Source organism: Neoarius graeffei, chromosome 12 (assembly GCF_027579695.1).
Source record: "Neoarius graeffei isolate fNeoGra1 chromosome 12, fNeoGra1.pri, whole genome shotgun sequence".
In the NCBI taxonomy this organism is placed as follows: domain Eukaryota; kingdom Metazoa; phylum Chordata; class Actinopteri; order Siluriformes; family Ariidae; genus Neoarius; species Neoarius graeffei.
The window spans coordinates 15,477,992-15,738,096 of record NC_083580.1 but is presented as its reverse complement, the minus strand read 5'-3'; the positions used below and the strand labels follow the sequence as shown (position 1 = coordinate 15,738,096).

Genomic DNA, 260,105 nt, shown 5'->3' with positions numbered 1-260,105 from the left:
TGTGAGAGAGAGAGAGAGGTGTATATGTATTCAGTAGTGTGTATGTGAGAGAGAGAGGTGTATATGCATTCACTACTGTGTGTGAGAGAGAGGTGTATTCAATAGTGTGTGTGTGAGAGAGAGAGGTGTATTCAATAGTGTGTGTGAGAGAGAGAGGTGTATTCAGTAGTGTGTGTGTGAGAGAGAGGTGTATTCAGTAGTGTGTGTGAGAGAGAGGTGTATTCAGTAGTGTGTGTGTGAGAGAGGTGTATTCAGTAGTGTGTGTGAGAGAGAGGTGTATTCAGTAGTGTGTATGTGAGAGAGAGAGAGGTGTATTCAGTAGTGTGTATGTGAGAGAGAGAGAGAGGTGTATTCAGTAGTGTGTATGTGTGTGAGAGAGAGAGAGAGAGAGAGAGAGAGGTGTATTCAGTCGTGTGTATGTGAGAGAGAGGTGTATTCAGTAGTGTGTGTGAGAGAGAGGTGTATATGTATTCAGTAGTGTGTGTGTGTGTGAGAGAGAGGTGTATTCAGTAGTGTGTGTGAGAGAGAGAGGTGTATTCAGTAGTGTATGTGTGAGAGAGGTGTATTCAGTAGTGTGTGTGAGAGAGAGGTGTATTCAGTAGTGTGTGTGTGTGTGAGAGAGAGGTGTATTCAGTAGTGTGTGTGAGAGAGAGAGGTGTATTCAGTAGTGTATGTGTGAGAGAGGTGTATTCAGTAGTGTGTATGTGAGAGAGAGAGGTGTATTCAGTAGTGTGTGTGTGAGAGAGGTGTATTCAGTAGTGTGTGTGAGAGAGAGGTGTATTCAGTAGTGTGTATGTGAGAGAGAGAGGTGTATTCAGTAGTGTGTATGTGAGAGAGAGGTTTATTCAGTAGTGTGTATGTGAGAGAGAGGTGTATTCAGTAGTGTGTATGTGAGAGAGAGAGGTGTATTCAGTAGTGTGTATGTCAGAGAGAGAGGTGTATTCAGTAGTGTGTATGTGAGAGAGAGAGGTGTATTCAGTAGTGTGTATGTGAAAGAAAGAGGTGTATTCAGTAGTGTGTGTGTGTGTGAGAGAGAGAGGTGTATTCAGTAGTGTGTATGTGAGAGAGAGAGGTTTATTCAGTAGTGTGTATGTGAGAGAGAGAGGTGTATATGTATTCAGTAGTGTGTGTGAGAGAGGTGTATATGCTGGGTGCGATTTGCTGGGGGGGATGGTGGGGATCATCCACCCCTCTGGTTTTTATCTCTGCTGAAAAAAAAATCCTCGGGGACAACCCCGTCAATAAAACAAACAAACCAAAAAAAAAAAGTTGACATGACAGGCATGTTGTGACACAGTTTTCTATGGTCTACATTGCACTCACTTTCAAAATGACCCGAAGTGGCAGCTTTGATGTTCACGAACGTCCCCAGCAAATAGATACATTGTAGATAATAACAATATCCGTGGAGCGCAGGCTGGACAACAACGGTGTGCTTGCTGCATGTGCTGCGCTGTGCCCCTTAAGCTGTCCGAAGGATGAAGGCAAGCGCTTTCTGTTTGGGGAAGACAAACTTGTCAGAATTCAAAAAACCCTGGCAGCTGAGGTCTCTGACACCGCTCTGCTGCTGAAAGAATTTCGACAGTACAAGTTCAACGGAGTCCAAGGAGAAAATCTCCTCAACTTGCTTTCTGTTGTCTCCACGCTTCCCGTCTCAACAGCAGAGTGTGAACGTGGATTTAGCACCATGAATCACATCCTTAAGCCTAGGTCACAACCGGACGTACGATTTTTTGGCTGTGTGATTTTTGGCGTTTCCCAAATTGCTGCGTTTTTTTTTTTTGTTCGTGGAGAAAGACGCACGTTGGCCGTAAGTTTGTCTTGCAACCTGAAAAAAACGTAAGCGCCCGTAGAGTTTGTTTGACATGACAAAGAACCTCTGCGGCCGGTCTGCGGCCAGTCTACGGCTCGAAAATCAGCATGTCACACGCGCGCCCTCCGTGCGTTTCTTGCGGTTTTTGCACATAGACCGACCGTAGGAGCATGTACGGCCGGTTGTGACCTAGGCTTTACTGATGAGCGCAACAGAATGAATGTATAGCCCAGGAGTAATAGGGTTATACCCGGAACAAATTAGTAACAAGCTGAAAATTTCAGAATATGTTCAGAAGACCTTTAGGAATAACATACTAAAAGTCCCCGGAAATCCCCCTTGTGCTCTCTGAGAAATTCAAGATGGCGTCCAAAATGGCCACCAAATGGAGATCTGCCCATATCTCAGGCCCAAAACAAAATATTAATGCAATTAAAAGGTCAGAATATATGTTTTGTAGGGTAGGAGAGTAAATTCCAACATGTGTGTATTAATTACATTGTGTATTAACATTATATAATAACAATGTACACATTATTATAACAGTATATTTGTGTATAGTGTGGCTCCATTGGTTACTCATTCACTCTGTATCATCCTATTCTGTTCACAAAACAACAAACACAATTACTAGGGGTTGGAGCACTTATTTTCATTAATATTAATTAAAGTAAATTGGTGGTGTAAAATGAAAAATGGCATGTTAAAAGGTCATGCTGAGTTCAGTCATTTTTAAAAGGTCATGCTGAGTTTAGTCATTTTTTTGTCCGAACACACTGGCATTGCTAGTAGTAAAGACTGGCGCTAGAAACTCAAAGATTAATTTTTTTCCACCCTTAAACAAGCTTGAATAAATTCCCTACTTCATTGATGGTACAACAAAGGTCCAAGCATTACAACTGAGGCACTGAGAAGTGTTTAAGTCTACTCATTGTTTATAAGCAAGAGCTTTTATTGAGGCAGACCTTTTTGTCATGAAAGTCGCCGGAATGTTGAAGAAGTGTACTGAAACAGCTTGCCATAGTTTTAGAAGATAGAGTTCTCAAATTTAATTTCCCTTTATTATTTTATCAAAGCTTAAAGATGCACTAAATATTAAGGAAATTGATGTCTAATTGTTGTCTTACATTATGTTCATGTATGTAGGTAGCCTACTAAGCTAATCTGTCAATCATGTCAACCATCAAATTCCATGTAATTTCCACATTAATGACCTTGTAATCTTGGTTAATTTTAATTTTAACAGTGTGACAATGGTGAATTTGCATTGCTTGTATGAGAGAACATATAATTTAACATTTTAATTGCATTTATATTATGTTTTATCCCTGAGATATTGAAAAATCTCCAATCGGCGGCCATTTTGGACGCCATCTTGAATTTCTCAGAGAGCACAAGGTGGATTCCCGGGGACTTTTAGTATGTTATTCCTAAGGGTATTCTGAACATATTCTGAAAAATTCAGCTTGTTACTAATTTGTTCCGGGTTGGACTCAATTTTGAGCTAATGCTCTTGGGCTAACAGCCTTCTTTTCCTCGCTGTCAATGGGCCAGACGTGCGTTCCTTCCCTGCTGAGAAATTCGCAGAAATGTGGATTAAAGAAGGGCGAAACGCGGCGGATAGCGCACCGACTGGAAAGCAGAAAAGGCCACATGAACTGTGCCATCAGAACAAACTGTTCATTTAGTATTCATGTATTTTAGTGATTTTCGAGTCACTGTCCATTTAATCCGGAGGGAGAGAAACATCACAGCAACGCGACAAGCAATGTGAACTTTGTTGTGTGTTAGTGTTCGTGTATTTAGTCAGAGAGATAGGAAGATGAATTTACTATCTCTGGTTTAGTGTTCGTTTTCATTTAGTGTTATTCATTTGATATCATCGGATGTTATTGAGCTGTTAGCCTATTGTTACCTTAATTTTGTGACGTTTCATGGTTAAAAAAAACCCATCCCCCCTTCTGGTTTTTTGACAAATCGCACCCTGTGTATATGTATTCAGTAGTGTGTGTGAGAGAGAGAGGTATATATGTATTCAGTAGTGTGTGAGAGAGAGAGGTGTATATGTATTCAGTAGTGTGTGTGTGTGTGTGTGTGTGAGAGAGAGAGAGAGGTGTACAGTATATGTATTCAGTAGTGTGTGTGTGTGAGAGAGAGGTGTATATGTATTCAGTAGTGTGTGTGAGAGAGAGAGGTGTATATGTATTCAGTAGTGTGTGTGAGAGAGGTGTATATGTATTCAGTAGTGTGTGTGTGAGAGAGGTGTATATGTATTCAGTAGTGTGTGTGTGTGAGAGAGAGAGAGAGAGGTGTATATGTATTCAGTAGTGTGTGTGTGAGAGAGAGAGGTGTATATGTATTCAGTAGTGTGTGTGTGTGTGTGTGTGTGAGAGAGAGAGAGAGAGGTGTATATGTATTCAGTAGTGTGTGTGTGAGAGAGGTGTATATGTATTCAGTAGTGTGTGTGAGAGAGGTGTATATGTATTCAGTAGTGTGTGTGAGAGAGGTGTATATGTATTCAGTAGTGTGTGTGAGAGAGGTGTATATGTATTCAGTAGTGTGTGTGTGTGAGAGAGAGGTGTATATGTATTCAGTAGTGTGTGAGAGAGAGAGGTGTATATGTATTCAGTAGTGTGTGTGTGAGAGAGAAGTGTATATGTATTCAGTAGTGTGTGTGTGAGAGAGAGGTGTATATGTATTCAGTAGTGTGTGTGAGAGAGAGAGGTGTATATGTATTCAGTAGTGTGTGTGTGAGAGAGGTGTATATGTATTCAGTAGTGTGTGTGTGAGAGAGAGGTGTATATGTATTCAGTAGTGTGTGTGTGAGAGAGAAGTGTATATGTATTCAGTAGTGTGTGTGTGAGAGAGAGGTGTATATGTATTCAGTAGTGTGTGTGAGAGAGAGAGGTGTATATGTATTCAGTAGTGTGTGTGTGAGAGAGGTGTATATGTATTCAGTAGTGTGTGTGTGAGAGAGAGAGGTGTATATGTATTCAGTAGTGTGTGTGTGTGGGGGGGATGCTGTTCATGTGTGAAAGAAGTGCTGGTATGTTGAGGACTGTGTTAGCGTGGGATAAAACGGTGTGTGTGTGTAGTTTGTTGGGGTTCAGGCTGTACACACACGCGCGCCACATTCCTTAAATGTTTTTTGGAATACCCGAATCTCCTTTTCTCCAAATAAGGGGATGAATAACAGCGCGCGAGCTCTGAGAAACAAGTCCACCAGCCCTGAGGAAAACTATCGCCCGCAGCCGGAAGCAGCGTCACCATGACGTATGACGCAGTGCGTCAGGTGTTCCTGCGCCCGCGCGCATTAATTCTTGATGGTGCGCGCGCCAAGCAAGTGTCAGTCAAGCAGAGACAGGACGGAGTGCGCGCGCGCTGCTGCAGCGGTTTCCTCAGGCACGCCGCAGATTTATAAAGGTAGCGCACTCACTCACTCACTGCTTTCCTTTCACACTCTAAAACACTCACTGCTTTCCTTTCACACTCTAAAACACTCACCGACTTCTGATAAATTGACAAAGTGCTAATACGACGAGAAAAAATTACTTTAATTGGTTTTTTCTATATTTAAAGATAGCCGTGTTAGCACTGAGATGAAGTTTGTAGCCACTCGGCTAGCATCATGTAGCTAATGTAAATGTTTGGTTTTTGCTGAACTCAGTATTTTGTACTGTGTTGTGCTTTTAACCTGTGTGTGTGTGTTTAAAGAGTGTGTGGCTGTTTTCCTGTACTTCTTCCTACTCACCTGATTCAACTCCTTCCCATTAACACACCCTTCATGAGGTTGTACAAGTTAATAGTCTATTATTGTGTTTTTGTTAGTGATTCTTTTTTTTTCCTCCCATTTTAACTTGTTCCTGCTTTAACACACCAGATTTAACTCATTAACACACTAGCTAGGAGTGTGTGTGTGTGTGTGTGTGTGTTAGAGAGTTTGTAGTACAGGAGCAGGCTGGACACACTTTAACATGCACTTTAACACACTCCTCCTTATAGTGTTGTTTTAAGAGGAAAACCCACTTCGCTGTCTTCAGGAATATATTGCCACGTTACTAACTGCTGTCCAACTTTTTAAAGAGTTCAAGTCGTATCTCCTGACACAATTTTATGATCCATCTTGATTTGGAAGTTCATGCAAGAGATGTGATGTCACCATGAGCTGGTAATGTTTGATCAGTTCATTCAGTCTTAGAGAGATATGATCAATACTTCACATCCAAGAACTGAGTTTTTGTCTCACACACTAACATGACATTTTCTTCTTAAAAAAAATACTCCAGTATCAGCTCTTTGAGAAATCCTCACGATTCATTGCTTGCTTAATTGCTTCCATGACACAGTAACTTAAATATGCTTTTTATAATGTGTGTATATAAATGCATGCTCCAATTAGTGAGGTTTTCAATTGTTTCATGTTAATGACTAACGCCTGATACTGACTGTCATTGTTCATGCTTTCAGTCGGTAATCTGTTCTTTTCAAACTGATGGAATAAAAATAGTTTTAAATGTCTTTGCATCCTATAACCACACCTTAAGAGAATAATCTGTCTTTTCAGTCTTCAACTGCATATCATGCCTTCTTGGGTGTGCGTGTGTTGGTGTATCTGGTTCGCATTGGGTTGTGGTTAGTAGCTTATTAAAGGCATCATTATGATGTCCCAAAATGCATCCAAGAGTCGTCTTTTTATATTTTTAGTGACATAACTTTATCTGTGTATGAATCTAGAAGAATGTGTGCGAGTGTAGGTTTTTTTTAATTCTTCTGGTTCGTTAAGAATCGTTTTTCGGAGTGCAGATCAAATTAGGATCGGATTTTATTCTTTACACCGATGATTGTAGGCTGTGGTTGGGACACTGGGTTCAACCGTCTAATGTTTCACCTTGTCAGGAGAACGCAAGGTTTAAGCTTGATTTTAATGCTGCAGCGATCTTCTCTCCTGCTGATCAGAGTGATTTGAGCTAAACGTGGTCGTCTGTTGGCTTATGTATGACAGTAAAGTTGTTCAAATAGCGTGTTTAATGATTAAATCTGTTTACTTTAGTCATAGTAAGACAGTTTGTTAGAAATCATAGCACAAGCTGATAACTGCAAATTTTTCTGGAGATATCAGGGTTGCCATGACTGTGTTTTTATGGGAAATTGGGCTAGTTTTGGTGGAAAAAGCAAGTCTGCTTGTGGCTTTTTTTTTTTAAACTAGCGCGTGCGCGCACACACAAAAAAAAATAGTCTGCTGACAAAAAAGGGCTTGTTTTAAGGCAAATCTCATCTCATTATCTCTAGCTGCTTTATCTTGTTCTACAGGGTCACAGGCAAGCTGGAGCCTATCCCAGCTGACTACGGGCGAAAGGCGGGGTACACCCTGGACAAGTCGCCAGGTCATCACAGGGCTGACACATAGACAACCATTCACACCTACGGTCAATTTAGAGACACCAGTTAACCTAACCTGCATGTCTTTGGACTGTGGGGGAAACCGGAGCACCCGGAGGAAACCCATGCGGACACGGGGAGAACATGCAGACTCCACACAGAAAGGCCCTCGCCAGCCACGGGGCTCGAACCCGGACCTTCTTGCTGTGAGGCGACAGCGCTAACCACTACACCACCGTGCCGCCTTAAGGCAAATAATTATAATTAAATATAATCATTATCAGGAAAGGAAGGGGATGTGTTCGTGTGGTTGATATATTTGATTTCCATAAATGATAGTTTCTAAGGTGATGCTTAAAAAAGGCATAATGTAGATACTCTAGATCAGAAATGCGCACTTTTTTGTGGCTTATAGGAAATGGAAATTTTGCTTAAACCAGGCAACACTTAAAGTACACTTGAATTGCATTTAGCCAAATTGTTTTGGGGACGCCATATCCTGACTGTTAGAGAAGAACCCAAAAGGTTGCTGGTTTGATTCCCTGGACCAGCAGGAATGGCTGGAGTGCCCTTGAGCAAGGCACCTAACCCCCCAACTGCTCCCCAGGCTGCTCTGGGTATGTTGTATGTTGCTCTGGATAAAAGCGTCTGCTAAATGCCTGTAATGTTAGTGTTCGTCTTGTATTTTGAGCCATTTTTCAAGGCGCAGTCACCATTTGTGTTGTAATTTGGTGTTAAACACGGACTCATGTAAAGGACATCCAGAATGAAAGATTACAAAAAGGTAATGGATTTTAAAAAAAGCAAAAAAGGTTTCTGGTCTGTGATTCACTCCATTTAAAGGATCACAAAGTGTGATTAGTCACGGTGTGCTAATCTTCCCTTTTAACTCCATATTATAGACCTTAGTAGGGATAAGTTCCTCAGACATGAGCTGGCTGTTCCATAACAAGTCATCCATTCACATCATACCTACTGTACCTGGCAGATTGAATTGCAGCACCTACACACACACACACACACACACACACCTTACATTGTCTGAATTTATTTTCCACTATTTCATCTCCTAGATGTCTCAGATATGTATTTTTGTGCTGTAGGGTTCGCTGATCCCACCCTCATACTTTTGCTGCTAATAAATTGCTATGAGAAGTCAGAGGAACAGAATGTGGAAAGGAAACGTTCATGACTTGCTTGGTCACATCGAATCTTATGATGCAGTATACACTCCCTCTCCTTCCATCAAAAGACAATGCACTATTATTATTATTCCTCAGTGACACCATAGAGACCGGGAACAGGTTGGTAGTGACAACACATGTAGACGTTCAAGAACTCAGATGACAGTTTTATTTTGTTTGATTGTCTTTAAATGCTCCAAGAACCAAACTGGTTAGGGCTGTAATGACCTATCAGTATAATATGTGGCTCAACAGTTAAGACTCTGTATTACTGATCTGAAGATCATGGGTTCAAGTTCCAGCACTGACTGACAAGCTACCACTTGTGGGCACTCGAGCAAGACTCCTGACCCTCTTCTACTCCAGGAGCACGGTGTCATATACCCCCTTGTTGTACGTCGTTCTGGATAACAGCATCTGCTAAAAGCCTGTAAGATAATGCATAATTTTTCACTGACGATTAAAAACGAAACTTTTTCCAATCTTCATCTGTCCAGTTTCGGTGAGCCTGTGCCCACTGTCGCCTCAGGTTCCTGTTCTTTTGTTGACAGTAGTGGAGCACGATTCCGCCTTCTGCTGTTGTAGCTCATCCATCTCAAGGTTCAACATGTTGTGCATTCTGATATGCTTTTCTTCTCAACACGGTTGCAAAGAGTGATTTGAGTTCCCATAGCCTTCTGCAGAACCAGCCTGTCCATTCTCGCCTGTCCTGTCTCTTGTCTCATCAACAAAGTGTTTCCACCTGCAGAACCTGCTCACCTGCTGACTGGATGGTTTGTTTTTCGCACCATTCTGTGTGAACTCTGCGGACATGTGCATGTAAATACCCAAAGCATTGCACTGTAGATGTATTGATTTTGATTGGATAACTGCATCAATGAGCAGGGTTTTTATATTAAAGTGGCAATGGTGATTTATATTAAAGTGGTCATATACGGTACAGGGACGTGCATATAATATCTAATCCTATTCACACCGAGTAGTTTCAATCATCCTTGGCGCTTAAGCAAGCAAACCATCTTGTCGTATGTAATTATATTAAAGTGCCATTCCACCATTGGATGTATTTTTTTGGCATAAAATACAATATATTTTATGGCAACATGACTAGACAGAGAAATCTTTTAGCTTCAAAATGATATATCAAACATAATTTTTTGACAACGACAAGTATGTTAATTTTGCGACCAAAGTCACCTACCCTTTTAATTTCCGCGCGGTAGTGAAACGTGATGTCATCGGCAGGTTCCCCTTCTTGTGTACTACGTCACGTGTGACATGGCACAGGTTATCAGCAATGGCGGATAGAACGCGATTTCCACTTGTCGATTGCTGTGCCGATATTCACCATTGACCGTCTCCTTTGGGCATCACTTGCTATTTTGCTTTGCTTCTTTTCCGAAGCTGACAATCGCGTTCTATCCGCCATTGCTGATAATCTGTGCCACGTCACACGTGATGTGGTACACAAGAAGGGGAACCTGCCGATGACCTCACGTTTCACTACCGCGCGGAAATTAAAAGGGTAGGTGACTTTGGTCGCAAAATTAATATACTTGTCGTTGTCAAATTGTGTTTGATGTATCATTTTGAAGCTAAAAGATTTCTCTGTCTAGTCATGTCATAAAATATATTGTATTTTATGCCAAAGAATACATCCAGTGGTGGAATGGCACTTTAAGGTGGCTCTTTTTTCACACCACTGTGGTTTCTGGGTATAACGAACCATGGGACTGGACAGCACGCTTGCCTGGTGATTTGTCGAGCCCTGTGAAGATTTACATGGTGAAGAAAACCAAGTGCAGAATGGAAAATGTATAGTAGATAGTAACTGGATTAGCAAAAGTACGAGAGGGAAGTATTCTTTTCACTCCTTTTGAGAAAAATGTTCTTTTAACAGTAAGGAATGGAAAGTATTTCGCTAATTGACTTAAACACTGCTACGTATGTACCTGCAGGTGACGGCTATGTTTTGTCTCATGCTTTGTGACAAACACGGTGTTTTTCCCTGACACCACCCATTCACCCTTGCTGCGCCGACTTATTTAGGATGCGAATATAGACAGACGTGTTTGTATCTCAAGTAAATGCCAGGCTTCTCTGACACGTGTTCCACCCTAAGAGGGAATGCGTGGCGTGCCGATCCATCGCTGCTTTTTACCCCACCTGCTTTTTACATCCTCCTTGGTTTTCATCCCTGTTTATGTGCTTTCCACAGTGCATTCATGACGGTGGTTGTATTAAAAAAACAAAACTAGTGTGTTTACACTATTGTTGCATCTCATAATTCTATACAATTGATGTGAAGCCCCGCCTTATGTTATTGGTTCTTCAAGCACTGCTTAGTAACCGTTGCTATTGTCCTTTAGAAGGCGTACCAGCGTTTGTCATCACTATATCCTGAATGTGAAGCAGAGGCAAGGTGTCTTCTATGATTTTCACCACTCGTCAGCTGAACACAAACCTCATATCCAAACACAACCAAGAGGGCGGAGTCTGAAACAATCCACACTTCTCAGTCACTGAACTCCATTTTTCAGGTCTGTATAGCAACAGTAGCCAAGCGCAGGTGGAGCACGGGCTCTTTCGGTAGCCGTTCAGAGATTTACAGATGTTCTGATCATGACTGGAATTATTTTTACAAAATAGTTAACCGTCAGTCAATTTGCAAATGAATGACCGTTTTCTGCGATGAAAGATGGTAATCGTACTTGTATAGACAACTTGATCTCTTTTAGACACTAATTTTATACAGAATCGAATTCTTCTCATGCAAATTGTTTTCTTGTTTTTTTTAAATGAATATTTTTTTTAATTTATGGTCCCTTGCATAAGTATTTGCTCCCTTCAACTTGTCCACATTTGGTAGCGTTACAACCTGGAAATGAAATTGACTTTAATTTACTTAATTTTGACCTTTTGAGTTTCACAAAATGTTTAACGATTGAAGGTGCAAAATATCTTTATTCATGTGGCATCCGTTGTCCGTCTGTCTGTCCACAATTCACAAAAATTGCTACTCCTCCCTGAGTTTTTACTGGATTTTGATTTTTGTTTGGAAGATCAATTTGTTGTAATTGTTCTTATGAAGAGCAGCTTCGCTAACTATAAACGAGTCTGGTTTCTCATGGTACAGCCATGTGAGCTGCTGCGTCGCTGACTATCTGGTTTTTATTGTGACCCATTGTTCATATAATCAAATATACCATGCACTGAGAGGCTCTGGTTGAAATTATGGATTTTCTGAGGTGACTGGTTATAGTACTATTTTGTGAGGGGCGCAACCCTGAAGAAAATCGTACTATGCCAGTCACCAAAGAGCATCCATAATTCCCAGTGCCTGTCAGTGCATGGTATATTAGATTTATATCCCTCATCAAAAAATGCCAAACTAAGTGTTAACTACAAAGAATTAGAAATAAACCTGAAAAATAGAGGTCTAACTCCGCCTTGCTACTGTAGGTATGATCATGATCTGTAGATCTACACACACAGAAATGCTCGCGGAGCCACAGCTGTGAGTCGAGTCGGCAGCATGGCTTGAAATTGTGACGTCGGTTCGTGGTATATCCGGGATATACCATGACTGACTCGCACCATATCCATGGGGTTTTTTGACATCACAAGATACATTGCTTCATCAATGGTGGAACTATTTTATGTCTCATGAGCCATCCTTGACCAATCCCTACACAGGATTTTTTGATGAGGAATAGAACCACATTTACTGATGGATACAGTACCAGTCAAAAGTTTGGACACGCCTTCTAATTCAGTGTCTTTATTTTTATTAATTACTTTAAGCCATGAAGTCAGTGGCTTTTTTTTTTTTAATTAATAATGGATGTCATTTCTCTTTACTTAGCTGAGCTGTTCTTGACATAATATGGATTATTACAGTTGTGGAATAGGGCAATTTCTGTATGTTATGTGCAGTATGTATGTACACGTTTAAGAAGGCAAGAAATTTCACTAATTACCTTTTGACGAGGCACGGCTGTTAATTGAAAGTCATTCCAGGTGACTACCTCATGAAGCTGGTTAAGATAATGCCAATAGTGTGCAAAGCGTCATCAAGGTAAACAGTGGCTACACTGAAGAATCTAAAATGTGACCCTTTTTTAACACTTGTTTACCACAATTCCATAAGTTCCGTGTTATTTGATAGTGTTGATATCTTCAGTATTGTTCTACAACATAGAAAACAGTCAAAATACAGAAAAACCCATGAATGAATGGGGGTGTACAAACTTTTTTGACTGGTACATCGTAAAGCAATCCGAATGCTCACATTTCCTTTCTAATAATCATGTAAGGAGAGACAGAGGTGCAGTGTTGCAAGCTTTGTACCCAGGTGAAATGTAGTAAGTAAATACATGTTCTCACTTCTTATGTACTGTAACTGAAGTATGCTCAAAATGAAGGTGTTGTCAGAGCTGATATGTCAAGAGAGTACATGGCGAAGACCGACACACACGTTTATCATTCTAATTTACAACATTCTTTCAAGATTCAATAACTTGTAATACAAACTTAGTTTTTGGCTATAGTTTTATTCATATGTGCACTTAAAGGAGAACTGAAGTCACTTTTAAACTTAGTTTATTTCTTAATTAACGTGTTATTCAATTAGGTTTTCGTAACCTTATATCGTGACTCGTATTGGCAACTAATTGCAATTAAATATTATACTTATCAGCCTATTCGGTTTTTAGCCATGTTGACTTTAGTTCGTTTGGTCCACGGCAGGCGTTGCTTATCCACGCGATCTTCACGAGACTTGTGCGAGACTTCGAAACGTGAAGTGTTAGCCAGGTGTCAGTGCCGCCATTTTGAAAACTGTTTTCCAAATGAAATATTGCACAAAAACAAGTTTAATTGATGATTACTGGCTACTTTTTTCAAACTTTCCTGATTGCTATCAAAACAAACAAAACTTCCAGCTTGGTTACTGTACATCAGCATTCGAAAGCAGGCGCATACGTCTTTTGACAACAGATGTTGGTCACTGATTTCCGCTGTACGTTTTACTTCCGTTCTACGATGTCTCGTACAGGTCTCCGCGAATCTCGTTTACGGCCACTGCTTTGACATATGGACTGATTTTTTTACATAGCACAGGGGTTTTCAAAGTGTGGGAGAGTCATCCCCCCCCCCCCCCCCCAGAGAGCAAATAAACAACAGCGCCCCCCCCACAATTTTTGTTGTTGCTGTACTTAATGTTCCATTCGTATTTAAAAAAAAAAAAAAAAGGTTGTTGTACACATTCTTTTTTTCTTATACACATTTTAAACATGTGCTTTTTGAAAACATCTTTTTTACACATTTAAAACACATGAGCTTTATTAAAACATCTTTTTTTATGCATTTTAAACGTGTTTTTTTTAAACCTTTTTTTTTTTTTTTTACACATTTTAAACATCTGAGCTTTTTTTTTTTTTAAAAAAACATCTTTTTTTACACATTTTAAACATCTCATAGCATCGTTAGCTAGCACCTCTTGGCAGACAACACACTGTGGCAGTGGAGCATCTTCAGATCCAGTCCATGAAAATCCAAGCTTTAAATAATCGTGGTCATACTTCCTTCTTTTTTTGCTTGGCCCAGACTCTGCCTCCTCACTCATTGTAGCTTTAGGTACTAAAAATCGATCCATTTTGTCTCTGGCAAAGGCTAGCTGAAGTTCGCTAAATGTCCGCAATAGTAACTTATTCTGGTTTATTTTTCCTGACGTTGCGCCCCCCCTGAAGAACTCTGGCGCCCCCTAGGGGAGGCGCACCCCACACTTTGAAAAGCCCCGACAGCATATTTCAGACACTCATAATTTGCTATAGCAGTGACAAAATAGCGATCAAAAATGCATTCCTAAATTTAATAAAATGAGAGAATTTTGATGATGAACTTTGCCTTCAGTTCTCCTTTAAGGGCTGAGAGCAAGAAAACTTTGGGTCTATATGAGTCCCTCATTAACCTGATATTACTATTTTATTATATTATTATTTAAGATTGAGGTCTACTTTTGTGTAGAGAGTTGGTAGCATCACTAGCTTTTAAGTTGCTTGTAAGCAGTAAAGCTGTTTTATTTGCTAGCGAAGTGGCACTGATCAGAACTACAGTACTTTTTATTTTCTTCTGTAAACTGATGAGTGGTTAATGTTGGTTTTGTGCTAGTGAGTGTACCTGGATTTTGTGCTGATGTGTTTTTTTTATAGTTAGTCATATATCAGCCCTTTTTAGATTGAAAGTCGGGATCTTCGTTCATGTACTAATGAATACAGGCTGATCCTGAGCTTTGAGTTGTGGCAGTGATGTATAATTTTTCTGATGTAAATGGGGAAACACTTCGTAGACCTTTGGGTTTCTGACAGCCACAGTTCAAAAACATCCAACATGGCTGCCGAGAGAGCTCCATATCAGACTTCTTGGCTAGCTGTTGCCCAGGTGTAAGTGTGTAGATAATATATGAGGTACCAGCTCCCCTGTTGAAGTGCTCTGTAATCTTTGGTATAAACCACGCTAATGTTCGTTAGCTAGCCCCTGAGGTCTCTGCTTGAATGGAGATTTTTCCGAACCATTTAAACCAAACATTATAGAGCGCAAAGTGCTTAAGTCTGTGTGTGTAAATATCTGCTTATATTTAGCCTTTAGGACACGAAAGTACGCTTCAGTTAATGAATCCCAAACGTGTGTCATTGTGGTTTGTAATAAGCAAACGACCCGTTCACGTAACTAGCCGGCTAATGATAAACCAGATAGTTAGCTGTTGATGGCTTTCTGTAACGCACAAGTTAACTAGCTGTTGCTAACTAATGTTCATTTGGGTTTTAAAGTGGGCCTTATATCTGACATTTTTCTATATGCATGTACTTTTATAGTTATGTTCAACATATAATTATGTCACAGTTTTCTGTGCACTGCTTTAATTCCCATGCCTCTGCCGTGTGGTTACAGGTAGCCGACTCTACTACTGTTGAGAAATCGCACTTCAGATTTTCTTGCAGAAATGCACCTCTAGTTAGAGTTGGAGCATAAGACCTATGTTAATAATCAGTTAATGATCATGTCATTTTGGCATGTGGCATTTTACTTATTAGATCCTCATGTGCAGGGAAAACACTTTCTGACATTTTTCATTCTCTTATCCTGGAAACTGGCAAAAAGCCACATGTGACTGAGTCTAAGATTGTAGCTTTTGTGTTCAGGATAATTAAGTAGCTTACACTTTCTTTGGCTGACGTCTGTCAGAATGTTGCCTTTTAGCTGATACTGTTTTGTGATTCACAGTGAACTCGTCGCACCACCACTAAGTACTATTGTTCATGCATAATCATCCTGATAGTGTGAGGAACGTGTTTCCTTGATTGTGTGTCCTAAATTAAAGCTATTCATTTGCAGGTGTGGGTCAGTCATACCGATTTAAATTAGGATTTAAAATCCTGTTACTGTGAGAATGGTTTTAGTTTTAAGAGATCCTTAAAATCTGAAACATCCTGTTCTGACACCATTTAACATGTGGCTGATATCTGATTCTGATATTGACCTCATCTCATATCTCATCTCATTATCTCTGCCACTTTATCCTGTTCTACAGGGTCGCAGGCAAGCTGGAGCCTATCCCAGCTGACTACGGGCGAAAGGCGGGGTACACCCTGGACAAGTCGCCAGGTCATCACAGGGCTGACACATAGACACAGACAACCATTCACACTCACATTCACACCTACGGTCAGTTTAGTCACCAGTTAACCTAACCTGCGTGCCTTTGGACTGTGGGGGAAACCGGAGCACCCGGAGGAAACCCACGTGGACACGGGGAGAACATGCAAACTCCGCACAGAAAGGCCCTCGCCGGCCATGGGGCTCGAACCCGGACCTCCTTGCTGTGAGGCGACAGCGCTAACCACTACACCACCGTGCCGCCCTGATATTGACCTATAGTTAATTATTCCACACCTCTACATGATCTGTTTAATGAAAAGTTGAATCTCACTTTCTGTCCATTTTTATGCCTCCGCCACCTTAAGGTGCAGGAGACATTATGTTTTCAGGTTGTCTGTGCGTACGTGCGTCCGTCCATCCCGAAACCTTGTGAACACGATGTCTCAAAGGCTAATGAAAGGAATTTCACCATTTGTGCATTTGGGGACAAACATTAACTGATTAGATTTTGAGGTTAAAAGGTCACAGGTCAAGATTACTATGAGGTCAAATGTCCATCCCCAAATCACAACTTAAGGCGTGTAGTCTACCAGGCGGAGGCATCCCCATGGACGCCGTTGGCATCGAGTTCTATCTAGTTGATTATGAACTCCAATTGTAGCATATTATCCTGATGAGACATGAAACCAAGTAGTGCGTTTTTACCTGACGTGTGCGCGCAGGATTTCGGGTGTGGTTTAGGTGTGGTACCCGGGACATCACTCTGGCATTTCTTGTCAGAGGGAGTGTCAATTTTTTTTTTTTTTGGAAAGAAAAAAAAAAGACACAGACGGATGGTGTCTAGGTGCCTGTCCATACAGATAGATGCTGGTGTCTGTGTGAATCATGGATTTAATAACGTCATTCAGTGCTTCTTTGTAGGTTTTATCTGAGTAACCATTATTTTATCTCCTTTACTAAGGACAGGCTTATGAAACTGTAATCTTAATTTGAAAAATCTATATATTTTAACCATTACTACAGGACCTACATCATACCTTTTGCCTCAGGTGCTGAAGTCATTGTAGTGTACTCTCCTTAGTACATGATGGTAATGAAGGTCAAAAGGCTAAAATAGGCCAGGCGGACATTTCGTGACCTTTATACTAGAAGGATCTATCAGGATTAAGTACTGGAAATAGAATCGTTTAATAATTGTGTGTGTGTGTGTACTTGTCATAGTTTGTTTCTGGGAATACACAGTAATAATTGCATGTGTATTTGGGATTGCATGAGATCGAACCCTAAGATTCACTATGAATCACCTGAGAACTTGTCAGTGATCTTTTTTTTAATTTTTTTTATTTTATTTTTTGCACGTTCTGCATTTTAGCCTTATTTAAACAAGAAGTTAGATTTCAGATTAATGGCATGCCTTAGGCATTAAACTCCCTTTCTGTATAATCATCCAATTAAATATGTAGTTGGCCAAGAAACTAGTTTTGTTTTGATTTTGTTTTCAGCATAGCTTATAGATTGACCGAGATGAGAGTTTCAGATTTCATCAGTGTACCTGAGGTCGTTTGTTTTACTTAAACATGTCACAACTAATAGCTTCACAGGAATAAAATTCGGGACAAAACGCCACACCTTCCTTTTTCACGGTTTTACAGCTTTTCTGACCTTTTTATCTGTGTTCTGCGTGCCACTGGAAACATTTCCACACTTCATAGTGCAATAGAGAGAAATGACCTTTGGCCTCCAGGCTCTGATGTGGCTATTTTGTATGATCACTCAATCCTTGTGCTGATTTTATTTGCTTTTTTTATTTTACTTTCACTACCAGTCTCTGTTTATGCCATAGGACATTTAAAAAATTTTTTTTCTTTCTTCAATTGGAGAATGTGTGAGACTTCTGTGATTATGAATACACAGAAGCTGTATAGTTCAGGTAATGTAAATTAGTAGCACTTTACATTAAAGTGCCATTCCACCATTGGATGTATTTTTTTGGCATAAAATACAATATAGTTTATGACATGACTAGACAGAGAAATCTTTTAGCTTCAAAATGATATATCAAACACAATTTTTTGACAACGACAAGTATATTAATTTTGCGACCAAAGTCACCTACCCTTTTAATTTCCGCGTGGTAGTGAAATGTGATGTCATCGGCAGGTTCCCCTTCTTGTGTACCATGTCACATGTGACGTGGCACGGATTATCAGCAATGGCGGATAGAACGCGATTGTCAGCTTCGGAAAAGAAGCGAAGGAAAATAGCAAGTGATGCCCAAAGGAGACGGTCGATGGTGAATATCGGCACAGCAATCGACAAGTGGAAATCGCGTTCTGTCCACCATTGCTGATAACCTGTGCCACGTCACACGTGACGTGGTACACAAGAAGGGGAACCTGCCGATGACATCACGTTTCACTACCACACGGAAATTAAAAGGGTAGGTGACTTTGGTCGCAAAATTAATATACTTGTCGTTGTCAAATTATGTTTGATATATCATTTTGAAGCTAAAAGATTTCTCTGTCTAGTCATGTTATAAAATATATTGTATTTTATGCCAAAAAAATACATCCAATGGTGGAATGCCACTTTAAGGTTTTCCAGTAAGCGCATGACTTGATGAATTTGAGCATTAAAACACCATAATAGCAAAGTAACTAACACATGTAGGCCTATTCACTGACATTTTGATGAAATAATAAACCAAAGAATGAACACTTGTATTAACAAATGTTCATCCCAGCCATAGAATGAAGGTTAGGTCAACAATTATCAACAAACAATAATTTAACAGCTAACAGGTTGATCACTGACAAAGTTTGAGAGCAGAGTTGAAGTTCATGCGGACGTCTTTGTAGTCATGAATTGAATAAACAATCAATGCAGGTGTGATTAATATTTAAACTGTCAGTGAATACATTTGTTAGCCGAATTTATTACTTATACTACATTGAACAAAGATGGTAATGTTAGCTAATACAGTAAATGTTAATTAATTAAGTGAATCTTAACATAAATATAACATTCCTCAGACTTCAGTCTCTGAGGCTACATCCACACGGCAACGAGATGTTATTTAAAAATATATCGCGTCCAAATGGGCAACGATCAGTAAAATATCAGGTCCATATGGCAACGCAACGCTTGCTGAAAACGATGCAATACACATGCCACACCTCTAGGGGCGCTGTAAGACGGTCCCTTCGGAGACACCAGAACAATAGAAGAAGTAAGGACGCATGTGCATAAACTATTATGCGCGAGACTTCATATTAGCCACAAAGTCAGGAAAATCTGTTCTTAAAATTACATTATAATGACCAAATACAATGAAAAGTATTTTTCCAGTCTCACCTGTGAAAGGTAATCACATGTGATCTCGTTTGGACGGTAAACCTGTTGGTACAGTTAAACGCAGCACATGAATCTTTATTCTCCGCTTTGACCTATCCAATATGGCGGCGAGGATGACGTATGATTCTACGCGGAAGGCGGCGTCTTTAATGGTCCAGAATAAATTGAATGCTACACGTTGATGGATTAATTTGCTCTTCTACGCCCTTTTTGAGGAATGTATTGTAGGATTTAAACCAACATCTGAAGAGGTGAGATCGCTCCTTTTTTTCCCCCTATTTTTGCTGGCGGGATTGATGGGCAGAGTCTCTCTCTCTCTCTCTCTCTCTCTCTCTCTCTCTCTCTCTCTCTCTCACTTTGCACCATTACACAATAAATATTCACAGTGAAAATATTTTGTAAGTGCGTTTCATGAACCAAGTTATAGGATTTGTTGACAACTCGCATCGAGTTCGTTACACTTCTACCCGGCGTGAAGCACTCAGTCATGTGGTTGTGACGTCATCGTAAACAAATCCGTTCTACTCATCCAGACGACTTCACAACGGCAGCGTTGCCAGATCTTTCCACTCTGGAACCCGTTCTCAAAAAGATTGCGTTTTGGGCACCCAAAACGCCGGTGCCGTGTGGACGCCAGGCCTAAACTATAAGCAATTGTATCGGAGTCACCTGAATCTGTTGCCGTGTGGACAGGGCCTGAGTATAGTCGTTTATATCGTCTTATTCTCTGTCATCCTCGGAGTCGAACATTTTTTTTATTCTATCCAGTCACTGGATATGAGCAGTCTTGCGCTCTGATTGGCTACTCTACTACTAGGATATCAGCTCATATACTGTGAGTAGAGAGAAACAAAATGGCAGTGTGTTTTGCTGAAACAAGCAAGGATGAAATAAAAACTGTACTCAAAACCCAAAACAGCAACAAAATATGGAATAAGTGTTTGACGGTAAGAACGTATCTCCCCCACCCACCCCCAAGAATTATTATTATAGCATTCCCCCCCCCCCACACACACACACACACACACATTGCTACCGTCATTTTGCCGGTTTGTTTACATTCTAAGTGGAAATGATTTTGTCGGAAGTTTTGTATAAAGTTTTATCTATCGAATTTGCTAAAAATAAAAATGCTCTGTTTCTCAAAATCCAGTGCATGTGGATAGAATAAGTTATTCCACTCAATCTCGTCGTACATGGATTATAGCCGACTCCGCTATCAGCTCATCCACGACTCGATTTTGTGGAATAACTGTTACTAATATACTGTATGTAATAATTAAGGAAGGATGATTTGAGGGATGTAATTTGGCAAGGGTTGTAGTTCTTTAATAACAGCTGGATTTAAACATAAATTTTGGACCCCATTAGCAGTGGGTTGAGCAAAATATTGTGCGAATAATACAACCAACCACTAAACTTTCCATTTGTTTCACATCAGGAAGTAAAAAGGGAAGATTTGATAAATCCGACTGACCCACTTTTGCAAACAGGAATACATTTTCAAGCTCCACCTTGGTGAATTCTTGGCAATTGAATCTGACAAGTCAACAAACAACCAACGTGCTCTTCCAACTCGGTAAAAGCTGCCACGGAGGACAGCAACAACAGATCTGTTTTGGGAATGAAGTTGAGTGATTCATCATTAGAAAGGCCTGGAACACTTTAGGGGAGAGAAAGATAGAAATGTGTAGCCAAATTGTCCTGTGGCTAAATCTACAAGCTGGAGTCTGGAGCCGAATATAACAAAAGTGATGAGATAAATGACTAGTCGTGTCCAACTGATGGAAAACAGGAGGGGTGCTAGGCTATTGGCTACACAGTATGATCGGTCAGTGTATCAATCAACTATGACATTTTAATACAACATGTTATTTGCTTAAAACATTATATACTGTAACACTGCAGTGGCTGTACAGGTATTTAATCAGTTGGTTAGGAAAACTGCTATTAGTAGGGAAAGATGGAGTAGTATGCTGTATAATTGACCTTCAGTAGGGAGAGGCCATTTACGATCGTTAACTAGACTTTGGCATCTTGTGTCTCCTAGAAACAGTTAACAAGGGCGTTTTCTGGAATTTGTTTGGGAGGAGAAGTGACTCTTGGACCAAATTCCTCTCGGCTGCGTTGTTTTGTCTTCGCAACAATCTCAAATGTTGCAGCACGAGTCCACAAGCCAGCAATGAAGCTGAGATTTGGATGGCGATCAGGCATGTATGTAACTGTAGTATGGCAACGTCAACAGGGTAATTAAGGCCCATGTCGTATCAATTTCGGCGATGAATTTTAGAAGAACTGGGTTATTTATATTTATTTCCAAAAACATAATCTGTAAGTTTTGCAAATTGGGTGGATTAACTGGAAATTACTGGAACCTAAATAACGTGTAAACCAAGATGCTTTATGATCTCACATTTATGGCCCATTTTTAAACCACTGCACAATTATAATGCAGTTTGTCCTAAGATATCAAAGCCCAACGCCGATTGGTTTTCATTAGTGAATGAATATTCCGGTCTGCCTGAGGAGATATTAGTTGGTGGAATGGCTCGAGTCATCACCAGGTCAAATATCTGACACAGGGTGGGGTTTACATTAGACCGTATCAGCGGATCATCAGATTAACGTTTTCAAAAACGATTAGCGTGCACACAGCAACGCCAATACACGATTCGCGTGCACACAGCAACTCCAATACACGGATATGCTAATCACATGACTAATTCGGCACGCAAGTTGAAATGTGTCAGTGCGGCTCATCGCTTCCTCCTCAGCGGCTGCGCTCCAAATCACTCTGCCCTGAACAGCGAGTGCCCTCTGGCGGGTGCGCACTCCGGCCCTGCGCAGCTCACAGAGCGCGCGAGTGAAGCGCACGAGCAGTGATTCGGGACTGAGCCGCTGTGCGCAAGTCACTTACCACTTGCAAGTGGAAGGATGGCAAGCCTAAAGACCATCATAACTACACAATGGGCAGTATTTGCATCAGTATTTGCAGTATTTTCATACTTTTATACTCTTTAATGAAAGGTGATACAAGGCGGAAGTCCGCGCCGTTTTTCAGCAGTCGCGTCACATGACTAACGCCAGCGAATCAGGAAGGTGGATGTCACAGTGACGTTGTCCAATGACGACGCCAGCTAGAGCTCAGCACAGCGTATTCGCGTATTCTCAATGTTTACACAGCACCGGATCAGACACGATCTAGATTGAATACGTGGACTCTGGCGGATTCCCGTTTCCAGGCGTTTTAATGTAAACGGACAGTGCATCCGCGAAGAAAACGAGACAGATACGGTCTAATGTAAACTTGGCCTAAAGGAAATGCTGTATTGTCAGTATTATGACTCACAAGAGCAGGACATGGAGAATGCCATCATAATTAAGAATATGTACATGAACCTGTACTGTAAGTTAGTCGCAACTACTCTACCCATTTTATCTTTATCGTGACTGACGATAGTTACTATTTCTATTATTTTATGTTATAGTTAATGTAATATCCACTGTTCCTGGGATGGGCTTTCAGAGCTGCTGTGACCCTGACCAGGGAAAGGGGCTTACTGAAGGTGAATACTGATTTCTGCAATCCTTTTCAGATATGGATCAAGAGGAGTTCAGGAATAAAAAGATTTGTAACCTCAATGGTGTGGTCAAGGTGGCGCCAAAGGATTTCAAACAAATAATCTCGCACACACGCACTCTTCTGGGGTTAATGTCAGGTGTGTTTTGGGTGTAGAGAAAGTGAGCTGCTTGTTATGGAGTGCTGTTAAACAGGTTTAAATACCATAGCAGTTATTAACAATAAACCATTTGAATCACAGCGATTGCATTGAGATCTGATCTGAGCATTGCTCGAAGATTAGTCATATTCGTATGGATGTATTGTAAAAGAAACCCCAAAATTCATTCTCATGGAAATGGTGTGGGCAGCACGGTGGTGTAGTGGTTAGCACTGTCGCCTCACGGCAAGAAGGTTCCAGCAGCCGACGAGGGCCTTTCTATGTGGCGTTTGCATGTTCTCCCCGTGTCTGCGTGGGTTTCCTCCGGGTGCTCTGGTTCCCAGTCCCCCACAGTTCAAAGACATGCAGGTTAGGCTAGTTGGTGGCTCTAAATTGACCGCGAGTGTGAATGGTTGTCTCCCGTTGATGACCTGGTGACTTGTCCAGGGTGTACCCTGCCTCTTGCCCATAGTCAGGTGGGATAGGCTGCAGCTTGCCTGCGACCCTGTACAGGATAAGCAGCTACAGACGATGGATGGATGGATGGAAATAGTGTCACGGCTCAATATTGATCACAACTATGTGGGATCCAACTCGATATTGATCCGACCATGTGGGAATGGTGTGACTGTTCAATATTGATCACGACTATGTGCAGCACTACTTGATGTTGATCCGATTACCCAACAACAACTCCATAGTATCCATAAATTGATCACAAATGACTCCATGTTTTGAATGAGTTACCAAAGCAGTATTGAACACTGCCATGCACCGAGCTCAATCAGCAGTGCTGAGCGTTTCAGCATGTACAGTCGAAGGCTAAATGTGGCTGCATGATCAGGATGGACATTTGGGAAAACTGAACAAATCCTTTAACTCTGTGGAATTAATGAACTGAGCAGAGAATACCTTAAAATGCTCGATTCGGTTTGATCCGTACAGCGATATTAATCTTGTCCTTAGTTTTTCTTTTGTCTTATCTGACCTGCTCTTTTCTCACTTCTGAGTGTGCATAAGGGTTCTTTACTACAGTTGTGGGATAACCCAGTTGAATCAGGCATTGCTAGCTGTGTAGAGCGATATCTAGGTTTACAAGGCATCTTTAATAGTCACTCTGCAGCACATTCACCACTGCTGCGGAGTCTCACTCCTCAATTCCACTCTGATCATCAGACACTATGCCAAAGTGGGCCTTAAGCTTAGAGAATGAGCCATAGCTACTGAACGCACCTCAGGGTCTGTCTGTAAGCTCTAGGCTACTAGGCTTCCCTGAGCTCTGCACTTCATTGCTCTGTGGCATTGCTGCTAACAGCTTTTGCGTTTGGCGCATACCCTCTGCCGTCTTCTTTAGTCGGTCTTCCAGCATGGTGGTACGGAGCTTACCTGCTTCTCAGTGAGCTCTGCAGCTATACCAGCTGCTCGATTCACTCCTCACTGTGGCCGTGCGGCGCCAGAGGAACATGATGCTTAGCCAGCAATATTATACCAGTCACAAATATGCAGGTGCCAGTAATTTGGGCACTGATCATGTCTGTCATCCAACGCCATCAGTGCTTGGCAGAATAGACAGCTCGTCATCCTGCCCGAATACACACGAGTTTTATAGAATTGTAACAATTTTGTACAAGCAAAAAGAGAAGTTCACGAGTTTAGAAGGAAACCGCGTTGGCGGTGAGGAACGAAATTACGCAGAGCAGTTTTGTTCTCAGTAAATGAACAACATGTTTCCGTTCAATTAAGAGGTTAACTTTGGAGGGTTTGTTTTTTTAATCTTACAGTATCAGAATTTGCTCTAAAACCACCATTTACATATTTTTATACACTCTTAGAATACAGGTCTTATGTGCTCATTCGGTTTTCAAAGCATCCAGGAAAAATATTGAAATGGAGTTCTGTTCAATTTTCAGCAATGATGCAGAGAGCATGTCCATACTAAATGTGCAAGTTACCATAAAATTGTGCGTTTTTATATAACATTTCTGCTAATTAAGTTTTCATACATAAATTATGGCACATGTGTGCAAATGGTCTGTCTTGAGTATGAGGTGGAAGTGTTGCAATGCAATAATTATGGGGTTATTGTTGCATTATGAAGGTTTAATGGGTTTTTAACAGCTCACCCTTATACGAATGCTGAACATTTTATGGATTACAGTTAATATTAAAGAGGGGGAAAAGTGTATTTTACAATCCCATAATCTGTCAGCTTCCAAAACTGCACCGACTCTTCTCCTTTTGTCCACAGTTTAAATGTATTGCTCATATTTACCTGTTCACCCTTTCTCGTCTTTTGATTTCTCATTTATTTCCTGTTATTCAGTCACTTTCTCTCACTTTCCCTTCGCTCACACGGTCACCCTCCCACATACACACACCCCTTGCCTGCTGGTAAGACTACATGTTTTCTGAAAGCTGCACTGATTGCTGACAGTGCCCCACCCTCACACACCTGTTTTGGGTCCCGTCCCCCCCCCCAATCCTTTTCACTCGCATGCCAAGAGATACAAATGAGTCATCCAGTTGCATGAGGAGTTACTTAACTTTTATTGCAGTACAGGTATATTTTCAAGGAGAATAGCTCTCAGGATTTAGTGTTTTCAGTTTATTTTATTCATATAGTACTTTTTGTCATTTTCGCATTTTATGCATTCTGGTGTGTTCAGGTTAGTTTAATGAATTTGCTTTCAGTATCTTTAAAACTTGACGGTTACTTTGACACCTTGTGCATAATAATGCTCTCATATGTTTACACAAGCATTGTGACTGGAAAAACGAGTTGTTTGTCCCCAGCCTCCATCTCCTCCTTCTCTCCTGCACTTCTCTTCTCTTCTCTGTTGATCTGTTCATTTCTTACTTCACTGTGGAATATATACGATGGACCAGATCAGGTAAGACGTCACCTGGCATGTGTAATTGCTAATTCTGCCGGCTTTACCTTTATGCTAAGACGTTATTTCAAGATCATACTCCCGAGCAAAGTTTCAGTTAGAGTGAAAATGCTGTACATGGTGTTTTGGATGATCTAGATGATATCACTCCTTGGCATGTCTGCACACTTAGATGTTAGGAGGCTTTTGAGATTGGTTTTGGCTCTAGCTCAAACGCTTGAATTCATTTCCAGTTCATGGGTGGGGTGGGTGTTTTTTTTTTTTTTTTTTAAACTTAAATTATAAGCTATTTCAATCAAATTGTTGGCAAAATGTTAGCGCCATGGACGGTGTAGTGGTTAGCACTGTCTCTAGCACTGTCTCCTCACAGCAAGAAGGTTCCAGAATTCGAACCTCATGGCCAACAGGGTCCTTTCTGTTACCCCATTTCCACCAAATCAGTTCCAGGGCTGGTTCGGGGCCAGTGCTGGTGCTGGTTCACAACTCGTTCAACTTGCGAGCCAGCTGAGAACCAGTTTGCTTTTCCATAGCTCGCGGAGCTACGTCATTACGTCGCTGTATACGTCATTATGTCGCTATGTTTGCATAAACCTTGGCGCGAATATCGAAGCAAAAACAACATGGAAGCAGCAACAACAATAATAATAATAATAATAATGGATGACTTCGCATTTTGTACAGCTGCAGCTTCTCGTCGCTTAAAAATGGCGATCTTTTGCGGTCTTGTTATTGTTGTTGGTCTTAACAACTCCGCCCCCCCCGCTGACATAAGCAGTTCTTTCCTCTGGCCCAGCAGAGAGTTGGTGCTAGCCTGGAACCGGTTTTTCTGGCCCCAGAGCCAGTTCTTTGTCAGTGGAAACAGAAAACCCGGTTCCAAACTAAGCACTGGCCCCGAACCAGCCCTGGAACTGCTTTGGTGGAAAAGGGGCATGAGTAGAGTTTGCATGTTCTCCCCGTGTCTGTGTGGGTTTCCTCCGGGTGCTCCGGTTTCCCCCCATAGTTCAAAGACGTGCAGATAAGGGAAAATACCCAGCCGCTGGGATTGCACAAGCAATACGGTGCATACTTGGTGCTGGTCCCAAGCACAGATAGATTCAGGAAGGTTGCGTCAGGAAAGGTATCTGGTGTGTTAAAAAAAAAAAAAAAAGTGCCAAATCAAATCTGCAGGCCATGATTATCTGCTGTGGCAACCCCTAATGGGAACAGCCGAAAGAAGTAGTACAGTAGTTGGCAAAATGTTAGCACGCAACAAACACACAAATATACTGTATGTGTTATGAAATAAGGTTTAAAGTTGGCTCAATTATCTGTAACCTACGGTTAAAAGTCTTATTTTTAGTGTTCCTTTGTCAGCTTTTGGCTTTAGTGGAGTGTGTTGCTTTTCTCTAGAGTGCCATCTCGTATGTTTCACTGCATCGCCGATTAGCAGACAAGTTTTTCCTCAGGCTTTTATTGACTCCTCTTTGGTACAAAGCGTCTGTTTACACTTCCAAACAGCATGTTTTCGACTTTTAGACTTGGACTCATTTCAGGGCAAGGCATGAAGGATGTGTGCGCATACACTTGAGCCATCTATTGCATCACTGATAGGGCAGTTCGAGTTCGTTTGATTGGCTTGGGCTGATATGCTCATATAGACCTCTATACCTGCTTGTGTAGATTAGTAGTACTTATGGTCTGTTAATGTGTTACGAAATATCATTTAAAGAGCAAAACAGAAGGTTTTCAGTTATAGAGTTTTGATTAGGTCTGGTTTCACCATCTGTGTGTTTCTGAACGTATGTGGGTGGTTGCATGCATGTCCATCTTCATACTTGCATGTGACATGAATGATACTTGGACAAGAGGAAGTGAAATGCTAAATTAAAATCTCGCATTTCACTACAGAGTGACGGAGCGGATTGATAGTATGCGCTTCTGGTTTGTATGCAAGTGATCCGGTGCGATTAGGTTTTAAAGTCAATCAGATCAGGTTTCCAACGTTCTTCACAGAAAAACTCTTTAGCTAGCTAAGTAATATGAACTGAAACATTTTCAGCTTAGTTACATGCGAGTTGAATTTAGTACCCAGTGTATGAGAATGAAAGTAGCTGGAACTCTGATCACCTCTTTGTCTTTCAGTTTGCGACACATCAATACTTCGTTCTCATTCGTCAGAAATCAAAGTGTTATATTAGCGGTATTACTCAAACTTTTAACAGCACCAAGTTCTCATTAGGTTTCCAGATGCACAACCAGACGCACCTTCCGTCCTCATTTGATTTGATAGATGCACTTGAGGTGCTGTTTGGACTTCAGATCCGTACACATCAGCTCATCAGTGTGCCACACTTCGCCATAAAGCCACACTCTGTGTCACGACACAAATGTGTCTCGATGTAGTTGCAAGAATAAATCGGCCCTTGGCTCCATGAAGAGCAGATTTTGGACATGAACGCGAACTTTCCCATAAAATCTCTGCCCACCCGTGATTTTATGACCACTTCCATGTTTGGGGAAGTTTGTGTGGGAACGAGAGGGTTTGACGTTACAGCATTGCTGTAGTAAACAGTGCTGTTTTGGTGGGTACTCTGGAGAGTGAGTGAGTTGCTTAGTCTGAATGGTCAAAGTCAAAACCTTTTGTTGGTCATCATTAATTAGGCTGCTCATTATAATGGCATTAATGACTTTCCTGAGGAAGACTCTCCGGCAGTGAAATTCGATATTCATATTATTTGTTCCTTACGTAAATACGGTAAATATAGTCGAAAGCTCCTCTCACTTGAGAGTACACACACGCACACAGTCTCTTACACACACTTTAAACACTAACTTTTAATCTTGTCTCCCTAGTCTTTTTAACTCTCCCGGGGGGGTGAATAGAGAATGATCAATCAAGCGCGCACACACACACACACACACACACACACACAGAGGGTTGACTTGTGAAGGAGGGCACATTTTCACCCACAGCAACAGGACAGAATACTAAACACTGTCGTTAACCTCAAACTCCCCCAGACTCGGTCTTTACTGCACCATGAGCGCCTGCAGCTCTGCCTTTGAGTTTGTAAGTAAATGGCAGTAGAAATGCTAGATAACGTAACTATCCTGTCTGTTTTGTCTGTGGTGTTTCATCTTTCCATCTTTTTCCAGCTATTTTTTTTTCCTTTCCTCTTCCTGAGTGTGGGGAGACTTGCTGTAATGTTCTTATGACCAGGAAATATTGATCCTGACAGTAACTAGTAATGATACGTTTACCCTTGACGTTTTCTTTGGGTAATTTTGTTCTTATAGGGTGACGCGCAAGTTGTATTACACAACCGAACATGAAGGAACAGTCTCCTTTCTATCAGTTATTTTCGTATTTCAGTTTGATGTCATGGTTTCGTTTTGGAATTACTTGAAATGCAGTACGTTTACTCCATTTCATTTTTTTTATTAATGTTTTAACTTGTTCAGGATTAGGACGAGTCGGGGAAATCCTGCTTTTAAAAACACCAACTCCTCCACAATACTTCCTGTGTTTGCTTAGTCTGCATTCCTTACTGTGGTTTTTTTTTTTTTTCTTTCTTTCCATGGTTTGTTGTGTAATGTGTCTCTCCCTAGAAGTAATTTTGCAGTGGGGGTTTAAATGTCTGGACGTTTAAACCTCCTGTTTCCCATAACCCCCTAAGGGAGTCACACCCATGTCCCTGCTGGGGAATCTCCAAACTGTTAGTCAATCATTTTCATTCTTCAGGCTCTACTAGATGATAGGGGTTTTTCTTTCTATTTAGAAAAATCACGTGCTGCTTTTTTTTTTTTTTTTTCTCTATTCAGTTCAATACTTAATGTTGTGTATCAGTATATCGTCTTTTTTAGTATTGATCTTTAATAGAGCATCTAAAAAGAATATTTTGCACATCAGTGGCTGTCACTACAAGTCCAAGCCTCTGTTAACCAAAGTAGCCACCTGCTATGTGAATGAATGCAGTAATCGGTGCACCAAGTGGCTTCCACACGGAGTTTAAAATCTTTCCACTTTGAGCTCAGCACAAAATTACATTCAAGATGTCTAACAAAGTGGTGTAAAACTCGTTTTGGGTAACTGGTCACGTTACAGTGGAGTAGACAAATAACGTATCAACAACTCCTCTTAAACATACCGGCATTTATCTGAAACGTACGTTCAGCATGCATAAACGAACTGAACGGGCCTCACCTACAAACCAAGATGATTCAGGATCTTCCAAGAAAACAACATTTACCAGATTATGGTTTTAACCATACAGTGGTTTGCATAAGTATTCACCTCCCTTGAACGTTTCCACATTTTGTATTGGCAACCTGGATGTTTTCCACAGCTTGGACTGATAAATTATTCGCATGCTTATGATACATTACAAGCATTTAGCAGATGCTCTTATCCCGAACGATGTACAACGTACTTGGAGCAGTTGGGCTACTCGTATCTTGTACTCGTATCTTGTACACTGTCTCGTATCTTGCCATGTAAGTGCTGTGTGGGTCAAACGGCAAGAAATGAGGCGTGTTTTGTCCAAAATTAAAGTCCTGTGATGTACACGGCGTGTATGGGGTTCAAGGGATGTAAAGTTATGGCGTACTGAGGCGTATGATGCGTTGCTTCAGCGTAACTGTTTCAGTGGCGTGGCGTTTTGTTCTTACGTGTGACGTTGCTGCTGCATACCTGCGGTATTCACGGGTATAAAAAGGGGCCTCGTGCTGCGTTTTGTCATTCGTCACAGTCAAGAAAGCATCATGCCAGCGAAGAAATCAGGACCTAACGGGGCAAGGGAAGAGGGAAGACATCAGCTGCATCCACCCAGCCAGCCCTGGCACCACCTTCATCAGACACATGTCAACTAAAGCGTTCGGACTGGTTAATAGGTGTTCGAGCAACGTTCCTGCGGTGTCACTGGCTTTCTTTTTTACAGCGTACGCATGACGTATCAAAGTTGCTACGATTTAAGTGCGGACTTAAAAATACACTGCACCCTGGCGTACAAGGAGATCGTGTTCTGCATCCTAGAGTACTAGCTACTGTATGTAAGCTGGTGATGCTGTAACGTTCCTTTCTTACTGTCTCGTATCTTAATACGCCGTACACACGCAAGGCTGAAACGCCAATGTGTGAACCAAGCATTAGGGGTTGGGTGTCTTGCTCAAGGACACTTCAGCCATTCCTGCTAGTCCAGGGAATCGAACCGGCGACATTTTGGTCCCAAAGCTGATTCTTTAACCATTAGGCCACACGCATGCTTAGAGTTTATGGCTCTACTCATTTATGCCCCATAATGTAATGTCCGAATGTGGGTCCTTTTTCGAGTTGTTCAATTCAGTTATAGCCCACAAGACGATTTTTAAATTAGGACACAGAATTTAAATTCATTTAGTGGGCTGAATTCGAACCTTAATGCCGTCCCTCATCTAAAGTTTTCAAATTCTATGAGTTGCACTCCAGGAAATATCAACACTGCCAAAAGGAAAGCTGTAGATGGTTCTATCTGGTATTTTGCCGGCAAGAAGTGATGTAGTACGTACTTTGTGTGGCCAAAAACATAAGAACAGAAATCTAAGCATTTATTTCAGAAAAAGTCATGTTTAGCATTAAGTGGACATGACTAGTCATTTATCTCACCATCACTTGTTTTGTCGGATGCAGATCCAGACTGCAGCTTGTAGATTTAGCCACAGGGCAATTTGGCCGTACATTTGTCTTTCTTTCTCCCAAACCGTTCCAGGCCTTTTCACATGATGAATCACTCAAACTCATTCCCAAAACAGATCTGTTGTTCTTGCCGTCTTCCGTGGCAGCTTTTACCGTGCTGGAAAAGCATGTTGGTTGTTTTCTTGAGCCGTCGTTAGCTTCATTTGCCAGGAATTCATGATAAGAGTGTGAAAATGTATTCCTGTTTGCAAAGTGGCCGGTTGCATTTAGCAAAACGTTCTCTTTTCATTAACTTCAACTGCCAAGAAGATTCTCGTTTGCATCTTCCAAACAAAACTGAATTACATGCTCAGAATAGGACGTTACATCTCGCAGCTCTTCTTCTCAGCATTGACGGATTGGATTTCCTTCATCATGACAAGATCTCAGGACAAACAACCTGAGTAACATATTTAATCTGAGCAATACTTTGCATCCAAGTTTGCTTTTTAGGATTATGGGAAGTCATTAGGACCTTTTCACATTCCTGTTGCATTTAACAAAACTTTTGTTGAAAGCACAAGTATTCTAGTGAGTGGCTGAATTATTCGCACTATAGTCATGTTTTTGTTTTAAATGGAGGTTTTATTCATTTAAATAATTCATAATGGATTGTACCAATCAAAGTAATGTCAAGGTTAAGTTGTTAATGACGATCAACTATTAGCATTTGATGAAAATATAAGGCATCACAACATTTTATATAAACAAAGCAAATGCTGTGTGATCAGGATATTCAGACAGATTTTAATTTAATGCAAATACAACAGCTACTGCAGGGATATTCTCAGTTTGAAATAACGTTATCACGATGTTGTTGCATTAGTAGAGACCTTGGGGTTTTGGTTGCGTATACAAATCTGAGCAATAAAAACTGCTTAAATCCACTTGCACTTGTTAAAGCAACGCTAAAACATGAAACAGATTGCAGATTGTGCAGATTGACGTGGCCTGTAGCCGCCTGTCACTTCCATCTGTAGGCTGGAACACCATTGTCGCCAAAATTGCCCACGTAATATATTACTCATTATATTGTGTTTCTTTTTTTTAAAAGCCTTTTAAATTTTAAATCTGTGCCTTCTGCTTGGGTTCTTGGGATCGACAAACACCTGATGCATGTGGTTGTGAATCAGGATCTTGTAATTCAGTTCTATGAAACTGATCACCTGAGCATATACTGTGTGTTTTACTAGATTATTATATGAGCACAGCTTTGCATTTCTGACCTGACATTTCAAAGGTATATTTGAGTCTTTTGAATACTTAAGCTGATGGATTGTGTATCCTAATGACTCTTTTTCTGGCAGGTTTTTCCAGAGAAGATCAGTGACAGTGCTGGGAGTTTGTGGAGTCTCATCACCCAGAGTCACCTCAGATTAATAGACCTGCAGAGAGAGACCGAACGGGAGATTTCACACGTCAGTCAACAGTGAGTACACACATGGACATGGTCTCACGTGGCCAGTAGCTGGAAGTAATCCCTAGCTGCTTTCTCACATGTCTGTTAATCACTCTTTTTTTAATTTTCAAATTGTTCAGCTAACATTAGCTCGGTTCAACACATCTGTCGAAACTTAACTTAAAGTGCCATTCCACCATTGGATGTATTCTTTGGCATAAAATACAATATATTTTGACAACATATATAAATGGTATCACTAGACAGAGAAATCTTTTAGCTTCAAAATGATAAACAATTTTTTGACAACAACAAGTATATTAATTTTGCGGCCAAAGTCACCTACCCTTTTAATTTCTGCGCGTGATGTCATCGGCAGGTTCCCCTTCTTGTGTACCACGTGACGTGACGCATATCAGCAATGGCGGATAGAACGCGATAAAAATAATACCAATAAATCTAGCTAACTGAAAGATTAACTCAAAATTTTTCGCAATTTTTTTGGCCCCCATATACGAGGAGAAATGACTCTCTCACTTTGGGGGTTTCCTGGTCTAACAATAGACCGACACGTGGTACACAAGAAGGGGAACCTGCCGATGACATCACGTTTCACTACCGCGCGGAAATTAAAAGGGTAGGTGACTTTGGTCGCAAAATTAATATACTTGTCGTTGTCAAAAAATTATGTTCGATATATCATTTTGAAGCTAAAAGATTTCTCTGTCTAGTCATGTTGTCATAAAATATATTGTATTTTATGCCAAAGAATACATCCAATGGTGGAATGGCACTTTAAAGGAAAGATGATGCCTGTAGCTACAACAGAATAGTGTTTCTTCGCTAATGTTTGCACAAGTGTAAATGGAAAAACATTTTCTGGATCATATCTGTAATAACTTCTCTTATGTTATTGAACTCCAAGCATTAGCCTTTTGTTAAACCGTTCTAGTTTGACGCAGATGTCATGCAGGATTTTTATCTTTGTAGTAATGAAGCTGAATAGATCTGATCTAAATGTTCTGCATTGTTACATTGAATTACAAGCACAGAGCTTGTCCCATCCTATTGTGCCTTTTTAAACGCACTTGGTACACTTACTGTCATGCATTCTAACAGTTCTGGTTAAGCTTGGATGGATAGGTAGACATGAGGTCATAAAAAGCGAAATGTGAGAAAGGAGCATGTCGGCTTGTACTGTGTTACTAGATTCAACTGCTAATTCGCCTGGAAATGATCATACAGAATAAAGAAACGCATGCAACTCAAGCACGCTCAAATTAATAAGACCTACAGTTAAAATTACAACAAACAAATATCCTTCTTCCAGAGTGACCAAAGTTAAGTCATTTAGGTTGGCTGAAAGAACAAGGAAAGTGATTTTGAAAAAAGAAAACAAGACCTGTGAAGATAATACACAGTACTTATCCTGACAGGGACTTGTCATTCTGGTAACGTCCAGATCCTCCACCCACATTCTGTATGATTTGTAACCGGTTTGTTTACATCAGACTTGCAGAAGAGTTTGTTCTCTCACACACTATGCTTTTTTTCATTCTCTGTCTATATACAGGGGGCTGCAAAAGTAGGTATACAGTAATGAAAAACAAAACATTCGCACAAACGCTATTTTATTGATTATACAAACATTATTAAGCCCTCAAATGTTCAAACTGTTTGCCCCCGGCATTCACACACTCCACTAGTCGAGTGTGGACATCCATGCTAGGGATGTTAACCGATGACCGTTTGACCGAATCAACGTCAACCAGTTAATTTTTTTTTGGTTGTCGGTGAAAAAAAAAAAAAATCAATCGTTTTGGAGCAGAGAACCTGGAATTCTGTGTTGTAAACGCTTGGGCCATGCCGTGTAAGGATGACAGCTGACAAATCAAAAACACCCATTCAGTCATGTCCCGCCCCAGTTAAAGACAGCTGACAAATCAGAAACGCCCATTCAGTCATGTCTGTGTAGACACAGGCTTTTTAGCTTACAAATTACTATTCTTTTTATTATTATTATTATTATTATTATTATTATTATTATTATTAGAAGGCACATGGAGTTTAGTCCTGCCTTGGCCAGTGCATTCTGAAAGTATGTTTCGGTCTGTAGCCAACAATGCATGTTATTGAAGATCATATCTCTCCACACAAACTAAAGACGCAGATGCTGACCTTTTCACGGCTGAATCATGGACTGTAACGGCATTTGCTTATGTAGTAATTTTAATACAGAATTTACTCTGATGAAATTATTCAGACACTCCAATGCCCCCCCCCCCCCCCCCCAAAAAAAAAAAATCAGATCTGCACGAGCCGTGAAAAAGGCGCGCCGTTTGCATCCCTGTTTAAACTCGTAGGTTAACCGACTTTAACCGGCTAATGAGGCTCGGTGGTCGGTCAAGATTTTTTTTTAGTTTTCGCCATCCCTAATCCATGCACGCTCTGACACAAAGGTCTTTATCAGCATCAATTTCCTGCCAAGCCTCCCGTATGAACTGAATCATGGCATCAACAGAATGTGGCTTGTGTGCGAAAACCCCATCTTTTACACATCCCCAGAAAAAGAAGTCCATGGGGTGAGATCCGGCGAACGTGGTGGCCAGTCAACGGCTCCCCGACGTCCGATCCACCTGTTGGGAAATTCTTTAAGGAGCGCACGCACATTGAGTGCGAAGTGCAGTGGCACCCTATCCTGCTAAAAGTATAAATCGTCCTGCTGCTCTTGTTCGCGTATGATCCTTACTGCATACCAACTTTTGCAACCCCGTGTGTGGTTTTTTTATTTTTATTTCTGTAATTCATATCTGGGAACATTTTAATAGCAAAATCATATCGGTTATGTATAATCATGAATAACTTGAACAATACAGCACACATGCAATTCATAAATATAGTCATCGTCTTCTTTTGGCTGCTCCCAATTAGGGGTCACCACAGCAGATCTTTCGTCTCCATTGCTCCCTGTTTTCCGCATCCTTCTCTACCACACCTGCCACTTTCATGTCCTCTCTCACCACATCCATGTATCTCCTCTTTGGCCTCCCTCGTTTTCGTTTGCCTGGCAGCTCCATCCTCAACATTCTCCTTCCCACATGCTCTGCATCTCTTCTCAGGATGTGCCCATACCATCTCAGTCTCATCTCTCTTAGCTTAATTCCCAAACTCTCCACATGTGCTGTCCTTCTGATCTGCTCGTTCCTTATCCTGTCCAACCTCCCATCGCAAACCTTAACATCCTCAACTTTGCCTCCTGTCAATTCGTAAATATAGTAAACGTTCTATCATCAGCGATCGATTATTTTACAGACCACTCCGTACATTTAATTCCTGTAACGGCATTTGTTTTGCACTTGATATATAAACAAACCCTGATCTGACCTCACTCTTTGTTTGCGTTCACCTTGAGCAGCTGTTAATGCTTTCAGAGACTCACTTCATTTGCATATAAACGCTATGATAACTTGACCGTGTGATATCTGTCCAAGCCAATTTATGGATTTACAGTACATCATGTTAACTGAAGAAGTTTGACATTTCAAAGATGACATATGTCATAACACTGAAGCGATAGTACAAAATGATTCAATTATTGGATCAGCGAAACTACTAGAATATTTTTGAAATGGATTTGCTCTGGAGATTGCACATAACAGAGGAAATTCTGGTTTCCTGGTCACCGTATTATATTATGATCATATCGCTCGCCATAGTCACTGGATGTGCCATATGTAATTTATATTCTTTAATATTATTCATTTTATAAATGCAGTACAGCCGGTTGTAAATAGTAAGAGGCCTTCTTTTAAAAATGTTCCGAACCCTGAAAGACCCTATGGTCATGAGCTTTGGGTAATGACCGAAAGAACAAGATCGTGGATACAAGCGGCCGAAATGAGTTTCCTTCGCAGGGTAGCTGGGCGCTCCCTTAGAGATAGGGTGAGAAGCACAGTCACTCGGGAGGAGCTCGGAGTAGAGCCGCTGCTCCTCCACATCGAGAGGAACCAGCTGAGGTGGCTCGGGCATCTTTTTCGGATGCCTCCTGGACGCCTCCCTGGGGAGGTGTTCCAGGCATGTCCCCCCGGGAGGAGGCCCCGGGGAAGACCCAGGAACTATGTCTCTCGGCTGGCCTGGGAACGCCTCGGTGTTCTTCCCGAAGAGCTGACCGAGGTGTCTGGGGAGAGGGAAGTTTGGGCTTCCATGCTTAGACTGCTGCCTCCGCAACCCGGTCCCGGATAAAGCAGCAGCAGAAGACGACGAGACGAGACCCTGAAAGATACAGTCCCCTCCAAAAGTATTGGACCAGCAAAGCTGTTGGCTTTTTATTTTGGGTTTGCACTTAAATGAATGAGAAGATGGATCAGAATTTTGGCTTTCATTTCCTGATATCTAGATCTGTTAAACTATCTTAAAACATGGCACTTGTCATTTTGGTAACGTCCAGATCCTCCACTCAAGTAATCAGAAATATTGCAACACATGACTGACATGTTTCCTGTTGCTCAGGTGTGCATGGTTGGATTGTTTGTTTAAAAAGTTAATAGCTCTGAATGTGTACTCTTGGTTGGAGTCCCAGGTTAATCTTGTGACTGCTGCATTTGTTAAAGTATGAGCCTGAAATGATCAGAGAGCTGTCTATAGCTGACTTGCATGGGCACACGGGTTGGAACATGTTGCCCCAGCGCAATTGCCCGTCTAAACACGATTTGTTCTGGAACAATTTGGCATCGGTGGGCACAACTCTCTCTATCTTGAAGTGGTGTAGCTTGTTCTGGCACGTCTTGTTCCGAGTGCAACTTGTGCCCGCTCGCCATCTAAACACAATTGGTGGCAAGTATAGGAGGGCTTACACATGTCCGGTAGCATTCATCCGGGTCATTCATCATCCAGACAAGACCACTTTGCGGCAAATTCAATGGTCCGTTCTTCTCCAGTGCTTTTCCTTGTCAAACTTCTTTGCCTTTAAGCAATGGAGTCAAGCGATTCCTAAGCCAATTGCCGTGATAACTGGACTAAAGTAGTTCTTACCCTCATCCAGTTGGGGAGATGCAGATCATTGTTTGCTTTTTCAATTTAAAGTTCATCTGAAAGGACAGACTCTGAGTCGATTTATTCCGTGAACAGAGTGAATCTGTTTTCTGAAAGTGAAAGTTGGATTTACTGCCAAATAACTGAGCGTTTAAACAGAAATGAGCAGTGAGAGGACAATGAAGCAAGTTAAAAATAAGCTTCTGATCACTGATTTACACGTGCGTGTTTTTTTTTTTTTTTTTTTTTGTACGTGTTTTTTTGTGTGGCAAACCAGAGGTGAGACAAGTAGAGTGAGCGTATAAACACGAAGGAAAGTAGGTGCAACTTGTTCCTGCTGCCCATGTAAAAAGCACATATAAGAGGAAAGTAAGCCATTTTGAAGCTGAGAAAAGAGTAAATTGATCAGCGCCATTGAGCATAGCCAATACAACAATTTGGAATGTCCTGAAAAAGAAAGTACACCAGTGGTTTCTAACAGGAACAGCAGTTGATGACAAACATTTGTGAGAGCTGTGAAGAAAAACCTAACAACCCTGACAAGTCCGTGACTTCACTAACTACCTCTACAGGGCAAGGGTGAACGTTTCACAATCCACTGTTCGAAGAAGACTTCGAGAACAGAAATATAGAGACCATACCACAAGATGCAAACCTCATCTCATCAGCTGTAAGAATCCAATTGGAATTTGCAAAGAAATCCAGAGATGAGCCACAAAAATTCTGGAACCAAGAATAACCTCCATCAAAGTGATGGAAAGGCCAAAGTGTGGAGAAAGAAAGGATCTAAGCATACAGGCTCATTGGTCAAGCATAGTGGAAGTAGTGTCATGGCTTGGGCTTACATGGCTGCTTCTGGAACAGACTCACTAATCGTTATTGATTATGTAACTACCAATGGTAGCAGTAGAATGAATTCAAAAGTCTACAGAAACCTTGTCTGCCAATTTTATAGAGAAATGCATCCAGTGTAATTGGGAGGAGTTTAATCGTGTAGCAAGACGGTGAAAGAACATTGCCAACGTAACATTGGAGGGGGGAGTGAATGTTTTGTTTTTAGTTTGGCCAAGTCAACCACCAGACCTGAACCTAACTGAGCATGCATTTCACGTCCTGAAGAGCAGACTGCAGACAACAAACAACTGCAGTACAAGCCTGGAAAATCATCACAGGAGCAGAATGCAAAAGTTTGATGAAGTCATTGGGTTGCCAACTTGATGCATTTATCGCAAGCAAGGAATATGCAATCAAGTGTAAGGTTAGTTTACGTTAACATTCTGATCCTATACTTTTTGCTCACCTAAAGATTGGGTGGTCTGCCGTCAAAGGTGGCGTGTTCGAAGTTGTTTCACACATCTAGATGTAAACATCAGGGAAATAAATTCTGATCTCTTGTCATGTTCATCTTTTGATTTCAAACCAAAATGCCTTCAGTGTAGAGTAAAAACAGAAGAATTGACCTTGCTGTTCCAGTACCTTCATGTGTATAGAGTGCGCTAACTGGAAGATGGAGCTGTTTTTCAACTTGGGACTTTTCCAGATTCCTACCAGATGAGAGGGCACGTTCAAGCACATCTTGGTAATCCACTGATAAACGAAAGGGTGTGCCACATTTTACCTGTTAAATCCAGGGTTGTTTTAAACACTGTAGCCTTGCCAAGTACTAGCTCATACAACACCGCAGGCTTCAGTTTGGTGTTGTAATGTGGAAAATGATTTGGGGATTTCAAAGGATGCCATTTGAGACCTGTATTAGTCTGTAGTTTATGACCAAATGGATGCAGGTTAAGACTTGACAACACTTTTTTGTGACTTGAATAATGCAGTGATTATTTTTACCTGATGGCAGGTGACCTTGATTTCTTTTGAAATCCGTCTCGGTATGGGTTTTGTTTTGTTTTTGTTTTTTTTTTTTCTTGTAACTGGAAGAGTTCACCTTTAAATGCATGTATTGTGCCTTTTTGTTAAATTGCAAATCCTTCAGAGGAAAGAAAATGAGTTCGTGAAAGTAAATATTTAATCCAGGTTTTGTAAAATGATTGTATTACTTAAACAGGAGGTATAGACAGCTGGCAAAGGAAATGTAAATGTCTCAGTATTTTAAAAATGCTGTTTCAGGTCAAAGATGAGGTCGTGTGTGTGTGTGTGTGTGTCCTCCGTGTCGTGCTTTGGTTTTTGGCTTTGGCGGTTTTATGTTATTGTCTGTCTTGCCCTTGACTTTGCCCTGCTTCTAGACAAAAACGTACTCTTGTGCTTTAGAAAAAAAGACACAACTTTCTGAAGTCTTGCTGATATCATTCCCTGTGTGTCCTTTAGTGGACACACTATCCTTGCAAAATCAGCAAAATCCACATATTTTGCTTCATTAGCATGAAACTTTCGTGTGTGTTGGGGGGGCCTTGGGACATGGGTTTGCTGGGGCGAGGGGATTGGTACAGAAATGTAAATGGCACAAAGTTTACGCCATTCATCAAAAACAGAATACAATTTTTTGACTCTGTTTAACTCGCATATGCAGAATTAAATAATTTGTATAACAATTTTGTCTGTCTTTTTTTCTTTCTCACTGATCTCCTCTCTCAGAAAATTGTTGAACCTCTTCTTGAATGCAGAGGGGTATTTAGCTTCTGATGTCTGTTGGCGTCTCCCAGGTTTTTTTGGGGTTGTTTTTTTTCCCCTCTTTCATGTTAATTTAATTTTCTTTCACGGTTTCCCCCTTTTTTAAATAAAAAGACCGTTTTAATGACTGAACGTACAGGTAAAATACCTAAAATAAGAAATGCATAAACTGAAAGTTTCAGTAATTTGTCGAGAGGGCTCTGCATGCTGTTGCACAATTGTCATGCGCCTGTACAATGACAACATTCCTCCATGGAGAGAGAAACTATGGCAATATGGGTGAGTGTGAGAAAGCAAGTGTGGTAATTATGCTTAGGAAATATGAGAGAGAGAGAGAGAGTCATACATGTGTTGAAATACAGCTGTGTAAGCTCACCAGAAATACCTGTTAAACTCTGTATAAAGGGCAGCATGGGAAAGTGGAGGTTTTATTTATTTATTTATTTATTAATTACAATGGTGAACATTTATCATTCAACTTTCTACTTTTTCTATACTGCTCAAATTTGTTGTGTGGGAGTGAATGTTTTCATGCTTTGCTTCATTCTTCTATATTCCTGTCTTGAGAGAGAGAGCGAGCTCTTACTGCAGAGATACTTATGTATTTTAATATCCAGCCCTGCTCGTGTTTTATGAGTGTGTATCTCCCTCTAGTGGAGGCACTATGTGAACTATAATCATGAGCTGTGAACATTTCCTCACCAGAATCTGATTTAATGACTTCTTAAAGTGACCATGACCTCCTCTCACTGAGCTGAACCTTACAAAAATTTCTATTATATTTATAAGAATTACAGTCTTCTCATACAGCAACAGTGCAAAGAGTTATGTGAAAGAACGTCTGGGAAGGAAAATAGAGTTTAATCTGTGAACACTAATCTTCTATCTAATTTTCACGTGTGTGTGTGTGTATTAGATTGACGTCGGTGCGACTGCAGAAAAAGGTCCTGAATTGTGAGAGAGCAGGTTCAGAGAGTCTACAGACTGACGCTGAATATTTGCAGAGGAACGTAACGTCAGGGATCAGCACTGTGAGTAAAATACACTACAGTACTTATCAGATTAAAGCCCAGCTCCTTTCCTTCTCCTGCTCTTTATATTCTGCTGCTTTCTCGCAAACACACTTGATCTGTTAGTGTGCACAAAAGCGAAAGGAACAAACACCCTCACCCATTCTGACACTCTCCACAGGTACCAAGGACTGTTTTTAGTGCATTTATACAACACTAATATATATGTGTATAAATTTTTTGGTCCTATTATAAAGCAAATAAAATGACAAGGAACATTTATCATAGTTTTGTTCTAAATGTTTCAGATTCCTTTTTATTTATTTATCCACTCTTTTGGGTCACTGATCATCTGGCTGTTTTTATTTTTTAGACTACCGGGGATTCATGTAACGGTCAGCCAGATTAAAGCCTGTGTAGTATATATGGTACATGCCATAACTTCTGCAGTGGTTTTTATTTTATTTATTTAAGCCACAGTCACCATTAGCCACAGTCACATCTCAAGTGACTCCAAACATTTGGTATAAACCAAATCTTAAATAGAACATTATAAAAGTACTCACAAAGGGTTTACAATTATAATTTTTTATTTTTTTATTGAAAATTACCTGCTTATGTGTAATATCACTTTATGATGCGTACTTGTTCAAAAAAAATTAAGTGTGACCTGCATTTAAAAACAGTTCTTGATATTGCACCCGGATTTGACAATCATGCTGTATAAATTTTACATAGTTAATTAATATTCTCCTGTTCTTTCTTTCTGTCTTAACAGTGCTTTTCTGGGAGCAAGCGTGACCTCCAGAAGTGTTTTGTGGGTGAAGCGGTCCACGCAGAGCAGCTTCAGTTTCGTGAGCAGGCTCTCGTCGCCCTGCTGAGCATGCTCGGGGAAAACATCCAGCGATACAGAGAGGAAAGCACTAAACTTGACCACCTGACCGAAAAACTGAGTAACGGGATGCCAGGAAAGCGTGATCCAGACACTAAAATGGTAATTAACATTTCATATGTGCCAAAAATGATTGTTTTGTAACAAAATCATTATAATCTCACCACCACACAGCCAAGGGGAATCCAAGTTGAAGAAACATCTAGTGAACTCCTGGTACTGTATTTGGATGAAAAATAAAGGTTTCCAAGTAGTTTGGCATTGAGGTGGTATCTAGGTGTAGATTTGGAGGTGTCATGCCCTCAAAGTGCTGCCATCTTCTGCAGATCTCTAACCGTGATTCTTGGTGGAAATTTTCCCCGTGGTGTTGAGTAACTAAGGGATTTATACCCGAGTGAAACAGGAAGTCATGGATGCCATCATACGAGTTCCTAGACACTCAGGTGGACGCCCAAAAGTAAAATATAAATCGGAATGATTGTTAGTTTATTCCTAGGAATTTCTGAGTGCCAATTGTTGTGGTGTGTGTTTTGTTAATTGTTAATTTTTATAAGGGTTTTTAAAAACCTTAGAATAAATGTACGTACTTCTGTTGAAGTATTTCATTTTTCACAGGTGGTTTAACTGTTGAAGGTACGATAACTCGGAATATCCATCTTTTCATCAGCATTTCTTCAATACTTTCAAATACGTCAGACCGTCTTCCTTGAAAGTGCCAAGGGACGTTTTTGAAACGTTTGAAAATGAAATCCGTTTTGAGGAAGCTATTGCTAGTGAGACAGAAAATGGACATGGGTGCTAAGTGTGGACAGCCAGAGACGCGTTTCATTCACCACCCTACATAATTAATTGCCTTTGTGCATGAACTCGCCTAACAAAACTCATGTTCGATAGCGTACGCTTTTTGCACAGTGGAAATAACACGCTGCTGTAAATCACATTTATTTTATTATAGGGAAGATTATCTGAGGAGTCTGCTTTTGTTTAAAAAAAAAAAACACTAATACAAGTGGATTTGGAATTTAACTGCAGATTTCTGTACCTTTTTTTGTTTTGGGTAGGACAAGGGTGAATGGATGGCAAATTCCACACTACATGCAACACGCTATGTGAAATTGGTGCACAGAATCGCAGTAATTTAGGTCAGGACACATCGAATTCAGCACCATATGTCGCTATGTAGGCCCCTAAGGAACACACAACACACACACACACACACACACACTCGCACAGCGTTTCAGCTGATTGCCCCATCCTCGATGTGAGTGTGTTGCGCATGTGTGTGGTTGCCGTGGGAATGAGACAGATGTACTGTAATGCCCTTTTTCCCCTCATTGGGACTCTTCAGCTCAACAAGCTGAAGGCCTTTAGCCAGCAGAGCAGCCCAGGGAGAGGTGCATTTTGGGTAATCGCGCGCACACAGCCTCTAAATCAGTGACCTCGTCTCATTCAGATATGAAAGTCAGGTTTGGTGCAAGGATTAGCCCACTAACAGAAGCACAGAGAAGCTACCACTCAGGATATTCTTTTTTTTTTTTTTTTTTTTTAAATTGTATAAAACTTTAAGTATTTTTATTATTTGAAGCCTAGGGATAAAGGATAACATGCTTGTCATTATTGTGAGATCGTATTTTAGAAGAAAATTAATCACATTAAAGTGTAGATTAAACCATTATCCCTGTACACTAAACGATTAGCACTGAAGCTGGCCCTCGGGGAACAGTCTAGAGCCTGTTCCACAGATTCACTGAGCTTTCCCTTGGGGAAGGAAGCTGTGCGAGTGTCTGGATTACGCTGAACTCTTCATCCGTGGAACACACTGGACACTAGCCAATTTGGAGATCCTGGATTAGCAAATTTATCTTTTGTGTATTTATGAATATTAAGAGCTTTTTAGTGATTGGATGTCTTCACCCATTTTTGACACATTTATGGTCACCAGATGTCACTTTTTTTATGGCTTTAGAGGGTCAAAAAAATTTGATATGTAACTGAGGTTTTTTTTTTTTTTTTTTGTTACATGACGTACCATCTGTGTGTAAAGTTGTTTTGAAGGAGGGAGGGAGAGAGAGATTTTGAGTGAGATGCATGTGCCATTATATAATTAGACCTTTTTGTTTTTCTATCTGTCTAATCCCTTAACATGGAATACTGTACTATGTGATAATGCAATTACATTTGGCAGAACAGCACATTAAGTTCATCCTTCCATATGATTCATCTGGCAGCTTTTCCAAGCCAAAGGCGTACAGTGAATATAGTGGCGAAGGCATACGGTGAATAAACATATCCGGTCTGGATGGAGTAGAGTTCAACAGTGCTTAACTAATTTTCTGATACGTGTGTGTGTAGGCTGTCAGTTTACCTTAACATCCATTTCTCTGTGGTACCGGTGTGTTTCTTCAAACTTCTGACATCTCACAGCTCCCTTTCTAATTTGATATTTCTGTGCCAATCCACTTTTTTGTGTGTGTTGTTTTTTTTTGTGTGTGTGTGTGTGTCATGTTGACATGTTAACTTGTCTTAAAGCATGACGTTGTTGCACATTTGGTGTTTTGACACCAAACTTGGCAACAGCTTGCATAGTGCAGACTTGGTTACTGTGAGGATGTCGGATCAGTATAACATATCAGTTCATAACCACAGCTTAGTTATTGCTGTCAGTTCAATTCCTTTTTTTTTTGGGGGGGTGCAGTGCTTTTAACAAAAGACATTGGCACAAAGTAGCTTTAAAAAAAATCTGGATGTAGATTTAGATACCTAATGAGCAAGCGAGATGCAACAGTGTCGAGGAAAACTTCCTGAGACGGCATGAAGAAACCAGACTGAAAAGGAAACCCATCACCTTCTGGGTGACTTTGGATCGTGCGATTATAAGTCATTACTAAGTGTGCTTGAAATAATGTGCATTATATTGTGAACAAAAGTCCTGATGATTTTCACAGCTGTTCTTGGGTACAAGTCAACAATATGTCTCCAGGTGAGATTATTCACTGACACAAGACTTAGACTTGGACAAACCTTTATTTATCCCCGAAGGGCAATTAGAAGGGCAAAGAGCGGTACATTAAAAGAGCAAGAAAATAAAATCACAAAGAATAAAATCACAAAAATGGGTGGGCAAAAAAAAAGGCAGCAGATAAAATATGGCAAATAAATAAAATGACAATATGATTAGAGTGACATTGTAGTTAATGTGACAAGGTGATATTGTAATAGCATTGTAGTTAAAGTGACAAGGGTGGGAATTGAAAACAGACTTTTTTTTTTTCTTTTTACGGTTTAAAGAATGGGTGCAAAAATGAAGAGAAAAGTAGGACTGACACCATTGCAAATCAATATCTCAGCTGTCACACAGGTGGAAACTTTTAAATAAAATGTTCCATGTAAAGCCTCAGGTGCAGACAAATGTCACCTGAGCTTTCTTTTTCTTTTATTCCTCATGCTTGGTGCATCTGTTTGTGGCCCTTCATTGGCATCAGGAGTCGATCTGACAACTGTGACATTTTATACCACGTGCAGACAGGCAGAGAAATTCCTAACAAAGCCACTCGTGTTAATTTTATTTTTTAAGTTAGTTTCCAGGCATCCTGCTTCAGGGATTTGTTTGTGCTTTTCATGAAAGTTCAGTAAGCCAAGTGATGCAATAATTTACATATTTTTCATAAAACTATATCTTAATTTACTATATTTGTTTTAATGAAAACATTGAGGCAATCAGTCTTGAATCCATCTTGAAATGTAGATTGGTGTGTTTCTCAGGAAACAGACATGTGTAGCTTGACAAACACTGCCATACTATCAAATGGACATGTCGCCATAACGACCAATAACCTGGAGGACAAGAAGAAGAACTCGAGAGCTAACATGAAGGCATCGTTGACGAAAGTGACTAGTCTCTCACGATCAGGAAGTGTGAAAAACCTCATCCACAAGTTCTCTGTTTCTGAAAGCAGTGATCAGATTACGCCTAATGTTTCTCCATCGCAACAACAAAATGATGGAACTGGAAATGCAAAAGAAAGCGAGATTCCTGCTGTAACAGTAACGCCGCCATCTGGAAAGTCAAAGAATGTTTCTAATGGTCCTAATGTACACTCGGACTCTGGCCAGGTAAGTGTGTGTGCAGTTTGCAGTACTCGACCGGACAATTTGTGTTCACGCCGCATGCAAGACCTGCATTATTTCACGCTATGGGTCACATGCATGACCTGTACACTCGTCGTCAACGTCACCTGCGTGTGAATGCATTTGCACCGCTTATCACCTCACCACTAACCTTCTTGTGCCAGGAGTGTTTGTTTTCAATCAAATGTTCGTTATTTATCGCACAGATTGTATTGACAAGCCTGTATGTTTTTCACTGCATGGGTACGTACATGTCTTTTATGTCTCCTTCGGGACTTGTGTTTTGTTTTAATTCCGATGGAGCTTGATTACTTCATGGGCTCTTGAGCTAATTTGCTTGTTTTAATCTCACTATATGCTACAACTTGTCTAAAAACTTGTCACCAGTGCTTCCCACATGGCTTTATTTGCACATGAGTGTATGCTTCTGGAATTGGTTTGCTTTCTCAGTGCCTGCACAAGCTTGTATATTTTTTTGTTTTTTTCCCAGTGTGTGCACGCACGCACAAGCTCTCGAACACACTAGTGCATATAAATCCTAATAAACTAACACACCTCCAATGATGCATCTCTCTGTTGGAATTTCAGTTGGAACAAGAGAATGAACCAATCAGCCCTGGATCTGAGGAGGAGCCACTGACCCCTAAAGCGTTGCCAAGCCCAAAGTACCAGATGTTTCTCGGGTCTGGTCCAATCAGAAACGATGGTAGCGGACCAGGTGGACCCACCGATACCAGCCCCAGGGCCAATGGAACTCTTTCCAAATCTAATTTGTCTCCATGGAAATCAATGGAGTCACTGGCTGTGAGAGACTTGGACAGCAGCCCCTACAAGGTGAGAGAAGCTGTGTTGAGTAAAACCTTTAAGTGTGATTCTTATATTAGGCTACATCCACACGACAACGGCAATGAGATTTTATTAAAAAAAATATCACGTCCACATGGGCAACGGATCAGTAAAATATCAGGTACATATGGCAACGCAACGCTTGCTGAAAACGATGCAATACACATGCCACACCTCTACGTGCGCTGTAAGACGGTCCCATCGGAGACACCAGAACAATAGAAGAAGTAGGATGCATGCACACAAACCCCTTCTTCTACCCGGCGTGAAGCACTCACAGGAACAAGCACACAACAACAAGAAGAAGATGGCTGCGACTACGCGAGGAAATCGTGCCTTCTGTGTGTACAAATTAGTTTTATTAGTGTGCATAGTTTTATATAACTTAATTTTCTTATTGTGTGTGAACATTTTGAAAAGCATTTTTATATAATTTAACTTTTTATATTGTGTGAGAACACCTTGAAAAGCAGTCTTATCCAATAAAAAAAAAGAAATTCAAGAAATGGTTCAGTTACTTGTTTATTTAAAAGAAAAGCTGTATACAAAAGTGAATGCAATGCAGTGGTTCATACAAAACAGCGAGAGTGCTGCTTGTTCTAGTCATGTGGTTGTGACGTCATCATAAACAAATCCGTTCTACTCATCCAGACGACTTCGCAACGGCGCCGTTGCCAGATTTTTCCACTCTGGAACCCGTTCTCAAAAAATATCGGTGTGGGGCACCCAAAACGCCGGTGCCGTGTGGACGCCAGGCCGAAATGATAAGCAATTTTATCAGATTCACCTGAATCCGTTGCCGTGTGGACAGGGCCTTAGTTAGCATGCAGGGTGCTTCTGAAAATGTGAGTCATCTTTTTCTGTTGTAAAAATGTAAAATAAAATGCCCGTCTTTTAAATCTTTATTTAACAAAATGAGCTGGTTGAGGATGCATCATGCACTCTGTGAAACCTGTTGTTGTTCACTTTATATTAATGTCATTTATTCCTATTTCTACTTTGTCACTGTTAACTTGCTATTTTGTAAGTATTCATTGCAAAACAACCACCCACAAATGCAGTGGGCTGTGATGAGGCCGGTTCTTTTTTGCTTCCCGCCACAGTGGTAGAAAGTGGTTTGTTTTTTGTCCCCTCTCACAGACTGGCAGTGCTGAGGCGCCTCCCAGAGTATTTAACAGCCCCTACTCAACCATCTCACTGGACTACAGCCCTGTAAATCGAATGTCTGAATACAAGGTGTGCTTATGTTTTTAGTTGTCATTGTTGTAATTAATATATGTTCATATTTACTTCCACCACAGGCACATTTGTAAATGCACACAGTGCTGTAATTTGTTGTTTGCATTCTAAATACAATTTATTTTCAACACACATTCAACAATGGATTATTTGGAAAACATTTACCTAATATGAAATCAAATTCCTGTTCACCCATCCTATATTATAGGGAAGAATGATGGTTAAAAAGAACCCTTGTGTTTGACAAGCGTGTGTTTAAATTTTGAGATTAATATATAGTCCCATGGTGATAATTCATAAATTATTAAACATGGATAATAACAGTGAGTGCATAATGCAAAAGTAAATGGAGATTTGTGTGTTAGATGCCAGAGAGGAGGTCTCCAACAACATCCGAGATGAATTTATTCACTTTAAACCGAAGCTCAAGTCCTGTGAACACTAACGCTCCCCGTGCACGATACACTGCCTACGACAGCCTCAACCGGAGACAAGTGGTAAGAGCCTTTGCTTTGTTATTACATGATCAATATCCTCTGTAACAAACAGTACAGAAATAATAGCACCTACATTAAAACATTTCACTGGGAATATGTGAATGAAATTAAATATTTCAGTAAAATACAACCAGTGTAGAAATTCTTTAAGATTTGTACCCGAATTAGCGCATCATGGCATTGTTGAAAAACTATTCCGAAAAACTTGTCACTTAAAATTTAAACGTGACCTCTAAAAGAAATATATAATTTTTTTGATTGTTGCATTGAAGTAAAATTTTTAGTTACAATTGAAAGGTTTTTTTTAATTAAAATATTATTGATGTGCTATTCAGTCCTGTTTACATGATCCTTTTATTCATTCTTAAATTTACTCCATTTTTAAATTTTATTTTTACGATCACTTTCTGTAGCACTTCAATAGCAAAATCCAATGTTGGTGGAATTGAATTTGAATTCCATTAAATATTTATACTTTTTCCTCTTTGAGCAGTGTTTTGTGATTTACCCAAATTCACAACTAGTTGGTAATGTTTGATGTTTCTCAGCAACAAGGCCCTCCATCACAATTCTTGCTGAGGAACAGTCTGCCTGGCAAGCGGGATTACATTGAAGAGCTGACCAGACAGCTGGAGGACTGTCAGAGAGTAAGTCAAGGGACAAGATTTACACTTTACAAAAAGGGCATTTTTCAGAAAAGAAACCTGACTCAGGCCATCATAACTGATGTCTCTCAACAACAATAACACCACAACTAATTGTGTAAAGTAATAACATTTTAATTGTAATAATTAAGTGGTAACTGTTTAAGCGTACTCTCTGTTGTCTTGCAGGATAACTGTGCTGGGGTGGGTTTCCCAAGAGCATCTTGACTAGGAGAGAGAGCATTCATTGTACTGCTGTCTCTACCATTTAATGATCTTTGTGCTGCGATGCTTTTGGGAAACTCAGGCCTGATCAGTTGCAGTCGCTAATGTTTCATCAAGAGAAAAAAGAAACCTTTATGTGCTCTCAGACTGCAGAACCGGATGCTCGGATTTTATTTCAAGCTGTTATTTTTCTCTTCCTTCCAGAGAAACCAGTTTCTGGAGGCGGAGAGCATTGAGCTGGAGAAGGAGAGGACCCAGATTCGTTTTGAGATGCGAAACTTGCTGGTAAATAACGAGGATCTGCTGCGTATGAACACACAGCTCCAGACAGAACTGAAGAAGATGAGAGATAGGCTTGTTGAACTTGAAAGCGACAACAATGTGATGGTGGAGCGTTTCAAGCAGGTCGATGTAAGGAAATGCACCTTTTTCTCACTTTGAGCTATCCTCATGAATTATATCTGAACGTCCTGTTCATCACCATATGCTGTGTATTCATGAGAATTTTTTTTAATTGAAATTTTATTCAGATGATAATCTATGCACCTAACACACAGGTGTCGATTTTCCCAAATGTTGATTTTATTTATTTTTTTAATAAGTAGAAGAAAAGTAAACCAGCTGGTATTGTACTCAGCTGAACACATGGGTGCACACACGCATGCATAGTCAAGGAACTGTACAGTACTTGTGTACCCAGATACACGGTCACATGGCTCACGTGTGTGTGTTTTGTAGGTGGAACTGAAAGAGGCACGAGAGGTCATGGTGGAAGCAAACACTCAGGAATATGCCTTTAATTTCCTGCAACAGTCACTCAAAAACAGGATACAAGATGCAGAGGTGTGTGCGTGTGTCTTATAATATCTAACCAGTTGATTTTGATTCAGCATTTTGACATGCTTTACTAGTTTTCTGTACAGGTGTGTTTTTTTTTTTTTTTTTTTGTGTGTTTTTTTTTTTTTTAATATATTTTTATTGAACTTGTTGCACTGTTTCCACTGGGGTTTGTTTGGGAGTACATTTTAACTATTGATTGTGTGGACTGTTTTGTGTGTGTACAGGAGGCTCTGGAGAAGCAGACCCAGCATGCACAGGAGCTGTCTGAGAAACTGTGGCTGGCTGAGAGGAATCTGGAGGAGATGGAGATTGAAAGAGAAACCAAGGGAAAGAAAGCAGTGGAGCTCAACAGCACTGTAGATAGACTGGAGTCTGAGGTGCATGCGTGCGCGCGCACACACACACACACACACACACACACACACACACACACACGTATATAAGAAAGGGATGCATGAGTTGGGGTGCTGTAGTTTAGATATAATAAACTGAATAAGTGTAAAGAAACCACAAGTGACGACTATTCAAATTAGTTGCTGTTGCAGTTGGAAACCCCTGACAGTTGGGAGCGCTACAGCACCCTAAGCGCTCCCATAAGCAGGGCTTTGAACCAGAATTTTTTTCCTATTGGTTCGTTCCGAACAGAAACGGAATTTTAACGTTTCCGGTTTTGGGTTCCACCATTAAATAGACGTTCCCGAACCGGTTAGAACAAAAAAATTTCGTTCCCGGAACGGTTAATTACGTTCCCTGTCAGCTGTTTAACAAATGGCTATAAAATGATGTCTCTGTCTCATCCAGCTTAAGCCAAATGTAGGCTAATTCTATTACAACCTTCATTAAATAAGACAAGAAATAATTCAAAACAATTATTATTTCAAATGTTGGCGATTTGGATTCTCAGTATGTCTTCCCATCTACACAAACAGAAAAAGTGCCAAAAATGAAAAAGAATTCGTTTAGTGTGTTACCAAAGGCTAGTCAGGCCCTATGCATTGATAGGCTAACAGAGGTTAACGTCATTTAATGTTCGCGAGCCTCTCATTAACGTGGACAAATATATTGATATTGTGTTTGAAATTGACGTTTTTGAATAACGATAGACTGCAATATTTACTGTACCTCTTATTTAAGATGTGGAGACGTGATAGTAGTCCACCCTCCCGCTCTCTCCATTCAGTCAGTGAACGTCACACAGGAAGTGAACCCCAGCGGGTCATAGAAACTTGCGCAGGAGAAGAATGACTTTTTTATTTGTAGGCTACGGAAACTTTGAGGAACGAAATAAAAACCGGTATTAACCGGTTACCATTATTTTTAATAAGCGTTTCTGTTCCAGAACATAAAAAATAATAAAGTTTCTGGTTTCATTTCTGTTCCATGTGAAATAGAAAAAGTTCCCGGTTTTCGTTCCTTGAACCGGTTCAAAGCCCTGCCCATAACTGCACAAACTCACAAATATGTATGTTACGCATGCACATATACCCAAATGTATTGCACAGTATATGATGTGTGTGATAGAGAGGAAAAACAGGAAGATTTCAGGTATAGATATTAATGCAATTAGCTTCAACCTGTACACAGTTGCCAATTTTTCCTGTGTGTGTGTTAGCTGGCAGAGGTTCTACAGCAGGCATCTCAGTCAAGTGCCGAGTTGAGTCTACAGCAGAAACTCCGAGTAGACACACAGCTGAGAGTGGAGGAGCTGGAGGAGTGTGTACTGGAGAAAGAGCAGGAGATTATGCGCTTGCAGCAGATCATCAGCCGCCTACAGGGAGAGGTGGATATATACACGCACTGCCTGAAGAGAGAGATTTTTTTATTTTCACACTACATTTGTACTTTGTAGCAAGTAGCACTGAGGAAAGTTCAGCATAAACTGAAATTCTACAACTGACATAAAAGGTCAATCAGTGATAATCACCATAACTTACAACTTTTTTTATTAAAAAAAAGTAACATACTCGCATAATGTGAGAATTGTGGTATTGATGGTTTTTCCAACTAAAACCGCACATGGAATTTCTAGGAAGCTCTAACTGGACAGTGTGTAAAGCCACATTTTAAAAATAAATTACAACTGGGGGGAAAAGCAGCAGTAGGTTTGTTAATTAAACAAAATGGAGCATAGCGAATATACAGTACCTCACTTGAAGGAAATAAAATGTCTGAATTTGTGTGTGCAGGTCTCAGATAAGCTGATGGATAAGGAGCAGTCTCTAGAGGATGAGATCCAACTGAGGGAGAGAATTCAGCTTCAGTGTAAACAGGCTGAGAGAGCAGTGGAGGATTTACAGATGGAGCTGAACACACTCACACAGACCAGAGACGATCTGAGCAAACAGCTCAAAGTAACGCAGGTAAAACACGCACACTTTCATGAGATTCTTAAGACAGGTGTAATAATTATCATCCTTTATGTATATACAGGTGACAGGTTGTGATTTGTCTGTACTAAAGAAAGTTGAATTGATAAAATATGAGTGATCTAGAAATACAAGTCCTCTGTTGCCGAGGAGATTCTGCCTTACAGATCCAGGAGTGACTATCTCTGACACAGCTGTTCAGAGATGTTTCTCGGTTTATTGAAGGACAAACATGAGCGCATTATCCATATTCGGGTCATTCTCCTCAGAACGTGCAGTTTGTGTCCCAGCTGTTTGTTTGTTTTTTTTATTAAATGAAGAGATTTCCTAATAAATGTGTGTGTGTGAAAATAAAGACAATTATGAAATTCTCCCTTGATAAGTGTTAGTTCTCGGACCCAGATTGAAAATTTTTTTAAATCCCCTCATCAGAGTAGTCTCACCAGCCTATTTTGGCTGTCCCCAGTCTTGGCTCCTGTCAAAAATCTTAGGATTTTTAAATTGAAAAGCGCATAAAGTTAATCCAAACACTATCATTTATCTAATGTACTTCATTTCAGATAATATGTAGTCAGTTAAGTGTTAATTAGAACGAATTTCTTACTTTGGGGGGGTAAATTTTGCCCTGTCCCTCAATTCCAGTGTCATTCCTGTTACCAGCTCACTAAACTCCTATGGTTAGGTTGGTTCTATAACATGCCAATAGGAGGTCCACATTCATAGTTGACCTTGAAAGTTCAATGGAGGGAGCATTTGAAGGATAAAGCTTGAGAAAGGTAAGTTTTCTGGGTTTTTTTTGATGGTTATATCAATTAGCAGTCATTACTGTTATGCCCAGAACTTCAGAGACAATAGAAAATGTGGTGGTAAATAAATAAAGTACATTATGGAAGTGCCCGCTCGAGGAAGCAAGTGACCAAGGATGCATGCATGTCTTGTAGTGCAGTGTAGCAGGGGATATGGGCAAATTGTCATTCCTGTTACCCTGCTCTGGGTAACAGGAATGACACTAGGGTAACAGGAATGACATAAATGGGTGTTTATCGATTGTATCATCTGTAAGGCCATACTTTTTATGAGTTAATGTTTCTTGGACTTGCTACCAGACATGCTAGAGAGGTAAAGGCCAAAAATTAAATAAAATACAATTTTTTTTTTTTTTTTTTTTTTTTTTAAAGCCAAGTTGGGCCTAGGTCTGCCTGTCATGATCCATGTGGTCTGGCTAGTAATAAAAATGTTATTTTAGATTTGTAAGTATTATCCCAAATTATGACTTGTCTGTCATTCACTGAGAAGCATTGCTAAATAATGTAATTATGTCATTCCTGTTACCAAGTTGTCATCCCTGTTACCGCTTGGTTTTAACCCTCTCACCGAGTCTGTCGTAACTGTCAACTATCATCACCTGAACAGAATCAGCCATCAGGCTAAGGCCTTTTATCCTGTAATGTTTTTTCAGATTGTCCATAGTCCAACCATACAGGGCTAATACTTCACTTTCATTTTTGTGCAAAACTGGTATTGGGGCGTAGTTAACTCAGCAATTTGCAGTATAGTGTTAAAATCACTTGAGTTAGTCTTTAAATCTGTTGAAGGGGACCAAAAACAAATGTATTTATGATATGTTTTAGAATATTGGTGTGCTTTTTGCTATGTTGTATCCTGCTCATGTCCAGTAACAGGAATGACCCAAAGTTACCTACGGTCACTTTTGAAACATCTGTGGGAAGACATGCGTACATAAATTACTGAGCACTGCTAATGACATGTTTAGATGTTCACATGTCCTGTGAATAATGAGACATATACACTAGGGCAAAATATTTCTACTAACTGAACTGAAGCTTCAGTAAAAGAGATTGCACGTTCTGAGGAGAATGACCCATTCAAGAGTGCGGTGTAGCGATATGATTTGGAAAATGTAATTTCAGGAAGCGGAGTTGGTGGAGTGTGATTAGCGTAGCTTCAACAGGTGATGGAAAATTACTGATCAGGAAAAACTTATGAAAAACAGAGTAGATGCGAGAGCAAAGATAAGTTTTTCAAGGATTTGACTGAAACTAGCCAAAACAAGTTGCAAGCCTGCCAAACAAATATCTCCTATCAGCAGGGTTTCAGAAAGTTACTGAAGTGCTTGAACTTTTCCCAGTTGATCGAGTTAATGATTTGAATAAAGGAACGATATTAATATGCAATGAAATTAGTTTAACCTATGACTAATTTAATAGAAAAACACCTCATCAGCAGGCATATAGACAAACATTAAAATCCTGCAGCAGTGGAAACCATGTGTTTGTGCGTTTTTCAGGAAAAAGTGATTGATCTGGAAACTGACGTGGAAGAGCTGCAGGAGAACGAGCAAAGACTCATCACCAAACACAAGAGAGCAATGGAACAGGTTAATACACGCATAATTAGCTTTTCTATACTAAAGCTGTGTGGTGTTTTGTTTTAAGCAAGGCCCTCACGGTTTTAAAATATAAAAGGAGTGTGTGGGGGGGGATGTAGCTTTTCTTTTAATATACTGACTTTTTTTTTTTTTTTTTTTTAAATTGAAGGAGCTGGAAGTATATAAAGATTTGTGCATGTAGTAAGATTTTGGAGATGGTTGTTGCTGCAGAACTAAAATCCAGGGGGTGGAGCTTGATCTGCTTCAACTCCTCCCATAACCCCTAATCCACACAATGCTGTACAACACAAATCAACACATTAAACAAACTTATCCAGGCTGAGGAATTTGATAAGATGCGATTTCACCTCATGGTCTTTTTGTTCTGCAGCAAAGGGTGCTTGAGATTTTGAGCAACACCTTAATTTTTAGCTCCATTGCAAGACCAAAGAAGAAACTTTTGGACCCAAAACTGTTGTGGAGAGATTGTGTTTTTTTTTTTTTTTAACCAGAGAAATAAATATTTAATTTAATTATAGAATATGGTGGGTTTTTGTGTTGCAGTTTGAAATGATGCAGGTGAAACTGATACACGAGAAGGACCTTAATGATAAACTGGAGTGTGAGAAAGTGATCCTGGAGAGACAGGTATAGAAATATACACCATTTCCGTTTAAATAAGGACATGTAGATGCACCACATTTTATAAAAAAATATATTTTTGAAGAGGTGAGAAACCTGGATGTAAATATTGTACTGATGAACTACAAGTCACTTATTACTTCAGTAATCAGTTATTGAACCCTCACACGGATGCTGCCATGTTCCACGCCCTCATCACATGACCTCTTTGTCGGTCTGAACCTGTAATCAGAAACCATGATATGGAGTTGTATAGTTATAAGATGTCTAATTTATTAGATTCTGAGGCATCAAATGTATAAATAACTTGTTTTAGGTATCTGAAAATTTTTTTTTTTGTGAGATTGTGTTAATTATTACTCCATTCTCAGGTTCGAGAGCTACGTGGTGAAATCGAGGAGCTGCAGAATAACCGAGTTCAGGAACATGTGATCACTAAAGCAGAGACCAGAGCTAAAGAACTGGAGAATATGCTGAGAATGGAGGAGAGGTAACACATGCGCACATGCACGCATTCTTGCATGGTTATACATTAGCCACACATGCACATCTAAGCTCTGTTGCACACACCCATGTTTCTCTGCAGAAGTAAAGTGGTGCTGAACAACACCATCAGTAAGCTGGAGAGGAAAATTAATGAACTGACTGAGCAGGTGGAGGAGGAGCACAAGATCGGCAATGAGCAGAAAGATCTGGTACACTTTTTTTTTTTTTTTTTTATGCACGCTTAATTTATTCATTCTCACCACTAGGTGGTGCATGTGGGGTTTATGATATGAATTGCAAGCTGAGATTGAATTAGTCAAGATAACTGTCCTCACACTTATCCAATGATTTTAAAAAAATTAATAAAGCGAGGTCTTTACTTCAAAGTTCTGATTATTTTAAACACGAGTAACATGCATCATATTCTGATTTTGAAGTATTTTTACATAGCTGACGTTTTTATTGTGTGCAGATGACGCAGAGAATGAGATCTCTGAAGAGGCAGCTGAATGAGGTAGAAGAGGAGGCGAGTCGTCGTGAGGCTCAGTTCAGATACACACAGCGAGAGTTAGCAGAGGAGAGAGAGTCCAGTGCTCGATTACAGAAACAGCTGCTTGACCTGCAGCTACAGATGAAGTGAGTTGTTCTGTACAAACACACACTTTTTAATGTAATATAATACATGCAACAGAGACATTTAATAAATATATTAAAGGCATTTAGCAGATGCTCTTATCCAGAGTGATGTACAGCATACCCAGAGCAGCCTGGGGAGTAGCAGTTGGGGGTTAGGTGCCTTGCTCAAGCCATTCCTGCTGGTCCAGGGAATCGAACTGGTGACCTTTTGGTCCCAAAGCTGCTGCTTCTTTAACCATTAGGCCATTGGAAATGGTTTACTGTTAGAATGACACCAAGTTGTGCCTGTAACTACACGGTTTAAATAAATAAGCATTTTCTCCAAAAAGCCCCCACACACACACACACGTATGCGTGTACATATATATTTTTACATGGTTACTGATGCAGATAATTAATACTGTGTGTACACGTAGCCCTGAGGACCAGCCAAATGTTCCAACAAAGGTCAAAACTGTCATGGTCCTATTATTGTGGAGACATTTGGTTCCCACCACGATGTATAAACACCCACCCCTGTTCACAGCTGTGTTTCTATCTTATGAAATATGCTTTTAATAGAAATGTGTACAAACCTTAACCTTGGTGCTAAACATTTCTGTATTAAGCGTATGGCTTTTTTTTTTTTAAATTAATAAAACCTTTAGAAGTGAAAAATATTTCTTCTTTTAATATATTCAACGCCTTTCCAAAACCCAAACACCTTTAATTAACCTATACTTTGTCTGTAGGCGAAAGGAGTCAGTACTGAAGAGGCAAACTCTGGATATCTTGAAGCTTGACTTCTCTGAAGATGAGGAGGAGGAAGAAAAGAAGCCTGCAGAGCCCACTTCAGCCGTGAACTGAGAGAGAACACTAACTGGAGAATCTCGAGATAGTGAATGTATGACAAATATAAATACAAGTTGCAAAAACATTTACAGCAAACAAAACACCAACAAAACAAATGTTTTAATACTTAAGTGTCACTAACTTTAATACCTGGGATCTAACCAAGCTTTATACCTGGAAAAGGAAACTTCTGTTTGTTGGTGGGCTTTTATTTTATTTTTTTAAAATCGACTTTACATGGACAGTGTTAAGTCCAGACGATAAGCTTGACTCTGTCTGTCTGCTAAATGTTTTTTTGCAGGGGTTTAGAGGGGAATGTTCTCGCTGCCACACAGTGATCTTCATAGAGCAACGTGCAGGCCATGCACGGTTTTTATATTTTAACTGTATAGAGGAAAGTCTTAATATTTAATTTAACTTTGTTCGTTCTTTTTTCCTGTCCTAAAAGTGTACATGCACTAAGAATAATGTAAATATTTTTGCAAACATTAACTTGGAATTCATTGTGTAAGGATGCTAATTCTCCTGGTTAAAAAAGAGCAATTAGTTAAACTATTTTATAAAAGAAGTTTGAGGAACTAAACACCTTTTTTTTTTGTGCCGTAATTTAATACTAAACGTTTAAATTGGAAACATTATCCAAGTTTCGATTTTTAAATCGCTGTTCGCTTTTTCCACAATACATCATCTAAGCCAAGTTATAAGAAGCTTGGCATCATGCTGGTTTGTCCCAAACAGCTTGATTTAATCATCAGCATTAGCATTTCCAAGAGTCATAAACCATTTTCTTTACTTGGATTAGTTTAACCAAAATGCTAATGTTAGTAAAAATGAATTGAAATTGTAATGTTATTAAAATGGACCTGGGCTTCAATTCAGTTTTATCTAAATCCTTTCTTTAGAATGAACTTGTAAGCTCAAATATGCACGGGAATATGGTCTTTTCTTTGTGCGTGTGTTTTCATGCTAACAAAAATGAAAATGCCAAGACCAGCATGGATTCCTTGTTGGTCTGAGCTGGTGTATGTCCAAAATGTGCATAATTAAAGGATGTCATCCACTCTTCACTCTAAACTGTCCCTTTAAAACATGTTAACATGCATGGAAATGTTCTTGTGCATACATATAAATTTGTGGATTTACACAACAGTTGTTTGTCATCTTAGATATAGATGCATAACCTAGTTGTGACTAAAGAAAGACTCAACCAAGTAAGCTGTACTGAATTTATGTCTCCAAGGAGACACATATTTCAAATATATTAAACACAAGAGTGACGTATAGCGGGCAATGCTGTGCTCTAATCTCAGACTAATTGTGAACACTGACCCCTTCCTTGCTGACTGCAATATGATCAAGTCCCAAATTAAGTATACAGAACTTCTGCAGAAATCCTATTAAATCCTAACAGAACATTTTATTCTTCTGATTACTATTATGAGGTACAATGCTTTTAAAACTAAGATATGAAGAATTGTCTTGTTCGTACACCATTCGCTTAGTTTTTTTCCACAGCATGCTACACACGGACTCGTGTTCTTGTCCATACTTTGTCCTCAGGCACCTCTTGCTTGATAGTTATCTAATAAAATAAAAACCGTTGGTCTCATTTTGGCCCTGACTGTACACTTCAGTACAAATTAACACGGTTTGTGTTCTCACACTCACTCACACACAAGGAAGCGTAGATGTTTTCCTTTATTCATAAGGAAGATACAGAACACTCATCATTTAATGTTCTCCAAGTAAACAGAGTTAGTGAAACCTGGTTTCCTGTTACACTCCATACCCAATTTATATGCAGGTTTGCACAGCATGTCATTGGTCAGTAGATCTATACAGGCATAATGAGAGAACATTAATGTAAACTTTCAGCCTTCTCAGATTTATCATTAGGTAGATTTTTGTAATTTGTGTTTTGGTCAAAGGCGAATGAAACGATGAGAAATTTTCTTTTAGCTTTGTCTCATTTGGTCCAAAAACTGTCAATACAACCCCGATTCCAAAAAAGTTGGGACAAAGTACAAATTGTAAATAAAAACAGAATGCAATAATTTACAAATCTCAAAAACTGATATTGTATTCACAATAGAACATAGACAACATATCAAATGTCGAAAGTGAGACATTTTGAAATTTCATGACAGCAACACATCTCAAAAAAGTTGGGACAGGGGCAATCAGAGGCTGGAAAAGTTAAAAGGAACAAAAAAGGAACAGCTGGAGGACCAAATTGCAACTCATTAGGTCAATTGGCAATAGGTCATTAACATGACTGGGTATAAAAAGAGCATCTTGGAGTGGCAGCGGCTCTCAGAAGTAAAGATGGGAAGAGGATCACCAATCCCCCTAATTCTGCGCCGACAAATAGTGGAGCAATATCAGAAAGGAGTTCGACAGTGTAAAATTGCAAAGAGTTTGAACATATCATCTACAATGCATAATATCATCAAAAGATTCAGAGAATCTGGAAGAATCTGTGTGTAAGGGTCAAGGCCGGAAAACCATACTGGGTGCCCGTGATCTTCGGGCCCTTAGACGGCACTGCATCACATACAGGCATGCTTCTGTATTGGAAATCACAAAATGGGCTCAGGAATATTTCCAGAGAACATTATCTGTGAACACAATTCACCGTGCCATCCGCCGTTGCCAGCTAAAACTCTATAGTTCAAAGAAGAAGCCATATCTAAACAGGATCCAGAAGCGCAGACGTCTTCTCTGGACCAAGGCTCATTTAAAATGGACTGTGGCAAAGTGGAAAACTGTTCTGTGGTCAGACGAATCAAAATTTGTTCTTTATGGAAATCAGGGACGCCGTGTCATTCGGACTAAAGAGGAGAAGGACGACCCAAGTTGTTATCAGCGCTCAGTTCAGAAGCCTGCATCTCTGATGGTATGAGGTTGCATTAGTGCATGTGGCATGGGCAGCTTACACATCTGGAAAGACACCATCAATGCTGAAAGGTATATCCAGGTTCTAGAGCAACATATGCTCCCATCCAGACGACGTCTCTTTCAGGGAAGACCTTGCATTTTCCAACATGACAATGCCAAACCACATACTGCATCAATTACAGCATCATGGCTGCGTAGAAGAAGGGTCCGGGTACTGAACTGGCCAGCCTGCAGTCCAGATCTTTCACCCATAGAAAACATTTGGCGCATCATAAAACGGAAGATATGACAAAAAAGACCTAAGACAGTTGAGCAACTAGAATCCTACATTAGACAAGAATGGGTTAACATTCCTATCCCTAAACTTGAGCAACTTGTCTGGGGACTGAGCAGACGTTTACAGACTGTTGTAAAGAGAAAAGGGGATGTCTCACAGTGGTAAACATGGCCTTGTCCCAACTTTTTTGAGATGTGTTGTCATGAAATTTAAAGTCACCTAATTTTTCTCTTTAAATGATACATTTTCTCAGTTTAAACATTTGATATGTCATCTATGTTCTATTCTGAATAAAATATGGAATTTTGAAACTTCCACATCATTGCATTCCGTTTTTATTTACAATTTGTACTTTGTCCCAACTTTTTTGGAATCGGGGTTGTAGATGGCAAAACTAAATAGTGACACTGGACAGGTTCATAAGGGAAAAAACATTTCTGTACACTTGCCAGAAAGAGTTCAATAAATGAATATATATAAAAAGTTTGTTTTGGCACTGATCACGGTAAAAAGATAACATCATTTGAAGCTGTGCTTATGTTAAAGTGTTGCTAGTGTACTTTAATGTTGTGTGATTGAGTCACACAACATTATCTGGTCATTTCGTTGAATTTCTAAGTGAGGAGTAATTCAGGTCCACTTATATCTGTGTTCGTTAAGTGGAATTATATGTTAGACCAGTAATTAAAAATTAAAATCCAAAAATGGTAAAATACTCATTATTGTGGTCTAGGAAATCCACGAGTTTTTAATTTCTTATACTGTCCACACAAAGCAGATTTTCCTCTGTTTTTTACACCAATTTTGAAACTATTTGAAATAAGCTCCAGCCATTCAAAAATGAATCTGCTTAAACCCCCCCCAATTACCTCGGTCTTGTAGAGTTTCAAAAAACTTTGAAATACCACAATTTAGCTCATTTTATTGGTTCAGGAAAAATTCATGAGCAAAGTGTAAGTTCTAGTTAGTGCACTTACTAGAGCGCAGTCAGTCACTTTAGGAAACGTCCCAATCATAAAAAGTGCATAGAAGCCATTTCAACAAGACTTTTCATCGCCATTTATACAGTGTAGATCTCAGCGCCTAATAAAATGTGAGTGTTACCCATAATGCACTGGGTAATGTTAACCCTTAGAATGAACTGTGGTCAGTGATTACAAAATTACTTGAATGTTATGTAATAAACCGTAGATTAGCCATGTTAGGTGCAACATTGAGAGAAGTTACACTTGCGTACCTTCCCTGTGCCCTCAGATGGGCTTTAGTTCAGTGTGCTAGCAATTAACTAACAGGCTACTCGTTAAATACTAAAACACAGTAATGTTATGAACTAAACCGCACGCTATTTGAAATTCTCACTGACTCTCGACAGTGTTCTTAAAGAATTATTTAATGTGATCTCATGTAGACACTATGACGTGAATATACCAATTTAAAAAACATCTCTAAGTACCACATGTATCAAAACTGAATAGATACAGTGTCCTCCACAATTATTGGCACCCCTCGTAAATATTAGTAAAAAGGGTTGGGGGGAAAAAAATGAGAAAAATGCAACCTTTAACTGAAACAAACATTCAGAAAGAAAAAAAAAAATCCCTCCTCAAGAAATAATTATTTTCATCAAAAACACATGTGCCACTATTACTGACACCCCTGGAAATTATAGTGAACACAATGTAACTGAAGAAATGTTTCCCATTTAAATTGTACAGCATTTCTGAGTTGACTGGAGCGTATAGGAACTTTCAAGCTGTAATCCATGACTTCCTGATTAACTGGGGAACAAATATGAGGTGACACAGAGCCCAAATTCCCTTAGTCATCCATCAACATGGGAACGATAAGCGAAAACACAAACCAAATGAGGGAGACGTGTGCTGACCTTCGTAAGTCAGGGAATGCTTATAGTTACTTATTTATTGAACAGGCGGTCCAATTCAGCTAAGGCTAGTTTAAATAGAGGCCTGTAATAACATATAGAAACACCTAAAAAAGGTATATAAATATGTGAACAAAAACTATAGGCTATGAATACACATATATCCAAACTAACTACACAAATTAAGTCGAAGACTCTTCTTGAATTTAGGGAATGATGCTTCCTTTCTCAACCTACTTGGAAGCGTGTTCCACACTTTACTCACCTGAAAATGTCTGTTTCTACTGTTAGGGCAATAATAAACGAGTGTCATCAGGAGATCACATCCACACACACACCCCGGCCCCTACATGAAACCCCACGCCAAATTTTCCTAAGTTGAACTGGTGGCCCAAAAGGCACAAATCCTCTGGTCACTTAACATAACTGTCTGGTTTAGTGAAAAAATTCCGAATAGTTGGAGTTACACTACCGTTCAAAAGTTTGGGGTCACCCAGACAATTTTGTGTTTTCCATGAAAAGTCACACTTTTATTTACCACCATAAGTTGTAAAATGAATAGAAAATATAGTCAAGACATTTTTCTGGCCATTTTGAGCATTTAATCGACCCCACAAATGTGATGCTCCAGAAACTCAATCTGCTCAAAGGAAGGTCAGTTTTATAGCTTCCCTAAAGAGCTCAACTGTTTTCAGCTGTGCTAACATGATTGTACAAGGGTTTTCTAATCATCCATTAGCCTTCTGAGGCAATGAGCAAACACATTGTACCATTAGAACACTGGAGTGATAGTTGCTGGAAATGGGCCTCTATACACCTATGGAGATATTGCACCAAAAACCAGACATTTGCAGCTAGAATAGTCATTTACCACATTAGCAATGTATAGAGTGGATTTCTGATTATTTTTGAAAGAAAAGCACTGTTCTTTTCAATGAAGATCACTTTAAACTAAAGAAATTTCAAAGTGACCCCAAACTTTTGAACGGTAGTGTATGCTCCGGAAACTAAAATGTTTACAGACGGACAGAGTGATAGCTATACCCCCCCATATTATATGTGTAAATAAGTGAACACCAGAAATTTATTTAAATCAAAGGCTGGATTTTTCATGTCCCAGCGTGAGATGAAGCAACTTCACCAAAAGGTGGATTTTCTCCAACCCTTCTTCCTAATCTTCACAAGGGGTGCCAATAATTGTGGAGGGCACTGTATGTTGTGTACATTCAGGAGTAGGGTCTTTAAACAGAACCAAATGTAACTAGTTGTGTACAATACTTTTTTTTTGCTATGACCCTCCATTTCAAAGAAACCGTTGTGTTCTATATATATTTGACACATGATAATGAATCTGCACATATCGCTGGTCAAAGGCAATCTGTAGTCCACTAATTAATACAGTATAAAAAGTGCTTTTGGTACACAAACAGCATGTGAGAAGTCAATTATGTTTTTGAGCTACACGGAATACACAAACCTATACAACACACAGAGTCTAAAACACTTTCGCATCATGGAAGCAAAACGAAGTTCTGAAATAACTGATGTTTGGGAGAAAGACCACAGCTGGAGCTTCGGCTCTGACCCCAGACTCGCTGTGAAGGGCTGAATGTGGAGCGCAAAGTGAGCGAATGCAGATAATTTAATATTACTTACTATCATCACTGGTATGTTCTAATAATGATCAATACTGAGATTTTCTATGAAAATCAATCTACTTCCAAAAACACTCAAGGTTTTTAGATCACAACTCGAACTAAAATAGGAAACTGAATTGGGAATGAATATTAACGGAGTGAAATTACAGTAACTAATACTTTTCAAACATTTATGAGAAATTACTGTGTTGGAAACAAATTAAATCAAAGATTGAAAATGAAAAGAGAAGGACTATTTTGCCCAAAAACATTAATACTTGACGTGCTATTATATGTTGAGCAAAACATTCCTTTAACAGCTAAAGAATGCCGTGCAGTGTTTTTGAACCAAACCTGATCTGTTCCTTTTCCTCAACGTACAGTGTTTAGACAAATACTAAAAATAAGGATTTCCATGACAACGCTACATCAGCAGGGCAGAATAAAACGCAGCAGCCGTCGTGAACCATTAAACCTGAAACTGCTAATGTAAATGATTAGAAATCTAGTCAGGTGGGGGGGGAAAAGAAAAAAGAAAAAAAAAAAAGAGTACATTTTCGTAAAAATGGACAATACAGTAAGTGTAGAATCTAAACTATATATTTAAAATCTTCATAGATATTCTGTCTTAAAGGAACAGTCCACCGTACTTCCATAATGAAATATGCTCTTATCTGAATTGAGACGAGCTGCTCCGTACCTCTCCGAGCTTTGCGCGACCTCCCAGTCAGTCAGACGCAGTCAGACGCGCTGTCACTCCTGTTAGCAATGTAGCTAGGCTCAGCATGGCCAACGGTATTTTTTGGGGCTGTAGTTAGATGCGACCAAACCCTTCCGCGTTTTTCCTGTTTACATAGGTTTATATGACCAGTGATATGAAACAAGTTCAGTTACACAAATTGAAACGTGGCGATTTTCTATGCTATGGAAAGTCCGCACTATAATGACAGGCGTACTAACACCTTCTGCGCGCTTCGGCAGCGCATTGATATCTGAGCTCCGTATCAATGCGCTGCCGAAGGTGTTAGTACGCCTGTCATTATAGTGCGGACTTTCCATAGCATAGAAAATCGCTACGTTTCAATTTGTGTAACTGAACTTGTTTCATATCACTGGTCATATAAACCTATGTAAACAGGAAAAACGCGGAAGAGTTTGGTCGCATCTAACTACAGCCCCAAAAAATACCATTGGCCATGCTGAGCCTAGCTACATTGCTAACAGGAGTGACAGCGCGTCTGACTGCGTCTGACTGACTGGGAGGTCGCGCAAAGCTCGGAGAGGTACGGAGCAGCTCGTCTCAATTCAGATAAGAGCATATTTCATTATGGAAGTACGGCGGACTGTTCCTTTAAATACGTTCGCTTAAATATTTCTCTCGATAAAACTAATTAAAGGGCAGAAAGTATTCATTTCACACTGGACTGGAGAACTAAATCCATACATTCAGTCATACATTAACTGTATTCATGCTTTAATGCAAGCATTTAAAACTGAGCATTTAAAAAAAAACAACAACCTCATAACCGTCCAAGATTTTATAAAGAAATAAATATTGTGATGATGAATCATTGCTTAAATGGGTGTTTAATGACCAATCATGAGGTGGAAAAAGACCAACAGCTTATTAACCAGATTTTTTTTTTTCTTCAAGGTGCACTAGATGTACTACAAACGAGAAAGAAGTGTTGAGACATTTGAAATGCATTTACAAACCGATCCAGCGCCCTGCTTTCATCACCACACTGAGTACATACGTACGTACAGGACCGAGCTGGAACTCCAGCATCCGTGCACAGGAGGGCGCAATAAGGCAACTTCTAACAGGCGCATTTTTTCTCTGCTGTTGGCACGGCGCTCAGTTTGCTGGTGCTGTCTGTTTGAGGTGCCTCGAACTTATCCGGCTTTTCCACACACTGCTCCATCCTCTTCATGACCAGGTCGAGCAGAGTGACCACGGCTTTATCTACTGCTGCGCCCGTCGCTGCGCTCGTCTCAAAGTACGGGATGCTGGAGGCGACAAAAGGAACAGTAAATGCCGTAGAATGGGATTTTAACAAAGCCCGAATGTTTGCAGCTTTGTCGGTGTTGCAACGAGACAAAGATAAGTGACAAATCCCTACAGATAAAAACCAGAACGTAGCAGCTCATCTGGCCTGCCATCAAAACCACCACGTCTACCAAAACATCAAACAGAACTGAAATGTGACAATATCAGAGATGCCTACCCCAAAATTTTGAATTTCAGTATTCTTGAAAACATTTTTCAGTATTTTGGAATGACTTTCAGTAACATTAATTTATGCGCATTTCCATTATAAAGAGGTGTATATACCAATATGTTTAACATTTAAATTATAAAAAAGTACTGTTTTGTGTGAACTGAATAAACAAAACACGAGCAGCCATCTCAGTTGAATTTCTACTCAACAAATTTCTAGAGCATACAATTTCTCACATTTTTCTAAATTCCCTGTTCGCAGACATTACGGTTGACTACCAATCATTGGTATTGAATGTAACTCCTCAAAAGTATTATATTATATTGCCTGGCAAAATGTTCTACCTGTTAACGGATTCTAATAAAATTTTTAAAAAATTTCTTATTTCATGCCAAAGAGAGTCCGACGTTATCTTAATGTCCCAATATATAAATACTTCAGCATAATGCTTCAGAAGAGACATTGAATAAAATGGCATTTATAATTGTATTTAAAACAGTGGAATGATCCATTTTTTGCCACAATCCCAACAACACTAATCATAAAATTCTGTTTTTGATCATACTACATGTACATTTGTACTTGCAACACTGAAAAGACTTGGAATTAAAGAAGTACAGCCGGTGTTTTGATATTTCAGTGAATAAAAATCAGACATGTAAAAAGAAACTGAATAAGTTTAACTCACATTTCATGGCACTAATTGGCAAGTTCAACTCCAAGCATAGGTCAACCATCACCGCTTCAGCACGTGTCACGTTCCGCGTCTTTTCATCCACAGATTTCGTAAAAAACTGCTGGATACCCCCAGATTTACTTTCCGCCTGACTCGCTATTTCAGCATATTCCATATGTTTTTTGGAGTTGACATACCGCCTGCAGTCATCGCGACCACCATGAGTGATGTTAATGTCAGTTCTACACAGTTTGCAGTGCGCGTATCCATTGCCCTTTTGACTGGGTGTAATGCACGGTCATTCTACCATATATCGTGGGAGGAACACCTGAGACCTGTGTTTCACTTGTCCCGATACTGAGCGTTTCATTTCCACTATTGAGAAGCAGCACCGTGTGTGTGTGATGTCGAGCGAAAATAGCGCGAACAAAACGTGCGGTATCTGTGCATGTCGCGCACAGCATGTGTGGTTGTCGTAAAAATAAATAGCCGTGAATCGCGCATGGATTGAAAAAGTCGCTTGGACATTTAAAAACAACTCACTGGAATTTTTTAAGACTTTATAATAATTCCGTACAGAATAACACCGTTTGCCGTAACATCGTATTTACGTAACTTTTCCGTACAAAATACGGCCAATCCGTACTAGTAGGCATCTCTGCAATGTGAGAGAGGACCAACCTCCACGACAAATTGTTTACAACAGAAAAATCAACAAAAGGACGAAATTTTGTTCCTCAAGGGAAGATCGACCCAAAACATCGACTAGAACTGAATTTGCATGATAAGTGAGAGAGGAGATACAATTCTAGTCAGAAGAAAATTTGTTAAGTCGACCCAAGTACTAATTTGTTCGCAAAACATTGACAATACAATGAGCAAGTTTTGTGCAGAAGGTCTAGTTCTTTCAAATAAAACACTCAGAACTGAAATCCATTGAGAACTGAGAGAGGAAGGAGACATGATTTAACTGAAAAAGTTGGAAACAAATTGTTTACAACAAGAAAACCCATAAACAAATGGCCAAGTTTTGTTCCCTGAGGGAAGATCGACCCAAAATGTCGATCAGAACTTAAATCGGATGAGAAATGAGAGAGGAGATAAAATTCTAGTGAGAGGCCTGGAAAATGTGTTAATTTGGCCTAATTATTAACTCGTTAGCAAAAAAACTTACCAAAACAACCATCAAGTTTTGTGCGGAGTGATGAGTTCTTTCACACAAAACAATCAGAACAGAAATCTGTGGAGAACTAACGGAGGAGATACGATTTAACTGAATAATGGACAACGGACACCACACCATGGCAACAACTCAGCGGCCTTAAGCCCCATCTACACGATCATACATTTGTCCATGGACATCGTCATACAAATGTACGATGATGTTCATGGACAAATGTATAATCGTGTGGACGGTTTTCCCAACAAACTTGAACAACGTCATACTTGTATGACGTTGTATGATGTTCAGATTTTTAGAATCGTGTTTCTACTTTCCAACAAATGTTCACATCATCTTACAACATTTTGGGTCATCCACCAATCAGATTGTTAATTCGGGTCATGTGATCTACACTGCCTGTCATGTGACATACAAAATGCATGATCGTGTGGACAGAAATCCACAACATGATCATACAAACTTGAACATCATCATACATTTGTATCATAATCTCATCTCATCTCATCATCTCTAGCCACTTTATCCTGTTCTACAGGGTCGCAGGCAAGCTGGAGCCTATCTCAGCTGACTACGGGTGAAAGGCGGGGTACACCCTGGACAAGTCGCCAGGTCATCACAGGACTGACACATACAGTAGACTTGTATGATAATGTTTTGGACAAATGTATGATCGTGTAGACGGGGCTTTATGGCCAGATGAGTGAATGATCGACAAACAAAACTCGATTACAAATCAAAATTAAAGGTGACGAATGTTGACAAAATATCTTCAGACAAAAATACAGCACCGATTCATACTGAATCTCAGATTTAGATAAACAATGTAGTGTCTAATTTTAATCCTGGGACTTTTGTTAATGTTAAAGGTCCAAATGTATTCGCCTTCAGAGAGACAAATTACAAAGGAATGTCCACATGGCCCCTATAGATTAAAACACACACTCACCTGCTCCTTTACCCCTGATGTCCGATGGCCTTTTTAATAATAATTAAACTATAAATCAAAGGCCTTGACTGACGTCTCTCTGCGGTTCACATCACATAACCTGCTGTTGTGCTGCAGAGACTAAACCTGAGCTCTGATTAGCAGTGTACAGCTTCCTCATTTACAGGGACTAAAATCGTTCCGGCTGACTCTCATGTTGATTTATATCGTTACACTTCACTGGGAAATCCTGCAGCACAGCAGGCCGAGCTCCATAAACAGAGCCGTATTTGAGCGAGTGTAGTTTGGACATGGACTGCATGTGTGATTAGCAATAAAATGTGTAACATGCAAATTCTAACTTGCCTAGAATTATGATTCAAACACAGATTGTTTGTTTGTTTATTCAACTTAAAATTGTGCATCATTTAATTGTGTATCATATTTAAGTCTTTTATTATTTATTCCTTCCGTAGTTGGTATAAATATGCCTTGAAAAGAGGGAAGCAGGGCGGCACGGTGGTGTAGTGGTTAGCGCTGTCGCCTCACAGCAAGAAGGTCCTGGGTTCGAGCCCCGTGGCCGGCGAGGGCCTTTCTGTGTGGAGTTTGCATGTTCTCCCCGTGTCCGCGTGGGTTTCCTCCGGGTGCTCCGGTTTCCCCCACAGTCCAAAGACATGCAGGTTAGGTTAACTGGTGACTCTAAATTGACCGTAGGTGTGAATGTGAGTGTGGGTGGTTGTCTGTGTCTATGTGTCAGCCCTGTGATGACCTGGCGACTTGTCTGGGGTGTACCCCGCCTTTCGGCCGTGGTCGGCTGGGATAGGCTCCAGCTTGCCTGCGACCCTGTAGAAGGATAAAGCGGCTACAGATAATGAGATGAGATGAGAAGAGGGAAGCCAAAAAGAAAAGCAAAAGGAACAGCTCATCTTGTCCTCTAATACTGGGGATGCCAAACTTTTTTGCAGCCAGGGGCCCCCCTTTTTTTTTTAGGGAGGGAGGGAAAAAAAAAAATCACAGAATCCTTAGCCCAGATTCAGCGATAAAGTGAACGCATTTCTAGGGAACAAACTATACACACACCGTTTTCATTGGCAAGCTCCTCTCCTATGTTTTTTCCCCCCCAAAATAATGATGTTAAAGTCATTATTTTTATAATTTGTGTTTCCCTTTTCAAACAGCGCTAGGTTTTGAGAAACAAAGATACTATTTAAATGCTTACTGAGTATTTGGACGCCTTTCATACTGCTTTTTGTGTACTAATAGTACAGAAGTACAGTACGTGTACTCAGATGCGGCCAAACTGAATGCGAGACTCCACCAAGCCTACAGCAGTGGGATTACATTTCCACAACCTGCACCCTGATTGGCTGAACGCATTCATTTCATGGATGATATATAAGAAAAATGGAACCTCCGGCGAAAAAAAAAAATGTTTGAGATGTCAGGGAAATCAACAGATGGATGATTTTCCAACTCGTAGGAAAAATCCTTCGTTGTTAATGTGTAAGGATCTAATCCCATTGAGTGGTTTCTACGTATATCCACTTCTTTTGAGTGTACTTCTTGGTTTTAATAACTTGCTTGTTTGCTGAACACAAACACGGCAATCAGCACAATTCTTGTGTTAATTGACCAGACTCCGCTTTTGGATCATTAATCCTTTTTGACTGAGAATGTCCTGCATGCATGGGTTTATGTTCGCTTCTGGCTCATCCATACAGTTTTAAATACAATACCTACAATTAAAAACAGTTTGTTTTTATTGCATTTATTTAATTCCTGGGCTCACGTCTGTAACAGGGAGTGATGTCGCATCCCATTAAGACACTTTATAATAGATTATTAGGTTCTAAAAGAACAGATGAGCCAAAATAATTGGGGATCTTTTTTAATGGGCTCCATGGACACCGCCAGGGGGGGAAGGCTAGAACAATTCTAACTAATGCCCCACCACAATTAGCACCTGAACTTCTATCAGTTAATAAATGCAATGAGTTTGCATCTTTTTTCAAAGGTAAAATTGATAAAATAAGGCAGAATATTTCTCATAATATATCTCAGTTGCAAAAAATTGAAAAACTGCAATCACCAATGACACAGATAGATAACTTTAACACAATGTCAGAATTTTGTTTAATTGATTATGAGACTCTTGAAAAAACTGTACAAAATCTCAGTTCTTCAACATCTGAACTGGACATTCTGCCCACCAACTTTTTTAAGTCTGTTCTTCATCTTATAATTACAGATGTGCTTCAAATTATAAATACATCCTTGGAGACTGGCGTTGTTCCTGTGTCCCTAAAAAAAGCTGTTGTAAAGCCCCTTCTTAAAAAAATAATCTGGATCCTTCAGTGTTAAATAACTACAGGCCAATATCAAATCTACCATTCATCGGGAAAATCCTGGAAAAAATTGTCTTCAATCAATTAACTGCCTTCTTGATATCAAACAGCCGTTTTGATAATTTTCAGTCAGGATTTCGTGCCAATCATAGCACTGAAACAGCGCTGATTAAAGTTATAAATGACATACGTCTTAATACTGATGCAGGCAGAACATCGGTCCTGGTATTACTGGACCTCAGTGCAGCTTTTGATACTGATCACAACATACTGCTATATCGACTTGAACACTGGGTTGGGTTGACTGGTAAAGTTATCAATTGGTTAAAATCATACTTAAAAGATAGAAGCTTCTTTGTTACCCTGGGAAATTGTTCCTCAACGTCAATGCCCTTGACCTGTGGTGTCCCCCAGGGGTCGATTCTTGGACCATTACTTTTCAACCTTTATATGCTCCCACTTGGGCAAATTATCAATAAAAATTCAATTTTGTATCACTGCTATGCAGATGATACCCAAATTTATTTTGCTCTATCACCAAATGACTATGCCCCCCTTGAATGTCTCTACCAGTGCATCGATCAAATCAATAGCTGGATGTCACAAAATTTTCTCCAGTTGAACACAGATAAAACAGAAGTAATTCTATTTGGAAAAAAAGATGAAAGACTCAGGATTACCACTATTCTTGACACAAAAGGGATTAAAACTAAAGAAATGGTTAAAAATCTTGGTGTTTTCATTGACAGCGAGCCTAACTTTGACAGTCACATGAAAGCAATCACTAAAACGGCATTTTATCACCTAAAAAACATTTCCAAACTAAGAGGACTTATGTCAAAAAATGATCTGGAAAAACTAATACATGCCTTCATCTCTAGTAGGGTTGATTACTGCAATGGCCTTTTCACAGGCCTGCCAAAAAAGACCATTAAACGACTTCAGCTGGTTCAAAATGCAGCGGCGAGGGTTCTCACACGAACAAAAAGAACAGAGCACATTACCCCAATTCTAAGGTCCCTTCACTGGCTTCCAGTAAGCTACAGAATTGACTTTAAAGCATTGCTGCTGGTGTATAAATCTCTAAATGGCACAGGGCCCAATTACCTCTCTGATATGTTGCAGCGGCCTAACCCGATCAGATCTACCAGATCGCAACAGAAAAATTTACTATTAAAACCAGTTGTTAAAACAAAGTGTGGTGAAGCAGCTTTTAGCTACTATGCAGTACATCTATGGAACCAACTGCCAGAGGACATTAAAAATGCTCCTGCTGTTGGCAGCTTCAAATCTAGGTTAAAGACCAAGCTGTTCTCAGATGCTTTCTGTTAAATAATTAATATTTTTTACATTTTTTATAATCTTTACTTTCTCTGTATGTTTTAAATTTACTTTAATTTTATTCTATTTTATTCCGCTGGTTTCTTTTTCTCCTTTTTTCTTTTTGGCATTTTATTATTTTATTTCTACTATTGTTTAATTCTTATTATTTTCTTTTAATTCTTTTAATTAATTGTTTTAGATTAAAAATAAAATTATTTTATGTAATTTTATTTCTCTATTGTTTACTGTTTTTGCTTTTGCTTCTGTAAAGCACATTGAACTGCCATTGTGTATGAAATGTGCTATATAAATAAACTTGCCTTGCCTAGGGGTCCAGCACTGCCATGGGGCCCTTTAAGGGGCTGATAATATGCTTTTAATGATTTTAATAAGACTTTTGAAATAACAACAATGCAATATTCCATCTGGTAAAATGAGCTAATTGAACAAGGTTGTCTATTTCTTGAGTTCTTCAACATATTGTCATTTAACCCTCCCCCTTTTACAAAATGGTACGGTCCAGTTCTGGTAGAAGCGCGATGCGTTAAATCTGTGTGCTGATCAGTGCAACGCTACTTGCTGCTGTGTCGCGGTGCAGCAGCCAGCCAGCCAGCCGTGGAGTGCGTACAGTCTATGATCGCTAAATATGAAGAGTGGCTGTCAAAAACGTAAAGAAAGGCAGCTGAAAGCTGAGAGGGACCGGAGAGGCAGGCAACTGGTCACTCAGTTTTTCCCAAAGAAAGGTAGCTATCGCTCACGTGTGTTCAAAATATTAGCGAATGGTAAATGAACAGTATGAACGTGGTTGGATTAGCCTATCAAGAGAACACTTTTACAGTTTGTACAGTGACAGTTTTTCCATTTTAATAACTGAACTGACTTGTGTGATAAACAAGATGAAATATTACATTATGCTGGTGCTAATAACTAGTGCTAATAACCAGTTTCATAACTAATGGGGTGCCCTAAATATGCACAGATTCAGCCTCAGGGGGGCCTCCGCCCTACCAAACCACTGAACCCCCCTTTGGAGAAGGAGGTAAGCAGCAATACAACCCATAAATGCTTTAGGATTGAAGTTTTTAATGAGCGAGCGCCATATACAGTTTGCTAGATTAAAGTGTTGCTAATAACGGACACTAACACAACAATCCATGGGATTTCCATAGGTATTTTGATGCTGGGTAGAAAACTTTTTCGATGATTTATTAGCAGTCACATCACACATTTCACTACCAATTGTCCTAGCACAAGAAAGCATGTGGCAAAATCTTGAATTTTCATTTGTGATTGTAAATGCACCAGAATTAGTCACTGACCAGTTTTCATCTTGTCCCTGGTAGGTTAATACATAAAATGTAATAAAATCACAAACTCAAGGTCCATGGGCTATCAAAAGTCAAATAATGACAATAGCGCAATTGTGACGAGGGTGGGCAAAGTTGGGGGGCCCAAAATTCTAATCTTTCATGGGGCCCAAAACTTCTGGCGGCGCCCCTGATGGGCTCCGATTCATTACAAGTGAACCTCAAAGTAAAAAAGATCAAGAGCCCCTGCTCGACAGCATTTCACTGCATGTGCCTAAGACTTTTACGCAGTACACACACACGCCTACATTCAGGCAGCACAGTGATACCACCTTTCACTGCTCCGGAGTCTGGAGCTCAATCCTGAGCTTGGGTTAGCAGTTCAGAGTTTCACATGTTCTCTCCATCTACTTTCCCATTTTCCGATAACGTTGCAGTCGATGGACTGACAAACTCTAAATTTCCTAGATGGGCTGGAGTGGTGTACTCCTGCCTTGTGGGTAATATTCCTGTATTAGACTCTGGATTCACTGTAACCCTGAACAGGATCAAACACCTGCTGGAGGTGAATGAATGAATAAAAGAAAATTCTACCGAAAGTGATGTATTTAAAAAAAAACAGCAAAGGCAGCGGAGATCTCCATTTTCAGATCACTTCATATTGCCCTCTTTAACTGAAGAAAATTACACAGTGCTACAATCATTATAGTTATTACACCGAGCACGCTGTGGAGGTTTGCTGCATAATTACAGTGGAAATATATTACATGTCGGATTACAATAGAACTGCACTGGACTGGAGAACACAACACTACAGGTAAAAAAGTAACAAATGAGAGATGACTAAATGAATAATTACAGAGCCAAATGACAGCTTAATTACACAGCACTTGCCATATCATTTAAAACTACAGTCTCGTGATAATAAAAGTAGCAATTTTAACAACCTTTGCAACTATAGATGGTTCGACCATCCCTTTCCAGAAGGATCCGTCTCAAAACGTGCAAAATTTCAAAAGCAACAATTAGCAACATTAGATCACGTATCCAGCCTCTGACTGGTGCTCTGCCTGATTTGATGATCTGCCACCCACGTAATAATTTTAGCATTTAATTAAATTAATTTTAGCTCCACTAGACTCCACTAAAGTCCACCACTCGCCCTCTAGACCCAGTCCCAGCATTGCGTTTCAAATCTTTCTTTGCTACTCTCACCATGTTCTGAAGAAACAGGTACCAGATCTAGAAAACTGCGCTTAAAATATGAGCAACCATTTTCCAATGTACACTTTTTAAGTCAAATTGTACAGAAAGTGATACTTAAGGAGGTTACCGAATCCCACCACAGTAATAGCTTCTCCCCCCCCCATTCAGGATTCAAGAAACCGTGCTGCTGAAAGTAGTTAATGATTTCACACTCAGTGATGAACAGAACAATGCATCTGATCTTGCACTGTTAGATCTTTCAGCTTCTAGACAGACTGGGAAAGAAAAAGTGTGATGGATTGTCAGGGTTTTATTGGGAATTATATTTCTTTAAAAAATAATTCTGTATGGTGTTCCACAAGGATCCATATTCAGCCCACTTTGGTTTTGTTTAGAAAATTAGGCAAGGCAAGGCAAGTTTATTTATATAGCACATTTCATACACAGTGGCAGTTCAATGTGCTTTACAGAAGTAAAACCAAAACAGTAAACAATAGAAAATAAAATTACATAAAATAAATGGGGAAGAAAAATAATAAGAATTAAACAATAGTAGAAATAAAATAATAAAATGAAGTAAAAGTTCAGTAAAAAAAAAACCAGCAGAATAAAATAGAATAAAAGTTAAGTAAAGTTTAAAACATGCAGAGACTGTAAAAGTTTAGAGTTTAAAACATGTAGAGATGACAATATTAATAATTTAGCACAGTGGTTCTCAAACTGTGGTACGCGTACCACCGGTGGTACGCGAGCGCGCTCTGGTGGTACGCGGGGGAAAGTCATATTTTCGCATTAACATTTTCAGCTAAAAAAAAAAAAAAAACCCTGAAACATACAGTGCATAATAAATACAACGTTTAAAAAGAAATGTGTAGCTACGTGTGAGAATGTGAAAAATTATGTCTGGCTTTTACATTTTTGTGGCAATGCAAGTCTTCAGGATTCTTTTTTTTTCCCTTTTTTTGTGCTGAGATGTTTGATGTTTCACATATCTTCTGCTGAGAAAAAAAGACTTGATGTTTGTGTTATCTGTGGGCCAGATTAGGAGCATAATTTTGTAGAGGTCGAATATGTACTGTATGGCTCTGTGCCATTTTCATTCGGTTGCAATTTGAGTGTGTATTGCGCTGTGTATGTAGGAGTATGTGAGAATTGTTGGACAGAGTTGTAAATGTCTGATTCGGTGTTAACAGCGATCAATAAATAACCATAATAAGGAATAAACATCTCTCCTGTGTGGCTGAAGCTAATAGGGAAGGCCTATGCTGCTATATTATAATGTTGGTCATCATGGTGGTACTCAGAGAGCTCAGTATTTTCTCAGGTAGTACAGAGTATAAAAAGTTTGAGAACCACTGATTTAGCAGAAAGCATCTGAAAACAGATTTCACACTTATACATAAGCCTTTAGTCTAGATTTGAAGCTGCCAACAGCAGGAGCATTTTTGATGTCCTCTGGGAGTTGGTTCCATAGCTGTACTGCATAGTAGCTAAAAGCTGCTTCACCACACTTTGTTTTAACAACAGGTTTTACCAGTAAATTTTGCTGCTGCGATCTGGTAGATCTGATTGGGTTAGGCCGCTGCAACATATCAGAGAGGTAATTGGGCCCTGTACCATTTAGAGATTTGTACACCAGCAGCAATGCTTTAAAGTCAATTCTATAGCTTACTGGAAGCCAGTGAAGGGACCTTAGAATTGGAGTAATATGCTCTGTTCTTTTTGTTCGTGTGAGAACCCTAGCCGCTGCATTTTGAACCAGCTGAAGTCGTTTGATGGTCTTTTTTGGCAGGCCTGTGAAAAGGCCATTGCAGTAATCAACCCTACTAGAGATGAAGGCATGTATAAGTTTTTCCAGATCATTTTTTGACATAAGTCCTCTTAGCTTGGAAATGTTTTTTAGGTGATAAAATGCCGTTTTTGTGATTGCTTTCATGTGACTGTCAAAGTTTAGCTCGCTGTCAATGAAAACACCAAGATTTTTAACCATATCTTTTGTTTTAATCCCCTTTGTGTCAAGAATAGTGGTAATCCTGAGTCTTTCATCTTTTTTCCCCAAATAGAATTACTTCTGTTTTATCTGTGTTCAGCTGAAGAAAATTTTGTGACATCCAGTTGTTGATTTGGTCGATACACTGGTAGAGACATTCAAGGGGGGGGGTAATCATCATTAGGTGATAGAGCAAAATAAATTTGGGTGTCATCTGCATAGCAGTGATACAAAATTGAGTTGTTCTTGATAATTTGCCCAAGTGGGAGCATATAAAGGTTGAATAGTAATGGTCCAAGAATCGACCCCTGGGGGACACCACAGGTCAAGGACATTGATATTGAGGTACAATTTTCCATGGTAACAAAGAAGCTTCTATCTTTTAAGTATGATTTTAACCAGTTGATAACTTTACCAGTCAACCCAACCCAGTGTTCAAGTCGATATAGCAGTATGCTGTGATCAACAGTATCAAAAGCTGCACTGAGGTCCAGTAACACCAGGACCGATGTTTTGCCTGCATCAGTATCAAGACGTATGTCATTTATAACTTTAATCAGCGCTGTTTCAGTGCTATGATTGGCACGAAATCCTGACTGAAAGTTATCAAAACAGCTGTTTGATATCAAGAAGGCAGTTAATTGATTGAAGACAATTTTTTCCAGGATTTTCCCGATGAATGGTAGATTTGATATTGGCCTGTAGTTGTTTAATACTGAAGCATCCAGATTATTCTTTTTAAGTAGGGGCTTTACAACGGCTTTTTTCAGGGACACAGGAACAATGCCAGTCTCTAGGGATGTATTTATGATTTGAAGCACATCTGTAATTATAAGATGAAGAACAGACTTAAAAAAGTTGGTGGGCAGAATGTCCAGTTCAGATGTTGAGGAACTGAGATTTTGTACAGTTTTTTCAAGAGTCTCAATCAATTAAACAAAATTCTGACATTGTGTTGAAGTTATCTGTCTGTGTCACTGGTGATTGCAGCTTTTCAATTATTTGCAACTGAGATATATTATGAGCAATATTCTGCCGTATTTTATTAATTTTACCTTTGAAGAAGGATACAAACTCATTGCATTTATTAACTGAGAGAAGTTCAGGTGCTAATTGTGGTGGGGGATTAGTTAGCTTCTCTACTGTTGAAAATAGCACACGGGCATTGTTCATATTCCTGTTGATGTTGGAGAAGAAAGACTGTCTTGCTTTACGAATTTCATAATTATATTTACAATTTAAAATTAGGTTTCTTATTCCAGGTTTAACCTGTGTATCTACAGTTCCTGGGTATAATAAAGGGCGGCACAGTGGCACAGTGGTTAGCACTGTCGCCTCACAAAAAGAAGGTTTCAGGTTCGAACCCCACAGCCGACGGAGGCCTTTCTGTGTGGAGTGTGCATGTTCTCTCCCCATGTCTGTGTGGGTTTCCTCCAGGCGCTCCAGTTTCCCCCAGAGTTCAAAGACATACAGATTAAGTAAAATATTCAGCCACTGGGGTTGCACAAATCACTGCATGCTTAGTGCTGGTCCCAAGCCCAGAAAGATTGGGGAGGGGTTGCGTCAGGAAGGACATCTGGTGTAAAAATCAATGCCAGAGGGGTCGAAAATCAATTGGGACTTCGGCCTAAAATTTTCCACTGTCACAAAAACTATGTGACAAATCAAATAAATTTAATTCCTTATTCTGATCAAAGCTTTAAAGTGCATATCACGGGTAAATTCAGGAGCAAGATCAATGTAATTCCCCTATTTTATATTAAACTTTGGTCAAATATCTGTAACATTCTGCATTCTCTGCAGTTTTTTTTTATCTTGCGCAATACCAGAAATGCCGCTTTTCCACTACAAACGCGGCTGAGCCGTGCCGAGCTGAGTCGAGCTGAGTCGGGCTGAGCGGGGCTGTTGGAGTTGCATTTCGACTACAACCGCGCTGAACCGTGCTGGCTGGAAGTGGGTGGACACATTGGATGGAGTTAGCGAAAGTGGGTGGACGTCATGTGATGCCGTTAAGCAGCGCAAACAGTGACATCAGTGACAGTGGCGGAACAAGTCAGAGCCGGGCCGGGGGCGGGGCAAATGACCGGGCCCTTTATTAAAGCTTATCATAACATCATTTTAGGCTACAAAATGTCCGCAACTGCGGTGTTTACCAATTTCAACACTACCGGGTGCAACTATGTTATTTAGTACATCAAGTCCTTCAAACGAACATGTAACTCAGAAACAAAAAACATTAGGATACTGTACATGGCTCATAATAAAACATCAATAGCCTATACTGCGCACATTATTTGAAGGGCATACGAATGAGCGCTCAGAGGTTGCAACGCTGACAGGAAGAGTCAGAAATAAAAGGAGGGCGGTGCAAACCTCACTGAATGCACTGTGTTTACCAATTTCAACACTACCGGGTGCAACTATGTTAGTTTGTACATTAAGTCCTTCAAACGAACATGTAACTCAGAAACAAAAAAAACATTCGGCGACATACTGTACATGGCTCATAATAAAACATCAATAGCCTACTGCGCGCATTATTTGAAGGGCATACGACGAGCCTTGCGCTCCGTGAACTCGTGCACGATGCTCTGTATGTCACTGATTCAGTGATCTTTTCAGCGGTAGTCTCACGACCCGAATAGTAAACAATAAACATGGAGGACATGGAGTCGTTAGTGTTGCTGGTCTTGGTGCTGTGGCTTGTTGTCACCGACAACGCGGACAGATACTGGCAAGAGCGTATAGATGAGGCGAGGCGCATAAGGCTTCAGAAATTCTCGTAATTCGTAATTATTCTTCTTCCGGGTTTGCGGTGTTTACAGGTCCCAGCGTGCTCGCGGGGCGTGTGTGGGCATGTGAGGACACTCCTCCTCACCAATCAGTGCACAGGGGAGTGTCTGCTCACGCCCCCAACCTCAGTCGGCTCGCTTTGGCTCGCTTCAGCCCCACTCCAAAACGGTGCGAGTTTTAGGGGCTAAGCAGAGCTGAAACGAGCTGAGTCGTGCTGGTTTTTGGTAGTCGAAACGCGAGCCGTGTCGGGCTGAAGTGAGCTGAAGCGAGCTGAAGTGAGCTGAAAAAGGGTAGTGGAAAAGGGCCAAAAAATTCAGTTGAAATCAAGCCATTTGAGGTGAATTGGTCCGCCTCTGAAAAAACTTGGCATTTGGATTTCCCGGCAAACATTGATTTTTGTGACGTCATCTGTGGGACGCCTCCCTCTGAATCCTACGTCAGCGCTGCTTGTTTATGAGAAAACGACCTGGTGGTTTTCTGCAAATTTCTTCAACGTTATCGCGTAATTATTAAAATGGTTAACACGTATCGTAGGAGGGTGTAGCAACACCAATCATGATGGGATTAGTACTCATCGTTTTCCAAAAGACCGGACAATGAGAGAGAAATGGGAGCGCTTGGTCTACACAGGCTGTGCACTGAAATTGTGCAAGCTCGCCCAGCCTGCTGGCGCTTCCGCAGGTAACGTCACCATTCTGGCTCCGGACTCCCTTAGGATTTTTCCAAACGCATTTTATTTTTTTCTGCTGTAGACAGATGGCCTTGTGCAAAATTACCCTTCTAGATGAGTGTGTAAAGGGACATACTTTCATATTAAAAAAAAAATAAAAGACATTGGTCCAGAATATGTCCTTTAAACCACATCTTGACAACATTTTCAGCTTTTTCCCCCATTAGAAGTTAGACCTTATATTAGTCCGCATGATGCTAAGATTTTAACGCCTGCTTTTGTTCTTTCTTGCACTAATTAATTATTGTAACTACCTGTTTACTACAACCCCAATTCCAAAAAAGTTGGGACACTGTGTAAACAAAAACAAAAATGTGATAATTTGCAAAATCATGGAAACCCTATATTTCTTTGAAAATAAGACAAAGACAGCAGATCACATGTTGAAACTGAGAAATTTTGTTGTTTTTTTTTTTAAATATATGCTCATTTTGAATTTGATGTCAGCAACATGTTTCAAAAAAGTTGGGACAGGTGCATGTCTACCACTGTGTTGCATCACCTCTGCCTTTAACAACACTCTGTAAACGTTTGGGAACTGAGGAGAGCAATTGCTGTAGTTTTGAAAGAGAAATGTTGTCCCATTTTTGCACGATACACAATTTCAGTTGCTCAACAGTTCGGGTCTCCTTTGTCATATTTTGAGCTTCATAATGCGCCAAATGTTTTAAATGGGAGACAGGTCTGGATTGCAGGCAGGCCAGTTTAGCACCCGGACTCTTATTACAGAACCATGCAGTTTTAATATGTGCAGAAAGCAGTTTGGCATTGTCTCGCTGAAAGAAGGAAGGCCTTCCCTGAAAAATATTTTGTCTGGATGGCAGCATATTGCTCTGAAACATGTATATATCATTCAGCATTCATGATGCCTTCCAAGATGTGCAAGCTACCCAGTGTCACGTACATTAAATGCACCCTCATACCATCACAGACGCTGGCTTTTGAACTGTGCACTGATAACAAGCCAGATGATCCCTCTCCTTTTTGGCCTGGAGGACATGATGTCCAAGATTTCTAAAAAGAATTTCAGATTTCGATTCATCAGACCTTGGGACAATTTTCCACTTTACCTCAGTCCATCGTAAAAGAGCTCGGGCCCAGAGAAGGTGGCAGTGTTTCTGGATATTGTTTATATCTAGTTTTAACTTGCATTTGTGGATGCAGAAATGAACTGTTTTCACAGATGATGGTTTTCTGAAGTGTTCCTGAGCTCATCCAGTGATTTCCACTACAGACACGTGTCTGCTTTTAATGCAGTGTCGCCTGAGGGCCTGAAGATCACAGGCACCCACTGTCAGTTTTCAGCCTTGTCTCTTGCATACAGAGATTTCTCCAGATTCTCTGAATCTTTTAATGATATTATGTACCATAGATGATGTGATCCCCAAATTCTTTGCAATTTTACATCGAGGAACGTTTTTCTTAAATTGTTGTACTGTTTGCCCAAGCAGTCTTTTACAGAACGGTGAACCCCTCCCCATCTTTACTTCTGAGAGACTCCGCCTCTCTGGGATGCTCTTTTTATACCCAATCATTTTACTGACCTGTTGCCAATTAACCAAATTTTTTTTTTTTTTTAGCATTACACAACTTTTTCAGTCTTTTGTTGTCCCTGTCCCAAGTTTTCTGAAACGTGTTGCTGACATCAAATTCAAAATGAGCATATATTTTTCAAAAAAACAATACAATTTTTCAGTTTCAACATTTGATATGTTGTCTTTGTACTATTTTCAATGCTATATAAGGTTTCCATGATTTGAAAATTATCGCATTCTGATTTTACTGATGTTTTACACAGTGTCCCAACTTTTTTGGAATTGGGGTTCTAGAACAAGCTTGTGAGTAGGCTTTAGCGTGGGTTCTAACAGGTACATGTGAGAGAGAGCATGTATTACACTGAATGGATTAGCACCATCATACATTATGGCTATGTTTATTTGTTCTTTAATACTGCAGGCTTGCTCAATCCTCCATCAAGAAAAGATCTCATCTCATTATCTCTAGCCGCTTTATCCTTCTACAGGGTCGCAGGCAAGCTGGAGCCTATCCCAGCTGACTACAGGCGAAAGGCGGGGTACACCCTGGACAAGTCGCCAGGTCATCACAGGGCTCAAGAAAAGATGTGCAGCCAATTGTTTTTATCTCGTTCTCATTATCTCTAGCCACTTTATCCTGTTCTACAGGGTCACAGGCAAGCTGGAGCCTATCCCAGCTGACTACGGGCGAAAGGCGGGGTATACCCTGGACAAGTCGCCAGGTCATCACAGGGCTGACACAGACAACCATTCACACTCACATTCACACCTACGGTCAATTTAGAGTCACCAGTTAACCTAACCTGCATGTTTTTATTACACCTTAAATAAAATTATTTACTACTCAGATCAGCAACTACTGTATTAACGCCACACACTGCTTATGCAACATTCAGGGGCGGTATAACACACTTGGAAGAAAGCGCTATCTACCCACTTCCACATACATGAGCTCACAGATGCCCATGATTGGCTTGCGTCACTGTAATTGACAGGGGTGAGAGAGAGAGAGAGAGAGAGAGAATATAAAAATGGGAATCTAATGGTATAAATCAGCAGCATCAATGCCTTCCAAACCGTTTAACTGCTCTAACACAAGCGTTTTCATTTATTAGTCCATTATTGTTATTTATTACTGAACTCACATTTCCTCTTCAGTCCTGAACTCTTTGGCAGCTTTTTAAACTTGATCATTTTTAAACTACAATGTTTGTTTCACATACAGTGCATTTAGTAGGTGTTAACGTCAGATTGACGCATTTTTCGGTCACAACTGTGGGGGTGCATGTTCATCAACCCCACAGTAATCTCTTACTTACCCACAGCAATCTTTTAACAACTAACACCTAATATAGACTTGTAGTATTATATTTACTCCTTTTTTTTTTTTACAAAATGTATACATTTGTGCCCAAATCCAGAATCCAGGGACACATGTCCGCCCGTGGGCATTTTGAGTTATTGACAGATTCAGAAAGTACAGTTTCTAAGCTTTCCAATGATGCCTTCCATGTGGAGATCTGACAATATTTGAAGAATGTGTGGCCTTTTGAAAGTGTATACTTCTTAAAACAGAAAAGGGAGAAAATCGCCCTCAAAGGTTTTCCATCTCAGCTACTCTGGGTGCAGGGCTGGCACATAATGGTGCTCATTTGCATGACATTAAGGAAAACTCTACCCCCTACTAGCTAGCACGATGCTACTTTCATGTAAACAAAGATCACCACGTCAATTTTCCTTCCATGCAAAGTATGCCCAAAACAATTATGAAGTACAAAAATAAGTCCTAAAGTATACTTTAACGTTTTGTGGTTGAAAAATTACTCACACCGTAAGAAAGAAAGATAGCACGATGATGACACAACTAACACAACACTACTTTCATGTAAAGCCTCGGTCACAACCGGCCGTACGTGCTCCTACAGCCGGTCTACATGCAAAAAACGCAAGAAACGCACGAGAACACGCATGAAACGCACGAGCGCGCGCGTGTGAAAAGCACAAAAGCGCGCGTGACATGCTGATTTTCGAGCCGCAGACCGGCCGCAGAGGTTCTTTGTCATGTCAAACAAACTCTACGGGCGCTTACGTTTTTTTCAGATTGCAAGACAAACTTACAGCCAACGCGCGTCTTTCTCCATGAACAAAAAAAAAAAAAAACGCAGCGATTTGGGAAACGCCAAAAATCACACGGCCAAAAAATCGTACGTCCGGTTGTGACCTAGGCTTAACCAAACCACAACACTCTCCGTTACATGCAAAAATAACCACACAGCCTTAGATCAATAAACTTACCCCATCAGAAAGAGAAACGGCGCCTTGCACACACCAATGCCTCCGATGGAATGTAATCCTAGCTTCCTTTTGGTTGGTTTTTTTTTTGCTAGAAATGGTTATCTCCGATGTAAATACCGTGTGTCTGTTTGCTTCGCGGTGTTTCAGCTCCTCTGCGCTCTGTTTAGATTGCTCATTCCATAGTGAAATTACACGCCTGTATGCAGGTTAAGTAGCCACGAGCTCAGCTCGTATCATACAGCTGATTCGCGAAAAAAAAAAAAGACTTAAATCATGTGAATGGCCCATATGGTAATTTACCCACACCCCCCAGCAGGCTACAGTCCTGACAAAAACGAGACAATTTGCAACAAAAAAATGTATGCTTTTCCAACAAAACAATCTATTATCTGAAATACTGATTGCATTCTTCAAGATCTCAATTTGCACAAAATGGAAAAAAAACAAAAATCACAAATTTCGAAAAAAAAATGCTTCTTTTGCGATTATCTCAGATTCGTTTCGGCCGACATGTGTCCCTGGATTCGGTGAGGGGTCACATTTTTGAAAATGATGACTTAAGGGTGATAAACTCAGGTTTGACACTTAACCAGATCTCTTAAACTCACCCGTATTTATCTGCCAGGTCTTTAGCTTGCTTCTCCTGAACTTCTCTTTGATCCGCCAGGTCCGCTTTGTTTCCAATGAGAACAATGTCGGGATTTTCGCAGTATGCATTTGCCTGTAGCTGACCTTCACATTCAAATAATTCATCAGCTGACACGTTTAAAGATCAGTGATGGAACAAATAAAGACTTTTATGATTTCAAACTTTGTGCTTACCTTAGTCTCTAATGAACACAAACAATAATAATAATTAAAAAAAACACTTACATGATAGAGATTAGATTTTTAATCATTTTAAGGAAGAGTTGTGAAAGTGCAAATCTCTTGGAACTCAATTTTCTTCAAATATTATTCATACACAGTGCTGTGCAAAAGTCTTAGGCACATGTCAAGAAATGCTGTAGACCAAAAATGGCTTTAAAAAAATTATTAAATGTTTCAACATTAAAAAAAACCCCTATAAAACAGCAGTAAGCCATAATAAATGAAACAAAGTCGATATTTGGTGTGAGACGACCCTTTGCTTTTAAAATAGTAGTCTCGGGTACAGTGAGTACAGTTTTATAACGAAATGAGCTGTAGGTTTTACTGAACGTCTTACAGAACCAGCCACAGTTCTTCTGGACACTTTGACTGTCACACTCGCTTCTTAATTTTGCACCAAAACCCAGCAGCCTTCGTTATGTTTTCTTTTTTAATCTGAAAAGTGCTCTCTTGTGTAATATGCTGCTCAGAACATTTTTTCCCCCTGTAACATTTAATTCTATGCTGGAAAACGAACGTTTGGAACTCTAAAATGTTTTTGTACTGATTCACTCATGTAGAAGCTATAAAATAGAAATCTATAACAAAATTTGTATGAAAAAATAAAAATAAAAAATAGGGTGCCTAATACTTTTGCACAGTACTGTATATACACACACATACAGAGGCCACTTTAATAGGAACTTCTTGTTGATTCTAAGATTCCTGTTCTTGGCTGCAGGAGGGGAACCCAACGTGGTCTTCTCCTGTTGCATGCTGAGACGCTTTTCTTCCCACCATGGTTGTAAAGAGTTGCTATGAGTTACTATATCCTTCCTGGGAGCTCGAACCAATCTGGCCATTTTCCTCTGACCTCTCTTATCAACAAGGCGTTTCCACCCACAGAACTGTCACTCACTCAATGTTTGTTGTTTTTTGCACCATTCTGTGTAAACTCTACAGACTGTTGTGTGTGAAAACCCCAGGAAGGAGATCAGCCGTTTCTGAAACACTCCAACCAGTCCATCTGGCTCAAACCGACACCCATGCCACAGTGAAAGAAAGTCACACTTTGAGATCGCAATTTTTCCCGTTCTGATTAGGGGTCGACCGATAATCGGCCTGGCCGATATATCGGGCCGATATTCTGCATTTTTAGGGTTATCGGTATCGGCCATAATTTCCACCGATATGCCGATAACATGCCTTTTTGCAGCCATTTCGTTCCTAACGCGACTGTCACTGCACGTCCTTTCCTGCACTCGCCTCTTTGAGTTCAAGAACACGGTCCCGCCCACCACAACATCTGATTTGTTTGGCACAAGAGATATAGCCAATCGACACGTGTAGCTAAACGCTGTGAACTGTTTCAAGGTGGCTGTACGGGCACTCGGGCAGAAGCGGCACAAGGGATACAGCCAATCAACACGCGTAGCTAAACGCTGTGAACTGTTTCAAGGCGGCCGTATGGGCACTTGGGCAGAAGCAGATCCCACTTCAAGGTAAGGACATGCTTTTGCCGCAATAAGTCACAAACACACAAGTTGCAAAAGCACAACATCATTATATGTTTACATTCTTCATCTACGACTCGTTAAAATTGTCCATTTGCATCTGTGTAGCCAGGCAAACTTAGCTTACGGAAGGAAGCACTTGAATTAGCCTACAACCAACTAGTCTCGCTGAAACTACACGTAATGCTTCCTTCACTACAATATAATCCTCCTAAATTGGGAATACTAGGCTTGGGCATTAAAAGCATTAGAATGTAGATGGTTACTTGTTAAGTTGTTACATAATAGGGAGTGATAGCCTACTTTAGGTTTGATTTTACTTTTTAAAAAATGCTGCGGGCAGCTCCCTACACTTGATTTGTTATTTAAAAACTACTTGAAGTTGGTAAGTCTTACTTAGTTCTTAGTGTAAAAGAATCCAGTGTATTTTCATTTATTTTCCACTGAAAATGGTGAGCTGTAATATAGTAGGGAGTGATTTATTTATTGGTGAATATTTATTTTATTATTATTTTATTTCTCATTTTATTCTAACTAATGTTTGACTTTATTGTAGAAATGCTGCTGGCATCTCCCTGCACAAAATTTCATGTTCAATTTTACAATTAAACATACATTTCATGGATATGAAGGTCTGTGTCAGTGTGTGCTATGTTTAATTTCATGTGAATTATAATGTTTACATTTATCGGTTGCACATATCGGTTATCGGCATCCCAATTCCATACTAATCGGTATCGGTATCAGCCCTGAAAAAAACATATCGGTCGATCCCTAGTTCTGATGTTTGAAGTGAACATGAACTGAAGCTCTTGATTTGTATCTGCGTGATTTGACGCATTGTGCTGCTGTCAAGGGGTCGGCTGATTAGAGAACTGCGTCAAACAGCGGGGGTATGGGTGTTCCTAATAAAGTGGCCAGTGAGCGTATATCAGAAATTTTACTTGCGATCCGTCCAAAATCCTGCATATAATTTGATCAATATCGCATGGCAAACACATTTTGAAGTCACCTTAACCGCTACTATAAAATGCGGTTTTAATACTGTGATAACTTTTCTCCTGTTAACTGAGACAGATGTGTATAATACTTTTTTTATTAGGATTATTACTCACTCATCCAGTTGCGGACGTTCAGAAAGCTTTGCTGGCTCGTCAGGTCAAACATGAGCAAGAATCCCATCGCGTCTCTGAAGAAGGCTGTCGTCAAGCTTCTAAATCTGTAACGAAGATAATAAAAATAATTCTACATTCAATCTAATTAATGAATATGATCATAATTAAAGCTCAAATGTGTTTTAAAGTCCTCAGGACAAAACTGCTGCATATTAAGATTTTATATTCAATTCCTGCAGCTTTTTTTTTTTTGCCAGCAATTCCATTTCCTTTTATTAAAAAAACAAAACAACCCCACAGCGTACTCAGTAACTACAATCAGAGACGTTATGCTACAGTCCTCCATGAAGTATTGTCTCTATTGCTTTCAGGCAACAATTACACGAGTTCCTGGACTTATATTAATGACAAATCATAAATCTTGCTGAAATGTGTAATTGAATAATCCAATTAACAGATGGCATTCAAGCTGCTGAAAACAAAAATCAATATAAAAAAAAAAAATCACAGAAAATTACAGAAGACGCAGAAGAATATCATGCTTTCTTCGACCTCTAAAAATATCTTAAATGTACAAAAACTCATGACTCGAGCTGTGAGAAAATATTCAGATCAAATCCAAGACCATGTTATCTGTCCATTTTTACAATTTTAATAGGCATAGATGCTCGCTGGCTGCGCTGTGAAAACTGTGCATGCAGACACTCATCTACACTACCGTTCAAAAGTTTGGGGTCACTTTGAAATGTCCTTATTTTTGAAAGAAAAGCACTGTTCTTTTCAATGAAGATCGCTTTAAACTAATCAGAAATGCACTCTATACATTGCTAATGTGGTAAATGACTATTCTAGCTGGTTTTTGGTGCAATATCTCCATAGGTGTATAGAGGCCCATTTCCAGCAACTCTCACTCCAGTGTTCTAATGGTACAATGTGTTTGCTCATTGCCTCAGAAGGCTAATGGATGATTAGAAAACCCTTGTACAATCATGTTAGCACAGCTGAAAACAGTTGAGCTCTTTAGAGAAGCTATAAAACTGACCTTCCTTTGAGCAGATTGAGTTTCTGGAGCATCACATTTGTGGGGTCGATTAAATGCTCAAAATGGCCAGAAAAATGTCTTGACTATATTTTCTATTCATTTTACAACTTATGGTGGGAAATAAAAGTGTGACTTTTCATGGAAAACACAAAATTGTCTGGGTGACCCCAAACTTTTGAACGGTAGTGTAAGTTTCCAAATCTGTCATTTGTTTAATTCTTAGTATTCACGACAGAAAATATTCAACATTAAAAAGCTTATAATCTCTACTTTCCAAAGAAATTTATCTCGTTAAGCTCTGTTCAGTAGTTTGGGAGTAACGGCAGGTTGAAGCTGGTACAACAGAGTACACTCTCTGCTCGCGGGACGTCAGGAAACTGCCAGTGCTTTTTGAGGTCACAGGAAAGTGCTCAGGCTCTCTCTCTCTCTCTCTCTCTCTTTTGATCAGTTTCTGACTGGATTACTCATGAATATCAATCAGATAACTTTTATAGGGATGTTCTCTCACTCTCATTTCTGAAGTAGTATTCAGCAAAATTTTCCGTCAGCTTGTTTTGATGTTATGCTTCACGGGAAACTCTGAAGTGAGTTTTCATAGCTTTACCTACTTATTTTTTTCAAATCAAACTGATTCATGCAAGTAAGTAACTATTCTAGAATATAACTGTAGTTGTTTTGATGAAAAATACTGAGATCTTAGTGGTCAGAATGAGATTTTTAAAAACTGGAAGTCAGAAATGTGAGTGTTAATTCAATTAACTGGAATTGTTTATGCAGGGCTTTTCAAAGTGTGGGGCGCGCCTCCCCTAGGAGGCACCAGAGTTATTCGGGGGGGGCGCAACGTGAGGAAAAATAAACCAGAATAAGTTACTATTGCGGACATTGAGCGAACTTCAGCTAGCCTTTGCCAGAGACAAAATGGATCGATTTTTAGTACCTAAAGCTACAGTGAGTGAGGAGACAGAGTCTGGGCCAAGCAAAAAAAAACAGACCCTCCAGGATTTCGCGATGTTGCGATTTGCAACTTCAACGCAAATTCAACCAATCCCCGCGAATTCAGGGCGGTGTTGCAATTATATCCAATCACTGCAACTTTCCCGCAAATTTGACCAATCGTTGGCATCGTCTTGAGGTGACGTCGACAAACTACCTTCCGCCTTACTTCCGTGTATACGTTCAAGAGAAGCAGCATACGCGCAGTGTTGCCAGACTGGGCGGTTTCAAGTGCATTTTGGCGGGTTTTGAACTGGAAAACGTCAGCAGTATCTGGCAACACTGCATGTGCGAGTCAGTGTTTTATATAGGCTTAAATTCTGTTACTGAAAGTGTGTTATGTTTACAGTGAAGGACTGTGTGCACTTTACATTCTTTTTTACTTAATACAATAAATTAATGGATGCCAACATTTTTGCCAAAATGGTATTTTATTTTCCATTGTTTAGGCAGCTTCAGCAACATACTGTGAGATTCTGTTCAAATTGTTTTTTTTTCTTCTATGAAGCCTGAGCCATTTATTTTATTAGTTTATAATTATTGTTTAATTTAGTCTTCAGGAGAGACTGCCTGCACACAGTACTAGTATTAATAGGTTTTTTTTCTTACATGAAAGCTGAGGCATTTATATTATATTTTAAGGTAACTTCATGTTGTGCTGTGAGGTTCTCTGCACTTTAACTTTTGAACCAACAGGTGCATTTGGATAAGTAAAGCCTATTTTTCTGCATTTTTGTCGTCCTGGTAATCTTTCATATTGGTAAAGTTGTTTATAGGACCATTTCTCAGCGTCTTTTGTTTTTAATCAATAGTTTTTCAGTAATAACTTAATATTTAACATATCACTCAATTTTAATCACAAAAAGAGAAAATCGCAACAATTTCTCGCAACTTTCACTTCCTCCCGCAATGTAATCGCACCAAAAACCTAAAAAACACCGCAACTTTCAGCGCAATTTTTTGGAAACCCCCCCGCAACATCAGACATTTTAGCCTGCAACAATCACAAAAAAGGCCCGCGAAATCCTGGGGGGACTGAAAAAAGAAGGAAGTATGACCACGATTATTTAAAGTTTGGATTTTCATGGACTGGATCTGAAGATGCTCCACTGCCACAGTGTGTTGTCTGCCAAGAGGTGCTAGCTAACGACGCTATAAGATGTGTAAAACAAGATGTTTTAAAAAGTACAGATGTTTAAAATGTGTAAAAGAAAAAAATGTGTACAACAACCATTTTTTTAAAATACGAATGGAACATTAAGTATAGCAACAACAAAAATTGTAAAGGGGGGGGCGCTGTTGTTTATTTGCTCTCTGAGGGGGGGCTGACTCTCCCACACTTTGAAAACCCCTGGTTTATTGGATGTGCCTCACACAGTTTTTTCTAGGTTCGCCTTGAAAGCTGTGAATATTAATCGAAATAATCAAATAATTTATATTCTCTAATATAAACACTACTAGGCCCTACTTAGAAATACAAGGCCTACAGAGCACAAAGTGGGTATTAGAAATAATCTTTTATTATTTTATTTTGATCGAGAATGGTAGATGTGAATGACAGCCAATGCTTATTTATGCACATTTTATAATTAACATTGATTTTTCCTTCTTTGTGATGTATAAATGGGAGTTAAGATCGGCTTTATATTGCACAAATAAAGCCGGGTGGTGAAATTTTGAAGGAGTGTACCGATTTACGGTTTTACCTAATTAACATAATTAACACTAGTTAAATACTAATTTGCATCATTAGTTTTTACTAATTTTTCAAACTTTGTATTCAGTCTACAACCATCTATGTGCTGCCAATTTCCATGCAAACATCTTGAAAAATAAAAAAAGTTAAGAAAAAAATAAACATGATCTCATTGTTAATGAGGCCCATTTTGTACCATGTGATCCTCATACTGAATATTACGGCAGCTTTCTAAAAATTAAGCCGTTTTTTTATCTTTGATTTGTAATATCTCACGAATGGATAAACAAATGTAAATTCTGTAAAAAGTATGTTGTTCTGCATTCAATTCTGAATTCAATGAGCGCAGTTCCAAGCAATTTGGATTGAATTTTCTCCTGATATGCCTAATTTTAATATTGGACAACAAAGTATCTCACAATATTTCTTGAAGAACATGTTAAATGCTGATTTATTTATTTAATTTAAGAGCAGATTAAAGGAAATCGCTAAATGCATGCACTCATTTTCATTGACGATACTTATTTTTCATGTGTATTATATTATACTGCTATGACACTATACTTTGCTAGCCTTATGCTACATCATACCATTACTGATACTGACAACTTGTCTCCAGGGACAGTGTTGCAGAAGAAATCAACTAGATTTTTAATTATCGTACATTGATTTAGATGCGATCCAGAATGAATATATAAAAATATTCACATGATTTCCTTAACAGAATAGTCGAATCCTTGTATCCTATCAAATCCTGTGGCACATGGCATTTTGTGTCATCTCAAATCAAATCAAGTGGGTTTCCGTTGCCATTCCTCTATATAGCTTGTACAGTGGTGCTTGAAAGGTTGTGAACCCTTTAGAATTTTCTATATTTCTGCATAAGTATGAACTAAAACATCATCAGATTTTCACACAAGTCCTAAAAGTAGATAAAGAGAACCCAGTGAAACAAATGAGACAAAAATATTATACTCTGTCATTTATTTATTGAGGAAAATGATCCAATATTACATATCTGTGAGTGGCAAAAGTATGTGAACCTTTGCTTTCAGTATCTGGTGTGACCCCCTTGTGCAGCAATAACTGCAACTAAACGTTGCCGGTAACTGTTGATCAGTCCTGCACACCGGCTTGGAGGAATTTTAGCCCGTTCCTCCGTACAGAACAGCTTCAACTCTGGGATGTTGGTGGGTTTCCTCATATGAACTGCTCGCTTCAGGTCCTTCCACAACATTTCGATTGGATTAAGGACAGGACTTCGACTTGGCCATTCCAAAACATTAATTTTATTCTTCTTTAACCATTCTTTGGTAGAACGACTTGTGTGCTTAGGGTCGTTGTTTTGCTGCATGACCCACCTTCTCTTGAGATTCAGTTCATGGACAGATGTCCTGACATTTTCCTTTAGAATTCACTGGTATAATTCAGAATTTATTGTTCCATCAATGATGGCAAGCCGTCCTGGCCCAGATGCAGCAAAACAGGCCCAAACCATGATACTACCACCACCATGTTTCACAGATGGGATAAGGTTCTTATGTTGGAATGCAGTGTTTTCCTTTCTCCAAACATAACGCTTCTCATTTAAACCAAAAAGTTATATTTTGGTCTCATCCGTCCACAAAACATTTTTCCAGTAGCCTTCTGGCTTGTCCACATGATCTTTAGCAAACTGCAGACGAGCAGCAATGTTCTTTTTGGAGAGCAGTGGCTTTCTCCTTGCAACCCTGCCATACACACCATTGTTGTTCAGTGTTCTCCTGATGGTGGACTCATGAACATTAACATTAGCCAATGTGAGAGAGGCCTTCAGTTGCTTAGAAGTTACACTGGGGTCCCTTTGTGACCTCGCCGACTATTACTCTTGGAGTGATTTTTGTTGGTCGACCACTCCTGGGAAGGGGAACAATGGTCTTGAATTTCCTCCATTTGTACACAATCTATCTGACTGTGGATTGGTGGAGTCCAAACTCTTTAGAGATGGTTTTGTAACCTTTTCCAGTCTGATGAGCATCAACAACGCTTTTTCTGAGGTCCTCAGAAATCTCCTTTGTTCGTGCCATGATACACGTCCACAAACATGTGTTGTGAAGATCAGACTTTGATAGATCCCTGTTCTTGAAATAAAACAGGGTGCCCACTCACACCTGACTGTCATCCCATTGACTGAAAACACCTGACTCTGTCACCTTCAAATTAACTGCTAATCCTAGAGCTTCACATATCTGTGAGTGGCAAAAGTATGTAATATTGGATCATTTTCCTCAATAAATAAATGACCAAGTATAATATTTTTGTCTCATTTGTTTAACTGGGTTCTCTTTATCTACTTTTAGGACTTGTGTGAAAATCTGATGTTTTAGGTCATATTTATGCAGAAATATAGAAAATCCTAAAGGTTTCACAAACTTTCAAGCACCACTGTATACGCTGGAATTAAATCTGTAAAGCTTTAAGTAGATACTGGGTCAGAAAACCATGATGTTTGTATTCAACTAATGAAATATTTAATTTTTACAAAGTCGAACCTCTCCTGTCCTGCTGTGTCCCAGAGCTGCAGATGAACTTTAAACGTCTTTCCTGTTGTCCCATTAGGGCCGTTAGCGCTGTACACCTATATCACACACAGAGAGAGAGAGACAGAGAGAGAGAGAGAGAGAGAGAGGGGGGGAAAAAAAAAAAGAGATGGATACCCACACATTTGTCACCATAACACTAATAATGATGTGTGTACTTCCTTCATGTCCTTCATGTGCACCTCTTCACACTTTACTAGCATTAACAATAATGTAATATATTATTTCGCATACATATTGCACAATAAAACATGATGCGACATGCTTTTATAAGAAATTAAATAATGACGGGGTACTGTGATGTGTTGCCACAGTGAGGTTAATTATTTTCCTATGACAGAATACAAAAACATACATCACATGATAACATGCACATATTCTTACTGGATCCTTCGAACAAATGTATTTATTATGAGTGCGAGTGAAGGCACCATACAGTTGCTCATTAATGACATCAGACAGCATCGTTAACTACAGACCGCCTTCAGAAACAGCTCTCGACATGTACTCACTACTTACATAGTGTTACACTGTACAAGTGCAGGGGTGTGTGCTGGCTTTACACTCCGTTCCCAATACACAGACTGTCGAGCTAATTAATCATGATTTACACACCAAGAGACCAAAACACACCCTACATCCTGTATGCGACTCATTTAATCACTTTCTTCCTGTCCTTCCACATGCCTCTCTGTAGGTCTCCCTCCCTTCATTGTCTTTGTTCGTTCTCTCCCTCTCGCTCCCTTTCTGTTTTTTTTTCTGACCCTGTTTCTCTCTGGGAGAAGTATTTTTATTCCCCCCCCCAAAAAAAAAAATCACATTTTTTATAGATTATAGATCATATAGATTAAAGAAACTACAGTTACAGATTGATTTAGGAGACAACAGAAAAGCAGCTTCTCTGTGTGTGTGTGTGTGTGTGTGTGTGTGTGTGTGTGTGTGTGCGCGCGCGTGCAACACCTCTTGTGATCTGGTCTTACCAGGCACATGCGCGTGCACACTTTAATACCATCCAAATGTCCCTACAAGGTCGAAATTGTCAGATTTTACTATCCTTGTGGGACATTTGGTCCTCAGTAGTATAAACACACACACTAATACTTATAACTGGATTTGCACAGTATTGTGATCCATGTTGTAATATGAAGGTGTTCACAATACAGAGCAATACAGCCAGTTATTATGGTACCCGTCTCAATTCCTGCAAAAAAAAAAAAACATCCACAATGAGCAAAAAGCTGCTTCAAATATGCACTGAACACTCACTTGATCAACTCTCTGGGGGCAGAGAAGCAGCCTTGGGGCCAAGGGTTCACCAGTTTGATTCCCGGGACCGGCAGGAAAAACGTGAGGAGGAGAGTTGGGTGAATGATGAAAACCACTTTCCCCTCCCTCTGTATCATGGCTGAAGTGCCCTTGAGCAAGGCACCGTACCCCCAACTGCTCCCCAGGTGCTGTAGCACGGCTGCCCACTGCTCTGGGTATGCACGTGCGCTCATTGCTCACTTGTGTGTGCATGCGTGTGTTCACTGCTTCAGATGGGTTAAATGCAGAGGAGGAATTTCACTGTGCATGTGACAAAGGCAGCTTCTTCTCTTGGATAGCTATTACATGAAACATATTTAGGTGAATATGGTCCCTCGATACATGTAAGGAACCAGACGTATATTTCACCAAAACATTGTGGAACTGTTATTTACTTTTTGATCTTTCCTAGAGTACGTCCCTGCAAAGATCACTCTGGGTAAAGAGAGTCAGTTTAACAAACACCGGTGTAAAACAGTTGCTAGTGTGCTTTCCTCGCATAGTGAATGTCGGGTATTGATCAAATTGTTCGTTTATTATATCCTTGGCAGTCCATCGGTTTTGACGATGACAGCTTGCACAGCTCATCCGTTGTGGACTCGCAGGTGGCTGTGGAGTCCAATTCTTTTGTGCAAAGGACCTGTGCGGGAACGTTTTTAAAAGTGGAAAGGCCGTTACACTGGGGCAGAGCCACTCTCGCAGCCTCAGAAGTCGGGGTCCAGTGGTATGAGGAACCGTCATGACTGGAGGCTTCCCTGGCTGCAGTGGATGGCCGTGACGTCTTGAGTGCCTGAGCTCTCCACAGAGCCCTGCAGCACCGCCTTCCTGGCTGTTGGATCTCACCATTGATCTCATCCGCCTAGTCCGCCAGAACAGTCTTCGCATGCTAGGGTAGGCATATCCCTAACTCACCGAGATTCAGACCCGTTGGCTACCCTCCCCTAGTTTAGCTGGCCCGTCAAAGCCATTGCCGCATGCAAGCAGCTTCTAGGACCCATAGGTGAGAACTAGGTGCTGGTGGGGACCAATAGGAGGATGAGCCACTCCCAAAGGAGTGTAACGAGCCCAGCCCTCTAGAGGTACTACCCCTCCTATACAACCCTGTACCCCCGGTTTGTTATATATGCCATAGTGAAATGGATGTAAATCTGATCACTACTGTTTATAAATCAGATACTGGCTATCAAAATATACGTAATGCACCTGTGCCACAGCTGGAATGGGAATTTAAAATACTGTAACTTTACTTCTGGTTGTGGTCCATAGGGTGGATCACCACCATCATATGTGCTTGTTGAACACAACTCACTCTAGATACAGTCTGCCTTTGCTGTTATAATAACCTCCAGGCTTCCGGGAAGACTTTAGGTTATATTTTGGAACATGAACATTGATGTGGGGATTTGTTCATTCAGTCACAAGAGCATTCATGAGATCAGGTAGTGATGTTCGGAAAGGAGACCTGTGGTGCAGTCAGCGCAACATCATCCCAAAGGTGTTCGGTGGGGTTGAGGTCAGGGCTCTGTTCAGAACACTCAAGTTCTTCCACTCGAACCTTGGCAAATGTCTTCATGGAGCTCGCTTTGTGCACAGGAGCATTCTCAGACTGGAACATGTTTGGGCCTCTTAGTTCCAGTGAAGCGTAACTATAATGCTCGAGTACAGAAAGGCATTCTGTACAACTGCGAGTTTAAATCTTTGTCTCAACAGTCTGGGGAAGACCAACACATGGGTGTCATGGGCAGATGTCCACATAGTTTTGGCCATACACTACCGTTCAAAAGTTTGGGGTCACCCAGACAATTTTGTGCTTTCCATGAAAAGTCACACTTTTATTTACCACCATAAGTTGTAAAATGAATAGAAAATATAGTCAAGACATTTTTCTGGCCATTTTGAGCATTTAATCGACCCCACAAATGTGATGCTCCAGAAACTCAATCTGCTCAAAGGAAGGTCAGTTTTATAGCTTCTCTAAAGAGCGAAACTGTTTTCAGCTGTGCTAACATGATTGTACAAGGGTTTTCTAATCATCCATTAGCCTTCTGAGGCAATGAGCAAACACATTGTACCATTAGAACACTGGAGTGAGAGTTGCTGGAAATGGGCCTCTATACAGCACGGGCGATTGCTCTAAGACAACGAGGGAGGCTCAGCCTCCTCTAAAAATGACGAACATCGTGTAGGATGAATTGCGCTAGGCTTATGTTATAACCGACCTTATAACATTGCTATTTCAGATCCAGAATCATAGAAATATATGTGCTCAACCCAACTACAGTGCGAAATCATTCCCTTATAACTTTCCCCTGTTCGCCTAATGTGTGCGTGAGTTTTTCCCCCTCGTGACAGCGCGATGCAGCCCAGCCTCAGTGGATTGGGAGCTATGTGCTTGTCAATCTCAAAATGCAAGACGATTATTGGACAAATACTGCGAAAATGCCCGCCCACGGAGTCTCACGGACTCCCAGCCTCAATGGACTTCAACGGCATTTGGGAGCTATGCGCTTTTCAATCTCAAAATGCAAGACAGTTATTGGACAAATACTGTGAAAATGCCCGCCCACGGACTCCAAGCCTCACATGGGAGGGACATGGCAGTTTCCGCGAGGAGACTGGTGATTGGTGAAAGCGGCCGGATATTTTCTTTGATTGACAGCTCGTTTCAACTATAGACAGGCAGCACAGTGTTGCCATATTGGGCAGTTTTAAGTGCATTTTGGCAGGTTTTGAACATATTTTGGGCTGGATAATGTCAGCAGTATCTGGCAACATCAGTTCAGTCCCATGCGGATTCGCGAGTGCTGTGGTGTATTGTAAGAGATCAGCTTACATTTCAATTTCATTCATTACATACGGTTTCTACCAGCTTTTTTAGTTTGTATATATTTTCATTGTAAATAAAGTGTAAATATAGTGTTGTCAAGTTTGCTATCTTAGTTCCAGAAATGTCGTTTATTTGAGTGACTGAACTTGAACTTGAGGGGGCTAGTCAGCTAGCAAGAAAGCTGCACACGGATGCCAAACATTGCTGATTTAATTTTGGCGAAGCCATTTGCCAGTCTTCCTTTCGAGGAAAAAATTCAAAAGCAGGGTAGACCAACGCCTCAAATTGACTTGGTGAAAAAGGTAGGGAATAATACTCGTTCCTTTCAGCTCTCCTGGTACGAGAAAGTGAATTGGCTAACAGCAAGTGACCCACATCAACAACAGTAAATAGGCTACTTTAGTAATATGTCATGGATGGACCAAAAATATAGAATCTATTTAAAATGTTTATGCTGAGTATATTATATTGGAATATATATTTTTCTGGATATGAATTAAACACAGCTACAATTTGGAAAACATTTTTAAACAAAAACACAGCCGGGGTCAATTTTTAAACAACATGCCACAATTTTAAAATATAAAATGTTAAAATATACCCACCCCAACACCACCATCATGTATATTGGACAGTAGGCTAATGGGCCAAAAGAACCTGTTATTTCACAGTTTGTGACCCTGCCAACAATCAGCCAGATCAGAGGCAAGAGTATGGGCAAAATTGATGTGTTTTTTCTTTTAAAATCTGGAAATATCGTAACCGACCAGCCTCCCGTTTGAAAGACTACCAGCCGCCACTGCTATACACCTACAGTATGTAGATATTGCACCAAAAACCAGACATTTGCAGCTAGAATAGTCATTTACCACATTAGCAATGTATAGAGTGGATTTCTGATTAGTTTAAAGTGATCTTCATTGAAAAGAACAGTGCTTTTCTTTCAAAAATAAGGACATTTCAAAGTGATCCCAAACTTTTGAACGGTAGTGTATGGTATACAAAAGAAAAACATACATTTCAGTCATGAAAGTCATATAGTTTTCAGATTTCACCCAGGCTGTCCTACATTTACTTTAACTATATTTTTACTCAGCGACTCATGAACATAATCCGTCTTCCAGTTCCTGTCCAACCCAATCGGATCAACGTGACTCAAAAAGCCAGGTTCATTAATCTGTTCATTATTACCTGGGGGAAAAAAAAATGACAAAAAGATAGACGGCTTTAAAAGAAGGGAGATAGAATAATGAAAAAAAGTAACAGATTGTAATAACATGGTTTATGTCGGAGAGTGACGATAAGTCCTTAGAACCGTTTGGTTCAAAAGTGCCTATTGTTCATTACAACAACAAAAACAGGGTGGAAATTCCTGCGCACTGTGTGTGTTACTACTGTTAGTGTGTTATTGCTGGAACATTTTCATGAATAGTCTACCATGACATCCCTCTGCTGTCATGCTCTCTAATACTCCAGTCTGCTATACAGCCTTTACATTCTGTACACATATTTATACTGGCATGCATAATTAATCTTCTGATTTCCTGCCTTGCATTAAATTTCATGCATGCGCTCTATTCCGAGATTTTTTTCTTCACACCTGATGCAACAATTTCGAGCCCCTTTGTTGGAGAAGACCTTGCTGAGATCATGAGCGTAAGCCACAGAACAGATGCTGGAGGTGCAGCAACACACGGCCTGGTTTCACAGCTCAACTTAGCCAAAGTCTTTTTCTGATTTTTTTTCCTCCTTTCATTTTACACAATTATCTGGGATTACGTCAATGGAAAATTGAAAGTGCTGCTCGCTGGGCTACTGTACTTTCAATACCAAACATATCATTAAAAAAAAAAATTAGTGCTGTCAAGCGATTAAAATATTTAATCGCGATTAATGTCGCAACTGTCATAGTTAACTCGCGATTAATCGCAATTTAATCGCACATTTTTGTCACATGAAAAACCATTGTAATTCTCTTATCAGCATAAAAAAGTGAATGGGCTTGCTTTGTACCGATGTTTTTTTTTTTTTATTGCAGAGCATAACACGTCTTGTCACAGCCACTGACATCCATAACTTCCATATTAGATGAGAAAACCAAGGGATGAAAAATAAAGTGCATATCACTGTGAAAATAAAAAAAAATGTTTTATTTTACTCTTCATTAGTTTCTTTTGAAGAGAAGTATTTGCCATAAAAGAAGAAAAAAACATAACAAAAATAAAAACATTCATCATACGTTCAAAAATGTTCATCATAGTGTGGCACTGTATTATCTAATTCTCACTGCTTATAACTCTACACCTACCCGGTGGAGATGAGCTGGGAAACTGAAGACTGAAGGAACAGTACTGAAAAGTATTTTTCCAGTCTCACCTGTGAAAGGTAATCCCATGTGATCTCGTTTGGACGGTAAACCTGTTGGTACAGTTAAACGCAGCACATGAATGAGGCATCTTTATTAGACGGTTGAAGAATCTCCACTTTGCCCCATCCAATATGACGGCGAGGATGTTTATATATGTCTATGCCTTTCTCCATCACTCACACGTACTCTTATTGAAGCAGCGCGCGACAAGCCTCAACAGGAACTACGGGTGACTCGCAGGGCCAAATTAGAATTTGCGTTAACGGCACTATTTTTTTTTAATCGCGTTAAATTGAGATCGCGTTAACGCGTTATTATTGAGTTAACTTTGACAGCACTAAAAAAATAAAAAAATAAATAATAGAGTAATTCTCGCTGCTGTTTAAGAGCATTTCTGCAGATGTGCATGATGATAAAGAACTGCTCTGCCTCTCTCAGGTCACAAAAGCCCCATTGGAGAAAAGGAATCAAGTCGGTCTGATTCAGGCTTGTAGGACTCGAGTCCGACTCGTGCCCCAATTTTAAAGACTCGTGCATTAACTGCATTGGAGACGAGGACTCGGATTTCTTCTTTATTTTTTGTAACATGGCATAAGATATTTATATCTACATTCATTTTGTGAAAGAGAACGCACATTCACCTGTTCATACGTCATATTCAGGAACAAACTAACGTTAATGGCGCTAAAATGCCTGGAGAGAACGCCCCTAGGATTGTCTGCTTTGCTTATACAGACTTCTCATGCAGTGGTGAAAAAAAAACAAAAATGCACTGCTATGTGTTCCATATGTAGAAGAACAAGAAGATCATCTGTATCCCCTGCTCTGCCACCAGATTTGTTGGGAGTTTCCATCCATTGGCTTTATCCAGCAGAGAACCACTCCATTATGTGATAAAACTCTATCATGCAAACAGTTATGCTTACATTTTCAAATTAGTGTTAATTCAGTCATAGCCAGAGTTCATAAATTCATTCCAATGCAAGGAAATTGGTTCATTTCTGTTAAGCATTAAAGTGCTGATGACACGTTTTTGACATCTTTGGCGATGTTTTATAACATAAAAAGTAATTCCCGATGATCCATATATTAATTCACGAAGGCGCCTATTTTACAAGTTATGATAAAAAACGCGGCTATTTGGGCAAATTTGACGGGGCTGCAGCACCCAGGAGACGAAAGAGGAGGAGGAGCTATATGACGTCAGCGAAAGAACCTTCCTCCTAACTTACCAGTTTGTTGTTGATGCGACAGGTGTTCAGTTTGTCATTATTAGTATTATTATTATACATTATTATTTTATATATAAGTTATTATGCCTTTGCGTTGTGTTGCCGGCTTTTGCTCCAAAACCTACAAGGATGGGGTAAGTTTATTCAAGTTTCCCAGAGATCCCGAGCTGCATGCGAAGTGGGTGAAGCAAGTCAGGCGCACTCGTGACAAGTGGGAGCCCTCACCAACATCCGTCCTGTGCTCTGAACACTTCGATTTGGATTGTTTTGACACCCTTCCCAGCTTAAAAGAATCTCTTGGGTGTTCAGTTCAGCACAAACGTGTGTTACTACCATCAGCAGTGCCTACACACTGTTGCCAGATTGGGAGGTTTCCCGCCCAGTTGAGCGGTTTCAAGTGCATTTTGGTGGGTTTTGAACATATTTTGGACTGGAAAACGTCAGCAGTATCTGTTGCCAGATACTGCTGAAGTTTTCCAGCCCAAAATATGTTCAAAACCCACCAAAATGCACTTGAAACCGCCCAACTGGCGGGATTCCTCCCAATCTGGCAACACTGCCAGTATTCCGGAGGGGGTCTACTAGTAGCTATGCCGGATCCAAAGACAGTCCTCCTGTCAGAACATGTGTTGTGAAACGACATAAGATAAAGGTACGTAGAGCTATAGATTCTACATGATAATCATAAATGTAATCATAAAGTCGGCGTGATATCAGTCATGTATTTGCTTGTGAAAGCTTGCGGCTTTCATGTAACTGCCGCCTAGCAACGAGAGGCAAAGGGTAAAGAGGGTAGGCTATCATAGATTCTATTCGGAAGAGATCAACACAATTCTAGACTCCCAGAAGAGGAAGAGCTAGCACTAGAGAGTTCACCGGTGTTTTCATGTGCCATTTCCATTGAGTAGAACAGACAGTGAACCGCAGCGTGTTCTCCCGCTGACGTCACAACATGGCCGCGAGCCACGGACCCGGTTTTCTTGCGCTGTGCAATTAAAAGTTGGATATTCGCGTAACAACAGCTTCTTTTCACGTAATTATAACAGAAATCTAACATGTTTGCCATGTTGTATAGTTTATTTAAGAAATTGCATAGAGTCATGTTCGTGTCATCAGACCTTTAAAGGTGTTTTACTTGTGTAACTACCACGTTCATTTCAGTACACATGGAAATACTGTATTGGATATAATACACGCCCTGCTCCAATAAGCTGCCACTCAACAAAAACCTGTAGAACTGCAACAAGACGCATTTGTCAAATTTTCTAGCATCAAAAGGCACATCACTTATTAAACTATATGCCAAGTTTCAAAACATTGTCACATTTTTCAAGTTCTGCTGCGGGAAACTAACCCTACGTCTTTACACTGACCTCAGCAGCCCATGGCATAAACCCACCGTACCTTTGGTCCAGGTGAACTAAAAATATAAATTTCTCACATTTCTTAGTATCAAAAGGCACATATACCTGTGATGTTTTGGGATACATGATACCTAAATCCTGTCTTGTTTTGTACCTAGGTCATTTGGAGGGCACGGTGCATGAAAGTGACCAGTATTTGGTCAGGATTCTTTTGGTGGCTGGGAAGAAGACTATTACTAAGAATTGGCTTAAGTCTGACACACTCCAAGTTACAAACAGTGGATGACAATCATAGATGATATATTGGTGATGAAGCATCTCACATACAAGTTGAAAATGAAAGATGTTGTTTATATAAAAAGTAGTGCTGTCAAGCGATTAAAATATTTAATCGCGATTAATGTCGCGACTGTCATAGTTAACTCGCGATTAATCGCAATTTAATCGCACATTTTTGTCACATGAAAAACCATTGTGATTCTCTTATCAGCATAAAAAAGTGAATGGGCTTGCTTTGTGCCAATGTTTTTTTTATTGCAAAGCATAACACGTCTTGACACAGCCACTGCAAAGTGAAACCTAAGCTGAGCACCGGGGCTAGCAAAAGAACCATGAGTGAAGTGAGACAGGTTACACAGTGACGGTAGGCTTGACATGCTTGATTATAATATAAAGTACACTATTATATTAACTTTAAGTTGTTCGTTGATAAATATTGCATTGAATCTGATCTTTACTGTTTCAGCTCACTTAACACATTTTGTACTTTTACACTTTCTGCCTGTTGATGCGTCGCGCTGTCCAATCAGAGGCGGCCAAATTTGCATATTACAGGAAGGATTTCTGGGATAGCATTGAGTTTACAGTTCAGAGGGATCTGGCTTCTTTAGACGCTGTCTTCTTAAAACTGAATAAATATTTAAAAAGAGCCAAATGAGCCAGTCTTTTGAACGGCTCTTTTCAAAGAACGGATCACAAAGATGCGGATCCCATCAAAGAGCCATAAATCCCATCTCTACTAGCGCGCGCTGATTCTTTTGGGGGGGGGGGGGGGGGGGGGGGGGGCGTCAGAGGACTCTGGCTGGGCGGTGCGGTGCGGGGCGTGGCATTACAGTCTAGCTGCTATGCAAAGTCTCTGTTCCAAGTTCCTGGCAGTTTCAAAAGCTTATGAAAAACCTACATCATGTCACAGAGCGTTAATCTCGCGATAAAAAAAATTATCGCCGTTAAAATTGAGTCAAGTTAACGCGTTAATAACGTGACATTTTTGACAGCACTAATAAAAAGATGTGGGAAATGGTTGACATATAAGGGAAGACATGATTAATCAGATGTCAGTAACATTTACTAATACAAATCTCACACAGGCTCTGTTTTTGTTTGTTTGTTTATATCTTTTGTTATTGTCTTTTGGGTTATTTTTTCCCAATACTATTGACGAGATTGTCTTGTATTGATAACTATGAAAACTAAATAAAGATTGTTAAAAAAAGGCACATATACATTACTTAATCAACACATACTGTATACCAACTTTCAAGACCATACCACTCATAGTTTTCAAGTTCTGCTCCGGAAACAAAACCTTCCCCGAAGACTAAAATTTCTCAAATTTCTTAGTATGAAAACGCACATCTACATCATCTTGTTAACATGTATACGAAGTTTCAAATCCGTATCATGAACAGTTTTGGATAAATGCTCTGGAAACAAACATTGCTCTTAGAAACTAAGTCGAAACCTATTTATGTAAAAATTTGAAAAATACTTTTTTTTCCCCCCAAAAAAATCCAAAATAGCAAAAACCAGCAGCTCACATGTTGATTGATATGTATACAAAGTTTCATGAAGATATCTTCAGTAGTTTTAAAGATATGGCCTGGAAATGAAAACGTGACCGGATGGCCAGACCCCACTTCTATATCCCCTGCCAAACTTTGTTTGGGTGGGGGATAACTATAGAGGAGACGACGGGGACAACCTTGAACTTCAATTGTCGTTTGGCAAGACTCCACCCAGAGAAGTAAGCGACACGCTATGTTCATTGCTGGGTCATTCCACGTCAATTCAACCGGGGCCCGTGCACTTGGGTCTCAAAAAAATTCTCATCTCATCATCTCTAGCCGCTTTATCCTGTTCTACAGGGTCGCAGGCAAGCTGGAGCCTATCCCAGCTGACTACGGGCGAAAGGTGGGGTACACCCTGGACAAGTCGCCAGGTCATCACAGGGCTGACACAGAGACACAGACAACCATTCACACCTACGGTCAATTTAGAGTCACCAGTTAACCTAACCTGCATGTCTTTGGACTGTGGGGGAAACCGGAGCACCCGGAGGAAACCCACGCGGACACGGGGAGAACATGCAAGCTCCGCACAGAAAGGCCCTCGCCGGCCACGGGGCTCGAACCCGGACCTTCTTGCTGTGAGGCGACAGCGCTAACCACTACACCACCGTGCCGCCCTCAAAAAAAAAAAAAATTCTGGGAAAAAAAAAAAAAAATCGCCAGATGTACCCATGTTACCTTAGTCTGGTTAACACCAGACCATATCACAAGTGAAATATGGTCTGGAATCCGCCTATTGAATTTCTCGTAGGGGAGGTGTGGTTTACGATTGTCAACGGCCGTTTATTGGACGTTGCCAATGTCTATCATTTGGCGTATACGTAGCCCATGACCAATCATGGCAGTTGTACCCGGTGACGTAGTTAGAGCGACGAAGAGGCGAAGAAGAGAAGGAAGGAGAAAGAGAAGGCAAAACAAAAATAGGAAAACAATGGCACCGAACGATTACTGCCGTTTGTGCAAGACAAAGCTTGATCGAAAGTTTGGTTCGTATCGCTCGCCGCCATGTTAAATGTGATCCGTAAACAGTCCCAAATAAACTACAAGCTTCCGTTTGTCGAGTAGTACGCGTCACCGTCTTTCCACCCCTCCCCACTCTCTGATTGGCTCCCTAACTCAGGCGAGCCTTTAGACCAGGGCTTTTCAAAGTGTGGGGCGCGCCCCCCCTGGGGGGCGCCAGAGTTCTTCAGGGGGGGCGCAACGTGAGGAGCCTTTACCAGAGACAAAATGGATCGATTTTTAGTACCTAAAGCTACAGTGAGTGAGGAGACAGAGTTTGGCCCAAGCAAAAAAACCCAGAGCCTCCAGGATGTTGCGATTTGCAACTTCAGCGCAAATTCAACCAATCCCCGCGAATTCAGGGCGGTGTTACAATTATATCCAATCACCGCAACTTTCCCGCAAATTTGACCAATCGTTGGCGTCGTCCTGAGGTGACGTCGACAAACTACCTTCCGCCTTACTTCCGTGTATACGTTCAAAAGAAGCAGCATGCGCGCAGTGTTGCCAGATTGGTTTTAAGTGCATTTTGGCGGGTTTTGAACATATTTTGGGCTGGAAAACGTCAGCAGTATCTGGCAACATTGCATGATGTGCGAGTCAGTGTTTATATAGGCTTAAATTCTGTTACTGAAAGTGTGTGATGTTTACAGTGAAGCACTGTGTGCACTTTATTTTTTTTTTTACTTAATACAAGAAAGTAATGGATGCCAACATTTTTGCCAAAATGGTATTTTATTTTCCATCGTTTAGGCAGCTTCAGCATCATACTGTGAGATTCTGTTCAAATTGTTTTTTTTCTTCTCTGAAGCCTGAGCCATTTATTTTATTAGTTTATAATTATTGTTTAATTTAGTCTTCAGGAGAGACTGCCTGCACACAGTACTAGTATTAATAGGTTTTTTTTTCTTACATGAAAGCTGAGACATTTATATTATATTTTAAGGTAACTTCATGTTGTGCTGTGAGGTTCTCTGCACTTTAACTTTTGAACCAACAGGTGCATTTGGATAAGTAAAGCCTATTTTTCTGCATTTTTGTAATCCTGGTAATCTTTTATATTGGTAAAGTTGTTTATAGGACCATTTCTCAGTGTCTTTGTTTTTTAATCAATAGTTTTTCAGTAATAACTTAATATTTAACATATCACTCAATTTTAATCACAAAAAGAGAAAATCGCAACAATTTCTCGCAACTTTCACTTCCTCCCGCAATGTAATCGCAACAAAAACCTAAAAAACACTGCGACTTTCATCGCAATTTTTTTTGGAAAACCCCGGCAACATCAGACATTTTAGCCCGCAACAATCACAAAAAAGGCCCGCGGAATCCTGGGGGGACTGGAAAAAGAAGGAAGTATGACCACGATTATTTAAAGTTTGGATTTTCATGGACTGGATCTGAAGATGCTCCACTGCCACAGTGTGTTGTCTGCCAAGAGGTGCTAGCTAACGATGCTATGAGATGTTTAAAATGTGTAAAAAAAAGATGTTTTAAAAAGCACAGATGTTTAAAATGTGAAAAAGAAAAAAAATTAAAATGTGTACAACAACCATTTTTTAAAAATACGAATGGAACATTAAGTATAGCAACAACAAAAATTGTAAGGGGGGGCGCTGTTGTTTATTTGCTCTCCGAGGGGGGGCTGACTCTCCCACACTTTGAAAACCCCTGCTTTAGACCATAGTTTCCATGCTGTCTTTTCAGATCGGAACGATTGTGCAAAGCAGCATGGGATTTCCCAGGCTAAAATGTTACCTAGGAGAAACACTGTAAATTTATTTGAATGTAAGATGTATACTTTCCATGTTACAGCCAGTTTTACTGGAGGAGGGGGGTGTCAATTTTGTTCAGACTTTTTTTTGTCAAAGTTCACAAGCCCACAGCTCAAGAACTAAACCATGTAGGAGGCTCAAATTTTGCATGCTGGTACGTAAATAGGAATAGTATGTAGCAAAACTGTCATTTTGGGTCTGGATGATCCTGCATGGTCACAGCACTCCCTCAAAGATAATCAAAATTTTATTGGAGTTTTTGGCTGTGCTCTCTTTAGGCCTTCAGAAGACATATTTTTACCCAACATAGGCTCTTGATTTTTTTTCCCTTATTGAGAGAAGTAGAAACACTCAAAAAAAAAAAAGCAATAAACAGAAAGGAAACTCTATCAGTGTTTGAACAGAAGCCCTCACAAGTCTGACAAATCATTTTGGATGTCATTTTCAGAGCACCGTAACACCTTGTGGGAATGTGCGCAGATTTTTTACCAATTGAGAGTAACCACAGGTGCCCCTAAAATCATTGCAAAGGATCCCTCCACCCCTGCACAGGCGCTCTCAGGTGACCATGTCAGGGCAAAATTGGCCTTTGGTTATTTACTCTTTACATTAATGTTATAGAAAACATATTGCTCTCAATGGTGCATTTTGCCCATGTTCAGGGTGGAAAATAAAAAAGAAAGATTCGAGTAAGACAAGCCAAATTGGTGTTTTTAAAAAGAAGGGATCCTGGAGAATAAAGAAAAATATATTTAAAAAATCTGCGCACATTCCCACAAGGTGTTACGGTGCTCTGAAAATGACATCCAAAATGATTTGTCAGACTTGTGAGGTCTTCTGTTCAAACACTGATAGAGTTTCCTTTCTGTTTACTGCTTTTTTTGAGTGTGTTTCTACTTCTCTCAATAAGGGAAAAAAAAAATCAAGAGCCTATGTTGGGTAAAAATGTGTCTTCTGAAGGCCTAAACAGAGCACAGCCAAAAACTCCAATAAAATTTTGATCATCTTTGAGGGAGTGCTGTGACCATGCAGGATCATCCAGACCCAAAATGACAGTTTTGCTACATACTATTCCTATTTATGTACCAGCATGCAAAATTTGAGCCTCCTACATGGTTTAGTTCTTGAGCTGTGGGCTTGTGAACTTTGACAAAAAAAAGTTTGAACAAAATTGACACCCCCCTCCTCCAGTAAAACTGGCTGTAACATGGAAAGTATTGAGGTATTTCACCCACGTGACCAAGTCACGTGACGCAGCCATTTTGGACGGCACGCTTAAGTCCTTCAGTGCAAGGCGGTATGAGATGGTGGAGACCTCTGCACATTTTAACAAGTAAGCAAGCTGTGATTCGTGTTAAATTGGATCTGTCTTTTATCACAAACACTGTACCCAGCCTTGGTATGGAGCCCTGTTTATTTATTTCTGTGTCCCGTTTCTTTCTAGCCTCTGTTATTGCGTTTTATGTCTGATGTCTGCTACATGCAACCCTAGACAAATTAACACTGCCTTGTTTCACTGCTCAGATGGGTTAAGGCCCAATCCCAATTCTAATTTCTACCCCTACCCCTACCCCTTCCCCTCCCCCTTCCCCTTGAAACTGAGCTACAAGGGATAGGGCTTGAAATTCAACCCTTACGTATTGGGATAGCCCTTCAACGATCGCATACGTCATCGCGTACCTCCGTCAGCGTTTACGTTAGCAAAACGCGACCAAATGCGTCATTGGCTGCGACCAGCCGCTACAGTCAGAGCCAGAAGCAGAAATCTCTGCTGGCAGGGTGTGATTTGTTAACTAACACCACTGAATGGGATATCTTTGGCGCTTCGTGCACCACATCCGACAGAATGAGGTGTCAGAACACTCATGTAAACGATAAAAGCGAGAATAACAGAACAAAACGTACGCAGTCAAGCAACCGAAAACAATACTCACTCCCAAAGCTTTTTAGCAGCAGCTTGGATTTCAGAAATCGCTGCTCATTCTCAGCTCGAAAGCGAATCAAGCGGCGTGTTTCCTCTGGATAACAACTTAAAACACGTAAATAATGGAGAAAATACATTTATGACAATCTTTCGCCGCGGGAACCGCCATCTTTCTGAAATCCGCATGAAATCTCGCTGAAATCCGCATGGCATTGTGGGAAATCACTCAAACCCCTTCGTTCGGAGTCAGCTCCAGGAAAATCTCCGTTTGGAGGGGTACAGAAGCCCTACCCCTTCCCCTACCCCTCCGCGTTAACTGGTATTGGGATACCCCTACCCCTTCACGTGAATGCGCAAAATGGAGGGGAAGGGCCAAGGGGTTGGTCCAAGGGGTTAAATGGGATTCGGTCTAACAAACACTGACCCATTTACTTTTTGCTATATATTTTATCAAAATTGCGTTAACTGATAAACTAACCTGAAATGAAATGATCACTGCAAAGTCTGGAGTACTCTGTTGGCTCCCAATCCTGTCTCTTCACAGCTGCAATCCATTTGGCCCTCTTGTCTGGGTCAGTAGGAAACCGGTAGTGATGTGTCGGTCGCGAACGATCCGGTTCAAAGAGCCGGCTCTTTGAAGTGAACGACGGGAGCCGGCTCTTCGGTGGGAGCCGAGTTGGGGAGCCGAATTAGTTTTTTGTCCTTAGGTGCCTCAGAGACAGAGAGACTTTCACAAAAAGTTGCTGTCCGATTGTGTCTTTGTGTTGTCTATTACCATTCAAAGGAAAAAAAGTAGCATGGTGTACACCTACTTTTTTTGGTTGGGGGGGTTGATGTCATTCACAGCTGCGAAAATACGAAAATTGGTGTAATGCTTAAAGCTGTGGAGCGCAGGGGAGAGGAGTCTGTGAGGCACCTGAGGAGGGGAAAATCAGCTGCGTATTCTATATTGGTAATAAAACAGTTTTGTACGGAGCCGTAGAGGGGACATGGTGAATAAAAAAACAAAGCGTGGGAACGACTTATAAGGCGTGTGCACGAGATATTAGTCCCCTCTATGGCTCCGTAGGTTTTGCATTATGTTTGTGAGAAAATAATTTATTAATTGGTAAGCAAGTTTTATTTCTATAGCTAGAACATTGTTACACTGCTATACTTTACAAAGCTTTACAATGGCTACAAAAACTAAAAAATAAAATGGAAAACATCCTATTGATAAAATATAAATAATAATGTAATTAATTAACTAGTTAATTGCAGCAATTAAATCAAAAATAAAATCTCAGGAGCCGTTTGGGAGCCGAAAGAGCCGGCTCCTTATAGTAAGAAGAGCCAAAAGAGCCGGCTCCCAAAAAAGAGCCGAAATTCCCATCACTAGAAACTGGTAAAAGGAGCGTCCTGCACGCTCTCCCTGTCTGTTGTGGCAGCCCACAGCACAACAAGCAAACACCATGGTTATTTATAGAGTGCTTACTGACAAATTAATCTATTCTAGGTGTCTGTAACACGTTTTTTTTCCAAGCTGGTTCTCCCTCTCTGTCTGCAGCGTTAGTATGTAGCTTGACGTTCAAAATGGCGGACACCGGGGCGTCACATGACCCTGTGACGTCAGGTGAAATACCTCAATAGAGGGCTACCGTATGACGTCACCGCGCCGCGAGATTTTGTTAGGCGCCATATTGGAAGACCAAGTACATGCACTCACAATATAAAACAAAGTACGAGCGAGAGTAAAGTGACACGATGGATGATAATTCGGGTTATGTGAGTACATTACCAGCTGCAGAAAGGGCACGGTATGTGGAGAAACTGGCTGTGATTGATGGGTTTGACCCATATGATAAGACTCGCGGCAAGGGAGAATGGAAACATAAGGAGGACCGGACACCAATTCTGCCATCTGTTTGCTACCCAGACATTGTAAACTATTTGTTGTTTACACCCAGTGCCTACACTGCTGATGACTTGAAGGCCTACAAAGGGCTACAGGCTTACAATTATGTTGTTAGTGGCTTGGTTCGTGATATTACAGCTGTTATTAAGAATAACCTACACATAGTTATGGCCAAGGTAATCTTGTTGATATTTATCTTTTAATAATATATCTTTTCAGTTGAAAAATTAATACTTTTTATTACTATTAAGGTATCCATAATTTAGGTTAATTTATCCAAATTATACATATGTATTTATGATATATGCCTACACAACAACTATGCTTTATTTATATAATAGGAGGGAGAGCAAGCCCCAAACCATCCTAAACTATTATTATTATTATTATTATTAAATTGTAGAAGTCTGGGAGGCTTGCTCCTCATCCAGTTATCAACTTGGGGCCAATTTAGCATGTTTTAAATCTGAATTTCTTGCGTTTGCTTACCTCAAAGTGTCCGCAGATCATGCACAGACTTATCCATTATATCCACAGTTTTTTGCCAAGTCTCACATAGGTTTCTTTCAAGTCTACTGTTGGGCCAATAAATCATAAATAAAACAGCTCAGATTTGTTTGTTTAAGTCGTTTGCCACTCCACTTTATTCTCGTGGGTTCACATACCGCTGCCGTTATTTCCCCCAATCACGAGTTTGTTGGTCTTCCAAAATGGCGCAGGGTCTGTTTACTTCTGATTTCAGGTGACGTCAGTGAAATCCCTCTATACATTTTACATTCAAATAAATTTAAAGTGTTTCTCCTAGGTAACATGGGTACATCTGGTGATTTTTTCAGAATTTTTTGAGACCCAAGTGCACGGGCCCCGGTTGAATTGACGTGGAATGACCCTGCTCTGTTGATAGCGGGGCTTGCTGAGCGATGAACTAGCTAGTGTTAACCCTCTCTAATGTTATTTGCCCTGTTGATAGTGGGTGGGGCTTGCTGAGCGATGAACAAGCTTTTTATTTGTAGCCTATTAACTAAAATGGGGCAGTTGAGCAGGAACATTAGTCCAACACAGTAGCAGAGACGGTTTCATACAAAAGGCAGCAACAGCCACCGTCAAATGGTGCGGTTGGAGTCTTGACTCGGACTCGACTCGAAATTCTTTAATATGACTTGGACTTGAATACTGGGCACTCAAGACTGGACTCGGACTCGAGGTTTAGCGACTCGACTACGACACTGCTCCGATTACTATATTTCAACTAGATCTGACAGCTAGCTTGTAGAGAAGAGGCTGTCCTTCTGCTATTCAGGAAACTTGGGTGGACATGGGGTGACACTGCGGCACAGTGACCAACAATCTGTCTCACAGCTCCAGGCTTCCTCAGCTTGGGACAGTGTCTTGAGTTTAGGTGCATGTTCTACCAATATTCAGGTTTTATTCTATCCACATTCACTGGATATGAGCAATCGCGCACTCTGATTGGCTACTCTACTACTAGGATATCAGCTCGTATACCGTGAGTAGAGAAAAACAAAATGGCGGAGTGTGTTGCTGAACCAACAGAGGACGAAATTTAAAACAAAAAAAACAACAAAAAAAACTCTACTTGAAAATCCCCCCAAACAAACAAACAAACAAACAAAGGCAACAAAACATGGAACAAAAGTATTTCATGATGGTACAAACTGTATCTTTATTTTTCAAGAATTATTATTATAGCATTTTTTCACAAATTGCTACTGTCATTTCGCTGCTTTGTTTACATTCCAAGTGGAAATTATTTTGTCGGACGTTTTGTATAAAAGTTTTTATTTATCAAATTTGCAAAAAAAAAAAAAAAGCTCAGTTTCTCAAAATCCAGTGAATATGGATAGAATAAAACGGTTACTGCCGTTCAATCTCACTGTACATGGCTTATAGCCGACTCGGCGCTACGCACCTCATCAGCCATCAGCTCATGTACGACTCGATTTCGTGGAATAACTTAAGTATTCCAACCTTACATCCAGTGTTCTGAGGACGTTTTGAATCCACAGTGTGCCTGAGCAGGATAAAGTGGTTACAAAGAGTGAGTAAGTGCAGAGATATCAATCACTTGACTACACTGCCAGAGAACGTATGTGACTGATTGAGGAGAGACAGAGTAGCCTAATGCACCCAGACAGACTGAGTACCTGATGCTCCGTGCCTTTGTCGACGGACATGCTGACAAGGCGAGTAATGATGAATTGCCGTCAAACGTTTCTCAATACAAGGCCATATTTCTTCCATCCCTCCTCTGGTGCACTGTGAAACCTCTTAGAGCCCTCGAATACCTACCAAGTTGACTTTCAAGAGTTCCAGTCACCTGTCCAGGAGCATGCTGAGAAAACTAACTAGTGGGGCACTAAGAGGGTCACACACCTCGCTCCTCCTGAGGAGTTCTCTCTAAGTGGTTTGTAACCGTCACTGTGCAGCCTTAACAGCCACAACTCCCTTATTTACTGGACTTTAAATTTGCTTAAAATCTGTATTAAGGCCCAAACAGCCAAACCAAACCAAAATCCCAGTCTGTCATCATCATCATCATGATTAGCAAAACCAAAGCCACACATCTGAACATTTATATAAGAAAGTTTTAACTTTTAAAGTGGCATTCCACCATTGGATGTATTCTTTGGCATAAAATACGACAACATATATAAACGGTATCACTAGACAGAGAAATCTTTTAGCTTCAAAATGATATATCAAACATAATTTTTTGACAACGATAAGTATATTAATTTTGCGACCAGTCACCTACCCTTTTAATTTCCGCGCGGTAGTGAAACGTGATGTCATCGCCAGGTTCGCCTTCTTGTGTACCAAGTGTCGGTGTTCTGTAAAGTTGTCCCACCTCTTGGATTTGTCCTACCAAGCCTACTGCGCATGCGCGAAGCCTACTGTGCATGCGCAGAACACATGACGCCATTACAATTAGCAAGTTCTCATGCAGACCGTTTTATTATTCACAACAAGTCATTACAAATTATTTGACTCGGCCAAAGACTCGACCAATACGCACAAAACATAAAAATCGGCAAATGCGTGAAATACTCACCGATTTTCTATCAGCCCAGCTGATCGGTAGGACAAAACTACTGTTGAATTTTCCTACTCTCCTGGATTTCGCGCATGCGCAGTAGGCTTGGTAGGACAAATCCAAGAGGTAGGATACGTCACATGGTACACAAGAAGGGGAACCTGCCGATGACATCACGTTTCACTACCGCGCGGAAATTAAAAGGGTAGGTGACTTTGGTCGCAAAATTAATATACTTGTCGTTGTCAAAAAATTATGTTTGATATATCATTTTGAAGCTAAAAGATTTCTCTATCTAGTGATACCGTTTATATATGTTGTCGTATTTTATGCCAAAGAATACATCCAATGGTGGAATGCCACTTTAAGAATAACCTATGCATTCAAAGTCTCCTGTTTGAGCCAGGCTCTTTATTGTCAGGAAAAAGACGGAGGCTTTATTTCCCTATCTTGACTACCAAGGTCAAAACAGCATTACATAATACTCAACAGAATTAAAGCACTGGCGCCCAATAAGGGTCACACTGTACCATGTCAGCGTTGCACACTTATCCAGATCAGGCTTAAATAGAACTCTTCGAGCATGAAATGAACACTTTCAATCTCTCAAAAGTGTCAACGTTATGGATTGCATCGTTCGTTAGAGTACCTTCGAACGGCTGATTAAACTGGCTGTTCCAACCTAATGACCACTACAGACAGCCAAAAGTTCACTTCGTATTTATATACATCATACAGCGTTATATTTATATGATACTGTGTTCAATAAATAAATAAAATCTGTCTAGATGCTAAAGTTGTAACATGTAAAAGGAAACGTGTAAATATTTTATGACAAACCCTATAAAAAATAATAATGGCGCACTCAACCATAAACACCTCCTAGATGACTGAACTTAAAGGAGGATTTCTACTTTTTTTTTTTTTTTTTTAAATGAGATGGTAACAAAAATATTCCATTGCTCTGTATGGAACAGCATTAATAATTATGAGCAATTCCACCTCAACACACGACACACTAATTTACGAGAACCGTTAATTATGGCCTTGATAAATAGAAACTGATGTGTTTCAGTGACAGGGAATTAACTTTACTGCATATGATCAAGCCCAAAACATGTGCCCAGTTGTTCTGCCTCCGATTAGTACCCTCCAAACCTGATCTCTACAGTGCTTATAACCAAACTGTAGGGCCAAAAATATGCGGACACCTGACCATCACAACCATACAGTATGTGGTTCTTCCTCAAACTGTTGCCACACAATTGTATAAGATATTTATATGCCACGGGCGATTGCTCTAAGACAACGCCCGTGCTGACAAGGCCTCCTCTAAAAATGACGAACATCGTGTAGGATGAATTGCGTTAGGCTTATGTTATAGCCGACCTTATAACATTGCTATTTCAGATCCAGAATCATAGAAATATATGTGCTCAACCCACTACAGTGCGAAATCATTCCGTTATAACTTTCCCCAGTTCGCCTAATGTGTGCATGAGTTTTTCCCCCTCGTGACAGCGCGATGCAGCCCAGCCTCAGTGCACTTCAATGGCATTTGGGAGCTCTGCGCTTTCAATCTCAAAATGCAAGACGATTATTGGACAAATACTGCGAAAACGCCCACCCACAGACTCCCACGGACTCCCAGCCTCAGTGGACTTCAATGGCATTTGGGAGCTATGCGCTTTTCAATATCAAAATGCAAGACGGTTATTGGACAAATACTGTGAAAACGCACGCCCACGGACTCCGAGCCTCACAGTGGGAGAGACATGGCAAAGCTTTCCGCAAGGAGACTGGTGATTGGTGAAAGTGGCCGGATATTTTCTTTGATTGACAGCTCGTTTCAAATATAGACAGGCAGCGGTGAATTTCAGTTCAGTCCCATGCGGATTCGCAAGTGCTGTGGTGTATTGTAAGAGATCAGCTTACATTTCGATTTCATTCATTACATACGGTTTCTACCAGCGTTTTTAGTTTGTATATATTTTCACTGTAAATATAGTGTTGTCAAGTTTGCTATCTTAGTTCCAGAAATTTCGTTTATTTGAGTGACTGAACTTGAACTTGAGGGGGCTAGTCAGCTAGCAAGAAAGCTGCGCACGGATGCCGAGCATTGCTGATTTAATTTTGGCGAAGCCATTTGCCAGTCTTCCTTTCGAGGAAAAAATTAAAATTAAAGAGCAGGGTAGACCAACGCCTCAAATTGACTTGGTGAAAAAGGTAGGGAATAATACTCGTTCCTTTCAGCTCTCCTGGTACGAGAAAGTGAATTGGCTAACAGCAAGTGACCCACATCAACAACAGTAAATAGGCTACTTTAGTAATATGTCATGGATGGACCAAAAATATAGAATCTATTTAAAATGTTTATGCTGAGTATATTATATTGGAATATATATTTCTCTGGATATGAATTAAACACAGCTACAATTTGGAAAACATTTTTAAACAAAAACACAGCCGAGAACATTTCACACTACAGACCTGGATTAAAAGTGAAGGGTTATCAAAATTGTCAATAAAACATTTCTCAGTCAAAATAAGTAAAATATAGGGAAAGTGTCATTGAATGAAACGTGTGGCACCCAGCTCTATGTTTGGCTCCCCAAGGTCAGTGCTTGTGCCTATTCCAGAACACTCTGCTGTTACTGCTGAGGTTCCTGACAAAGAGCTGCTTTCAATAATGATCAATTTTTAAACAACATGCCACAATTTTAAAATATAAAATGTTAAAATATACCCCTCCCCCCAACACCACCATCATGTATATTGGACAGTAGGCTAATGGGCCAAAAGAACCTGTTATTTCACAGTTTGTGACCCTGCCAACAATCAGCCAGATCAGAGGCAAGAGTATGGGCAAAATTGATGTGTTTTTTCTTTTAAAATCTGGAAATATCATAACCGACCAGCCTCCCCTGTTTGAAAGACTACCAGCCGCCACTATTATATGCTGTAGCAATTTCGATTACAATTTCCCTTTCCTGGAAATAAAAGGGCCCTAAACGTGTTCCTGTACGACAATGCATCTGTGCACAAAGCAAGGTCCATGAAGACATGGTTTGCCAAGAGTGGAGTGGAAGAACTTGAGAGTCCTACACAGTAAAAATCCTTCCCAGAAGAACAGAGTTTATTAGATCAGCAAAGTTGGGACTAAATCTGAAATGGGATGCTCAGAAAGCACGCATGGGTGTGATGGTGTGTTTGGACATACAAGTTGGGTTTTTTTGGTTTTTAAATCAAATTAGAGAAGGAAGACAGCCAAGACAGCCACAACCTCAGAATACTTTGACTATTTGATGATACCATAAGGGCTCGTCAGTGCCCACCTCTATGCTGGAAATGCTGGTGAAGTTTATCTTTATAGATCACGCTTTGATTGCCTTTCGCTATCCGAATGCATTTAATCAAACCACAGTTCAATCTTCAGTTACAACACCACTCAGTAAGGAGCGAAGATTGATAAGAAGAGAGTGTTATGTGGTCCAGGGCCATGCAAAACGCTTGCAAAGAACTGCAATTATCTAGCACATGCCATGATTTCCAACAAAAAGGCAGTTTTGACTTTCATGTGGATGGTCATGTACAAGTCTCTACATAGGAGCACTAGATGAGAACACGTGAGACACGTTTACTCTGCTCATTTCTTCTGTTTCTTTATGGTCAGGGTTGCTATGGTTTAACTTACTAATTTATTTATTACATTCATTACTCTGGGGAATAGAGCCAACTAAATTCATTATACAACCCTGCAGGCCGATATAAACCAAAGTAATAACTGCAGGACTGGCCAAACTTTTCTCTACCCTAGAAGCCAAATTTATTACTGAACGCAAATTTACTAAAACACACATAGCTCATTGCGACAGTTCGCCATAAAAGTTTCTGGAAAGGGAGTTGGGGCAGTACCGTCACAGAGGATCAGACAATCCTGTAAATTAAGACATGCCTAAGGAGTTATGATAAACCCCTAGATCAGGCATCACCAAATGGCGGACCTCGGTCCGGATCCGGACCCAGTGATGGTTCTGTCCGGACCCGTGACCAATGGTAAATTCACGAGATTAAGTAATTTTCATGAAGCATTATTTTGGACGGTCGTGGCTATTGACAGTGGGCGCTGCCACTCCAGTTAATACGACAATAGCTTCACTCAGTTGAGCCAATAAAATCGTTAGTTTACCCAGCGCACCACAGCACAGCAACAAGCAGAGAGGAAGAGAGTTAAGTTCAGAGACAACCGACCGAGACAGCATGGCTTGCTCCAAAAGGCGGCGGAAAGTAGACAAGGAAAATCGTTGTTTTGAAGATGAATGGACGGAGAAATACATGCTCATTCTTCCGGCGAGCAGTTCAAAACCAGTGTGCCTCATATGCTCCGAAAATGTGGCATTAATTAAAAGCGGCAACATGAAGTGCCACTACGAAACGAAGCACAGCTCTTTTGAGCAAAGTTATCCCCTGAAGTCCGAGCTGAGGGCACGCAAAATAACCCAACTGCAAGCACAGTATGACAGGTCTACCCGACTCATCACACATACATTTACAGCCCAGCAACGTGCAAACGAATGTTCCTTAAAAGTAGCGTGGATTTTGGGGCAACATAAACACATTGGAGTGTGTTCCCTAGTCTAATCAAATGGCCCTTTTCCACTACCCTTTTTCAGCTCGCTTCAGCTCACTTCAGCCCGACATGGCTCGCGTTTCGACTACCTCAGAGCAGCACGACTCAGCTCGCTTCAGCCCTGCTCAGCCCCCAAAACTCGCACGGTTTTGGAGTGGGGCTGAAGCGAGCCAAACCGAGCTGAGTGAGGCTGGGGGCGTGAGCAGACACTCCCCTGTGCACTGATTGGTGAGGAGGAGTGTCCTCACATGCCCACACACGCCCCGCGAGCACGCTGGGATCTGTAAACACCGTAAACCCGGAAGAAGAATTATGAATTACGAGAATTTCTGAAGCCTTATGCGCCTCGCCTCATCTATACGCTCTTGCCAGTATCTGTCCGCGTTGTCGGTGACAACAAGCCACAGCACCAAGACCAGCAACACTAACGACTCCATGTCCTCCATGTTTATTGTTTACTATCCGGGTCGTAAGACTACCGCTTAAAAGCTCACTGATGTCACTGTTTGCGCTGCTTAACGACATCACCTGACGTCCACCCACTTTCGCTAACTCCACCCAATGTGTCCACCCACTTCCAGCCAGCACGGTTCAGCGCGGTTGTAGTCGAAATGCAACTCCAACAGCCCCGCTCAGCCCAACTCAGCCCAACTCAGCACGGCACGGCTCAGCCGCGTTTGTAGTGGAAAAGCGGCAATAGTAGCACTGCACACCTTGACTATGTTTGGATCGACTTACAGCTGTGAGTCAGCTTTTTCCACTATGAACATTGTCAAAACCAAGTACCGTTCTAGGCTCAACAATGAACACCTACATATCTGCATGAGAATGGCACTCCAACCAAGATTTAAATTACTGGCAGGTCAGCCACATGCCCGTTTTTCTCATTAAGAAGAGTAAAAGAAGAATTAAAAGAGAAAAGTTCAAAGAAAAATGTTCTGTTTGCATTCCCCCCCCCCCAAAAAAAGCCACTTGTTTTCTGAAGATGTGGACTTTTTTTTTTTCTTGAAAAGTAGGCCCTCATTTTTTTAGGCTGGGACCTCCTTATTTTAAGAACACAGAAGAGAAAATGTGAAGTCAATGCTCTGTTTGCACTTTTTAGTTAATGTTTTCTGAGTTGACTTTTTTACTTGAAGTGTAGGCCTTCAATTCTTCAGGTTGGGACCTCTTTAATTTAAGAGAAAAAGGAGTTATTCCACTCTGTTTGCACTTTATTTATTTTATTCTGAGGTTTCTGTTTTCTTTAAGGCCAAGAAAAAATAATTGTTTGTTTCCTATTACATCTTGAAAAAAAAATAGGGTAGGTAGGTAGGTATTTTTATTTTATTTTATTTATCATCACACAAAATACCGGGTAGGTAGTTTTTTATTTTTTTTATAAATTTTAGGTGTGGCATTATTTGTCACCTTTGTTGCCTCTACTTTTGCGTCCTCGTGTACTTTTAGTATTTTTGTTTTGATAGCTAACATTTTTTGAAACTCCGGCTTCCGTTTACATTCAAATGTCAGTGCCCGCAAGCCAAAATTGCTGAGCAGGCTTTCCAACGTGACTTCCATCGTGATATCGATACCGCCGTTAGCCTGGGCGCTGTGTATACTGCTTGCATGACTCGTCCAGCGGAGGATGATAATGTTCGTAGAGTTCTTTTACAGTTGAAAACTTATAAAATGAACTTATTGTCTTACAATCTTCCGTGTGGTCGCAACCGATCACGGTAATCGAGAACACTTCGTTGGCCGCCATGATGCCTAGCGTTGTGTACAACACAAGCCGGAGTTTCCCGGAAAGAGGTCATGATGTCAGATTGAGGCCGTGAGAAATCAATGAGTGTTTCTTGTCCGATATATGCGTTTTAGAATTAGTCACTTGTCAGATCGACAATATTATGCAAATCGTAATGCAGATTTTTTTTTTTTCAAAATTTATTGTTGGTCGGCGAAAATACATTTTTTTTTAAACATCTAACAAAAAAGTCTAGGGTCGGGGCATTTTTTAAACGGTCGGTCGGGTAACCGGAAACAAACAATTATTTTTTCTTGGCCTAATCTGAAATAAAGGCCTTGAATTTATTTTCCTGGGACTACTTTTATTTATGGTAAAAGAGATAGTTGTGCACTCAGTTCATTTCCTGCATTGGAAATGAACAATAAATACTGTTGAAACCATATGAAAATGTGGACATAGGGGAAGGCTATAAGACACAAGCTGGACTTTGGTTCGGACCTTCTACTTGGACAAAATTTAATAACTGGACCTCAGTGACTTTTAATTGAATACCCCTGGCCTAGATATTAATCTAATCTGATTTAATCTGGTCACGCTCCAGCCAGGAGTATTCATGGATCTTTTTTTGAAACGAATCTATGCCCTGCCAAGAGATTCAACCCCCACCAGGCTTTCCGTCACCTGTCCTTACATCGCGGTAGTAATTGATAGAGAAAGTGTAATTTTACTTACACACATGACCGTTCTAATGAAAAGATGGAAGAAATGCAATAGTTCTTGGTAAATATCGCTGCCCATTTCTTGTTAAATCGGTTAATTAATGTTTCTCGGTTTGTTATTTAAATAGCATTACGGTCTCCAGTGATAATGCTGTTAATATCTAACATCCAATATCACATTTATGTTCTCTTTCAAAAGTGTTTTGTTTTCTGAAGCATGCCCCTGGGTACATTTTTTTAGATCATAGCGTGCACTAGAGTGTGATTACTTCATCACTGTGTACTCATGAAATATTTTAAACAAGTTTCTAAAACTTCTGCTGTCATGAGTAAAGGACTGAATGTGCAACTGAGCATGCCTTTTGAAATCAAGTACTTCTCAAAGAGGAAACTCTGCTGTTAAAGAGAAATACAGTGGTACTTGAAAGTTTGTGAATTCTTTAGAATTTTCTATATTTCTGCGTAAATATGACCTAAAACAAAGCCACTGCTCTCCAAAAAGAACATTGCTGCTCATCTAGAGTTAGCTAAAGATCACGTGGACAAGCCAGAAGGCTATTGGAAAAATGTTTTGTGGACGGATGAGACCAAAATAGAACTTTTTGGTGTAAATGAGAAGCGTTATGCTTGGAGAAAGGAAAACACTGCATTCCAGCATAAGAACCTTATCCCATCTGTGAAACATGGTGGTGGTAGTATCATGGTTTGGGCCTGTTTTGCTGCATCTGGGCCAGGACGGCTTGCCATCATTGAAGGAACAATGAATTCTGAATTATACCAGCGAATTCTAAAGGAAAATGTCAGGACATCTGTCCATGAACTGAATCTCAAGAGAAGGTGGGTCATGCAGCAAGACAATGACCCTAAGCACACAAATCGTTCTACCAAAGAATAGTTAAAGAAGAATAAAGTGAATGTTTTGGAATGGCCAAGTCAAAGTCCTGACCTTAATCCAATGGAAATGTTGTGGAAGGACCTGAAGCGAGCAGTTCATGTGAGGAAACCCACCAACATCCCAGAGCTGAAGCTGTTCTGTACGGAGGAACGGGCTAAAATTCCTCCAAGCCGGTGTGCAGGACTGATCAACAGTTACCGCAAACGTTTAGTTGCAGTTATTGCTGCACAAGGGGGTCACACCAGATACTGAAAGCAAAGGCTCACATACTTTTGCCACTCACAGATATGTAATATTGGATCATTTTCCTCAATAAATAAATGACCGAGTATAATATTTCTGTCTCATTTGTTTAACTGGGTTCTCTTTATCTACTTTTAAGACTTGTGTGAAAATCTGATGATGTTTTGGGTCATATAGAAAATTCTAAAGGGTTCACAAACTTTCAAGCACCACTGTACATTCTGACTTGTTTACGAGCAACAATAAGATGTCAAATGTGAGTGTAAATACTTGCTTAAAATCAACCCTTTTGCTTCCCTAAAGTTTCATGCACAATAGAGGATTCAAAAAAAAAAAAAGAAAAAAAATAGAAGCAAGGAAGAGAGGAAGAAACTCACCACTCTCTTTTCCCTGAAGTCAATTCCCACGGTAGTGATGAACTTGGGGTTGAACTTGTTGTCTGTATAGCGGTAAAGGAAGGTTGTTTTTCCCACTCCTGAGTCACCGAGAGCCAGGAGTTTAATCAAATAATCATAGTCCCCATCAGTCATAGTGCTGCCCGCGCTTAACCTATCAACAAAATGATACACACAATATTTCCATCACATTTAATTATTATTATTTTTTTGAAAGCAAACTAAGTCATAACCGCACACATATGAATGGGAATCTGCACGGCAGAAATGAAAGACACGCCTATACCGTACATTGCTTGTTTGAGTGAACACTAACACCACTGCTTAACAGCACTGATTTTGGGATGTTTGACTCGTTTCCAGTCATTGATGCATAAAGCTCATAGACTACTGTGATCATTTCTATTATTCTGTCCACATTCACTGGATATGAGCAATCGCACGCTCCGATTGCCTAGTACTACAAGGCTATCAGCTCATATATCATGAGTAGAGAAAAACAAAATGGCAGAAAGTGTTGCTGAACCAACCGAGGACGAAATAAAAACTTTACTCGAAAACAAAACCCCAAAAACTACAAAAGCAACAAAATATGGAATAAAAGTATCTTTTTTCAAGAATTATTATAGCAGCATTTTTCACAAATTGCTACTGTCTTTTCGCCGGTTTGTTTACATTCTAAGCGGAAATGATTTGGTTGGACTTTTCGTATAAATAAAAGGTTTTATCTATCAAATTTGCAAAAAACAAAAATACAAATGCTCCATTTCTCAAAATCCAGTAAAAGTGGATAGAATAAAACAGCTATTCCACTCAATCTCGTCGTACATGGCTAATAGCTGACTCGGCGCTACGCACCTCATCAGCTATAAGCTCATGTATGCCTCGATTTCGTGGAATAACTGTTAAATAGCATCTTCAAATCACAAGAAATCACACGTCGTAAAATCTCACGAGAAGTTATCGATTCAGAACAGCTTTTGGTTGAAAACCAAATGCATCATTTTTGCACCGTGTCCAGCTGTAAATATGTGGTGGCTAAATTGTCTGGAAACCCATATTTAGGACATTTACAGAGAATATTAACACATTAACACAGGCTGAAGTCCAGCTACAGATGTTTAGTTACACGGTGCAAACATTCAAAGAAACTGAAAATCACGGCACAGCATGGCAGCGTCTGGGTGACATCTGCCTGCACATCATGAAATAAAAGTTATTAATATTGCACTTATGTCAAAATGGGCATCTACTCCAAGCTCTCCGAAAGCACAACAGACATCTCATCTGATTTAATTCCTCATCTCCGATTCATACCCATGAATGCGATGCCGCTGTTTCAGCCTACCAACCCGTCACCTTAATCTCACGCAATAAAGTCATTCAATTCACTTTGTGCACGATCAAAAACACTACCAACATTTGAAGCAAGTTACATTACGCTTATAAATGTGAAGGCGTTACATATACATAAACCAGGCATGGTTTAAAAATGTGACTGACTAGACATTTAGCAAATGAAAAATGAAAAGTTGACATCTTTCCAAGTAGCAAACAAACTTGCGACAACGTCACCTAGATATTTGTGTGCCAACTAAATAGAAATGTAGATCTGTGTATGAGAGAGAGAGAGAGAGAGAGAGAGAGAGAGAGAGAGAGAGAGATTCTCTTGATTGTATCAGGGCCATCCATCCATCCTCATCATCATAAAACATCAAGCCAACAAGAGAAACTGTTGGCTTGACCAGCAATAATGACATCAGCATTTACTCACATACATTTTTATTACCTCCAAATAAGTGAAAACAAGTTCTATGAGCAGGGCGGCACGGTGGTGTAGTGGTTAGCGCTGTCGCCTCACAGCAAGAAGGTCTGGGTTCGAGCCCCGTGGCCGGCGAGGGCCTTTCTGTGTGGAGTTTGCATGTTCTCCCCGTGTCCGCGTGGGTTTCCTCCGGGTGCTCCGGTTTCCCCCACAGTCCAAAGACATGCAGGTTAGGTTAACTGGTGACTCTAAATTGACCGTAGGTGTGAATGTGAGTGTGAATGGTTGTCTGTGTCTATGTGTCAGCCCTGTGATGACCTGGCGACTTGTCCAGGGTGTACCCCGCCTTTCGCCCGTAGTCAGCTGGGATAGGCTCCAGCTTGCCTGCGACCCTGTAGAACAGGATAAAGCGGCTAGAGATGATGAGATGAGAATGAGAAGTTCTATGAGTAAACGGCTACAGACTAAGTTTGGTTGCTGTGTCTGCATCAGGTTCTTACCTGCTTCACCAGCGGCTAGGAGATGGAGTTTTGCTCCCTCTCTCTCACATTTTGCATCATTTTGCACTTGTTGCTTGTTTTTGTGTTTCTTTTTAATCTGTTTTTGGTTTATCTTTCCTGCTTTTGGTCACCGCCCTTTTATTTCCATCATCTCTGTTGTTTTAATTTTTATATCCCTTTATTTCTTGTTCCATCTGTCATCCCTGTAGCCCGTGTGTGTGTGTGTGTGTGTGTCTCTCTCGTCTTTCAATTGCTGCCACACTATTGCTAGTATGGTTTCAGTGTTAGTGGTTGCAACTCCTACTAACAACTGCAGTATTCAGCTAATGTGAATTAGTTGATCCATACCGTTGTGGTTGACCGTATTGATCATCTTCCGCCATCGATCAATGCATAACAAGCCAGTGTATCGGTTTGTTGGTAGCTGCCAAACTATGCAGCTGGAGAACTGTAAAACTGAAAAAAAGAGAGAGGGGGGAAAAAAAGGGGAGTTCGGGGCTAAACTGCTGCTACTTTGAAGAATCTAAAATATTATTATTATTTTTTTTAAACACTTTGTCCATCCATCCAGCCATTATCCGTAACCGCATATCCTATGCAGTGTTGTGGGCAAGCTGAAGCCTATCCCAGCTGACTATGGGTGAGAGGCGGGGTACACCCTGGACAAGTTGCCAAATCACCACAGGGCTGACACACAAAGACAAACAACCATTCACACTCTCATACACGGTCAATTTAGAGCCACTGATTAACCTAACCTTCATGTCTTTGCACAGTTTGGGGAAACTGGAGCACCCGGAAGAAAGCCATGCAGACACGGGGAGAACATGCAAACTCCGCACAGAAAGGCCCCAGTCAGCCAACTGGGCTCGAACCCAGAACCTTCTTGCTCTGACGCGACAGTGGTAACCACTACACCACCATGGCACCTTAAACACCTTGTTTATTGCATAATTCCATGTGTTGTTTCAGAGTTTTGGTGTCTTTGGTATTATTCTGTAGAAAATGACCAAATACAGAAAGACCCATGAATTAACCTAGGAGTTCCAGCTGCAACTCAAATCAAATGATCATATTAATGCGCTTGTTTTGATCAGTTATGATTATTCTCTTACTATAGATTATGATTATTATATTTTGGGGCGGCGGCACGGTGGTGTAGTGCTTAGCGCTGTCGCCTCACAGCAAGAAGGTCCGGGTTCGAGCCCCGTGGCCGGCGAGGGCCTTTCTGTGTGGAGTTTGCATGTTCTCCCCGTGTCCGCGTGGGTTTCCTCCGGGTGCTCCGGTTTCCCCCACAGTCCAAAGACATGCAGGTTAGGTTAACTGGTGACTCTAAATTGACCGTAGGTGTGAATGTGAATGGTTGTCTGTGTCTATGTGTCAGCCCTGTGATGACCTGGCGACTTGTCCAGGGTGTACCCCGCCTTTCGCCCGTAGTCAGCTGGGATAGGCTCCAGCTTGCCTGCGACCCTGTAGAAGGATAAAGCGGCTACAGATAATGAGATGAGATGAGATATTTGGGGGTTAAATGGCCAATGAGGCGTCTCTACATTTAGTAATACCCTGGATGTCTACGGGTTCATCCTGGAAATGCTGAACAACCTCTCCTGAGCAAGTCCTACTGTACCTGCACATGGTGACCCCTGCTATACAGAGGCTAGATACCGGGTCTAGAGACCGACACAAGGGCTAAGTGAAGGAATAACCCGGAAGGACATTCCATCACATCTGAAGAAGCAGTAATGATTGCCTATGACAGAAAGGAACGGTCAAGACTTGTTAAAGGCGCTGTGTGACAGTCACAAAGGCTCAAAAAGAAGAAAATGATTAGTATAGGTAATCATATGGGGCCGAGTAAAATTAAGGATTAATTTCACAAGTGATTTCGCGACTCAGGCAATTTCAAAACTTTGAAATCACGAGTGAAATTGAGCCTTAATTTTACGAGGAACCATACGATTACTTGTTTATAATACATAAGGCCAAATTACTCAATTCTGACACGACACGAGGACCGCATTTCCACAGAATATCTTCTTGTTTCGTCAGGCTTTTGGACTTGTTTGGCTTTTTACCCATTCCAACGAACTAGCCAATAGCATTTCAGAAATACGGCCCCGTGGTTAACAAAAAAAGCCCTCCTTGATTGACCAATCAGAATTGAGTAATTTGGCCCCATCCCAGTAATGGCTTGTTTACAGATACTTGTGTCGCAGAAACTTTCTGTACGAATACTTGAGCGTTCATGGAAGGAGTCTCCACTGTCAGCGCTTTGGAACAGTCAAAGGCAAAACTTTTCTTTTTCCTGTTGTTTTCCACTATGGGAAAGACTTCAGGACCATTCAGGATTTCCTAGAACCATCCTGACCCTGGCAATGTCACAGGACATGGATTACTACTTCAAACTGATCCTTGTCAAGCACAGAGTTCATGAGAAAGGCAAAGCATGAGAGCGAAAGAGAGAGAGATTAGCATCAATGACCTTTTGTACTTCATTACCCATATTTAGTCAGGAGTACAGAACACCCTGTTTAGTCAAAAGACGTTTTTCATATGTGCTGTTTAGAAGAGATGGCGCATGATTCAGAGTATGATTGATCAGGCAACTGAAGGGAAACAATACACAATATGGAACCAAACTTCAAAACACACTACTGTGCAAAAGTCTCAGGCACCCTATTTTTTTTTCAAACAAACTTTGTTATAGATTTCGATTTTATGACTTCTACATTATCGAGTCAGTACAAAAACATTTAGAGTCCAAATGTTCGCTTTCCAGCGTAAAATTAAATGTTAAAGAAGTTATTTGTATCTGAGCAGCACATTACATAAGAGACCAACTTTTCAATGAAAACATAATTTAGGCTGCTGGGTTTTGGTGCAAAATTAAGAAGTGAGTGTGACAGTCAAATAGGGATGTTAACCGATGACCGTTTGAGCGAATTAACGTCAACCGGTTAATTTTTTTGGGGTTGTCAGTTAAAAAAAAAAAATCAATCGTTTTGGAGCGGAGAACCTGGAATTCTGTGTTGTAAACGCTTGGGGCGTGCCATGCGGTGTAAGGACGACAGCTGACAAATCAGAAACACCCATTCAGTCATGTCCCGCCCTCCCACCCCAGTTGAAGACAGCTGCCACTCGGCAAAAGAAAAAAGTGTAGACACAGGCTTTTTAGCTTACAAATTACTATCAGGGATGCAAACGGCGCGCCTTTTGGCGGATGCCGCCTTTTTCACGGCTGAATCGCGCAGATCCGATTTTTTCACACGTGCGCAGCTTTCTGATTTACTGTTTTCTTCTCATACTTTCTATGTTTCATGGACTGTAACAGCATTTGCTTATATACAGAATTTACTGTGATGAAATTATAATCAGACACTCCAACGCCCCCCCCCAAAAAAAATCGGATCTGCGCGATTCAGCTGTGAAAAAGGCGGCATCCGCCAAAAGGCGCGCCGTTCTGTTTTGTTTTTTTAATTATTATTAGAAGGCACATCAAGTTTAGTCCTGCCTTGGCCAGTGCATTCTGAAAGTATGTTTCGGTCTGTAGCCAACAATGCATGTTATTGCAGATCATATCTCTCCACACAAACTAAAGGCGCAGATGCCGACTTTTGGAGGGAAGGGGAGAGAATGAAATGACAGCGGTGTCTGGAGGGGGAGCGACAAACGCAGCTCATGTCTGTGATCCAAGTCAGTGACAGCTTCAGAGCAACTTCAATACCATGCAGTAATGGCATGTTGATATTGGTAACGGCGTTATAACGATTGTAGCTAATTAATTAGATTACCCGGCGTTATAACAGCCTTTATTTTAACGCCGTTATTCCCATCACTGAATGTTATGTACTTCTTCTAGCACTTGACTTTATTTTCAACGCCATCATGGCCAACTGAAACTGTCTCTAAGCTGGAGCCATTTGTCCTCCGCTCCAATACAAACCCCTCGACGTCAGTGCCGCGTTTGACCAGGGGCGTCGTAGTGGGGGGAAAAGGGGGACTGAGTTACCAGGGCCCCAAGTGGGTGGAGGGCCCTTGAGGAGTCTGTAATTTTATTTTCCTTTAAAATATCAATACCATTTAAAGATCACAATATATGTTGCTAACTAATGTAAATGTAATGTTTTGAGTAAATAAATTGTTTGATTAATGGATTGAATTGTTTGTCCTAGCCTACATATAGTGTCTGGGGACAGGCCCCCCCCCACCCTTTGCACGAAATGGTTTAGTCCACTTTCACCGGGCTTTTTAATTAGGCGCATTTAACGTAGCGTTCATTCTGCTGAAGCAGCACTGCGCGTTGTAGGCTATCTGTGCTATGGAAGATGATGCACAAGAAAACAAAATCCGGTTTTTAGAAACGAAAAGAGAGGCAGGAAAGAGACAAGAAAAGAAATGAGGGAAAGCAACTGCTCACAAACTTCTTTCCCAAGAAAGGTGAGCCCAAGTGTGAAAGCAAATAGCCTACATTAAATGAACACCCGTGGTTATAAATGCTTCAATACCACCGCGATTGTCAGTGCTAAAAACTGCACAACACAAAATTAGAAATAACATGATGCCTTTTTTCTCTGCATTGCAATAGTATACTAATCGAAAATTAAATTATATTGGGCCATAACATAATTAGGCTAATAGCTGGGGTATAAATTCCAGTGTTTAGCTCTTTGTAGAAGCCTGTTTTCTTTTTGCCCTTTTTAAAATGAAAAATGACAAGAGAGTCAAGTTTTGTTTACCTTTCATTCTAAAGGAAGTATTTTGTTAATGTAGAAATCTGGAAATGGCATTTCTTTTATGTAATAAATAAGCTACTTGATAAAAATCTGTTCTCTTCAGCCCAATGCAAAGGTGCTCAATTTTCATGCAGGCCTATTATGTTTGGTGACCTTTGGTGGCATTTACTGTTACAACTTTTAATCATTCTGCAAATAAAACAAAGATTCAGTGACGTATTGTGTGATTAGGGGTTTTTATTCATTTAAGAGTTGTTAATGTGTGGCTACGTACAGTAACTGACTGGACTGGTAGTACGCCCTTGTTGTTAGATACTTTCAGCATTGTTAACTGGTGAGCTTTTTTTTTTGGGGGGGGGGGGGGGGGGGGGGCATGGCCACTGCTTGTGCATAGGGCCCAGAATTTGGTGCAACGCCCCTGCGTTTGACTAAGGTAGGGTTTACATTAGACCGTATCAGCGGATCATCAGATTAACGTTTTTAAAACGATTAGTGTGCACACAGCAACGCCAATACACGGATACGCTCGGCTCCGCAGGCATCCTGCGCTCCAAATCACTCCGCCCTGAACAGCGAGTGCCCTCTGGAGGGTGCGCACTCCGGCCCTGCGCAGCTCACAGAGCGCACGAGTGAAGCGCACGAGCAGTGATTCGGGACTGAGCCGCTGTGTGTGTGATCCCAGCGCATATCACTTACCACTTGCAAGTGGAAGGATGGCAAGCCTAAAGACAATCATAACTACACAATGGGCAGTATTTGCATCAGTATTTGCAGTATTTTCATACTTTTATACTCTTTAATGAAAGGTGATACAAGGTGGAAGTCTGCGCCGTTTTTCAGCAGTCGCGTCACATGACCAAAGCCAGCGAATCAGGAAGGTGGATGTCACAGTGACGATGTCCAATGACGACGCCAGCTAGAGCTCAGCACAGCGTATCCGCGTATTCTCAATGTTTACACAGCACCAGACCAGACACGATCTGGATTGAATACGTGGACCCTGGCGGATTCCCGTTTCCAGGCGTTTTAATGTAAATGGACAGTGCATCCGCGAAGAAAACGAGACAGATACGGTCTAATGTAAACTTGGCCTAAATGTTTCGCGCTGTAGAAAAGGTAATGTGAGTGGAGGGCAGCGACTGGGACTGAATGTGCGGATGCTCGCGGTTAGATTTAGAATAGATTCTAATAATTCCAATTCTAGAATTTTAAACTCATAGATTAACCGACTTTAACCGGCTAATGAGGCTCAGTGGTTGGTCAAGATTTTTTTTTTTTAGTTATCGCCATCCCTACAGTCAAAGCGTCCAGACGAACTGTGGCTGGTTCTGTAAGATGCTCAGTAAAACCTACAGTTCCTCATTTCGCTGTACCAGAGACTTTTTTTTTTTTTTTAAAGCAAAGGGTCATCTCAGATCAAAATACTGACTTTTCCCCCCATTTATTATAACTTACTGTCATTCATAGTATTTTTTTTAATGTTGAAACATTTCATTTCATTATTTTTAAGCCATTTTTGGTTTACAGCATTTCTTTAAAATGTGCCCAAGTTTCTTGTACAATACCATATAGGGCATTTTCCATCAAGATGATGGACCTACAGTGCACTTATTCGTCATCGTTCTGTTAGCGTGAACCTTCACAGTATACAACATCCAAAGACAAGTTTCGAAAAGTGACTTCCCACCACATAGACGTCGCGTTATGTTTTATAATTAAACCATGAAAGATTTCTGTCTCCTCAATCTGTCTCTTTTGTGCCCAAATTTTCCGAACCTCTGGAGAATTGCCGTTTCCAATGGAAATGCATATTTAAATAATATTATGAATAAATTAGATATATGACCGGTTTACATGCTAAATTGTCACATGATGCGATGACTGATGCAGTGTCTCATAATAATGATTTATTATTTTTTCGCGGTCCGGTTTCCATCAAATCGTGCGCTCTGATTGGCTCGCGAGCAGTCCGGAATCCTACGATCCGGACCCCGGTTACGGACCTTTGGCGACTCGTTCGTTCACAACAACAAACATAGTAGCAATTTTTTTGTCAACATTTATTTTCACATTTCTCAGTATAATAGCATTAATTTTACAGCATGGATAGCGATAACGACAGTGTTCATAGCGAAGGCACTTGGTTTTGTGTCACCTAGATCAGGTTGTTTTTTTTTTTTTGAAAATTCTGAGCTGACGTAGCTTGTCAAACAGGTTTTTGATGAGCTTGCAGCAGGTTTGTTCTAAATATGGTTTCCCTTTCGGGTGCTCTCATTTTCTATTAGAATTTGGTAAAGAAAAAAATAAACATTATTTACCAGCTTAAGGTCGGTCCGTATCATGAAATACTGTGACCGAGGTCTTGAAAATACTGACCGAGGCCTCTGGGCTGAGGTCAGTGTTTTCAAGGCCGAGGTCACGGTATTTCACGATACGGTCCTCCCAGCTGGTAAATTTATATATGGAATAGTTCAGCCAATAAATCAATAAGTATATAACATTGTGAAAAGGTCAAGTTTATTTGTATGGCGCTTTTAACAAAACATTGTCGCAAAGCAGCTTTACAGAAAATTAAAGGCTTTAAACATGAGCTAATTTTAATCCCGACTTTATCCCCAATGAGCAAGCCTGTGGCGACGGTGGCAAAGAACAACTCCCTCAGACGACATAAGGAAGAAACCTTGAGAGGAACCAGACTCCAAAGGGAACCCATGCTCATCTGGGTGAGAACAGACAGCATGATTATAAATAACTCACTTCTATAATGATGTCCTATCGAGTCACAAAGTATAACTGTGAAAACAGGAAATTCATTATAGTTTTAACTAGGGCTATAACGATATGCGTATCGAAATCGAAATCGCGATACGCAGAGCCACGATCCGTATCGCGATACAAGGCGGCAGAATCGCGGTACACCCTTTCAAACTTCTCAGCCCAAAAACAGAGGCGCTTCCAAACTTCAATTTATGAATACTTTACTTTTTATTTAAATGACATTTTAAACTTACTTAAATTACTTTTATTTTTTTATATCTATTAGTAAGTCGTTTTTTCGCCGACCTGTGACAATCTTCTGCGAATCACGCAACGTCCACCCTCGCCACTGGCAGAGCATTCATTTCTTTTAAGCGGTCGCCATTCTGGTTGCGACGCGGGGAGCAAATCTGTAAACAAGCAGCTCATTGGCTGGCTAGGTGTGCCACAAGCCAATCACAATCACTTGACCGGAAAGGCATGCAGTGTTGCCAGATTGGGCGGGTTTAGGTGCTTTTTGGCTGGTTTTGAACATATTTTGGGGTGGAAAACGTTAGCAATATCTGGCAACACTGAAGGCATGTCTGCTTGGGCGGAAGCCTTCTGCGGCAGTTACATTTTGACACGCGAGCAATGTTTCACCATAAAAATTCCGTAATTTCCATCTGTTTTCCGCGATCACAGAAAATCATTGGCCCTATGAGAGTGAGACAGTGAGAGAGCCACCCCCCCAAAAAAAAATCTTAACGGATTTACACGATTTGGAAAAATGACTTTTTCAGAACAGAAAAAAACAGAGCTTCCGGCTCAACAGTATTATTTTGAGAAATAAAACAATCTTTGGATATACATTTGTTCATTTTTGCATACATATTACTCATTCTCTGCAGTGGTCTGAATTATTTGTTATTAAATAGTTAATGTAAGTAAGTAAATGTTAATAAGTCAAATTTACTACTTTAAAAAAACATTTTTAAAAAAATCATGGGTGTATCGAATCGTGGGTCAAAAATCGCGATACGAATCGAATCGTGAGTTGGGTGTATCGTTACAGCCCTAGTTTTAACATGAAGTCTGTTGTGTTGAAGTTATAAACTGTTCATTGATGGAAACTTGAGTGCAAAGCTGTTCATGACAACTGCAGTCCTCAGACATGAAAGCATTACTGTAAGTGTCCAGAGCCATTTTCCAAGTGCGACTTTCGACTGTCCGTATGGGGCCGTCCTCCACAGGAGCGACGTGATGAGACTCCGGCCAGACGTAGGGCATCAGGATGGATCGGGCAGGTCCGATGAGCAGAGGTGGTCAGCATCTTACTGGTGTCTCAGGATGGTATGGGCTGGTGTCAAAGGGCGGCATGCTGGTGCAGTGGTTAGCACTAGGGTTGGGCGGTATCCAAATTTTGATACCTTTAAACTGTCTCTGTGTTTTCCCGGGGTATACGGTATTACCGAGAAAAAAATATTTTGTTTCGGCCTACTGTGTAACGTGCGCCTATACCGGCGGACCTTGTCCAGACCTGCGCCTATGCCTCAAATGTACTATTTAAAAGCAGCATAGCGAATTATGTGCATTGTGGTATGGATTAAGCAGCAAAGCGAATTTTGTGCATTGATGAATGGATTAAGAGATATTTCAAAGCATCACGCAACTCTTCCTTCATCTTGAAAATAGCATTCAACTGCCGTTTACACATGTCTGCGTTGAAACGCCATTTGCAGCACTATTTCACCTACTCCATCAAAAAAAGTACACGATGAGCAGGATCATACCCTTTCAAGCATGGGAAATAAAAAAAAGAAAAAGAATCAACCAACACCCAAGTCCGTTTAGACTGCGCGATAAACCATATTCTTCAGCGCAAATGAGGCGAACATAATTCAAATGCGTGATAGCTGCACAAGGCAAAATCATATGGGCCCACGTCATGCCATGGCGGGGAAATTAATAATCAAATGGCCTTACCTTGCTTAAAACGTTGTCTTGATCACATAACTCCTTACAATTATTCCACTTAAATCCATACGGTTTAACACACCCAACAAAGATAGCAAGCGCATTGCTAATTCCCACCAGAAACCTAACCGTTTACGCTACGATGTTTTCTTCCGTTTCTTCAGTAGATGACATTTCAAACGTTTATTACCCACATCCCAAATGTCATACGCTATATTATTTTACCTTGTTGTTACTCATGTAACCTACTCAAAACACAACTCATTGGAGAGATCTCGTGGAAGTGGAGTACCCCAGGCTATGGTGTGCCTTAGGGGACATATTAGATTTTTTTCGATTTTGCGCGGTCATTTACATTATTGCTGGCTCTTCCTTTTCGTTTGGTTTGAAACCAAAATACTGCCACACTGCCGATGTTGTATTTTTTTTTTTGCCACTAACTCGTTATCTTGACTTGCCATCTTTCAACCGCGGTCTCAGTCTCTTGCGAAGCTTTCTGTCAGACTCCAAATGTCACGCAGGGTTGCCATGGTAACGACATAAACAACCCTGCACACGATGAGAACTTCTTTAGGAAATTGATAGAATTAGTGAAAATACGATCACACAGTTATTCGGGATGATCTTCAATTTATTATTTTATATTATGACCTCATGTACTCCATATTTATTTAGATATTATATATTTTTTTAAAATGACGGTAATGAGACCGATACCGTTGGTACTTTTGGATACCTCGGGATACCTTCTTACCGTAATACCGCCCAACCCTAGTTAGCACTGTTGCTTCATAGCAAGCAGGTTCTGGGTTCGAACCTGTTGGTTGACAGAGGCCTTTCTGTGTGGAGTTTGCATGTTCTCCCTCCGGGTACTCTGGTTTAATCTGCTTTTGGACGGAAGTTAACTGGCTACTGGGTCAGTCCATGAAATGGGGTTACCAAAATGTGACATAGAGGGAGTCACTTAAAACAATTTACAACTGAAAACAACTTTTATTTCCATGAAGCATTGACCATATAAGAAAATATAACATAGTTGTTAAGATAACTCCTGCTCTACAATGTATGATAAAATCCATAAATATTTACCCGGTTGCTAATGTAACAAGGACACGAACAAGCTTTTAAAAATAGTAGACTTCCTTATCACATAATATCACCAACTGTCGGTCGAACGCAACATGGTTTTAAGCGTAACTTTGCTGGACACGCTGATAATATCACCTGCCTGCTCTTGCTGGCCACCATTTTGATGCCATTGATAGCGACGAGAGCACGTGTTGTGGTGTGTGAGATCCCGCGAGAAGTTATCTCGCGTCAGTTCAACTGACCTAGATTGAGTAAATAGGTCTCGCAGGTTGTGAACGAACCAGGAAGTGAGTGGACGCTAAGTTAGGATGTGAGAAAAAACATCGATAATTTATTTTATTGCCGTTTGTTTAAATTTCTTTCTACCTACATCGTTTTATAGTATATTCTTCTTTATATTAAAAACATCAATCATGATTTCAACTCGTTTTATCATTTTTTATAAGCCTGGTTTCTAACGCAACACGGTAGGACACCACAATGTTACGTTCACAACCTATTTTTAGTGGATGAATTCGAAGCTAAATAGTTTATAGAACCTTCTTAACTTTATTATGCGAGTGTAAAACTAAATTGCAAGTACCGTGAAACTAATTTTATTGAAATTCTCAGAAAGTAATGAAGGTTTATTTAAGCTCAAATTCAGCGAATATTCCATGTCACAAAAAACGTGTCATCCGTGTCCAGTCACAGGGGAAGAAAATGTTTCACATTTCTTTATTTCAAAAGAAAACTTCATTTTTTTATTTATTTTATTTCTTCAAACAATATTTATGGATAATCTGCTAAATATTTCTTTAAATCATGGAAATTAAAGATGAAATGATTATGTAAACCCGGACCAATAAAAAGTAACATCATTTCATGGACTGACCCTACTCTAAATTGCCCACGAGTGTGAATGGTTGCTTGTCTCTCCATGTTAGCCCTGTGATAGATTAGCAACCTGTCCAGGATTTGGCTCCAGCTCGTCCACAATGGTATAGAGAATGAATGAGTATCATTGGTAACTCTTCCTACACATAAATGATTAATGCTATAAAAGGTATGCTTTTCCCCTGTTACAAGCGGGAGCTACTGGATAGAACGGCTGCTGGAGGAAGCGAAAGCTCTGGGAGTTCATACAGAAGGACTCTAAGATTTCAGTTTGCTGCAGAAGAGGCTTGTGATAAATCGAACCACATTAGGAGTAATTGCAGTGTTTCTCCTGTTTAAAAAAATAAATAAATAAAATAAATATTATACTATAGTTGATCTTAACCGTCTTTACTGTCCAAGGGACTCGCAAACCTGTGGCTACATGCCTCAGCACAAGAATGTTCCAGGGTTATACTTCGGGCCTTGAAGAAGCAAATACAAGTTTCATATTTGCAATGCTAGCATGGCCAAACGGACTGAGCCCACCATTGAATCACTTCATTATCCTGGAGTCACTTACGAGCCTTCCAAAGATGCTGAAACTGCCTTTTTAGAAGCAAAATTTGAAAAAAAAAAAAAAAAATCTGGAAACTCTCCAAGATGCGGCCATAAGTTTGCCTTGCAATCTCTCACAGGTCTAACACAGAGACAAACAAACCTAATCCGTATGTCTTTGGACTGTGGGAGGAAACCCACACAGGCAGAACATGCAAACTCCACACACAAAGACCCCAGTCAACCACAAGGCTCGAACCCAGAACCTTTGTGCTGCGAGGCGGCAGTGCTAACCACTACACCACTGTGCCACACTTGTCCAAAATTTTCCTTTTACAAACTTTGTTGAACCAACTGTTGGAGCATGTTTAATGTACCTAACGGGCAAAACATGCAAGTTATTAGCTGGCATCGGTTTGTTGCTAGGGCAACAACTGACGAGCTGACTTAACCACAGTCAACGACACTGTTAAGGCCAATTTATGCTGACAACGCAGTCCTCGCAGACGGTGTCGCAGACAGTGTCTGCGTAGCCCCCCCACCTTCGCAGACGCTCTGCGCGCACCTCCCAAAAATTGTGACCACCGCAGAAGCCTCGCAGACAAGAGGGCTCTGATTGGTCCACTCTACATCCGCTGTACATGCACTTCCGCTTCCCTACTTTCCCGGTTTGTTTTGTTTTCACGACCGGCATTTTTAAAAACACGAGCGAAGATGGAGCAGCACGAAGAGCGGTTGATCGAGGAAGTGAGGAAGTATGTACATCTATACGACTCCAGTTCTAGTCATTATAAGTAACCGGAGGATAAACACTCCACTAACCACACCCACCAACTACTCCTAGCGACTTCGCGCCCCCTTGCGTTGTGCCGGTGAATAACATCGCGCACGCCTACCACTCAACAATAAATTACAACTGTCTGCGAAAAGCTGTCTGCGAAAGCCGTGTCGCACAAGCATGCAGAGGCCTTAACTCAACCGTCCTCATCCATCAATCACATTAGACAGGCACAACAGAAGGCGGCCATTCATTTTCTACCCTCTTCCCCCCCCAATGTATTTAAGAAAACTAGCCTTTGTTGCTAAACTCCATTATTAAATTGTACCATGTGAAATAAATCATTGCTACTTAGTGTATAGAAATGAACCAACCTTTTTTAAAAGCCTTTAAAACGTCCTTGATCTACAGATTAAGGCTACGGATGCTGAGAAATATCACATCAATATACGTCAATATAGATGTCAAGCCCTATAACCTTTCCATTTCTGAAATACTGTGGCATTATTCCTCCCACACTCCCTCTCAAGCACGCACACACAGCTGGGTCTCTGGCTCTCTCTACAGGTGCCAAGCAGACATCTGTAGTGGAGAAGGCAGAGGAGGAGGAGAAAAGGTTAACAACGCTGTGAGCGATCGATGTTACACAGGAACCAAGCAGTGAGCGGAAACAAAAGCTTAAAGGAACTATTTCACTCCAAAATGCTAATGCTAACATTAGCAATAAACAAGTAAACAATGGCTACATGGCATCTGCACTAGTTATGCCGATGACTTACACAATACCCAGTAGATGGTCAGTAGGAGCATCAGGTTCAGAAGGATTATGTCAGTTATGATCATACTGATGTTAAGTGGCTAACAGTAAACCCATTAAAAAGTCACAGCTTATTATCTATCCATCATAAGGCATATTCAGCAACTACTACAAATTATTTAGTAACTAAACGTTATCTAGTTACAAGAGTGAAGAGTTTGACTCTTTTATCTAGTTAAAAGAGTGAAATCTGGACTCGGACATAATGGACCAGATTCAGAAAAAACGCAAATTCTGCTTTTATTTTAACTGATTTTAGCTAATGTACCAACAGCTACTACTGAATAGTGCGACAAGTAATTCTTTAGCCATAGCAACTGCATTTGGATATGCTGCACGTCAATTAATGTCTAAACAGGTTAAACAAACAAACAAACAGATGGGTTGTTTTTTTTCCTGGTTATTAAACAGATGGCCATGCAGATTTTCAAATGAACAGATTCAGAAAGATGCAATAGCAGTACTTTGTGTGGCTGGGCTCAGCTCTGTTACCAGATCAGCTATGGGCAGGTAAGCTCAGCAAAGAAATTTAGGGATAGAAAACAGGCTGAAATACAAAGTTAATTCAGGATGTTTGTTTATGTAGCTTAAGGATGTAAGGTGGCATGACAAAGGTAAGACACTCTTGACCAACCCTGCCCCCCCTTTCCGCAAACACTCTTGACCAACCCTGCCCCCCTTTCCGCAGACGCTCTTGACCAACCCTGCCCCCCTTTCCGCAGACGCTCTTGACCAACCCTGCCCCCCCTTTCCGCAGACACTCTTGACCAACCCTGCCCCCCCTTTCCGCAGACACTCTTGACCAACCCTGCCCCCCCTTTCCGCAGACACTCTTGACCAACCCTGCCCCCCCCTTCCGCAGACACTATTGACCAACCCTGCCCCCCCTTCGCAGACACTATTGACCAACCCTGCCCCCCCTTCGCAGACACTATTGACCAACCCTGCCCCCCCTTTCGCAGACACTATTGACCAACCCTGCCCCCCCCTTCGCAGACACTCTTGACCAATCCCACACACTTCTGAGAACTCTCTTTGCCACACCCATCCACTGCCAGACAGTCTTGTCCAGGGGTGGGCAATTATTTTTTCCATGGGGCCACATGAGAAACAGAAAATTTTGTGGCGGGCCAGACCAAAAGGCTGAACTAAATTCTGCATAATATTAATTGTATTTCTTTATATAAAGCAGTAAATAACATTGTTTTTACAAGCTGCTAAGACTGGTAAGAGTATGGAAAAAACGAGGTTGCCTTACAAAAAAAATGTCATTTATTCAATCAAATTTCCCAAAACAATGGTTAACAAAATATGAATGTTTGTACCATTTTTTTCAGTCACATTCACCCCAAAACACAATAAAGACATCACAATATTGTCTTTCTACTCCAAATATCAAGCAAGATACATCATATAATAATAATGATGCCCACATTTGTAGTCTAATCACCTCATTTGGTGTTTTCAGTTTTTCGGATCTGCTCTCCGCAAACTAAACACACGGCTTTATCTCTGACTTCAGTAAATAAATGCTTAGCAGTCCATGTTTTGTTGAAAGCCCTGCATTCGGCATCTACCTTTCTTCTTTTTGCGGACATTTTGGGGGCTAAAGTCTTCTTGTGACCTGCTTGCAACAACGTTGATTCGGTGTAGGTATCAGATCTACAGATTGGCTCGGGCTCCGGCGCCTGCTGGTGACGTCACACTATGTGATTGGCTGGACCGTTTGAAGGATGACGTACAAGTTTGTGGTTGGTCTGGACAAATTACGGAAGTAGTTATCGAGGAATTAGGTTTCGTGGGATTTCATGTCATGTTCATATCGCGCACATTGCGTTTTTGTTGAACACAACTTCAAAATAAAAGCAATGCACATTCAGTCCATACATGAGGTAAAATTAGAAAATACGTTTATTTTGTAATTTCTAATTAACCTTACGCGGGCCGGTCAGAATGAACCAAAGGGCCGGATGCGGCCCGCGGGTTGTAAAATGCCCAGGTCTGGTCTTGTCCAATCCTGCCCACTTTCTGCAGCCTAATGTGTAAGGTTACCTGACAAAGTTAAGACACTCTTGACCAATAGCAACCACTTCCACAGATACCTGCCCATTTCTGACAACAAATCACCAATACCACCCACTTCCACAGACTTTCCTGGCCAATCACACCCACTTTCACATTCCAGACACTTTGACCTATTGCACCCATTTCTGTAGGCACTCGTGACCAATCTTGCCCACTTCCACAGACAATTCCCCACAGTTCTGTAGGCATTCTTGGCCAAACTCGTCCACTCCTGATGGCACTCTTGACCATTCCCACCCACACCATCAGATGCTCTTGATTAAATTCTGCTCACTCCAGCAGTCATTTGTTTGTAGCACTCTACGATATGCTCTCTTGAACTTCGTTATTTCTATTCCCCTAAATATAAACAATATCTTCATTTTCAGCAGACACAGCGGTATTTTCTTGTTGCATATCTGCATGATTTATGTGGACAGTGTGCTGCCCCTGCCGGTAAATGACATCATAAACATAATCCTATTACAACAGACTTTTTAAAATGCCTACTGGAAATTTACAGCTAAGCATTTTGTACCTAAAAAGTAAGACTTTCAACGGAGCTCACTAGATGTTACTGTTACATGCGCTACCTCGGACCTGCGGCACATGAGCTTCAGAGCTGCTCCTGCCTGCATAAGAGTAACAACGTCCTGCTTCTGCAACTTTCTGATTGTATCCCACAGGATTCCAATCCAAATGCACAAAGCATAAATTAATAGAGCATGTAGAGAGTTTTAAAAGTCTTCAGAGGTCTGTGTTAAATCACAAATGTCCACCGTTTCAATGTTATGGACAGTGTCAATCCCTATTACGTGCATTCAAAACACACACACACACCAAAACAGATGACCTTCAACAGTAACTCAATAAAACCAGACGTCAGACTTGAGGGATCCTTTGGCATTTAAAGATTAAATGGGTAATGTTAAGAGAAGTGACACAAATCGTTTCTGAGAAGGCTAATAAATAAATAAATAAATAAATAAACCCCCACATCTTTCGATATATCATTAATAAGATGCAAGGTTATTAATTGTATTTTTGATTTGACTACACATTTGTTCGTACTGAATTGCACCAATGGTTTTTAACAGCATGATTTAGGTGAAGACGACGCAATTTCAGGCAAATGTCTCCCCCCCCCCCATTAGGCCTGACATTTGTTTAAATGCAATACGAGAGTGACATTTAGACAAAGCAGGAGGGTTGCAGTTCAACACAATCGTATCATGGATTTGCCAGTCTTTATTAGACAATCCCACTCTGTGCTCAGCCTGGATTCAATGCATCTACCATATCTGAAGAACATAAGGTGTGTCTTTTTATCAGGTTTAGGTTTATTATAATTAACGGTGTGTCAGGGCGGCACGGTGGTGTAGTGGTTAGCGCTGTCGCCTCACAGCAAGAAGGTCCGGGTTCGGGCCCCGTGGCCGGCGAGGGCCTTTCTGTGCGGAGTTTGCATGTTCTCCCCGTGTCCGCGTGGGTTTCCTCCGGGTGCTCCGGTTTCCCCCACAGTCCAAAGACATGCAGGTTAGGTTAACCGGTGACTCTAAATTGACCGTAGGTGTGAATGTGAGTGTGAATGGTTGTCTGTGTCTATGCCCATGTTTACATTAGACCGTATCAGCGGATCATCAGATTAATGTTTTTAAAACGATTAGTGTGCACACAGCAACACCAATACACGATTTGCGTGCACATAGCAACGCCAATACACGGATACGCTCGGCTCCGCAAGCATCCTGCGCTCCAAATCACTCCGCCCTGAACAGCGAGTGCCCTCTGGAGGGTGCGCACTCCGGCCCTGCGCAGCTCACACAGCGCGCGAGTGAAGTGCACAAGCCACGATTCGGGACTGAGCCGCTGTGTGTGTGATCCCAGCGCATATCACTTACTACTTGCAAGTGGAAGGATGGCAAGCCTAAAGACAATCATAACTACACAATGGGCAGTATTTGCATCAGTATTTTCATACTTTTATACTCTTTAATGAAAGGTGATACAAGGCGGAAGTCCGCGCCGTTTTTCAGCAGTCGCGTCACATGACCAACGCCAGCGAATCAGGAAGGTGGATGTCACAGTGACGTTGTCCAATGAGACGCCAGCTAGAGCTCAGCACAGCGTATCCGCGTATTCTGAATGTTTACACAGCACCGGAGCTGACACGATCTGGATTGAATACGTGGACGCTGGCGGATTCCCGTTTCCCTGCGTTTCCAGGCGGTTTAATGTAAACGGACAGTGCATCCGCAAAGAAAACGAGACAGATACGGTCTAATGTAAACGTAGCCTTAGTGTCAGCCCTGTGATGACCTGGCGACTTGTCCAGGGTGTACCCCGCCTTTCGCCCGTAGTCAGCTGGGATAGGCTCCAGCTTGCCTGCGACCCTGTAGAACAGGATAAAGCGGCTAGAGATAATGAGATAAGATGAGATGAGATTAACTGTGTGTCAATAATAACTTTCAGTATAAATATCCGGGTGATCATCAGGAAACAGTGTGCGCTTGACTGGTTGAGAAATGCACACTATTTCTCGATAAATCACCTCGAGCGACTCGGCAAAACGGCGGCCAATCGCGTCGTCACCGTAAGTGAGGAAGAATTACAAATTACGAAAGAAAATGCTGTTCCTAAAAGCACTAAAGTTGCTACGAAGTTTGGTCTAAAACTATTCAAAAGGTAAGGTGGAATTGTGATTTAGTTTATCGATTTCAAAACACAGTATTTTATGCGAGTCGGCATAGATAAGTGACAAGTCTGAGCGCGTTACATTTGCATGCTGCTTTTAAAGTTTGAACTAAAATGAGTTTGGCTTTTTTAAATCTGATTTTTTAAAATAAACATCACCTGCGTATTTATACAAAAAACAACCTGCGTCAGGCTCAGATTTCGTCTCGGTTATCGTTCACCAATATTCACGTCGCTTTCCGCGAATAACTGTAATACAGGACACTTTTTCGACGGAATAAAAACGCGTGTTCTATTCCCTTCTGGCAGGTGTCATTCATTTGGTTTGACAGCATGCAATATTGTTAGCATATCGCTCATCCTACCCAATAGAGAATAAATGTTCAATATGGTTTATGATCTTGCATGGTTGTCAAGACAACATGACGTCACACGTCGGAGACGTAAAACTTGTGTTCTAGTGAGTGACTGACACAATTTGTAAAGAAATACGGCGGCCAGGTTTGCTTCGTTAAATATGGAAGATTTTGAAAAAGAAAGACGCGTTGAACACCCAAAAGGAATGTATAATAATAATAGCTGGATTTTTTTCGTGGTATATCAGATATATTCCATTCAGCTAGCGTGATACTGAACTCGTCTTTGACTCGTTCAGTATCAAGCTAGCTGAATGGAATACATCTGATATACCACTCAACCCCAGCCAGTATTATTTAAATATCCAACATTCCCTGTATTTTCTGCTGACAATTGATGAATTACTGCCAGACAGAACTACCGCTCAGACGCACGTTTATAAATGCAAGTTAACTGATCGCCTTATATTCAAAATTTCCCTTACTGTTTTGATCATCACAGCTATAACCTGAAATAATAAACGTTTTTAAAACACCACAGCTAGCTGCTTATGCAAGTTGCTTATTTGTTCCCTTCAAAGTACAGATATGTAATGCAGTGATCTCATAAACCAGAGTAAAAAGGTTCTGCAACGATTGCGATACAAAGACTTGATATTTGCCTGTTCCGAGTCATAGTTGTGTAGATACTACTTTAAAAATGTGCACGGCATCTTGTAAATCTCAGAACAAAAACAAACAATAAGGGGGATGGATCAAGTTACTTAAAATCTTATTAGTCTCTGGCCAAGCTGTAAACACACCGTAGTACTGAGTAAGCATCTGGCCTTAATGCCTCAATTAGTTCAATTAGCTCCAAATTGGACTATTCATAGACCTGAACAAAATCCTCAGAGTATATTAGTGTACAAAGCTTCAAATCAATAAAGACAGATTGAAGGCAAATCTGTATTAAGTGTTCGACAGTACCACGATTTGTATAATCCATTCGCGTCAGTATTGTAAACTGTTCGGTCGTGGTACATTTCACCACATGCACAATCCTAACAAGACCCATTGCGGTCTCTTCGCGAACGTTTGAGATTTGGTTAGAACAGTTCTCCAAGTCAACGGACTTTCCTTTGGTTTTCTACGATCGTTTAAAGGTCCCATGGCATGAAATTTTCACTTTCTGAGGTTTTTTAACGTTAAAATGAGTTCCTCTGACCTTCTTAAGTCACCCCAGTGGCTAGAAATTTCATAATGTGTAAACCAAACTATGCCCAACATTTGAGAATGGCGCGTCAAAACGGCGCGTTGATAAACTCTTCCCTTTACTACGTCAGCAAGGGAGATGATCCCCACGCCCCCCCTCTGGATTCCCACCCACTGTATGGATTGCCCTGCCCAGTTGTAGTGAGGAGACCATAGAGGGAGGACACAACAACATGGCATCACCTAAGCGAGCGAAACATGGAAATTGCGCTGTACATGGATGTGACAACACAGAAAAGAGTCTGTTTTTACTGCCGACGGGAGAGCCCCTGAAGACGCAGTGGCTTAATTTTATTTACTCCAATAATACGCCGTTGAGTCTACCTAAGACGGTGTATGTTTGTCGGAAGCATTTTCCTGAGGAATGTTTCCACAACTTGGGACAGTACAGGGCAGGTTTTGCACATCAACTGTCACTGAAGCCTGGGTCCGTACCAAGCATCCCTGCCGCATCAGCCACAAACACCGAACAAGTAAGTGTATAACTGGTCGTTTTGCCGTGTTTTTAAATCGGTGCGTTAGCCTAGCAATGGCTACATTAGCTGTGCAGCTAACCGCTTCCTGCAGTTAGCCAGGTACTCTGCGCTACAAAACCAAAAAGCATGCAGCATGCTCTGTTAAACTGAGTTTAGTCTGGAAATTGACTGTAACTTATGAGCTTATGTTTGACTATTGCTCCGCAATGCATGTCTTCTGTTGGATAAGCGATATGTTGCTGTTTCTATCCTCTTTGGTTATGGAGTGCGTGTTCAAGCCTAGGGTATTATACGTTCGTAAACTACCACTCCGAACACTCTCACTCTCTGTTCTCTGTGTCACGTTGAGTTTACGAAAGGAGTCCGAGGGAGAACGGGGTTTTGTCTTAGCAGCGTGGCTACAGGCGCTGATAGCAGCGAGTACGTGTGCGTGGAGCTTGGTCAAGCCCCTCCCCCCATGGCCCGCCCCCACCCTCTACCCTTCCCCGCCTCCATGCTTCTCATTAGCAAAACGACGCACTGGGTAAAGCGCTGAAATGGGGCTTTCTCCCAGGAGGCTATATTTACGTGCCGAGGGTTCATTTCGAGAAAGGCTGCGGATATAACATCGGAAGCCTCCACGAGCCCGCATCAACAAACCACCATGCCATGGGACCTTTAAAGAGCTGGATGAACAAGAGAACAAAATGTGATGCGACATGCAATAATGAAGCTATGTTATGTTAGTGCAACATTGAACAACAATTCTGTGTGTTTGCAATCTAGAAATGAGTGTTTGAACGAGACATTTCTCCAGACTTTCTAGCCTCAATAGAAATCACTTTATTGGACGTATACCAGAAAAATAATGACGGGCAGACATATATATATTCTTTACCAGCTTAAGGTCGGTCCGTATCGTGAAATACCGCGACCTCGGCCTTGAAAATACTGACCGAGGCCTCTGGGCCTCGGTCAGTATTTTCAAGGCCGAGGTCGTGGTATTTCACGATACGGACCGACCTTAAGCTGGTAAATAAATATATTTATTCTTTTCTTTACCAAATTCTAACAGAAAATGAGAGCACGTGAAAGGGAAACCATATTTAGAACAAACCTGCTACTCGGCTTTCTCCTGAAATGCTTTCTTTATTTCATCTTCATCAGGGTAGTAAAACTCGCTTTCGCTGTGAACACTGTTGTTATCGCTATCCATGCTGTAAAAGTAATGCTATTATACCAAGAAATGCGAAAATAAATGTTGACAAAAAATTCTACTGTTTGTTGTTGTGAACGAACAAGTCGCCAAAGGTCCGTAACAGGGGTCCAGATTGTAGGATTCCAGACCGCTCGCGAGCCAATCAGAGCGCACGATTTGATGGAAACTGGACTGCAAAAAAAATAATTTGATTTATTTTTTTCACGGTGCGGTTTCCATCATATCCTGCGCTCTGATCGGCTGGCGAGCGGGTCCTTATCCTATGATACGGACCCCGGTTACAGACCTCTGGCGACTCGCTCCTTCACAGCAACAACAAACATAGTAGAATTTTTTGCCAACATTTATCTTTTTTTTTTTTTTTTAAGATTTATTTATAAGACTATCAAAAATCTTGTACATTTTTGCCAGCATTTCTCAGGAGAATAGCATTAATTTTACAGCATGGACAGCGATAACGACAGTGTTCACAGTGAAAGAGAGTTTTACTACCCTGAGGAAGAAGAAATAAAAGAAAACATTTCAGGTGTAAGCTAAAAACCTCTAACTTGCTAACGGCGAGCAAAAACATGGCTGAATCCTGAAGGACTCAATTTTGTATAAATAGGGGACTACATAGGCAGCAAAATGTAGTTTTTTTTCCTGCCATGGAAGCGCACTTGTATACTGAGGAGGAAGCAATTTGCATTATAGCTGTGAATGAGGATTCAAAATGGCGGCTCGCCTCGGCTCGGTTTTCCCTTTTGGGCATTCTCGTTTTTTGTTAGAATTTGGTAAAGAAAAAAATAAATATATTATTTACCAGCTTAAGGTCGGTCCATATGGTGAAATACCGTGACCTCGGTCAGTACTTTCAAGACCTTGGTCATGGTATTTCACCATACGGACCTCCGAGCTGGTAAATAACATTTTATTTATATTATATATATATATATATATATATATATATATATATATATATATATATATATATTAGTGCTGTCAAAAATGTCGCGTTATTATTGCGTTAACTTGACTCAATTTTAACGGCGATAATTTTTTTATCGCGAGATTAACACTCTGTGACATGATGTAGGTTTTTCATAAGCTTTTGAAACTGCCAGGAACTTGGAACAGAGACTTTGCTTAGAAAAACGATAGCAGCTAGACTGTAATGCCACGCCCCGCACAGCCAGAGTCCTCTGCCCTCCCCCCAAAGAACCAGCGTGGGCATGGTGCGCTAGCCCCGCGCCTCGGGACAAAGAGCCACGGTGCTCAGCTTAGGTTTCGTTTTCCCATCGGCGGCTCCAGCCCGACTTTACAGTGGCTGTGACAAGATGTGTTATGCTCTGCAATAAAAAAAAAAAAATGGTACAAAGCAAGCCCATTCACTTTATGCTGATAAGAGAATTACAATGGTTTTTCATGTGACAAAAATGTGTGATTAAATTGCGATTAATCGCGAGTTAACTATGACAGTCGTGACATTAATCGCGATTAAATATTTTAATCGCTTGACAGCACTAATATATATATATATGATACGGCATTTGACAACTGACGAAATATCTGATCTTGGTAGTGGCGTATTGATTCAGTTTGCAGACAAAGGAGGAAAACACAGCCTTGAGTCCCTTCCTATGATTAATTATAACTATCATTTACAAGTGATTATAATGGACTAAACTGTATCAGTGCTCTAATTACTGTAGGGCAAAATAATAACGTGATAAAATGACAACACTTGGCCTAATAATTGGTTCTTTTTGATTTGGGACATAGTTTGTCCTAAAAGACTCAAGCTCCAGCAGTTAAATGGGTCAAATCATAAAGCACGCACGCGCACACACACACACACACACACACACATGCACACACAGTCTCTTTTCTGTCTGGCCAGGAGGAGGGAAACCCATGAGCAATTTGCTGCTGTGTCACATGCTTTCATCCATTTATTCCTGAAATGGGGAAAAAGTTACAACAACAACAACGACGATGATGATGACCGAGAAATAGAAAGCGATTACAGTGAATCATGTTGCCTCACATTTACGTACAGAATATTAGTTCCGATTTTCTCAGCTACATATTTTTGAGTGTCACTTTTGCAATACTCTACCAGTTTATCTGTCCTGAATGTATTTTTTTATGCTCCCAAAACCCAGATATCCCCTTTATCGGCGTGGCTTCTTCCTATACGCTGCGTCAGTGTGATTACAAATAACTTCTTACTGCCACAAATCTCTTATTAGTACACATTACTTGATCACTGAATTGCATACAGCATCATGAAAATATCAATCCTCTGAAGCAAATAAAACTGTCACTATACATCATTACTGCATGCAAAAACACTCTCCGTTTGAAGTGTAAAAAAAGTTCCCCTAGAGGGAAAGGAGTGATAAAAGTCAAAAACAGTTAATGACTTGTAGAAAATGGGTGTGAGCACATTCCTCAGCCCGCTCGCGAACGATTAACGTGTACTCGGTTCGCTACCGGAACACACTTTCTACATAAAAGCTTACAAGTTCGGAAGACACAAACAACATTTCGTCCGCAGTCATGTCCATCTCGATATGGGATACACGTACGTCAAAACTTACCCGTGTGTCTTCTTCTGTATGGCCGTCAGTGGCTGAAAAACAGCTGTAGGAGTGCACAAGCAGCTAAACAGAACACAACAGAACACACCCCTGCTCAGGACAGGCCCACTGAGGTCCGCGTGCGTGTGTGTGTGTGTGTGTGTGAGAGAGAAATAACGTTGCTACAGCTATTTCACCTCTATACCAGAGCTTTGTTCTATTGGACATCTTCCAAGAAACCTGAAGTAAGCCCCAGGCAACTGTCCCTCACACACACACACAAATTGCACAATTACATGCACATACACCATTTAAAAAAAAAAAACCTTGTGATTTCTCATGAATCGTTTCGAATTTCTAAACTCCACAGAAGGTATAATATATTATTTTAACTAATCTAATGAACGTTAACCATTCTATTCACAAAGCAGATTTTTTTTATGCAAGGTCACTAAACACAAAGGCGCTAAAATCCTCAACATAACCGTTCAAAACGGACGTCTCCGCCACAAATCACCCACTTCAAAGTGACGTCTTATTTATAGCCAGTCGCTAAAAAGTACCTTGTTTCCATTCAGCCATATGTAGACTTTTGTAAGCGAGGGAAGTTAGGTAGCTGGACCCTTTACTCATTTTTAGTTCTACAGATATAATCCCTGCCTTAAATATTCTTGTTGATATAAACCTACGATGAACTACCTGTCCTAGTGTCAGTCTGTTAGCTTAGCCATTTCCAAATCTATCCTTGACACACCCGGGAATGTGTAACTACCAAATAATACGACAATGCATTTCGTTAATTCCACCACGGGCACAGCTGTCGGATCTTACAGCAATTATCTGCTTCATAAAAGAAGAGGCTTAGGTCATGAACCCGTGTTCTTTTCGCCATCTCAGAATAACATCAGTTCATCCTGTACAGGGCTGTGTGCAAGCTGGAGCCTATCCCAGCTGACTATGGGCGAGTCGCCAGGTCATCGCAAGGCTGACACACAGAGACAAACAATTATTCACACTCACGTTCACGCCTACGGTCAATTTAGAGCCACCAATTAGCCTAACCTGCATGTTTTTGGACTGTAGGGGAAACCGGAGCACCCGGAGGAAACCCACGTGAACACGGGGAGAACGTGCAAACTCCGCACAGAAAGACCCTCGTCGGTCGCTGGGCTCGAACCCAGGACCTTCTTGCTGTGAGGCGACAGCGCTAACCACTACCCCGCAAAAAAATAATAATAATTTCATGTTTATTGTATTTATTTCTGTTATACGTATGGTCTTGTACAGCGCACTTGCATCTAGCGTCAGGAATATCTCCAAAAGTTTTAAAGTTGAAAAAGACAAGGACGCTGGCTGTGTCGTGATAAGAATAATCAAAACTACGTAGATCACGTTTGGCTCTGTAGTTTGTAGTATCCACCTCTCCTTTGTAGACTTAAGGTGGAAACCAGGGTGTGTGTGTGTGTGTGTGTGTGTGTGTGTGTGTGTGTATACTTAAAAGTATAAAAGAAACTGTTAAGGAAGACTGTTAAAATGCGAATTCCTTCAATCGTCTAGAAAATGTGCACAGCAAGCTCTACATACAGATTCATATGATGAATGAATGGGATGATAAACAAACTCCATGTCATGGCTTTGAGTACATCACAGTTGTCATCTTCCAAACAACACGTCTGCCAGCAGGAGGATCCACAAGCCAGGCTTGTAGTAGTCGAGTCCAGGACTCGTGCCCTAATTTTAAGGACTCGTGACTTGACTTGGACTTGAGCACTGATGACTCAGACTCGTAAACTGGAGACAAAGACTGGGATTTTTTATTTGTTTGTAACGTGCCATAATAATCGGGCATAACATATTTAGATCTACATTAATTTTGTGAAAGAGAACGCACATTCACCTGTTCATACGTCACGTTCAGGAACAAGCTAACGTTAATGGCGCTAAAATGCCTGGAGAGAACGCCCCTAGGATTGTCCACTTTGCTTATACAGGCTTCTCGTGCAGTGGGAAAATTTTTTTTTAAAAATATTGTACTGCTGTGTGTTCCGTACAGTGTCTCACAAATAAATAAAAAGTATATAAAAAATACACAAGTTAATCAAAAGAATTTTAATTTTGAACCGGTTCGCCATTTTGACAACGCACGTCTAATCAGCAGGAAAACACTGGGAGTGACATCACTGGAGTGAACTGTTGGTGATTATTATACTGTACATACAGGACACTTTTTCCATGGATTAAAAACATTTTTTTTTCGCGGCCCGGTTTCCATCAAATCCTGCGCTCTGATTGGCAGGCGAGCGGGTCCGTATCCTACGGTACGGACCCCAGCTACGGACCCCGGTTATGGACCTCTGACGACTCGCTCGTTCACAACAACAAACATCGTAGCATTTTTTGTCAACATTTATCTTTTTTTTTATAAGATTATCAAAAATCTTATAAATTTTTGCCAGCATTTCTCAGGAGAATAGCATTAATTTTACAGCATGGATAGCGATAACGACAGTGTTCACAGCGAAAGAGAGTTTTACTACCCTGAGGAAGAAGAAATAAAAGAAAACATTTCAGGTGTAAGCTAAAAACCTCTAACTTGCTAATGGCAAGCAAAAACATGGCTGAATCCTGAAGGACTCAATTTTGTATAAATAGGGGACTACACAGGCGGCAAAATGTAGTTTTTCCTGCCACGGAAGTGCACTTGTATACCGAGGAGGAAGCCATTTGCATTACAGCCGTGAATGAGGATTCAAAATGGCGGCTCGGCTCGGTTTTCCCTTTCGGGCGCTCTCGTTTTCTGTTAGAATTTGGGAAAGAAAATATTATATATAAATATATATAAAATTTACCAGCTTAAGGTCAGCTTAAGGTGAAATACCGTGCAGTGTTTCCCACAGAACAGGTAGCAATTTGTGGTGCTCCACTGTGCCGATGAGGGAATCGTGTCGTGGCGGTCGGTGGAGTCGGTCATTGGGGTGTATGCAAAGTGTTTACAGCGGGCGGTGTTCAAACACACAGTATTTTTCTTCAGAGTCACCTGCTGGGACTATTTTAAAGCTACAAGAAGCATTTGAGATTATTCAGTTCAATCTAAATTTTTAAGTTCTTTAAGAGAAGACAGCTAAAACAATTTTTACCAGAACCCTGCCTGGTTTCATTCCTCGACCCAACTTTACATTACAGGGCAGGCCATTAGTTTGCTGGGCTTGATGTTGGTGGAAAACCTGTCTTTTAAATTTATGAAAATTACTCACCAAAATTGAAGTTAAAGTTTAGTTTTTTGCCTTTTTGGTGGCGATCTTTCAATCATTCTTTAGTTGACATTCAAGGAATAAATTGTAAAAAAAAACAAGCTGGAGGTTTTTATTTTAAATATTGAACTCAACACTTACCTCAACCAATACTAAAATGAAATAAATAGTATAATGCAACAACAAAATAATAATAAAATAGATCGCATCAACTAGGCATCCCCGCGAGTATAACATTTTATTTAGCCTAGTGGGAAATCCTTATTTATTGTGAATGTCAAGCCATTATTAATAACTTGCATGAATGCTGAAGCGGGATAAACGAGATAATGCAATAAGGCCGGTTCCTCGCGTCAAGCTGCTACTGTATGCATCAAAATTGGTTTATAGCCTGACTCAGGGATGTCCGTTTCATGTAAGCCAAGAAGGCTATGATAAAGCTCATCATGAGCATGACTTAGGCTACCTTTTAAAATAAGGGGTCAGAAGGTGAATCGGGAAGGCTGCGTTATTTTTAATTAGCCTAACAGGCCTACCTGCAGTCCGGGTATATGCGCAATGGCAGGCCTGTGTACACGCCTCTCCGTCTCTCTCTCTGTGTGTGGGTGTGTGCGCACGCATGTGAACGAGAAGAAAGAGCACTACGAATGAACGGAACGATACGCAACGGAATTTTTTTTTTTTTCAAAATCACGAGTCTGATTGTGGCGCTGCGCCACACAATGGTCTATGTATGGGAAACCCTGCCGTGACCTCGGTCAGTACTTTCAAGACCTCGGTCACGGTTTTTCACCGTACGGACCTCCCAGCTGGTAAATAACATATGTATTCTATTCCCTTCTAGTGTGTTTATTGATGGCATGCAATATTATCATATCTCTTATCCTCCATGCATTACGTCACTCTCCCCAGTGGAAAATGAGTGCAATATTGTTATAATATCGCACGTTGTCAAGACATGTCATCACACGTCGGAGCTCACGCGAAGCTCCAATGACACAACTTTTCTGCTATGCATGCGTACAATTGTTTCTTTGTCGGCCAGGAAAGAGAGAAGACGAAGCTAATCCAGTGCTCGGTTTAAGCACTAAATAAATAAAACTAAAAAGATGCGTTGAACACCCAAAAGGCTACCAAAACTTCATTATATATTCTTCACACATATTTACAAGGAGAAAAACATACCAACGGACATTGAAAAACTGGAAGAGAGACACGTCGGAGATGCAAAACTTCCGCACTAGCGAGTGACTGACAGGTTGTACACAAACATGGCGGCAAGGTTTGCTTCATTAAAAGTGGAAGATTTAGAGAGAATTTTGAAATGGAAAGACGCGCTGAACACCCGAAAGGCTACCAAAACCTCACTGGATATTCTTTACGCATATTTACAAGAGAAAGACATACCAACAGACATCGACAAACTGGAAGAGAGAGCAATAGCGGGAATAGTTCTATTTGGAGGTGAGGGAAAGTGACGGAGACTTTTACAAGAGGACTTCACTCGTGGACTTCACTCAGCAAAGCCCTTTTGTTTTGAACAACTGCAATGGAACAATTAACTATGACCAAAAGTAACTTTGAACTTGAACTGTCAACCTGGATAGAGCTTGTACACAAGTTGGGTTGTTGTTGTTCAGGCTTTTTGGATTTGTACCATTTTTATCGTTAGAACTTTGAAGTACCCAAATTTATCAAAACAATTCACTGATTTCCTCACTCGTGAGGATATTGAAAAATATGTCCCAGGCGTAGTTCGTATGAAAAATACGAGTGGCACATTTCTCAGTTAGGGTAGTATCTCACTGGGCTGCGACAGCCCGCGACTAGTTGGAGACACAACAATTGCGATAAAATATGCAAATTCGCGACAATTTTCACTTGGAATTGCACTGAATTGATATTCGCATATTTTACCGCAATTGTTGTGTCTCCAACTAGTTGCAGGCTGTCGCAGCCCTACTTTCCCTCGGCAGGCAGGGAAGTAGAGGAAGCCTCACGGAAACTGACTTGAGAAGGGTTCGCGACGGCTTCGCGACACTAGCGACGCATTTGCGGCTAGGCCATTATTAAAAAACGTTCTGTTTCCGGTCCACCGGCCGGGTGAGTGCCGTTTGTACGGTTGAAATTTTTTTTTTTTAACGCCGGTTTTTCGACATTTTTTTTCGGGTTCGTAAATCTAAAATCGAGCTTGACATTTACACATTCCCAGGGCTTTCCACTAAGGCTCATACTAGCCAGCCATGACAAATAAGTAGCCGGGGGGAGGAGTAAACACAAAATAAACTCCTGTGCATGCAGTTCCCAGGATTAAATGTATTTTCCACAGGCCATTTATTTATTCACTTTACTCAAATACAAAGTAAAATGGCAGTAAATCTTCTTTCTTTTCTTGCGTATTGCATCATGAGGCGTTCCTGGCTTGTAAATCTCTTATTTTCGGTGCATGACACATTCACGCAGCTGAGCATGCTATGAATTAACAACGACAACGCTCTGCAGTGGTGGCTACACAATTAAACACTCAGTGAACATTTCTCCATTTGTGTATGAAAATACACTCCAACCACTCAGTTTGGGTTCATTTACAACCAACGGTGTCTTTTGATGCCAGCACGTAATTGAACGAGAGAAGACTGGTTTACCGGAGACAAAATAAGCGTTATCTCTGCTTCTGTTCCCTCCGACACACTACTGCCTCTGCCGAGTGCGCGCGCACTCTGAACTGAATCAGCTCTGCGCATGCGCCATGCGGCACAAAAAAATGGCAGCCACCATGAAGGAAGGAGATCCGGAGTTTTCAAACATTTGCTTAAGTATGAAATCACAAAATGGTATTCTAGCGAACAACAAAATAGTAAAGATTCAGAAAAACAGATCATTCAGTGATCATTTTAATAGTGTAATTTCATCCGAACTAGGCCTAACGCTCGATTTAGAACTACAAAAAGTCCGTGTGTCGGACATTTTAAGTACCTTTGTAAAAGTTTTGCAAATGTTGCAGGCAGCATTTAAAATGCTAACTTAAAGTTTTTGTACAAGTTTCAGTTGATTAAACTGTCATTTTATTAAGTGTGTCTGCTTTTGTAATAAAAAAGTACTGAAAGAAAAAGCAAACACAGCATTGCGATTTCTTATCCATCCATATATACACTGGAGATCAAAATTAGAGAACAACTTATAAAAACTTGAATAATTTTGAAATAATACCATCTTCACTGCTCAACAGTTAAATGACATTGTGTCCATATCATGGTTCAACAACATTTTTTTCACAAAATGACTAAAGGCATTTCACAAAAAAAAATATTTTTCAGAAAACGCACTGATCAAAATTAGAGAACACACTGATCAAAATTAGAGAACAACAATCTGGAACAAAAATCTGAAGGTTACAACAGTCAGCAATTAGTAAGAAGTGTACAGGCCTCTGCTGTGAATGACTTCAGCACATCTGCGGCCACAGGATAGCACTAGTCTCTCACACTGCTCTGGTGTGATTTTGGTCCATTCTTCTTCCAGCCTCCTCCACAGTTCGGTGATTGTAGAGGGTTTCTTGACCATAACTTTGTCACCAAGGATTTTCCAGAGGTTCTCTATTGGGTTGAGATCAGGACTCTGGGCAGGCCATGCCATTAATTCAATGTTTTCACCTTCAAGGAAATTCTTTACCCGTTTTGCTGTGTGACATGGAGCATTGTCCTGCATAAAGACTGCAGGCTGATTGGGCGATGAACGCAAGTAAGGAACCATGTGCTGTTGAAGAAGGTTCTGATACACATTTGCATTCACTCGGCCATGTAGCTGTACAAGAGGCCCAACTCCCGCAGCAGAAAACATGCCCCAAACCATGACACTTCCTCCTCCACCTTTCACTGACTTCTTTACACACTTTGGGTTTAGTCTTTCTCCAATGTGTCGCCGAACATAATGCTTCCCATCAGACCCAAATAAATTAAATTTGCTTTCATCACTGAAGTGAACCCTGGACCAGTTCTCCTCTGTCCACACAACATGCTCCTCAGCAAAGCTCAGTCTAGCTTTTTGATTTTTTTTGCTAATGAGAGGTTTGGTCACTGCAGTGTGGGCCTTCAGTCCAAATGCTCTTAAACGGCGAGCCACTGTATGGCGAGACAGATCCTTACCATGTTCAGCACTGAACTGGCGAGCAATTCCACCTGCAGTATGGAAACGATTACCCATTGACATCCTTCGCAGTGACCTGTCCTCTCTTGCATTTGTCTTCCGTGGACGACCAGCCTTCTTGGGCGACTTGAATGAGTTTGTAGTTTTGTAAAGATTCAATATTCTTGAAATCACAGATTTGGAACGATCAACTTGTCTTGCTATGGCTGATAGGGTCATCCCTTTGGTTTTCATCTGGACAACCTGCTGCAGGAGGCTTTCAGTCACTTTAGAACGACCCACCATCTTGCAAAGTCAATGAAACTGGCAGTTAGAATGCCACTTAAATAGGGGTTGACTGATAATCAAGGAAATTAGCACCATGTGCTAGATTAGCACCATTAAGTGGGAGGCACCTGAAAGTGTTCTCCAATTTTGATCAGTGCATTTTTTGCAAAATGCAGGTTTTTTGTTGAAATGCGTTATCCATTTTGTGAAAAAGTGTTGTTGTAGCATGGTATAGACACAACAAAATGTCCTTAAACTGTTGAGCAGTGAAGATGGTATTATTTCAAAATTATTCAAGTTTTTATAAGTTGTTCTCTAATTTTGATCTCCAGTGTATATTTTAAAAAAAATTTTTTTTTTAAATCCCTCCCTCCTGACTGAAAATTTTTTTGCTCACCCGGTGGACAGGAAACGGATTTTTTTTTTTTTTAAGGATAGCCCTATTTTGAGAGAAATTTTGTCGCACAAATTTTATGAACATGTACAAAATTTCAGCAATGAAGGAGCGACAGTTTGCAACTCACGCGAGGAAATTGAGAAGCCCCGCGAATGTTTCAAGACACTTTTGAAACTCTCTCGCGAATGACGTTTGCAATTTGTCGCAAGCTGTCGCAGCCCAGTGAAATACTGGTTTTAAACATACGTCCATGTAATATTACACTACACACACACACTACACATATATATGAAGTAAGTTCTACAGTTAACTGTTCAAAACCACACTGGGAAAGTCTTTTTTTTTTTTAACAGCCCATTAACACTTTGATATCACTGTACGAAGTGGAGAGGTATGCGAGAGACTGGAGAGTCGGCTCATTAGTGCACACCAGCTCAAAGAATCCGATCCAGACTGGCTTTCTGATACTAACGGGGCTGGAGTTGAACATGGTGTTAAAACCTCCCAGATGATGCCGCAGCAGTCACGTCTATCTTCATCCACCTTTCAGCTAAGATTTTATCATTAAGCGGTATGAAGCTGCGCTTTCAGTTAACCAGCAATTTCAGTTCGTACATTTTAAGAACTGATACTTCTTTAAATAGTGTTGTATAAAACTAGAGATGGCATGATACCACCTTAAAGTGCCATTCCACCATTGGATGTATTCTTTGGCATAAAATACAATATATTTTGACAACATATATAAATGGTATCACTAGATAGAGAAATCTTTTAGCTTCAAAATGATATATCAAACATAATTTTTTGACAACGACAAGTATATTAATTTTGCGACCAAAGTCACCTACCCTTTTAATTTCCGCGCGTGATGTCATTGGCAGGTTCCCCTTCTTGTGTACCACGTGACGTGGCACATATTATCAGCAATGGCGGATAGAACGCGATAAAAATAATATCAATAAATCTAGCTAATACCAATAAATCTAGCTAACTGAAAGATTAGCTCAAAATTTTTCACAATTTTTTTTGGCCCCCATATACGAGGAGAAATGACTCTCTCACTTTGGGGGTTTCCTGGTCTAAAAATAGACCGACACATGGTACACAAGAAGGGGAACCTGCCGATGACATCACGTTTCACTACCGCGCGGAAATTAAAAGGGTAGGTGACTTTGGTCGCAAAATTAATATACTTGTCGTTGTCAAAAAATTATGTTTGATATATCATTTTGAAGCTAAAAGATTTCTCTGTCTAGTCATGTTGTCATAAAATATATTATATTTTATGCCAAAGAATACATCCAATGGTGGAATGGCACTTTAAGCATCAGCCGATATCAATAACCATCCAAAGTTAAAACTGTTTTTTTTTTTTCCACTTTACTTAAAAAGCACAGGAAAAATACATAGCTAAGAACTTCATTTTTTTATTCAATTAAATACAAAAAATACTTACAGTCCAAATACTATTAAAAGTATAACTATTTTTTAAAAAATAGTCTTTTTTATAGGCCTATATTTCCAGTTCCAACCATTTTTACCAAATCCAAATTTTGCCATTTGTTACAGGATTGGATCAAATTTGTCCCCCCCAATATCCAATCTATCATTTTTTTTCCCCTTGCTGGTATTGGCCCAATTCCAATCCTGGGTATCGTATTAGTGCTCTCTCTACATGATGCACAGATTTATTTTGTACATTTATTGTAGGGCGGCACGGTGGTGTAGTGGTTAGCGCTGTCGCCTCACAGCAAGAAGGTCCGGGTTCGAGCCCCGTGGCTGGCGAGGGCCTTTCTGTGTGGAGTTTGCATGTTCTCCCCGTGTCCGCGTGGGTTTCCTCCGGGTGCTCCGGTTTCCCCCACAGTCCAAAGACATGCAGGTTAGGTTAACTGGTGACTCTAAATTGACCGTAGGTGTGAATGTGAGTGTGAATGGTTGTCTGTGTCTATGTGTCAGCCCTGTGATGACCTGGCGACTTGTCCAGGGTGTACCCCGCCTTTCGCCCGTAGTCAGCTGGGATAGGCTCCAGCTTGCCTGCGACTCTGTAGAACAGGATAAAGCGGCTAGAGATAATGAGATAATGAGATGAGACATTTATTGCACAAATGTATTTTATTTATAATGTGCATCACAACGGTGTAGCCTTAAAAAATAAAAATAAAAATAAAAAAACCACCCCAAAGCTCTAAAATGTAATTTGCAACCTGTGCACAGCTGTTAAAGGCAGGGTAAGTAATTTTTCAGAATCATTTTTGTGATCTTTCTTGAAATTCTCTTTACATCCTGACAGCAATGAATAAATGAAATGCACTGATGATTAAAAAAATTAATAAATTCCATTATCTGTGGCAGTCGCAAGGCTGTAAAAAGTCCGTCCAATCATTTCACTGAGTCTGACTGAAATGACCGGATGCCCTCCCTGCCTGTGCACGGATTGCCTGTGACCAGAGCCTTCCCCAAGGCTAGGCACATATATTGCAGATATATTGCTAAAGCTAGTTGGCAGCTGTGAGTACTAACACTAGCCGTGTTTGTTGTTTATATTCATTATTACAGTACGAGGTGTTCTCTTACACATGAAAGACATGACATAGTTGGATAGGACAACGATGTGCTACACCTACACCCCCCCAAAATGCTCTCTACCTTAGACTTGTCCTCCAGCGGTAGTCAGGCAATACACGTTCATATGTTTTGGAAGAGTTAATTTGGGGTTGGTACTTTCAAATTCTAGCATACTCTTGCTGCTTTCTCCAAAATCACCTACCCTGCCTTTAATTGAATTCCTGTGTATTGCTGTTAAACACAGAAAAAGAGTACAAACTAACTGTCTGTACAATTTATAAACAGCAAGCCTGGAGACAATAAACACTTAAGTAGTGAAACGCCTGGAGGTGTTTAAAATACATTTTTAAAAAAAAGGAAAGAAAAAACCACATAGGCAAGCTCAGTAGAGAATGGCACAGACAGACACACAGTAGAGAATGGAACAGACAGACACACAGGGGAGAGACACAGACACAGAGATACACACACACACACGGGGGGGGGGGGGGGGGGGGGAAGAGACACACAGAGAGAGAGACAGATCGATTGAGAGAGACACACAGACAGAGGGAAAGAGGGAGAGAAAGAGACAGAGAGGACACAGACACACACAGAGAGAGAGAGAGAGAGAGAGAGAGAGAGACAGACACACAGGGAGAGACCGAGAGAGAGAGACCCAGACAGAGAGAGAGACCTAGAGAGAAAGAGAGACCCAGACAGAGAGGAGAGAGACCCAGACAGAGACACACACACACACACACACAGAGACCCAGAGAGAGAGAGACCCAGAGAGAGAGAGAGAGACCCAGACACACAGAGAGAGAGAGAGAGAGACACAGACAGAGGGAGAGAGAGAGAGAGAGAGAGAGAGAGAGAATACACAGACAGGGAGAGAGAGAGACAGACAGACACAAACACAGAGAGACAGACAGACATGGGGGGAAGAGACAGACACACAGAGAGAGAGAGAGAGCGAGAGAGAGAGAGACACACACACAGACCCAGGGAGAGAGACACACACAGAGGGAAAGAGAGAGAACACAGAGAGAGGGACAGACAGACACAAAACACACAGAGACAGACAGACATGGGGGGGAAGAGAGACACACACACAGTGGGAGAGAGAGACCAAGAGACAGACAAACAGAGAGAGCGAAAGACAGAGGGAAAGGATACACACAGACAGACACCGAGAGAGAGAGAGAGGACACACAAAGACCGAGAGAGAGAGAGAGAGAGAGAGAGAGAGAGAGAGAAGACAGACACAAACACACAGAGACAGACAGACATGGGGGGGAAGAGAGAGAGAGAGACCCCAAGAGACAGACAAAGATAGAAAGAGAGAGCGAAAGACAGAGGGAAAGGATACACACAGAGAGACACTGAGAGAAAGAGAGAGAGAGAGGACACACAAAGACAGAGAGAGACCCACACAGAGATCAAGAGACAGACAGAGAGGACATGACTCAAGGGAAGGCTCAAAGCAATAACGACTTTACCTCCTGATCAGTCAATCTCTCTCTTGGACACACACGGATCTTGAATGTAAATGTAAAAATGTAAACCACGTTGTGAAAAATGTAGAAACCCCATTACGCACCACTAAACCTCACTCCTCTCCCAAATGCCGAACCTCTCTCTTTTTTTTAAACAAACAATGACTAACACATGGTAATAAAATAAGGATCCGACGCAGAACTGAAAGGTTATCAAAAAGCAGTTTCATAACGCTATTTCATTCTCTACTGCAGTCCCATGATAAGTTTATTGCTACCATCAATTTCAAATCAGAGCTGGAGGAAAGGGGACACACCGCCAACACGTCAATCAGTTTTTAAGAATACTGATCAGCCCAGATGTATCTGTGATGCATAACCTACATTAAAACACTTCTGGTTTTCATACATCATGATGGCACCATTATGTGAACTTCAATCAGATCTGAATATTAATTACAAAAATGATCAAACATGCATGCGTTACTACATTTGTCTTACGAACGAGGACAATTTAGGACGTGATGCAAATTCAATTCCAAAACATGCATTTGGTGGTGCAGTCTGTAGCGCTGCTGCCTCACAGCTCCAGGGCTGATGGGTTGATCCCGACACCAGGTTCCTTACTCAAGTTTCACCTGTTCTCCCTGCATCTGTGTAGGATCCCTCGGAGTTCTGGGATTTTCTTGTAAAACCACGCTTGTGACATTAAATTGCCCTGACGTGTGAAGACCATGTGTGCATTTTGGTCGGTGATGGACAGGCAGCCCATTCAGGATGTACACCCAGCTCACGCCTAGTTTGGTTAACACCAGACCATATCACAAGTGAAATATGGTCTGGAATCCGCCTATTGAATTTCTCGTAGGGGAGGTGTGGTTTACGATGGTCAATGGCCGTTTATTGGACGTTCCGAATGTCTATCATTTGGCGTATACGTAGCCCATCGCCAATCATGGCAGTTGTACCCGGTGACGTAGTTAGAGCGACGAAGAAGAGAAGGAAAGAGAAAGAGAAGGCAAAACAAAAATAGGAAAACAATGGCACCGAACGATTACTGCCGTTTGTGCAAGACAAAGCTTGATCGAAAGTTTGGTTCGTATCGCTCGCCGCCATGTTCAATGTGATCCGTAAACAGTCCCAAATAAACTACAAGCTTCCGTTTGTTGAGTAGTACGCGTCACCGTCTTTCCACCCCTCCCCACTCTCTGATTGGCTCCCTAACTCAGGCGAGCCTTTAGACCATAGTTTCCATGCTGTCTTTTCAGATCGGAACGATTGTGCAAAGCAGCATGGGATTTCCCAGGCTAGCTCGCGCCCACTGATCCTGGCGTAAACTTCGGCTAAACCGACATACTGATCTGAATAAAGCGGTTACAGAAGACGAATGAATGGATGAATTCTTGTGCACAATAATCTACAAACAGCTGCCAAAATTAAATGGCTGAACGTTTCATTTTCAGCGTCTAAACAGGCCTCATTCTACGACATACTGAAAAATGACTAGCAACCGCGATTGCTGTGTGCACGCTCATCCTCAAACTACACTTTTTTTTTTTTCCCCCACCATCCACTATAGAGACTTTTGGGAGACCGTTTCCTGTGGAATGCTTTTCTGGGAAGGAAAAATCAAAGTCTGGATAAACTTGACGCTGCTCGTCGACTCCTTTGTAATGCTTAAAAAATACAGATACCGATAAAATGCTGAAGACATTTTCACTACTTTCCAAAAGGTAATTTCAGAGCTGGTTTCTTTGTGGCACTTTAGATGCTGAAAATGAAATGTCTAATGGATGTCGCTTTTTCAATTTCATTTTGGAAGCCACTGTACGTCGTGGTGCACAAAAATGCAAGCGATTCGGAACGTCTTAAATTATACGCTCAGAATTGAAACGCGATTGCAAATACACGTTTTAATTAACATTAACATGTTCTAATTAACATATGAATTCGATTAAACAGTCATTTAGACTCTGCTGTTTAACTGAGCGTTATACAAGAAAAACGTGCATTTCTAGAAAGTCTGCTTTTACACGCATCATTGTTTTTGCTCAAAAATGACATTGGAATAATGCAAAACACTCAGCTAGAGAACACAACCTCTGCTAATTAGATGTCTTTCGGTTCACATTTCTGTACTCCATGTATTATATACAGTACGGTAGAATCTATATTAGGACAGTAGGCATGTGCTGTCCTTGATCGCCATGCAATGGAGTAGTAAAGCATCTCCTTCCCTCTACTAGCCTGGGGAGGGTGGTGGTGCCTTGAGCAAGCACCAGCAACCCCTCGCTCCCCCGGTCAGGGTTACCACTGAAGACTGGACTCGGCAGACTGAGCGGAGGAGACCACCACTTACTTGGTGGTTCAATGGGGCAGGAAGGTGGACCCAGCAAAGCATTTGTGGAGCGCGATCAGGGCACAGTGCAACACGTAGAACACTGTTAGCCATCCACTGCATCCCGACCTACGCATAGCTCCAGCCATTTTGATTCTGTCTTGCCCCTGGGCCCAGTTAGATTGGGATGAGAGAGTGAGGCTGATGGCTGTGCAACTCTCCCTCGCTCTAATCCAAGTCACGACTTCAAATTCAAATCCTGTGGCGACGGGCAAGTGGCAAAACAGCAGGTGCGGAAACACTGCAAGCTGTAGTCATGAACCTGCACACAGGTGGCCCAGGGCATAGGGTTGCTCTCTGCTGGAACGAAGCAGCAGTGGAGTTCAGCAGCCACCGGGTGTCTGAGCAGCCCTGTTTAGCATTCGCTCTGCTCACCTCCATGGAGGAAGAAAAGGTGCCCCAAACATAGCCTACTTCACCTCACCCTGGCCAGCACACCGCAGCTGGCGGGGATCCCTCTCAGCGGCCGAAATACAACAAAAAGATAGTAAAGGTACTCAACCTTGGCATGTGGGTGTACCTTCAAAGCCTGGATTGGTCTCATCAGTCACCTCAAAACCCACAACCACCACCCACCCAATTAATTGAAGTAATGGTCATCTTCGACCCCAAAGGACAAACATCACATATAGTATGGTGCAAAGGTCTTAGGCACATGTAAAGAAATAGTGTAGACCAAAAATGGCTTAAAATAATGAAATGTTTCAACCCCCCCCAAAAAAAAAAAAAAAAAAAAAAAAACACCACCGTCTCCGGTCCAATGAGTGCAGTTTTATAAGGAAATGAGGAACTGTAGATTTTACTGAGCATCTTACAGAACAGGGCCATAACCAGGATTTTTCAAATACCGAGGTCAAACATTGCGATACATCTTATTTGCCAAAAAAAAATGTCCTAATATGGTGACTTTTCATACATTTTGGAAACGAGTCAAAATCACAAGCCCAACAAGATGAACATGTAGGTGAACATGTTTATTTTAACAATTTCAAAACTGCACGATCACAAAAGTATTTTGTGTGTGTGTGCGTGAGTGTGGGTGAGTGAGTGAGTGAGTGAGTGAGTGAGTGAGTGAGAGTTTCAGTGAGTGAGTGAGTGAGAGTTTGAGTGAGTGAGTGAGTGAGTGAGTGAGTGAGTGAGTGAGTGAGTGAGAGTGTGAGTGAGTGAGTGAGTGAGTGAGTGAGTGAGTGAGTGAGTGAGTGAGTGAGAGTTTCAGTGAGAGTTTGAGTGAGAGAGAGTGACAACGCAATCTAGCCGAGCCTGAATGGACTTCAATTGCTTTTTAAAAAATATATGCCCTTTTCAATAGCAAAATACTAGACGGTTATTGGACAAAACCGACTAAAACACCACATTCGGAGACTGAGCCTCACTGGAGATGGGAGTCAATAAGAGGGGCGGGACAAGACTTCCCGAGAGGAGGCTCATCTCCAGCTGGTGATCGGAGGAGGAGCTGTGAACGCGGCTGGGCTGCTCATGATTGACAGAAAGCAGTCAGAGGTGGTACATCATGTTGTAAATAAAATGTGAACATAATAAGTTTGCTACCCGTTTTCATTTCCGTTCGAAAATACAACCAATGATCAAAACAATAGTGTCTTGGGTTCACGTTAGCCTATAGTCTGGTAAGCTAGCAAAATAGCTCAAGTCTCGTCAGTATCCAATAACTTCATAAACAACAGGTCACGACTGTCCAGCCTTTTCTGATCTGAAACGCACCAAATCAAATCGAGAGAGAGAATAGAAGAGTTTGTGCCGCCTGGAAAACGAAAATCCTATCTAGCTAAGTGGCTTCGACTGTTGTTGCTTGAAATGCTAATTAAAATTGCACTGTTAATGATCATAAGCATTCCGGCACATAACTGTCAGTGACTGGCAAAATTAACTCACCTTCTTCCCTCTTTCTTTTTCTCTCACTTGTTGTCTTTCCAAAGCTGAGTTTGGTTTGTTTTAGTGTAGTACACTTCTTCATCTTATGTCAATTTTCAGATTCCACGACTAATTGACAAACTGACTGGCTGCGGAGTCGGACCTTGATGAGAACACTTCTCAGCTCTTGTATATCCCGCGGTGCTTAGCTGACTATCGCGAGGCTGCCTAATATGAAATGTTTCCAATGTCGGATATTTCAGCTTCGTTTAAAAATGATTATGTGGACTTTATTTTTAGACAAACAAATGAGAACAGGGGGATGCAAGCTGAATTTAGAATTTTCCACCGATCAAAGAACGATTTTCATCATATATTAATTTCACATTTCTGAGTGAAAAAAAAAAATACCGAGGACATGACCTTGGTGTCCTCAATGGTAGTTACGGCCCTGTTACAGAACCAGCCACAGTTTTTCTGGACACTGTCACACTTGCGTCTTAATTCTGCACCAAAACCCAGTAGCCTTCATTCTGTTTTCTTTTTTAATCTGAAGCACTCTCTTATGGAATATGCTGCTCAGATAGAAACTTTTTTTTTTTCCTGTAACATTTAATTTTGTGCTGGAAAACAAACATTTGGACTCGAAAATGTTTTTGTACTGACTCGATAATGTAGAAGTCATAAAAATCTGTAACAAAGTTTGTATGGAAATAAAGGGTTTTGCACAGTATTACATAAATTCTTCCTTACAGTGGTGCTTGAAAGTTTGTGGATTAGCAGTTCATTTGAAGGTGAAATTAGAGTCAGGCGTTTTCTGTCAATAGGATGACAATCAGGTGCGAGCGGGCACCCTGTTTTATTTAAAGAACAGGGATCTATCAAAGTCTGATCTTCACAACACATGTTTGTGGAAGTGTATCATGGCACGAACAAAGGAGATTTCTGAGGACCTCAGAAAAAGCGTTGTTGATGCTCATCAGGCTCGAAAAGGTTACAAAACCATCTCTAAAGAGTTTGGACTCCACCAATTCACAGTCAGACAGATTGTGTACAAACGGAGGAAATTCTAGACCATTGTTACCCTCCCCAGGAGTGGTCGACCAACAAAGATCACTCCAAGAGCAAGGCATGTAATAGTTGGTGAGGTCACAAAGGATCCCAGGGTAACTTCTAAGCAACTGAAGGCCTCTCTCACACTGGCTAATGTTCAGGAGTCCACCATCAGGAGAACACTGAACAACAATGGTGTGTATGGCAGGGTTGCAAGGAGAAAGCCACTGCTCTCCAAAAAGAACATTGCTGCTCGTCTGCAGTTTGTTAAAGATCACATGGACAAACCAGAAGGCTATTGGAAAAATGTTTTGTGGACGGATGAAACCAAAATAGAACTTTTTGGTTTAAATGAGAAGCGTTATGTTTGGAGAAAGGAAAACACTGCATTCCAGCATAAGAACCTTATCCCATCTGTGAAACATGGTGGTGGTAGTATCATGGTTTGGGCCTGTTTTGATGCATCTGGGCCAGGACGGCTTGCCATCATTGATGGAACAATGAATTCTGAATTATACCAGCAAATTCTAAAGGAAAGTGTCAGGACATCTGTCCACGAACTGAATCTCAAGAGAAGGTGGGTCATGCAGCAAGACAACGACCCTAAGCACACAAGTCGTTCTACCAAAGAATGGTTAAAGAAGATAAAGTTAATGTTTTGGAATGGCCAAGTCAAAGTCCTGACCTTAATCCAATGGAAATGTTGTGGAAGGACCTGAAGCGAGCAGTTCATATGAGCAAACCCACCAACATCCCAGCGTTGAAGCTGTTCTATACGGAGGAACGGGCTAAATTCCTCCAAGCCAGTGTGCAGGACTGATCAACAGCTACCGCAAACGTTTAGCTGCAGTTATTGCTGCACAAGGGGGTCACACCAGATACTGAAAGCAAAGGTTCACATACTTTTGCCACTTACAGATATGTAATATTGGATCATTTTCCTCAATAAATAAATGACCAAGTATAATATTTTTGTCTCATTTGTTTAACTGGGTTCTCTTTATCTACTTTTAAGACTTGTGTGAAAACCTGATGATGTTTTGGGTCATATTTATGCAGAAATATAGAAAATTCGTAAGGGTTCACAAACTTTCAAGCACCACTGTACATGTCAGCTATGCTTATACGACACGGCTAACCTTTAGTGACTTTGACCATGACATGGTTGTTGGTCTGAATATTTCAGAAGCTGCTGATCTCCTGGGATTTTCACACACACCAGTCTCTAGAGTTTAAACAGAATGGTGCAAAAAGAAAAGAAAAAAACCACAGCAGTTCTGTGAATACTCAAATAAAATACTCTACAACCAAAAGTACCATCATTATGAAACAATCTTCATGGATAATTCTTGAGCTATACCTACATTTGGTTTTAATTCTAAACAAAAGCATCATTTAAGAAAAGACTAATGGATTTTACCAAACCCTTCTTACTTTTCCAAAACAGTGCAGTGACATCAGCTTGATCAAGGTGATCATATGACTCCTGTATTCTTCAGCATGAACAAAGAATGATCAAAAAGGATTAAAATCAGGCAGGAAAGTCATGCAGCCTGCATTAAAACGTTCCAGCAACGTTGTTTTCCAGTAAAGGGTTCAATGCAGGTCTATTGTGGAAATGAGGAGGAGAGTAATCTAATTCCACAGCAAATAAAATCACTAGCAAACTCATGAACTTTCTGGTTCCGTGTGCCTTCTCTAAATTATTGAAAGATACTACGCAACACTGATAAGCATGAGGGAAATAAAGGAGAAAAAGCAAGAAAGACAGAAATATAGAAACAAAGCGAGAGCGAAAGAAAAACAGGGAAAGCTAGACAGAAAGGGAGAAAGACGAACAAAAAGCAGGATAGATAAAGAGATGGTGAGGGACGGGTAGTGAGGAAACAAAGACAGACTGGGGAAAAAAAAAAAAGTGTACACTATTTCAAGCAACATCATAACTTGTTTCAGCAATGAAAATCACAAGACGACGATTTATCGTTTATAATGTTGCAGACGCATTTTTATTTTCTGACCCACATGCACGTTACTGCGGACAAGCAACAGCATCCTGTACACTGTAATGCAAAATAAGGTTAACGAATATGCAATTATTTAATTAGGCATATCAGACGCTCGCTGGCCGTGCTGTGAAAACTGTGCATGCAGACGCTCATCTAAGGGTGTATTCAGACCAGGATAGTTCGATAGTTCACTTGCTTTGGTCCGAACCAAATGTGTTTTTTATTTTTTCATTTTGGTGCGGTTCGCTTTCACACTGTACATTTTAGTAAGTGGACCAAAATCTGTCAAAGCCACGCGCCCTGAGGTCGTTCAGCTATTGGTCAGAGACGACACGCGCACAAAGCGTTAAGTTCAAAAGTAGTCATGGAGGCTTTCCGTGCTGTTATTCTTTTTAATGACATCAAAGCTATATGTTTTTTCCAGTTTTTACTGTTTTCACAATTGTGCGATTACTATGCTGTTGTACAAGTAATTTATCAACGACGACGACAAAGGGCAAGGCGGCTACGGAGGACAGCGCTGATGAGCGCACATCATGTTGTGACAGTTCTGGCTCTTCACGCAATAGATGAATTTCTTTTTTGCGTCGCTAGTACCGCCACTTTTTGAAAGAATGTCCCTGATTTTAATGTAGGTCTGACGGAGTTTCTTCACTTTTAGCCGACATTGTTCTGGGGAGCACGTGAACCCCTTCTCCTTCATTTTCTCACTGAATACAGCAAACACGTCGGCATTTTTGTGTGTTCTCTCCAAAAGCTCAGATATGTGGACATCTGCCCATATATCTACAAGGGTACGCGTTTCTTCCTCGGCCCACGTTTGCCCCCTACTCATTTTTTGTACTCTGTAGTCTAGCCTACCACTGGTCCGAATGACTGAACGACTGTTGTAAGGTTCCCTTGACAACCGAAACAGTGTTTGCACTTTGCGGTGGAGTGTCAAGACTCTGTTTCCCATAATGCTCGACAAACGATGGAAGCTCCCGAGGTACAAAAAAGCAAAACTGTCGGATTAGGTCCGGTCTGCTTTCACACCTCCAAAAGATCCGCACCAGGGTTCCTTTGGTCCGGACCGAGTCCGACCTTGCAGCTCGGTCTCGGTCCGCTTGTTTGGTCCGGACCAGAGTTCGATGGTTTGTATTCAGACCAACCCAAAAGGTCCGGACCAAGGGAAATTTGGTTCATTTGGTCGTTTGGTCCGGACCAAACAACGTAGGTGTGAATACGCCATAAGTTTCCAAAACTGTCATTGCTCAATTCTTGAATATTTTCTATCATGAATACGGTCAGTAAAAAGCTTATAATTTCTGCTTTCCAAAGAAATTTCTCTCATTAACATATGTTCAGTAGTTTGGGAGTAATGGCAGGTTGAAGTTGGTACAACAGAGTTCACACTCTGCTGGTGGGACGTCGGGAAACTGCCGGTGCTTTTCTTTTTGAGTCACGGGAAAGCAGTCAGGCTCTCTCTCTCTCCTGATCGGTTTCTGACTGGATTACTCGTGAATATCAATCAGATAACTTTTATAGGGATGTTCTCTCGCTCTCACTGTTTCTGATAAAGTATTCAGCAAAATTTTCTGTCAGCTAGTTTTGATGTTATGATTCACGGGAGACTTTGAAGGGAGTTTTCAGAGCTTTACCTACTTATTTTTTTCAAATCAAACCGATTCATGTTAACAAATAACTATTTTGGAATATAACTGCAGTCTTTTTGATGAAAAATATTGAGATCTTAGTGGTCGGAATGAGATTTTAATGCGAGTGTCAGTTTCAATTCAATTAACTGGAGTTGTTTATTGGATGTGGATCTCAGTTTTTTCGAGGTTCACCTTGAAAGCTGTGAATATTAATCAAAATAATAATTTACATTCTTTCATATAAAAACACCAGTAGGCCCTACTTTTGAGAAATACAGGTACTAGAAATAATCTTTTATTACTTTTTTTATTGGAGCGTACCAATTTAATCTTTTACCTCATTAGCATAATTAATACTAATTAACTAATTTGCATAACTGGTTTTTACTCGTTTTTTCAAACTTTGCTTTCAGTCTACAACCATCTATGTGCTGCCAATTTCCATGTAAATATTTTGAAAAAAAAAGTTAAGAAAAAAAAAAACAGCATTCGACCTCATTGGTTAATGAGGCCCATTTTGTACCATGTGATCCTCATACAGAATATTACCGCAGTTTTCTAAAAAATTAAGCTGTTTTTTCAATCTTTGATTTGTAATATGTCAAGTCAAGAACGGATAAACATTTTAATTCTGTAAAAAGAATTCAATGAGAGCAGTTCCAAGCAATTTGGGTTGAATTTTCACCCGACATGTCTAATTTAATTATTCGTGCTCATACATCTATAAAATATGAACAAATCAAATCAAAGGATTTCACAGTGGGGCTTCTGTAATACGTTGCTTTTATAACAACAACAACAACAACAACCCACGAAAGCTTTCATAGAAACAAACCCATAGAGTTAAACGAGTAAAATGAAACGTGACTGCGATATGTAGGAAATGGAAAAAGTGTGCGTGTGTGTATGTGAGAGAGAGAGAGAGGGATGGATGGATGTGGGGGTACACAGAAAGCGAGATGAGAAGGAACAGAAGAGAGAAAAGATGAAGGAAAAACAAAAGCAAGTGAGATTAAAGAGAGAATGCATGGGAAGATAAAGGTGCGAGACATGAAAGGGGTGAGGATGAGAGAACAAACCGAGGAAACAAAGGGAGGGGAAAAAAAAAAAAGAGTGAGAGAAGGAGAGAGAAAAGATGAAAAGACAGAACTGGGAAAGAGATGGGCAGTGGAAGGAGAGAAATGCATATAAACAGCACCTACACACTCCAAATGCGTCTGCGCGCGTGTTGGAAAGCTCGGTGCACTAATGCATCTCATCAGCCAAAAGAAATCTTGGAGCTAAAATCAGACAGGTTCAGCCCAATAACAAATGAAAACAATCTGAAAAAAAGTTCTTTTTAATCTAATGAGAACGCTGGTGCTTATTTTTCCCGCTTGCAATTTTCTATTTTAAAATGATAAACTATGTAATCATCCAGAACCGAAGACAAGAAAACAAGCATTTCCACCATTTCAGATTTAAAGGAGAGCACACAAGTACGGTATGTACTTCATATCTCAGACTACACACGTTTTAATCTGTTTATGTGGCGTGTCCACCATACAAGTCCTTGTCTGCCTTGTTACTATAGAAACTAGATCAAATTAGAACCAGCGCATTAATATTACCTTGGTGCGAGGGCTACTGTCCGTGCCGTGCTCTTACAGAAAATGAATCCACATCTATCTAACCAACCCAAATCATGCATTCAGCAGCACTTTGATATTTAAAAAATAAAAACATTCTATCCACATTCACTGGATATGAGCAATCATGCGCTCTGATTGGCTACTCTATTACTAGGGCTGGGTATCATCAGATACCTCACGATACGATGGTGATATTTTGCCCACGATAACGATAATATCACGGTACAGCGATTCTGCGATAATCGATATATTGCAAGAAATTTCAACCACATCACGATATCTGTGTCACTGAAGAAAATCAGAATTTATTGACCACTGTAAAATTACATTTCACATACGTAACTACACACTCTTGGCAGACATATATTTGTCTCTATTCCACTGCTGGCAAAACCAAGAGTTGCTTCACTACAACATACAGAAAATTCCCATTTCTGTGCTAGTATTCTCAACTTTTCTGTAAGCATGGACACATCAGTGCTGCTTAACAAGCAGAATCAAATTCCCATTATCTCATCTCATTATCTCTAGCCGCTTTATCCTTCTACAGGGTCGCAGGCAAGCTGGAGCCTATCCCAGCTGACTACGGGCGAAAGGCGGGGTACACCCTGGACAAGTCGCCAGGTCATCACAGGGCTGACACATAGACACAGACAACCATTCACACTCACATTCACACCTACGGTCAATTTAGAGTCACCAGTTAACCTAACCTGCATGTCTTTGGACTGTGGGGGAAACCGGAGCACCCGGAGGAAACCCACGCGGACACGGGGAGAACATGCAAACTCCACACAGAAAGGCCCTCGCCGACCCCGGGGCTCGAACCCAGGACCTTCTTGCTGTGAGGCGACAGCGCTAACCACTACACCACCGTGCCGCCCAGAATCAAATTGTTTTATGAAAACTTAAAACTTGCACTGCAGACTGCACACACATTTCAGTGCTAACACTAATATCAATTTGTTCTTTGTAAACTTGAGAACATATACCGGAGAACATTTAACTTGTGCTTATTTTGCAGGAACAACACACTGTCTGAAACACATTGAAAAGTGCAGTGTGCAGCTTAGTCTCCTACTGCGCATGCGCGAAGCCTACTGCGCATGCGCAGAACACATGAATTAGCAAGTTCTCATACAGACCGGTTTATTATTCAAAACGAGTCATTACAAATTATTTGACTCGGCCAAAGACTCGACCAATACGCACAAAACATAAAAATCGGCAAATGCGTGAAATACTCACCGATTTTCTATCAGCCCAGCTAATCGGTAGGACAAAACTACTGTTGAATTTTCCTACCCTCCTGGATTTCGCGCATGCGCAGTAGGCTTGGTAGGACAAATCCAAGAGGTAGGATAACTTTACAGAACACCGGCTCACTGTTTTTTTCTCCTTTCCTTTGGAATCCAAAGTGCCTCCGAACATCTGCCTTAAAGTTCGGCGGCGTCTCTAGGTTTACGTTAACAGCCATGCTTGCTTGTTTTTTTCCCTCACTGCAACCGCCGGGGAAAAAAGAGAAGACGAAGAGTGCCTTGCAGTGAGGGAGCGGCACAGCGACACCTCACGGAGCAGAGGTGTGGAAGTCGTACTGGATTTACAACCCGTCTGAAACATGATTTATTATTTGAAAAAATATCGATATTCAAATTTTGAGTATCGATATTGAATCAGAAGACAAAGTATCGCGATATATCGCCGTATCGATATTTTTGCACACCCCTATCTATTACTAGGCTATCAGCTCATATACTGCGAGTAGAGAAAAACAAAACGGCGGCGTGTTGCTGAACCAACCGATGACGAAAAAAAAAACTCTGCTCGAAAACAAAACCCCGAAAATTGTTTAAGTATTTAAAAGAAACAGAAATGGCTAAAAGAACATAGTTCTTCCCCCTAAATATCTCCTGTTCCACACTCCAGCCCAGTCGGTGGTGGTAACGCCGTTTAAAGCTCATCGGCAACGGTTTTAATTTTATGCACATTTGAAACTTTGTATGTTAAAAAACCTGCTGTAATTTTCTTCTGGTCCCAATAAGTATTGTTAATAAGTAATAATTAAAATAAGTTAGCGCAGATCGTGGCGAATTTCTGTTCGGCGATTTTCGTGACCACTCGGCGCGTGACGTCATTTAAGATAAACAAAGCGCTTGAGTTGAGTCCACTTCAGTTTACTTACATTGCCGTTCAGCTTGAGTGCAGACGTGCGTTCAGGAATTTCCAAAGAAAAAAACATGCCTTATTGTTGTGCAGTGAACTGTAACAACGGGACCGGTTCAGGAAGAAGTTTTTACCTTTTTCCGAGAGAGGAGAAGAGGCGGAGAGAGTGGATTGGCTTTTTCCGGAAGAGGAGAAGAGGCAGAGTGAGAGGATTGGCCTTTTCCGAAAAAGGACAAGAAGCAGAGCGAGAGGGTTGGCTTTTTCCGAAAAAGGAGAAGAGGCGGAGCGATTGGGTTGGCTTTTTTGGAAAGAGGAGACGAAGCGGAGAGAGTGGATTGTGCGGGTGAAACAAAAATCAAGCAGTCAAAGAGGAAACGGAGCAGCAACGCTCAAGCAAAAAGGAGAAGATTGGAGGTAAACATTTTTACTTTTGCTTGCAATTGACAAGTCAAGAATCCTGAGGGATCCTGCACAATCATTGTGAAAATGAGACAAAGGGATATTTCTTCGCTTAGAGTAGGCTATAAATAGTATAATGCCGTGGGTGGCAGGCTAATGTGGCCTACCGGCACACTGTCAAGTAATCGTTACCTATATCCACTAGGGAGGGCAGCTTAATTATTCTTCAAAAGGGCTCTTATTTAGTACCAAGACGAAAGTAGGAATTTATCATAATTACCAGGATAAATTGTTTGGGCGCGAGTCTTGTTGAGGTCTGGGGTCACCGCGATCAGAGTCGGCCGAGTCGCTGTCCGATTCTGAGGCTGCACGGTCAAACCAGTGACCCACATTCACCAACTGCTTCACAACGGCCCTAGGTTCATACATATATGGTTTCACCTCTCGATATTCAATTTGGAGAGTTCCTACTTCAAAATCGCTATCGCTTTCAGACATTTTACACAACCTCTCACAACCAAAGTAAGTACACGTGCAGGGGTGATAGCGTTCCGGCGCCGCGCCGGATTTCCGGCGTACCGTGGCTGGGGAAAAAAAAAAAAATCTAGTTCGCCCATTGTCCTGTGTCATTCTGAGATGCGCAGATAGACAGTAAAGGGAATTCGGAATTCCCTTTACTGTCTATCTGCGCATCTCAGAATGACACAGGACAATGGGCGAACTAGATTTTTTTTTTCCCCCAGCCACGGTACGCCGGAAATCCGGTGCGGCGCCAGAACGCTATCACCCCTGCACGTGTGTTCGGTTCGCAGGTTAACACAGAACTGTTCCTGGTCTGTTTGGCTTAAATGATGTCACAACGACGGTCCCCTGGCGGTGAAAGCGCGCGTAAGTGAGATGTAAACAAACCTTCGGAAATTGGGCAAAACAGTATATTTTAACCGTTTTATTCAATTTCAGGGTGCAAATTAGACACCAGGAAGACTGAATTCGCTTTTTGGGTCGTTCTTCTAGACAATAAAGTTGATATTCTACGTTTCACCTCCGACCATTGCCTATGACCTTTAAGTTGGTTTGCTAACCGTCAAAAAACCCTAAAGAAGAAGAAAACCCAAAAAATATAAAAAGCAACAAAATATGGAATAAAAGTATCTTTTTTTTTCCAAGAATTATTATTATAGCAGCATTTTTTCACAGACTGCTACTGCTATTTCGCCAATTTGTTTACATTCTAAGTGGAAATGATTTTGTCGGACGTTTTGTAGAAAAGTTTCTTTAAATCAAATTTGCAAAAAATAAAAATGCTCAGTTTCTCAAAAATCCAGTGAATGTGGATAGAATAAAACAGTTATTCCACTCACTCAATCTCGTTGTACATGGCTTACAGCCGACGAGGCACTACGCGTCTCATAGGCCATCTGCTCATGTACGACTCGATTTCATGGAATAATTTAAAATATCACATACAAACATTATCTTAGCAAAAAAAAAAAAAGGCCAACAACAACAACAGATCATTCCATCACATTACAGGAACTCAAGAGATGAAATTCAAAAGAAATTATTCAATTACCACAAACAACTGCAACTTCGGACAGCTTTGAATTCTTGAGAAGAGTGTGTGGTGTGTGTGTAGTTGAACGCATTTTACACAAACGCCTATAAATAAAATCACTTCCTAAAACATCGCTTCCTCTTTAAAAACCCATTAGTCATTTATCTCTATTGCACACACTTAATTCAGGATATGCATTTGCATCTCAGACCATTTTTATACACTGACAAAGCTGAACATATTCAGGAGCAATTTCTTTATTCCGCCATTTTTTTCTCCCCATCATCAACAACAATATCTGTCTCAGGATGTTTTCCACCTTAGAAAATATCCAGGACCCCTGCGTCATAGTCAATACCTGCATAGCAAAACTACATGAAACCTCATCACGTCTGAACTGCAGGCATGAAAGAAGTCCAACTACACAGTGATTGGCAGGAAGCACAGCCAATCAGAAGAGAGTGAGTGAAGGCCTTTACGCACCAGGGTAATTTTTTTCCCCTGTGATTAATTCGCACATGAATATAAATTTTTTTGTAACTGTTGTTTTTGTTATGGAGTACTTTCAACCAGACTGTGAATATTATGCAGCAAAAAGCGACACTGTTTTGCACTGAGGTAGATTTTTCTGAGCTTTCGCACCACGAATAAAGGCATCATGTTGTGCGGAACGGACGTTACGCGGTGGTGCAGGAAACAGCCTCGAATGTGCCGGTGTCCCCTAGTGAAAAACCTCACAGGATCTTTAAAGGTCTCCTTGCATCATTTTTTCATTAATTGTGCGGTGGTCTCTCCTATGAATGAATGCCCCGTGAGCCGGTTTTGGTGAAAAAAAATGCCGTGGTGCTCCTGTTTCAGGCTGTTCTAGTTTGCTGGAGGAGTGGGTGGCAGGAGAACGACAGGATTTCAGCTCTTACTCATTAATATTCATGACATGTAAACGTGTTACCTCTGATTGGCTAACAGCACTGTGACGCTACCTCCAGTGGGTCAGAACAAGCGGATGTGGGTGTCTTTGTAAAAACTGTTTTGATTGGCTATTATGGTCTCGACATCGATGTTTTGACCAATAACAATGTAGATAACACGAAGTTTACATCACATTCGACGAGATTTAAACCAGACTAAAGATGGCGACTTACAAATAATGTGTAAACATCGTTGGAGTTAATAAAGTTTGAAGAGCATGAAGGAACATACCCCAACCCCCCCGAAATTAATTTTTAAAAAAATTCTCAACGGATTTGGCATAATATAAAAAGGTCGGTTTTTACTCAGAAAAAGTGGAAATCCGCCGAAAAGCGGAAAACTCTCATCCCTGCCGAGCTTGTGACCATGTCATGCATGCTAACGTGGAGAATATGAACATGCTATTTTGTAACAAAAACCTTCGAACAAAAAGTACGTTTTACTTACAGCTTGTGAGCTGGTGGTCGATCGTCTTGACGGCACAGATCCAGGGATTAAAAACAACCTCGGAGCAAAACCACTACTGAAGGTACTGAAGTTTGAAAAGTCACTGTGGTTGAAACGATCAGAACACAGTACTAACGCTGCATTATACTTCGCTGGTGGTGTTCCAAAGATACATTCCAACCATTTCTTCTTCACCTCTTCTATCTTGGGCAAGAAATGCAACGTTGATGTGTTACTGCCACAAATAACACAGGCACGAACTTGTTCAGCCATGTTTTCAACTTGCTGTTAGGTCCTCTTCGTTAGCTACTGACGAGATGGGCTCTGCTATCTCTCCTCGCGCTTAAATCTGAACTTTCTTCCCGTGGGCGGTCGCAAGCCAAGGTTGGCGAGGCCATGAATACTAATTTTCGAACTTGCGCAAGTTCGTAGGGCTTTTTCAGATCCGCTCGTTTTTCTGACTATTTTCTTTCATAAGCTAATACAGGGAACGGGAGTAGAATTACATTTTCACATGCAGCATGCATATGCAACTCGGAGTGAACTATAGTATTTCAAAAAGAGCCAGTATTAAACGTTTTTGGTGGAAGGGCACCTTTAAGGATCCACTGTCAAAGACCCTTAAAGAGAAGTCTCTTTATAGGATCCTTAAAGGCTCTTCGAAAGCTCGTCATATGCAAGATCCTCAAGGATTTGACAAAGATCTTTGAAGGATCCTACAAAGATCCTCGTAATGATCCCCACAAAGATCTTTGCAAGGATCCTTTCATATCCTCAAAGATTCAACAAGGCTCTTTCAAAAGATATTAGAAGTATCCTTCTAAGGATTCTTGTTAAGATCTTTGCTAGGATCCTTGTCAAAATCTTCACAAGATCCTTGCAAAGTTCCTCTAAGACATAGGTGGCCAACCCGCGGCTCGCAAGCCGCATGCGGCTCTTTGCCTGGTGTCATGCGGCTCTCACCTTCACGTCCAAGTTGGTGTTCGTTTGTGGTTTTATGTGCGTTTTCGCTTCACTGCAGTTAATTACGGTTATTTTATTAAAGGTGCTTCGCTTGGTTTCATTACGGTATTTTCACATCATGACAAATGCGCAGGTGCGTGAGATGATATGCTAAATTCCCCTACAAGTAGCACTTCTGCTGCTGTGTGTGTGTATATGTGTGTACATTTGAGTATGTGAATGTGTGCTGATGTGAATTCAGATACACTACAGGCCAAAAGTTTGAACATACCTTCTCATTGAAGTAGCGGGTGACCGTTTGTGATGCTAACTGCGTGTGTGAGTATTGTACTATCCCTGCTGCTGAGGCTTGGGATACGCGCTGGGCGCGCAAGCCTGAGTAGTGGGTGAGTGCTCATTCAGTTTTGATGCCTTGAGTGAGAGTAGAGTATACTGTAAGTGTAAATAGTCATGAGAACACAGAACACATTGAATGAGAAGGTGTGTCCAAACTTTTGGCATGTAGTGTATATACATTATGTATTTGTTCATTTGTTTTCCAGTTATCAATTTGTGTGCGTGTGTGTTCTTCTTTCAAAAATTTGAGCATTGTATTATATTTTATCTATATTTGCACTTGCACTGATCACTGTTCCCAGTGCCTATGGAGCTTGTACTGTTTGAGGAAATTAAATTAGCACTTTGTAATTTCCATTTTCCGACTGACTGTATTTATTTGAATACTTATTTATTTGAATGCAGGTCTTGTGCAGGTCATGCAACTGAGAATTCAAGCTGAATCAAAATGGCTTTTGCATTTTCGATGTTAAACAGGTAACTCCAAAATGCACTAGAATACAGGAAATTGCATCTAAGAAATCCAAAATTTTTCGGGGGAGGCCCCCCGGAACCCCCCCCAATGGGGGGAATCCCCACGTGTAAACAATGTCTGCCTTTGTGCCCCACCTACAATTTTCTTCACCAGTCGCCACTGTTGAAAATGACTGGCCTGTGGTCTTGGTACTGCAGTAAATGTATCATCATGTTGGTGTGGGGCATTGGTTAAGTTGGAGTGTGACATCAATGTGGCTGTGTGTGTGTGTGTGTGTGTGTGTGTGTGTGTGTGTGTGTGTGTGTGTGTGTGTGTGTCCGCGCGCGCAGAAGGAAGGGTAATATTTGTGTGCCCATGTTCATGTGCCGATGTGGCTCTTTGCCGTAACACAGTAAGAATTGAGGCTCTTGGGCTCCGACTGGTTGGCCACCCCTGCTCTAAGACCTTCAAAGATTTAACAAGGATCCTTTTCAGGATCTTATAAAAGATCTTAACTGGAATCCTCAAGGATCCTTGTCAAGGTCTTGAGATCTTTGTGAGGATCCTTTAAGATCCTTGAGGACCTAATGAGGATCTTTCAATTTTTTTTTTTTAAATGATCCTAATTCAACGGAATTGGCAAGGACGGAAATAGATTGACAATTATGATTCGTAAGAATTGGATAAGGAGATGCCAAGGAATCCTGAATAACCAACATCTTAAAAGGATCTTTGAAAGAATCTTTCATGATTTTCAAGGTTTCAAAGATCTTGAAAGGATCGCTTGGTCAATCAATCGACAAATTCTACTGGAAGTGTCAGTGTATGTGTTATGATAGCATCAATAAAGAATTGTTCTGTTTGGAATTAAATGTGGTTTGTGTTTAAGATTCCTGTAGATCTTGTCAAGAATATTAAAAGATCCTTGAAGATCTTGTCAAGAAGTTGAACGATCCTTGAAGATCTTCAAAGAGCTTGACAACAATTCAAAAGGTTCTTGAATATCTTGAAAAGAACTTTGAAGATCCTTGAAGATCTTTTGAGGATCTTTGCCGGGATCCTCAAAAGACCCTCACAAAGAACTTTACGGATTCTTGAAGATCCTTGAAAGATTTTCACCAGGGTCGCTCACTTCTGGGACCTGAGCGGCTATATTTCTACGGCGTTTTAATCCTATCTTTAACGAGCAAGAGCATGGTCTTTCAGTTCGAGAGCAGTATTTATTCATTCATTTCATGGTCAGATTTCGCGATGTTTCCACCCTCCCTCTCAAATAGTCCCTGCTCGCGCTCAGACTGCTTTGTGCGCTCGTGAAGCTTCTGCTCACAGATTTCTGCGCTCTCAGTTGTTTTCTTGTTGGACTTAAAAGACATGACTAAAACTCCATATCAATTCACCCATGAACACACAGCATTGTGCATGAGCATTGCTTTCTTTCTTGTTGTCCAACATCCCGTGTCTCAACTTCAACTCGTTAATGAGATTATGAAACTCTCCCTGCTGTTGTTCGTACCCAAAACTCTCTCTTCCTTGACAGCATGTCTATAATTATTATCATCGTCTTCATCACTGCTAGATAACTCCCTCATTCACTCAGGACACAAGTGACAGTCGCGGTGCGAAACCAATGTGAAATTTTTTTTTTTATTTCACATCAGATTCGGTGTACAAAAATTTGCACACAGCCTTTTCACATTTTCATATTGCAATTTCGTGTCATGTTCAGTGTGTAAAGGCCCTGAGAGAGTAAATAAACTTGACTAACAGTGGCCCTTTTTACACAGATATACCATAATACCGGCTAAAAGAAGGCACTTCAATATTCCAGCTTTAGTGATTTACACTGAACCAAATAAAGTCAGCAGGAAGCCGTGCCAGTGTGTGTTTTTACATTGCGAGCTGGCGTTCCGCAACCAGAGGTGTGGCGGGTCATGATGGAGTATCGCGTCTAGGGTGATACATCTATGCATCGTAAATATGAGCACCCTGAGCATACTTGTTGAACTGAGCTTTGAGGTGCTTTTGTTAGCACATTTATCAAAATCAAATCAAAAGTCCTTCCACACCATGTGGCGCACAGGGCGGCGTCAATCCCAGTTTCCGTAGCCCTCGGCCTCTCACCTATTACATAGCTAGGGTTACATGGGGGGGGGGGGTCCTCTGGTAACCGCGAGAGTTTGACTTCCCGCTCGCGTCTGTATTGCAGCGTGCCTTGCCAGACAGCAATAGGTACCATTTTTATGATGGTCTTTGGTATGACCAGACCGTGAGTAGAATTTGCGATCTCCTGATCGAGAGGCGGACATGCTAACCACTAGGCCAACTCGCGGTTAGCACCTTTATACCACTGTTTAAACACAAGCAAAGTTGTTAAGCATCGTATAATTCCGTTAAATAATTCACATTTAAGGGAAGCAACAGCCTCAATGTATAACGTTTGTTTCCTTTAGCCGAGCCGGCTTTTTGGGAGGAAAATCTGTCACAGAAAACTGCACTCACAAAAAAAAAAAAAAAAAAAAAAAGAGGTAACGAGGAGTGGAGAGACTTGTGCAAGCAACATTTTTATGGATCAGAAATATGTTGGGGCAGCACAGTGATGTAGTGGTTAGCGCTGTCGCCTCACAGCAAGAAGGTCCGTGTTCAAGCCCCGTGGCCGGTGAGGGCCTTTCTGTGTGGAGTTTGCATGTTCTCCCCGTGTCCGCGTGGGTTTCCTCCGGGTGCTCCGGTTTCCCCCACAGTCCAAAGACATGCAGGTTAGGTTAACTGGGGACTCTAAATTGACCGTAGGTGTGAATGTGAGTGTGAATGGTTGTCTATGTGTCAGCCCTGTGATGACCTGGCGACTTGTCCAGGGTGTACCCCACCTTTCGCCCGTAGTCAGCTGGGATAGGCTCCAGCTTGCCTGCGACCCTGTAGAACAGGATAAAGTGGCTAGAGATAATGAGATGAGATGAGATAATGAGATGAGAAATATGTTGGAGGAGAAAGTGAAGTCGGAAATAACATGAAGCAGAAAGGCGGTCAGACCTAACACGCTGTAGACCAGGGGTCACCAAACTTTTTTCTCTGGGGGCCACATTGTCGTTCCTGACTGTGATGGGGGCCGGGGTCGGGTCAGCTATATCACATAGAATTGTATGACCCAGACAAATATGACCACCAGCAGGCCTCATTGTGTAGTAGAGATTACTAGCCTGGCACGGCCATCCCCACTACTGTATCCCCACTACTATATCAACACTTGATTCCTGGCACATATTTGTTTATCTTTACTAGTGGTTTGCAAAAGTAGTAATCGAGTCTTCACACTTTGTTTTAATTTGAAATACCACAGATATTCCATTTATTTATTTTCTAATAAAAATAATATCAAAGCTGTCAAGGTAAGAAACATCTGCCTAGTTGAGGTGATTGACACTGGCAAAGGTGAGTGGAAAATTATAAATTGTAGGTAGGCCTGTTGACATTATTAATAATATAAATAATAATTGTATGCAGCACTTAATAAAGGTCAAATAAATAGGCCTATAAAATAAATACATTTTAAAAAACAGTGAAATTATAATAACATGAGCAATAGATCAATAGATCACAGCAGTTGTGCTGTGTCCTGCACGTCATTGCTCTCATCCATGGCCAAAGCAAAAAACTCGAATTCTGACGCTCTCTCATTCAGCTGGTCATACACGTTGTCCCCCAAATCTTCGGTTCGCCTGGTCATAGTAGGTGCAGAGAGACTCACCGCATTGAGCGCATCCTTCTTGTCGGGACACACCTCCTCGGCCACAGCAAGCATGCATACTTTAACAAAGTCCCCATCAGTAAACGGCTTTCCATGGGTAGCTAGTAGGTGAGCTACCTTATAGCTAGCTCGGACAGCAGCCTGGTTGATCTGGGTTTGGTGAAGGAATACATTCTGTTGTGCAGCCAGTCTGCATTTCATCCTCCGAATCCTGTCTTCTCTTGTTTGCCCTCGCAAACTAGCATACTCTTTGTGGCGGGTTTCGTAGTGACGACGCAGATTATATTCTTTGAAAACCGACACACTTTCTTGACATACAAGATAAACTGCACGGTCCTTACACTGAACGAAAAAAATAATCGGTGGTCCACTGTTCTTTAAAAACTCTGCACTCTCTGTCAGCTTTTCGCTTACCGCTAGCCATTTTGCTGTCCTGAACACTGACAGTTCTCTGCGCGGGCGCTGCCTGTCACTGCTTGATCGCGAGCATATGATGAAAATTCGGAAAATATGAATAGTTCATTTTATAACTAAATATCAATTTTAATTGATAAAATCAACAAAATACAAGATGCAGACATGTTATTATTTGCCAAAAAGCAATTTTAAAAAATAGGCCATGACCACTTTTGGGGATTGCCTCATAGGGCCGGTTCAAGTGGTGGGGGGCAGAGGGGCTGGGGGGCCGGATCTGGCCCGCGGGCCATAGTTTGGTGACCCCTGCTGTAGACGTTTGAATTCATGTTGGCTTGGAAAGAAGAAAGTCAATGTCAAAAAACGTCACACCCCTGTCCCGCCTGTGCCTTTTACATAGACGTTGATTACACCGCTTTTACTACCAACAGTTCTGGCTCAGAGACGCAACAACACAGCCCCCCCCGATCTGCATGTTTTATACAGAACACGAGGTGGGATAAAGGTGCAAGATTCCCACCCTGAACAGACTGTGTAAAAGGGGCTCGTGAAACTGTCCAATATTACACTATTAGACCAAAACAGATTGAGAACTGATCAAGTTTTAGCTTTCTTCTTGCTGACCAGGTCAGCCAAGTTAGAGCTGTAAGCAAAACTTTGGCCACTCCTGGCCAAATTACATTATTTGAAGGCTTGTGCAAAAGTTTGGGTGCTGTTTATTCCCTGTTGTAACATCTCAGAACTTAATTAACTTCTTGGACCTTAGCTGACTCATTAGGACTCGTTACTCAAGTCAAGAAGTGTCATCAGTCATTATCAGATGATGACAAGTCCTCAGTATAATGAATTCTCCGATTTCTAAATCCTTGTGCTAAAACTCAACAACCATGGGCTCCTCTAAGCAGCTGACTAAGGATCTGAAAACGAATCTAATTAATGCCCACAAAGCAGAGGAAGGCTATAAAAAGATATCAAAGCTCTTCCAGCTCACAGTTTCCACTGTCCAAAATGTCATTAAGAAACGGCAGTTAAAAGGTAGACTGCCTTTCAGGTTTTTCAAGTGTAGGTCATAAAAATAATTTTCCCCGACACCCAATTATTTTTGTTTAATGGACTGAAAGCTACCGCATTCAAAATCACAGACTTCCAAATTTCATTAGTTTTTCTTTAAAATAGAACAATTAACGAATTTAGCGCCACGTGGCCCTAAATTCTCCGCTATTTTTTCTTAGTTCACCATGACCCGATACAAAAGATACTACTGTACGTCATGCATGACGTGGTGGGTTTTCCCTGCTTGCACAAGGCATTGTGGTAGGGCTGGGCGATAAAACGATAACGATAGCTATCGAGGAATAACTTTTCCTCGATAGCGATATGAAACATGGTCGATATACTTTGATAGATTACATTCGTCCATCTTTTGACAGACAATACGAACAGCCAATGACAACGAGAGTTGCGCCACGCTGAACCAATCACGTGGGTGGAATAGAGCCATGCCAGCAGCTAGTCGTGGCGTGTTTGTTTGTACTGCTGCAGTCGTATAAAAAAGAAAAAATGAGTGTTCCCTTGGAAGAAATGACGGAAGACACAGCCCAAGGCGCAAGGGATGACGTTGTTGATGACATTGTTGATAAGAAGGGCCCGAAAAGTTCGGTGGCGTGGAGGTATTTTGGTTTTTTGAAGTCCGACACGCAACAGAGTAGTGTGCACTGCAAATTATGTCGAGCACATGTTCCGACAAAGACAGGGAATACCACTAATCTTTCATCACCTGAAGCAGCGCCACCCGTTTGAGCACGGAGAATGCAAACTTTTACAAACACAAGCGCTAATCTTCCCCCAATAACAACGCCTGCGCAGCAGCAACAGAAGACCATGGAGTCTGCTTTATCCAGCGCCATGCCGTATGACAAAAAAAAAAAAAAAAAAAATCTAAGAGACACCGTGATATTACAAATGCAGTAGCTTATTGTATTGCAAAAGACATGCTACCAATAAGCACAGTGGAAAATAAGGGGTTCAAGTGGATGCTAAAACTTACGGACCCTCGTTACAAACTGCCTGGGCGTAAACATTTCTCCCAGACCGCACTCCCACAGATGTATAATGAGTGTAGAGTGTCGAGACATTTGACATTGACAAAATAATGTCTGTTTTGTGTTCTCCTGTTAAACTTGAAAGCTTTAAGATTTAAGTTTTAGAATTTATTTATTTGGAGTTGACCGGTCAGATATGGGATTTTAATTTAAAATACCTGTTCTGTATTTATCTGAAACAGTTGTATAGTGTTACAAGTCATGTTTGACAGAAAATAAAATATTTAATTACAAATTAACCTTCTGATATCTTCAAATCTCAATTAACAGGGAACATTTAAAATTCACAAAATAGTGATGTTTTATATTGTGATATATATCGATATCGACTGATATAAAAAAAATAAAATAAAATCATGATATGACTTCTTCCCATATCGCCCAGCCCTACATTGTGGGATACAAATTTGAAACAGGAGAGAAAAATGAAGGACGCGAATGAAACGTCAAAGACCGACTACAGTAACGGAAAGCGAGAAGAAAAGACGTTATGTTATATACGAAGGAAAGAAAACGCAGGACCAAACTAATACTAATAAATATCGGCGGTCAGCGAGCACCTCTGTGAGATCAGCTGTTCGTTTAGCGACAGAATGATGGACCTGTCAGTGCACGCTCAAAGGTAAACCTGTAGATGGCAGTAATGCAACACTGTGGATGCCAGCTGCTGTAAAACCCAAAAGAAGGTACAATGCGCATGCGCACATGGACTTCGTCTGTCTGAGCGAAGCGAGCGATTTCATGCGTATTATTTGCTCAGGAATCCCTTCAAATTAAATAACTTCCCAGCCACAGAATGGCCGGGGTTTTTTTTTGTTTGTTTGGGTTTTTTTGGCGATATTGCAGAAATAAACATACATCACAATGACCAAATTTCAGACGGAACTAACCTTCACTGATTTTATGAAATCAAAAGGCCATCTCGCTTTAAGGAAGTCAAAGTAAGATCCGGAAAACTCTCAGATAAAACTGCCTGTACGCTGGCCAAAAAGGCAAAGCGAAATCCACAAATAGCATCAAGGACCCTCAGGAAGGTTTAGCTGATACAGGAAGAAGAAGAAACCTTTATTTGTCACGTGCACACTTCAAGCACACTATGGAAGATCCTGCAGTCATATGGGATTCCAATGAAAGTCATCACTCATATCAATGGTTCCCAGTAGAGTCTGGAGTAAGGCAGGGGTGCATCCTATCTCCTATCCTCTTCCTTGTAGCCATAGACTGGATTATGAGGCAGACAACAATCAGACAAACTCAGAGGAATCCAGTGGACCCTTTTCACAAACTTGGAAGACCTGGACTTTGCCGATGACACTGCTGCATTGTCTACTATGCAGCTCCAACTCCAAGAGAAGACAAACAGACTGGAGGGCAGTGCCAAACAAGTGGGACTCAACATCAGTACCACCAAAACTCAAGTTGTGTATCAATGCCAAACCTACATCCACTATCACAGTGAATGACCAACCACTAGAGTGTGTGGAAGACTTCACATATCTTGGTAGTCTTATCAGTAAGGACAATGGAGCCCAGAAAGACATCAAGGCAAGACTTGGTAAAGCTCGTAGTTCATTTGCTAGACTTGGTCCCATCTGGAAATCCAAACAGTATTCCCTCAAAACCAAGATCCGTCTGTACAATAGCAACGTTAAATCTGTTCTGCTATATGGATCAGAATGCTGGCGAGTTGTGAAAACAGACATGAACAAGATCCAAGCCTTCCATAATGGATGCCTCCGTAAAATCTGCCACATATCCTGGCCCAACAAAATCAAGAATGAAGAGCAGAAAGACTGGCTGTCGTAGCATCATCACAGAAATCAGAAAGAGAAGGCTGACCTGGCTTGGGCACACTGAGGATGGACAGTCAGCGCATCCCAAAGATGGACACCACCAGGAAAAAGAAAACCAGGATGCCCAAAAGCCACCTGGCGCAGGACAGTTTTGGCAGAGCTGGATGAGATGGGGCTCACATGGGGCGAGGTGGAGAGAGCTAGTGGAAGCCTTATGTCCCATCCGGGACGAAGAGGAATAACTAACTAACACAGTGAAATTCAGTCTCTGAAGCAGTGAACACACGCGCACATACCCAGAGCAGTGGATAGCCACACTAGAGCGCCCGGGGAGCAGTTAGGTACCTTGCTCAAGGGCACTTTAGCCAAAGGCCACCCCATGTTAACCTAACTGCATGTCTTTAGGGAAAACCGGAGCACCCAGAGGAAACCCACGCAGACACGGGGAGAACATGCAAACTCCACACAGAAAGGCCCTCACTGGCTGCTGGGTTCGAACCCAGAACCTTCTTGCCGTGAGGTGACCGTGCTAACCACTACACCACAGTGCCGCCCCGTACATAGAATAGTAGTGCAATGTTCTACTCTGTAGCATTGTTTACACCTGATCTGCATGGAGGAGTCATCAGAACAAAACATTACACAAAGTGAACATCTTATGTACGCAAAACAACATCTTGATAAGCCAGAAGCCTTTTGGAAACAAGTGTTATGGACTTATGATGTAAAAATTTCACACTTTGGCCACAATCACCAAAGGAATGTTTGGAGAAAAAGGAGCAGCATTTGATGAAATGAACACTAAGCATGGGGGCGGATCGGTTATGCTTTGGGGCTGTGTGGCACAGGAAACACTGCACAGGCAGATGGGTGAATAGATTCCAGTACATATCAGCGTTCTTGAAGCATGCGACACAGTCAGTCAAAAAAAAAAAAAAGCTGAAAAGAGATTGGCTGCGACAACACGACAACAATTCAAAACACGTCACAAACTTTTCTAGCTCAAGAAATTCAACCTGAAGCTTTTGGAATGATCCTCACAGTCCCCTGACTTGAACAGAAAAAAAAAAAAAAAAAAACACCCACTAGGGGCAGCGACATGACCTGGATACATTTTTGTGGCTACTGCCTTGCTTCGCTTTGCCTCGATGAGGAAGTAGCCACAAAAATGTCGTGTTGTAAGAATGAGTAATTTTTAAAAAATTGTTCATTTTTGGATTACGCTTCATTTTTGTGGCTGCTGCCTCATTGAGTAAATACATATATGCCAGGCATTCGTCTAAACTGGGGAACAGGGGCGCTGCGCCCCCTTACTCTCGGCGTGCGCCCCCTTACCGAAATGCCAATTGAACCCCAAGTCACACTTAGGCCATGTACTTATATGCTACTGCACAACATGCAATCTTTCTCAAAATGATCTTTTCTCCATGAAAACATCCCAGCAACACCACGTGACAATGTGTCTGATCATCAAATACGTTATAATTACTCCAAAAATATTCCAATCATAGTAGATACACCGCCAGACGGTGCAAAAACAATCCGAATTGGCGTTTTCCAGACCAAGGCGCCATGTTGTTTAGTTGTCGCGGCTGCTCTCGCGAGATTTGACATGGGTTACATACAAGGTCAGCTGACTTGTAGAGCGAGATTTCTCGAGACTGAATGACCTTTCACCCACTGGCACGGGAGCTTTTGACAGAAGTAGTTCACGAGTTGTTTTTGTTGACACTTAGGCATTTAAAGATGTCATCAAACGGAAGAAAGCCAAAGACTGTCAGGGGCAGAAGATGATTACTTCTTTCTTTTTCAATGCTGACAGACAATTTGTTACAATTTCCTTCTCAGACAGCCTCAGAATGTCCCATTGTAGCTTCAATTTTTCAAAGGCTTCGCACGGCGGAGGGGGGGGGGACGGACAACCGGCACCATCCCCCCCGCTTCGCTCCCTCGCCATGGTGAGCGCCCTCATACTAAATTTTTCTAGAAAAAACCCTGCATGCTATACAGTGCTGAGCGTAAATGAGTGCACCCCCTTTGAAAAGTAACATTTTAAACAATATCTCAATGAACACAAACAATTTCCAAAATGTTGACAAGACAAAGTTTAATATAACATCTGTTTAACTTATAACGCGAAAGTAAAGTTAATAATATAACTTAGATTACACATTTTTCAGTTTTACTCAAATTAGGGTGGTGCAAAAATGAGTACACCCCACAACAAAAACTACTGCATCTAGTACTTTGGCCCAATCCCAATTCTAATTTCTACCCCTCCCCCTTCCCCTCCCCCTTCCCCTTGGCCCTTCCCCTTGAAACTGAGCTACAAGGGATAGGGCTTGAAATTCAACCCTTACGTATTGGGATAGCCCTTCAACGATCGCATACGTCATCGCGTACCTCCGTCAGCGTTTACGTTAGCAAAACGCGACCAAATGCGTCATTGGCTGCGACCAGCCGCTACAGTCAGAGCCAGAGGCAGAACCAGAAATCTCTGCTGGCAGGGTGTGATTTGTTAACTAACACCACTGAATGGGATATCTTTGGCGCTTCGTGCACCACATCCGACAGAATGAGGTGTCAGAACGCTCATGTAAACAATAAAAGCGAGAATAACAGAACAAAACGTACGCTGTCAAGCAACCGAAAACAATACTCACTCCCAAAGCTTTTTAGCAGCAGCTTGGATTTCAGAAATCGCTGCTCATTCTCAGCTCGAAAGCGAATCAAGCGGCGTGTTTCCTCTGGATAACAACTTAAAACACGTAAATAATGGAGAAAATACATTTATGACAATCTTTCGCCGCGGGAACCGCCATCTTTCTGAAATCCGCATGAAATCTCGCTGAAATCCGCATGGCATTGTGGGAAATCACTCAAACCCCTTCGTTCGGAGTCAGCTCTAGGAAAATCTCCGTTTGGAGGGGTACAGAAGCCCTACCCCTTCGCGTTACCTGGGATTGGGATACCCCTACCCCTTCACGTGAACGCGCAAAATGGAGGGGAAGGGCCAAGGGGTTGGTCCAAGGGGTGAAATGGGATTCGGCCTTTGTATGGCCTCCATGATTTTTAATGACAGCACCAAGTCTTCTAGGCATGGAATGAACAAGTTGGCGACATTTTGCAACATCAGTCTTTTTTCCATTCTTTGACAGTGTAAACCAGACCTGGGCATTTTGCGGGCCGCATCCGACCCTTTGGTTCATTCTGACCGGCCCGCATAAGGTTAATTAGAAATTACAAAATAAACGTATTTTCTAATTTTACCCCATGCATGGACTGAATGTGCATTGCTTTTATTTTGAAGTTGTGTTCAACAAAAACGCAATGCACGCGACATGAACATGACATGAAATCCCACGAAACCTAATCCCGCGATAACTACTTCCGTAATTTGTCCAGACCAACCACAAACTTGTACGTCATCCTTCAAACGGTCCAGCCAATCACATAGTGTGAGGTCACCAGCAGGCGCCGGAGCCCGAGCCGATCTGTAGATCTGATACCTACACCGAATCGACTGATGATCATCTGTCAGCTGTGCTTCGCATCTCCACCTCAGACACTCAACCTGACTCTGATGCACTCGTTAAAGACCAACAGAGACTAGATTTCTCTCACTGAACAAATAAAAAACTGAAAAACACCAAATGAGGTGATTAGACTACAAATGTGGGCATCATTATTATAATATGATGTATCTTGCTTGATGTTTGGAGTAGAAAGACAATATTGTGATGTCTTTATTGTGTTTTGGGGTGAATGTGACCTGAAAAAAAAAAAATGGTACAAACATTCATATTTTGTTAACCATTGTTTTGGGAAATTTGATTGAATAAATGACATTTTTTGTAAGGCAACCTCGTTTTTTCCATACTCTTACCAGTCTTAGCAGCTTGTAAAAACAATGTTATTTACTGCTTTATATAAAGAAATACAATTAATATTATGCAGAATTTAGTTCAGCCTTTTGGTCTGGCCCGCCACAAAATTTTCTGTTTCTCATGTGGCCCCATGGAAAAAATAATTGCCCACCCCTGATGTAAACTGTTTATTCTTTATACAACCCTGATTCCAAAAAAGTTGGGACAAAGTACAAATTGTGAATAAAAACGGAATGCAATGATGTGGAAGTTTCAAAATTCCATATTTTATTCAGAATAGAACATAGATGACATATCAAATGTTTAAACTGAGAAAATGTAAAGAGAAAAATTAGGTGATTTTAAATTTCATGACAACAACACATCTCAAAAAAGTTGGGACAAGGCCATGTTTACCACTGTGAGACATCCCCTTTTCTCTTTACAACAGTCTGTAAACGTCTGGGGACTGAGGAGACAAGTTGCTCAAGTTTAGGGATAGGAATGTTAACCCATTCTTGTCTAATGTAGGATTCTAGTTGCTCAACTGTCTTAGGTCTTTTTTATCATATCTTCCGTTTTATGATGCGCCAAATGTTTTCTATGAGTGAAAGATCTGGACTGCAGGCTGGCCAGTTCAGTACCCGGACCCTTCTTCTACGCAGCCATGATGCTGTAATTGATGCAGTATGTGGTTTGGCATCGTCATGTTGGAAAATGCAAGGTCTTCCCTGAAAGAGACGTCGTCTGGATGGGAGCATATGTTGCTCTAGAACCTGGATATACCTTTCAGCATTGATGGTGTCTTTCCAGATGTGTAAGCTGCCCATGCCACACGCACTAATGCAACCCCATACCATCAGAGATGCAGGCTTCTGAACTGAGTGCTGATAACAACTTGGGTCGTCCTTCTCCTCTTTAGTCCGAATGACACGGCGTCCCTGATTTCCATAAAGAACTTCACATTTTGATTCGTCTGACCACAGAACAGTTTTCCACTTTGCCACGGTCCATTTTAAATGAGCCTTGGCCCAGAGAAGACGTCTGCGCTTCTGGATCATGTTTAGATACGGCTTCTTCTTTGAACTATAGAGTTTTAGCTGGCAACGGCGGATGGCACGGTGAATTGTGTTCACAGATAATGTTCTCTGGAAATATTCCTGAGCCCATTTTGTGATTTCCAATACAGACGCTGCCTGTATGTGATGCAGTGCCGTCTAAGGGCCCGAATATCACGGGCACCCAGTATGGTTTTCCGGCCTTGACCCTTACGCACAGAGATTCTTCCAGATTCTCTGAATCTTTTGATGATATTATGCACTGTAGATGATGATATGTTCAAACTCTTTGCAATTTTACACTGTCGAACTCCTTTCTGATATTGCTCCACTATTTGTCGGTGCAGAATTAGGGGGATTGGTGATCCTCTTCCCATCTTTACTTCTGAGAGCCGCTGCCACTCCAAGATGCTCTTTTTATACCCAGTCATGTTAATGACCTATTGCCTATTGACCTAATGAGTTGCAATTTGGTCCTCCAGCTGTTCCTTTTTTGTACCCTTATCTTTTCCAGCCTCTTATTGCCCCTGTCCCAACGTTTTTGAGATGTGTTGCTGTCATGAAATTTCAAATGAGCCAATATTTGGCATGAAATTTCAAAATGTCTCACTTTCGACATTTGATATGTTGTCTATGTTCTATTGTGAATACAATATCAGTTTTTGAGATTTGTAAATTAGTGCATTCCATTTTTATTTCCAACTTGTACTTTATCCCAACTTTTTTGGAATCGGGGTTGTATAAATATGTGCAATGTATCAAAGATATTTAAGATGGTATTATTTGCAAATGACACAAATATGTTTTGTTCTAGAACAAATTTACATGAGTTAGGAAACAATCTCTTCAGAATTGTGCAGGTTAAAAAGTTGGTTTGATCGAAATAAATTATCATTAAATCTGTCTAAAAACACAAATGTGTTATTTAATAATTATAAAATAAATAGGGCAATAAATGTACAGGTAGATGGTGTTGATATTGAAAGAGTTTCTAATAATACATTTCTTGGGGTAATAATAGATGATATAATTAATTGGAAATCACATATACATACTAATGAAACTATCAAGAAGCATATCTGTGTTGAGTAAAGCTAAGCACGTCCTGGACTATAATTCACTAGGCATTCTTTACTGTTCCCTGGTTTTACCGTACTTAAATTACTGCTCAGTGGTGTGGAGAAATACGTATAAATGTTCGCTTCATGCAATAACTATACTTCAAAAAAGAGCTATAAGAATAATTCATAGTGTTGGTTACCGAGATCATACTAATTCACTATTCTTAAATTCAAAATGTTTAAAATTCAGGGATATTATAGAATATAAAACTGCCTTAGTAATGTACAAAGTAAGGAATTATAAAGTACCAAGGAATATCCAAACAATGTTCTCGGATAGAGAGGGGGGCTATAATTTTAGGGGGAAATTGAAATTTAAAATTCGCAGTGTTAGGACAACGTTAAAAATGTTCAGTATTTCTATTTGTGGAGTAAAGCTATGGAACAGTTTGAATGTGGAGCTCATGAAATGTACAACTACCGTATAAACCAGTTCAAAAAAAGGTATAAGGAACAGATCTTTATAAGGTATAAGGAGGAGGAATTACAACAACATGCTATTGATAATATAAGTGTATACAGATATATTACATAAAAAGTGTGTGTGTGTGTGTGTGTGTGTGTGTGTGTGTGTGTGTGTGTGTGTGTGTGTGTGTGTGAGAGAGAGAGAGAGAAAAAATTGTATATAATATATAAGCATAATATGCATAATTATGATATGGGTGTCTGTGTACGTATGGATGTGTATAATTATAGGTATGTGTATATGTATGTACTGTATATATGTATTGTATGTGTATATATGCATAACAAGTATTTGTATATATGATTTGATTTGGTCGATATTGTACCATGTTGGTATGTCTTGGTATATTGGTATTTTTTTTGTTGATTTTGCTTTCTTTTGTGTATATATATATATATAGTTTATTATGGTGGAAAGTGACATTTGATTAACGGTGGTATAGAGGGTTAGGATTTGATAAGTTATTTACTTCTTCCTAATCCTTTCCGAACATTATGTTATTGCCTTGTGGCTACGCTATTCTGTTTATGATGATGTTTTGATGATTGCATTTTTTATTTTTTGTTGTTTTTTTTGTTTGTTTTTACACTACCGTTCAAAAGTTTGGGGTCACTTTGAAATGTCCTTATTTTTGAAAGAAAAGCACTGTTCTTTTCAATGAAGATCACTTTAAACTAATCAGAAATCCACTCTATACATTGCTAATGTGGTAAATGACTATTCTAGCTGCAAATGTCTGGTTTTTGGTGCAATATCTCCATAGGTGTATAGAGGCCCATTTCCAGCAACTCTCACTCCAGTGTTCTAATGGTACAATGTGTTTGCTCATTGCCTCAGAAGGCTAATGGATGATTAGAAAACCCTTGTACAATCACGTTAGCACAGCTGAAAACAGTTGAGCTCTTTAGAGAAGCTATAAAACTGACCTTCCTTTGAGCAGATTGAGTTTCTGGAGCATCACATTTGTGGGGTCGATTAAATGCTCAAAATGGCCAGAAAAATGTCTTGACTATATTTTCTATTCATTTTACAACTTATGGTGGTAAATTAAAGTGTGACTTTTCATGGAAAACACAAAATTGTCTGGGTGACCCCAAACTTTTGAACGGTAGTGTATATCATCTTCTTTACTGTTCGGAATCAATCAATCAATCAATCAATCAGTGACCTCTTTTAGTGACTGGATGCTGGATGGAGAGTGATGCTCAACTTGTCTCTTCAGAATTCCCCATAGGTGTTCGATTGGGTTCAGATCAGGAGACATACTTGGCCACTGAATCACTTTCATCCTGTTCTTCTTCAGAAATCCAACAGTGGCCTTAGATGTGTGTTTAGGATCATTGTCATGTTGGAAAAGTGCACGACGACCAAGGCCACGGAGTGATGGTAGCATCTTCTCTTTCAGTATAGAGTGATACATCTGCGAATTCATGATGCCATTAATGAAATGCAGCTCCCCGACACCAGCAGCACTCATGCAGCCCCACGTAAGGACACTGCCACCACCATGTTTCACTGTAGGCACCATGCAGTTTTCTTTGTATTCCTCACCTTTGCGACGCCATACAGTTTTGAAGCCATCAGTTCCAAAAACATTTCTCTTGGTCTCATCACTCCAGAGTATCGAGTCCCAGTAGTCTTCATCTTTGTCAGCATGGGCCCTGGCAAACTCTAGGTGGGCTTTATTGTGCCTGGGCTTTAGGAGAGGTTTCTTTCGTGGACGGCATCCATGCATGCTATTCCTCTGCAGTGTACGCCATATTGCGTCAGGGGAAATAGTCACCCCAGTTTGGCTTTCTACTTCTTTAGATAACTTCAGTGAACTTGCAGGCTGATTTTCTTCAACCCTTGTCATCAGAAGACGCTCCTGTCAAGGTGTTAGCTTCCATGCACGACCTGGACATCTCTGTGAGATGGTTGCAGTTCCATCTTTCTTAAATTTCTGTAACACTTGCTATAGTATTCTGACTGATAAGTAAAGCTTTGCTGATCTTCTTGTAGCCTTCACCTTTGTGGTGTAAAGAAATTATTTTCTTTGGGGAATTCTGAAGAGACACGTTGAGCATCACTCTCCATCCAGCATCCAGTCACTAAAAGAGGTCATTGTTGAAGAATGGAAAAAGACTGATGTTGCAAAATGTCACCAACTTGTTCATTCCATGCCTAGAAGACTCGGTGCTGTCATTAAAAATCATGGCAGCCATACAAAGTACTAGATGTAGTAGTTTTTATTGTGGGGTGTACTCATTTTTGCACCACCCTAATTTGAGTGAAACTGAAAAATGTGTAATCTAAGTTATATTATTAAAGGACCCATGGCATGGTGGTTTGTTGATGCTTTAAACAGGATCGTGGAGGCTTCCGGATGTTATATCCGCAGCCTTTCTCGAAATGAACCCTCGGAACGTAGATATAGCCTCCTGGAAGAAAGCCCCATTTCAGCCCTTTTCCCAGTGCATCGTTTTGCTAATGAGAAGCATGGAGGCGGGGAAGGGTAGAGGGTGGGGGCGTGCCATGGGGGAGGGGGAGGGGCTGCAGTCTGCCTCCCAAGCCAGTCGAGAGCGCTCCTCGTCGGGCACGGCCAGGCGGGCGAATGCCCTGGTCCGTCCGCCCTGTCTAAAAAAAATGGTACAACTCGAGCCCATGGTAAAACTGGGACTTTGTCGGGTTTTTTTCAGCCCGAGGCCCATGGTAAAACAGTTTTACCATGGAGGAGTGGGGACTTTGCCGTTTCCTCCCCCCAACTCGCCCCTGGGAGAACCGCTGCCTCCACGGGCGGCCGGTGCCGCTGGAGGGCCGCCCGCGCGACCTCGGCTCCCGACAAAAGACTGGATCTAGGGCTGACTTTCAATGGATCGCAGCGATGGAGCTGCTCTGCCACTCAAGACACCCCGGCCCAGAATCAGGGAAAAATACCGCGTGCTGACGTCATTAAGGTGCGACGCGAGGAAATAAAATAAATTCAACAAATGTTTGGGTTTTTACTGAACAAACAAACAAATAAAATGAACGAGTGACTTAAAAAATAGAATGTGGGTGTCTTTGTAAAAACTGTTTTGATTGGCTATTATAACAGAGGTAGCGCAGAGTACTAATTGCAGGAAGCGGTTAGCTGCACAGCTAATGTAGCCATTGCAAACACACCAATTTTAAAACACGGCAAAACGACTTAACAGTTATACACTTACTTGTTCAGTGTTTGTGGCTGATGCGGCAGGGATGCTTGGTACGGACCCAGGCTTCAGTGACAGTTGATGTGCAAAACCTGCCCTGTGCTGTCCCAAGTTGTGGAAACATTCCTCAGGAAAATGCTTCCGACAAACGTACACCATCTTAGGTAGACTCGACGGCGTATTATTGAAGTAAATAAAATTAAGCCACTACGTCTTCAGGGGCTCTCCCGTCGGCAGTAAAAACAGACTCTTTTCTGTGTTGTCACATCCATGTACAGCGCAATTTCCATGTTTCGCTCGCTTAGGTGATGCCATGTTGTTGTGTCCTCTATGGTCTCCTCACTACAACTGGACAGGGCAATCCATACAGTGGGTGGGAATCCAGAGGGGGGGGCGTGGGGATCATCTCCCTTGCTGACGTAGTAAAGGGAAGAGCTCATCAACGCGCCGTTTTGACGCGCCATTCTCAAATGTTGGGCATAGTTTGGTTTACACATTATGAAATTTCTAGCCACTGGGGTGACTTAAGAAGGTCAGAGGAACTCATTTTAACGTTAAAAAACCTCAGAAAGTGAAAATTTCATGCCATGGGACCTTTAACCTTACTTTCACGTTATAAGTTAAACAGATGTTATATTAAACTTTGTCTTGTCAACATTTTGGAAATTGTGTTCATTGAGATATTGTTTAAAAATGTTACTTTTCAAAGGGGGTGCACTCATTTACGCTCAGCACTGAATTTACTGTATGGGCATGGTATCAGAAAATTTTATTTACAAACAGGAGCCACATGGACCCATAGGGTGCACATTTTTATACAACCGGGATCCATCCAAATACAGTATGTATGTAATTTGCATGTAATAATGTGCATACACTGCAGAGGCTTAGCCAGGATTGGGAAGGTTGGAAGTGTTTTTTTTTTTCCTGAAAGTAGGGAGTGTAACTTGGTTGAGGTCGAGGCCTTAAAAAGAAATGAAAGAAGGCGTTAATTTTAAACGCGAATTAGATTTCATAAGGCATTTAACACAAATTTTATTTATTAACTTAATAAAATGTTATAACAAAGTTGAAATTTAGTTTCTTATTCATTAACCAGAACTTTACAAAAAGCACTGTAATTAAATCACTGAAATCTTCTACAAATTCCTGCACTAAAAGCAGAAACCTTGAATTATAATTTCTAGTGCACTTGACACAAGAAACAAAATACAAATTGCTGCAATCAAGTCCTAGGACACAGAATACACCTTTACTATATACGACAAAATATAACAAATGAGATTCAGCCGACTCTGAAGATTAATATTATGAAATATACAGAGGCTTCAACTTGGGGAAATTGCAGAGAGGGAGATTCTCCCTCTCTGCGAGTAGCTCGGAGGGAGACAAGTTTGAGCGCCAGAGGCCCAAAGGCAAGTTTTTTATATATGAGAATGACTCACCACGTTTCGTGTCAATTAAATCTTATTAATAGTAACAGATCTAGATAAATCCAGTGACTACTGAGGTTTTTCACCTGACGTCACAGGGTCACGTGACGCCCCGGTGTCCGCCATTTTGAAGGTCAAGCTAGCTAATGTCAACAACAGTAGCTAGTATGTTACTGTAGCAATGTTTACGTTCAGTCATTTGGATGACTGTTAAAACCTTTCAGTCTCAAGTTTTTCCTTTACTGTATTTACTAGTTTACTGTAATTATGATCCGGCAGCTATTTACACCGGATCCAGTGTAAATAGCTGCCGGAGCGTGCTCCGGCTTGCTCCCCCTCAAATTAAGCAGCACGCTCCGGCTTGCTCCCGGAGTGCTCCGGCCGAGGTTCCGGAGCGCGCTCCGGCTTGCTCCCCCTCAAATTAAGCAGCGCGCTCTGGCTTGCTCCCAGAGTGCTCCGGCCGAGGTTCCGGAACGCGCTCCGGCTTGCTCCCCCTCAAATTAAGCAGCACGCTCCGGCTTGCTCCCGGAATGCTCTGGCTGAGGTTCCGGAGCGCGCTCCGGCTTGCTCCCCCTCAAATTAAGCAGCGCGCTCCGGCTTGCTCCCGGAGTCCGCTGCTTAATTTGAGGGGGAGCAAACTGGAGCGCGCTCCGGCAGCTATTTACACTGGATCCGGTGTAAATAGCTGCCGGATCATAATTACAGTAAACTAGTAAATACAGTAAAGAAAAAACTTGAGACTGAAAGGTTTTAACAGTCATCCAAATGACTGAACGTAAACATTGCTACAGTAACATACTAGGGTTGTTGACATTAGCTACTGCTAACAGCTAGCTGCTAGTACACTGCTACAACACAGACACCGACCCTAATAATACAGTTCTTGATCATTGCCTGGTAACAGCAAATTTATAACGGGCCATGTCTCAACAGACTAAGAAGTTATTTCAATGACATTTAATAACATTTTGTTTATCCTGAGGACCGAAAGTAAATGAAAATGTGAACAAACCTTAGCTGTAATAAGATGGCGACCACCGGCTCCAGGGACGACCCGCTGATGTAGGCATGTTACCCAGCCTGACACAAAATATCTGTAGGTATCCAAACTCTTATACGCTTTCAGATCAATACCTGTGTATGGCGATGGGTTTTTAACGACATAGGTATACAGATCATGTGGGCCGAAGTCAGGTAAAGTCGAGGGCTTCGTGTACTTCCGTACGTCAGTGAACAATCCTGGTGGAAGCAGGTAAACGTCGTTCTCTAAGCCTGCTAACCTCAATTTTTGCAAATACCTCTCCCTCTGCTCGCCCTGTAAATGCCCTACGTCGCTGGATAGTGAAGGTGTTTTCTGCATCTCGCTCCTTTTTCTTTTATGTTTTTCGTTTGTCGCCTTCCTTGCATTCAAACTGATTCGAGCCGTGACGTCCAAAATGGCAGCGTCACATGACTTGGTCACGTGGGTGAAAAACCTCAATAGACCAAAGTTTAATATGCCTAAAGCCAATGTTAATGTCAATAATGACTATTATAAATCGCCAATGGTAGACCCTCTGATGATAATGCTCGTCTAATAATATTCCAAGTCTAAGTTAGTAAAAGTCAGACAAAAAAAAGTCAGACAAGTTCGTTAGAATCTAACGTCTGGTCTGGTGATCTAACCTGGTCAGATACAGGGTCGTCTTGCTGCCGTCCAAAATAGCCCGCCATTCGTCCCTGGCGACCATCGCGACGGGCGATCCGAACTTTATCTTGGTGATTTTCTGATATTTTTCTTCATAGTTTGGCTTTCGCCATTTCCACCAACGGAACTTTGTTTCATTATCTCATTCAAGAGAACATAAAGTTAAAGACGAGTAGGCGATAAATGCAGACGCGAAAAAACAAACATCAAACAAAAATGGTTGAGTGTCGCTGGTTTTCTCGTTCTCTCGCGTGTATCATTAATAGCGCCATCTGTATGCTTTATCGGTAACTGCTAAGACATTGGGTGGCTCAAGTGTGTACCCCCGGTGTACCGAATTCCGCTCGATTCATATGCGTGCTTGATCTGCGCACGCATGCCTCCGGCATTCACTCCAATCCCCCCATTACGCCGATCGGTGTACCGACCGGGGAATCGGCATATACCGTGGGGTACACACTTGAGTCCACCCATACAATGTCAGACACATGAAAAGCAGAAAGTCAGCTATTAATTTTCGTCAACATAAACGCATCAAGTTATATATATATTTTTTAACTAATCATGTGTAGTAAGGGCAGGCAGGAGATTTTTATGTTGTCAGCGGGAGGTCGGGAGGATTTTCTAAAATGTTCCCTAAAGCAGTTGGAGCCTCTGAATATATACACAACTGAAAAGAATAGATACTTTTAACGAGTTTTGATTTTACGAAATGTACATAATGCAAATGTTAGGAATCATTTTGATTCTGTTAAAGTGCAATAAACAGGAGTTTAAAAATAAGTGAAATTGAGTTACAAATGAAAGGAAATTTTCATGCAGTTATATGAAATGCAAATACTGTAAACAATACAAAAAAAATTCAATAATGATAGTTTATGAAAGTACTATTTTAGATAATGCAAATCTTGGCGAAAGAGAAACCAACCGAAAGCGAGAAAGTGATCATCATGCCGTTACCATGGGAACAGTCTTATGAACGCGGAAGTGGGCTCTCAGCGCACAGAGTCTGGTGTGACCGAGCAAAGTGACAAGTTTTATGTTTCATCTAATTTCGGTCATTTAAAAACTATAATATTATTTGGCAGTGGGCACACAGGAAAGTGTAAAGTTGCTGTCGATATGTTTATCAAAGATTTTTATCTAAAAAGACATGACCTACTCATTCTAAACCTGCCAAGCTTCACGGGCAACGCTCTCAAAATTTGTAGTACTTTGCTTCCATTCAAGCCTCGTTTCGAAGTCTGACCAATAAGAACGCTACATTTTTGGCTGCAAATTTTTGGAAAGCACACACGCGGGGCACGCCCTGGGAAACCGCTGACCATCGACAAAAATGTCCACAGAAATGCACAAAATTCTCATATCATCTCTAGCCGCTTTATCCTGTTCCACAGGGTCGCGGGGAAGCTGGAGCCTATCCCAGCTGACTATGGGCAAAAGGCGGGGTACACCCTGGACAAGTCGCCAGGTCATCACAGGGCCGACACTTATGCCGCTTTTCCACTACCAACGCGGCTGAGTCGGGCTGAGCCGTGCCGTGCTGAGTCGAGCTGAGCGGGGCTGTTGGAGTTGCATTTCGACTACAACCGCGCTGAACCGTGCTGGCTGGAAGTGGGTGGACACATTGGGTGGAGTTAGCGAAAGTGGGTGGACGTCACGTGATGTTGTTAGGCGGCGCAAACAGTGACATCAGTGATCTTTTAAGCGGTAGTCTCACGACCCGGAGAGTAAACAATAAACATGGAGGACATGGAGTCGTTAGTGTTGCTGGTCTTGGTGCTGTGGCTTGTTGTCACCGACAACGCCAACAGATACTGGCAAGAGCGTATAGATGAGGCGAGGCACATAAGGCTTCAGAAATTCTCGTAATTCGTAATTCTTCTTCTTCCGGGTTTGCGGTGTTTACAGATCCCAGCGTGCTCGCGGGGCGTGTGTGGGCGTGTGAGGACACTCCTCCTCACCAATCAGTGCACAGGGGAGTGTCTCCTCACGCCCTTAGCCTCACTCAGCTCGGTTTGGCTCGCTTCAGCCCCACTCCAAAACCGTGCGAGTTTTGGGGGCTGAGCAGGGCTGAAGCGAGCTGAGTCGTGCTGTTCTTAGATAGTCGAAACGCGAGCCGTGTCGGGCTGAAGTGAGCTGAAGCGAGCTGAAAAAGGGTAGTGGAAAAGGGCCAGTAGACACAGACAACCATTCACACTCACATTCACACCTACAGTCAATTTAGAGTCACCAGTTAACCTAACCTGCATGTCTTTGGACTGTGGGGGAAACCGGAGCACCCGGAGGAAACCCACGCGGACACGGGGAGAACATGCAAACTCCGCACAGAAAGGCCCTCACCGGCCACGGGGCTCGAACCCGGACCTTCTTGCTGTGAGGCGACAGCGCTAACCACTACACCACCGTGCCGCCCATGCACTAAATTACTTCACAGGTTAGTATAAAATTTATAGGCCGTGTATGGAGATATATGGCCATGGTTTTTGAGAATTGGCCGTGTGAAACACGTCTGCACGGCTCGCTATCTAAGCCTATGATATGCTGTAATCCTATGGCTGGTTAAAACCTGGTAAAAAAAAAAAAAAAAAAAAACGGTGTCTCGATGTCACAGGATTTCAGTAATGACCTACTGAACTATAACTGAAGTTTACCCCAGGGATTTACAGATTTGTCAGCTGAAATGTCTTATTTTTCAATCTAAACACAACGTTAAAATACATAACCAGCAGAGGCTCCTTGGCATTTCTCAAGCTCATCAGCGTCATTAATTATTTAGAGCTAGCAATTACATTCCCTTATCTGTCTACAGACATTCCAAAGGAAACAGTTGAGTGAATGAAAATAACACGACAGTGTAAGAAGATTAAGATTTTTGTTCTGCAGCTCTGAAAAAGATTACAGTGAAAACTTAACATACAGTGGTGCTTGAAAGTTTGTGAACCCTTTAGAATTTTCTATATTTCTGCATAAATATGACCTAAAACATCATCAGGCTTTCACACAAGTCCTAAAAAGTAGATAAAGAGAACCCAGTTAAAGGAACAGTCCACCGTATTTCCATAATGAAATATGCTCTTATCTGAATTGAGACGAGCTGCTCCGTACCTCTCCGAGCTTTGCGCGACCTCCCAGTTAGTCAGTCAGACGCGCTGTCACTCCTGTTAGCAATGTAGCTAGGCTCAGTATGGCCAACGGTATTTTTTGGGGCTGTAGTTAGATGCGACCAAACTCTTCCGCGTTTTTCCTGTTTACATAGGTTTATGAGACCAGTGACATGAAACAAGTTCAGTTACACAAATTGAAACGTAGCGATTTTCTATGCTATGGAAAGTCCGCACTATAATGACAGGCGTACTAACACCTTATGCACGCTTCGGCAGCGCATTGATACGGAGCTCAGATATCAATGCGCTGCCAAAGCGCGCAGAAGGTGTTAGTACGCCTGTCATTATACGCTACGTTCACACTGTAAGGCTTAATGCTCAATTCCGATTTTTTTGTGAAATCCGATTTTTTTGTGAGGTCGTTCACATTAACAAATATATGCGACTTGTATGTGATCCTCAGTATGAATGAAAAGCGACCTAAAAGTGTTCCGCATGCGCATTGCAGGATACGACGACGTCACACGCAGTGAGCATGGCCAGTGTTTATGGAAGTAAAACCGCCCGGTTGCGGTATGACCCATCCAATCTAGCTTGAATAGCTGCATCCCCCCAAATGGAAATCAGCTCCCTAACCTCTGCGTCCTTCCATTGAGAAGATTCAGAACCTTCACAGCCCGAAGCGTCCCTCGCACTGATGTCATGCGCAGGGGCGCAGATACGTTTTTTGAACTGGGAGGGACAAAAAACTGGGGGGGACAAAGCTGCCAGCAAACCAACCCCAACCCCGATATGCCTGTCAAACTTGTTGTGGGTTACCATAGCAACCAAGCTCGAGCTCGCAACCTGTGCAGTCTGCGCAGCTCAACCAACCGAATATCAGTCTTTGTTTTGTTTTATGTGAATTGTTGCAACTATGTATACACTGCCGTGCACCTCAATAAACCGAATGGTAATTAGTCTTTTGATTTTTCCGTGAGGTTTGCCTTATGCAAAGAAAGACAGCATAGACATTTTTTCCTCCCTATAAGTGGGGGGGACCGAGCGAGGTGAATTTAAATCTGGGTGGGACGAGTCCCACCCTCTATCTGCGCCCGTGATTATGCGCCATGTTGTTGTAACTTTTTTTTGAAAGACCCGCCGCCTACTTCAGCGCAGAATAGTGACGTTTGTGGCTTGTTGATAACGTGTAAGTCGGATGAATGCGACCTGGCGGTTCAGACTGAAGTCGCATATGAAAAGAGCGGATAGGAATCGGAATTAGGACCACATATCCAAACGGCCTGGGTCGGATTTGAAAAAAATCGGATCCGTGTCGTTCATATTGTCAATAAAAGATCGGATACAGGTCACATATGGGCGAAAAGATCGGATTTGAGTCACTTCAGCCTGCAGTGTGAACGTAGCCATAGTGCGGACTTTCCATAGCATAGAAAATCGCCACGTTTCAATTTGTGTAACTGAACTTGTTTCATATCACTGGTCATATAAACCTATGTAAACAGGAAAAACGCGGAAGAGTTTGGTCGCATCTAACTACAGCCCCAAAAAATACTGTTGGCCATACTGAGCCTAGCTACATTGCTAACAGGAGTGACAGCGCGTCTGACTGCGTCTGACTGCCTGGGAGGTCGCGCAAAGCTCGGAGAGGTACGGAGCAGCTCGTCTCAATTCAGATAAGAGCATATTTCATTATGGAAGTACGGTGGACTGTTCCTTTAAACAAATTTTGCCACTGACGTATGTAATATTGGATCATTTTCCTCAATAAATAAATGACCAAGTATAATTTTTTTCTCTCATTTGTTTAACTGGGTTCTCTTTATCTACTTTTAGGACTTGTGTGAAAATCTGATGTTTTGGGTCATATTTATGCAGAAATATAGAAAATTCTAAAGGGTTCACGAACTTTCAAGCACCACTGTAAGTGGTGGTGTGATATTTACTGAAGCTGAATGCAGGAGCAGGAAAAATGCTGGATGACTAAAATCAGACCTCAGCTCTTGAAAATATGGATGAGCTTCTGTCAGTGTTGTAGTCGAGTCACTAAACCTCGAGTCCCCAGTCCAAGTCAAGACCAAGTCATTAAAAAAAAAAAAAAAAAACCTTGAGTTGAGTCCGAGTCGAGTCGAGTCCAACACTCCAACCGCACCATTTGACGGTGGCTGTTTTGGCGCCATTAACATTAGTTTGCTCCTGAACATGATGTATGAACAGGTGAATGTGCATTCTCTTTGTCAGGGAGTGCGAAGTATTCTGTTGGAGCTGGTTGGGAGACGGATGTAAGTGCAGGAGGTGTGTTTATTAATACAAATCTAGAACGGCAGGCAAAATCGTAAAACAGGCAATAGGTCGAGCAAAGCACAAACAGGCTATCGTAGACTCGGCAGAATCAAAAGATAAACAGGAAATCAGGGATCAGGAAACCGAACAAGGAAATAAGGCTCAGTAACGTGTCAGCAATGCGACTCAATACTTCGCAAAGTAAGTGTATTTTCAGAGTTTTCATACAGTATAGGCGCATTGATTGCGCCTTAATCCTGTGCAGGTGCGAGCCACTTATGGCGCGCACGCTATCCGGAGAGCGCCCAAGAGTCTATCTGATGCACGCACCAGTGACGCCCTTACATGAAATTAGTGCAAAATTAATATAGATCTAAATATCTTATGGAAAGTTATTATGGCATGTTACAAAAATTAAAGATAAAAAATCCGAGTCCTCGTGCAGTTAATGCACAAGTCCGAGTCATCAGTGCTCAAGTCTGAGTCGAGTCACGAGTCCTTAAAATTAGGGCACAAGTCGGACTCAAGTCCGAGTCCTGGACTCGAGTACTACAAGCCTGGCTTCTGTACTATGCATCATGGACCATGTCTCATAAGCATGTTACATAAACATAATGCAGCACCCTGTCTGAAACAGTAATTACTGCAGGATTCTCCAGAAAATCTGAAGTAGCCGGCTTAAAAAAAAAAAAAAAAAAAGGAGCAGGGTGACTCTGGAGCCTGCGGTGCACCAAAGGCACACTAATGCTGGGGGGTTTCTGGGGCAACATTTTGAAATGTACATGCCTTCTGGTGCATTCCCAGCTAATAAATTTCCCTGTAAAACACTTGCAAAACATGTATGAAATGTCCCTCCAGATGTGTGTGCGCTTGGCTTTCTCAGTTACCCTCTGTAGTACACTGCCTGGCTCTGTAACATAACTACATATGCTACAGCATGGTCATGTGGTCCAGTTCAGCCAATCAGAGCACAAGAATAGATCAACAAATTATGGTGTCACTTCCGGTCATGCTAGACCCAAATCAAAGGCAATTTCATGGAGGAATAATTGGATTTGCGGCAAATTATGGGCAGCGGAGACAATATAAATCGCGTGAACATTCAAAGGCAAGCTTTTTTTTTTTCCTGGGATCGAGTAGCCGGCGCAGACCGTCTGTGTAGGCGGAGAAAACCGCCGGTTGCTGGCGCTTACGGACATCTCTGTTACAGACTAATCTTATACTTCCAACCATCAAGCATCCAACACTTTCAGAGCATCGGAAAGGCACTTCAGCTTGCTCTCGTAATCCAAAAGCGTCCCAACTGACTGTCCACCTCCACTGTGATTAGCTGGTAGAGACACGGGATTGAATCCAATGGCAGTTATATCAGCATTTGTCACGTTGTTTCCTCGAACGTGCCCATCACAACAAAGCGCTGTATTTTGGAAAATCTACACTCTCACAGGCCATTTTATTAGGTACACCCATCCATCTGCTGTTTTGTGCAGTTCTCTAATCAGCCGACCCCTTGACAGCAGCACAATGCATCAAATCACGCAGATACAAATCAAGAGCTTCAGTTCATGTTCACTTCAAACATCAGAACGGGAAAAATTGCGATCTCAGTGTGACTTTCTTTCACTGTAGCATGGGTGTTGGTTTGAGTATTTCAGAAACTGCTGATCTCCTTCCTGGGGTTTTCACACACCAGTCTGTAGAGTTTATACAGACAGAATGGTGCAGAAAACAAGAGACACTGAATGAGTGACAGTTCTGTAGGTGGAAACAAATGCCTTGTTGAGAAGAGAGGTGAGAGGAAAATGGCCAGATTGGTTCGAGCTGCCAGGTAGGATACAGCAACTCATATAAATCACTCTTTACAACTGTGGTGGGGCGGCACGGTGGTGTAGTGGTTAGCGCTGTCGCCTCACAGCAAGAAGGTCCGGGTTCAAGCCCCGTGGTCGGCGAGGGCCTTTCTGTGTGGAGTTTGCGTGTTCTCCCCGTGTCCGCGTGGGTTTCCTCCGGGTGCTCCGGTTTCCCCCACAGTCCAAAGACATGCAGGTTAGGTTAACTGGTGACTCTAAATTGACCGTAGGTGTGAATGTGAGTGTGAATGGTTGTCTGTGTCTATGTGTCAGCCCTGTGATGACCTGGCGACTTGTCCAGGGTGTACCCCGCCTTTCGCCCGTAGTCAGCTGGGATAGGCTCCAGCTTGCCTGCGACCCTGTAGAACAGGATAAAGCAGCTAGAGATGATGAGATGAGACAACCGTGGTGGGCAGAAAAGCATCTCAGCATGCGACAGGAGACGACCACATTGGGTTCCGCTCCTGCCAACCAAGAACGTGCTCTTATTAAAGTGACCGGCGAGTGTATTAGTTTACATTTACCATAGCACCATTCCTATAAAATCTCATTTTTCTGACCAAATAGTGGGAATAAATGTCTCATCTCATCTCCTGTAGCCGCTTTATCCTGTTCTACAGGGTCGCAGGCAAGCTGGAGCCTATCCCAGCTGACTACGGGCGAAAGGCGGGGTACACCCTGGACAAGTCGCCAGGTCATCACAGGGCTGACACATAGACACAGACAACCATTCACACTCACATTCACACCTACGGTCAATTTAGAGTCACCAGTTAACCTAACCTGCATGTCTTTGGACTGTGGGGGAAACCGGAGCACCCGGAGGAAACCCACGCGGACACAGGGAGAACATGCAAACTCCACACAGAAAGGCCCTCGCCGGCCACGGGGCTCGAACCCAGGACCTTCTTGCTGTGAGGCGACAGCGCTAACCACTACACCACCGTGCCGCCCAGGAAAAAATGTTACGTATTTTAATTTTTTAATGTATTCAGGATGTTTTTTTAATTGACAGAGTAACAGTAAACAAAAATCAAAAATAGTGTGCTTATCTCTACCAGTCAGTCATTAAAACGGTTGGAAGTTTAGTCGCTGCTTTTCTGTCACATCAACTTGGATATAAAAAGAACAGGCACCCGTTTCTTATGGAATCGGTGTTTTGGGATGTAGGTTAACATATAATTGGAATATTTTCAAATGAAGCTGGCCATTTTAGAAACATATTCAACTAAGGATGGAAGCTCTAAAATATTTTAAATGTATCGTGTTAACGTTTCACTGGAAGAGCTCTTCCTCAGCAGATGGAGCCTCCTTCCTAAACTTTGACCCCTGTGGAGGGTCACAGCAGGTGGAATTGTGATAATTACCCAGACAGCACTGCAGCGCAGTGAGCCATGAGATCTCTCTCTCTCCTTCATTAGAAGACTGTTTATCTTGCTGATTTTTTTCCGCCTCACTCTCTCTCTCTCTCCCCCTCTCAGTCTCTTTCTTCATCGATGGCTCTCTTCCCTTTGTGGATTCTTTCCTCTTGCTGTTTAGTCTTTCATACTGCATATCAATTGTACATTCTGTAACGCTACCGATAAAGTGTACGGCTGTATCACAAGTTGTATAGCGCTTTTACTTGGAATTAGTGTTTGTTTACTGTGAAAGCCAAGGACTCAGTTGGTACCAGACTTTCAATTCCCCACAATCATTTGTGTGCAGCATGTGTTTTTAATGGCAGAAACACCAATAGAAACACTGACTAAATGCGCCATTAATTTCTAACACCAAACGTATTTAGCAAACGACTCCCAGGTTAATTACATTTGTTGCATGTGCTGCACTGCACTGTACTATCTACATCAGTAAATCACATGTTTGGTCCAGCCCTGATTGTGTGCGTGTTGCCAAATGCTGAGGAGACACCCTCTAATATCAGTAGGACCCTCTTACCCTACCTACACTGTTGACTTCTATCCCCTCCGAATTTCCTGCAATCATCATGAAACTCTTAACCCTAAGCACTACTCCCTGAATCAGCCATCATGCTGAGTTATGTGTAGGAAGTTAAATTGGCCAACTTGGGGGGGGGGGGGGGGGGGGGGGGGGGGGGGGTCAAGATTCCCAAGGTTTAAATTACCGTACATATGAAATTCAACATAAATTAAAACTATTGTTGGATTTGTCGATTTAAAAAGCAAATAACTGTACGAAACAGCTGAATATATATCAACATCTGATGTTACACACCTGCGTTCATCTCATCTCATTATCTGTAGCCGCTTTATCCTGTTCTACAGGGTCGCAGGCAAGCTGGAGCCTATCCCAGCTGACTATGGGCAAAAGGCGGGGTACACCCTGGACAAGTCGCCAGGTCATCACAGGGCTGACACATACCCTGGTGCAAATCCTGGCCAGGATCCTACCAGGATCTTACCAAGATCCTGTAGGATCCTGTACAAGATCCTGTAGGATCCTGTACAAGATCCTGGTTAGGATCCTACAGGATCTTGAACAGGATCCTGTAGGATCTTGTACAAGATCCTGTAGGATCCTAACCAGGATCTTGTACAGGATCCTATAGGATCCTGGTAAGATCCTACAGGATTTTGTGAAGGATCCTACAATATCCTATAGGATCCTGGTAAGATCCTACAGGATTTTGTGAAGGATCCTACAATATCCTACAGGATCTTGTACAGGATCCTACAGGATCCTGTACAGGATCCTACAACATCCTACAGGATCCTGTACAGGATCCTACAACATCCTACAGGATCTTGGACAAGATCCTTTAGGATTATATTTCAGATCCTGTACAAGATCCTGGTTAGGATCCTGGTAAGATCCTGCTAGGATCCTGGCCAGGATTTGCACCAGGGCTTTTAGATGAATCACATTATTACGAAGGTTATTTTTCAACCAAACATGCTGTTGATTGTACTAGGTTTCATAGTTGAATAAATATGGAACACTGCTCTTTATAACTTTATTCAAGCAAACTCATGAAAACTAACTCTGAAATATTATCATGGAATAGTTAAAATTGTCTTCCATATTCACATTATTATAGTTTGTTGAAATAAAGGTCATCATATTTAGCTTAAACCCTAAATCACATAGTATGTGTGAGCCCTCTTCTGCTCTTGTACAGAAGGATATTTATTTAAGTTTAAAAAAAACCTCGCAAAAAAACTTTAAATGCACTATCTATTCAAGAATTTAGGGCTAGCAAGCCTTGTTTCCATGCTACCCTGAATTTGCTGAATCAGAGTATTGGGAATTCGTTCGGCAAGAACCTACTCAGGATCCTGTTGGTATCCAGTTAGGATCTTATTCAGGATCCTACTTAGGATCTTGTTAAGATCCTACAAGAACATACCCAGGATCCTGTTGGTATCCAGTTAGGATCCTGTTCAAGATCTTGTTTAAGATCCTAAAAGATCCTACACAGGATCCTGCTGCAATTGAGTTAGGATCTTATTCAGGATCCCACTCAAGATCTTGTTTAAGATCCTACAAGATCCTACTTAGGATCCTGAAGCATTCGAGTTAGGATCTTATTCAGGATCCCACTCAAAATCTTGTTTAAGATCCTACAAGATCCTGCTTAGGATCCTGAAGCATATGAGCTAGGATCTTATTCAGGATCCTACTTAGGATCTTTTACAGGATCCTGATACTTTTTCAAGATCTTATACAGGATCATGTTCAAGATCCTATCACTTCCAAGATTTTGGCTCCTTCTAGGATCCTATTTAGGATTCTGCACAGGATCTTATATAGGATCCTATTTCTACTTAGGATCTTAAATAGGAATGTAATCCTGTGCAGGATCCTATTTCTACACAGGATCCTATTCAGGATCTTAAATAGGATCCTGTTCCTATGTAGGATCCTATTCAGGATCCCATTCCTAAATAAGATCCTATAGGATCCTACAGGATCTTACAGGATCCTGTGTAGGATTTGCACCAGGGAAGACACAGACAACCATTCACACTCTCATTCACACCTACGGTCAATTTAGAGTCACCAGTTAACCTAACCTGCATGTCTTTGGACTGTGGGGGAAACCGGAGCACCCGGAGGAAACCCACGTGGACACGGGGAGAACATGCAAACCCCGCACAGAAAGGCCCTCGTCAGCCACGGGGCTCGAACCCGTACCTTCTTGCTGTGAGGCGACAGCGCTAACCGCTACACCACCGTGCCGCCCCACACCTGTGTTATGTAATGTAAATGTAACTATAGTGTACCCTGTTATGCAAATGAACAGAAAACAAGTGTTGCCAGGCAAAACAAACCTCGCCTGGCACCACTTATTTTATACCTATGTGTTGATAACAGTAATGTTTCTCAATCGCCAGCTGTCAGGTTATAGTCCTATGAAAATCCATGACCTTGAGTTTGACATTTCAAAGTCATTCAAGGTCAAAGGTCATGGTGGCAACTGAAAGCCCATATGGTACGACTTACATGTTGATAATAGTAATCATCTGGCTATCATGAACCATTTTAAAAGTTATAGCCCTTTGAAAACCCATAACCTTCAGTTTGACCTTTCAAGGTCACTCAAGGTGCCAAATGAAAGCCCATATGGCACTTCCTACAAGTTGATAACGGTAAATATCGGTCTACCATCAACTGTTTTTAAGTTGCAGCCCTCTGAAAATACGTGACCTTGAGTTTGACCTTTGAAGGTCACAGATCATGGTGCTAAATTAAAGGCCATATGCTCAGAATAGTAAACATCTGTCTATCAGCAACTGTTTTTGAGTTATAATGGAAAATGTTATTTTGACCGAGAGCTTGATCTTTCCGGTGACCTTGACCAGGTTACCTGATTAAATTTTGGGGGTAATCTACGGTACGGACCAACCCTGAAAATCTGAACAGGGCTCGACATTAACAGTAGCCCGATTGCCCGGGGCAGCCATTCAATAGATTCGGACAACCAGACTCTCACAAATGCTTGCCCGATCGGGCAACTACCCAAATATGTCAACTTGCGTGAAAAACGATGCTTATTCATTCATATTATGATGAAATTCCATCACAATTTGCGATTGTTTGACTCAAAGACTGCGTCCATGTTATCATTATGGGATGTTCAAAAACTAGCGGAATTCACATTTGCACATCGCGGGCTCGCAATGCAGTTTCCCATTGCTAATAATTATCGCGTAATGCATATTCAGTGTTCTATTCAGACCCTCCAGGATTTCGCGATGTTGCGATTTGCAACTTCAATGCAAATTCAACCAATCCCCGCGAATTCAGGGCGGTGTTGCAATTATATCCAATCACCGCAACTTTCCCGCAAATTTGACCAATCGTTGGCGTCGTCTTGAGGTGACGTCGACAAACTACCTTCCGCCTTACTTCCGTGTATACGTTCAAGAGAAGCAGCATGTGCGCAGTGTTGCCAGATTGGGCAGTTTTAAGTGCATTTTGGCGGGTTTTGAACATATTTTGGGCTGGAAAACGTCAGCAGTATCTGGCAACATTGCATGATGCGCGAGTCAGTGTTTATATAGGCTTAAATTCTGTTACTGAAAGTGTGTTATGTTTACAGTGAAGGACTGTGTGCACTTTACATTTTTTTTTTTTACTTAATACAAGAAATTAATGGATGCCAACATTTTTGCCAAAATGGTATTTTATTTTCCATTGTTTAGGCAGCTTCAGCATCATACTGTGAGATTCTGTTCAAATTGTTTTTTTTCTTCTATGAAGCCTGAGCCATTTATTTTATTAGTTTATAATTATTGTTTAATTTAGTCTTCAGGAGAGACTGCCTGCACACAGCACTAGTATTAATAGGTTTTTTTCTTACATGAAAGCTGAGGCATTTATATTATATTTTAAGGTAACTTCATGTTGTGCTGTGAGGTTCTCTGCACTTTAACTTTTGAACCAACAGGTGCATTTGGATAAGTAAAGCCTATTTTTCTGCATTTTTGTCGTCCTGGTAATCTTTTATATTGGTAAAGTTGTTTATAGGACCATTTCTCAGCGTCTTTTGTTTTTTTAATCAATAGTTTTTCAGTAATAACTTAATATTTAACATATCACTCAATTTTAATCACAAAAAGAGAAAATCGCAACAATTTCTCGCAACTTTCACTTCCTCCCGCAATGTAATCGCAACAAAAACCTAAAAAACACCACAACTTTCATGGCAATTTTTTGGAAAACCCCCCGCAACATCAGACATTTTAGCCCACAACAATCAGAAAAAAGGCCCGCGAAATCCTGGGGGGACTGAATATTGGTATGTCCTTCACTACATGACTAATTACCGCATTACTCGCACGGGGCGCTAGTGTCAATGCTTGTTGATACAGACAGTGTCTGCGAAGGTTGAATAATAAATAAATAAATAATAAGATGTAATATTTGGGCAACCATGTTCTGAGTTCAGGCAACCAGATTTCTACAAACGGTTGCCCGAATGGGCAACCATGTCTCCAAGTTAATGTAATGTAGAGCCCTGCTGAAGTCAATCGGTGCAACTGTCTAGACGCGAGATTGCTGACAGACAGACAGACACACAAACAAATGGCACGGATTACAATACCTCACCCTGTTTACTCCGTTGCTGGCGAGGTAACAAATGACCGTAATCTGCATGTATTTCACAATTAACAATGGCAATAAACACAAAGCAGACTATAAACTGTGCTCGAAGAAAATATCAAATGAGGGCTACTACAACATTCTCCTGCACCTTGATACTTCATCTTCAACATTCAGCGTGAGTTCATTACTAGGAGCAGACGCTTGCTAGGTGAGAAAACAATGTTTACAGACAACACTAGCGGAGTGAAAATAACAGCTCTTACCCAAGATGCTGTTCTTGATAATCTGCCACTTTGACAATGAGGCATTCTGGCACAACCAAGACAGTGAAACGTATTTTACTTACAGCTGTCTAGAAGCGCTTTTCCTAAGCAGATAATGCTCCTCTCCATCAAAGGCAACAAGTGCACAAATAGCTAGATTATTCACTTCGAACATGAACAGAGCTAAATAAAACGTTCAGTGGCATCCACGACACCCGACTGGGTTTCTCTCTCTCTCTCTCTCTCTCTCTCTCTCCTCCCCATCTCTTCCCTCTCTGTTGAGTTAAATGTCAATCCGGAGACACCAGTGATGCTGACCTCGTCTGCTCCTCAGACCTGCCTGATCCATCCTGATGCCCTACTTCTGGCTGGAGTCTCTTCACATCGCACTCGAAAGTCGCACTTGGAAGACGGCCCTGGACACTTACAGTACAGTTTTGCTACGATGGCTGAGGACTACAGCTGACATGACGACTTTAGGACTGCAGTTGTCATGAACAGTTTTGCACTTACAGTGCTCAGCATAAATGAGTGCACCCTCTTTGAAAAGTAACATTTTAAACAATATCTCAATGAACACAAACAATTTCCAAAATGTTGGCAAGACAAAGCTTAATATATCATCTGTTTAACTTATAACGTGAAAGTAAGGTTAATAATATAACTTAGAGTACACATTTTTTCAGTTTTACTCAAATTAGGGTGGTGTAAAAACGAGTACACCCCACAACAAAAACTACTACATCTAGTACTTTGTATGGCCTCCATGATTTTTAATGACGGCACCAAGTCTTCTAGGCATGGAATGAACAAGTTGGCGGCATTTTGCAACATCAGTCTTTTTCCATTCTTCAACAATGACCTCTTTTAGTGACTGGATGCTGGATGGAGAGTGATGCTCAACGTGTCTCTTCAGAATTCCCCAAAGAAAATAATTTCTTTACACCACAAAGGTGAAGGCTACAAGAAGATCAGCAAAGCTTTACTTATCAGTCAGAATACTGTAGCAAAAGTGGTACAAAAATTTAAGAAAGATGGAACTGCAGCCATCTATGACAAAGATGAAGACTATGACAAAGATGAAGACTACTGGGACTCTATACTATGGAGTGATGAGACCAAGAGAAATGTTTTTGGAACTGATGGCTTCAAAACTGTATGGCGTCGCAAAAGTGAGGAATACAAAGAAAAATGCATGATGCCTACAGTGAAACATGGTGGCGGCAGTGTCCTTATCTGGGGCTTCATGAGTGCTGCTGGTGTCAGGGAGCTGCATTTCATTGATGGCATCATGAATTCACAGATGTATTGCTCTATACTGAAAGAGAAGATGCTACCATCACTCCGTGCCCTTGGTCATCGTGCACTTTTCCAACATGACTAAATACACATCTAAGGCCACTGTTGGATTTCTGAAGAAGAACAGGGTGAAAGTGATTCAGTGGCCAAGTATGTCTCCTGACCTGAACCCAATCGAACACCTATGGGGAATTCTGAAGAGACAAGTTGAGCATCACTCTCCATCCAGCATCCAGTCACTAAAAGAGGTCATTGTTGAAGAATGGAAAAAGACTGATGTTGCAAAATGCCGCCAACTTGTTCATTCCATGCCTAGAAGACTTGGTGCTGTCATTAAAATTCATGGAGGCCATACAAAGTACTAGATGCAGTAGTTTTTGTTGTGGGGTGTACTCATTTTTGCACCACCCTAATTTGAGTAAAACTGACAAAATGTGTAATCCAAGTTATATTATTAACCTTACTTTCATGTTATGTTATAAGTTAAACAGATGTTATATTAAACTTTGTCTTGTCAACATTTTGGAAATTGTTAGTGTTCATTGAGATATTGTTTAAAATGTTACTTTTCAAAGGGGGTGCACTCATTTACGCTGAACACTGTAAGTCTCCATCAATGAACAGTTTATAACTTCAACAAAACAGACTTCATGAGATAACTATAATGAATTTCCTGCTTTCACAGTTATACTTCGTGACTCTATAAGACACCATTATAGAAGAGTGTTATTTATAATCATGCTGTCTGTTCTCACCCAGATGAGGATGGGTTCCCTTTTGAGTCTGGTTCCTCTTGAGGTTTCTTCCTCGTGTCATCTGAGGGAGTTTTTCTTTGCCACCGGTCACCACAGGCTTGCTCATCAGGGATAAAATTAGCTCATGTTCAAAGTCTTTAATTTTCTGTAAAGCCCAGGTCACAGCCGGACGTATGATTTTTTGGCCATGCGATTTTTGGCGTTTCCCAAATCGCTGCGTTTTTTTTGTTCATGGAGAAAGACGCACGTTGGCCGTAAGTTTGTCTTGCAACCTGAAAAAAAGTAAGCGCCCGTAGAGTTTGTTTGACATGACAAAGAACCTCTGCGGCCAGTCTACGGCTCGAAAATCAGCACGTCACACACGCGCCCTCCGTGCCTTTCTTGCGTTTTTTGCACGTAGACCGGCCGTAGGAGCATGTACGGCTGGTTGTGACCGAGGCTTAAAGCTGCTTTGCGACAATCTCTATTGTTGAGTGCTATACAAATAAACTTGATTGATTAAAGGAACAGTCCACCGTATTTCCATAATGAAATATGCTCTTACCTGAATTGAGACGAGCTGCTCCGTACCTATCCGAGCTTTGCGCGACTTCCCAGTCAGTCAGACACGCTGTCACTCCTGTTAGCAATGTAGCTAGGCTCAGTATGGCCAATGGTATTTTTTGGGGCTGTAGTTAGATGCGACAAAACTCTTCCGCGTTTTTCCTGTTTACATAGGTTTATATGACCAGTGATATGAAACAAGTTCAGTTACACAAATTGAAACGTAGCGATTTTCTATGCTATGGAAAGTCCGCACTATAATGACAGGCGTACTAACACCTTCTGCGCGCTTCGGCAGCGCATTGATATCTGAGCTCCGTATCAATGCGCTGCCGAAGCGCGCAGAAGGTGTTAGTACGCCTGTCATTATAGTGCGGACTTTCCATAGTATAGAAAATCGCTACGTTTCTATTTTTTTAACTGAACTTGTTTCATATCACTGGTCATATAAACCTATGTAAACAGGAAAAACGCGGAAGAGTTTGGTCACATCTAACTACAGCCCCAAAAAATACCGTTGGCCATACTGAGCCTAGCTACATTGCTAACAGGAATGACAGTGCGTCGGACTGCATCTGACTAACTGGGAGGTCGCGCAAAGCTCGGATAGGTACGGAGCAGCTCGTCTCAATTCAGGTAAGAGCATATTTCATTATAGAAATACGGTGGACTGTTCCTTTAACACTAAGTAGGTTACTCATTTGGTATCGGTAAGTACCAAGAAACAATAACTTGCGCTTGGTTTAAAAAAATGTATTTACGCATCTCTAATTATTAGTATGATTATTGTTGTTATTCAGTAGAAATCATCTGTTCTCGCTGTTTTTTTTTTTTTAAGTGGGCAAATCTAAGCATGACCAATCGTGAACAAGGCCACTCCCACTACCCATGCCTAAACAGAAGGATTTGTACATTACCTCGTACAACCGTTATCTTGTCCACGCATCTCTTACAGGAAAGTGATCAAAACTCCTAATATTATCCGCATGCAACAGCAGAAGACCACACTGGGTTCCACTCCTGCCAGCCAAGAACAGGGATCTTAGGGCGTATTCACACCTACTGTACGTTGTTTGGTCCGGACCAAACGACCAAACGAACCAAATTTCCCTTGGTCCGGACCTTTTGGGTTGGTCTGAATACAAACCACCGAACTCTGGTCCGGACCAAACAAGCGGATCGAGACCGAGCTGCAAGGTCGGACTCGGTCCGGACCAAAGGAACCCTGGTGCGGATCTTTTGGAGGTGTGAAAACAGACCTGACCTAATCTGACAGTTTTGCTTTTTTGTACCTCGGGAGCTTCCGTCGTTTGTCGAGCATTATGGGAAACAGAGTCTTGACACTCCACCGCAAAGTGCAAACACTGTTTCGGTTGTCAAGGGTCGTTCAGTCACCAGTGGTAGGCGAGTACAAAAAATGAGAAGGGGGCAAACGTGGGCCGAGGAAGAAACGCGTACCCTTGTGGATATATGGGCAGATGTCCACATATCTGAGCTTTTGGAGAGAACGCACAAAAATGCCGACGTGTTTGCTGTATTCAGTGAGAAAATGAAGGAGAAGGGGTTCACGCGCTCCCCAGAACAATGTCGGCTAAAAGTGAAGAAACTCCGTCAGACCTACATTAAAATGAGGGACATTCTTTCAAAAAGTGGCGGTACTAGCGACGCAAAAAAGAAATTCATCTATTGCGTGAAGAGCCAGAATTGTCACAACATGATGTGCGCTCATCAGCGCTATCCTCCGTAGCCACCTTGCCCTTTGTCGTCGTCGATAAATTACTTGTACAACAGCATAGTAATCGCACAACTGTGAAAACAGTAAAAACTAGGGGTGTGCAAAAATATCGATACGGCGATATATCGCGATACTTTGTCTTCCGATTCAATATCGATACTCAAAATTTGAATATCGATATTTTTTCAAATAATAAATCATGTTTCAGACGGGTTGTAAATCCAGTACGACTTCCGCACCTCCGCTCCGCGAGGTGTCGCTGTGCCACTCCCTCACTGCAAGGCACTCTTCGTCTTCTCTTTTTTCCCGGTGGTTGCAGTGAGGAAAAAAAACAAGCAAGCATGGCCGTTAACGTAAACCTAGAGACGCCGCCGAACTTTAAGGCAGATGTTTGGAGGCACTTTGGATTCCAAAGGAAAGGAGAAAAAAAAAACAGTGAGCCGGACAAAGAGTATGCACTCTGCAAAACCTGTTTCGCTCCAATTAGTTATTCAGGTAACACAACAAACTTGCGAACTAACTTAGCACGACACCACCCCGACATATTAGCTCAGCCGGAGCCGCTGAAACCCGACCCGAAGCAAACTACACTGGACAGCGCCAAAGTCCTCCCGTCTACTTCAGTGATGTGTGACTTACTGTAACTGTGAACTTAATTTTGTCATTTAAGGCCAAAGGCAAGAAGCTGCACTTTATTTTGCATTTTCAATTTTAGTGTGTGTGAGACACTGCATTTTATTTTGAGTATTTACTCTAAGTTCAGAAGAAACATGATTCACTGAGGTTTCAATTCAGTTTCAGTGTGTGGACACTGACCCACACTGCACTGTGTTTCATAATTGTGCTCAGGGAGACTAAGGCTACGTTCACACTGCAGGCTGAAGTGACTCAAATCCGATCTTTTCGCCCATATGTGACCTGTATCCGATCTTTTATTGACAATATGAACGACACAGATCCGATTTTTTCAAATCCGACCCAGGCCGTTTGGATATGTGGTCCTAATTCCGATTCCTATCCGCTCTTTTCATATGCGACTTCAGTCTGAACCGCCAGGTCGCATTCATCCGACTTACACGTCATCAACAAGCCACAAACGTCACTATTCTGCGCTGAAGTAGGCGGCGGGTCTCTCAAAAAAGTTACAACAACATGGCGCATAATCACGGGCGCAGATAGAGGGTGGGACTCGTCCCACCCAGATTTAAATTCACCTCGTTCGGTCCCCCCCACTTATAGGGAGATGCTGTCTTTCTTTGCATAAGGCAAACCTCACGGAAAAATCAAAAGACTAATTACCATTCGGTTTATTGAGGTGCACGGCAGTGTATACATAGTTGCAACAACTCACATAAAACAAAACAAAGACTGATATTCGGTTGGTTGAGCTGCGCAGACTGCACAGGTTGTGAGCTCGAGCTTGGTTGCTATGGTTACTAACAACAAGTTTGACAGGCATATCGGGGGTTGGGGTTGGTTTGCTGGCAGCTTTGTCCCCCCCCAGTTTTTTGTCCCTCCCAGTTCAAAAAACGTATCTGCGCCCCTGCGCATGACATCAATGCGAGGGACGCTTCGGGCTGTGAAGGTTCTGAATCTTCTCAATGGAAGGACGCAGAGGTTAGGGAGCTGATTTCCATTTGGGGGGATGCAGCTATTCAAGCTAGATTGGATGAGTCATACCGCAACCGGGCGGTTTTACTTCTGTAAACACTGGCCATGCTCACTGCGTGTGACGTCGTCGTATCCTGCAATGTGCATGCGGAACACTTTTAGGTCGCTTTTCATTCATACTGAGGATCACATACAAGTCGCATATATTTGTTAATGTGAACGACCTCACAAAAAAAATCGGATTTCACAAAAAAATCGGAATTGAGCATTAAGCCTTGCAGTGTGAACATAGCGCAAGATGCCCACTGCACTTTTCAATGTGTTTCAGACAGTGTGTTGTTCCTGCAAAATAAGCACAAGTTAAATGTTCTCCGGTATATGTTCTCAAGTTTACGAAGAACAAATTGATATTAAAGCCGCAAGCGGCCTCGACGGGCCCTCGCGCCAGCGGCCAAGGGGGGCGGGGGCACGCGTCCCCGCGAAATACCTTCCACAGCTTCTTCGGCAAGAGACATTACTCCCACAATGGCGACAAAGCACAGAATTGGACACAGAGTACACGGTGCGCTGAGATGTTGTCATGGACAGAACATTTTATGCCATGGCTTCCCAACCAAATTAATGTATTTACCTCATCAGTGACCAAGCTATAGCTACATAGGATTGTCTTCTGTTAGACATCTATTAGTCTGTATGTAACGCTACAACACTTGCTCCCGACTGCCTACCCATTGCCCACAAGTCATGTGTGTTTAAGGCAACCAAAACAACATACTCCTGGTGCCTCATGATTGTAAACACCTCTCCTGCAACTGCTACAGCGCAATGAGGGCCCCCAGTGGTGAAAGTTCACCAAATTTGGTATACATGTCAAGGGACCTATGAAGAGTTGTTTTGTCAAGTTTGATCAAGTTTGACCAATCAGAAGCCGAGATATAAATTGTTGCCTGAAAACAGCGCCCCCAGTGGCAAAAGTTCACAAAATTTGGCACATATGTCAGGTGACCTGTTAAGAGTGTGCGTATCAAGTTTGATCAAGATTGAGAAAATAGAAGATGAGATATTGATTTTTGAAGAATAAATTTTTTGGTTTTTCCCATGTCAGTAGGTGGCGCTATGCTGTACATGAGCGATCATGAGTTGGAAAAATAAGTGTCTACAACAGCAACGTACTATCACAAGGTAGTGGCATGAAGGAGAAGCATTATGGAATTATTTACCAAAAACCTGTTTTGGAGCAATTGCTTTGGCCAAAAACAGCGCCCCCCATGGACGAAAATTCCCAAAATGTGGTATACATGACATGGTAGGTAGTAAGAGGGTGGCCGTGAAGTTTGACCAAATTTGAGGAAAGATTGGATTTTTTGCCCAAAAATAGCGCCCCCAGTGGCGAAATATCACAGAAATTGGGTAACATGTCAGATGCCCAATGAGTGAGTTGCGTGTGAAGTATGAGCAGTTTTGAACAATTTGAAGATTTATGAATTTTTAAGCATGTAAAATGTTGCATTGAAAATTGATTGACGTATAACTTCTGAACGGTTTATGCTACGTGAAACCTATTTAGTAACTTTTGTCAGCCATGTCTGTAGATGATGTGTATCAATTTTGGTGACGTTCCTATGAACGGTCTAGGAGGAGTTGCGCCGTCTTCGTGGCCATGCATTTCGCACAAAAGTGAACTTCCCTCACTTCCTGTTGGGCGTGGCTAATGCATTGGCATTACATTTTTGTCCGGCTTAGTGAGATATACATGCGTACCAAATGGCATGCCACTACTACAAACTACATGGCACCCAGGCACCTTAATGCGGGAGGCCAAAATCACAACGAGTTAGGGGGCGCTATAGAGGCCCTGAGGCCCGCCTGGATCTGGGCTTCTGGTTCTCAGTAGCGGTGGCAGTCTAAGAAAAAGGAGCCAAATTTCGTGCGTTGTCGACCATGGCAAGCACCCCAATAAGGGTCTTGTAAAGAGTTTGCTTGGCAAGTTTGACAAATCAGAAGCTGCAATATCATTTTTGCCATAACCAGCACCCCCAGGGGCGAAAGTGCACAAAATTTGGCGTAGACGTCAAGTGAGCTATGAAGAGTTTGCGTATGAAGTTTGATGACAATTGAGTAAATAGAAGATGAGATATAGATTTTTGAAGAATAAATTTTTTGGTTTTTCCCATGTCAGTAGGTGGCGCTATGCTGTACATGAGCGATTATGAGTTGGAAAAATAAGTGTCTACAACAGCAACGTACTGTCACAAGGTAGTGGTGTGAAGGAAAAGCATTATGGAATTATTTACCAAAAACCCGTTTTGGAGCAATTGCGTCGGCCAAAAACAGCGCCCCCCATGGACGAAAATTTCCAAAACGAGGTATACATGACATGGGAGGTAGTAAGAGGGTGGCCGTGAAGTTTGACCAAATGTGAGGAAAGATTGGAATTTTTGCCCAAAAATAGCGCCCCCAGTGGCGAAATATCACAGAAATTGGGTAACGTCAGATGCCCAATGAGTGATTTGCGTGTGAAGTATGAGCAGTTTTGAGCAATCAGATGATTTGTTATGAATTTTTTAGCATGTAAAATTTTGCATCGAAAATTGATTGACGTATAACTTCTGAACGGTTAATCCTACGTGAAACGTATTTAGTAACTTTTGTCAGCCATGTCTGTAGATGATGTGTATCAATTTTGGTGACATTCCTATGAACGGTCTAGGAGGAGTTGCGCCGTCTTCGTGGCCATGCATTTCGCACAAAAGTGAAATTACCTCACTTCCTGTTGGGCGTGGCTAATGCATAGGCATTACATTTTTGTCCGGCTTAGTGAGATACATATGCGTACCAAATGGCATGCCAGTACTACAAACTACATGGCACCCAGGCACCTTAATGCGGGAGGCCAAAATCACAACGACTTAGGGGGCGCTATAGAGGCCCTGAGCCCCGGCCAAGTTTGGGCTTCTGGTTCTGAGTAGCGGTGGCAATTCTCGGAACTGGTGCCAAATTTCGTGCGTTTTCGCCCATGGCAAGCGCCCCGAAAATGGCCCAACAGCGGAGAAAAATAAAGAAGAAGAAGAAGACGGAAGAAGAAGAAGAAGAAGAAGAAGAAGACGGAAGAATAATAATAGTGAACTCTTACAAGAACAATAGGGCCTTCGCCCATAGGGCTCGGGCCCTAATTAGTGTTAGCACTGAAATGTATGTGCAGTCTGCAGTGCAAGTTTTAAGTTTTCATAAAACAATTTGATTCTGCTTGTTAAGCAGCACTGATGTGTCCATGCTTACAGAAAAGTTGAGAATACTAGCACAGAAATGGGAATTTTCTGTATGTTGTAGTGAAGCAACTCTTGGTTTTGCCAGCAGTGGAATAGAGATAAATATATGTCTGGTAAGAGTGTGTAGTTATGTATGTGAAATGTAATTTTACAGTGGTCAATAAATTCTGATTTTCTTCAGTGACACAGATATCGTGATGTGGTTGAAATTTCTTGCAATATATCGATTATCGCAGAATCGCTGTACCGTGATATTATCGTTATCGTGGGCAAAATATCGCCATAGTATCGTATCGTGAGGTATCTGGTGATACCCAGCCCTAGTAAAAACTGGAAAAAAGATATAGCTTTGATGACATTAAAAAGAATAACAGCACGGGAAGCGTCCATGACTACTTTTGAACTTAACGCTTTGTGCGCGTGTCGTCTCTGACCAATAGCTGAACGACCTCGGGGCGCGTGGCTTTGTTGACAGATTTTGGTCCGCTTACTAAAATGTACAGTGTGAAAGTGAACCGCACCAAAATGAAAAAATAAAAAAAAACATTTGGTTCGGACCAAAGCAAGTGAACTATCGAACTATCCTGGTCTGAATACACCCTTAGACTCAAGAACACGTTCCTATTAAAGTGGTCGGTGAGTGTATAATTTCTCAGCATTTTTCACCTTTCAACATAAAGCAATCAGGACCGATCTGGAGCAAGCTTACTTTAAAGCTGATTAATATTTCTGCATAGCTGCACGTAAACATATGTGTGCAGCAAGAGAGGGGGATTATGGGTAAGCATAGTCTGTAGAGGTGCCAATATGCACGCGTCCAAAATCTCAAATCTGCAGCGTGACGTATCAAGCAAACTCTGATCGGTTGATCAAGAAAGTGTATCCCATAACACCGACACCTCCATCATGGCTCATGGCTACTTCTCCATAATATTCTAATGAGCTCTCTTGGGCCAGTTCTCCCACGTGCAAGTACAACAATATTCATTCCTTTTTTTTTTTTTTTTAAATGAATGCAAACAAGTGCTTTTTTTTAAAGATATTTTGGGGGGCTTTTTCCACCTTTATTGGATAGGACAGTGTAGAGACAGGAAATGAGCGGGAGAGAGAGACGGGGAGGGATCGGGAAATGACCTCGGGTCGGAATCGAACCCGGGTCCCTGGATTTATGGTATGACGCCTTATCCAATTGAGCCATGACGCCCCCAAACAAGTGCTTTTTCTTGCAAAAAAAAGTTTACTTACCAGGAGTAGCTCAGACTGAAATCCAAGGGCAAAATACAGCTGCCAAAAAAAAAAAAAAGGCCCTTTCGTGCCAATTTCACCTCGGTGCCCTCTTGATATTCGCCAACCCAAGTGAAAACTGCATTAAACCGTCGCAAGTCAGAACTGTTCAGCGCATACAACTTTGCCATTAGGCAACAAGGCAATGTGAGTCAGGGTAATACTGCAACAAATGATCCTCAGTGAATACGCCATCACGTCCAGTACTTTACTACGACTTCTTTCTCTCCATTATCCCTACCACAGCGAAACGTTAGCTTTGTCATTTTTTCTGTATACGCATTTACACAAACACCTGATACGCAAAACCACACGTATTAAACTTTGCTCAAGCGTAAACGTCGTTTTTGAACAATTCTTAGCAACCGACCGACAAAGCAAAAGTATGGTGAAAGCGCTAACCTTAGAAAGAATCATCACAGAATGTTTTCCTATGTTTAGCTTGGCTCCCTTACCATGAGGCTTCTCTGAACAGTTCCATGTTATTCGCCTGAACTCCTGCGTGTCTGCTAGGGGTGTAGTGCAACGCCGCTATCTTTATCTGTTTAGTGCTACAAATATTTGTCTCTCTATCTGGATTTAAACCAGACATGGGCAAGGCTTAAACCGTGAAGGTCCACCCAGAGATAGGCAGAAACCCCAGCACTGTCAGCATGAACAAACAAATATAAACAAACTATCTAGAGGCCTTATTTAAAGTGCCGCACTGTTTAGTAACCAGACAGTTACTAATGACTGTCGCACGTGCACATTCATCAGGCTGAATGCAGTCAAAGTGTGGCGTTAAACTGTGTGAACCACTACTGTATGGATGAAATGCTGCTGTTGCTCATTTCGAACTAAATCAAAGAATCTGTGATCCATTTGTACCATAATTCTTTGCAGAAAACAAGATCCAAGACCATTTATTCCCGCTTCAAGTTCTCTTGTAGGCACCTGAATTTCTGTTGAAATGAATTCTTAGTCAAGTCAACAAATGGTCCCTCTATAACCGTTTCACTTTTCTTCACCCAGTTTTTAAACACCCTGTTCCTAACAACACACATTCTCCTTTTGCCTGATCACACTGTTTACAAAATAACACGGACGAGTGACGGAATATAAAAAAGTAATATAAAGTACGGATCCTTTATTCATAAATGTGATTTTTCCATGGAATATTGATAGTGAATTATATAGAGTCTGTGGCTGAAGTCACAGCACTTTGCGCTAGCTGTTACAAACCGAGACATCTGGTCACCGTACCCTACAGATCCAGAACAGTAAGAGACAGAATGATGCTTGTGCCCCTTTTCCACCAAAGCAGTTCCAGGGCTGGTTCGGGGCCAGTGCTTGGTTTGGAACCGGGTTTTCTGTTTCCACTGACAAAGAACTGGCTCTGGGGCCAGAAAAAACGGTTCCAGGCTAGCACCAGCTCTTTGCTGGGCCAGAGGAAGGAACCGTTTACGTCAGCGGGGGGGGCGGAGTTGTTAAGACCAACAACAATAGCAAGACCGCGAAAGGTCGCCATTTTTAAGCGACAAGAAGCAGCAGCTGTACAAACGCGAAGTCATCCATTATTATTGTTGTTGTTGCTGCTGCTGCTTCTTCTTCTCCGTGTTGTTGTTGCTTCGATGTTCGCGCCAAGGTTTATGCAAACGCAGCAACGTAGCTGACGTGGCTCCCCTTAGCACCGCGAGCTATGGAAAAGCAAACTGGTTCTCAGCTGGCTCGCAAGTTGAATGGAGTTGTGAACCAGCACCAGCACTGGCCCCGAACCAGCCCTGGAACTGATTTGGTGGAAAAGGGGTATTAGTGAGAAAAAGTTGCACCCTGCTGCCCTGAACCCCCCCCCCCCCAAAAAAAACCCTGATTAAAAAAAAAAAAAAAATCATGAAAATTGACAGAGTTAAGTCATTGAAAAACATCCCATTTTTTATGGATATTTCCGGATCAGTGATCCACATCGGCACCAAAAGTCATAGCAACATAATTCAGCTCAAAAGTATTCACGTGAAATTGGGTGATGATTGGTTGAAAACTGAGGGAGAAATAGCATCCTAAAAAACAATAGGATAATAATAATAATAATAATAAACTGTGACTAAAGTCACAGTGATTTGTGCTAGCTCTTACAAACCATGACGTCTGGTCACCGTACCCTATAGATCCAGAACGACGCTTAGTGAGGAAAAAAAGCCCGTTTTTCATGGATCATTCCGGTTCGGTGATCCAGATCAGCACCAAAAGTCATAGTAACTTGAAGGAGAAATAACATCCTAAAATAACGTTAGGAGAATAATAAGTAGTAGTAGTAGTAGTAGTAGTAGTAGAAAGATCCTGAGTGAGAGGAACAATTTGCACTACTGCAAATTAATTAATAAGGTAAACATATAAATGCAGCCAAGATATTTTAATTATGAACTCTGGCAGTCCAAACATTTAATTGTTTTAGACTTCTTGATTTGTTTTATCCATGATTCATCATCCGTATGAAACCCATAACCAATCCGTAAGTGACCAATCCGTAAATTACTAGCATCCGTATTAAAATCCGTAACCACTCCGTATTTTGTATCCTTTTTTTATTATTATAATTTACCTGTGACCATCTGCTACCCAATCACTACTTTCTACATCAGTCTTTGGGTGAAATACGTAAACGTCACCCCCTTTTGGCACAAACGGCATTTCAGAGTCATGTTCTCTAATATTAATTAGATGTTCCACATCTCTTATGGAAAGACTCGTCTGGCGAGGAGTTAGTATTGGCTCAACTTTATCTGGTGCGTCTACCTCCATCATGTAGCTACCACAGGCAGATAACGTCACCGTGGAGACAATCTTTGTGACGTCCATAAAATTAACCATCCGTGATGCATCATCTGTATGAAATCCGTAATATACTGAAACATCCGTGACTAATCCGTAAATTACTAGCATCCGCATTAAAATCTGTAACCACTCTGCATTTTATATCCTTTATTATATTTCCGTAATCTGTAGTCCGTGACCTATCCGTACAGTGGATATTAAAAAAAAAAAAAGTGTACACACCCCGTTAAAATGATAGGTTTTTCTGATGTAAAAATAAATAAAACAAATGAATTAAAAAAAAAAAAAAAAAGACCACGATAAATAATTCAATTGAAAAACAAATTTGATTGGGGGAAACATTTAAAAAAAAAAAATTACAATAAGCTGGTTGCATAAGTGTGCACACCCTTAAACTAATACTTTGTTGAAGCACCTTTTGATTTAATTACAGCATTCAGTCTTTTTGGGTCGGAGTCTATCAGCCTGCCACATCTAGACTTGGCAATATTTGCCCACTCTTCCTTGCAAAAGCGCTCCGAATCTGTCAGATTGTGAGGGCGTCTCTTGTGCACAGCCCTCTTCAGGTCACCCCACAGATTTTCAACTGGATTTAGGTCTGGGCTCTGGCTGGGCCGTTCCAAAACTTTTTTGGGGTTATTGTCATGCTGAAAGATGAAATTCCTCTTCATCTTCAGCTTTCTAGCAGACACCTGAAGGTTCTGGGCCAAAATTGACTGGTATTCAGAACTGTTCATACTGTAATTCTCTCCACCTTGACTAAAGCCCCTGTTCCAGCCGAAGAAAAACAACCCAAAAACACGATGCTGCCACCACCATGCTTCACCGTGGGTATGGTGTTCTTCTGGTGATGCGCAGTGTTGTTTTTGCACCAAACACACCTTTTGGAATTGTGGCCAAAAAGTTCAACCTTGGTTTCATCAGACCATAACACATTTTCCCACATGCTTTTGGGAGAGTTGATGTATTTTCTTTTGCAAAATTTATCCGGGCCTGGATGTTTTTCCTTGACCCTACCTCATAGTCCAGACATACGGAGAATACAGGAGATTGTTATGACATGTAGTACACAACCAGTACTTGCCAGAAATTCCTGCAGCTCCTTCAGTGTTGCTGTAGGCCTCTCGGCAGCCTCCCTGACCAGTTTTCGTCTTGTCTTTTCATCAGTTTTGGAGGGACGTCCAGTTCTCGGTAATGTCACTGTTGTCCCATGTTTTCTCCACTTCTTGATGACGGTCTTCACTGTGCTCCATGGTATATCTAATGCCGTGGAAATGTTTTTGTACCCTTCTCCTGACTGATACCTTTCAACAATGAGATCCCTTTGATGCTTTGTAAGCTCTCTATGAATGCTGGCTTTTGCTGGAGGATGCAACTGAGTAAATGTCTGAACTTTATTTGGGGTTAATCAGAGTCATTTTAATTGATGGCAGGTGTGAACCCAAAAAGACTGAATGCTGTAATTAAATCAAAAGGTGCTTCAACAAAGTATTAGTTTAAAGGAACAGTCCACCGTACTTCCATAATGAAATATGCTCTTATCTGAATTGAGACGAGCTGCACACTTATGCAACCGGCTTATTGTATGTTTTTTATTTATGTTTTTCCCCTGAACAGATTTGCTTGTTTTTCAACTGAATTGTCCAGGTTATAGGTCACATTAAAGGTGGGAAAAGTTTTGAAATTATTTATCGTGGTCTCATTTTTTTTACATCAGAAAAACCGATCGTTTTAACGGGGTGTGTACACTTTTTATATCCACTGTAGGTGGTTTTGCCAACCATTGCTTGATCATCGGAGTCACACCTGACATCAAAGCAGGTTCCTTAGGTTCCTGCTCTATGACATGTTCTGTCGGACAGGAGAGACAGCAGGCTTCTGTGGGTAGTGACCAGCTATGAATAGAGTTGCATGTTCTCATTTGATCCAAGTTCTGTGACAAATCACGGCTAGTACAATACAAACGGCCTGTACAGCTGGTTTTATACGGTGCGATTACTGTTGAGTTTTAAGATCACCACTTGTCATACTGTTCAAGGAGATTCTGATAAAATCTTGGCTGAATTCTAGAGCAGAGTGTCCTTCGCGTCAGAGTAGATGATGAACATCCTCCAGCAATAGATCTGCGACGGAAGACGTTTATTACGTTCTGCTTACATCAACGATCGGCATGATCAAAGCTCATGCAGAAAATGGGCTTGCATAAACGGAAACAGCTTGTTTTATTTGCCTTTTGCCATTCCCACTACCTTATTCGTAACTGTTGCTGCGTTCATGTGCTATGGGAAGATGATATTTTCCAGTTGGGAAGTGGTATTTACCAGTGTGTTGTGTTCACATGCTTTTGTTGTTGTTGACAAATTAAAGATGGTGGACCAGATTCAAGTTAGCAATAGTTAGTTAGCTATCGTTAGCAATAGCGTCTGCTCTGGATAGGTAAAAACAAACCATAACAATGCATTTTTAAAGGAAACGGATTTCTAATGTATTATATTACACTTGTTAATGACGCAACATTGCATAGACACCAAAAACTACCCACTAGTACGAGTAAAAAAAAACTTTAGTAGCGTACAATGCTTAGCATTCAAGTGTCTTGTACCGCTCGCCGCCATGTTGAAAAGGTTAAAGTTCATCTCATCTCGGCAACTCGTGTATCAAAATTTTCTACGAGTTGCCCAGTGGAAAATACCACAAGAGGGGGCGTTCATGTGTGTTTTCCATGTCGGCGTTTGGTATTTACCATAATTCCCATAGCACATGAATGCAGCATGTCTCATGAGTTTCGAGTAATCCTTTGCCATCCTTGTACTGGTGGTTTTTAGTCAAGAGTCTGAGACTTTAATCAAAAATTTTAAACATTGCCAGAACTTTCTTGCTGGCTGTCTTTGGCACCAAAATGGCCGCATCATGCAATGATCTCAAGTCACACCCGTATAAAAACAAATCTTTTGTTTGTTTTTCGTCTGCAGCAAGAAAATTGGGCTGAAAAGCCATGCTGTCTGGTTGCCTTTTTTTTTTTTTTTAAATTAAACAAAGATATTTTAACACTATTCTCTCTGCTTTTTTTTATTTCCACCAATGATGTCTTTTTATCAGAAAGGAAGGAGCCTGTCTGCTCTCTGCTGCCATCAGGAAAGATTTCCCTGTGTGTGTTTTGGCGTACAATATCTTTATGTCTAGGTTGTGCTGCAGTTTTTCAACAACATTCCATCTTAGGGTATGTGTATTTTGTCTTCTACGTCTATCTGCTTTTTTGTTTTTCTTCTTGAAGTTTCAACAGTTTTTCATTTTCGATGTCCAGACTGTCTTGCGGTTCTAATTTTGTGTGGTCTTTATCAGTTTTGCGGTGACTCTGTTCGTAGACTGCACACTGCAGATGCAGGGCCCCGTCTTCATGATGAGATTAATCACAGCCCGAAAGGGACTGTAGAGTTAGTACAAGTGCAGCCTTTTCCTTTGCCCGACATCTCCATTTTTCTTTTTGCCGCTGACAGTGACACATTAACAGTAATTATATTCCCTTGAGCTTTTATTCTCCTGATATTTAAATAAAGACATACAAAAAGAGGTCCATCGTTATAAGTTAACATATCAAACTGCAACATGGAAACCCTATATTTCATTGAAAATAGTATAAGTAGTACAAAATAATACATGTTGAAACTGAGAAATTTTATTCTTTTTTGAAAAAAAAAAAAAACTACTCATTTTGAATTTGATGTCAGCAACACGTTGGGACACGGACTTGTTTACCACGGTGTTGCATCACCTCTACTTTTAGCAACACTCTAAACGTTTGGGAACTGAGGAGACCAATTGTTGTAGTTTTGAAAGAGAAATGTTGGCCCGTTCTTCCCTGATATACAATTTTTGCTGCTCAACGGTTCGGGGTCTCCTTTGTGATATTTTGCACTTCATAATGCACCAAATGTTTTCAATGCGAGACAGGTCTGGACTGCAGGCAGGCCAGTTTAGCACCCGGACTCTTTTACTACGGAGCCATGCAGTTGTAATATGTGCAGAATGTGGTTTGGTATTGTCTTGCTGAAGTAAACAAGGTCTTCCCTGAAAAAAGATGTCATTTGGATGGTAGCATGTTGCTCCAAAATCTGTATATATCATTCAGTATTAATGGTGCTTTCCCAGCTGTGCAAGCTACCTATACTACGTGCACTAAAGCACCCTCATACCATCGCAGGTGCACGTGTTTTTAATGCAGTGTCACCTGAAGGCCTGAAGATCATGGGCATCCAATATTTCATAGAAATGAGGTGGGTTTTTTTTTTTTTTTAAACTTTCCCCCCATTTTATAGCTTGCATTGTGCACCTAGTTGGTGAAACATGGCTAGCGTGTAAGCACAAGAATCACTATACGAACACTTCCGTCATTTTTAAGGGTGTCCTAATGAACTAGACAAACACAATCATGATATTTGTCACTTTCCAGACAGATCACAAAAGGTGTTTAAATTTAAAGAAATTGGGCATTTTTTTTTAAAAATGGGATGCACTGGATCAAGTGCTATTTTATAAGCTGTTCAATAACGCGGGTGAAAGCCACGTGGTTAAATTAAACCAAATGTGTAGTGACGAATGCAATAATTTCAACTAGGAGTAATCATGCAGCAAAGTTTTCAATATAATAAACTCTTATTAAATGTTTATATATAGGGTATATTTCAACGCTTGCAATATTCTCATTTACATATTATTGCATTCGTCATTTTCTTATTTTTCACTTTTAAGTCGTCTTTTACTTTTAAGCATTACATTCGACAGAAAAAGGTGGTGGTCTGGACACTACTGAAAAACACCTCGACTCAAGAAAAATCTAGCAATCTCTGAGGCGTGAACCACAGTGAGCGAGAAGGTGAGAAAGAAAGAAAGAAAGAAAGAAAGAAAGAAAGAAAGAAAGAAAGAACTTTATTAATCACACACTTGTGAAATTTCCTCTCTGCATTTAACCCATATGAAGCAGTGAACACACACATGCACAGTGAGCACACACGCATACCCAGAGCAGTGGGCAGCCATGCTAACAGCGCCCGGGGAGCAGTCAGGAGTTAGGTGCCTCGCTCAAGGGCACCTCAGCCCAAGGCCGTCCCATATTAACCTAACCGCATGTCTTTGGACTGTGGGGGAAACCGGAGCACCCAGAGGAAACCCACGCAGACACGGGGAGAACATGCAAACTCCACACAGAAAGGCCCTCGCCGGCCGCTGGGTTCGAACCCAGGACCTTCTTGCTGTGAGGCGACAGTGCTAATCACTACACCACCGTACCGTAAGTCGCATAACGAGAAGATGGAGCCCAGAAAACAGACTCGAGCAACTGCATAACCCCACACTGAATGCATGAAACTTTCCCAGGGTAAATCCTGACATAAAAGTCACAGACACTGAATAGAGATATATAAATGTCATTAAACTTGAAATTTCCAAACAGTGCGTAACTCAGCAAGGAGGTGCGTAAAGAAATGGGCATCATGTCTGCATATCGTCCGAGATGGACTGGCGTCACGTTTAAAGCAAGACTGCCTTTCATATTCTTCAAGTGTAGGTCATAAAAAGAAATTTTCCCCGACACCCAATTATTTTTGTTTAGTGGACCAAAAACAACTTAATTCGAATCACAGACTTCCAATTTTATTAGTTTTCTTTTAAAATAGAACAATTAATGAATTTAGTGCCACGTGGCCCTAAGAACCGCTATTTTTTCCTGCTTCACCATGACCCAATACAAGATACTAAGTCATGCATGGCGTGGTGGGCTTTCTCCGTTCGCACAAGGCATTGTGGGATACAAATTTGAAAAACGGGAGAGAAAAATGAAGGATGCGAATGAAACATGAAAGACCGACTACAGTAACGGAAAGCGAGAAGAAAAGACGTTATGTTATATACGAAGGAAAGAAAACACAGGACCAAACTAGGTTTGGTAGGTCATAAAAATAATTCTCCCCAACGCCCAATTATTTTTGTTTAGTGGATCGAAAGCTACCGAATTCGAATCACAGACTTGCAATTGTATTTATTTTTTTAAATTAATGAATTTAGAGCCACATGGCCCTAAATTCTCTGTTATTTGTTCCTGCTTCGCCATAACCGAATACAAGATACTACATCATGCATGACGTGGTGGGCTTTCCCTGTTCGTACAAGGCATTGTGCGATACAAATTTCCGAATGAAACGTCAAAGACCGACTACAGTAACGGAAAGCGAGAAGAAAAGACGTTATGTTATATACGAAGGAAAGGAAATGCAGGGCCAAACTAATAAATATCGGTGGTCAGCGAGCACCTCGGTGCGATCAGCTGTTCGTTTAGCGACAGAACGATGGAACTGTCAGTGCACACTCAAAGGTAAACCTGTAGATGGCAGTAATGCAACACTGTGGATGCCAGCTGCTGTAAAACCCAAAAGAAGAAGGTAAACCTGCGCATGCGTACACGGACTTCCTCCATTTGCGCGAAGCGAGCGATTTCATGCACTTTATTTGCTCAGGAATCCTGTCAAATTAAATAACTTCCCAGCCACAGTTCAGAGCGAACTAAATTTCACCGATTTTATGAAATCGAAAGGCTGTCTAGCTTTAAAGGTATGTCCCACCTTGCGTCTGGTGTTCCTGGGATGGGTCTGGATCCACTCCGACCCTGACCAGGATCAAGCGCTACTGAAGGTGAATGAATGAATTAAACACCACCACAAACGCACCAGTATAATTTAGACAAATGGGAACGCAGCGAATAAAAACATGGCAGATTTTTACATGAGCACTTAAAACTTCTCTCCACACTTCACTACAATTTCACATCACCACCTCGTCTTAATGAAACCGAACTAAGGGTAATGAACTGAAGCTGGTGCTCACCGACGGCTCTGTGGCGCGTGGGTAGGAGGGAGGGGGCAGTTATGACTCACTACCGATGTCCATTAAGACTCACTTTACTGAATCGACTCTTTCGAATCAGACCCGTTTAAATGAATCGAGCTGTACTAGTCACCACTTACAACGAACACACTGATGTGTGACGCCTGAAAATCTTGATACCGTCAGAAAAAGGGTATCAGAACATCACTGATCGTGATCCTAACATACTGCTTCATTGAACAACCCCCTAACCTGAACTCAGACTGACTGTCTGTACAGTTTGCACCGATATTCGATATTCAGCTCATCAATATTGCGGATACACATTTTGAGGTTTTTGGACAATTTTGCAATGAATTTTTCAGACCTGTGCAGAAAGCACGCATGTTTAATAAAACAGACGTGCACAAATGTATACGCATGTATCTCTTGTTTTGAAAGGAACGTTTTAACAGATATAATCCAGTTCTTTCCTGTATTAACCATATTCACTCAGTCATTCAGAGATTAGAGCAATTCCAGCGTTATGGACGCAACACTTGAACTCAAAATGGCAACAAATGACCCAGTGCATGTTTTATTTTCTCCCAGTATTTAAACAGGTGTTGCACATTTTAAGGCTGTACCATACTGGAGAAGTGATAGAACAAGAACAATTCCCATAGTACATCTAGGGCATGCCAGAAAATGCCAATAAAAGATGCGTTATGGATGTGACAGAAAAAGTATCACTTTTCTTGAGTGACTGTACATTTTTATCAAACTCTGTGAAATTGTAAACCTAATGTCGAAATGGAGATATCCATTTGATAGAGGGGTCCAAGGTGAATATTAAAAAATCTTTGTTTAAAATATTTTGTATTTCATGCAGAGTTTCGGAAGGAAAAGTCAGCGTTATGGATGTGACGAAATTCCGTTATGGATGTGACGCATCTGAAATAGACATGGCATATGTTTAGAAAAATCAGCAATTTAACCACCATAACCCTTTGAAAAACTCTAAATATCAGCTAAAACTATCAAAGTTCTTAAATAATATTTAGGATAACTATTGTTTTGCTGTTTTGTGGATTTCAGCATACATTTCTGTGGCTTGTGGCAATAATATAGAATCGTACATGATCAAAGTTGATTTTAGCTTGGGGTTTACATTACAAGAAAGAAAGACTGACAGTGACATTAGGTGATCAAAATGTGACAAATTGGTTCAACTTATTCACATCTGTAAAATACAGGCCTAGGTGATATCTCTGGGAGTGGTTTTGATGTATTACATGTTGCTTTATTTTTGCATGGTGAGGTTGACATTTACATGGAATTGCCCATTACACAGATTATTCAGTTGCGCCTTTCGTTAGTATGGAAATAAACAATACAGACAACTTTAAAGCTAGACTGCCTTTCATATTTTTCAAGTGTAGGTCTTAAAAAATAATTCTCCTCAACGCCCAATTATTTTTGTTTAGTGGATCGAAAGCTACCGAATTCGAATCACAGACTTGCAATTGTATTTTTTTTTTAAATTAATGAATTTAGAACCACATGGCCCTAAATTCTCTGTTATTTGTTCCTGCTTCGCCATAACCGAATAACAAGATACTACATCATGCATGACGTGGTGGGCTTTCCCTGTTTGTACAAGGCATTGTGGGATACAAATTTGCGAATGAAACGTCAAAGACTGACTACAGTAACGGAAAGCGAGAAGAAAAGACGTTGTTATATACGAAGGAAAGGAAACGCAGGGCCAAACTAATAAATATCAGCGGTCAGCGAGCACCTCGGTGTGATCAGCTGTTCGTTTAGTGACAGAATGATGGAATTGTCAGTGCACGCTCAAAGGTAAACCTGTAGATGGCAGTAATGCAACACTGTGGATGCCAGCTGCTGTAAAACCCAAAAGAAGAAGAAAAACCTGTGCATGTGCACACGGACTTCCTCTGTCTGCTTGAAGCGAGCGATTTCATGCACATTATTTGCTCGGAAATAAACTTAAATTAAATAACTTCTCAGACACAGAATGGCCTTTTTTTTTTTGAGATATTACAGAAATACACATCACACCGACCAAATTTAAGAGGGAACTAAATTTCACCGATTTTATGAAATCGAAAGGCCGTCTAGCTTTAAAGTGCCATTATTAAATCATAGATCTAATAGTTTAGCAATGAGTAACGCCAAGATCAGACTACCTAATTTTGACGCAATTTTGTTATAGTCAACAAATTCCCAGTATTCGGCCTGAATATGATCATCAGGAACAACAAACAGGTCATGTACTATGACATAATTAAAGGACAGCAATGTGGCATCCGGGACGTCCCACAACACCCTGACAAAAAGTCTAGCAGGTCTCTTTTTCTTGCCTAGTTTGACAGCTCCTACAACATGCTCCTTGCTAGCCACAACTGACCGTCCTCCCTGATGACACACAGGGACTTGAACAACGATCAGTCAGGGGTCAAACTCATAGTATTGCCAGTCTCCCAAACCAGATACAACAAGAATTTAAGACATTATGATCGCCTGATATGACACAGTGACCATCATGAAAAAAAATATCATGTAGTATGATCCCAGCATAAACATTATTTCAAACCCTTCAAAGGTATAATTTCGACCCTGCACGGTAAGAACTAACGTTTGCATGGTGATATATACTGTAACCAAATATATTATCATATTATGATTCAAATCCAGTTTAATTGCCAGTAATACATACCATGAACACATGCACAATAAGACAGGAATAAACACAAAGGATCCACATTTTTAAAAATTCAATACTTTGACAAATACACTAAGATTCAGATTACAGATGTTTGGCGTAAATAATTATGCCATGAACTAAATGTATTCATCGATGCCTTTCCATTTCATTTTCAACCATTCATCAATTTCCTATGAATGCAAACAAACAAACAAACAAACAAATGCTTAAATGGTTGGATTTTGATACAAATGCTCGTGTTTGTTTTCAACTGAATGATTAATAGGTGATCAAAGATTGGTTTCTTCTTTGAACACAGGATCATGCTATTGTGATGCTATGTTTATGTTTTTGCTTCTGTTTGTTTCCAATGTAACTCAAAAAGTAGTGAACGAATTTTGATGAAATTTCGAGGAAAGGTGAACCATGGGCCAAGCAACAATCGATTAAATTTTTATGTAAATCTGGATATGTATGGGCAGCACGGTGGTGTAGTGGTTAGCACTGTCTCCTCACAGCAAGAAGGTCCTGGGTTCGAGCCCAGCTGCCGACGAGGGCCTTTCTCTGTGGAGTTTGCTTGTTCTACCCGTGTCCGCACGGATTTCCTCCAAAGACATGCAGGTTAGGCTAATTGGTGGCTCTAAATTGACCGTAGGTGTGAATGGTTGTCTGCGTCAGCCCTGCGATGACTTGTCCAGGGTGTACCCCGCCTCTCACCCATAGTCAGCTGGGATAGGCTCCAGCTTGCCTGCGACCCTGTAAAACAGGATAAGCAGCTACAGATAATGGATGGACATATAGGGCGGCACGGTGGTGTAGTGGTTAGCACTGTCGCCTCACAGCAAGAAGGTCCTGGGTTCGCGGACGGCGAGGGCCTTTCTCTGTGGAGTTTGCTTGTTCTACCCATGTCCGCGCGGGTTTCCTCCAAAGGCATGCAGGTTAGGCTAATTGGTGGCTCTAAATTGACCGTAGGTGTGAATGAGTGTGAATAGTTGTCAGGGTCAGCCCTGTGATAACCTGGTGACTTGTCCAGGTATGTCTCACCCATAGTCAGCTGGAATAAGGCTCCAGCTTGCCTGCGACCTTGTAGGACAGGATAAGCGGCTATGGATGGATGGATGGACGGACATGTATGCGTATCCAGGATTTTTTTTTTTTTGTCTGTTCTCAAAAAGTAGTGAACAGATTTTATTATGAGCAGCACAGTGGTGTAGTGGTTAGCGCTGTCACTTCACAGCAAGAAGGTCCAGGGTTCGAGCCCAGTGGCTGGCGAGGGCCTTTCTGTGTGGAGTTTGCATGTTCTCCCCGTGTCTCCGTGGGTTTCCTCCGAGTGCTCCGGTTTCCCCAACAGTCCAAAGGCATGCAGGTTAGGCTAAATTGACTGTAGGTGTGAATATGAGTGTGAATACGAGTAATCAGGGTCAGCCCTGCGATGACTTGTCCAGGGTGTACCCTGCCTCTTACCCATAATCAGCTGGGATAGGCTCCAGCTTGCCTGCGACCCTGTAAAACAGGATAAGATGGATGGGTATGCACGGTGCTGTCGTGATTAGCACTGTCGCCTCACAGCAAGAAGGTCCTGGGTTCGAGCCCAGCAGCCAACGAGGGCCTTTCTGTGTGGAGTCTGCATGTTCTCCCCGTGTCTGCGTGGGCTTCCTCCAAAGACATGCAGGTGTGAGTGGTTGTCTGCGTCAGCCCTGCGATAACCTGGTGACTTGTCCAGGTATGTCTCACCCATAGTCAGCTGGAATAAGGCTCCAGCTTGCCTGCGACCCTGTAGGACAGGATAAGCGGCTATGGATAATGGATGGATGGATGGATACTTTAGTATTATCCCAGGTTCAAGTGATTTGATTTTGATGTGGCTTAGCTGAGGTGTATACTCTACCGAGAGCCTTTCTAGTTTTTATTGTTATCAAAAGTAGCATAGCAGCACTGGTAGGAATTTAATGAAAGAAAGAAAAAGAGACAACTTTGCCAAAAACTTTCAATTCATTCATACTTGCGAATCGACTCACCGTAAAGAGTCGTTCGGAAAAATGAACCGATTCACCGTGATGACTCACACACAGGCGTCGCGCGAGCGCAGAAGCTGATGGAACCGTTACAAATCAAACTTAAATAAACAGAGGGAGCGAGTGAGAAAACGCCCTCACACCGGTGTCCCAGTCAGGCTCCTTCACACTCTTACTGCACACTACATTTCCCACTCAAACTGACCATAAACCAGTGATACAGGAATTAACCGCGTGTGTGTGTGTGTTTTACTTACATATCGGTAAGAATAAGGCTGAAGTCTTGATGAGCAGGTGTGTATCTGCCTTTAACCGCTATATCCCTGGAGATGAGACATTTTATTTTATATTTTTCACGCAAAAACGGAGCTAGAAAGGCAAAGCTTGGTTTTCAGTACTGTGTAATAAATAAAAAATAAAGCTTTTATTGGTCTTTACTCGTTTGAAACCTTTAAGAGCTTTAAACCCGTTAGCATGTCGCTTTTCCTCAGCTTTCCAGCGCGAGCGCTTGCTCGGTTTTTTCCCCCCTCTTGGTCGCGCGCAGCAGACCAGGTCCTAGCGCCGACGGTTACTTATTCCAAATCGCTCATCAACAGGTGGTACAGTCTTAAAGTGCATATCCTGGACCAATTTAATGGTTTTTTTTTTTAGATGAAAGTATGTCCCTTTACACACTCATCCAGAAGGGTAAGGCCATCTGTCTACAGCAGAAAAAAATAAAACGCGTCTGGAAAATCCCAAGGGAGTCTGGAGCCAGGGCGGCACGGTGGTGTAGTGGTTAGCGCTGTCGCCTCACAGCAAGAAGGTCCGGTTTCGAGCCCCGTGGCCGGCGAGGGCCTTTCTGTGTGGAGTTTGCATGTTCTCCCCGTGTCCGCGTGGGTTTCCTCCGGGTGCTCCGGTTTCCCCCACAGTCCAAAGACATGCAGGTTAGGTTAACTGGTGACTCTAAATTGACCGTAGGTGTGAATGTGAGTGTGAATGGTTGTCTGTGTCTATGTGTCAGCCCTGTGATGACCTGGCGACTTGTCCAGGGTGTACCCCGCCTTTCGCCCGTAGTCAGCTGGGATAGGCTCCAGCTTGCCTGCGACCCTGTAGAACAGGATAAAGCAGCTAGAGATAATGAGATGAGATGAGTCTGGAGCCAGATTCGTGATGTCACCTGCGGAAGCGCCAGCAGGCTGCTACCCCTTTTCCACCAAATCAGTTCCAGGGCTGGTTCACAACTCGTTCAACTTGCGAGCCAGCTGAGAACCAGTTTGCTTTTCCATAGCTCGGGGTGCTAAGGGGAGCCACGTCATTACGTCGCTGTATACGTCAGTTACATCGCTGTATATGTCAGTTACGTCGCTGCGTTTGCATAAACCTTGGCGCGAACATCGAAGCAACAACAACACGGAGAAGAAGAAGCAGCAACAACAACAATAATAATGGATGACTTCGTGTTTGTACAGCTGCTGCTTCTCGTCGCTTAAAAATGGCGACCTTTCGCGGTCTTGATATTGTTGTTGGTCTTAACAACTCCGCCCCCCGCCCCGCTGACATAAGCGGTTCTTTCCTCTGGCCCAGCAAAGAGTTAGTGCTAGCCTGGAACCGGTTTTTCTGGCCCCAGAGCCAGTTCTTTGTCAGTGGAAACAGAAAACCCGGTTCCAAACTAAGCACTGGCCCCGAACCAGCCCTGGAACTGCTTTGGTGGAAAAGGGGCATCACTGTCCGGTCTTTTGGGAAACGAGGAGTACTAATCCCTTCAAGATTGGTGTTGCTACACCCTCCTAATGGCTGGTCCATTTCAGGCTCTGCTACTTTTATTAATTTTAGCCCTTTATATTAACTTGAAACTAGTACATTTTACTAATATAAATTCATTTTACCAAGAAGATCACCTGGAGGAGTTAATTTCTGGTGAAGAAGCTTTTTTGAGAACGTTTTGCAGATGAACTAGAGTCAGTCGAGCCACCATCTTGAATTTGTCTAAATCACAAGATAGACTTATATATAGTTTTCTTTTACTCTGCGGCGACGTTAGCACTAACCCGGGACCCAACTGGAAATATCCATGTGGCTTATGCTCAAAACCAGTCAAGTCAAATCAACGTGGGATACAATGTGACTCCTGTGATATCTGGCATCATGCTAACTGTCTTCAAATGTGTATTTCATTGTACGAAAACTTGGCAAATTCATCCTGTCTCTGGTTGTGTCCAAAATGTAACATCTCAAATTATTCTGGTACTCTACTGGATACATCTATCTCTTCCTTGGAGTCATCAAATTCTTTCGAACCCTTGTCCAACTTGACTTCATCTCCGATAAACCAACCATCACAAGATAAACTGCCTACTAATGGATCTATTACAAACAGAAAACCTCAACGTAAGCACAAGTTGAATATTTATAATATCAACTTTCAGAGCATCAAGAATAAGCACAGTGAACTCCAGGCATTTATAGAAAGTGAAAATCCAGATGTTATAATTGGGACTGAGACTTGGCTCAACTCTCAAATTAAAACTTGTGAATATTTCCCTCCTAATTATTCGGTCTTCCGCAAGGATCGACTGGATGGTTATGGTGGAGTTTTAGTTGCAGTTAAGGATCTGTCTTGTCAAGAACTTGATGACCTCTCCTCTGATAGTGAGTCAATTTGGATTAAGATCTCACTTGGTACTAAAAAGCATGTATATGTTGGAGCCTTCTACAATCCAAATAGTTCACTTGAGGCAATAAACGAACTTGACTCCTCCGTTTCCAGACTACAGAAGAAGGCAGGTAATTCTCTTATATTTCTTGGTGGTGATTTCAACTTAGGAGGGGATATACAACCCCGATTCCAAAAAAGTTGGGACAAAGTACAAATTGTAAATAAAAACGGAATGCAATAATTTACAAATCTCAAAAACTGATATTGTATTCACAATAGAACATAGACAACATATCAAATGTCGAAAGTGAGACATTTTGAAATTTCATGCCAAATATTGGCTCATTTGAAATTTCATGACAGCAACACATCTCAAAAAAGTTGGGACAGGGGCAATAAGAGGCTGGAAAAGTTAAAGGTACAAAAAAGGAACAGCTGGAGGACCAAACTGCAACTCATTAGGTCAATTGGCAATAGGTCATTAACATGACTGGGTATAAAAAGAGCATCTTGGAGTGGCAGCGGCTCTCAGAAGTAAAGATGGGAAGAGGATCACCAATCCCCCTAATTCTGCGCCGACAAATAGTGGAGCAATATCAGAAAGGAGTTTGACAGTGTAAAATTGCAAAAAGTTTGAACATATCGTCATCGACAGTGCATAATATCATCAAAAGATTCAGAGAATCTGGAAGAATCTCTGTGCGTAAGGGTCAAGGCTGGAAAACCATACTGGGTGCCCGTGATCTTCGGGCCTTTAGACGGCACTGCATCGCATACAGGCATGCTTCTGTATTGGAAATCACAAAATGGGCTCAGGAATATTTCCAGAGAACATTATCTGTGAACACAATTCACCGTGCCATCCGCCGTTGCCAGCTAAAACTCTATAGTTCAAAGAAGAAGCCGTATCTAAACATGATCCAGAAGCGCAGACATCTTCTCTGGGCCAAGGCTCATTTAAAATGGACTGTGGCAAAGTGGAAAACTGTTCTGTGGTCAGACGAATCAAACTTTGAAGTTCTTTACGGAAATCAGGGACACCGTGTCATTCGGACTAAAGAGGAGAAGGACGACCCAAGTTGTTAACAGTGCTCAGTTCAGAAGCCTGCATCTCTGATGGTATGGAGTTGCATTAGTGTGTGTGGCATGGACAGCTTACACATCTGGAAAGACACCATCAATGCTGAAAGGTATATCCAGGTTCTAGAGCAACATATGCTCCCATCCTAATGACATCTCTTTCAGGGAAGAGTTTGCATTTTCCAACATGACAATGCCAAACCACATACTGCATCAATTACAGCATCATGGCTGCGTAGAAGAAGGGTCCGGGTACTGAACTGGCCAGCCTGCAGTCCAGATCTTTCACCCATAGAAAACATTTGGCGCATCATAAAATGGAAGATACAACAAAAAAGACCTAAGACAGTTGAGCAACTAGAATCCTACATTAGACAAGAATGGGTTAACATTCCTATCCCTAAACTTGAGCAACTTGTCTCCTCAGTCCCCAGATGTTTACAGACTGTTGTAAAGAGAAAAGGGGATGTCTCACAGTGGTAAACATGGCCTTGTCCCAACTTTTTTGAGATGTGTTGTTGTCATGAAATTTAAAATCACCTAATTTTCTCTTTGAATGATACATTTTCTCAGTTTAAACATTTGATATGTCATCTATGTTCTATTCTGAATAAAATATGGAATTTTGAAACTTCCACATCATTGCATTCCGTTTTTATTTACAATTTGTAGTTTGTCCCAACTTTTTTGGAATCGGGGTTGTATGCTGGAAAACTAATACCATCGCAATAGATAGTCCATACTCTATAGCCTGTGAGAATTTGCTACATTTATGCTGCACTTATAATTTAGAACAAGTTGTGGAAGATCCAACTCGAGATGGAAAAATCTTAGATTTATTTTTTACATCAAATTCTACTCTGGGCGGCACGGTGGTGTAGTGGTTAGCGCTGTCGCCTCACAGCAAGAAGGTCCTGGGTTCGAGCCCCGGGGCCGGCAAGGGCCTTTCTGTGCGGAGTTTGCATGTTCTCCCCGTGTCCGCGTGGGTTTCCTCCGGGTGCTCCGGTTTCCCCCACAGTCCAAAGACATGCAGGTTAGGTTAACTGGTGACTCTAAATTGACCGTAGGTGTGAATGTGAGTGTGAATGGTTGTCTGTGTCTTTGTGTCAGCCCTGTGATGACCTGGCGACTTGTCCAGGGTGTACCCCGCCTTTCGCCCATAGTCAGCTGGGATAGGCTCCAGCTTGCCTGCGACCCTGTAGAAGGATAAAGCAGCTAGAGATAATGAGATGAGATGAAATTCTACTCTCATAAACTCTGCTGTAGTGCAATCTGGTTTTGGATACCATGACATAGTAAGGATTGAATCATTACTCTCACCCAAAAGACCAAGACCATCCAAGAGAAAGATTTTCTTGTTTTCCAAAGCAAATTTTACACACATGAAATTTGATATGTTGGAATTTGGATCATTCTTCTTACATAGTCTCTACACTAGATCAGTCCAGGAAAATTGGGACATTGTTAAATCTAAAGTAATCTCACTTGTAGAGAAATATGTTCCATCCAAGACGACATTTATAAGATAGAATCTTCCTTGGTTTAGTCCAAGCTTGAAGAAATTGAACAGGAAAGTACAGAGGCTATATAATGTTCAAAAATGATCAGAGTCTGAAGGAGATAAGACAACATATAGAAATACTCGTATGATTTATAAGAAGAAACTTAATAAGGCATACTGGGATTATGTTAATGATTTAATTGAAACACCCAGCCCAGATCAACCTAAGAAATTTTGGAGATTCGTTAAGTCTAAAAGACAAGATAACATAGGAATTAATACATTGGCGCAAGGTAATGTTACTGTATCAGATAGTCATGGTAAGGCAAATGTTCTCAATGATTATTTTCATTCGAATTTTACTAAGGAGAACTCTGACTTTATGCCTAGTTTAGATCCTAGTTTGTCATCTTCAAACATGAATCAAATAACAGTTACATTCTCAGGGGTTCAGAAACTCTTGGAGTCCCTTAATGTAAATAAGGCTAGTGGACCTGATGGTGTGCCAACACGTATCTTGAAAGAGCTGTCACAAGAGTTGGCTCCCATTTTGGCTTCTCTCTTTCAACAATCACTAGATCAAGGTGTGTTACCAAATGACTGGAGAATAGCTAATGTAATTCCAATTTTCAAAAAAGGGAAAAGATCTCTAGCAAGTAATTATAGACCAGTATCCCTTACTTCTGTAACATCTAAAATAATGGAACATATCATATGCCATCATATTTGGAAACACTTAGAAAATCATAAGGTGCTAAGTAATTTTCAACATGGTTTTCGTAAAAGGAGGAATTGTGAAACCCAGCTTATAACAGCATTACATGATCTAGTTAGTGCAGTCAATTCTAGGAAACAAGTCAATGCTTTTATATTAGATTTTTCTAAAGCTTTGGATAGAGTACCCCATCAGAGATTACTTTATACTGTAAGTTAAGCCATTATGGAACTCAAGGCAGCCTTTTGTCCTGGATCAAAGTGTTTCTCACTAAGAGAACACAGAGGGTAGCCTTGGAGGGTATTTTATCAAATCCGTGCTCTGTAACATCAGGAGTCCCTCAAGGTACAGTCCTAGGACCATTACTGTTCTTGATTTACATTAATGACTTGCCTTCGTGTATTACATCAACAATAAGATTGTTTGCCGATGACTGTTTTTTATATCATACCATAAATAATCTGACTGATTGGCAGCATCTACAGAAAGATCTAGATGCTTTAAGCAAGTGGGAAAAAGATCGGCAAATGTCATTCAATGTTGACAAATGTCATACTATCTGTTTTTCCACCAAGAAAACTACCCGGTATTCAAGATACAATATATGTCCTCAATAATCATAGCTTAGATAGAGTTCATCACTGCTCTTATTTAGGTGTTATACTTTCTGAAAATCTAAAATGGTCAGAGCATGTTGCACACATTACATCTAGTGCTAAACAAACCCTCGGTGTCATCAGAAGGAATTTTAGAAATGTCTCTGCAACCTGCAAATCTAAACTTTATTGTAGTTTAATAAGACCTAAGATAGAATATGCAAATTCTGCCTGGTATCCCTATTTTCAAAAAGACATATATCGTCTTGATATGATTCAACGTACCGCAGCTAGATTGTGTTTTAATAATTATTCGAGGGAACCAGGGGTAGTAACTGATATGCTCAACAAATTGGAGTGGCCATCCCTTGAAGGTAGAAGAGTTCTCTCTTGATTGGCTATGTTTCATTGGATTGTATATCGGACTACTGATATCGAGAGAGACTTGTATCTTACTCCTCTACCTGGTATTTCAAGGGGTGGAAACTCTATGACTTTTTTACAGCCACATTCAAATTGTAATCAGCATGCAAATAGTTTCTTTCCTTGAGCGATTAATCAGTGGAATAGGCTCCCAGGAGATATTGTTAATATAGAGGATAACACAAAATTTAAGGCCGCTTTACGTGATCACCTCATTGAAAATGGAAGGTCTCATCTCATTATCTGTAGCCGCTTTATCCTTCTACAGGGTCGCAGGCAAGCTGGAGCCTATCCCAGCTGACTATGGGCAAAAGGCGGGGTACACCCTGGACAAGTCGCCAGGTCATCACAGGGCTGACACATAGACACAGACAACCATTCACACTCACATCTACGGTCAATTTAGAGTCACCAGTTAACCTAACCTGCATGTCTTTGGACTGTGGGGGAAACCGGAGCACCCGGAGGAAACCCACGCGGACACGGGGAGAACATGAAAACTCCGCACAGAAAGGCCCTCGCCGGCCACGGAGCTCGAACCCAGACCTTCTTGCTGTGAGGCGACAGCGCTAACCACTACACCACCGTGCCGCCCGAAAATGGAAGGTGGTTTTAGGAAATTTTAAATTATATATATATATATATATTATTTATAGCCTTGAACTTTTAATTTTATTTATTTATTTATTTTATTTATTTATTTTATAAGTTTTATATTACTTGTATTTATATGTTTTATTTATATTGATGTGATGCATTTAAATACGCTTTATCAATTAATAAAGTAGACGTAGTAGAAGTCCTACGATACATCTGTTAACCATTTTAATAATTACACGATAGCGTTGAAGAAATTTGCAGAAAACCACCAGATTGTTTTCTCATAAACAAACCAGCACTGACGTAGGATTCAGAAGGAGGCGTCCCGCACGTGACGTCACGAAAATCAATGTTTGCCGGGAAATTCAAATGCCAAGTTTTTTCAGAGGCGGACCAATTCGCCTCAAATGGCTTGATTTCAACTGAATTTTTCTGGTATTGCGCAAGGTAAAAAAACTGCAGAGAATGCAGAATGATACAGATATTTGACCAAAGTTTAATATAAAATAGGAGAATTACATTGACCTTGCTCCTGAATTTACCCGTGATATGCACTTTAAAGTGCATATCCTGGACCAATTTAGTGTGGTTTTTTATATGAAAGTATGTCCCTTTACACACTCATCCAGAAGGGTAATTTTACACAAGGCCATCTGTCTACAGCAGAAAAAAAATAAAACAACCAAACGTTTCTGGAAAAATCCCAAGGGAGTCTGGAGCCAGATTCGTGACGTCACGTGCGGAAGCGCCAGCAGGCTGCGCGAGCTTGCATGGATTCAGTGCACAGTCTGTGTAGACCAAATTTAGCAGCTAGCGATTTTGCATTGCAATATGAAATTGTCGCCTGAGCTTCTAAACCCATGGATTCATGTATCAATGCTCATCTATCTATTGTTACATAAATCATCTCATCTCATCTCATTATCTCTAGCCGCTTTATCCTTCTACAGGGTCGCAGGCAATCTGGAGCCTATCCCAGCTGACTACGGGCGAAAGGCGGGGTACACCCTAGACAAGTCGCCAGGTCATCACAGGGCTGACACATAGACACAGACAACCATTCACACTCACATTCACACCTACGGTCAATTTAGAGTCACCAGTTAACCTAACCTGCATGTCTTTGGACTGTGGGGGAAACCGGAGCACCCGGAGGAAACCCATGCGGACACGGGGAGAACATGCAAACTCCACACAGAAAGGCCCTCGCCGGCCCCGGGGCTCGAACCCAGGACCTTCTTGCTGTGAGGCGACAGCGCTAACCACTACACCACCGTGCCGTCCTACATAAATCATATTTTTCTAATTACTATTGTGTATTTATATATTTCTTCATTTAGAAGAGTACTGGCGACTGTAGGAGAAAGATTTCATAAGCTACACACATTATCGGTTAAGCAGGGTTGTACAGTATATACATTTAATGTGTTTGACAGGTCCCAAGATCTCAAGCCCTGACACGCATATCCCTTGATACATGTGAAGTGTATTATTGCCCAGCACTTTCGTGTTGTTTACTTTTATGTGTGTCAATAAATAACATTATCTGTGTACCACACAAACACAGGAACACCTAATTTAGAGTATAGTCTCTCTTATTTCTTACCCTGGCAACAGTCAACTTGTGAATTGCCGAATTTCTTGGTCTTTTTCTCAGCTCTGCTTCGGTCCTCGGCTTTTTCCGGGTGCCTCGCACGAAGTGCTCCCATTTCTCTCTCATTGTCTGGTCTTTTGGAAAATGATGAGTACTAATCCCATCATGATTGGTGTTGCTACACCCTCCTACAATACATCTGTTAACCATTTTAATAATTACGTGAGAACATTGAAGAAATTTGCAGAAAACCACCAGGTCGTTAGCAGCCAGCGATTTTGCATTGCAATATGAAATTGTCGCCTGAGCTTTTTACAGGGTCGCAGGCAAGCCGGAGCCTATCCCAGCTGACTGGGATAAAAAAATTGCACAAAATGTGACAGATATTTGACCAAAGTTTAATATAAAATAGGAGAATTACATTGATCTTGGCCCTGTGATGACCTGGCGACTTGTCCAGGGTGTACCCCACCTTTCGCCCATAGTCAGCTGGGATAGGCTCCGGCTTGCCTGCGACCCTGTAGAACAGGATAAAGCGGCTAGAGATAATGAGACGAGATGAGATGAGATGAGACATTGATCTTGCTCCTGAATATACCCAAGATGTGCCCTTTAAAGCATATACACAGAGCCATGGCCTCACTTTCGTTTCACCTTGAGACCTCAAGAATGGCACAGGAATAGTTTTAAGCATTAACAATAAATCTAATATAGTAATTTTTACAGTTAAAATTATTTATATAGGTAGCGGTCTGAGTGAATGACCTTCATGTCCGTAATGTCACAGCAGGAAGCCTATCAGTCTCCTCGCCATTTCCGCTATACTAAAACACAGAGCTGACTGCAACTCCGATCCTCCATTTTAAGCTAATTTATCACCATGCTACGTAGGCTGAAAACATATCTGTTTAGTCAGGCCTTGTGTTAATGGTGTTTATGAGGTAAAGGTGTAAATCTGGAGGGTCCTCAGACATAGAGTGTTTTGGTAAACTGGGATGTATGGATGCTGTCAGTCCCCCGCTCGCTTGCTCACTCAAGTTTGTTGACGGTGTAGTGGCTGGCTGCTTTATGTCCCGGGGCTCCCTCATGCCTGTGTTACCTTCTGGCTCTCCCCTTTTGGTTATGCTGTCATAGTTAGTTGCCTGAGTCCCTACTTGTACTCAGTGCAATATGTATACTGTTCTTACTTATTCAGATGACATTGGGCATACCTAACCACCTGTGTTTCTCTCTCTCTCTCTCTCTCTCTCTCTCCCCCCAATCTGTCCCTCTGAGTTACATGTCGGTCCTGGAATCGAGATGTTGACCTCTTCTGTTCCTCGGACCTGCCTGATCCATCCTGGTGCCCTGTGTCTGGTTGGAGTCTCATCGCATCGCTCCTGTGGAGGGCGGCCCCATGTGGACAGTTGGGTGTCGCGCCTGGAGGACGCTCAGGACTCTTACAGTGGTGCTTTTGTGGCTGGGGACTACAGTTGACTTGCTGACTTTAGGGCTGCAGTTGACTTGCTGACTTTGGGACTGCGGTTGTCGTGAACGGTTTTGTGCTCGGGTTTCCGTCGGTGGGGGGTTTATAGCATCAACGAAGCTGACTTTATGTTAGGATTGTTAATGTCATAGTCATGTCATCTGTTGTTGCCCAAATGAGGATGGGTTCCCTTTTGAGTCTGGTTCCTCTCGAGGTTTCTTCCTCATGTCGTCTGAGGGAGTTTTTCCTTGCCACTGTTGCCACAGGCGTGCTCATTGGGGATAGATTAGGGATAACCTACCCTATGTCAATTGTATGTTGTATATGTACGGACAGGTTGACGGCTAATTTCGCTGGTACATGTGACTAGTGACAATAAAGGGCATCATCATCATTATCATCATCATAAAATTAGCTCATATTTTAAGTCATTCAAATTCTGTAAAGCTGTTTTGCGACAATGTTTATTGTTAAAAGCGCGATACAAATAAACTTGACTTGACTTGAGATGTGTTGCTGGCCGGCGCAGCAACACGACAGAAGCTAGATTTACATTGTATTGATGTTCAAACTGCAAAGATTTGGATGCATTTTGCAAGAAGTTCACGGGCACATTGGGCACCTACGAAGTGGTCGCTCCTCTGCTCTGTACATTTTACTGAAGACTCGTACGAGACCTCTGATCTGTTGAGGAGTGTTGGCTATAAGCCCGTATTGAAAGAGCGTGCAGTATCAACAATTAAAGAAAAAGAAAACTACAAGAAAAGGAATTTTTTTTTTTTAAGGAAAGTGAGTTCAGTTGCACCAGTCCTCCCGGAGTGAGCCAAAGGTTGTTGGTAAAACCCGGGACGGAATGGGTTTTAATAATTGCCTGAGCCAAGCAGTAATGGCAGAATACACAGTATGAAGAAAACAGTGAATGAGTGGAGCAGCTGTCTGATTTCTAAACTGGATATTGCTGCCATCTCGCCCTTACGTGGAAGAAGTGAATGAACGAAGAACTGAAAGTCAGATTGTTTCAAAAACAATCGGCCACAAGATTGGCCTTCAAGAAGCGAGAACACAGACGGGTAAGCTCCGACTCTCATTTGAATAAAAAAACAACACGTTGTTTACCTGCATTTAGATTAATACATGTAACTTGTATTGTGTGTTTAAGTTTTCGGTATAAGATTATTTAATTTGCTTCAGAATGTGATTGTCTCAGTTCATCTGATTATTTAATTAGCCTTTTACGTTTTATCAGTGAAAATGCATGCATGTACATGTATGTTGCATAAGTTATAACACCCATCCTGTTTTAATGAGAGTCAACCCACAATCAATGAAGTGAAATCAGTCTTAGTTGAGCAAGTCGGTAACGGCATTTCTTACTTTCACCATAAATGTTTATTTATATGACTTTGGTCTATAGCTGTAAAAGGCCTCAGCCTTAAAACTGGTTCCTGCTGTGATGTCACACACTCAGGGCTGGCTGGCTCAGCGGGGCAGCTCGAATACCAACTTTGCGGTCGATTTTAACTCTCAAAAATATATATTTTGTATTCCCATTTATACAGCATACAAGAGTCTAGGATGGAGATACTATCCACTCAGAAATGTATTTAAAAATAAAGGTTCTCCTTTAAGCTACTCCGCTATATGGAATTCTTCGTGTGCAACCACATGTAGGGCTGCAACAATTCACCACAGTGCACTGAAAATCGAGTTCATACCTGCTGTACCGATTATCGAGCCATGTAGCTGTATTTTTGGTTTGATTCGGTGACATTTTTTATTTCAATTTTTACTGATTTATAAACGCACTTTTATGACGTAACCATTACACTTACATTGTTAAACCGATGCGAGAAAGCGATCGGCCGGAATGGAGCACAGCTTTGCTTCTAAAAAAAATGTGCAATTTGATTGGTTTGGGTCCTTGCTCTTGTCCAATCAGAGTAGCCGACACTTTACATGGCAACGCCATTGCTGGGCACCAAAATGGCGGAAGCCAAACTTAAAGATCCTTCGTCTCATCTTAAATCGAAAGTTTGGCTACATTTTGGGTTTCATGAAGACACGAGGGACAGTGCAACGTGCCACGCATGTTATGTTGATGTGAACTGTAAAGGCTCGGTCCCACTGGCCGATGGACACAAAACGTATGCAAAAAGGACACAGCGGACGAGCAAAATTTCGGGGGTGGCTCTATCCGTTTTCATCCGCTCCAGAAATGGACAAAAATGGCGAAAATTTGCGAAAACAGAACGGAAAAGAACGGACGTGGGTAGTATATAGCGGGGATGTTAAATGCATGTTCATAGGAAGCCTAGCGGATGAAAGCGGATGGAAGTGGATGACAGCTCCGAAGGGGTTACCGGTGATAACTGAGAAGCGGACGCATAGCAGAAAGAGTGGATGCATAGCGGATGAAGAGGATGCATCACGTACGCCTAACGGAAACAAAGGGGATGTTGCGCGGATGTGTATCGGATGCAGACCGTTCACTGCGCATGCGGGGGGTATGAATTGCGTCTGCTCCGCGGATATAAAGGGATGCAGCACGCACGCCGTCAGCATAAAGCGGAAAGACATGCTGGCGGCTACATCGATACATCTCTACTACTAGATGATTTTCTCCCCCTTTTTATACAAAATATCGATTGTCCGCTAGGTGTCCTTCTACATACTCTAGACATACTCCAGACATCCTAAATATACGAGATACATCCCAGATATAAACGCTTTGTCCGTTTTGAATACTTTATACACGAGATGCATACGCTTACATCCTTTCTATTTCCGTGCTACTAACGATGAATAGACGTTTCATGTACCTTATCTTTCCTCCCTCTTTCCGTTTTCAGCTGCAGCGGATGTGAGTTGCGAGGATGCCCAGAGGATGCAGAGAGGATACAGCAGACGTTTAACAGATGATAACGGACATAGAACGTTTGTTGCTCGTATATGTCGCGGATTTACATCGTACACGGCGGAAAGTTCATCCGTTCTAAAAGTTTTGTGCAGCTCAAAACTTTTTGCGCGGATGAAATCACAGTGGACGGATGCTCGATGGATAGAGCGTATGAAGCACGTATGCAATGAGTACACAACGGATGCGTAGCGTTTTCCAACGGATGGCAAAGATTTTTTTACGTTTTACATCCTCTTTGCATCCGTAAGTGCAGTGGGACCGGGCCTTAAGGGAGGGTCAACTACAAACCTCACAAATCATTTAAAGCGAAAACACAACCTGGATGTAAACGAAGTAAGTGCCGTTGAATTGAAAACTGAAAGTGTTACGAAAGTAGTAAAACCAGATACGTGGGGACGGTTAAAACTGACTGATGTTGTCAACAGACCAAAACTGAATGAAACAAGAAATAAAACTATTTTGAAGACTGTTGGTGGCTGCCTCGCCTATGATATGTGGCTATACTCGACCGTACAGAATGATGGGTTTAAAAACATGATAAATGTCCTTGAGCCAAGATATTCCATTCCTAGTAGGACATGTTTCAGCAAATCCTCAGGAATTCATCAGTTCAAGTTGCCAAAATATCCTTATTTTAACTTATTTTACATATTTTGTTTTGTTTTAAGCATTTTATACTTAGGCGGCATGGTGGTGTAGTGGTTAGCGCTGTCGCCTCACAGCAAGAAGGTCCGGGTTCGAGCCCCGGGGCCAGCGAGGGCCTTTCTGTGCGGAGTTTGCATGTTGTCCACGTGGGTTTCCTCTGGGTGCTCTGGTTTCCCCCACAGTCCAAAGACATGCAGGTTAGGTTAACTGGTGACTCTAAATTGAGTGTGAATGGTTGTCTATGTGTCAGCCCTGTGATGACCTGGCGACTTGTCCAGGGTGTACCCCGCCTTTTGCCCGTAGTCAGCTGGGATAGGCTCCAGCTTGCCTGCGACCCTGTAGAAGGATAAAGCGGCTAGAGGAGATGAGATGAGATTTTATACTTACATATCCTGTTCCCTAGTCAGCATTTGGAAAGTTTTCGTCTTTCCAGACAAATTTCAATGGGATTTTGTGAATTAAAGTTTAAAATCTGATTTTTTTTTGTCCTTTATATTTAATTGCAGAATCAAATCGAAATCAATCGAATCGAAGGGTCTGAATCGTGAATCGAATCGGTGTCTTGGTGGATCGTTGCAGCCCTAACCACGTGACAAAATAGTGTGACGTATGCATCCGTCAGCATGGACGATATACAAATCCAAAATGGCGTCTCATGCAAACAATAACTGTGATGCATCTCCGACTTTCTCAAAATATTATGATTTCCTAGAGTCCTCTGCCAAGTCAGGATTCAAAGAAAAAATTGAAATTTGTGGCTTTGACACGTATATGTTAAAGCCAGACGTGCAGCTTGTGAACAGGCAAGGCAGGCAACTGCTTGGGGCCCCCTGACCCAGGGGCCCTCCGAGAGTCGGGGCCCGAGGGCTTATTTATTTTGTTTTTTATTGTTTTTATTGTTCTTTACCATTGTATTTTCACATTTGTAATTTAAAAAACTTTGGTTTCATACATTTTTCGTTGGTGTCAGACTATTTATAACATATTGGTGATAAACACTGGTCAGAAGGGCCCCCTGGAAATTTTTGCTTGGGGCCACAACAGACTCTAGAATCACCTCTGGTTAAAGCTGTCTGATTATACAGAGGATTTAGCCTCCTTACCACTGATTGAATACCCTGATATTATGAACTATCTCATTCTACAAAAAAAAAAGTGCATAAGTAAACCGAACTTACTGGGTTACTGGAATGGCATCGCTAATATCTCACTTGGCAAAGTTGACCCACATTGTTCTCCTTGTGTATCCAAACTCGCTAAGGTTTGCGCTGCTTCTAATTGGGTTTTCTTGGCAGATCTTTCATTTATCCTGTTGCTTCTTGATACTGCAAGATGAGTTTTCGTCTTGATCTTATCGTGTCCTAATTTGAGTCAGTTTTGTAGTCGAGTTACTAAACTTCGAGTCCGAGTCCAGTCTCGAGTCCCCAGTATTCAAGTCCAAGTCATTAAAGAAAATTTCAAGTTGAGTCCGAGAACAAGACTCCAATCGCACCATTTGACGGTAGCTGTTGCTGCCTTTATGTGAAACCGTCTCTGCTACTGTGTTGGACTAACGTTACTGCTTGACTGCCCCATTTTAGTTAATAGGCTTCAGATAAAAAGCTTGTTCATCGCTCAGCAAGCCCCGCCCACTATCAACAAGGCAAATAACATGAGAGAGGGTTAACACTAGCTAGTTCATCGCTCAGCAAGCAAGTCCCGCTATCAACAGAGCAATAAACATACAGTGGGGCAAAAAAGTATTTAGTCAGCTACCAATTGTGCAAGTTCTCCCACTTAAAAAGATGAGAGAGGCCTGTAATTTTCATCATAGCTACACTTCAACTATGAGAGACAGAATGGGGGGAAAGAATCCAGGAAATCACATTGTAGGATTTAATTGGTAAATTCCTCGGTAAAATAAGTATTTGGTCACCTACAAACAAGCAAGATTTCTGGCTCTCACAGACCTGTAACAACTTCTTTAAGAGGCTCCTCTGTCCTCCACTCGTTACCTGTATTAATGGCACCTGTTTGAACTCGTTATCAGTATAAAAGACACCTGTCCACAACCTCAAACAGTCACACTCCAAACTCCACTATGGCCAAGACCAAAGAGCTGTCAAAGGACACCAGAAACAAAATTGTAGACCTGTACCAGGCTGGGAAGACTGAATCTGCAATAGATAAGCAGCTTGGTGTGAAGAAATCAACTGTGGGAGCAATTATTAGAAAATGGAAGCCATACAAGACCACTGATAATCTCCCTCGATCCGGGGCTCCACGCAAGATCTCACCCTGTGGGGTCAAAATGATCACAAGAATGGTGAGCAAAAATCCCAGAACCACACAGGGGGACCTAGTGAATGACCTGCAGAGAGCTGGGACCAAAGTAACAAAGGCTACCATCAGTAACACACTACGCCACCAGGGACTCAAATCCTGCAGTGCCAGACGTGTTCCCCTGCTTAAGCCAGTAGATGTCCAGGCCCGTCTGAAGTTTGCTAGAGAGCATTTGGATGATTCAGAAGAGGATTGGGAGAATGTCATATGGTCAGATGAAACCAAAGTAGAACTTTTTGGTAAAAACTCAACTTGTCGTGTTTGGAGGAGAAAGAATGCTGAGTTGCATCCAAAGAACACCATACCTACTGTGAAGCATGGGGGTGGAAACATCATGCTTTGGGGCTGTTTTTCTGCAAAGGGACCAGGACGACTGATCCGTGTAAAGGAAAGAATGAATGGGGCCATGTATCGTGAGATTTTGAGTGAAAACCTCCTTCCATCAGCAAGGGCATTGAAGATGAAACGTGGCTGGGTCTTTCAGCATGACAATGATCCCAAACACACCACCCGGGCAACAAAGGAGTGGTTTCGTAAGAAGCATTTCAAGGTCCTGGAGTGGCCTAGCCAGTCTCCAGATCTCAACCCCATAGAAAATCTTTGGAGGGAGTTGAAAGTCCGTGTTGCCCAGCGACAGCCCCAAAACATCACTGCTCTAGAGGAGATCTGCATGGAGGAATGGGCCAAAATACCAGCAACAGTGTGTGAAAACCTTGTGAAGACTTACAGAAAACGTTTGACCTCTGTCATTGCCAACAAAGGGTATATAACAAAGTATTGAGATGAACTTTTGTTATTGACCAAATACTTATTTTCCACCATAATTTGCAAATAAATTCTTTAAAAATCAGACAATGTGATTTTCTGGATTTTTTTTTCTCATTTTGTCTCTCATAGTTGAAGTGTACCTATGATGAAAATTACAGGCCTCTCTCATCTTTTTAAGTGGGAGAACTTGCACAATTGGTGACTGACTAAATACTTTTTTGCCCCACTGTAGCATGCCACTTCCTGCTCTGGGTGGAGTCTTGCCAAATGACGACTGAAATTTGAGTTTGTCCCCGTCGTCTCCTTGATAGTTCTTCTACATATGGAACACACAGCAGTGCATTTTTTTCTCACTGCACGAGAAGTCTGTATAAGCAACGCGAACAATCTTAGGGGCTTCTCTCCAGGCATTTTAGCACCATTAACGTTAGTTTGTTCCTGAACATGATGTACGAACAGGTGAATGTGCGTTCTCTTGCACAAAATTAGTATAAAAATTAATGTAGATATACTGTAAATATCTGATACCAAGGGCAGCACGGTGGTGTAGTGGTTAGTGCTGTCGCCTCACAGCAAGAAGGTCCTGGGTTCGAGCCCTGGGGCCGGCGAGGGCCTTTCTGTGCGGAGTTTGCATGTTGTCCGCGTGGGTTTCCTCCGGGTGCTCCGGTTTCCCCCACAGTCCAAAGACATGCAGGTTAGGTTAACTGGTGACTCTAAATTGACCGTAGGTGTGAGTGTGAATGGTTGTCTGTGTCTATGTGTCAGCCCTGTGATGACCTGGCGACTTGTCCAGGGTGTACCCTGCCTTTCGCCCGTAGTCAGCTGGGATAGGCTCCAGCTTGCCTGCGAGCCTGTAGAAGGATAAAGTGGCTAGAGATAATGAGATGAGATCTGATACCAAATTATTATGGCATGTTACAAAATATAAAGAAAAAATCAGAGTCCTCGTCTCCAATTTACGAGTCCGAATGCAGTTAATGCACGAGTCCAAGTCAAGTCACGAGTCCTTAAAATTAAGGCATGAGTCGGACTCGAGTCCAGTACTACAAGTCTCTCAAAGGTGAGAAGCAGAGTGTTAGTGTTAAAGTTCAAAAGTTCAATGTAATCAGCAGAAAACATAGCTTTAATTAGCAATGAACTTTTACCAGATATAAAGTGGTCACCACACATGCGGGTGTAATTAGCTTTTTCCTCAGTTAAGTCCTTATGATGTATGTTTTTGAACCATAGTGTATGCACGGTGTTCTCTGGACAGTTCTTCATTTGTTTTATTGCAGTTTTTAATTATTCTGGGAATGCTAAAGAACCGTTTCTCTTTGTCATGCATTATTACCACAATTATATCTCACACATAGAGTAGGCATTGTCTTTCTTCAAAGGCAAAGAAATCAAAAGAAAATCACGAAGTGTTGCAGCAGCTCGCGCATGAAGCGCCACTATCTTGGTTGTTGTGATCATCCAACATGGCGGACTTCCAGTTTGGAAAATAAGCGTGACGTCACAGGTGAAAGTTTGTGTACACCTGACTATAACAGTGATATTTGTTTTTAGAACATCCCTTTCCAGATTTAGTCCCCCTTTGCTGGTATAATAACCTCCACTTTTCTGGGAAGGTTTTCCACCAGGTTTTGGCTGTAATGACATTATGCCGGGATCAGGCTACATAATATATATTTTTTTCATTCACAAATGGCTACCATGTTGGATTAGGCAATCGTAGTGGCACAAATTCGTCCTGTGTCTTGGCCAGGAGATTGGCAACACTACAAATTTGACCTTGACCAATCATCGTTCACATCTTTGCATGTAGTTGGGGAAGAGGGTCATGAAATTGTCAATTGTGGCTATTAAGGAACGTTGGAGTTATCAAACTATTTTTATTTAAACATTTTTATTTTTATTTTTATTTTTTTGCAAATTTGATCAATATAAACTTTATACAAAATGTCCAGCAAAATCATTTCTGCTTAGAATGTAAACAAACTGGCAAAA

At 41.3% G+C, this 260,105-nt stretch overlaps 2 protein-coding genes across 9 annotated transcripts; one reads left to right on the top strand and one right to left on the bottom strand.

Moving 5' to 3' along the window:
• Positions 1 to 25,831: 25,831 nt before the first annotated feature.
• Positions 25,832 to 59,485, top strand: LOC132895233 (cingulin-like protein 1). Of its 3 annotated transcripts, none has more exons than XM_060935582.1 (20): positions 25,832 to 26,002; positions 32,999 to 33,120; positions 41,657 to 41,771; positions 42,529 to 42,744; positions 46,405 to 46,755; positions 47,359 to 47,604; positions 48,757 to 48,852; positions 49,221 to 49,352; positions 49,901 to 49,999; positions 50,426 to 50,632; positions 50,960 to 51,064; positions 51,286 to 51,438; positions 52,674 to 52,841; positions 53,248 to 53,421; positions 55,736 to 55,825; positions 56,381 to 56,464; positions 56,830 to 56,948; positions 57,045 to 57,153; positions 57,417 to 57,580; positions 58,312 to 59,485. In XM_060935582.1, the coding sequence occupies exons 1-20, from the start codon at positions 25,847 to 25,849 to the stop codon at positions 58,424 to 58,426; spliced, it is 3,021 nt and encodes a 1,006-aa protein (XP_060791565.1). In that variant the 5' UTR covers positions 25,832 to 25,846; the 3' UTR covers positions 58,427 to 59,485. The 3 variants fall into 3 exon arrangements, with proteins under 3 accessions (XP_060791565.1, XP_060791567.1, XP_060791566.1); XM_060935583.1 differs by lacking the exon at positions 25,832 to 26,002 and adding an exon at positions 29,007 to 29,051; XM_060935584.1 differs by lacking the exon at positions 46,405 to 46,755.
• Positions 59,486 to 66,673: 7,188 nt separating this feature from the next.
• rab27b (RAB27B, member RAS oncogene family) lies at positions 66,674 to 241,316 on the bottom strand. 6 transcript variants are annotated; one of them, XM_060934997.1, is made up of 7 exons: positions 241,299 to 241,316; positions 241,107 to 241,172; positions 124,604 to 124,775; positions 95,376 to 95,461; positions 89,114 to 89,217; positions 86,244 to 86,367; positions 66,674 to 67,115 (listed from the first exon to the last, which is right to left on the bottom strand). In XM_060934997.1, coding segments are annotated over exons 2-7 (678 nt in total). In that variant the 5' UTR covers positions 241,109 to 241,172; positions 241,299 to 241,316; the 3' UTR covers positions 66,674 to 66,925. The 6 variants fall into 6 exon arrangements, with proteins under 6 accessions (XP_060790980.1, XP_060790978.1, XP_060790982.1 ...); XM_060934995.1 differs by having other exon boundaries at positions 241,288 to 241,306; XM_060934999.1 differs by lacking the exons at positions 241,107 to 241,172; positions 241,299 to 241,316 and adding an exon at positions 177,863 to 177,884.
• Between the last annotated feature and the right edge of the window lie 18,789 nt (positions 241,317 to 260,105).

Bases quoted from the DNA above. Each gene is read 5' to 3' on its own strand.
- rab27b (XM_060934996.1), bottom strand. The intron at 89,218-95,375 runs GTTCGACTTTGT...TCTTCGTTACAG, and splicing joins GACACAGCAGGACAGGAGAG to ATTTAGAAGCTTGACGACAG. The intron at 67,116-86,243 runs GTGAGTTTAAGA...TGTCGCCTCCAG, and splicing joins GACCTGGCAGATAAATACGG to CATCCCGTACTTTGAGACGA.
- LOC132895233 (XM_060935582.1), top strand. From the start codon at position 25,847: ATGCTCTCATATGTTTACACAAGCATTGTGACTGGAAAAACGAGTTGT. The intron at 50,000-50,425 runs GTAAGTCAAGGG...TCTTCCTTCCAG, and splicing joins AGCTGGAGGACTGTCAGAGA to AGAAACCAGTTTCTGGAGGC. The intron at 55,826-56,380 runs GTTAATACACGC...TTTGTGTTGCAG, and splicing joins ACAAGAGAGCAATGGAACAG to TTTGAAATGATGCAGGTGAA.